We start from the raw sequence: 283,756 nt of genomic DNA on the forward strand, positions 1-283,756 counted from the left end.
CACTTATCCGGATTAAATTCCATTTGCCACTGATCAGCCCATCTGACCAGCCTGTCTATATCCTCCTGTAATCTAAGGCTATCCTCCTCATTATTTACCACCCCACCAATTTTCGTGTCATCCACAAACTTACTGATCAACAAGCCTACATTCAAGCCTAAATCGTTTATATATACCACAAACAGCAAGGGACCCAACACTGATCCCAGTGGAACCCCACTGGACACAAAAACACTCTCTGCTTCCTGCCACTCAGCCAATTCTGGATCCAATTTGCCAAATTGCCTTGGATCCCATGGGCTCTTACCTTCGTTATCAGTCTCCCATGCGGGACCTTATCAAAAACCTTGCTGAAGTCCAAGTAGACTATGTCAAATGCATTGCCCTCATCTACACACCTGGTCACCTCTTCAAAAAATTCAATCAAGTTGGTCAGACATGACCCTTAACAAAACCATGCTGACTGTCCTTGATTAATCCCTGCCTTGGTACGGGTGGGGTCTGTGGAAGGGATCGAAATGGGCTAAAAGGTGGAGATGAAACAATAGATCGAAATAAATTTAAAAATAGGAGGGAAAAGAAAAAATATCCGACTAGGCACTTTACAGTCTTCCGGACTTAATAGTTAGTTCAACAATTTCAGATCATGAACTCTCTCCTCCATCCCCACCCCCTTTCTGATCCCCCTTTTTCCAATAATATATAATTCTTTACACTGTTTTTTATTTTCCCTCCTATTTTTAAATTTATTTCGATCTATTGTTTCATCTCCACCTTTTAGCCCATTTTGATCTCTTCCCCCCACCCCACCCGCACTAGGGCCATCTGCCACTAGCTTGCTTCCCTTAATATCCCCATTAGCACATCCTTTAGATAATATCACCACCGTCAACACCCCTTTGTCCTATGACATCTTTGGCAATCTCTTCTTGGCCTCCACCTATCAGTGGCCCCCTTTCGAGCTCTCCTGTCCCACCCCCTTCTACCAGCTTATATTTCATCTCATTTCTACATGTCTTAGTTCTGATGAAGGGTCATATGGACTCGAAACGTCAACTGTATCCTTCTCCGCAGATGCTGTCAGACCTGCTGAGTTTTTCCAGGTATTTTTGTTTTTGTTCTAGACTTCCAGCATCCACAATATTTTGCTTTTATCCCCGCAAGGACGTTGGTCCCATTCCGGTTCAGGTGCAACCCGTCCGCCATGTACAGGTCCCACCACCCTCAGAAACGGTCCCAATGTCCCAGAAATCTAAAGCCCTCCCTCCTGCACCATCTCTCCAGCTACGCATTTATCTGGACTAACCTTCTATTTCCATACACATTAGTGCATGGCACCAGAAGTAATCCAAAGATTACTACCTTTGAAGTCCTGTTTTTTAATCTGTTTCCTAGCTCCCTAAATTCTGCTTGCAGGACCTCAACCCTCTTTCTACCTATGTCGTTGGTATCAATATGTACCACGATCTCTGTCTGTTTGCCCTCCCTCTTTAGAATGCCCTGCAGCCGTTCAGTGACGTCCTTGACCCTGGCACCAGAGAGGCAACAAACCATCCTGGAGTCATGTCTATGACCGCAGAAGCGCCTGTCTGTTCCCCTTACTATCGAGTCTCCTACCACTATTGCTCTTCCCCTCTTTTTCCTCCCCTTCTGTGCAGCTGAGCCACTCACAGTACCATGAGTGTGGCTGCACTCCCCAGAGGAACCGTCACTCTCACCGTTTTCCAACACAGAAAAACTGTGGGGTGACCACGTCTAAAAAAGTGCTATCCCCGAAACTCTCAGCCTCGCGGATGCACCTCAGTGCCTCCAGCTGCCGCTCAAGCTCCGAAACTCGGAGCTCAAGTAGCTGCAGCTGATGGCACTTGCTGCACACGTGGTCGGTCAGAGCGCAAGGAGCGTCTAGGACTTCCCACATGTTGCAGGCGGTACATGACACGGGACTGAGCTGCCCTGCCATGCCTCTAGTTGAAAAAAACCCCTTACTTTAAGTTAAATACAGTAAAAAAAAAAGTTAAATTATTTATGTACTTTGAATAAAAACTAGAACCCTTACTTTTCCTTAGCTTAATCTATTTTAAACTGGAGAAAAACTGGAGAAAAACACTTACCCACTACTCACCAAAGGGCTCTCACCTTTGTGCTGATGTCACTTTTTCAAGTGACTGCTTCACCACGATGCTGACTCTTCCCTATGAATTTGGTGAACTGGCTGGAACACTAATAAAGGACAAGGCTAGAGAAGGCAGTAAGGACTTGAAACTTAACAAAGAAATATAGATACTGAAGTGAAACAAAAATTGAAAAGGTTAAAGAAGTTGTGCGGAATAAAGGAACTATTTCGATGGTAGTCTGGTTTCAGATTAAAAACCAATGAATGAGGAATCTACTCTGCTATCCATCAATGCTAGAGGAGAGATGGAAAAGGGAATGTTGTGAATGGGGACTGTTACTCAGCCTTTGTGCATGCGTACAATTATAGCAAAAATAACTAATGCACAAATCTTATCATCTGCATAATCAATGGCATTGCAATGGAAGCCATGTGAGGACTTGATGTAGTTGAGGAAACAAGCGCAATTTTTAAAAATGAATTCCTGCAATGGGGAGCCTGTGTTTATTGCACATCCCTAGTTGTCCTCGAGAAGGCAGTGGCAGACCTCCTTCCTGAACTGCTGCCCTCTGTGTGAAGAAGGTGCTTCCACAGCGCCGTGAGGTAGTGACTCCCAGCGACGATGAAGGAACAGTGCCTTACCTCAAGTCAGAACGGTGTGACATGGAGGAAACCTTGAGGATGCCATGTACTGGCTACTTTTGTCCTTCTGGGTCATGGAGAAGAAGGTCTGGTGGCACAGTGATAGAATCCCTACCTTTGCGCCAGAAGCTCCGGGTTCAAGACCTGCTCCAGGATGTTCATAACACAGCCATATAGGTTGATTATCAACTTGTAAATCCTTCCAACATATGTCAATGGCAGGCAATAAGAGCAGGAGAGATCAGTTGGCTGGCTGGATGGTTGGTATGGATCAGATTGATGCCAACAACACAGGGTCAAATCCCTGTTCTGCCTGGGATGGATTCGGGACCTGCTTTCTTGCCTTACCTATGGGGCAGATGTTGTGGTGCTATAGTTCGGAACTGTCTTTGGGCAGAGTACTGAAAAAGCTGGTGGAGTATTGAAGTGAGGGGAAAATCAGCCAGGCCAGAAATAGGGAGTGGTGGAACTGCTCAGAGTGTCAGGCAACAACAGTTAATGCTTCAGGTTAATGGCCTTGCCTCAAGGCAGAGGACAAAAGGGATCAGAAAGGGGGTGGGGATGGAGGAGAGAGTTCATGATCTAAAATTTTTGAACTCAATATTAAGTCCGGAAGGCTGTTAAGTGCCTAGTCGGAAGATGAGGTGCTGTTTTTTAAATGTATTTCCATCCGTTGTTTTATCTCCACCTTTTAGCCTGTTTCGATCCCTTCCCCCCACCCCACCCCCACTAGGGCCATCTGTTAGTTGCTCATCCTGCTTTCTACCCTTAATGTCACCTATTAGCACATTCCTTAGATAATATCACCACCTTCAACACCTCTTTGACCTTTTGTCTATGACATCTTTTGGCTATCTCCACCTATCACTGGCCCTCTACCCAGCTCTACCTGTCCCACCCCCCCTCCCTTAAACCAGCTTATATTTCACCTCTTTTCTATTTTTCCTTAGTTCTGTTGAAGAGTCAAACGGACTCGAAACGTTAACTGTGTTCCTCTCCGCAGATGCTGTCAGACCTGCTGAGTTTTTCCAGGTATTTTTATTTTATTTTTGTTCCGGATTTCCAGCATCCGCAGTTTTTGCTTTTACCTCTCTGAACATCAACATTTCCGATTGCATGCCTTTTAATAAATATTCTCCTTTTCTCTCAGAAAAGTCCCTTTGAATAAATATTTGTATAGACTCGTTGTCAAACAGAGAGGTGAGCCGCTTTTGAGGCGGTCGTTTCCTGTATTCAGTGGGTTATTTCCACAATCTTGGCTTGGGATAAATTGAGAAATTCTGGGAGATTTATGGGCTGGTCCATCTTAAAGGTTAAGTTGACACCAAAAGAATTAGATCATTCTTTACAAATCCTGGCTCCTTTTCACCATGAACACCTGCCTTATATCTATTGTTTGCTAGCCAATTGAATAATTTTTATGACTCTAAGCTCTAAGATGGTGTTGCAACGTTGTTGTACGATGGCCCCTTGAGCACACTTTTTAGCCCTGGCCAATAATTATCCCCCAATCACCATCACTAAAACAGTTTATCTGGTTGGCCGCTGTTTGTGGAAGCTTATTGTGTGAAATTTGACTGCTTTGTTTTCTACATTACAACCATGACTACACTTCAAAAGTATTTCATTGACTGTGAAGTTAGTTCTCCTTCTATTTCTGTCTCTTGACTTATTTTTTTATGCGCTGGACTGGATCAGTCATGCTTTTTATTAATTGATCAGGAATTTGAACTCTGTTACTACAGATAGACGGCAGCAAAAGAGATTTGCATTTGTACAGGGCCATTTATGACCCAAAAGGTTTTACAGTCAATGAAGTGGTATTGAAGCTTCATCGACTTTGTTTCCAATTTTCACCTTTCCCATGCCTTCACATCGTCTAGTTCCGACATCCCCTTCCCTTCCTTGACGTCTCTGTCTCCATTTCTGAGGATGGACGATCAACCAATATTCACTGTAAGCCCACTGACTTCCTTTTTCCTCAACCGAGGATTCCCTCCCAATGGCACCCCACCTCCCTATGGCCCTCGACAGCTCCCCTGGCAGCGGTTGGCAGGGCATATGGCTGTGTCTGTCCTATTTCATACTCCGGCTCTCATCGCCTCCCTCCTAGAACCATGATAGAGTTCTCCTTCTCCTCACCTTCCACCCCACCAGCCTCCATTTCTCAACGGACACTCCTCCGCCATTTCCGCCACCCCCAGAGTAGTGCCACCACCAAACGCATCTTCCCCTGCCCTCCCCTTTCAGCGCCTTTAAATGCCAAAGTCAGAGATGTAACACCTGCCCTTTTATCCCTTTGCTTCTCACCATTCAAGACCCCCAAGCCCTCCTCCCAGTGAAACAGCAACTTACTTGTACCTCTTTCAATTCATTATAAGGTCATATGGACTCGAAACGTTAACTCTGTTTTTCTCTCCACAGATGCTGTCAGACCTGCTGAGTTTTTCCAGCATTTTCTGTTTTCCTACTGAGCAATACAATTTATACAAGTAATACAGCTGAATAGAGGCTAATTAGCTAACATCTGCCAGAGGGAAAAATGTTAGAAGCTATTAGAAACATAGAAGATATAGAAAATAGGAGCAGGAGTAGGCCATTCGGCCCTTCAAGGCTGCTCCGCCATTCAATCTGATCATGGCTGATCCTCTATCTCAATGCCGCACTCCCGTTCTCTCCCCATACCCCTTGATGCCTTTAGAGTCTAGAAATCTATCTATCTCTTCCCTAAATATATTCAGTGACTTGGGCTGGGATTTTTCAGCCCCGTCGTGGGTGAGACGGCGTCCCAGCCAGAAGTCCATTGACTTGCGGCGGGACCAGAAGATTCCGGTGGTGGGCGGGTGTGGAAAATCCCACCCTTGGCCTCCACAGCCTTCAGAGGTACAGAATTCCATAGGTTCACCACCCTCTGAGTGAAGAAGTTTCAAGATGTTATCGCAGGGCACTTAGAAAAGTTTAAGGCAATCAACCTGGTAGAGTCAACATGGTTTTGTGAAAGGGAAATCATGTTTAACCAATTTATTGGAGTTCCTTGAAAGAGTCACACATGCCTTGGATAAAGGGGAACCGGTGGATGTACTGTACTTAGATTTCCAGGAGACATTTGATAAGGTGCCACATCAAAGGTTATTGCAGAAAATAAAAGCTCATGGTGTAGGGGGTAACATATTGGTTGAATAGGAGATTGGCTAGCTAACAGGAAACAGAGGGTAGCCATAAATGGCTCTTTTTCTGGTTGGAGGGATGTAATGAGTGGTGTACCACAGAGATCAGTGCTGGGGCCTCAATGTTTTACAATTTATATAAGCGACTTGGATCAAGGGACAGATGGTATGATTGCTAAATTTGCTGATGACACAAAGATAGGTAGGAAAGTAAGTTATAAGGAGGATGTGAGGAAGCTACAAAGTGACGTAGATAGGTAAGTGAGTTGGCAAAGATCTGGCAAATGGAATATAATGTAAGCAAATGTAAAATTGTCCATTTTGGGAGGAAGAGAAAAAAAAAAAAGGAGCTTATTACCTAAATGGTGAGAGATTGCAGACCTCTGAGATTCAGAGGGATCTGGGTGTCCTAGTGCATGAATACAAAAGGTTAGTATGCAGGTTCAGCAAGTAATTAGGAAAGCTAATAGAATGTTATCGTTTATTGTGAGGGGAATTGATTACTAAAGTAGGAAGTTTATACTTCAGTTTTACAGGGCATTGATGAGACCACATCTGGAGTATTGTGTACATCACTAGTCTCCTTATTTAAGCAAAGATGTAAATGCGTCAGAAGCAGTTCAGAGAACCGTTTACGAGACTAATACCAGAAATGGGTGGGTTGTCTTATGAGGAAAGGTTGGTCAGGTTAGACTTGTATCCACTGGAACTTAGAAGATTAAAAGGTGACTTGATTGAAACACTTCAGATCCTAAGGGATCTTGACAGAGCGGATGTGGAGAGGATATTTCCTCTTGTGGGTGAATCTAGAACTAGTAGTCGCAATTTAAAAATAAGGGGTCGCTCATTTAAGACAGTTGGGAATTTTTTTCTCTCAGAAGGTTGTTAATCTTTGGAACTCTCTTTCTCAAAAGGCAGTGGGAGCACAGTCTTTGAATATTTTTAACGCAGAGCTAGATAGATTCTTGATTAACAAGGGGGGTGAAAGGTGATTGGGGGTAGGCAGGAATGTGGGGTTGAGGTTACAATCAGATCAGTCATGATCTGATTGAATGGCAGAGCAGGATTGAAGGGCCGAGTGGCCTACTCCTGCTCCTAGCACGTATGTTTGTATGTTCCGATGTAATCTGAGATCATAACATTTGCCCCTATTTTGTTTCATTTTACTTTGTTGGTTTGTTTTTTTTCTCTTGTTTCTCTCTTATTTCCTTTTCTTTGCTTTCAGGCGGCAACTATCCTGCCATTCACACCTCTTCTAGACACAACCTTTGTTTCCTTACTTGTCCCATTGCCACTACCGTTGTCCTGGCACCATGAAATCTTTTGTCCTTTAATCTTTCCTGCACTCCACCCTGTCACAGACCTTCCCCTTAGTGCCTCTTCCCACCCTTACCTCTTACACTCACTTTAAGCCTATTGCGTTTCTATCTTTTCCCAGTTCTGATGAAATGTCGTCGACCTGAAATGTTGGGCAGGATTTTCCCGACCCCAGGGTGGCAGCTGGGAGGCTGTGGTAGCCTGGAAAATAATGGACAGCCACCCCCCGAGATGCAACCCGCCACCAGGGGAGTTTCCCAGCAGAGGGACTGGATGCGGAGGCAGGCAATTGAAATACTTAAGGACAAAATAGATAAAAGCAAAAAACTGCGGATGCTGGAAATCCAAAACAAAAACAAAAACAAAAATACCTGGAAAAACTCAGCAGGTCTGGCAGCATCTGCGGAGAGGAACACAGTTAAGGTTTTGAGTCCGAATGACCCTTCAACAGAACTAAGTAAAAATAGAAGAGAGGTGAAATATAAGCTGGTTTAAGGCGGGGGTGGGGGGACAAGTAGAGCTGGATAGAGGGCCAGTGATAGGTGGAGATAACCAAAAGATGTCACAGACAAAAGGACAAAGAGGTGTTGAAGGTGGTGATATTATCTAAAGGAATGTGCTAATTAAGGGTAGAAAGCAGGACAAACAAGGTACAGATAGCCCCAGTGGGGGTGGGTGGGGTGAAGGAATCAAAAAAGGCTAAAAGGTAGAGATAAAACAATGGATGGAAATACATTTAAAAATAATGGAAATAGGTGGGAAAAGAAAAATCTATATAAATTATTGGAAAAAAGGGGGGGGATCGGAAAGTGGGTGGGGATGGAGGAGAGAGTTCATGATCTAAAATTGTTGAACTCAATATTCAGTCCGGAAGGCTGTAAAGTGCCTAGTCGGAAGATGAGGTGCTTTTCCTCCAGTTTGTGTTGAGCTTCACTGGAACAATGCAGCAGGCCAAGGACGGACATGTGGGCAAGAGACAGGGTGGAGTGTTGAGATGGCGAGCGACAGGGAGGTCTGGGTAATGCTTGCGGACAGACCGAAGGTTTTCTTCGAAGCAGTCATCCAGTCTGTGTTTGGTCTCTCCAATGTAGAGGAAACCACATTTGGAGCAACGAATGCAGTAGACTAAATTGAGGGAAGTGCAAGTGAAATGCTGCTTCACTTGAAAGGAGTGTTTGGGCCCTTGGAGAGGGGAAGTAAAGGGGCGGGTGTTGCACCTTCTGCGGTTGCATGGGAAGGTGCCATGGGAGGGGGTTGAGGTGTAGGGGGTGATGGAGGAGTGGACCAGGGTGTCCCGGAGGGAATGATCCCTGTGGAATGCTGCCAGGGGTGGGGGGGTGAAGAGAAGAGGTGTTTGGTGGTGGCATCAGACACAACTTCCCTTCCCTGGAGGAACAGCACCTCATCTTCCGACTAGGCACTTTACAGCCTTCCGGACTGAATATTGAGTTCAACACTTTTAGATCATGAACTCTCTCCTCCATCCCCACCCCCCCTTTTCCAATAATTAGATCCCCCTCTTTCCAATAATTTATAATTTTTAAAAAATATATATTTTTTCTATATTTTTTTTCTTTTCCCACCTATTTCTATTATTTTTAAATTTATTTCCATCCAATGTTTTATCTCCACCTTTTAACCTATTTCGATCCCTTTCCCCCCCCCACCACTAGGGCTATCTGTACCTTGCTCGTCCTGCTTTCTACCCTTAATGTCACCATTAGCACATTCCTTAGCTAATATCACCACTGTCAACACCCCTTTGTCCTTTTGTCTGTGACATCTTTGGCAATCTCTTCTTTGCCTCCACCTATCACTGGCCCTCTATCCAACTCTACCTGTCCCATCCCCCTCAACCAGCTTATATTTCACCTCATTTCTATTTTTACTTAGTCCTGATGAAAAGCCATATGGACTTGAAACATTAACTGTGTTCCTCTCTGCAGATGCTGTCAGACCTGCTGAGTTTTTCCAGCTGTTTTTGTTTTTGTCCCCTCAGGATCTTATATGTTTCAGTCAAGTTCTGGAAACCATTGCTGATTGTAATCTTGCACAAAAGAAAATCTAAAATGCACAAAAACATGGTCATAGGGAGTTGAATTTTGTGGTTTATGATGGATCTGACTGACTCAGTCAGTTTCCAATGCGTTATACCCTATATTGATTACTAAGTGTCAGGTGGCAACCACAATTGAGAATCAAGCTGAATATAAAAGGTTCAGAGGGGAGGTGAAGAAGCAAATAAGAAGAGCAAAGAGGGAGGATGAAAAGAGACTGGCAGCTAACATAAAAGGGAATCCCAAAGTCTTCTGTAATAATATAAGTAGTAAAAAGGTTGAAAAAGGAGGAGATGGGATGATGACGGACCAGAAAGGGAATTTACACATGGAGGTAGAGGGCATAACTGAGGTATTAAATGAATACTTTGCATCTGTCTTTACTAAGGAAAAAGATGCTACCCTGGTCATGGTAAAAGAGAAGATAATTCAGACACTTGGGACAGAATTTTGCCGTTGGCGAGCAGGAGGCGGGGCTCGCTCACCGACGCGTAAAATGATGCGGGATGACGCTGGGCGGAATCCCCGATGTCACCCCGCCCCATTTAAATTTTCAGGAAGGCGGGGGCAGAGCAAAATCAGCTGCACGCCGGCCAACCTGTCAATGGCCAATTGAGGCCATTGACAGGATCAATTAAAGTACTTAGTGTACCTGCCTGTCCAAGGTTGTCAGGCAGGCCAGGAGCCCCGGCAGCAAACAGATAAAACATGAAACCTCATCCACCAGCAGGATGAGGTTTCATGCAGGGTTTTAAAATTTTTAATAAAGTTATTATGTTAATTATGAACATGTCCCATCTCATGTAACATTGACACATGAGGGGGACATGTTAGGGATTTTTTTTTTCTCTATTTTAAGTATTTTTAAAACTGTCAGCAATCTCCCTGAGGCTGCACTTAGCCTCAGGGAGATGTGCGGTCTTTCGTGTGCATGTGCGAAAGAGCGCACTCTCGCATTTGGGGAATCCCCCCCACCCGCACAGAAAGCGCACAGCGCTTCCCGCCAGACGTCACGCTGGGCGGGCCTTAATTGGCCCGCCCACGTAAAATGGCGGCGGGGCCCGCTTCTCCGGTGGGGATTGGCTCCCTGCCCGCCAGAGTTTGGGTCGGGCCCGCCCGCCCGACAGGCAGAAAATTCTGCCCTTGAAGTGTATAAAATTGAATAAGAGCGGGTATTGAATAGATTATCTGAATTTAAAGTTGATAAGGCACTGGGACTGGATGAGATGCATCTGAGGTTACAGCGAGAAGTGAGGGTTCCAGAGGACTGGAGAATTGCAAAACTTTTTTTGAACCCTTGTTCAAAAAAAGGGTGTAAGGATAAGACCAGTCAGATTAACGTTGGTGATGGGGCAGATATGGGTTAATTAAGGAAATCCTGCGTGGATTTCTTAAAGGAAAATTGTTTTTAACTAACTTGTTGGGGTTTTTTGGAGAGGTAACAGAGAGGGTTGATGAGGGCAATGCTGTTGATGTGGTGTACATGGACTTCCAAAAGGCATTTCATACAGTGCCGCATAATAGACTTGCGAGCAAAGTTATAGCTATGGGATAAAAGGGACATGGATACGGAATTGGCTGAGCAACAAGAAACAGAGAGAGGTGGTTAATGGATGGTTTTCAGGCTGGAGGAAGGTTTGTAGTGGAGTTCCCCAGGGGTCAGTATTGGGAGCCTTGCTTTTCCTGATATATATTAATGACCTAGGCCTTGGTGTACAGGGGCACAATTTCAAAGTTTGCAGATGATACAAAACTTGGAAGCATTGTAAACTGAGGAAGATAGTGTAGAACTTCAAAAGGCCATAGACAAGTTGGTGGAATGGGTGGAAAGGTAGCAGATGAAGTTCAATGCAGAGAAATATGAAGTGATTCATTTTGGTAGAAAGATCATGGAGAGGCAATATAAAATAGGGGTACAACTCTAAAGGGGGTGTAGAAACAGAGGGACCTGGGTGTATATGTGCATAAGTCATTGAAGGTGGCAGGACAGGTTCAGACAGTGGTTAATAAAGCATATGGCATCCTGGGCTTTGTTAACAAGGGTATAGAGTACAAGAGCAAAGAGGTTATGTTGAATTTGTATAAGTCACTAGTTCGGCCTCAGCTGGAGTATTGTGTCCAGTTCTGGGTGCTGCACTTTAGGAAGGATGTGAAGGCATTGGAGAGAGCACAGAAAAGATTCACAAGAATGGTTCCTGGAATGAGAAATTTCAGTTGTGAAGACAGATTAGAGAAGTTAAGACTATTTTCACAATCATAATCACAGAAATTATAATCACAGAATCACTGTGCAGAAGAGGCCCTTTGGCTCATTGAGTCTGCACCGACACGTGAGAAACACCTGACCTACCTATCTAATCCCATTTACCAGCACTTGGCCCATATCCTTGAATGTTATGACATGCCAAGTGCTCATCCAGGTACTTTTTAAAGGATGTGAGGCAACCCGTTTCCTTGGAGAAAAGAAGGCTGACAGGAGATCTGACAAAGGTATACAAAATTATGATGGGTTTGGACAGAGTAGGTAGGGAGAAGTTGTTCCCACTCATGAAAGGATCAAGAATCACAGATTTAAAGTAATTAGCAAAATAAGCAACAATGATATGAGTTAAAATTTCTTCACACAGTGAGTGGTTAGGGTCTGGAAAGCACTACCTGAGAGTGTGATAGAGGCAGGTTCAATCGAAGCATTCAAAAGGGAATTAGACTGTTATCTGAGAAGAAAGAATGTGCAGGGTCACGGAGAGAAGGCGGGAGAATAGCACTAGGTGAGTAGTCCAATTGGAGAGCCGGTGCAGACAACGATGGGCCAAATGGCCTCCCTCTGTGCCTTAACATTTCTGTGATACTGTAATGTCACCTCTATAATCTCTCCTTGGATGCTGACTGCTTTATATTGGACAATGCCACCTCTATTCATTGTTACAGTTCAGTAACAAATTGACCTGAACCTTTCTAAAGCTCTAGTTCCTCTTCCATTCCCTGAAAGGGCTGCTCCTCAATCCCTGGTCACATGCCGGAATGCACCAAACACCGGAAATCACAATTTAATTGAAGTTTCCTTGAAAGCTTGTGTTTTGTTTTGATGGGCTAATAGTGTCCCTTTTACATGGGGGTTTGGTAGCATCGTGGTAACATTACCAACTGGCAACCCAGTGGCCTAGACGAATGCTTCAGAGACATGTTCAAACCCCACATGGGCTACGGGTGGAATTTGAATTCAATTAATCCAATAAAACTGGAGTTAAATGCTAGTCTCGTGATTTCCATGACTGTCAAACTATCAAAATCCATCTGGCCCTTCAGAGAAGAGAATCTTGCTGTGCCTCAGCCAGCCTGACTTACATGCGACGCCAGAGCCCCAGCAATGTGGTTGACACCCCCGCTGTTTTAGATAAGGTAGACAAAGAAAAGCTGTTCCCATTTGCTGATGGTGCAGGGACTGGGAGACAGATTTAAGGCTTTGGGCAAGAGGCGCAGAAGGGAATGTGAGGGAGAATGTTTATACGCAGTGAGGTGTAATGATCTGGAACTCACGGCCTACGAAGATTGTGGAAGCAGGGCTGATCAATGATTTCAAAAGGAAATTGGATGGGCACCTGAGGGAAATAAACTTACTGGGCTCTGGGCATTGACCAGGGGATTGGGACAGACTGGATTGCTGTATAGAGAGCTATGGGGCTCAATGGGTCAATTGGCCTCCTTCTGTGCCATAATGACTCTATGATTCTTTGGCCTCTACCTTCATGTCCTTTAGGGAAAGAGATTTGCTGTCCTTATCCAGGCCTGCCTACATGTCATTCCAGCCCGCCAACAGCACGGTTCTATTAACCAGGTTCTCAAAAGGTTCCACAAATCTCTCCTTTGTATCAAACCGCTAAAGGAAATGACAGGAATTCACTCCACGTAGGCTGCAGCGGTTTAAGAAGGGCAGCCCATCACAGGGGGGCCAACCAGGGACCGGCAATAAATGCCGGCCTTTTCAGTGATGCCCGCATCCTGAGAATGGATTCAATTTATAATGCAATAGGTCATTAAAATCGCCTCAAGCTGCTTTCCCCAATGAATTACCTGCGGCGTGCATTGATTCTCTTTATTTGACTTGTAAGATAATAATAGGTAACAATAGATAATAATAGATAAGTAATAGTTCAGAGGGCGCGTGATGGCTGCCGAGGGTCAAATTCAGATTGAAGGATGTTCATGCCCCAGGAACAAGCAAACAAAATTGTTGCTGGTAATTCAGAGAGGATTGGCCCATGAACACAAGTTGTGGCTTGTCATTCCCTGAGAGCTGAGAGCCAAGCAGCAATGTGTTGATGGAGTGGTCACGTGCCTCCCTTAAAAATGACTGAAAACAGGATACACATGTCCAGAGATTTATTGTAAAACTGAAACCAGCTGAGGCTTCCTCAGCCTCCACATAGGTTGACACTGCACTTTAAGGGCTGGTGGAAATTTTTTTTATACTTGATGGAAATGATTATATTAAAAATGATGTACAATTTCTCTGTAACAGGCTGCGGATCGCTTCTCCATAAGCAGAGAGAGCGAGAGAAAAGAAAAAGCGCTCCTCGAAACGCTGACCTCAGGCGTGACACGTCATGGTGAGGTTCAAACGAAAGGTCATCGGCCAGAAATGCCAACTCTGTTTTTCTCTCTCAACAGAGACTGTAGTCACGCTGATTACCACCAACATCTTCTATTTTTATTTTGTAATCACATCGAGGACTATTTTTCCCGCTGATAAAGCTTAAAAAAGGCAAAGAATAAAATATTTTTTCCCCTTTGGATTCTTTGTCTTCCTCTTGGCGGGGTTGGGTAAGCAGCACAGGTTCACCAGAATGGTTCTTCGGCTGAAAGGGTTAAATTAAGAGGTGTCAGGATCGTCAACCAGGCTCCCAGATGCTTGGTACAATCCAGTTAGGGACCCGTAACCTTTTGTTTAAAGTAGACAAAGTTTGAGATTCAAGATAGTTTCTAAGAGAATAAAACCACAAGATTCCATGGGTTTTGAACAAGCAAAAATAAACTTTACTATACAAGGCCAGAAAGATAAAACAATTTACAATATCTATCTCATACTCTAACACCCCTTCCACAAACATTTACTCCCTCCACCACCGATGCACAGCGGCACCATCTACAAGATGCACCGCAAAAGCTCACCAAGGCTCCTTAGGCAGCACCTTCCAAACCCACGACCGCTACCATCTAGAAGGACAAGGGCAGCAGATAGATGGGAACACCACCACCTCAAAGTTCCCCTCCAAGTCACTCACCATCCTGACTTGGAAATACATCGCCGTTCCTTCACTGTTGCTGGGTCAAAATCCTGGAGCTCCCCCCTAACAGTGCAGTGGGTGCACCTACACCACATGGTCTGCAGGGGTTCAAGAAGGCAGCTCACCACCACCTTCTCAAGGGCAATTAGGGATGGGCAATAAATGCTGGCCTAGCCAGCAACGCACACATCCTGTAAATGAATTTTTAAAAATCAGGGTTCATATGAGGTAAATGTGAACTACCAAGCAAACTGTGGTGGAGAACACCACACTGCACAATAAATGGCAGAGGCAACCAAGACAAATTCCATGGATTTCTCAGCAACCCACCCAGGCATCAGTAAACACTGTGAGTCAGCCAATCTTGTTGAAAGGGTGTCGCCCTCTCAAACAAGGGATTCTTGTCTTCACCTTCAAAGAGCTAACCCTGGAATTCTCCCCAAAAGCCGTGCCACTTGGATGGCCTCAGCGACTGCCCAACTCCCAGAGTTTCAATCTCGTCTCCCAAGGTTCCGTTCCCCTGGATTCCCGATTCTGCACTCCAGCATCAACTCACAAGTCATGCCGAGCAGAACACTCCTGGTCCAAAGGGTTACCTTTTCCCCAGTGGCCCGCAGCATGAAATCACCAACCTTCTGCTACCTTTTCCGATCTCCAGGGCTTCTCCCAAGTCCTCATGACTCAAAGTCTGCCAACCATAGCCCTTTTTCTGCTTGGACCCTCTTTCTCTGCTCTCCTTCTTCTTAACTGAGACTTCTTCCTGTCCCTGTCTGGGATTCCTCTAGGCAAGGGAATCAAAGGTTATTGGGGTTAGATGGGAATGTGGAAATCGAAACACAAGATGGATCAGCCATGATCTTATTGAATAGTGGAGCAGGCTCAAGGGGCCGAATGGGCTACTCCTGTTCTTATTTGATGTTCTTATGATAGGTTGCATAGACGAGGTGTTTTCAAGTATGGAAGGTGAATGGGTGATCTGATCAAGGTGTTTGAGATGATCACAGGAGTTGAGAGGGTAGATAGAGAGAAACTATTTCCCTGACAGTGGGAGTACTGAAGGGGACATAAGCTGAAAATTAGAGCTAGACTTATCAGAGATGATGTGAAGAAGCACTTCCACACAAAGAATAGTGGAAATCAGGAGCTCTATCCTCTACAAAGCCACTTGAGGCTGGGGTGGGTGGGTGGGTGGGGAGGGAGGCAGGGGTAGGGGGGGTGGAGGTGGAGGTGGAGGGAGGTCAATTAAACATTTCAAAACTAAGATTGTTAGATTTTTGTTAGGCAAGGGTATTGAGGGTTATGGAACCAAGATGCATCAGCCAGATAAAGGGGAACCAGTAGATGTAGGACACTTGGATTTCCTAAAACCAATCAGATGCCACACAAAAGGTTAATAGACAAGATAAGTGCTTATGCAGTTGGGGATGATAGACTATTGCGGATAGAGTATTGCTGAAAAAAGAGACATGTCAAAGCTTTTCATCTTGCACTCATCAGGACACTTCTCAAGAATAGCAATATGAGGAAAAGACAACAATTTATACTGTATAAGAAGAGAGTGCTGATTGGTTGGCAAGTGGAGGTAGAGGTTTTGCCCTGGAGGAGGCACCAATTTACGGTGACTGACAGGCTGACAGAAATTTAAACCAGGCAGCTTAATCCTGATTGGTCACGGCATTGCCCTTAGGAATGAGCCTGCGAACGGCTGTTACTCATTTTATTTAGCTGGCACAATGTGTGCACATGCTCTTTCTGTCTGCAAAGAATAAGGCACTGTGTATTAATATGTGCAGCTTCCAGTACACGCAAATGCACCACACTGCGAGCCCAACTGACAATCTTAAATTGGTTGCCAGAGTAACTCTTTAGGACTATTTAGCAAATGTTGTTCAATCGTGGAATCACAGCTAATGTTGGACACTGTGTTTTGAGTTTTGCAAATATGGCCTGGTTGGGTATAGTCTGTACCTTGTCCATTGCCAACAGCGGCTGGGACATGCTGTTGATACAATCTGCCGTCTTTGGGATGTACGGCCTACATACTGAGCATCACTGGCCCTGAAATTCATATACCACATTACTCATTAGTGTTACAGACAGAATGTCTTTTTGGCTTAATGGCAGCATCCTGTTAGTGGCAAATTCCATTCATGTTGCTACCGCATAGTAGCTTCACCTGTTGCTCAAATTTTGAGATATCTTGCTCTTCCAGGGTAATCTGAGACTGGGCACTTTTTAGGGCTGAAAGTGATGGCCTTAGGTACATTTGTGAGTTTGCGTGATATACAGTGCAAAATGATCTGATCAGGGTAGCCATTATCCTGCAGTGTTATGGTACAGTGGATGGTAAATGCCGAGCTGCTCAAATCCCAGATGGAAACTTGAAACAACTGCCACAACTGCTTTTGCAATTTGTATTTTTATTTTGAGATGTGTGCCTTGAATTCAGTAGTAAGCCCACCGAGTCTTAGAGGATTTTTACAAAACTAAATTAAACATTTATTAATAAAAGAAATGATTTTAAGCACATACTTAGGTCTATAAATTATTATGATAACTCCTAAATCCCCTAATTAATCTAACTCCCAGTTACACCTTCTCTAAGGCAACAGTAAAACCACATAGATTTCAACAGACCCAAGCAAAGCACACAGTACCTTGGGCAGTGATATTTAAAATGAATTCTCTTAGCTTCGGTTCCTGGAGGCAGCAGCTTGGTACATAGAGGCTGGAGGCTTTTCACACTTGTTGGATCTCAGAATATCTTCTTGTTACACATAACCTCATCCTTATACAGGTTTCTCCCTTTTTAATATAAATCCCATTGGCCTAATATGTCTTTGCAACTTTACTTTTTCCATAATATAAATCTTTCATAGCATTCATATTATCAGTAATCTTTGGGAAAAATAAACACACTGTTTGGCTTAGCCTCTGTTGGCTAGGTGTAACACCTCACCATCTCTTTGAAATTCACTACTCGGGTTTATCTAAAAATGTAAATGTTCTTCACACCTCTCATTCTAAACCTTCAGCCATGTTTACGCGTTTAGCATTTCAAACCTAGTTTCCCTTCTGATGGATCAAAGCACCCAGACCAGTTGCCTGTAATTCAGTTAAAACCCACACACACACAGAAAAGCTAATCCAAATCCCACTATTAACCTACCGTTACAATAAATTACAATAACATTATGAAAATTATTATATTTTCAAGGCATGCAGAATGCCTTTGATGCACCGTAGTTCAGCATCAAGCTTGAATGGTGGCTCAATTTACGAGGTTGCTGATAATGCTAATCTTATAGCATGTAGAACTGTAAGAATCCCAACGCATATACTGACCAGTGAAGGTAGGCTTGCAGTAGACCATGGTAAAGAGCCCCCTGGCAGACCTCTCAACTAGTAAACCAAGGAAGGTGAGTTCATTTGACTGTTCCATTTCAAAGGTGAATTTGGGTGCAGGATGGAGCCTGTTAAGACATGTAAGGACATTATTACATGCAGCTGCAGGTTTAAGTATATTAACCTTATCATCCACATATTGGAAATATACAAGGGGTAGGCGGTTAGGTATCATTCCATCAAAGACACGTTTCTCACAGAACCCAACAAAGATGTTTGCGAGAGCTGGGCCTAGAGGGTAAAGGGCATGTTGGCCTTTATTGCAAGGGGATTGGAGAATAAGAATCAAGAAGTCTTGCTACAATTGTTTGGTGAGACCACACCTGGAATATTGGGTGCAGTTTTGGTCTCCATATGAACATCCAAACTAAGAGCAGGAATAGGCCACTTGGCCCCTCAAGCCTGCTCCACCATTCAATAAGATCATGGCTGATCTAATTGTCACCTCAACCTCACATTGCTGCCTACCCCCGTTAACCTTTCACCACCCCCCCTTGCTTATCAAGAACTTACCTACCTCTGCCTTAAAAATAAAATTCTCTGCTTCCGCTGCCTTTTGAGGAAGAGAATTCCAAATATTCACGACGTTCTGAGTGAAAAAAATTCTCCTCATCTCTGTTTTAAGTGAGAAAGCCCTTATTTTTATACGGTAACCCCTAATTCTAGATTCACCCACAAGAGGAAACATCCTTCCCACATCCACCCTGCCAAGGTCCCTCAGAATCTTATATGTTTCTATCAAGTCACCTCTTACTTTTCTAAACTCCAGTGGTTACAAGCCTAGCCTGTGCAGCCTTTCCTTATAATACAACCCACCCATTCCAGGTATTGATTAGTAAACCTTCTCTGAACTGCTTCCCCATTGGACTTACGTCCTTCCTTAAATAAGGAGACCAATATTGTGCACAATACTCCATAGGTCGTCTCACCAGTGCCCTGTATAACTGAAGCAGAACTTTGTTACTTACGTATTCAATTCCCCTCGCATTACACAATAACATTCTAATAGCATTCCTAATTACTTGCTGCACCTGCATACTAAACTTTTGTGATTCATGCACTAGAATGCCCAGATCCCTCTGCACCTCAGAGCTCTGCAACCTCTCACCATTTAGATAATAAGCTTATTTTTTATTTTTCCTGCCAAAATGGACAATTTCACAGTCATATGGACTCGAAACATTAACTCTGTTTCTCTCTCCACAGGTACTGCTAGTCCTGCTGAGATTTTCCAGTATTTTCTGTTTTTATTTCACATTTTTCCACATTGTACTCTATTTGCCAGATCTTTGCCCACTCACTGGCCAGGATTTTCCCCTCAGCGATTTTGGGGCGGGGCCCGATCGCCAAGGGGAAAATGATCCGGGATGATGTCAGGAGGAATCCCCGACATCATCCCGGGCCATTTAAATTTTTAGGAAGGCGGGCGGACAGTGAAATCAGCTGTCCGCCCGCCGACCTGTCGATGGCCAATTGAGGCCATTGACAGGCTAGTTAAAGTACTTAAAGACCTGCCCGGCCAATCTTAAGGCTGGCGGGCAGGCCAGGAGCCCCAGCAGGCTTCTGATTATTCATGAAACTTCATCCACTGGTGGGATGAAGTTTCATGTCCGTTTTTTAAAAATTTAATAAATTTTATGTATTTATTATTAACATGTCCCATCTCATGGGGGGACATGTTAATAATTTTAATATTTATCTATTTTTTGACTTCACTTACCTCTCACGAATCTCCCTGAGACAGGACTTTGCCTTAGGGAGCAGTGCGCTCTTTCGCGAATGAGGGCACTTTGACAGATGGGGAATCCCTCCACCCCACCCCCTGCATAGGAAGTGCATAGCGCGGGCCCCATTTTGGTGGAGGGGGCCGGCTGTCTGTCCGCCGCCGAGCCGGTGGGGCCCGCGCTATCCGAAGACAAAGTTCTGCCCTGTTTCCTTTTAGCTACTCTATCCATTTCCTGACTTACAGCTGTTTCTGGGGCATTCACCCCTACCCCAAGAACTTTTATTTTCCACAATTAACTTTGATGTGGCATCTTATCAAATGCCTTCTGGAAATCTAAATACAGTACATCCACCAGTTCCCCTTTATCCATAGCACAAGTGGCTCATTTGTATAACTTGTAAAAAGTAATTTGTATAAATTGTAAAAAGTTGAGGTCCCAGCACTGATCCCTGTGGCACACTGCTCATTACATCCCACCAACCAGAAAATGATCCATTTCTGTCTCCTCTCTATTTCTTGTTAGTTAGCCAATCTTCTATCTGTGCCGACAGGTCCCCCACTACACCATGAGCTTTTATTTTCTGCAATAACCTTTGATGCAGCATATTATCAAATGCCTTCCGGAAATCTAAGTACAGTACATCCTCTAGTTCCCTTTTATCCACAGCATGTTACTTTTCAAATAACTCAAATTAAATTAGTTAAATGTGATTTTCCTTTCACAAGACCATGCTAGCTCTGCCTCATTACCTTGAATTGTTCTAAATGCCCTGCTACAACATCCTTAATAATGGCTTCTAACATTTTCTCTAAGACAAGCTAACTGGCCTGTTAGTTTCTTGCTTTCTGTCTCCCTCCCTTTTTGAATAAAGGAGTTACATTTGCTATTTTCCAAACTAATGGAACCTTCCCCAAATCTAGGGAGTTTTGGAAAATTAAACCAACGCAACAACTATCTCACTAGCCATTTCTTTTAAGACCCTAGGATGAAGTCTATCAGGGTCAGGATTTGTCAGCCCATGGCTCCAATAGTTTGCTCAGTGCCACTTCCCTGGTGATTGTAATTTTCTTGAGTTCCTCTCTCCTTTCCATTTCCTGATTTACAACTATTTCTGGGATGTTACTTGTATCCTCTATAGTGAAGGCCAATGCAAAATACATCTTCAATTCATCTGCCATCTCCTAATTTTCCCTTATTAATTCCCCAGGCTTAGTTTCTTCAGGAGCAATGCTCACTTTGTTAATTCTTTTCTCTTTTAAACATCCATAGAAACTCATACTGTTTTTATATTTCTAGCTAGCTTTCAATCATATGCTGATTTTTCTCTCCTTATCAATCTTTTAGTCATTCTTTGCTGTTTAAGGAAGGATATACTTGCCTTGGAGGCGGTACAGCGAAGATTCACTAGGTTGGTTCCTGAAATGAGAGGGTAGCCCCATATTGAGAGGCTGAGCAAATTGGGCCGATACTCTCTGGAATTTAGAAGGATATGAGGTGAATTCATTGAAAACAGACAGGTTTCTGAAGGGGACTGATGAGGTAGTCACTGAGAGGTTGCTTCCCCTGACTGAAGAAGCTAGAACAAAGGGAGCACAGTTTCAGGATAAGGAGCTGATCATTTAGGACAGAGATGAGGAGAAATTTCTTAACTCAAAGGATTGTGAATCTTTGGAATTCTCTAACCCTGAGGGTTGCGGATGCTTCATCGGTGAACATATTTAAATCTGAATTAGATCTTTTATCTCTTAGGGAATTAAGGGATGTGGGGAGTAGGTGGGAAAGTGGAGTTGAAGCCAAAGATCAGCCATGATCGTATTGAATGGTAGAGCAGACTTGAGGAGTTGTATTGTCTACTCCTGCTCCTATGTCTTATGTTCATAATTGAATGGGCAGAACAGGCTTGAGGGACTGAATGGCCAACTCCAATTTTCCCTCAAACCAAGCTGAATCTTTCCCACCTGTTGTATATGATTGAGGAAAGATGGTGGAAGTCCTACTCTGCCTGATACTAGCTGCATTGACCTTTTAATGCAATTTCCATTGGGCGAGATGAACAACAGTGAAAGTGGCCACATCAGGTGCGCAAATATTTCCTTTTAATATCTCCACATGGCGCAGGAGCGCCAGTTCCCACAATTCTGGTGTGCAGAATAATGAAAAGTGATTTTCACCTAACTCACCAGGAAACCAATGGAATTGGGAACACTGCTTTTACATCTGCTCTGGTTACATCTTAGTGTATTGTATCTCTCCTGCAATTAATGCAAACAGACCGCTTAGCTTCAATGACAGGTTGCAATGCAGTGATGTGAGCCTTGAACAAGTCAGCAATTTCCCAATCTTGCTTTCCGTATGTTAAGAGTGCAGTATTGTAAATGGCATCTTGTTCTATGTTCCTCTTTGCTTCTGCACCTCTGTGGGAGTGTTAGAGAGTGCCTGTTCAATCAAGTCAAGGAACTATTGGAAAGCCCTGCGATACACAGAATGTTAAGGACATGTATGACATGATTTTGTGTAAATTATATTTTATATATATATATAGTCCATCAGCAAAGAAAACAGCTCCATTGAAAATAAAGGCAAGGAAGGTCATCACCGACTGCAATAAAGTTAGAGAGATGGGTTGAATATAGCTTGAGCTGTATTCGAGGGAGAACACACAGTAACTGAAGAAACTCTGGACACCATAGAAAGTCTGCCTGTCATGGCATAGCTGGATATCGGACCCTCAGCTTGGCAAGGGCAAAGCTCTAGGTGATGATGCTTTACCGCCTAAACTCACCATGCACGGGAAACCAGCGCTCCTGCAGCATCTGCTTGAAGCGCTGCGTCTCTGCTGGAGGGACGGGGTTGTGCTCCAGGATGTGTGTGAGGACAGGATTGTGACCTTGTACAAGAACAAGGGTTCCTACGGCGATTCTAACAAGTATCCAGGCATCTCCCCGCTGAGCATCATGGGAAAAGCCCATGTTTTCCCATGTTGCTCTTGTCAGGCTGCAGATCCTGGCTGAGTGCATCTACCCTGAATCCCAGTGTGGCTTCAGAACTGGAAGATCTACAATTGACTTAACATCTTAGTCCAGCATTGTGAGAGAATTGCCGTGAACAAAGGAGACCAGCATGCCTTCATTGATCTCACAAAGGCATTTGACTGTTTGTGCAGCAGACGTCCATTTCAGCTGCTGGACAAAACCGGCTGCCCTCCAAAGTCAGTTATGACAGGGCAACATCGGAACCCTTGGGGATCCGCAGTGGGGTCAAGCAGGGCTTGTGTTCTGGAGACAACTTAGGCCAGTTCTTCTCTTTGCTGCTGCCATATTCATCTGCGGAGGGTATCTGTTATACAAAGAACAAAGAACAAAGAAAGGTACAGCACAGGAACGGGCTCTCAGCTCTCCAAGCCTGCGCCGATCATATTGCCCGTCAACTAAAACATTTTGCACTTCCAGGGTCCGTATCCCTCTATTCCCATCCTATTCATGTATTTGTCAAGCAGCCTCTTAAACACCACTATCGTACCTGCTTCCACCACCACCTCTGGCAACGCATTCTAGACACTCACTACCCTCTGCGTAAAAAACTTGCCCCACACATCTCCTCTATAGTTTTCTCCTCTCACCTTAAATCTATGTCCCCTAGTAATTGACTCTTCCACCCTGGGAAAAAGCTTCTGACTATCTACTCTGTCCATGCCACTCATAATTTTGTAAACTTCTGTCAAGTCGCCCCTCAATCTCCGTCGCTCTAGTGAGAACAATCCGAGTTTCTCCAACCTCTCCTCATAGCTAATAACCTCCAGACCAGGCAGGATCCTGGTAAACCTCCTCTGCACCCTCTCCAATGTCTCCATATCCTTCTGGTAATGTGGTGACCAGAACTGCACGCAATACAGCTGCAGCATGACTTCCCAGCTTTTATACTCAATACCCCTGCCAATGAAGGCAAGCATGTCATATGCCTTCCTGACTACCTTATTCATCTGCGTTGCCACTTTCAGTGACCTGTGGACCTGTGCACCCAGATCCCTCTGCCCATCGATGCATTTAAGGGTTCTGCCATTTACTGTGTAATTCCTGCCTGTATTAGACCTTCCAAAATGCATTACCTCGCATTTGTCTGGATTAAACTCCATCTGCCATTTCTCCGCCCAAGTCTCCAACCAATCTATATCCCGTTGTATCCTTTGACAATCCTCTTCACTATCTGCAACTCCTCCAACCTTGGTGTCATCTGCAAAATTACTAATTAGCCCAGTTACATTTTCCTCCAAATCATTTATGTATACTACAAACAGCAAAGGTCCCAGCACTGATCCTGCGGAACTCCACTAGTCACAGCTCTCCATTCAGAAAAGCACCCTTCCACTGCTACCCTCTGTCTTCTATGACCAAGCCAATTCTGTATCCGTCCTGCCAGCTCACCTCTGATCCTGTGCCACTTTACCTTCTGTACCAGTCTGCCATGAGGGACTTTGTCAAAGGCCTTACTGAAATCCATGTATATAACATCCACTGCCCTTCCATCGTCGATCATCTTTGTCACTTCCTCGAAAAACTCGATCAAGTTAGTAAGACACGACCTCCCCTTCACAAAACCATGCTGCCTCTCACTAATACGCCCATTTGCTTCCAAATAGTAGTAAATCCTGTCACGAAGAATCTTCTCCAATAATTTCCCTACCAGTGACGTAAGGCCCACCGGCCTGTAATTTCCTGGATTATCCCTGCTACCCTTCTTAAACAATGGAACAACATTGGCCATTCTCCAGTCCTCTGGGACCTCACCCGTAGCCAGTGAGGATACAAAGGTTTCTGTCAAGGCCCCAGCAATCTCCTCCCTTGCCTCCCTCAGTACTCTGGGGTAGATCCCATCTGGCCCTGGGGACTTACCCACCTTAATATTCTTCAAGACGCCTTACACCTCCTCTTTTTTGATCTATGTACTGAATGTCTTGGTTAGCGTGCCATACTTTGCAAGCCAGTGCGTTATGGGATTGTAGAATCCATTTTATTTTGTTATTTCCGTGGCTGAAGCAAAATAAACGAAAGCATAATGTTCAACCACCTCCGTGCCTACGTGAGTATTGATTAATCTGTAAAAGATTATCGGCAGTACCAGTATTAAAATGTAATAATTTGGTCATGATGATGATGGGCCTTTGTGGTAATGCCACTCGAAAAGTGAAACTAAAGCGAAAGAGTTATTGAAACGAAATTACTAGGAAAAAAAAAGCGTGACCGTCATTACTCCCAAAGCGCACGTTCAAAATCAACAAGGCCCTGCAGAGTTAAAAAAAAAGGCTCTCCCAGAGGAGAGTTGCTGTGGTTCTGAAAGTTTTGAGGGTTTTGACAAAGAGAGAAAAGAAGGTCCACAATCGTTAGGATCCTCTCCAGCCCGAAAAGCACAGAAAAATTACTGGGGGTGGGCTGGCTAGCTGCAGATGGCCCCCGAAGTTCAAAGAAAAGCAGCAGCTGCAGAATAAAAACAGAACAAACAAACAAACAAATAAATAAATAAATTGCTTTTGGAGGTTTCTGCAGTGGTTCTTCAGAAGTTTGGAAAGAAAACACACAGGCTCACTGGGAGCCCACCAAAACCAGAGAGGTACAGGAAACTCAAAGACAGAAAGCTGACAGCTGCAGAGAAAGCCTGAAGTAAAAGAGCAGCAACACCTTTAAGGCAGGAAATGACTATACTTACCAGACCTATGGGACATTTTGATAAGACTGTTGACTGGTGGAGCTCCTACACTGAATCTTTGAGTTTTTTGTCCTTGCAAATGGAATTGAAAATGATAAGAAGGTGGCAACTTTATTAAGTGAGATGGGAGCTAAAACATTTGACTGATTAAAAAGCTTGGTGCAGCCTGACAAACCTGGCACAAAATCGTATGAGGACATTGTAAAAGTCCTGGAAATGCATTTTTCCCCTAAGCCACTTGTCATCGCAGAAAGATTTAGGTTTCACAAAAGGAACTAAGAAGAGGGGGAAACAATTGCACAGTATGTTGCAGTACTTAGAAAGCTCACTGAATATTGTGACTTCAAGAAAGTACTGAATGATACCGTCTGTGACAGGTTGGTCTGTGGCCTTTGTACTGGAGCAATCCAAAAACTCCTCCTGACAGAAGCTAACCTCACTTTGCAGAAAGCCATAGAGATTGCAGTTTCCATGGAGCTAGCTGCAAAAGAAGCACAGCAGCTGAGAGCGTCAACTCGAATGCATAACGTGACAGCTGAGTGTGCACACAAGATAGCAAGCAGCCAAGAATATTCCCGTTGTGGAAAGCCTGGTCACCATCCATCTGAATGTTGGTGCAGGGACCTTCAATGTCATCAGTGTGGCAAGGAGGGACACGTTGAGTGCGTCTGTAAAAGCAAAAAGGTAGTGGTGAATCAGAAAGGCAACCCAGAGGAAATGGAAGCTGCTGTCTGGTGTAACAAGAAGAAAAGTCTGCAGGTCACACAGCAGGTACGGGAGGACCAGAATGACACCGCATCCAAAGAAGGGTTCCTCCGCATCTTGTCAGTGGCAGGTGGCACACAAGGCTACTGGGTAACACTGTGGCTGAAGGGCCAACCAATACATATGGAACTAGATACAGGGGCAGCGGCTTCTCTGGTCCCAGATGCTGTGTATAAGGAGGAGCTTAAACATCTTCTCTTGACGCCTGCAAAAATCATTCTGAAAACTTATACAGGGAAGGAGTAATTTGACAAGGAAGTATTCAATGAACGGCATGGCACTAGGAAGCTCTGAGGATCAAAGGGACCTTGGCGTGTGTGTCCATAGATCTCTGAAGGTGGAGGGGCATGTTAGTGGGGTGGTGAAAAAGGCATATGGGACACTTGCCTTTATCAATCGAGGCATAGATTACAAAAGTAGGGAGGTCATGTTGGAGTTGTATAGAACCTTGGTAAGGCCACAGATGGAATACTGTGTGCAGTTCTGGTCACCACATTATAGGAAGGATGTGATTGCACTGGAGGGGGTGCAGAGGAGATTCACCAGGATGTTGCCTAGGATGAAACATTTAAGTTATGAAGAGAGGTTGGATAGACTTGGGTTGCTTTCGTTGGGGCAGAGAAGACTGTGGGGCGACCTGATCGAGGTGTACAAGATTATGAGGGGCATGGACAGGGTGGATAGGGAGCAATTGTTCCCCTTTGTTGAAGGGTCAGTCACAAGGGGGCACAAGTTCAAGGTGAGGGGCAGGAGGTTTAGGTGGGATGTGAGGAAAAACTTTTTTACCCAGAGGGTGGTGACAGTCTGGAATGCGCTGCATGGGAGGGTGGTGGAGGCGGGTTGCCTCACATCCTTTAAAAAGTACCTGGATGAGCACTTGGCACATCATAACATTCAAGGCTATGGGCCAAGTGCTGGTAAATGGGATTAGGTAGGTAGGTCAGGTGTTTCTCACGAGTCGGTGCAGACTCGATGGGCCGAAGGGCCTCTTCTGCACTGTGATTCTGTGAATCTGTACCAATGATGAGCAGAATGAGCAAAGTGGAACAAAATGGACCAATGAAGGCACACTGGTTTCCTTTGTTCACGGCAATTCTCTTGCAATGCCAGCACTTTTACTAGACTACTACTGTTTGAAAGTCCGGTTAAACTAGGCAGAAGTACACAGCATTGCAAAAGAAGTAACTGGTCTGACAGCTGTTATAAAAAAACAAGCTGTTGTTTTCGAAGAAGATTTGGGAAGCATGAAGGGAAATTGAATATCAAAGTTAACTCTCAACCAAAATTTCTGAAGGCCAGAACCGTGCCTTATGCCATACGACCAAAAGTTGAAGCTGACCTGGAGTGTCTGCTCAAGGTGGGAGTCTTAGTGCCTGCCTCCCATAACAAATGGGCAACACCCATCGTTCCAGTGGTCAAGAAAGACTACTCCATACGCATCTGTGTTGTTTGCTGAACAATATCCACTTCCCCATATTATTGACCTTTTTGCTGGTGAACAGAAATTCAGCAAAATAGATCTATACCAGGCCTACTTACAAATGCACGTTGATGAGTAGTCACAAGAATATCTGACCATCATAATACGCAAGGCGCTGTGCCGATATTGCCGGTTGCCTTTTGGAATAACATCAGCTCCAGTCTTGTTTCAAAGAACCAGGGACCAGATCCTGAGTGATTTGCCTGGAGTTCAGTGCCACCTTGACGACATCTTGGTAACAAGCAAGGCTGATAAGAATCATCTCAAGAACTTGGATGCCACCTTACAAAGGCTAGAGGAGTATGGCCTATGGGTTCACAAAGACAAATGTGAGTTTTTTCAGCCCTCTGTGGAATATTTGGGGCATGTCATTGATGCTGCTGGGCTTCACAAAACACCCTCCAAGGTCAAGGCTATTGTGGATGCTCCAGCTCCTCGGAATACCAGCCAGCTTTGCTCGTCCTTAGGGCTGCTGAAGTATTCTGGGGGATTTAGTTCACAGCTGGCAACCCTGTTTGAGCTTGTGTGTCAGAACAAAGCCTGGAAATGGACAGGAGCCTGTGATTCAGCGTTCAAGAAGGCTAAAGCAGTGCTGACCGATTCTGAGGTACTGACGCACCCCTCCTTACCTCTACCACTTGCATGTGATGCATCGCCTTATGGAGTCGGGAACATTGTTTTACACACAATACCCTCAGGTTTGGAGTGGCCCATAGCGTTCACTTCACGGACTTTAAGCAACGTTGAGACCCAATACGATCAAATCGAACACGAAACACTGGGAAACATTTTTAGAATCCGGAAATTTCACCAGTTCCTGTTTGGATGGAAATTCACACTGCTGACTGATCATCGACCACTCACCTCAGTATTCGGTCCACACACAGGCATCCCTTCTTTAGCTGCAAGCAGGATGCAGCATTGAGCATTGATGTTGAGTGCTCACACATATGACATCAAATATCGGAAATCTATGCTGCATGGCAGTGCAGATGGCCTTTTGAGGCAGCCGCTACCAGTCAGCCATGTGGACATTGCTCAGAAAGACATCTTGTACTTTGCACACGTGGAGAACACACCCATCACTTCAGCCCAAATCAAGACAGCCACTTGGGTAGACCCAACATTGTCCAAAATCATGGACCTTGTGATGCATGGAAACTCTTCCCCGAACTTCTGAGTCTTACCTGACCTTCATCCTTACGTTTCCAGGAGGATGGAGTTACCAGTCACTTCAGGATGTTTGTTTTGGGGAATACGAGTTATTATTCCACCAACACTGAGGAAACCAGTGTTGGACCAAGTTTATTCTGGAAACTGTGGAATAGCTCACATGGAAGAAATTGCAACAAGCCACTTTTGGTGGCCTGCCCTGGACCAAAACATTGAACCCAAGGCAAGATCTTGTTATTTATGACAGAGTGTGAGGATATGCCTCAATTGACATCCCTCCATCCATGGGACCGGCCGTGTTCACGTCGATTTTGCTGGTCCATTTGAAGGAACAGTGTTCATGGTGGTTGTGGATGCTCATTCCAAATGGCCAGGAGTTTTAGTGATGTCGTCTACTACAGCTGAGATTACAATTCAGAGGCTAAGAGAAATGTTGAGTTGTTACAGGTTACCAGACAACTTGTGACCAACAATGGATGTCAGTTTGTCTCACAGGAGTTTGAGAATTTTTTGAGAAGTAACGGAATTCATCACATCACCTCAGCACCATACCATCCACCTACCAATCAGCATCTCCAACATTCCTACTAATGGGACGGCAGCTGCACTTGCTTTGATCTGCTGAGAGCAACGAAACCACGACAAGTTGTACAAGATCAACAGCACAACCAAGGGAAGTGAAGAGCACAAAGATCAAAGCCAAGAATTTTATGTTCTGGACAAGAAGTCCTAACTCATAATTATGCTACTGGAGATAAATGGGTTCCTGCTACTGTGATTGCTCAGACAGGACCTGTTTCGTACACAGTCCAAACAGCAAGTGATCTCACCTGGCGGAGACATGTTGACCAACTGTTGCCAAGTCAAGCACAGTCTAAGGATACACCTCTTATAGAAGAGCCATATCCAAGTCAAGGAAAGCCGACTCCAGTCTCACCTCCTCAGTCTAGCTCGACTGACATTGAAGTCGTCTCACCTTCACTGTCATTAGACACAACTTCAGATTCTATGAACCCCTAATGCACTGGCTTGCAAAGTACAGCAAGCTAAACAAGACATACACAGTACATAACAGTACCTACATATATACCAGAACTGATGGAAAGCTATTCAGCCTTGCCTGCCTGAGAAATCCAAGAGAAAAATCAAATCTTATACAACTTGTCATGTTTTTGTTCGTCTCAGCAGATCAAAGCAAGTGCAGTTGCCATCCCATTAGTAGGAATGTTGGAGATGCTTTAGTCATAGCATGTGGCGTGCTTCAGTATGTCAGCAGAAATACGTCCAGATGCTTTTGAAAGGAGGAACACCCTTGTGCTGAACTGAAAGCATGTTTCATGGTTTGAACAAGTCTCTCAGCTAATCCATTGGTAGGTGGATGGTACGGTGCTGAGGTGATGTGATGAATTCCGTTACTTCTCAAAAATTCTCAAACTCCTGCGCGACGAACTAAGATCCACTGTCGGTCACAAGTTGTCTGGTAACCAAGTCTTCATCAGACAGTTACTTCACACTGACGATGCTGTGCTAGTGTTCCATACCAAAGAACACCTTCAGTGGCAAAAACAAAAAACTACTGCGGATGCTGGAAATCCAAAACAAAAACAGAATTACCTGGAAAAACTCAGCAAGTCTGGCAGCATCGGCGGAGAAGAAAAAAGTTGATGTTTCAAGTCCTCATGACCCTTCGGCAGAACTGAGTGAAGTTAGGAGGGGGGTGAAATATAAGCTGGTTTAAGGTTGGGGGGGGTGGGGTGGAGGGAGGGAAGTTGGGGGGCCGGTGGTTGTAGGGACAAGCAAACCAGTGATAGGAGCAGATAATCAAAAGATGTCACAGACAAAAGGAACGAAGGGGTGTTAAAAGTGGTGATATTATCTAAGAAAATGTGCTAATTAAGAATGGATGGCAGGACACTCAAGGTACAGCTCTAGTGGGGGTGGGGTGGAAAGACTGATGACAGGGTATTACAGTTATAGATTTAAAAATAATGGAAATAGGTGGGAAAAGAAAAATCTATATAAATTATTGGAAAAAACAAAGGGGAGGGGGAAGAAACAGGAAGGGGGTGGGGATGGGGGAGGGAGTTTAAGATCTAAAGTTGTTGAATTCAATATTCAGCCCGGAAGGCTGTAAAGTGCCTAGTCGGAAGATGAGGTGGCAAATGGACAGACTCTCTCATGCCTGTAAAGAGTTTGGTTTGACCATCAGCATTAGGAAGACAAATGTTGGATGTTGTCATATCGCCATCCACCAGCATTGACAATGTGGCGCTGGAGGTTGTTGATAGCTTCACATATCTAGGCTCCACAATCACCAACAACCTGTCACTTGATGCCGAAATCAACACACACATTACAAAAGCTGTAGCTGTTGTCTCCAAGCTGAGTAAGAGAATGTGGAATAACAGCAACCTGACTGAGAACATCAAACTGCGAGTCTACCGAGCCGGCATCCTGAGGGTGCTCCTCTACAGTGGTGAGACCTGGACAACATATGCTTAGGCAGGAGAAAAGGCTGAATAGTTTCCACCCTTGTTGTCTCAGATGTAACCTTGGCAAGACAAAGTCACCAACTCAGAGGTCCTGGAATGTGATAACTCCATCAGCATACACTCATTGCTAAGCCAACAGGCATCTGCACTGGTTCAGTCACATTCATCGGATGAATGATGGCCATACATCCAAAGACCTTCTGTACAGTGAACTGGGTCATAAACTCCTTGGCGTCCATACCTCCACCACAAGGAAGCCAGCAATTGAGATAGGAAGATGGTGAACATTGATACTGACAATTGGGATTCAGTCACTGATGGCCATGACCTCTGGAGGCTGACTGTTTGGAAGGGCATTGGAAGAGGCGAGCAGAAACAGAAAGCTCAGCTGGATGAGAAGTGGGCCCAGGAATTTAAGAGGCCAGCAAATTGTGCACCTTCTCAGTCCAATGTCTTCCTCTGCTGTAAATACAACAGAGACTGCTGTTGCCAGAATGGGGCTCCTGAGCCACAAAAGGCAAGGTTTAACACAGAGCTGACCACCACGATGCAAACCATCGTCTTACGACGGAAGGCTTCCAAAGCAAAGCTGGTGACATCAATAGGAAATAAGAGACCATTTCAGATCCTTCCATAATTTTGAACCCTTCCATTAAATCTCCCCTTAACCTTTTCTGTTCTTATGAAACATACATAGAAACTAGGAGCAGGAGTAGGCCATTTGGCCCTTCGAGCCTGCTCCGCCATTCGTTATGATCATGGCTGATCATCCAACTCAATAGCCTGCTCCCACTTTCTCCCCATACCCTTTGATCCCTTTTGCCCCAAGAGCTATATCTAACTCATTCTTGAAAACATACAGGGCAGAATTTTGCCATTGACAGGATCAATTATACAATTAAGGGACCTGCCCGTCCAACCTTAAGGTTGTTGGGCAGGCCAGGAGTCCCGGCGGCAAATAGAAAAAACATGAAACCTCATCCACCAGCGGGATGAGGTTTCATGTCAGGCTTAAAAAAGTATAATAAAGTTATTATGTAAATTATGAACATGTCCCATCTCATGTGACATTGTCACATGAGAGGGACGTGTTAAGGAATTTTTTTTTCTATTTTTAATCTTTTTAAAAGTGTAAGCGATCACCCCGAGGCAGCACTTAGCCTCAGGGAGATGTGCGCTCTGTTGTGCGCATGCACAAAAGAACGCACTCTCGATTTTGGGGAATCTGCCCCCGCCCGCACAGGAAGTGCATAGCGCTTCCAGCCGGACGTCACGCTGGGCTCGCTCACGTAAAATGGCGGCGGGGCCCGCTTCTCCGGCGGGGATTGGCTCCCTGCCCGCCAAAGATTGGGTCAGGCCTGCCCGCCCGACAGGCAGAAAATTCTGCCCACAATGTTTTGGCCTCAACTACTTTCTGTGGTAACGAATTCCACAGGCTCACCACTCTCTGAGTGAAGACATTTCTCCTCACCTCAGTCCTAAATGGTCTACCCCAGATCCTCAGACTGTGACTCCTGGTTCTGGACTCCCCCACCATCGGGAACATCCTTCCTGCATCTACCCCGTCTAGTCCTGTTAGAATTTTATAGGTTTCTATGAGATCCCCCCTCATTCTTCTGAACTCCAGGGAATATAATCCTAACCAACTCAATCTCGCCTGATATGTCAGCCCCGCCATCCCAGGAATCAGTCTGGTAAACCTTCGCTGCACTCCCTCTACAGCAAGATATATCTTCACATATCATGAAGGACAATACCAACTTCTCTTGTCTTCTTCACCTTCTTAAAGGCCAGCAGAGGGTGTCAGGCAGACCGGGAGCACAATGAATGCTCCTAGCCTACCCACAGGTATCTGCACACCAGATTCAGAAAAATGAAAGGACCTCACTCAAGGAAAAGTTTTAATGTTGATGGAACTTCCTCTTGCTAACACAAGCTGGAATGGTATAGCACCAGTGATATTACCTGGGGTACCTGAATGGCTGACCATATTATTGTATGTTCCCTCAGCTGAGGAGATTTATCATAATGGAACACAAGAACAAAAGAAATAGGAGGACTAGACCACACGATCCATCAAGCTCCTCTGCCATTCGATGCAATCATGGCTGATCTTGGGCTTCAACTCCATTTCCCTGCCCACTCCCCACATTCCTTAATTCCTTGAGAGGCCAAAAATCTGTCTATCCCAGCCTGAAATGCATTCAACGATGGAGCATCCACAACCCTCTGGAGTAGAGAATTCCAAAGATTCGCAACTCTTTGAGTGATTTCTCCTCATCTCAGTCCTAAATGAAGTATTCAATGAACGGAATGACACTAGGGAGTTCTGAGGAACAAAGGGACCTTGGCGTGTGTGTCCATAGATCTCTGAAGGCAGAGGGGTACGTTATTGGAGTGGTGAAAAAGGCATATGGGACACTTGCCTTTATCAATCGAGGCATAGATTACAAAAGTAGGGAGGTCATGTTGGAGTTGCATAGAACCTTGGTGAGGCCACAGCTGGAGCACTGTGTGCAGTTCTGGTCACCACATTATAGGAAGGATATGATTGCACTGGAGGGGGTGCAGAGGAGATTCACCAGGATGTTGCCTGGGATGAAACATTTAAGTTATGAAGAGAGGTTGGATCTTCTTGGGTTGTTTTTGTTGGAGCAGAGAAGACTGACGGGCGACCTGATCGAGGTGTACAAGATTATGAGGGGCATGGACATGGTGGATAGGGAGCAGCTGTTCCCCTTAGTTGAAGGGTCAGTCACAAGGGGGCATAAGTTCAAGGTGAGGAGCAGGAGGTTTAGGGGTGATGTGAGGAAACACTTTTTTACTCAGAGGGTGGTGACGGTTTGGAATGAACTGCCTGGGAGGGTAGTGGAGGCGGGTTGCCTCACATCCTTTAAAAAGTACCTGAATGAGCACTTGGCACGTCATAACATTCAATGCTATGAGCCAAATGCTGGTAAATGGGATTAGGTAGGTCAGGTGTTTCTCACGTGTCGGTGCAGACTCGATGGGCTGAAGGGCCTCTTCTGCACTGTGTGATTCTGTGATTGGCCCTTATCCTGAGGCTGTGCTCCCATGATTTAGATTCCCTGATCAATGGAAACAATCTCTCAGCGTTTACCTTATTAAGCCCCTTCAGAATCTTATAGGTTTCAACGAGATCACCTCTTATTCTTCAAAACTCTGGAGAATATAGACCCAATTTATTCAATCTCTCATCAGGGCTGAAGGACTTCATTTAAGGAGGGAAAAAGGGACTCTGGGGTTGTTCTCCTTGAAACAGAGCAGGTTAAGGGGGAATTAATAATTATTGTTCAATACCATGAGAAGTTTTGCTAGTGTAAATAAGAAAGCATGTTTCTGGTCAGTGACCAGAGGACGCAGATTGGTGAATGTACCAGTGGGGAGATGAGCAGAGGCTTTTTTTCACGCAGTGAGTTCTCATGATCTGGAATGCACTTTCAGAAAGGGCGGAGGAAGCAGATTCAATAGTAGCTTTCAAAAGGGAACTGGATCAATAATTAAAGGAGAACGATTAGGCAGGGTTATGGGAAAGAGCAGGGGACTGGGACTAAATGGCAAGCAGTGGTTTAATGGTAATGTCACTGAACTACTAACCCAGACATAAAAACTGAAAGTGCTGGAAAACCTCAGCAGGTCTAATAGCATCTGTGGAGAGAGAAACAGAGTTAACATTTTGAGTCTGTAAGACTCTTCTTCAGAGCTTCTTCAGGCTTCTGAAGAAGAGTCATAGAGACTGGAAATGTTAACTCTGTTTTTTTATCCACAGATGCTGCCAGACCTGCTGAGATTTTCCAGCATTTTCTGTTTTTATTTCAGATTTCCAGCATCCACAGTATTTTGCTTTTATACTAATCGAGAGACCCAAGCTAATGATCTGGGATTATGGTTTCAAATCCCACCACGACAACTGGTCGAATTTAAATTCAATTAATGAAATCTGGAGTTGAAAACTAGCCAGTAATGGTGGCCACGACAGCTATCAGCGATTATCATAAAAACGTACCCGTTTCACTAATGTCCTGTTAAGGAAATCTGCCATCCTCACCTGGTCTGGCCTACATGTGACTCCAGACCCAGAGCAACGTAGTTGACTCTTAAATGCCCTCTGAAATGGCCTAGCAAAGCCACTCAGTTCAAATGCTGACTTTTCCAGCAATATCCACATCCCATTAAAGAAGAAAAAAATAGATATCTATCAAAGAGCTGGCATAGGCTCGATGGGCCAAATGCCCCTCCTTCTGTGTTGTGCAATTGTGTAGCACTGATGTTTACAGGGAGGCGAGGAGGAAGCGGGGGATTGTGTTTGGAGTGGATGGGAGGCTCAGAGATCGGAGGAATGTGGAGGTCCTGCTACATTTAAAGGCGGCTGCTCATTAGCGTTTTTCTCATACTATGGGCAGAATTTTATGGATGACGTGCAGGTGGCGGAGCCAACACGTCAGCGCTTAAAATGTCGCGCGCTGACGTCGGGCGAGCGTCCAGACGTCAGCGCGCGGCATCGCGATATTTAGCTGGGCGGGCGCGCTATGAAGCGCGACGCGCGCCCGCCATTAGTTAAGGCCCTTAACTCGGCAATCGACGCCGATTTTGAGGGGCCCGTGCGATCTTCACCTCGGCGCATGGACCCAACGGGCAGGCGGGTAACTGATTTTTTAACAATCCTCATCCACGGGCGGGATATGTGGGCTCAGAGGGGCTGTTAATGTTTTATCTGAAGTATTTATTGCAGAAAGTGTTTTAAACTTGCCTGTGTGATTGTTAACAGTTCAGATCGATTTCCAATAGCTTTCTCTGTACTTTGAAGCTTCAGCTCAGCAGTCTGCAGACGGTAATCTTTATCAGGCCTGCAGCTTTCCGGGGGCCTCCATTTAGCCTGGGGATATGGGTTCTGACATCTCCACTGGAGGCAGCTCCTCTGAGGAGGAAGGGAGGGATAGAATAAGGAGGAGGCCAGGACTGGACAATCAGTCTCCAGGGGATCCGCCTTTGGGAAGCCAGGCGCAGGCACAAGGGGCGCAGGGCCAAGAGGTTATCCAAGGTGGAAGGGGCTACAGAAGACGCCACTATCCTGCTGCCAGGGTTTACAGGCAGAGAAGCAGCTACCTCAATATGACTGAGGTGCAGTGCAGAAGGAGGCTCCGACTGTCAAGGGGGACAGTGAACTATATCTGTCAGATGATTGGCCCTGAGATCTCCGCTAACTGTGTGGGCAGACACCCCATGCCAGTGGCTCTGAAGGTCACAGTTGCCCTCCATTTCTATGCCTCTGGCTCCTTCTAGGGCTCGGTAGGTGATCTTTGCGGTGTTTCCCAATCAGCTGTCCACACTTGTGTCAAGCAGGTTACAGACGCTCTGTTCAGACAGGTATCCACCTTCATCCGCTTCCGTTGGGACCAGGCAAGTCAGACACAGTGAACCAGAGGCTTCACGGCCATTGCTGGCTTCCCCCACGTCCAGGGTGCAATAGACTGTACACATGTGGCCATCAAGGCGCCAGCAGGTGAGCCCGGTGCCTTCGTCAACAGGAAGGGCTAACACTCCATGAACGTGTAGATAGTGTGTGATCACAGGATGCAGATTCTGCAAGTCTGTGCAAGGTACCCAGGCAGCTCCCATGATGCCTACATCCTCAGACACTCCCAGGTGCCTGGGCTCTTCAGTGCTCTGGCTTGGCTGGATGATTGGCTGGTGGGTGACAAGGGCTATCCCCTCAGAAGGTGGCTCATGACGCCTCTCCGCCATCCAAGAACAGAGGCTGAGCAGCGCTGCAATAGGAGCCAGGGCACCACAAGGGCTGTGGTGGAGAGAACCATTGGTCTTCTCAAGATGCACTTCCATTGCCTGGACCGCTCAGGGGGCGCACTCCAACACCCCCCTGATTGCATCTCTGTGATAGTGGTAGTCGGCTGCGCTCTGCACAATCTTGCGCTGGAAAGGGGGGATGCAGTTGACGATGAAGACCTTGACACAGTGGATGAGGCTGCACATGATGAATCCAGCAGTGCTTCAGAGGATGAGGAAGCACAGGGTGATGATGAGGGGCAGCACGCCGACCCGCTACTACACCAAGGAGGCAGGGATACCCGGGGCAATTTAATCCCACGAACCTTCAGCTAGCTCCACACACATGGATCAGCAGAAACAGCATTGCCTGGTGCTTCCACACGTGGCACTTAGGTGCAACATCTTTCACCTCATCAGCTGCAACTAAGGGCTTAGTACAGAAACATCAATGTTCCACTCAAACACTCAGGATATGTCTGTGAAACATACAAATGCAGCACAAAGGAAACACCCTCAGCCATGGTCAGAAAAGTGGACTTTATTCCTACCAAGATAAACAACAAATGTCGCTCTGACGCAGATAATGAAACATTCCCTAATCTAGGGCCAACACAAAATCACCAGTGACAAACCTGTAGAGTGCCTAACGTGCCTTATGCTTATGTTTGCGGGTGCTACGTCTTGGTGCCGCCCCATCGCTCGGAGTGGCTTGTGAGACAGCCTGCTGACTCTGCTGTCCTGTTGGCCTTGAAGACCTTGGCGGCCGTCCTCTGGCCCGTGGAGCCTGTGATGGCCCCGCCTGGGAGGGAGTGGCCAGTCCCAGAACTGACACCTCCGCAGTTGTCGCAGCCTCAACGGATGCAATGGTCACTGGCAGAGGGGCGGAGGAACTGCTGCCCTCATCCGGAGTGCCCTGAGAGGAGCTCACAGTGACGACAGGCAGCTGCTGCGCCGACATGAGGTCACATTGGACCTTCCTGCTCACTGCAGATGGATGGGCACCGAGCGGCGACACTTGGTGCCCACAACATCTCCCACACTGCCAATGACTACCTGTGGCCATTAGCACTGTGAGGGCTTGCAGGTCAGAGCGTAACCCCATCAGATGATTCTCAATCTGCTGGAAGCCCCTCTCCATGAGAGTCGCCAATCTCTCCATGGAGGAAGCCTGAAGCTCTGTCCTGATGTTCATGCCATCACTGACACTCTGCCAAGACTCCTCCACCACAGGGACCAAGTGAAGCACACCCTCATGCAACCCTGCCAGATGTTCCTGTGCACCCAGTCGCTTGTCCTGCAGCTGCTGCATGGCTGACATCTCCAGAGGCACATCATCACTGCCGGACTCAGCATGTGCCTGGTCCCCTGCAGTCCTCCGGCTGCTGGCGCCGTCGGCACTCTCTGTCCATGCCATCTCCTCCAGCGATTGTGAAGTGCCCTCTCCACTGAACCCCGGGACACTAGCCGACGTTATAATCCCCACCGATGTGGTAATCGCTGCGCTGGGGCCTGACTCACTGAAATGATGTGATGCAAGTTGCAAGTGATGCCCCTCAGGTATGAAGGGGGTGCTGCGGTGTCTATGGGCGTGGCCATGCGGTGGTGATTCTGAAATTAACAACAAAGACAGTGCATCAGTTAGCGTTCAGTCAGTCAACACCATTCATCCCTTTCCCCCCCAGCCTCATAATGCACTCAACCTTCAAGAACCTAAGCAGACCAACATTGGTGGGGTGGTAAATAGTCAAGAGGAGTCCCAAACATTACACGCGCATACAGACAGGCTGGTCAGATGGCCTAAGGAATGTCACATGGAATGAAATGTGGATAAGTGTGAGGTTAAGCACTTGGGCAGGACAAACAAGGTGCGGGAATACATGAGTAATGGTAGGACCGTGGAAAGTCAGGACAATTACAGGGACCTTGCTGGGCAGACCCGTTAAGGTAGCAGAACAGGAACATAAGGCGTTTAACAAAGTCAAAGCCAAACTTGCCTCTATTAGCCAAGGAATAGAATGGAGGAAAAGGGAGGTCATGTTGCAAGTGCAGAAAACGCTGTCGAGGCCACAGCTACACTTCTGCGTTCAGTTGTGAACTGCTTTTCACGGGATGGATGGCGTTAGAGTGGGGAGAGTGCAGAGGTTCCTGACCAGGATGCATGCTGGCCTGGAGAGTTGGAGTGATGAGGAAACATTGCATACACTTGTGACATTTGCCATGGAGCACAGGAGATTGACAGGTCATTTTATTGACCTTCATACCGTTACGAGGGGCATAGACTGGGTGGACAGAAGGCAACATTTCCCCTTGGCGCAGGGATGACTAACATGGTGGCATTTATTTAAGCTGAGTGCCATGAAGTTGACAGGTGAGGTGCTGAGAACCTTTTGGACAGAGTAATGTGGGACGCACTGACTGAAAGGGGGGTGAAGGTACAAACCCTCCTAAGATGCAATAATTCTTTGGATGTGCAGCAGCGATGCCATGGCATGTTAGGCCATGGGGATAGTGGTCACAAATGGGATAAGGTGACTTTGGAAGGTGCTAGAGATGCGCATCTTCAAGGGGCCGAGGGACCTTTGTGTATGACCCACACGTCTGGCTGTATCAGTCTGTGAACGAGCAGTGTTGCTGCATTAACGATTGCAGCAATCATCAATGCTTTGGATGGTGGGGAGACAAAGTGGATGGGACTATGGCCCTCAAATCACCGACACCTGCCGACCTGGCCGCTTGCCTCCTCCCCAGCTCCATGGCCTGCTCCTATGTGGTGAGGTGCTACAGCACGGCGTGTCCACTACCAGTCCACAAACGTTCCCGGCTGTTGTGTTCTGTTTTTGCCTGCAGAACAGAGAAGAGGATTTATTGGGGCTGATCGCTCATGTACTCTGCACGCGCACACAGCACCCCAACCACAGTGGCCCATCTGAGGCCTCCAGCAGCTCCTGTCCACACTACTGGTGATCAGTCACCAGAAGATAGTACGGCTGCTCCTAACCCCCTCCCCCAACGGCCACCTTGGATACATTCGGCGTCCATCACTTTCAATAACACACGGGTCTTAGCACCCATGGCAAGGAGGCGCAACTAGGTGTGGCGCCGAGGCCAGCAGATGGCTCTTGGCCTTGACTTGAGGCTCCCCTTCCACCATCTCATCACCATCAATAAGGCATGTGTTGGAGTTCTGAGTATGTGTCTAGCTGCCTCCCCTGCAGGTTGTCCCTAGACTACTCAAATGCGACAAACACCAACATATGCTGCGGGGAGAACCCATCTTCTCCTCAACCACTAAGGCTGATGTAAGCATGGTCACTATCTGTTTGCCCACACAGCGTGCGCCAAATGCCTAATGCAGTAACGACACTAAGACGTGGTGGGGTGGGGGCCTCAAAGGCTAAGGCTACCTGCTGGGTAAAATGGCCAAGGCCGACATGGTACTCACCTTTCCAGGATGCAACAAATCATTGAAGTACTTGTGGCACTGTGTTCCTGTGCACCGCACAGCATCTTGAGAGCTAACAGCCTCCGCCACCTCCTGCCAAGCCTGCCTGGTGACGTGGGGGGCCCTCCTCCTCCCATCCTCGGGAAACGACACCTCCCGATGGTTTGACACCTCTTCCAGGAGGGCAGCAAGGCAGGCATCGGAGAACCGAGGGGCACATTGGCCCCCCGCTGGCCTACCCTGCAGCCTGCCCCCCTCCTCCTCCTCCTCTGCCCTGACCTCCTCTGAGGCCCAGTCGCTGGCCATGGTGAACAGCCTAAAGGAGGCTGCCTGGCCTTTCTTTATACAGACTGCCGATTCCCCATTGGAACCAGTGGTCTGAACACGCCCACTGCACATTTGAAATTCCCACTGTACACGGGAGTCTGCAACGCGCCTTAATTGGCCCGCCTGTGCAAAATGGCGGCGCGGCGTGGCCCATTTCGCTGGCGGCGATCAGCTCTGCGCCTGCCGCCGATTGGGTCGGGCCTACCCGCCCGACAAACAGAAAATTCAGCACTATGTTTCTCAGCCAGCAGCTGGTTGGCGTGGTCAGGCTGGTCTGTGGTAGAAAATTACAGCCAGGGGCATTGAGGATGGTCTGTGGCAACTGGAAAACATCAAGGCTTGGTGTGGTGTGGTGGGGGATGGGGTGGTGAAGACAGACCAGTGGGAGGGAGGGGGATTGGGAAGGGTCACAGATTAAGTGGGGAAAGGTGGTGAGACTGGCAATTGGGTGGGAGGAGGGATTGGGAAACATCGTAGGTTTGGAGGGAAGGGGTGGAGGGGATGGGGGAAGCACTGTCTCTCCTCCTGGCCCACAAACAATGCTATAAAAAGAACCTATCTGCTGAATTTGGCTGCTCCCTTTAGTTACATGATTTTCCGAATTTTGGGAAACCTAGCCAGCCAGCATTAAACCTATATGGCTAGAAAAATATCAGGAACAAAGTCTTATTAATATATTGTAATGATGGACCTGCCTTTCCAGAGACCGTTACTCAGATGCCCAAAACTGCCACCCACAGGAAAGTGAGTACAAGTTGTCCTAATTCATACAATGCCGAGCACTTACAGCTGGGAGATGGGAGATCTCCTCTATTACCTTTGCTCTCCCCTGCCTTCAGCTCTATTCACAACAATGAAACGGGTGTATTCTAACGCACTGCGTGTCACTCAATGCCCCAGAGTCACTTCTTAAAAAGTCACACATTTAGAATCACAGAGTGTCACAGCACATAAAAAAGGCCAAGTGGTCAGGATGCAGAGTTGTCTGTCAGAAACTATCACTGAAACAGAGCAACGGACTCTTTTGAAAATTGTAGATCGGGATGTATAAGTTGACCATTGAAGTTTCGAGTGATCCTTCCAAATACAGGGGTCAACTTACAGCAGCGTAGAAAACGTGAACCGCTAGTGTTGGTGTAGGTGGTTACCATTTTGAAATGTGAAAAAAAAAACACCGGTAATTCAAATTAAGTCAGTCTGTCACTTTTTATTTAACAACATTATTCTACAAGAGTAGTTTGAACCATAATCATAACATTTTAAAACATCATCTTTGGAATCCGACACAAAAAACTTACCCTGAGTCACTTTGGTTATGGCATCAGGATCTGGATCAGGTGCGGCACTTTTGGTTTCATAACCATCCCTCCACAAGAAATAATTTTTCCTGGGTGTTCCATCCATTTTGTTGGTGTGACATAATGGGCACTTGTGTTTTTAAAAGGTCATAAGAGCTTAAGGGATAGGATCAGTAGTAGGCCATTCAGCCCATGGAGCCTGCTTCACCATTCCATAAAATCATGGCTGATCTGATTATGATCTTAACTCCACTTTCCTCCCCCAAACCATTGACTCCCTGGAATTTCCTTCATTTAAGTTTAAGACACGAGTTTCAGACCCACACTTCTCACCCTCAAACTGAATGTGAAATTCTTCATGTTATGAGCACTCTGTCCTAGAGGATCCTTTGCCATGAGGTTGTTAATTAATCCTGTCTCATTACACATTACCAGGTATAAAATAGCCTGTTCCCTGGTTATTTCCAGAATGAATTGTTCTAAGAAGCTGTCCCGAATACTATGATCTCATCCTCCAGGCCATCTTTGCCAATTTGATTTGTCCTATCTATATGGAGATTAAAATCTCCCATGATTATTGTAGCACCTTTCTTACAAGCCCCCATTATATCTTAATTTATACTCTACCATGTAGCTACTGTCAGGGGGCCTATAAACCACTCCCATCAGTGACTGAAGAAGTCATACGGACTTGAAACGGTAACTCTGTCTTTCTCTCCACAGGTGCTGTCAGACCTACTGAGTTATTCCAGCACTTCTTGTTTTTGTTTCCCTTCTTTCCTTTGTAATTTCTTAACTCCACCCAAACTGATTCTACGTTTTGATCCTTTGAACCAAAATAATTTCTCGTTACTGTACTGATTTTGCCCTTTATTCACAGAGCTACTCCACCTCCCTTTTGTTTCTTCCTGTGCTTCCAAAATGTCAAATACTCTTGAATATTCAGGTCCCAGCCATTTTCATCAGGTGATGAATCACTGCAAACAAGTTATTTTGGCATCGATGTCTTTTGGTACTCTAGGAGTGATCTGGGTCTTCTGCTGCAACACTTCATTCCATAAAGTGGCTACACCAACCAGCTTTTGCCCTGAAATCTTTGCTGGACTCAAAGAGTTTGATTTGGCCCACTTAAATGCATATTCTCATATTGCATTTCTGGTGACCATCTTGACGATTTTCGAGGGCCCATTCTGATACATGCTGCTTAAGATCAGGTCAGTGGCTGGTCGCTGTTCTCAAGGCACATTTGATCTTGGGCATCTTCCTTCAGGGCGGATTCCTTCTTCCATTCTCGCGGCAGTTTTTCATCAACACTGAGTTCCCTCACTGCAGCACAGTGACGAGTCGGCAAATGTTACGGCTTTCAGCTTTGCACTTCATTCTTTTGGCTGGAGGGCCCATTTCTGTTTGTCATTCGTCATGTACAGTGTGCTCTACGTGGGCACGTCTTAAACTCCCGCCCATCCTCTTGGCAACACAGCCCGTATCGCCTGCTTGATTCTCTGCACTGAGTTAGGAGGCGAGTACAATCTTAAACATGTATTTCTGAGCTAAGAAATTGAGGTGAACTCCTAAAGTAAGTGTAGCCCTAAACATGGATTTTATTCACTGGAAAATGGGGTTGGACATTTAGGTCGGGTTGACTTGATACGCCACAATATATGGTTGGCACCTGATAGATGCTAATGAAAGACCAATATTAAAAGCTCTATTCTCAGCTGCCTGACCTGAGGCTGTGGAATTCTCTCTCTAAATTGCTTCGTCATCGCTCCGCCTTTAAGGTGCTCTTTAAAAGGCGCCTCCATGCCCAATGTTTTGGTTACCTCTCCCACTATTTCATTCTTTGGCTCAGCTTCCATTTGTGTCTGACTACATCACAGCATAGGAAATAGGAGTAGGAGGAGTCTGCTCTGCCATTCAGTTTGAGCACGTTTGATCTGTTGTGCCCTGAACTTCATTTTCCTGTCTGCCCCCCCATAACACTCGACTCCTTTATCAATCAAAAATCTGTTTAACTCAGCCTTTGAATATATTCAATGACTCAGCCTCCACTGCTTGCCGGGGGCAGAGAATTCAAGTCACTAAAGACCCACTGAGAGAAGGAATTCCTCCTCATCTTTGATTTAAATGGGAGAACACTTATTTACAAACTGTACACAAATGAAAGATCGGCCGGGTGGTTAATAGTGAGGTACTGTGTGCGGCTGGAGCAGTTCTGGTCGCCACATTATAGGAAGGATGTGATTGCACTGGAGGGGGTGCAGAGGAGATTCACCAGGATGTTGCCTGGGATGAAACATTTAAGTTATGAAGAGAGGTTGGGTAGACTTGGGATGTTTTCTTTGGAGCAGAGAGGCGACCTGATCGAGGTGTACAAGATTATGAGGGGCATGGACAGGGTGGATAGGGAGCAGCTGTTGCCCTTAGTTGAAGGGTCAGTCACAAGGGGGCACAAGTTCAAGGTGAGGGGCAGGAGATTTAGGGGGCTGTGAGGAAAAACGTTCTTACCCAGAGGGTGGTGACGGTCTGGAATGCACTGCCTGGGAGGGTGTTGGAGGCGGGTTGCCTCACACCCTTTAAAAAGTACCTGGATGAGCACTTGGCATGTCATAACATTCAAGGCTATGGGCCAAGTGCTGGTAAATGGGATTAGGTAGGTAGGTCAGGTGTTTCTCACGTGTCGGTGCAGTCTCGATGGGCCGAAGGGCCTCTTCTGCACTGTGTGATTCTGTGATACACCCCAGAAGCAAAATTTGACACCAAGCTAAAGAAAGAGATCAACCAAAAAGGCAGGTTTTAAGCAGAAGCTGGAGGGAGGAGAGAAACCTAGAGCCATTTGGGAAGGGAATAGCAAGAACTGAGGACCGAGACAACTAATGCCACGGTCGCAAATAGTGGGACGGGAAGAAGTGGGGGATGCACAAGGGGCCAGAATTGGAGGAACACAGAGGGTTGCAGGTCTGGAGGAAATTACAGACGCAGGGAGGGGATCCTGAAGGAACTTGAAATCAAGGGTGACAATTTCAAAATTGAATGGGAGCCAAAGTAAGTCAGCAAACACAGGGGGCAGTGGGTGAACGGGGTTTGGTGTGAAGTAGGACATATGCAGCAGAATTTTGATTGAGAATTTTAAGACACCAGAAACGCTTCCCCTTGTATTTACTTGCATTCCTGTGGGAAGTTTCGCTTTTCCCGGACACAATCAGCATCCCAGTGAACAAAAGTCACATGCTTTGCTGGAGAACAATGCTGAACTTTCACTTTCTGAATGGGATTTTTTTTTGGTGGGAAGGTAGTTACAGTAAAGGAGGCAATTACTGAACTTAACCAAATTCTTTTTTGCCCTTATTCTTGAACGAAATACCTAGAATTGCATTAGTCACTGTTTAGAGGTGTCATAATAGAAACTGAAAAAAAGATTGCGGTCGAAGATAGCTAATGTAAAAAGGAAGTGGCTTTAGTGCTTCTTTGTAAATGCAAATGTTTCTAAATTGTTTTTTTAAAACTGTTATGTCATTTGGATCTGAACAATTAGTATTTTCCCTCAGCTGGGTGCAGTGTGTAACTTCAAGTTGTAAAGCATCTTCAATGTGGTGAAACATCCCACGAGGAGGCTGGAAAATCTTGGGCTTTTCAATTTTGCCTGGAAAATGAAGAAGAGAGAGTTTGGAATTAGTAATTCAGAATGCTGCTTCGAATTCAACTGTTGAGAAAATCACAAGGGAACATGGGGTTTTATTTTTATATTCTTTCACAGGATGTGGGCTGGGCCAGCATTTATTGCCCATTCCGAGCTGCCCTTGGTAAGGTGGCGGTGGGCTGTCTTTTTGAACCGCTGCAGTCCATGTGATGTAGGTACACCCACAGCGCTATTAGGAAGGAAGGGAGTTCCACGACTTTGACCCAGTGACAGTGAAGGAACGGCAATATATTTGCAAGTCAGGATGGTGAGTGTCTTGAAGAGGAACTTGCAGGTAGTGGTGCTCCCATGCATCTGCTGCTCTTGTCCTTCTATGTGGTAGAGGTCACAAGTTTGGAAGGGGCTGTCTAAAGAGGCTTGGTAAGTTGCTGCAGTGCATCTTGTAAATGGTACACACTGCTGCCACTCTTTGTTGGAGGTGGAGGGATTGAGTGTTGAAGGTGGTGGATGGGTTGCCAATCAAGCCGGCTGCTTGGTCTTGGATGGTGTCGAGCTTCAGGGTAAAATTAGTGAAAAGCAAATTGACAATTGGTCTCAGCAGGCTCTTCATAAAAAGATCAACATGAACTTCAGTTGCTTCAATGAAATTGCTTCATCGGTCAATCTTAAGGTCAACAGTGGGACTGCTGGCTGATAATTGCGCAGTGTGCCACATGTTACCATCCCGAACAAGAGAGCGCATCTAATCTCCTCCCTTTGATAGGCAATGGCATTTCCATTGCTGAATCCCAAAGCATCAACCGTCTGAGTGTCACCATTAGTAGAGACTCAACTGAACACCAGCCACCCAAATGCCATATCTACTACAGCAGGTCAGAGGCCAGGTCCTCTGTAGCAAGGTCTCTCTTCCTTACTTCGCCAAAGTTACTCCATTGACCACAAGGCCCAAGTTAGGAGTGCGATGGGATACTCACCACTCACCTGGACGGGTGAAGTTTCAAAAACACTGCAATGGGGGAGGGGATGGGCGGGGTGGTGGGTGGCAATGGTGGAAATCAACATGGGGAAGCAGGGAAAACTGCAAAAAAGGGACAAGATGAACAGCAAAGATAAAACTGAAGGATAAAGTAAATTGGAAATATTGTCAAATAGTGGAAGTGGTCTGAGTCGTATATGTGCAAAGGCACAAAGTATGATGAAGAAAGTATTGTGAGTTTGAAGTAAAATTGCATTGGAGGGTATGATATCCTGACATTAGCAGATATGTGGAAATAGAAATATTCAAACAGGAGATGTTTAGGAATGAAGTCTAGACATCGTCCCACAGAGAGCAAAGTTGATGCAGAAAAGTTGGCTTATTGGATAAATAAAAGAATTAAATTTAAAAGGCAGGCATTAATATTACGATGGTATGAAGCCATTCAAGCAACATTCCTGTACAACCAGTCCCACCACTGTGCATAAAGAATGACTGGCAGAGATCAAAAGGGGAAAAAATAAAATACTTATTAACAAGCAAAACATAAAATGATAGTTAAAGAAGAGCAGGACCAAATAGAGATGGGAAAAGCAAATCTTCTTATGGAGGTTGAAGGAATGACAGGGAAGCTAAGTGAGTACATTGCCTCGTTTTTCACAGAGAGCGGCAACGAAAACATAGAGGAGGTGGAGAAATGAGATAGGATGACCGTAGATAAGGAAATAGCACTGGAAAAAAAAAGTGAGAAAGCAGAAAAGCCATTGAGCCGTGATGGTATTGTTCCCATCATACGATCAATAAGGAAACAATCAAAGCAATGACCACAATATTTCAAACAGCCTTAGAGATGGAAGTTATGACAGCAGACTAGAGGGCTGCCAATACGACACCTCTATTCAAAAAGAAAGAAATGGACAAACAAGTTATTCAGTCCGCCTAGCATCAGTAATGAGCAAACTTCTAAAGGCCATGATACAAGGTAAAATTAACATTCATCAAGAAAAATGCAAGTTAATTAAGGATAGCTATCATGGGTTTACAGAGTTATTAATCATTTAGCATCTTGAAGTAAATGCAGTGAATGTTATGTTTATTAATTTTCAAAATGTGATTGATGAGATGTCATCTAGTCTAGTTGAGAAATTTGCTGCTCAGCCAGGAACTGAAGCATACACACTTGGCATCTATGTTGCATACAGCCTGTAATGAGACAGGCAATGGCAGCATGGGGGCACTAAAATTAGGCTCGGGTGGAGAGATAAATCAACCAGGGTGGAGTGTGTCCCTGGTCAATAAAAGGAAGGTTTGCATTTATGTAGTATCTTTCACCGCATCAGGATGTCACAAAGCGCTTTACAGCCAATGAAATACTTCTTGAAGTGTCGCTGGTGTCACAATGTAGGAAATGGAGCAGCTCCGTCTGACAACCAGCAGCGTTCCTGAGCTTGGTTGGGGAGCACTTTGTCTCTAAGTCAGAAGATTGTGGGTTTGGGCTTCATTCCAAAGTTGAGCACGTCATTCTGGCTAATAATTCAGTGTGGTACTGAGGGGGTGCTGTACTCTGGAGGTGCTGTCTGTCAACACTATTTGTTAAACCGATGCCCTGTCTGCCCTCTCTGGTGGACATATAAAATCCCACAGCATTATTTTGAAGAAGAGCTGGGGAGTTCACTCAGGTGCCATGGCCAATATTTTTACCCCTCACCAAAGACAGATTAACTCTGAACAGGGTTCCGATGAAAGGTCAGCGACCTGACACATTAGCTCGATTTCTCTGGCTCCACAGATGCTGCCAGATCTACTGGTAATCTCCAGCAATTCCAGTTTTTATTTCAGATTTCCAGCACCTGCGATATTGTATTTTTGCTTCCAGGTTAACCGAGCATTTGTTTCATCATGTTTTTGTGGCACTTCACTATGTGCAATTTGGGTTCCATGATTGCCTACATTAAAATGGTTACTACCTTTCTAAACAAATGCTTAATTGTCAGAGAGACATGCCATGGACGTGAAAGGTGCTAAATAAATGTACGTTTTACTTCCTATCTAAAATGCTGTTCCATTCATACATAAACAAGGCTAATGCACTCTGTCTATGTATCATTGAATGTACAGGTGAATTGGAAACAGAATCAAGGGTCAGAAACCCTTGAAGTACCTTTTGTCATGCTTATTCTGCAGTAGTGCCTAGTTCCAGCCTTCTTTCACGGTCCAATATGATTGGCGGGGGGATGGCTTTTGAAGGAACCAGGGTAAACCCAGTAGCCAAGGGTCACAATATTTGTGGTATTCCTAGGACATGAGTGAAGCAAGATGGTGAATTCCCACAGGAGAAACGCTTCCTAAGAAAATTTTGAAAATGATTAATTCTGGTAAACTTTTAGCGCTTTCCTATTTCACAATTAATATCTTTTTAATCTCAAGAGGAAATACAAAGTGACATTTGGATTTTCAACAAACCATCACCTCCCCAGAAGTCACCTCGACTAACCATTCTGCCACATTGGACCATCTCACGATAGTTCACACGGAATCATGAATTACGGGCTGTGTCCTCAGGTGTCTCAAGTAAATGAAGTTGAAGACATCGAGAGAAAAAGCACTCGGCTAAAAATTCATTAAGGCCCGTTTTCGGGGACACGGTCCACAATTTGCGATCCTTCCATGCCCATTCCTCTTGAGGCGGCTGGTACGCAAACTTGGTACTGCCTTCTCGTTTATAATAATTGTAGCATTACCCGAACAGGGCCCACGTTTCTTGATGCCTGAATGCTCAGCAGAAAGTGGGAGCACATGGCCAGGGAGGTCATTGCTGGTCTGGCCCAGAGGGCCTGACAGCAGTGTTGCAATATGTTCAATGGCCTTACATGGGTTGTCAAGGTCAGTGAATGCATCTTCAACGAACACCCCCCCCCCCAACCACTTCACCATTATTCTCTCAAGCTGCTCAATGTGCCACTACCCCATCATTCACCCAGAAGTAACCCCAAGCAGGTTGGATCCATGTCTAATACCCAGACACCCAACCTCACCCTCACACACATTCCAACGATGCCAGCCGCATAATCAACTCACCCGCATACCTTCAGCTATTCAGCTCTGGCAGGCACATCACCCAAACACAGTGCAACACAATCACTGATGTTCTTACCCCTCTCTTGCAAGACGAGGTGTTCATAATCACCAGGGGCAAAGCAGGACTGGTGGGGAATAAGAACGTCTGCACCACCTGAGCCCTATGGAAGCGAAGGTTCTCTGCATCATGGCAGCATCTGTAATACATTCCATGGCATCTGGAATTGCTGAGAACATTGAGAACGATGGTATTTTCCTGTCTTATGCCCCTTCTCAATCCCAGCTCACCCTCATTCTCCTATGTGTCACTGGACTAGTAATCCAGAGATCCAAGGTAATGCTCTGGGGACCCAGGTTCGAATCCCACCACGGCAGATGGTGACATTTGAATTCAATAAAAATCTGGTATTAAAAGTACGATGATTACCACAAAACTACCATGGATTGTTGTTAAAAACCCATCTAGTTCATTAATGTCCTTTAGGGAAGGAAATCTGCCATCATTACCTAGTCTGGTCTACATGTGTCTCCAGACCCACAGTAATGTGGTTGACTCTTAAATGCCCTTTGAACAAGGGCAATTAGGGATGGGCAATAAATGTTGGCCTAGCCAGTGACACCCACATCCCATGCCAAATAAAAAAAAATGGCCTGATGAGCAAGCTGATGGTGAGACTATGGACCTCTTGCTTTCCAACCCAAGCTGCCTTTCCTTACCCCAACCCTCCCCTTTCTGATTTTCTGCTTTCAGGCATCCAAGAACTGCCACCTTCCCAACCACAGCATCGCCAGGAGGAAGAGAGACACACACCATGACAGTACTGATCAAGAGACACCCCCTCACCACCACCCCCACCCCCTCACTTCATCAACCCCTCATCCCCCGTCTCAGAAGACCACCCCTTCATCCCAGGAATCAGCTTAGTGAACCTTCTCTGAACTGCCTCCAATGCAAGTATATCCTTCCTGAAGTGAGGGGACCAAAATTGTATGCAATACACTAATTGTGGTCTCACCAGTGCCCTGTATAGTTGTAGGGAAGGCCTTGCTACTTTTATATTCTGTCACCCTTGCAATAAAGGCTAAAATTCAATTTGCCTTCCTAATTACTTTCTGCACCTGCATGCTGCCTTTTTGTACAAGGACACCCAGATCCCTCTGTATTTCAATGTTTTGCAGTCTGTCTCCTTGAAATAATATACTTTTCTATTCTTCTCATCAAAGTGGACAACCTCACATTTTCCCACATTATATACTTCCATCTGCCAAACTTTTGCCCACTCACTCAACCCATCCCATAGCAGACTCTTTACATCTTCCCCACAACATGCATTCCTACCTATCTTTATTTTGTCAGAAAATTTGGCTGCAATACTGTTGGTCCCTTCATCCAAGTCATTAATATAAATCGTAAACAGTTATGGCTCCAGCACTGATCCCTGTGGCACTAGTTATAATTTGCCAACCCACTTATCCCAAATCACTGGTCAGGATTATCCGGTTCCACCAAGTCAACGGACTTTTGGCTGTCCTCCAAATTTTTTGGTTCCACCTGGGCCGATTCCTGGCCTCTGTTCCTGTTAGATAGCCAATCCTCTATCCATGCTAATATATCACCACCACCACTATGAGCTCTTATCTTGTGCAGAAACCTTTTATGTGGCACCTTTTTTAATGTCTTTTGGAAATCCAAAATACACTACATCTACTGATTCCCCTTTATCCATCCTACTTGTTACATCCTCAAAGAACTCTAATTAATTTGTCAAACACAATTTCCCTTTCATAAAACCATGTCAACTCTGCCTGATTGTATTCTGATTTTCTAAATGTCCTACTACTTCCTTAATAATGGATTCCAGCATTTTCCCAATGGCAGATGTTTGGCTAGCTGACCTATAGTTTCCTGTTTTCTGTCTCCCACCTTTCTTGAATAGGAGTGTTACATTTGTAGTTTTTCAATTCGCTGGGACCTTTCCAGAATTTTGGAAGTTTACAACCAATGCATCCACTATCTCTGTAGCTACTTCTTTTAAGTTTCTAGGTTGCAAGCCATCAAGTCCAGGCAACTTGTTAGCCTTCAGTCCCATTTGTTGCCCCCATACTTTTTCTCTAGTGATATTGATTAAATTCCTCCCTCCCTTTTGCTTCTTCATTTGCCACTATTGTATTTGGGGTGCTTTATTGTGCCCTCTACCATGAAGGCAGGTACAAAATATTTCTCTGCTCTTTCCTGGTGTAACTTTAGCTACTCTCTCGTCTTGTGTGTGTTTATACTTCTTGCTTGTTTACACTCATACTCCAGTTATTCTCTTTTTTGCCATATTTTACTGATTTCTCAAATTTTCCACCAATCTTTGCAGCCTTTTCTTTCAACTTGATACCATCCTTAACTTCCTTAGTTAGCCATTGATGGTGCATCCTGCTCATGGAGTTATTCTTTCTCAATGAAATGTACCTCTGTACTTTTGTTGAGAGTTAAAAAATATCCCTTTAAATGTCTACCACTGTTTATCTGCCATCTTACTTTTTAGCCTATTTTCCCAGTCCACTGTAGCCAACTCTGTCTTAATATCCTTGTAATTGCCTTTTATGTTTAAGATACTAGTTTCAGGCCTACTTTTCTCACCCTCAAACTGAATGTGAACTTCCATCATATTATGACCACATTTGCCAAGTGGATCCTTTACTATGAGATCATTAATTAATACTGCCTTATTACATATTACCATGTCTAAAATAGTCTGTTCCCTGGTTGGTTTCCTAATGAATTGTTCTAAGAAACTATTCTGAATACATTTTGTACATTCATCTTCAAGGCTACCAAAGCCCGTTTGAATCATCCAATCTACATGAAGATTAAATCACCCACAGTTATTGCCTTTCTTATAAGCCCTCATTATTTCTTGATTTATACACTGTATTAGTGTAACTACTATCAGGGGGCCTTTCAACTACTCCCACTAGTGACTTCTATTCCTTGCTATTATTTGTCTCCACCCAAATTGATTCTACATCTTGATCTTCTGAGCCAAGATCATTTCTCACTACTATACTGATTTCATTCTTCAAGTTCAGGTAGTAATCCATATATTACCTTTGTGGTTCCACATTTAAATGTAGCCCTGAGCTGCTCATATTCCATTAGCAGGACATAGAAACACAGAAAATAGGAGCAGAAGTAGGTCATTTGGCCCTTCGAGCCTGCTCCGCCATTCAGCATGATCATGGCTGATCCTCTTTCTCAATACTGTACTCCTGCACTCTCCCCATACCCCTTGATGCCTTTAGAGTCCAGAAATCCATTTCCTTCTTAAATATATTCAGTGACTTGGACTCTACAGCCTTCTGTGATAGAGGAGTCCATATGTTCACCACCCTCTGAGTGAAGAGGTTTCTCCTCATCTCAGTCCTAAATGGTCTACTCTGTATCCTGAGACTGTGACCCCTTGTGCTAGAACCCTCAGCCAGAGGAAACATCATTCCTGCATCCAGACTGTTCAGCACTGTCAGAATTTTATATGTTTCAATGAGATTCCCTCATTCTTCTAAACTCCAGTGAATACAGGCCTAGCTGGCCCAATCTCTCCTCATTCGACAATCCCGCCATTTCAGGAATCAGTCTGATGAACCTTCTTGCTTGTTTACACTCATATTCTAGTTATTCTCTTTTTTTGCCATGCTTTACCGGACCGCTTTCTTAGCCCTACTTATGTAATTAGTATCCTGGTGGACCATGGCTAGATCCTTCCCTTCCCATTCCAAGTCCTTCACCAGCCCAAGGAGATGTCCTTAACCCTGGGAAGGTAACTGAGCCTTCAGGGCTCTCACACTCGGCTGCAGAGAACAGTATCTACCCCGCAACTGTACTCCCTGCTACTGCGACTACATTCCTTTTCACTTCTCCACCTTGAATGGCCCCCTTTACCACGATTCTGTATTCAGCATGCTCATCCTACCCTGCAATCCCAGACTTCATCCACACAGGCTGAAAGAACCTTGAACCTGCTGGATAATGGGGGAGATGGGGGCATACTGGTAATGTTGCTGGACTAGTAATCCAGAGACTCAGGCCAATGGCCTGAGGAGGCGAGCTCAAACCCTACCATGGCAGCTGGTGGAATTTGAATTCAATGAATAAATCTGGAATTGAAAGCTGGTGTCAGTAATGGTACCCGTGAAACTATCATCAACTGTTCTAAAAAAAAACTAATATTTCTTTAGGGAAGGAAATCTGCCATCCTTACCTGGTCTGGCCTACATGTGACTCCAGACCCACCACCATGTGGTTGACTCTTAACTGCCCGCCAAAATGGCCTAACAAGCTACTAAATTCAAGGGCAATTAGGGGTGGGCGACAAACGCTGGCCTTGTAAGTGATGCCCACATCCCATGAAAGAATAAAGATAAAGCGCAAGGAATGCAGTTCCTCTGTGCTACCTTCCGGATCCCCACATCTGCCTCACTCATAGGGCGGAATTTTCCGAGACTGCTGGCGGCAGCTGTGATAGGTGGTGTGCCCAGAAAATATGGCGGGGTCCACTCCACAACAGCGTGAAGGCAGGTCGCGATTTTCCACTCAGCCCACCGACAGCGGGGCCGCGTTCCCCGCCATCGGTCGGCGGGGAGCTAACTGTAATACATTAGCATATAATTAAAAGGCCATCCCGCCAGGCTTTTTGAACCCCACCGTATCGTCCATCCGCGCGCTTTCCCGCCGACGTATTTGACAACAGCACACGCAGGTGACATGCACTTGGCGGCCTTCACTTTGGGGGAACTGAGGTGACTGAGCAGCAGCGTTCTCCACAGCTCACCTGTTGTTTACAGGCCTCAGGGGCACTGGGGCAGTGATGGGGGGGTGGGGCAGGCGGAAACTGATGCCTGCCCCCGCTGAGGGGTGGGGGATGTCTGGGGGCAAGTGCTGGCCAGCCTCGGAGGCAACTGCTGAGGGAGTGGGGGGTGTTGTCAAGTGCTGCCCTGGCGCTGCATCCCGCACACAGGTGAGGGGGGTAGGTTAAGTGAGGGAAGTGGCCTCGCATTAGGGACACCTGTATAAACTGACCAGGCCTCAGCAACTAAGCCAGATCAGGCACAGCCACAGTGATATGATTGGGGTCGGGCTCCTAGCCTGCCCGCCCATGCAAACATTGCAGAGGCACCAAAGGGCCACCCAGCGCTCCATATCTTAACCCCCCCCCCCTCCACCCCCCCCACCCCCCACCCTACCCCCAGCCCCCCAGCACAGACTTCGAGTCCGCCACCACTTTACTGGGCCATGGAGCAGTTGGACTGCACACGTTGTACAATCTCCTCGCCAACGCTGGCCATGTAACAGTCACTGCTGGAGGTGCTCACAGCCCCTTCCAATCTCAGCATCCTGGTTTGGACCAGTGTCCCCCATGCTGCAGGTTGACAGGGCAGCCATGCAGCGCACTCATCTCTGGCTATCCGAGGGGTGAGCAGCACTCTTTGGGAAGCTTTAAGGGGCGGTCACACAGGGCCAGGAAAGGTGCTAAGTACAGTCATGATAACCATATCTCTCTCTCTCTTTCATGCTGCAGGAGGACCACGTCAGGATCACGGATCCTGGTGACCTAGATGGCCTACAGAGACTGTAGAAGACGGAGGAGAGAGCAACTGAGGCACCTGACTGTGCAAAGGCAGGAGCAGAAACTTCATGAAGGGGCAACAGGAGCTCCTACACATGCTGTCCAGGAGCGATAGCGAGTCGTGGTTGGTCAGTGCCTAGCAACACCCAGGGTCTATAGACGCCGCCTGCCATTCCTGCAGATGACTGAGAACCAGTGTCACCGATGACTGCACATGCCGAGGGAACTGATGGCTCACATCTGCCACTTACTGCAGGACTTGGTGCCAAGGGGATATGGAGGGCATCCACTGCTAGTGGCTGTGAAAGTGACTGCGGCGCTCAATTTCGATGCCAGTGGCTCCTTTCAGGGCTCCACAGGTGAACTCTGTGGGATTTCACAATCCGTCACCTGCAAATGCATCCATGAGGTCACGGATGCCGTCTTCTCCATGGCACACAACTTTGTGCATTTCGCCCGGGACCAGGACAGCCAGGACGCAAGGGCCATTGGATTCACCCTGATCTCAGGATTCCCACAGGTGCAGGATGTGATTGACTGTGCTCAGGTCTCCATTGTTACACTCGATGGACTTCATCAACCGCAAGGACTTCCACTCACTGAATATGCAGCTGGTATGCAACCACCAGAAATGCATCCTGCAGGTGTGGGTAGTTTCCAGGGAGTGTGCACGACTCCTACATCCTGAGTCGCTCGCAGATCCTTGCAAGATCCACAGTGGCTGCAGGGTTGGCTCCTCGGGGACAAGAGCTACCCGCAGAGGCCGTGGCTGATGACACCGGTGCAGCGGCCTCAGACTGCAGCAGAGCGGTGCTACAATGAGTCTCATGCAGCAGCTCACCACTTGCTGGAGCAGACGATCGGGATGCTGAAGATGCAGTTCCGGTGCCTGGACCGGTCTGGTGGAGCCCTGCAATACAGTCCGCAGAGGGTGTCACACATCATTGTTGTCTGCTGTGCCCTTTATAACCTGGCGCTGCAACAGGGAGAGGAGCTGGCTGAGGAGGAGATGGAGGAGCTGCATGTCTCCTCCAATGAGGAGGACGCTGATGGGAATGAGGGTGAGGGGATCCTCGGTGGTGACGATGTTGGGGATGAGGCTCTCAAACTGGCCAGATGAAGCAGGCGCACTCAGGAGGCCCTCATAGATGCTAGGTTTGTGGAGGATGATGATGACATGCAGTGAGGTGTATCCGTAGATCCTCACATCGCAGTTGTGAATGTTTGACTCCAGTCTGGCTTATAGTAGCGCCAACACCCCTTTTGAGAATGCTCCTGTCATGGAGATGCAGTGGAGGCCCTGGTAGTTGCTCGATCGCAGGAGGATGATGACAACATGCAGTGAGGACACTCCATAGATCTTCACATAGCCTCTGAGAATGTCTGACTCCTGTCTGTCTGAGGGCAGCTCACTTGCACTCCATGATCAGGGTCATCTCAGAGACACAGCCATGAAACTTTAGACGCATCTAATGCTGTGTCCACCTTCAGCACCTCAGGAGCTGGGTGCACAGCGTCACTGGTTGCAGATGCTGGTGTGATGTGGGCCAGCCCCACCTTAAAGGTGCTGAGAGCACACAGAGAGTATGAGAGAAATCTGTGGTGCCTGCCCACTATATTCTGGCAGCAATGACCAGCACGGCCGAAGTGTCGGCATCAGTAATGTTTCTAGGGAGTGTGAGACTGGACCATCATTGTGGTCTGAAGGCCACGCAGAGCACAGGGAAGAGGCCCTGGACTGAGACACCTGCCTTTATCTTGTGCAGAAAGGTTTCACATCTGAGTGACAAGAGCACTGCTCATCAGAACAAGGAGCCACAAGCAGGGAGACATTCTTAGGAGTTTATTGGCAACAGTGAACAGTATGTACAAGTGATCAACATCCTTGGCCAGGCTGTGCAACTTCTTTTACCTAACTTTCCTAACCCTGCCGCTACGTCTTGGTGCTCCCCAGACATCTACAGCAGAGGTGGAGGCAGCTTGTTGACTGTGACGTCCTGTCTCTGATGGCTTTGGCGGGCATCCTCTGGAAGACCAGGTCTTGGAGGGCCCCAGCCTGCTTTTGGGGTCCTGCTGTGTGGCAGTGGCACCCTCTTCAGCCTGTGAAGCTGAATCTGCGGAGGTCGCAGGAAGAGGGGAGTCAGATGGGCCGGTCACTCCCAGAGTCACCTGGGTGGATGGCCCCGGAGTGTGCACCTGCTGATCCTTCTCCCTATGGATACCCAAGGGCCCCTGGCCGACTCCTTGAGGAGAAGGGGTAGCAGAAGTGAGATCGAGCTGCCCAGCATCCCTCTCGCGTACACACTGTTGGAGGCCAACAATGGCATCAGCGATGGAGTTAAACCCGCGCAGCAGTGCAGGAGTGACATCCTGGACCAAGGTCTCCATGGCGGCTGCCATCTTGACAGTGTTGACCTCAGTGCGCTGCAATGCCGGCAATATCACCTCAGCCTGAAGACAGATGGACTCCTCTATAGTGCCTTGCAATCTGAGGAATGCAGTGAACATACCTTCCTGTTGTTCCCTAGCTTTCCTTTGCAGTTCCAGCAACTGTGACATGACCGAGTCCAGAGGCTCATCATCTGACTTGGACTCAGCAACATCCTGGCCTCCAGCAGTCCTCTGAGTGCCGGGGACCTGGGAAGTCCCTGCCTCCACCTGCTGTGGATCAGAAAGTGTGATCCTGAGGCCACTCTAATGCTAGGTCCCACCGAGGTGTGTGTCTCTGTGCTGGTGGAGGGTGTGGGTGAACGCTGTGATGGGACTTCAGGGAGGGTGCCTCCAGATTCTTCTTCAGAGGTTTCTTTGGAGCTTGATTAGAGGCCCTGGGTCATGGAAGATGTGCCTGCGAAAGCAAGGGGAGATAATTAGTACATGGCAGTGGTCTGTGAAAGAGGACACATCACTCACAGCATGGTTGTCTGATGGATGTTGAACTGCTGGATCCTCACTTGGTAGAGCAGCGCCGACCTCGCCATCAGCACAGGACCGGTCCCAATCATCGCCGGCCAGCTGGATGGATCTATTTCGAATTTTGTCAGAACTTTGATTTCCAGCATCCCTCCAACTGTCTGTGACCTTTCCCTCCTGTTGTGTACCAGTCTGTCCTGCATGGATAGATGGGAAGAATGTATCAGGACGCCGGATGGGCCAGATAAGTATGCCTAGCCTGTGTGGATGGTGAGTGGTCCCATGGGCGGGATAAGGACAATGATGGTGTGTGTGAAAGAGTGAATGGAGATTTCCCTTGCACTGGCAGTGAGTGAGGGCCCTGTGGATGTGTGATGGGTTTGAGAGTGAGAGTTGGGAGTGATGAGAAGAGTGACTTACCCTGGCGGAACGGAGAAGATCATTCATCCTTTTGCAGCATTGGGTGGCTGCCCTCCTCTGCAGTGCATTCACACTGGCCACCACTGCCACTGCCACCCAAGGCGGGTCGGTGATATTGCTACCACCCTGCGGACAGAGCACATCCCGGCGGGCTTCCACGGCATCCAGCAGTTGTTTGAGGGACCTGTCATCGATGCCTTTGCTGGCAACGTCTCTCAGGAAGTGGTGGTGAGCTGGTGGCGATGAGCGCTTTGCTGCCAACTGCCTTTTAAAGATGGTGACCGGGTGATGGCGAGTGGGCAAATGAGAGCCCGCTCACCATGGAAATGGCATGTTTTGCGGGAGTGAATAAATAACGAGGCAGGCTCAGGGAGATATGGCGTGAAAACCCGCCATTTTCATTGGCAGGTGGGACTCCATTTTACCCACCTGTAACTGCACTCAGTACAATTCTGGGAATATTCTGCCCGTAGTCACATCCTCCTGTCCCAGTTGACAGACCAAAAGAGTGTCTGTCTCCTGAAACAAATTGTCCAAGTTACTTTCTCCCTCCCTCATACATCACAATGTCTGCAGTTAGGACTCAAGTTCATCCAACTCTGAGCCAAAGTTCCTTGAACTGCAGCATTACTGCAGATATAGTTGCCACTGTTGTCTGCCTGCTCCTACATGCTGCAGCTGCAACACAACAGCTGCCCGGTCATTCTTTTTGTTACTAATTAACATTTCAAGTTTAGAAATGTCACTCAATGATTATTTGTAGTTATATTAAGTATCTTAACTAGTTAAGCTATAAATGTAACATAGCCTTTATATCCTCCCAGTCCACATTTAAACTACCCAAGTTTAGAGAGAAAAAAAGAAACCTTAAAATTCACCTACATGTTTACCTAATTAATGCTTCTAGACTTCAGTTCTCAGGCCTCCCTGTGTCCAGTTCCCTCTCTCAGGCCACTCCCTGTTCTGTAAGAGACCAGAACTGCAGCTCTTCCCTCACCAAATTCCTGAGTTCAGTACTCCATCGAGTCGGCCTCCATGCTACTTACTCCGTGTTAACAAAAACCTTTTGCACATAAACTAGATGGAATTCCAAAGACCTGACCTCAGGTCCTGCTGGCTCGGGAACCAGTTCCAACCCATGCTCAAAGTGTGTGTATGAGGAGTTCCAAAGAACTACCAGTGCACCCAGGCCCCAAGAAATCTTGATAATTCAAATAACACTGGCTATTTTGCTACAACCATGCAGATTTTGCTGCTGTGTTCATTCACCGTGGGGCTGGTTTGTGATGCAGATTGACACCAACAGTTTGGGTTCAATTCTCATACTGGCTGAGGTCATCCATGAAGGCCCTGCCTTCTCAACATTGCCCTCGCCCGAAGTGTGGTGACCCTCAGGTTAAACTCATCACCAGTCGTCTCTCCGATGAAAGAGCAGCCTATGGTCCTCTGGGACAACGGTGTCTTTCAGGTTCACCGTTGGCCTCCTGCAATTTCATCAGGCCACAACTCCAACATATGAAGTGGAGACTCTCATCCTCACCTCCCCCTACCTCCCCCAGAGTGCAGGCCACTCTCACATGCCTGCAATATCCCTGGTTAAAATATTGGCAGGCAGTACTGCGTTGTAAACCTCTCCGATTCTAGGTACTTACCTGCTCCCATTTTGAAGGAGATAAAAAGACAGGCAAAGACACAGATAGTCAATCAAGATTTAAAACAAAGTTATGAGGGCAAGTGTTTGGTCTGGTTCAGTAGTAGGGTGCAACAAGCTAGTCAGAAGTTACATTATTTGAGTGACTGAAAATAACACACTAATGTGAGGAAGTATTGTGGGTTCAATAATTTTGTATTACATCATACTGACTGAATTAAGTGAGTCATTCATGATCATTGTACGCTGACTAACTGTGAAATTAGGTAGCCTATTTACACCAGCCTTAGTCTTAACAGACATTTGCTGTCATAAATGTTTATTTGCTCTCGCTAAGTGTGCAATATTGGTAAAGCCAAATTTAGTATCCATTCCCATTTGCACTGAGGTGGTATTGGGACTTCTTGAACTGTCACAAATCCTGATTATAAGAAAACCATCATCATGGCGTTGCTGACAAAAAGAGACATACTGTTGAAGCTTTGTGTCGCGCACTCATCTGGACAGACGCAAGAATGCCAAATTTCATAGGGGTCAACAATTTGTGCTGCATAAGGGTGCTGATTGGTGGCAACTTGGTTCTGATTGGTTGAAGCATTGCTATGGTCTTGGTGTTGCTATTGAGAATGCACCAGGGAGCTATTGTTCCCCGTGCTTTTGTTCAATTCAAAAAAAGACATGATGCTTAGACACGATGCCTGACACCATCCAGGTGATGGCACCATGATTGGCACCACATCCACAAACATTCACTCCCTTCACCACTGAAGCACAGTAGCAGCAGTGGTCCATCTACCATCTACAAGGTACACTGCAGGAATTCACCAAGGCTCCTAAGTCAGCACCTTCCAAACCCACGACCACTACCACCTAGTAGGATATGAGCAGCAGATAGATGGGGACACCACCACCTGGAAGTTCCCTCCAAGTCACCCACCATCCTGACTTGGAAATATATCACTGTTCCTTCACTGTCGCTGGGTCAAAATCCTGGAACTCCCTTTCTAACAGCACTGTGGGTGTACCTAGACATGGACTGCAGCAGTTCAAGAAGGCAGCTCACCACCACCTTCTCAAGGGAAACTAGGGATATGCAATAAATGCTGGCCCAACCAGTGAAGCCCACATCCTGTAAATGCATTTTTAAAAAATCTTTTTGTCTGCAGAGGACAGGTATGTCTGTATGAATACATGTTGGTTCTAGCAAGCATAAGTGAATTACATTACCAGCCTGACTGACAATCTTCATTTGGTTGTTGGTGCATTTTTTATCACACTCAGTATTCTGCATCACAGCTACAATCGGCCTGGTTAAGTTACTGGTTAATGGTGAGGCCCAAGATGATAACGGTGAGGAATTCAATAATTGTGATGGGGAGATGGCTGGATTCTCTCATGTCTGAGATCATCATTAGCTGGTAAAAAGAAAAATACCACAGAAAGATTTATGACACAGAAGGTAGCCCTGGGGACAGGGATTCAAAGAAACATACCATAGAAAGATTTATGACACAGAACAAAGCTCTGGGGACGTGGGTTCAAACCCCACCACAGCCGCTGATGGAATTTAAATTCAATAAAGGATAAAAATAAATCTGGAATATAAAGCTAGTGTCAGTAATCGCGACTGTGAAATTATCATCGATTGTTGTTAAAAATCGATCTGGTTCACAAAATCTGCCATCCTTATCTGCTTGGGACTCTTCTATTCCAAATTAAACAAGCCCAGTTCAGCAATCTTTCCCCATAGCTAAAATTCTCCATTCCTGGCAATATCCACAGAAATTTCTTCTGTACCCTCTCTAGTGTGAACATGTTCTTCACAGAATCAGAGTGCAGAAGAGGCCCTTCAGCCCATCGAGTCTGCACCGACACGTGAGAAACACCTGGCTTACCTACCTAATCCCATTTACCAGCACTTGGCCCATAGCCTTGAATGTTATGACGTGCCAAGTGCTCATCCAGGTACTTTTTAAAGGATGCGAGGCAACCTGCCTCCACCACCCTCCCAGGCAGTGCATTCCAGACCGTCACCACCCTCTGGGTAAAAAAAGGTTTTCCTCACATCCCCCCTAAACCTCCTGCCCCTCATCTTGAACCTGTGTCCCCTCGTGACTGACCCTTCAACTAAGGGGAATAGCTGCTCCCTATCAACCATGTCCATGCCCCTCATAATCTTGTACACCTCGATCAGGTCGCCCGTCAGTCTTCTCTGCTCCAACTAAAACAACCCAAGCCTATCCAACCTCTCTTCATAACTTAAATGTTTCATCCCAGGCAACATGCTGGAGAATCTCCTCTGCACCCCCTCCAGTGCAATCACATCCTTCCTATAATGTGGTGACCAGAACTGCACACAGTACTCCAGCTGTGGCCTCACCAAGGTTCTATACAAATACAACATGGCCTCCCTACTTTTGTAATCTGTGCCTCAATTGATAAAGGCAAGTGTCCCATATGCCTTTTTCACCACCCCATTAACATGCCCCTCCACCTTCAGAGATCTATGGACACACACACCAAGGTCCCTTTATTCCTCAGAACTTCCTAGTGTCATGCCGTTCATTGAATACTTCCTTTTCAAATTACTCCTTCCAAAGTGTGTCACCTCACACTTTTCTGGGCTAAATTCCATCTGCCACTTATCTGCCCATTTGACTATCCCTACTATATCTTCCTGTAGCCCAAGACACTCAACCTCACTGTTAACCACTTGGCCAATCTTTGTGTCATCCGCAAACTTACTAATCCTACTCCCCACATAGTCATCTATGTCGTTTATATAAATGATGAACAATAGGGGACCCAGCAGATATCTGTGGCATGTCACTGGACACTGGCTTCCAGTCACGAAAGCATCCTTCTGACATCACACTTTGTCTCCTACAACTAAGCCAATTTTGAATCCACCTTATCAAATTACCCTGTATCCCATATGCATTTGCCTTCTTTATAAGTCTCCCATGGGGGAGCTTGTCAAAGGCTTTGCCGAAATCCATGTAAACTACTTCAACTGCACTACCCTCATCTACACACCTGGTCACCCACTCAAAAAATTCAATCAAATTTGTTAGGCATGACCTCCCTCTGACAAAGCCATGCTGACTATCCCTGATCAAATCTTGTCTCTCCAAGTGGAGATAGATTTTCTCCTTCAGGAATTTCTCCTATAGTTTCCCTACCACTGATGTGAGACTCACTGGCCTGTAGTTCCCTGGCTTCTCTCCACAACCCTTCTTAAATAGCGGAACCACATTAGCTGTTCTCCAGTCCTCTGGCACCTCCCCCTTGGCCAGAGAGGAATTAAAAATTTGGGTCAGAGCTCCTGCGATCCCCTCCCTTGCCTCCCTCAGCAGTCTGGGACATAAATCATCCAGATCTGGAAATTTGTCCACTTTTAAGCCTGCCAACATCTCCAATACCTTGTCACTCCCTTTATCAATTTGCCTAAGAACCTTGCAGTTTCTCTCCCAGAGTTCCATACCTTCATCCCCATTCTCTTGGGTGAAGATGGATGTGAAGTACTCGTTCAAAACTCTACCGATGTCCTTTGGCTCCACCCATAGATTGCCCCCTTGGTCCCTATTCTTTCCCTGGTTATCCTCTTACCATTGATATGCTTATATATGTTGGGATTTTCCCTACTTTTACCAGCCAGAGCTTTCTCATATCCCCTTTTTGCTCCACCCTGCACTTTTTGTACTCCACTAATGTCTCCACTGATTTGTCCCCCATGTACCTGCTAAAAGCCTCTCTTTTCCTTCTGATCATATCCTGAATATCTCTGGTCATCCATGGTTCTCTGGGCTTGTTACTCCTTCCTATCACCCTAGAGGGAACATGTTGAGCCTGTACCCTCCCCATTTCCTTTTTGAATGCTCCCCACTGCTCTTCTGTAGATTTCCCCACAAGTAACTGTTCTCAGTCTACCTTGGCCAGATCCTGCCTTATTTTACTAAAATCCACTCTCCCCTAATCCAAAACATTTTTTTGCAACTTTTCTATTTCTTTGTCCATAACAAGCTTAAATTGTACCATGTTGTGGTCGCTATCACTAAAACGCTCACCCAGCAGCTCCTCAGCCACCTGTCCGGCTTCATTCCCCAGAATTAGGTCCAGCACTGCGCTGTCCCTTGTTCGACCCTCTACATAATGACCTAAAAAGTTTCCCTGTACACGTTTCAAGAAATCCACTCCATCCAAGCCATTAACACTATGTCTATCCCAATTAATGTTGGGAAAGTTGAAATCACCTGATATAATTACCCTGTTGTTTTTGTTTTTACACACCTCCGCAATATTTGCTGCTCAATTTTCCGCTGACTATCTGGGGATCTATAATACACACCTAACAATGTGGCTGCCTTTTTTTTATTCTTAAGCTCTACCCACAAAGCTTCATTCGATGCCTCCCCCAAGATATCATCTCTTCTTACTGCAGTAACTGATTCCTTAACTAATAATGCAATGCCTCCTCTTCTTTTACCCCATCCCCTGTCTCATCTGAAGATTCTATATCCTGGAATGTTGAGCTGCCAATCTTGCCCCTCCCTCAACCATGTATCTGTGATGGCTACTATATCACAATTCCACGTGTCAATCCTCACCCTTAACTCATCTGTTTTACCTGTAATACTCCTACCATTAAAGTAAAGGCCATCCAACCTTGCCTTACTCCCTTGAAACTTAATGCAGCTGTACTCCCTCTGACTTGATTGTTGTATTATATTATGATGTGTCCCTATTCTGCTAACATTGTGTCCCCTCCCCCTGCCGAATTAGTTTAAATTCCTCCCAACAGCACTAGCAAACCTGCCCGCAAGGATGTTAGTCCCACTCTGGTTCAGATGTAGACCATCCCGCTTGTACATGCCACACCTTCCTCAGAAACGGTCCCAGTGATCCAAGAATCTAAAACCCTCCCTCCTGCACCAACTCTGAATCCACGTATTCATCTGCACTATTCTCCTATTTCTGTGTTCGCTAGTGCGTGGCACAGGGAGTAATCCAGAGATTACAATCTGAGAGGTCCTGCTTTTTAGTCTACTGCTTAACTCCCTGAATTCTTGATGCAAGACCTCATCCCTCTTTCTACCTATGTCATTGGTGCCAACATGTACCATGACCTCTGCCCTATCAGCCTCCCCCTTCAGGATGCCCTGCAGCCGTTCAGTGACATCCCAGTCCCTGGCACCAGGGAGGCAACACACCATCCTGGAGTCACGTTGATGGCCACAGTAGCACCTGTCTGTTCCCCTGACTATAGAATACCCTATTACTATTGCTCTTTCTCTCTTCATACCCTCTTGTACAGACAGGCTGCTTGTGGTGCCAGAAGCTTGGCTCTGTCTGCACTCCCTAGAGGAACCAACGCCCTCATCAGTCTCCAAAATGGAATACCGATTTGCGAGTGGGACCCCAGGGGACTCCTGATCTACCTGCCCGTTTCTCTTGGAAACCCATTCCCTTCCTTCCTCAAGTCCCTTCAGCTGCGGTGTGACCACCTCTCTAAACATGCTATCCGCAATGCTCTCAGACTTGTGGATGCTCCAGTGTCCGCTGCCGCTGTTCCAGCTCTGAAACCCAAGGTTCCAGGAGCTGCAGCTGGACACACTTCCTGCACACATGCTGGTCCCAGGCACTGGAAATGTTCCTGGCTTTCGACATGGAGCATGAGGAGTACACCACAGCTTTGAGCTCTCCTGCCATGACTTATCCCTTCAAACTAAACCTTTTAAATCAATTACTCTAGGGCCCTTCTTTTCTGATCCTTGTTACTACAGAATATACAAACTATAAGCCACAAAAAGAACTTAAACTATAAGCGATAAAAGTAGTAAATACTTACCCGACCTTAGACATCTTCCCCACGACCACTCTATCCAGGCCTTTCAGTATTCTGTAAGTTTCAATCAGATCCCCCCTCATCCTTCTAAACTCCATCGAGTATAGACCCAGAGTCCTCAAACGTTCCTCATACGTTAAGCCTTTCATTCCTGGGATCGTTCTCATGAACCTCCTCTGGATCCTCCCCAGGGCCAGAACATCCTTCCTGAGATACGGGGTCCAAAATTGCTCACAATATTCTAAATGTGGTCTGACCAGAGCCTTATTAAAGCCTCAGCAGCACATCCCTGCTTTTGTATTCTAGTCCTCTCGAAATAAATGCCAACATTGCATTTGCCTTCCTAACTACCAACTCAACCTGCAAGTTAACCTTAAGAGAATCCTGGACTAGGACTCCCAAGTCCCTTTACACTCCAGATTTCTGAATTCTCTCCCCATTTAGAAAATAGTCTATGCCTCTATTCTTCCTACCAAAGTGCATGACCTCACACTTCCCCACGTTGTATTCTATCTGCCACTTCTTTGCTCATTCTCCTAACCTGTCCAAATCCTTCTGCAGCCTCCCTGCCTCCTCAATACTACCTGTCCCTCCACCTATCTTTGTGTCATCTGCAAACTTAGCCAGGATGCCCTCAGTTCCTTCATCTAGATCATTAATGTATAAAGTGAAAAGTTGTGGTCCCAACACTGACCCCTGACCCCCTAAGGACCCCCCTTATCCCCACTCTCTGCCTCCTGCCAGACAGCCAATCTTCTATCCATGAAAGTACCTTGCCTCTAACACCATGGACTCTTATCTTACTGAGCAGCGTCCTGTGCGGCACCTTGCCAAAGGCCTTCTGGAAGTCCAAGTAGATAACATCCATTGGCTCTCCTTTGTCTAACCTACTCGTTACCTCCTCAAAGAATTCTAACAGATTTGTCAGGCATGACCTCCCCTTGTTGAAACCATGCTGACTTTGCCCTATTTTACTATGCACTTCCAAGTATTCTGAAATCTCATCCTTAATAATGGACTCTAAATTCTTACCAACGACCGAAGTCAGGCTAATCGGCCTGTAATTTCCCGTCTTTTGCCTCACTCCCTTCTTAAACAGGGGGGTTACATTAGCGATTTTCCAGTCCTCTGGGACCCTCTCTGACTCCAGTGATTCCTGAAAGATCACCACTAATGCCTCCACTATCTCTTCAGCTATCTCCTTCAGAACTCTGAGGTGTAATCCATCTGGTCCAGGTGATTTATCCACCTTCAGAGCTTTCAGTTTTCCTAGCACCTTCTCCTCGGTAATGGCAACCATACTCATCTCTGCCCCCCGACTCTCTTGAACTTTGGGGATGTTACTCGTGTCTTCCACCGTGAAGACTGACGCAAAGTACCTATTCAGTTCCTCCGCCATTTCTTTGTTCCCCCCCCCCTACTACTTCTCCAGCGTCATTTTCCAGCGGCCCAATGTCCACTTTTGCCTCTCTCTTACCCTTTATATATCTAAAAAAACTCTTTCAATCTTCTTTTATATTACTAGCCCTGCGGAACCCCACGGGAACAGCCTTCAGTCATAAAAACACCTGGCCACTGTAACATTTTTCTTCCTGACACTCAGATAATTTTGGATCCAACTTGCCACTTTCCCTTGGATCCCATGAGCTTTTCATTTACTGATCAGTCTGCCATGTGGGACCTTGTCAAAAGCCTTAAAACATATGTACAGTACATCAAATGACCTACCCTCATCGAGCCTTTACACCTTCTCAAGAAATTCAAAGCATATTCAACCTTCCCTTTACAAACCCATGCCTCTCTCAGTGACAATTTACAATGATTTGCCCACCATTGAAGTTAGGCTGATTTTTTTTCGTCGACAGGATGTGGGCATTGCTGGTTAGGCCAGCATTTATTGCCCATCCCCAATTGCTCTTGTTCAGACGGTATTTAAGAGTCAACCACATTATTGTGGATCTGGAGTCACATGTAGGTCAGGCCAGGTAAGGACAGCAGATTTCCTTCCCTAAAGGACATTAGTGAACCAGATGGGTTTTTATGACAATTGATAATGGTTTCATAGTCATCATTAGACTTTTGAATTCAAATTCCACCATCTGCTGTGGTGGGATTCAAAACCTGGTTATTCCGAGTCTATGGATTACCATTCCACTGACAATCCCAATACACCACTGCCTCCACCTACACTGCACTATAATTACTCAGGCTATCCCTTCTTCCCTTTTTAAATAGTGATACAACATTAGCAGTCCTCCGGCACCACACCTGTAGCCAGAGAGGATTGGAAAATGATTGTCAGAGCCTCTATCATTTCTACCCTTGTTTCCCTTAACAACCTTGCGATACATTTCATGCACTGCTTGAGATTTATCCACTTTAGAAGATGCTAAACATCTTCACATTTCCTCTCTTAATATGTTTCTCCAATTCAACATTTCACACTCGGCCTTAACTACAATGTCTGCTTTATGTTAAAACAGATGCAAATATTTATTAAGAACCATGCCCATATCTTCAAAAGGCAAGTTATCTTGGTCTTGAATTGGCTGTACTCTTCCCACAGTTACCCTCTTGTGTTTTTGCATTTAAAAAACATTTTTTGTTTTCCTTGATTTTACTTCCCAAAATTTTTCTCATGCCTTCTCTTTGCTTTCCTAATTTCCTTTTTAATTTCACCCCTGCATTCTCCACACTTTCTGAAGTATTGAACTCTTGGCATTTGACAAGCTAGTTTTGGCATCATCCTAATCTATATGCTCTTCAACATCCAGCGGGGTTTAGATTTGTGAGTCCAATCCTTTTAATTTGTGGTAAAATATTTCTTCTGATTGCCTCCCACTATTGACACCAGTGGCTTAAATGTTGCCTGGGCCTCATTAGCCCAAATGTGAATATCATACAAGGACTGGTATAGATAGGCATGGGCCGCCTCATGATTGGAGGAGCTGTAAATTAAGTTGTACATTGTGGAATGTTCAGTGAACTATGGTTGTAGTGAAGACAAGTCCCTAAGAAACTCCTGGAGCAACGTGCTGGGAGCTATAATGATTGGGGCTTGAATAACCACCACCATCTTCTTCTGTATCAGGAATGACTCTAGCTGCAAGAGAACATTCGCCTTCGCCAACCTTCGAAAGACTGTGAATGCCCACATCTAATCACAAGCACTTTTACAGCCATGGCTATGTTATCAAACAAGTTAATATTGGTCAGTGTGAGTCTACACTGACAGGTAGGTAGCACGGGATCAATTGATTTGAGCAAGTGATGCTACTGAACCAGAGTAAGTATTAGAGACAGACCCAAATTTGTAATAATGATTTTACAGTGTAATATGCACTCTGTAAACAAAATACAATAAAACAAGACTATTTTTAGTTTTACTTTGCAGTCATTAAAATTGACATTGGTGACACCATTGAAATTTTCTACATAATTTTAAATATTGTCCAACATTCAGAAAAGTACAATAATTTCATAGTCGACTAAATTTTACAGCAAGTTTCTTCCTCAGTAAAAAGGAAGTTCCTAAAATTTGTGCTTACAAGACCAGGATTCGAGATAAGGGGAGAAAGTGAATCAGAAATAAATATAGCAGCAACACCTATATTTTCTATTTGCTTCAAAATCAATAGTAGCACAACATCTTGCCTATCATCTGTGCAATTGGCACTCGTATAGAAAATAAATTACATAGGGAAAGGATAAAACCCCAACACCTTAAATTAAGTGCAGAGAAACAACATTATAACTGTGCTATCCTTTCAAATAAATTATAAAGCTTTCATTGGGAGAAGGAATTGAAGCTTTACACAAGCTCCAGGTTACTTATGACTCGTACAGCTTTAGTTTTAAATACATACGGATCTTACTGACTAAAATTACTTTGTGATTCGCAATTTAAACACTTCAATAGCGAACATGTATTGTTACACGGAGGATTGTAGTCTTACAGGATGCCAGCCTAATTTATTTGCTACTTCCCTGTAAATTTTTACTTTCCTCCAAGGCAAGAACTCCAATAATGTTTGACAAACAATCCTCATACATTTAAAGTGTCCCTTACTTTATGAGAAAAGTTTTATAGCATTTGAAGCACAGTATCCGACAGTTCTGAGACACAAGGCTCAATGTAAATGTGTCTATATATTTATTGCTTCAGCTGTCAAATAGTTATAGAATTATTTGAAATAAATGAACATTCCTGGTAAAGAGAATTACTACATCTACATCAACGTGCAGAAGACAGTAAAAGATTTATTTTCTTGACTGAAAAATGTGCAAGCTTTTCCCTTCCGGAGGATAAAAACAGTACATTCTGCCTTAATGGTAAAGTGAAACCCAGCTTTGAAATACACCCTTAAAGCTTCCCTTACCCCAGTCAATTTTTATGAGAAATTCCGATTATCGGAAAAAAAAGCTATCTGAATTGGCACTTAGCAATTTGCAACAGCACTTAATTGTCTAGATTTGAAGCTTCCGTCTAGTCCTGTTTACAGACCATTGATGTACCACTGGCCTTAAGAATTTTGTTACTGCCACCAGCCTTGGCACGTAAAGCAGCAATCTCATTGAAAACTTGCCAACTTCACTAAATCTGGCAAAAATATGACTTCCAGCAAACTGGATTTTGTGGATCTGGCAAATTTACAGTGGGGCTATTATTGAAGACTCCACCAACCCTCCAGCATCCAGTTTTAAACCAGCCAAAGAGGCCATCCATCCTCTAAATTAGTTGCAGATCTCTCTTCCCCTTCAAGATGAAATGATTAAGGATCTGTTCAAAAAACACACCAAAAAAATCCCCAATTCTACATGTTTTCTGAAGCTACTAATCGTGCTGATTATAAATGTTGTATAGATTCATTCAACTTTAAGATGCTAATATCTGCACTGTTGATGAGGTAAACTAACTAGTTAAAACCCACCAGAGCACCCTTTTTAAAATCATGAAATAAAACAAAATCACAATTATTCAAGTTTGCCACGATAAAACTTCAGATCTCATCATTACAACCAAGAGTTGAAGATGCCACTTTCTAAAAATAATTGTTTGCTATCCTTGCTCTGATTTTTTCCCTTTTTTCTTGTGAGGTTGCTACCCTTTGCTAGGGTCAGATTTCACAGGTGACGGTCTTCCAATAACTCAGTGAAGCAGCCATTCTTCACGTGAGCCTGGACAGCATCTGTTCATGCGCCAGGCAATAAGCTCAGCCTAGTCCTGTTCTTATCCAATATCTATTTTCTTGACCAAGATAGCGACCAAGAGTGGGAACTTCAGTTAATATTTTTCATCCTCCTTAATCTTGGGTACTCAGGCCACAAGTTGGTACCCTGCCTGAGAGCAGCTAACTGAACACAGCCTGCAGAATCAAACTTGGCACTTTTAGTCTGCATAGCAACTGGTCTGTGTGTTTATCTGCTATGAGAAAGAGGATTGGTCAATTTACTATCAGTGATTTACTCATCCCAAACTGCCTTTTGTGGTAGTGCCTTCTAGAAACCTGAAGGTAAAGAGTGTTTCAGGTTCATTCAAAAATCCTATTTCAGCTGCAATGAGAAGTGAAAAAAATCTAGAGCCCTAAGTACACAGTCGCACACACAAAAGGGGGAAGAAAAACCCCCTCACATTTGCAATTTAGAGTATAGTCTAAAATCTTGAAACACAACACAAAAATATGCTCTGGTGTTGGCTACCACTGGCTGAATTCCAGAATTCTCAATTTTGTTTTTCAGTTGAAGTTTAGGCTAGGAAAAAGCATATAAACAAAAAATAATAGCAGTTTAGACCTGCAATAAACAGGGCACTGTACTGTTCTCCCATCAACCTTTGTTCCATGTTCAAGATGCAGCTGAGCAGTGAAAAAAAGCATTGGAAAGACAAACTCTACACATCGAAAGATACTGGGAAACTGCAACTTATCAGCCACTTGCTCAGAATGCAACTTTAGAAAACTGCATAAATATGCGGAATGAGCATGGGCAGAGTAACCAATTCAGTAGCGTGCTAATGTTCCTCACGAGCAAAGGTGCCTGTAACGTCGAGCACATCTGTTTTTAGACTTGCGAGAGTGGAATATGCATCTTGCTGGCTGGGATGTGAAATTTTCATTTTGTTCTAATGCTGAGCTTTATCTAGACATTGCACTTGCAACGATTTTCAGAAGTTAGAGAATTAAGTAGACACAACATATAACTTGGCTTTGTTTGCCCCACAACTGGTCCCAGCTTGCTCAGCATTCCAGTGAGCTTAGTGTTCTACAAGTGCAAGATTTTCACATTGAAGGAAATTGTCTGTTGCCTGCATGCATGCGACTGTGAAAATGAGAACAACATAAAACTTTATAAAAATGATAAAGGAGAAAGTTATAATCCAGGCATACAACATAATTCCTAGTAACTATATAATCAATGTAGTGCCCAAGCTTTTAAAAAGACAAACATTGCATTATACTACAGATGCTATTGTATTACTTTTGACCAAGCTTTACTTGCCTTTCATGCAATCTGCAAGGGTCAAACTTACTGATTTGGGTTTCCAAATACGCACAAGCATGCAGACACACACACACACATGCACACTCACAAGCACAAGGACACACTCACAGATGGACACACCCACAGACAAAGAGAAAGACACACACACACAGATATGCACACAAGCAGACACTCGCAGGCAGACACCCCACACCCATGCACACACCTGCGCTCGAATCCTTCCATGGTAGAGATGAGGCTTGATGGCTAGTTGCACTATTCAGCTCTTGAATAGAATAAGGGATAGCCCACCCAAAAATGGTGGTGGGGAGTGTTACAGCACACAAAAAAAGCCATTCAGTAAATCAAACCTGTGATGTTTTTCACATAATCAACCATCTAATCTAATCTTTGCTCAATCCCCATACCCTGAAGTACTCCTTTTCCAGTAACAATCTGACATCCTTTTAAAAGAATTAATGGAGAGGTTTGAAGATTCTTTAAATCTCATATCTTTGGGCCTGTGGTGACTTTTTTATTTTAAAGAATTTCTTTATTTTTTGCTCATGGTGAGGGATGCTAACATTGGGAAATGGAACACTTTCCAATTGCTAGCATTATATACTTGAGCAGAAGTAAGGTACAGTATCGTGAGCCACAGGGTAAAGTTGCCTCTATGCTGACCCAAATATTTGCCTAAGTGCCAATCTCAGTACAGTACCCACTGCTATATCCATACAGCATTCGACTATTTCTACAGCTGTCACCCTGGAGTGACACTACCATGTTATAGGCAATTCTACGCTCACACTGAAAATGGGTTTTGACTGCCCAAATTCATTTCACCTTATATGCATTACATGTACTTTTACATGCATTCTGTGCTGAGTTCCAGCAGGTGAAAGGACAGTATACCAACCCACTACATCATCCATACATCCCTTGGAGGAGAATGGACAAAGACAGGTCAGGGGAGTCCTTGCCATTGAAAGTGACTCACTGACTGCTGAAGCAAGATACCTTCTGACCAGAATCAAAAAATTATACAGCTGTGGGTGAGGCCATTCAGTCCATTGTCTCTGCTCCTTGCAAAAGCTATCCAATTAGACTCACTCCTCTGCTCTTTCCCCAATGTTTTCCTTTTCAAGTATAGATCTGAATTCCTTTTGAAAGTTACTGTTGAATCTGTTTTTACCATCCTTTCAGGTAGTGCATTCCAAATCATAATTCACTGAGCAAGAAAAAAATTCTCCTCATTTTCTCCTCTGGTTCTTCTCAAGAAGAAAGTGGTGATTCTATTTAAACGCTGGATCTGGTTCCCATGCCGTGTACGAGGAGATTCAATGACCAGCTATCGTTAGTCACTGGTCCCTTTGCCTACCCAGGTGCTACTGCTTTTCTTCCCATTCACTGAAGTAGGCAGAGCTCCTCATTTTCAACCTCTCCTGCGTCTTCATCTTCCTTCAGGGGTTCTTCTGCCTCTTCATCTTGCTGTGTTTCTGTGCCAGTCAGCTTCTCCCGAAGCTTTGTGAGCAGGTCGCGGCTCTCACTGGCTGGTAGGTTGCTAAGGTAGTACTGTGGCGCAAACTCAATCAGCCTAGGAAGGAAAAAAAAAACAAAATCCAACAGGCTGGTGTCAGAATTCAGTTTCAAATTCATTCCTCAGAATTGTTTTAACAACAATGAGGTATACTTAATATTTACAGCACATAAAAAGGCAATTCCTCCCACAATTCCATGTCAAAGTTTATACTCCGCAAGAGCCTTCCCCTACCCTGCTTCTTCTAACCCCGTCAACATAGGTATAACCTCCTGGTTCTGGTATTCTGAAATTTTTTTTTGCACCTTCAGCACCACTATGTCCTTCCTATAATATGCAGTTCAGAACAGTTGAGGGTATTCCAAATATGGTTTAACCAAGGTTCTATACAAGTTTAACATAGCTTTGTGGCTTTTCAATTCTATCCCTTTAGAAATTAATCCCAGTGTTTTCTTTGTTTTTGTTTTGTTTAAAATGTAGCATTAACCTGCATTGCTACTTTGAGGTTTGTGTATCTGTATCCCTGATTCCTCTACCCCACTTAGACGCACATTTTCCAAGGGGTAGGCGATCCCCTTGTCCCTCCTACCAAAATGCCCCAGCTCACACACATTTTTGCCGATTACCTGCTCATTCTGCAAGTCTTTTATGAAATATAAATTCCATTCCTTCAACATAGCAGCACCAGGATATTTAAAACAAAAGTAAATTTGATATTTCAAGAAATCCCCAGTGCATCAATCTACTCTGAAGAGGAGTCGTGCAGACTTGAAACGTTAACTCTGTTTCTCTCTCCACAGATGTTGTCAGGCCTGCTCAGTTTTTCCAGCATTTTCGGTTTTTACATCAATTTACTTTATATTTTGTGAATATATTTTATATTCTATAATAAATGGAGCAAAAATAATATCACAGACACTTGTCTTCTATTTTGGACTTAAATCTGGATACAACTCTTTATCAGCTGAACTCTGACAGAAGGACCTAAGAGGGGTGGGGGGGGGGAGGGGGGGGCTCGGATTCAAACTAATAAAAAGCAAATTTAGGGTCGATGTGTGGAAATCATTCTTCAGCGAAAGAGTAATTTAGGAGGAGTTGGGTATAGCGATGGGGCAAGCCTAGTGATAAACATTTTAAAAAGGTTTTAAGACAAAACACACTCCGACAACGAAAGTACAGCATATAGAGCAACTCGAAGGTTACAACTGTAGTAAATAGCCACCAACACAGATTCAGAAGGGGGAAGATCCTGCCTGACCAACTCCTTGACCCTTTTTCAGGAAGTGATACCCAAATGAACTTTGGAAAACCCTATGATGTAGCATACCTACACTTGCAAAAACTCTCTGACACAGTTTCATACGGAAGGCTGCCAAAGAAGCTTGGGAGTGGGAGCATGAGCTAAAACCTGTGAAATTGGCTGAAGCGTATGAAACAGCTGGATTGGATTATGGTGCTAATTGTAGTGTTTTCAGATTCTTCCTGTTTCTGGTTATACTAGTGACTTGAATTTAGAAGTTAAATGTTTTGTTTGGAACCACTAAACCAGGTTGTGAAGACTGAAATCTGAACAGACCAGCTGAGAAGTGAAAGCAATTGTAAAAACTGAAGAGTCAGCTTAATAATAAGAATAAAAACTATTAATCATTGCAGTAAGTCATTGGCTGTAAATTAATTTAAATGTGGAAATTAAAATTAAAATTAGCTATCCTCATAGCTTGGGGCATAACCAGAACACTTTAAATATGCTAGGCTGTTGCAACACACTCCTAACCCAAGTTATAGTGTTGCCCTTGGATTACTTCACTTTTTTCTCATAAGAAAATACATGGCAGATCTCAATGAAAAGATATTATTCCAGATATATGAATATAGTGAGAGCATGACACACTTCCAGTAGCTTTCTCTCCCCATATACCGTGTAACGTACACACTAACTCTGAAGACAAGGACCATTTAGTAGCAGTCTTACATTTCCGGATTAATCTCAGAAACAACGCTGATGCAGTTGTCTTGGAAAATGGTAAACTCTTGATAAAGGACCCAGGAGGGAGGCCGGGGCCGAGGCTTCCTGGTGAGGTAACATGATAAAGGATGCAAGTGAGCCACATGCTTATGATTCAGCATCAGGTAATTCCCAGAGCCATCCACGTCTCTTGCTACCTAGAAACAGGATTGTTTTTTGCCCCCAAGAGGGAAAGGGGTAACAGTAGGAAGGGAGCAGAGGGGAAAGGATTAAAAAAAAGCATAATTAGTTAGTTAAATAAAAAGTGCATATTTAATTTACCATGGAATTGAATAGTTACCAGTGCATAGGAATAAGACAACAGCTTCACCCTGTGGGGCGCCTCAAGGTGACACTTTAAAGATTTTTTTACATGCATCATAAATAACTGTGACACTCATCAATGGGAAATGTACAACTGTAGTTACGTTACTTATCTAGTAATCCAGAGGCCTGGGCTAATGATCCAGAGACACTAGTTCAAATCCCACCACAGCATCTTGCGAATTTAAATTCAGTTAATTAAATAAATCTGGAATAAAGGCGACCATGATCTACTGGACTGTCATAAAAAACAACCTGCTGCATTAATGTGCTTTAGGGAAGGAAATCTGCCATCCTTACCTGGTCTGACCTACATGTGCTTCCAGACCCACAGCAATGTGGCTGACTCTTAACTGCCCTCTGAAATGGTCTAACACGCCACTCGGTTGTCAAGATGGCAGCTCACTGCCTTCTTAAGTGCAATGAGGGATAGGCAACAAATGCTGACCTTCCCAGCAACATCCACATCCCATGAAGGAATAAAAAGAAATTGCCATTTTTATAGAGTTTGTGGGAAATCATTTTTCTGGCGACCAGCAGTATGATTTCGGCCAATGCCAAACCGTCTAAATAGTGCAGATATTGGGAAAAGGCTTCTTTGGAACAGGTTTAGAGGTAGCTTATTAATGAAGTTCAGACTAAATATTCTATTTGCAATAGGTTTTCATCAATTGAACTCAGATAGAGGTGACAGTAGCTGTTTACATTTCAGGTCTCATGAAGGGTCTGCCGGAAATACCTTTCTCCAGTTGATACTGGCCAGCCTCCTAAATATTCTCAGCATTTTTGGTTTCTTTTTAAAAAAATGATTACTTTTCAAAGGTCAGTTCTGGGCACCACACTATAGGAAGGATGTGAACGCATTGGAGAGAGTGTAGGAGAAGTTTCCGAGAATAGTTCCAGGGATGAGACACTTCAGTTATGAGGAAAGATTGGAGGTGTTGGGACTGTTTTCCTTTGAGAGGAGAAGGCAAAGAGGAGACTTGAAAGAAGTTTTCAAAATCACGAGGGGTCTGGACAGAGTAGATAGGGAGAAACTGTTCCCGCTCATAGACGGATCAAGAACCAGAGGGCACAGTTTTGAAGTGTTTTGCAAAAGAAGCAAATGCGAGGTGAGAAAAAACTTTTTCACACAGCAAGTAGTTAGGGTTTGGAATGCACTGCTTAGAAGTGTGGTGGAGGCAGGTTCAACTGAGGCATTCAAGAGGGCTTTGGATGATTATTTAAATAGAAACAATGTGCAGGGTTACAGGGAAAAGACAGAAGATCAGCATGAAGTTAAAATGCTCAGAGAGCCGTGCAGATACGATGGGCCGAATGGCCTCCTTCTACATCGTAACAATTCTGTGATTCTGTGAATTAATCTGAATTGTAACAGCGCTAGTTGAATATTGAATTTAAAAACTGACAAAAAGATATACAGCTATTTCAATATTTAAAATGAACTTTGAAATATATTTTATGCACCATCAACAGGGTTTTGCAGATTTTTTTTAGTCTGTGGTTTTACACTCTTGCAGTTGTAAACTGACTTAATGCTTTTGGTCAGGATATAATGACACAGGCAGTTGTGCCTTCCAACCATACAGTGGGGTGAGACTAACAATTTCCATGGCTATAGCCAATAATTAATCTAATAGTCTAAAACAGGCAAAGATTTTGGGGCCTTGTGTATCGCATAACAGGTGGAGGAGCACCACTATAGCTTGTCTGTCAAACATTACACCGGTAATGATGCAACTCACTGACAGAGTTTTCTCCAAGTGAGGTTGACAAGAATGGGCATGCAACATAACTGAATTAATAGGAACTATACAGTCCGTGCAAGGTCTTTGACTGGATGTCTGGCCTTGGAGGAGTTGAGACGGCACAGCATGATCACGTACCTTAAGGAAGTAGCCGGAGATCAGAGCTTTCTTTATGTTAAGCACGTTTTCCTCCATTCCGAAGTTTGGTGGTGATACAGGCAGCTCAATCCTTTGCATTAGTTCCAACAATTCATAGCGGACAACATCAGCCAGCTTCAGAGCAGAATAACTCAGATAATTCTTCAGACACCATGTTTCATCTTCATTATCTACAAGCAGATTTTATAGGGGTAATGTGATATCACTGCCCTCTGACCAATAAATAAATTAAAAAGCTTTGGATACAATGTAGACAGCAACTGGCAGGCGCAATAGATCATTAATTGTGGGGTCACTTGATGATTTTAGCCAAAGGTGAAAAGTGGGTGAAAAGAAATACCGGAAATATGCTGCATGCTGATCAGAGAAATACCTGTTAAAATTTCAGGTTTAGCAGACTCCCAATGAAAGCTTGCAACTGAAATGTTAACACATCTTTCTCTCTCAGATGCTGCTTGTCCTCTGCATGCTTCCTTATTCAGATGTCCCTTCAGCTCACTCCAGCTGGTACATTTCACCAGCGAGGATGCCCAAGCCTCACCCCAGGAAGTTAATCATATGATAATTAAGTGCTGATCGTTGGGAACAGGTATATTTCAATTGATAGTTCTTCACGGTTTGTGCTTGCTGTTTTCTCAACAATTAAAGCAAATAGAAGAGATTATGGAATTTCATCAGCATACATGAATAAGCAAATGAATCTTTATGGTATTCAAAATTAGACATTTTCAGTTGCTCGGTATATTGCTCACATTTCCTACTATTTTCTATATAGACTAATATCAGAGAGGCTGATTAAAGCAATTCCAGATTAGATGCAGAACAATGCTCCCTCTTCACTGCCCCACCACTGTACCTTTGATCAAGCCTTTTTTTTCCCCTTTCTTAACAAGGGTGTGGGGGGACACTGCCAATTTACACACTGTCAATATGCCACAGGGCTGAAAAAATAACAAGTAGAACATTTCAAAGTTTATAATACTCTGATTACACTTAAAAAGAGAACACCTACACATTTGGGAATATTTGCTGGACTTTACATCGTAGATTGTAATTAAAGTATTCCCCATGTGTCAACATCCTTATAGTGAGAATACACTTTGAAAATAGTTCTTCTAACTGGGTTACCACAAGATTACAAGATAGATTCAACAAGATTTATTTAAAACTGAAATGGCTGCTAGGAGATGATCTATCTGGTACATAGGCTTGCTTGAAAAATGGACATCCAGGTAGTGGGGCAGGAACATAATACAACAACATGCACTCCATCCATTTGTAGCAGGCACTGGCCAGCCTAACCAACTGAAGTCCTCTGATGGTGCCAAGAACAGGAACACTTTTCTTAGGACCCAAAAAATATCCAAGTATGCTCTCAGGCCATTTAATTGGTTAAAATTACAACCCTCTTATGACATGTTGAAACTTAGCAATGAGGATTTCTAAAAATGATAGAAAATACAAAGTAACATTCTGTATAATGTACAAGTCAGTGCAAACATCCACAATCTGAAGAAATTGTGGTAGATATCTGAGAATGAACAGAATCAGAGGAAACATTGTAATGCAACTGCCTGTAAGTGCAGCTACTTAAAGGGGAATTAAAGTCATTTCAGGTGTGGATTCTTCATCAGACTGGAGGATACTACAGATGAACATCATTTACATAGGGGACAGGATGAAGGGAAGGGGGAGGGCAGAGAAAACACATTTGCCATGTTACTATCTTCTGGCAGTGTCATGGCCAACAACCAAAATCCCCGCGTTTACATGGACATCGCCCACCTCCCCCACCCCCGAGGTAACACCCTGGGCCGCATCGTCATTGAGCTCAGGGCTGACGTGGTCCCCAAAACTGCAGAAAATATCTGTGCATTGTGCACTGGCGAGAAGGGAATTGGTTACAAGGGCTCGATATTCCACAGAATCATTCCCGGCTTCATGTGCCTGGGCGGTGACATCACAAAGAGCAGTGGCACTGGTGGGAAGTCCACCTATGGTGAGAAGTTTGCCGATGAGAATTTCCAACTGAAGCACACGGGGCTTGGTACCCTGTCTATGGCCAATGCTGGGCCAAATACAAATGGGTCCCAATTCTATATATCCCCTGCAGATACTCCATGGTTGGACAGAAAGCATATTGTATTTGGGGAGGTTATAGAGGGCTCTGAGGTCGTAAAGAAGATGGAGAAATTGGGCAGCAATGATGGTGAAACCAGCAGTACTGTCAACATCATTAATTGTGGACAAACGTGAATGGAATTATATGATTAAATAAAACTTGATCACTTGCGATTACAAAAAAAAAATAACTTTACAGGTCATTCTATTTCTTGTCTATGCCAGTAGGCAGAAATGTATGTGTGCGTACTTACTCATGCCTGTAACTTATCGCTATTTTCCCCCTCATTTCCTTTGTTTCCTGTTTCTTTTTAAGATGTTGCTAATCCGTAATCTCTCCCAGTTCTGATAAAGGCTTCAGATTTGAAACATCAAATTCTCCCCATTGCAGTTGCCTGACCTGCCGCGCATTTTTCAGATTTCTAGAATCTTAAGTTCTTTCCTTTTGCTTTCCCAGATAAAGTACCCTCTATAACACGCACTTAGAGATATATGCTAAGGGCAGAGGAAAAGTTAACCCACAATATTACTTCACACTAAATTGAAAAAGTAGAACTGGGAGATGCAAGCTCAAACAACTGAAAAGTAATTTTAGGAATATCATCAGGAAAGTTTACACACAAGGAATGATTGATGTGTGGAATAAACTTCTAGATAGAGCAGTGAAGGCAAAAGCTTGGAATCGTTAAAAAACCAATTGGGTTCCACAGTGGACATGGCTTTAGGATCTCTCTGGATTGATAAATGAAGATGAATGGATGACAAATGACCTTATCTGTAATTATCTTGTAGCATGATTTTTCTATGTGACACAAATGAATTGGTTAGGGTTTGTGATAGCATAAGTTGTGCAGAATGAACGGACTTGAAGGACTGTATGATGATGCCCCATACATGTGTTAGGTTTTGCTGCAGGCTCAGCTTCTACTACACAATCCAAATGTTTAAGTAATGAAGACATAAAGCCAACCATATAAATGCATTCCCTACTACAGCAGCTACATCAAATCCAGGAACTCTTTCCCTAACAGCACTGTGGGTGTACCTACACTACATGGACTGCAGTGGTTCAAGGAGGTGGCTCACCACCAGCTTCTCAAGGGCAGTTATGGATGGACAATTAATACTGGCCTAGCCAGCAACACCCACATCCTGTGAATGAACAAGTATTTTTAAAAATCTATTTTGCGCTGTTGCTGTTTTTGCAGCCTTAGAGGAAGATTCTCAAAAAAAGACATTCTTGTTACAGCAATATAAAATTAATGGTGTTAATACTGCCTGCCCCACCACAACAGCAGCAGGTGAACCCAACAGAGGAAGCAGAGTCCTTGGCTAAGTTAATGAATTCCCACAAAATGAGTGCATGCAAGTCCAAAACATAATTAATTTACACTTTTAAAGGCATTTAATACAATAAACATCCCAAAATGTCCCACAGAGGTGAAACCAAATGTCAGATGAAATCAGTTAGTTAGATGAGCAATAAAGATGAGAACGTGACAATGTGAACCGCTGACAGAGTAGCACAACTTTTTGGATGGGCGGGGGCAGAAGAAAGTAAAGAAATAACTACTTGATTGAAATAATATTGATACTTCCACACTTACGTTGTTTGAACGCATTGTAGACATTGATGAGAGTAAAATGATCACCCTCGGGATGTAGAAGAACTCTCCTGCGTATGGTTGCAGCTTCCTCTAAATGTTTGGGTGGTGATACAAAACATGGCGATGCTGAAGAAAACACGAGTCATAAATGTCTTTAATGTTCTACTCGTATAAATAACCAAAGTTAGAGAGCAACACTATTTAAATACCTTGTAATGATTGTTATGGCGGACCATTGGCAACCATGCATTTGGTTTGGGGCCAGGCAGTTCCGTTTTGAGGGCTGATATCTGCCTGTTTTTTTTAGAAAATGTGGCTGATTGCTGGTTAGGAATTTTAACCAGCAACAGAGATGTGATTTTTAAAACCCATTTCAACACATAGTACCAAAAGACCATTCTAATGCAAGTTAAAATAATTGGCTAGTTATAATTTATATAAAATCGGGCTGGTGGCAATCCCAAGGAGTAATGCTGAAAGTGAGACAGGAAAGTTTGTAAAAAGATTGCACACATGCAATTGGTTCCTACTGCATGGATATGCACTGCTTCTCTTTAAAAACACCCACTCCAGTGCCAAAGTGGACAAAATGTAACTACTGTAATTATGTTCCAATCTGCACTGAATTTCGACAGTGCTCCTGCTAATCTAGCACCCTCTGCCACCTAGAGGTCAAGTGCAGCAGATACATGCCAATACTATCACCTTCAAGTCACGTACCATCACAACATGGTCTTGGTAATGCTGTGCCTTTGTTGTCACAGGGTCAAAATCCTGAAATTCCCTCCCTAAAAGCACTGTGAGAGTAGTTATACCACAATGGCAGTGGTTCAAGAAATAGGCTCACCACCATCCGTTCTCAAGAACAACAAATAAATGCTAGCTTTGTCGTTGATGCTTGTAACCAGAGAACTATTTTTTGTTAAAATTAACATCCCAAGCCACCTAAAGTATGAAATCTTTTGCTGTTGCCCAAACAATTGAGAATTTGTATTACTATTTCTATACATTTGTGCTACTAGAATATCCTTCCAACCAGTCTCTCCTTTCTCCATGTTTGAAATTCTCACCAATTACACACCACCCAGCATTGCAAAAAATACAATAGTCACAGTAACAGGTCATCTGCAATCACATGGCACTCTGTACTACCAACACCCTGCCTCCCAACTCCTATTTATAAAAAATCAGATCTGGGCTTTTAAGATGCTCAAGAACCAAATAAGTAAAGTTTATCGCTTAAAATCAGCAGGATTGCAGTGTCAGTATCTTCTGCTCAAGGCTCTGATCAGACTGTGAATCAGGATTCTGCAGGTCCACACGAACAGCGCTATTATAAGCACATACTGACTCAACTTCTGTAAATTGAAATTTATAAGATGCAATATATTACTGCACACTTCAAAAATTTAGAAGCCTATTTTAAACATAATTGCAAAAAAATTTGCTCATGTCTGATTTTACTTCCCTTCTACCATTTCATCTGTGAGAATGGACCATGAATTGTCATTCATTCGTTTTGCAAGCCTTGATCTGTACCATTTCCTGTCCTTAAACTTACCGTAAAGGTGCTTCACATTCCAAATCTCACAAGGTCATATTTTGTGTGGGTTGTAAGATAGTAGAATGCCCCAAGGCACTTCACAAGAATGTTATCAGACTAAACTCAACACTGAGTCAGATAAGGAGATATGAGGGTAGGTGATCAAAAGTTTGACCAAAGAGGTCGGATTAAATCAGTGCCCTCTGGGAGGAGTGGTATAGAGCCAGAGAGATTTATCAAAAATCCCAGTGTTTAAGTCCTAGACAGTTGAAGACGCAGCCACCAATGGTGGGGAGAAGGAAATCCGGGAGGGATGCACAAGAAGCTTGGAGGGAGCAAAATATCCCTGAGGGTTCCAATCCTGGAAGAAGTTACAAAAACAGGGAAGAGTGAGGCCATGGAGGTATTTGAATGCAGGATGCGAAATTAAAATTGAGCTGTTGCTGGACTAGGAGCTAATGTAACTTAGTGAGCACAGGGATGAACAGGACATTTTGTGAGTTAGGATACAGGCAGCAGGGATTTAGGTGGACTCAAGTTTACAGGGGATGGAAGGTGGGAGGTTAGCCAGGAGAGAACTAGAATAGTTGAGTCTGGAGGTGGCAAAATAATAGGTGAACATTTCAGCAACAGATGGACTGAGGGAGGAGCAGAGGCAGGAGACACTATGGAGGTGGAAGTAAGTGTTCCTGGAGATGAAGAGGACACTGCATTGGAAAGTTCAGCTCAGGATCAAATAGGATGGCAAATTTGTTAATAGTCTGCAACTGTCTGAGGCTGAACCAGAGAACGGGGACAGAATTGGTGGCTAGGGAACATACGAACAAGGAGCAGAGTAGCCCATTCAGCCCCTCGAGCCTGCTCCGCTATTTAATAAGATCATGGCTGATCTAATAGTAACCTAAAATCTACATCCCACCGAACGCCAATAACCTATCACCCCAATTGCTTAGCAAGAATCTATCCACCCCTGCCTTAAAAATATTCAAAGACTCTGCTTCGACCACCTAAGTCACCTCTCATTCTTCTAAACTCCAGCAGATACAAGCCTAGTCTGTCCAACCTTTCTTCATAAGACAACTCACCCAGGTATTAGTCTGATAAACCTTCTCTGAACTGCTTCCAAGGCATTTACGTCATTTCTGAAATAAGGTGACTAATACTGTACACAGTACTCCAAATGTGGTCTCACGCGTGCAAAATTGTGGCAGGCTCCACTGTGGAGTATCATGACCATAAGTTAATAAAATTAACCCGTAACACTCCCCTTTCTTGCCATAGCAGCAATGTACAGGTCTACCGCACCGCTACCTTCACATGTGACTTCCAAGCTTCAGGAGGCCAGAAGGGGAGATTGCAAATACTGAATTTATGAAAACCATCCCTTTACAGTGCTTCTGCTTTTTTTTTGCAGGAACAAGGTAAATGCAAGAAATCTCTGGTGCCAACACCACAAAATTCTTACATGTGAAATAAAATTAGCACAGAAATTCCAACTGAGCAGTGCTGTGGCCAAAAGTGAGGTTGCATGGGAATTCTTCCCCAGAAAGAGAACACTGCCCAAAAACCTGGGGACCCAGGTCGTGTATGTTAAAGTTGCAGGTCCCCATGTCATTTTACAGCATTGGACATCAGTTCCCAGGCTTAACCAATATTTCAGAGGGGGTGGGTGGAGCAGAGTGTACCCATAGAGGGAAATTTGAGTCATGACTCTATTGCAGAAATCACAGAATCACAGTGCAGAAGAGGCCCTTCGGCCCATCAAGTCTGCACCAACACGTGAGAAACACCTGACCTACCTGCCTAATCCCATTTACCAGCACTTGGCTCATAGCCTCGAATGTTATGACGTGCCAAGTGCTCATCCAGGTACTTTTTAAAGGACGTGAGGCAACCCGTCTCCACTACCCACCCAGGCAGTGCATTCCAGACCGTCACCACCCTCTGGGTAAAAAGGTTTTTCCTCACATCCACCCTAAACCTCCTGCCTCTCACCTTGAACTTGTGCCCCCTTGTGACTGACCCTTCAACTAAGGGCAACAGCTGCTCCCTTTCCACCCTGTCCATGCCTCTCATAATCTTGTACACCTCGATCAGGTCGCCCCTCAGTCTTCTCTGTTCCAATGAAAACAACCCAAGTCTATCCAACCTCTCTTCATAACTTAAATGTTTCATCCCAGGCAACATCCTGGTGAATCTCCTCTGCACCCCCTCCAGTGCAATCACATCCTTCCTATAATGTGGCGACCAGAACTACACACAGTACTCCAGCTGTGACCTCACCAAGGTTCTATACAACTCCAAAATGACCTCCCTACTTTTGTAATCTATACCTCGATTGATAAAGGCAAGTGTCCCATATGCCTTTTTCACCACCCCATTAACATGCCCCTCTGCCTTCAGAGATCTATGGACACACACGCCAAGGTCCCTTTGTTCCTCAGAACTTCCTAGTGCCATGCCATTCATTGAATACTTCCTTGTCAAATTACTCCTTCCAAAGTGTATCACCTCACACTTTTCAGGGTTAAATTCCATCTGCCACTTATTTGCCCATTTGACCACCCCGTCTATATCTTCCTGTAGCCCATGACACTCAACTTCACTGTTAACCACCCGGCCAATCTTTGTGTCATCCACAAACTTACTAATCCTACCCCCCACATAGTCATCCATGTCATTTATATAAATGACAAATAATAGGGGACCGAGCACAGATCCCTGTGCCACTAGCTTCCATGAAATGAAATGAAAATTATGGGGCTAGATTTTCCATCAATACGTTTGTAATTTTTAGTTTAAAAAGCTGGTGCACTATTTAACAATCACTAAATAGGTATCCGAGACAAATAGCTTGGAAATTCTGTTCTTTTTTGGTACATAAATGTCATAATCAGGGTGGAAGGGGTGGTTGTTGGAGTGGAAAAGAGGAAGGAAACTGGCGTGGATCCCATTTCCGAGCATCTGGCATCCATTGTTTTATCTGCACCTTTTAGCCTATTTCGATCCCTTCCCCCCACCCCACTCCCGCTAGGGCTGTCACTTGTTCAACCTGCTTTTTACCCTTAATGTCACCATTAGCACATTTTTTAGCTAATATCACCACCATCAACGCCCCTTTGACCTTTTGTTTATGACATCTTTGGCAATCTCTTCTTTGCCTCCACCTATCAGTGACCCTCTATCCAGCTCCACCTGTCCCACCCCCCTTAAACAGCTTATATTTCACCACATTTCTATTTCTCTTTAGTTCTGATAAAGAGTCATACGGACTTGAAATGTTAACTCTGTCTTTCTCGCCACAGATGCTGTCAGACCTGCTGAGTTTTTCCAGCAGCTTTTGTTTTTGTTTCAGATTTCCAGGATCCGCAGTATTTTGCTTTTATGTAAAGATTTTGGTATGGGCCAACCCTCTCTGTCATAATATAACAGTTAAGGGGAGGAACGTGAGTGGGACCAAAAAGCTATTACATAACAACTATTGAACTGAGAGAGATCGATTAGCATTAGGAATGTGGGCACATTTATTAGGGGTCTGGACAAAGTAAATGGAGAGAAACTGCTTCCACAGGCGGAAGGGTGGAGATCCAGACGATACCGGCTTAAGGTAAATGGTAAAAGAACCAGAGGCAACATGCCGAAAGACTTCCAAAGCAATAAGCGATTAGGATCTGTAATCCACTGCTGGAGAATGTGATGGAGGCAAATTCAATCGTGGATTTGAAAAGAGGATTGGGTGGTTACCAAGAGAAAAAAAATTATAGGATTACAGCAAAAGTGGGGCTAGCTGAGTTGCTCTTGTAGGGTGAGCCGACACAGACACTATGGGCTGAATGGCCTACTTCTGTGCCGTAACCATTCTATGATTCTACCTTAATTGAGGAGCACAACAAGACTTGTAACTCAAATTTTGCTCTACGATCACATCATTATTCCTCCCACCCCCAACCCCTTACCCGCTTCTGAAATACAGGTCATGTCTTAGAACTGTTGTCCAAGAAATGTAAAATGGCATGAGGGCCTGAAACTTTTATGCATAAGGCCCTGGCCCCCAGGATTTGGGACAGGGTTCTCTCTCTGAGGAAGAATTCCCATGCAACCTCACTTCTAGCCACAACATTGCCCAGTTGGAATTTCTGGGATAATTTTGTTTCAAATGTAAAAATTCTGTGGTATTAGCACCAGAGATTTCTTGTATCTACTTTATTTCCTGCAAATAAAAGCAGAAGCATTGAAGAGGAAAAGTTTTTATAAATTAAACATTTACAACCTCCCTTCCTGCAGCTTGGAAGTCACATGAAACTCTCAGACATTGCTATTCCCTCAGTCCATAGAAGGTATTTGACGTGCTGCCACACAAAATACAAAAATAAATGACCTTTTCCTGTTTTCCTACCCACCGTACAACGATTATAGGAAGATCTAAAACTATTGCACTTTACATCAATGCAAAATTAAAATCATGCCATTACTTGCCAGCTCACCAAATACAGAAATGCGCACTGACTACAACTACCGTTCTCCATTACATCTCATTATTATGGTCAGTGCTATCCCATGAACTTTCCTGTATATAATCAGCTTCAAGCAGATGACATCTTGCATACTCTTGCTTTTTGTATCCTTTGACATAAGATAATCTTTTCCAAGACTTCAAAACTATGGAATGACCTCCCTTTTGGAGTCTTTCCTTTCTCCTACAAGCCAAAGTATAAAAAACCCCACCTTGCCACCACATAAATCGTGACAGCCTGTTTCATTTCATCTTTATTCTTTTTCACTTACCCTGGGGAGTCTTTAAGTTTTCTAAAAATAAAAAATAGGGCCAGCGAGAGCATAAATGTGATTTAGTAAAAAGTGCAACTTATATCAAACTAGGAAAGAACTCCACTTAAAAGTGATGCATGCTTGAAATAATTTATTATGGGTGAGGTGCTGGAGACTGTTGTTAGCTATGTAACTGCCTTTGGGAGAAAAGGGGGAAAATGAACAAGAAGGAAAAAAAGAACAAACCTGAACATTGAACTGCATTCATCAATAGTCACCTAGCATGAAAAGAATGTTGAAGGATGGGGGTACAAAAATGTTATGGATGAGCAAAGAGCCTAGAATAGGAAGGAATGCAAGAATTTTGATAATGAGTCATGTAAAATTTGTCTTTAATGCCTTACTAATCTTTTTAAAATGTGCACTGTTCAAACAACATATACTTATCTATAGGTAATATGTTCTAATGTGCATTTAAAAATGAATGACAGTCTGGCTGCAGGTGTAGGAAATGAATGTTGATAAATGCACTCTATCTCTGCCTACCACTTCCTTCAACTCACAACCACCTGTAATGTAAATTACCTCCACCAAATTTCTTTCAACTGAACAGCGGTAAAGCCAAAGTGCTCATTTTTGTCCTTCACCAAATTTATCTTCTCCGAACTATCTGCTCAGGCTGAACCAGACAGTTTGAAACCTTGGTGGTTTGTTCAACCCAGAACTTAACTTCAAAGTCAAATTCCTACCCAGCATCAAGTCTGCTTGCTGCAGCTTGCACAACACTGTCTGCCTCCACCCCCACTACTAACTTAGTGTTCCAGATGAGTCTCTTTATATTCTTACGGTAAAACACAAATCATTAAATGAGAGGTGATGACAGTCCTCAGTGGGGCACTGTAACAAAAATCAAAATTTCAAAGGAAACTTAATTAAACCAAAATATCATTCCGGGGTGGGGGGGGGGGCGGTGGTGATGGTGTATCGGTGGACAATGTGTGCTCCTTCTCCAGCGCCATCCAGCCGTGAACATATCCAGGGTAGAGGGGCAAACAGTCGGGTTCGACGACCCCCTCGACTGCCTGCTGCCTGGGCCTACTGATGGCCACCTTGGCCAGGCCCATGAGCAGGCTTACGATCAGGAGCATGGGACTGAAGTGCAACCAAAAATTGGGGAGCAACCCCTTCAAATAACTAAAAAGGAGTTGCAAACTCGGGGACTCTACATAAACATGGAACATGGACTCCACTTGGCTGCAGGGAACACATGCAGCCTGGAAGTCCGTGAAGCACCTTAACCTACGATTGCATGGTATTACTGCATGCATTAGACCATAAGACATAGCAACAAAAATAAAGCCATTTGGCCCATCGAGTCTGCTCCGCCATTCAATCATGGCTGATAAGTTTCTCAACCCCATTCTCCCGCCTTCTCCCCGTAACCTTTGATCCCCTTACCAATCAGGAACCTATCTATCTCGGTCTTAAATACACTCAATGACCTGGCCTCCACAGCCTTCTGTGGCAATGAATTCCACAGATTCACCACTCTCTGGCTAAAGAAATTTCTCCTCATCTCTGTTCTAAAAGGTCTTCCCTTTACTCTGAGGCTGTGCCCTCGGGTCCTAGTCTCTCCTACTAATGGAAACATCTTCCCCGCGTCCACTCTATCCAGGCCTTTCAGTATTCTATAAGTTTCAATCAGATCCCCCCTCATCCTTCTAAACTCCATCGAGTATAGACCCAGAGTCCTCAAACATTCCTCATATGTTAAGCCTTTCATTCCTGGGATCGTTCTCGTGAACCTCCTCTGGACCCTCTCCAGGGCCAGAACATCCTTCCTGAGATACGGGGCCCAAAATTGCTCACAATATTCTAAATGTGGTCTGACCAGAGCCTTATAAAGCCTCAGTAGCACATCCCTGCCTTTATATTCTAGTCCTCTCGAAATAAATGCCAACGTTGCATTTGCCTTCCTAACTACCGACTCAACCTGCAAGTTAACCTTAAGAGAATCCTGGACTAGGACTCCCAAGTCCCTTTGCACTCCAGATTTCTGAATTCCCTCCCCATTTAGAAAATAGTCTATGCCTCTATTCTTCCTACCAAAGTGCATGACCTCACAATTCCCCACGTTGTATTCCATCTGCCACTTCTTTGCCCATTCTCCTAGCCTGTCCAAATCCTTCTGCAGCCTCCCCGCCTCCTCAATACTACCTGTCCCTCCACCTATCTTTGTGTCATCTGCAAACTTAGCCAGGATGCCCTCAGTTCCTTCATCTAGATCATTAATGTATAAAGTGAAAAGTTGTGGTCCCAACACTGACCCCTGCGGAACTCCACTAGTCACCGGCCGCCATCCTGAGAAGGACCCCCTTATCCCCACTCTCTGCCTCCTGCCAGACAGCCAATCTTCTATCCATGAAAGTACCTTGCCTCTAACACCATGGGCTCTTATATTACTGAGCAGCCTCCTGTGCAGCACCTTGTCAAAGGCCTTCTAGAAGTGCAAGTAGATAACATCCATTGGCTCTCCTTTGTCTAACCTACTCGTTGCCTCCTCAAAGAATTCTAACAGATTTGTCAGGCATGACCTCCCCTTGTTGAAACCATGCTGACTTTGCCCTATTTTACTATGCACTTCCAAGTATTCTGAAATCTCATCCTTAATAATGGACTCTAAAATTTTACCAACAACCGAAGTCAGGCTAATCGGCCTGTAATTTCCCGTCTTTTGTCTCACTCCCTTCTTAAACAGGGGGGTTACCTTAGCGCTTTTCCAGTCCTCTGGGACCCTCCCTGACTCCAGTGATTCCTGAAAGATCACTGCTAACGCCTCCACTATCTCTTCAGCTACCTCCTTCAGAACTCTGAGGTGTAATCCATCTGGTCCAGGTGATTTATCCACCTTCGGAGCTTTCAGTTTTCCTAGCACCTTCTCCTTGGTAATGGCCACCATACTCACCTCTGCCCCCCAACTCTCTTGAACTCTGGGGATGTTAATCATGTCTTCCACCGTGAAGACTGACGCAAAGTACCTATTCAATTCCTCCACCATTTCTTTGTTCCCCACTACTACTTCTCCAGCGTCATTTTCCAGCGGCCCAGTGTCCACTTTTGCCTCTCTCTTACCCTTTATACATCTAAAAAAACTCTTGCAATCTTCTTTTATATTACTGGCTAGTTTACCCCCATATTTAATCTTCTCCCTCCTTATTTCTTTTTTAGTTGTCCTCTGTTGGTCTTTGTAGGCTTCCCAATCCCCTGGTTTCCCACTGCTCTTCGCCGCATTGTATGCTTTCTCTTTAGCTTTTATGCTGTTCCTGACTTCCCTTGTCAGCCATGGTTGCCTCGTCCTCCTTTTAGTATGCTTCTTCTTCCTAGGGATGAACTTTTGCTGTGTCTCCCAAATTACTCCCAGAAACTCCTGTCATTGCTGTTCCACTGTCTTTCCTGCTCGGCTCATCGCCCAGTCAATTCTGGCCAGCTCCTCCCTCACGCCTCTGTAATTGCCTTTATTCAACTGTAATACCGTTACATCTGATTCCAGCATTTTCTTCTCAAATTGCAGGGTAAATTCTATCATATTATGGTCACTTCCTCCTAAGGGTTCCTTCACCTTAAGCTCCCTTATCAAATCTGCCTCATTACACATCACTAAATCTAGAATTGCCTGTTCCCTAGTGGGCTCCACCACAAGCTGCTCCAAAAAGCCATCTCGTAGACATTCCACAAATTCCTTTTCTTGGGATCCACTACCAACCTGATTTTCCCAGTCTACCTGCATATTGAAATCCCCCATGATTACTATAACCTTGCCTTTCTTACACACCTTTTCTATCTCCTGGTGTATCTTGTGCCCCACATCCTGACTACTGTTCGGAGGCCTGTACATAACTCCCATTATGGTTTTTTGACCTTTGCGGTTCCTCAACTCTACCCACACAGATTCTATATCATCTGACCCTACGTCATTTCTTGCTATCGATTTAATTTCATTTCTTACTAACAAAGCAATCCCACCCCCTCTCCCAACCTGCCTATCTTTTCGATAGGATGTATATCCTTGGATATTTAGCTCCCAGTCCTGATCCCCTTGCAGCCACGTCTCCGTGATGCCCACCACATCATAGCTGCCAATTTCAATCTGTGCCACAAGCTCATTTACCTTATTTCGTATACTGCGTGCATTCAGATTCCGTCCTGTATTTCCCGTCCCCTTTCTCATTGTCGTTCCTTTATCTGATGTGCTTGAAGTTAGATTCCTAGCCCTTTCCAAACACTCTGTCCTATTTTGTGTTCTGGAGACTTTAATAGCTTCTCCTGGGCTCTCCTTTCTTTTCATAATTTTCCATGAAGTTGAATCCACCCCCCCAACGCGCTAACCTGCTGCTTTGTTTCCCATTAGTCATACTTCTTGGAGTTTTACCCTACCCTTCTCTTCCTCCCCACTTTCTAGTTTAAAGTCCTGTTGACCACCCTATTTACCCTTTTCACTAGAACATTGGTCCCAGATCGGTTCAGGTGGAGACTGTCCCAACGGTACAGATCCCTCCTGTTCCAATACTGATGCCAGTGCCCCACAAAATGGAACCCCTCTTTCCTGCACCACACCTTTACCAACGTGTTTACTTCCCTTATTCTTGCGTCCCTATGCCAATTTGCACGTAGCTCGGGAAGTAATCCGGAGATTGTAACCCTTGAGGACCTGTTCTTTAATTTAGTTCCGAGTTCCTGGTAATCCCCAAACAGGTCCTCTTTCCTAGTCTTACCTATGTTATTTGTCCCAACGTGGACGACAACAACTGGATCCTCCCCCTCCCTCTCCAATATCCTTTCAAGCCGGTCAGAGATGTCCCTCACCCTGGCACTGGGCAGGCAACATACCATGCGGGACTCTCGATCCTGCTTACAAAGGATGCTATCAATTCCCCTAATTATAGAATCCACTACAACTACCGCTTGTCTTTGGCAAGAGAACTTTAGCAGAGAACTACCTCTGTTCCTGAACACAGGATCCCTCTACCTGCCTCACTTGCAGTCACACCCTGCTGACCCTAACCACTGACTGAACTTGAGGTACTTATTCTACTAGGTGTGACTGTCTCCTGAAACACAACACCCTCCATGCCAGGTTCCCAATGGAAAAAGGGAGGACTCCCAAGTAGAGACATTAGTCCTTGATCAAATAGTGCCCGGCAATTGTGTATCTTTAACAGCATAATCAACCAATCATTAACACAGCGGCCTGAATGGACAACATATTCAGTGGGTTGTCCCATGCAGTAGTCATTCATTTGAGAGTGGTATGTTGTTCCTAAGCATTCAGGTGGAGGGACAGTTTCAGATAACACACAGACACACACACAATCTGTCCACAAACATGAGGTTTTGAGAGTAAAGAAAGATCACAGAAAAACGGAGTTAATGATGTGACAAGGCAGGAATTGGTGTTATATTGGGGAATGGCAGGAGTGGAAGAATGATGGATATCATTGCTGATCTAGCTAAAAACGAATATACATCACAGTATAGATTTAACTATCTTAAGACATTTCACCTGTAATGAAAAAAAATTATTGAGTTATGCATAGATTTATTACTCTTACTACCAGGATTGCTCTGATGGAGAAAAGAAAACATGACAAAATTGCAAAAAAGCAGAACTTTGAATATTTTTCAAATTTAAAAACAATTCTTACCTATTACCATTGCAGCAATTGTTAACATCTCATTCACACAATCAAATTCACAGGATGCAAGAAGAGCTTTGGCAAGTTGAGGGTCCAGTGGGAATTCAGACATAATGATTCCAACTTCTGACAGGTTCCCATCATCATCCAGAGCAGCCAAATAATCTAGGTCCTCCAGTGCCTGCATCAGTGCCTCTGGGGCTGAGGAAAGATAGACAGATATTATTACTTTGTGCGGTTTTGTATTATTATGGGTGTCAAGTGGAGGTAATTCCAACTGGAAGGGGTCTCTCAAAACTGAAGCTGGTGGCTGCTGAGCATACAATTATACTCAAAGCCTGTTGCAAACGCACAAATCAAATCTTTCCCAGAACTGAATGCATAGTGCAACCATCCAACTGAAATTGTTGGGTTCCATATTTGTTATTCACTAATAGCACATAAGATTTGACAGAAAACTTAAAGGAATTTGATTTCTATGCTGATCATTAAGACCTTATAGTTTGTCTTGCTCAAACGATTTACATTTTCATAAAATCAGATGAGGCAAACCCGTTAGTCCTATTTCCCAATAGCCTTTTTTTCCCCCAAATATTTAGCAGCCTTTCTTTTTAAAGCTATTACAGATTCTGCTTCCACCAAACCATTCCATTTCCTAACAGCCTTGCATGTTAAATAATTCTTCTAGTCTTATTGCACTTTTGGTGAAGAGCTTAGTTTGATGTCTTTTAGTACCCGTTCCATTGCCTCAACATCTTTCCAAAACAGTATACAAGACATATCATTCCCTCAGTTCTCCAATGGGAGCGCATAACAGGAAACTACATTCCAGGTCATGGCTTTTCATCCATTTAAAATTAATGTTTACAAAATCATGGGCTAGAGGTGTGCTGTTTTCCAATATGTACTCCCAGCATCTGACAGATTAGGGTAGCAGGGTCATTGGCAAGCTCTTGGGACAGCTGTCCATGCCCTTTTGAGAGTCGCCCCAGGCCAAGGTAAGGGTCCCATGCGCAGCGTTATCAGCCATGGTCAACAGTGGAACAAGTGATTTTTCAGTGGTCATGCTAGAAATTCGAGGGACAACAGCTGCTTATAGGCGGACGATCTTTAGGAAAGAAAATTTGCGTTTAAGTAAGTGTGAGGAAACCACCATGTATTCTTTTCCTTGTCATATTGCTCATTGAAAGCAAATGGGAGGCTCCTACAGCAAATGAAGAGGAAAGTACAAGATCATGAGATGTGGAGAAAGGAGCAGGTCCTCTCAGAAGACCTGCCCTTAGGCAGGTCACTACTATACGTCTGACAAAGTCTATGTACAGCTGAGCTGATCCAATGGTTTGTATCATAGGGCGGGATTTTCCCCTCAGTACGGCAGTGGGCATGAAAAACAGCGTTTTAGCCATCGGCCACAATGGCAGGTTTTTGCGCCATATCGTCTGCTTCCTGCCACATTGATTATGCACACACGAGAAACATGTCAGATCACGGGACGGGCAACCTCTGATTCCTCACTTTGGGCGCCATATTTAATGGCACCCGTGCACAGCTTTTTTAATATCTGGAGCCCAGGACTGCTCCACGGAAAGACATGGCTCCCAAACGGAAGAAGCATTCTGCTCCGAAATTCAATGACACCCCACTGGAACGCCTGTTGGATGCAGTCGAGGCGTGCTGCAATGTCCTCTACCTGTGATGGCCGCAAGAGGTCCACCAACCTCATTACTCCAGCTTGTCTGTGGCAGCAGTGGTCAGTGCCAATGCAGCACAGAAGAGGTCAGCCAACCAGTGCAGAAAGAGGATGAATGATTTCATCTGTGCCACCACCTCATTATTTTCAACTCATACATTCACAAGTCCATCATGCATTCACTGGCATCTCTCACAACACCAGCTGAAGGACACACACAGCTTCATATCTCCATCTGGACTCATCTCCTCTGCAGATCACATCCTCATCCCATCCATGGCGCCATTCGCCACCTACACGTGCCAGGCACCCTTATCACCAGCCCTGGTATGCATATTGCTCACACTCCAACTGTCTCTATGCAGGACAAGCTCACACATAATTGCAGGGAGAGGTCCCAGACTGGTGGAATGCCAGAACTCAAGGTCCTCACTACCGTCGAGAACAGAGCCATCGAGCTGGTTGGGCAGGACGTGGACTGTGCCTGCGGTGACAGTAAGGTCGGCAGCGCACATCCACGTGAGGATCTTGCACCAGCTCATCCCCCAGACAACTATATTGTGAGTGCATTGTCCCATTTTAGAGTTGCCTACTCTGCATTAATTATCTTTACTTTCTTTCATAGGCACCTCTACCAAGTGCCTAAGGTCCCCAACCAGCCAGGCCCTTAGCTCCAGCCCCGTTGAAACCTCAGATGAGGAGTCTTTGAAGACCCGTCGCAGCGCCCACCCACATCCTCCAGCAGTGCAGAGACACAAAGTTCTTTGGGACTTAATTCTAGGGCAGCCTTGGGGTCACAATCTGGTGAGCACAACACACAAACTGGTTCACAGCAGGCAGAGGCAGAGACATCCAATATTGCCAGCACTCGGAGTATTGTTGGGGGCCAGGAATCTGCTGAGTCCTAGCCAGATGACGAGCCTCTGGACTAGGTCCTAAATTAGTTGGTGCAGCTGCAGCGACAATCATTGGAACATCAGGAAGGGATGTCAGCTGCATTCCTCAGATTGCAACGGACGATGGAGGAGTCCATCAGCCTTCAGTCTGATGTCACAGCACCGGCATACCAATGCATTGAAGTCAACACTGGTAGGATGGAGGCTGCCATGGAGACCTTGGTCCAGGACATTGAGTCAGGGTCTCTGGGGCACCCATATGGAAGAGGGCCAGCAGCTGGGTACCCCGGGGCCATCCACCCTGGTGGCTCCAGGACTGGCTGGCCAATCCCAATCCCCTCTTCCTGTGATTCCTATCACCTCCTCCAGCTCCACAGGTGAGGAGGGTGCACCTGCCCCACAGCAGAATACCCACAGCGGGCCGGGGCCCTCCAGAGGGTGTCCACCAAAGTTATCATAGACAACAGGGCACAGCAGTCAGCAGGTTGCCTCCATCTCCACTGCGGATGTCAGGGACGCACCCAGACATAGTGATAGGGTTATTTTTTATCCATTCATGGGATGTAGGCGTTGCTGAGTAGGCCAGCATTTAATGCCCATCCCTAATTGCTCATTTATTGCCCATTCCTTCTTCAGAGGGCATTTAAGAGTAAACCACATTGCTGTGGATCTGGAGTCACATGTAGGCCAGACTAGGTAAGGACAGCAGATTTCTTTCCCGAAAGGATATTAGTGAACCAGATGGGTTTTTACGACAATTGACAATGGATATCATTAGATTTTTTAAAATGCCAGATGGTTATTGAATTCAAATTTCACCATCTGCCATGGTGGGTTACCCTGGGTCTCTGAATTACCAGTCCAGTGACAATATCATTATGCCACAGCCTCAACTTAACTTAGAGGAGAGTTTAAAAAATTTAGGAGCACAATGGTGGCACGGGTGTTCACAACATGTATATAATATTCACAACTGCAAATAGAATCACACCCATTTCACAGCTCCTCTTGCGTATGCCTCCTTTTTATGATGACTTGTGCTGCTGTCAATCAGGTATGATACCATGGTCCCTCCCTCTAATTAGTGCAGATGTCGCTATCATGGGCCTCTCGTCTATGTAGTGTGCTTCCATATCACCACAATGTGTGCCGCTTTTGTACATCATTCTTGACATCAGTGATGCCTTGGCCTTAATGTTAAGTGTGCTTGTGGAAGTAACCTTGTTCACATGCTTTGTAGGGTAAAGTCACGTTTATTCTTGGCTATCTAAGATTGAGGCAGAGGTGTTCTCCAATCTCGTTCTGCATTCTTGAAAGTGGTGTACAAGGAGAGGTGTGTTAACATATGGAGAAGGGTCATATATCGTGCAACTCCATGTGCACTCTGTCTCTTAGCAGGGTTTTCATGCTCTTAGCCCATACTCAGAGCTTGCGTGTGCTCCTGTCTGCCAACTGCATTTCCAACTTTCTGAATGTAGAGCTGCTAAGCTCAGCAATAACTGGGAGCACCGTACAAGCTCAAGGTGCCAAAGCTCTGCCCCTCTCAGCCACATTATTGCCCTAGTGCTTGAACCTACAACCATGCGCGTTTCTCGCCCTCAAGTTGTCTGGCTTGCTGCCACAAGGCTCTCATCATAATGTTGGGATGCAGCGCTGTGCGTCCAATCACCTAAACACTTGCCGGGATGTGTGATGCTAATTGCAAATGGTGATTTTTGTCGGTCAATAGAACCTTTGAGCATGCTCTGGAAGCACACAGCATAGCTTTAGGCAATGTTGAGGGGGGTAATCGGATATGAGCGAGGGTGCACCGAAGCTGAAGTCTGCTCTTCATTAGCAACAATTTGTCACCACGAGGGCCTCATGGTGTCTAAGCATTTTGGAGTTCACAAAGGCCAGGGCTAGCTATGAGGACACAATGTGTGTCCTAAAGAAGCAGCATTTTTATCTCTGATACACAAGTGGTTGAATGTCATCATCCTCAGGTGGTCCATGTGTATAGTAAGGTGAGGATAAAAACAGGCCAGCATCCCTAACGGAGAGTGCTGGATGTTAATGTGATGGAGGATTGAGTTATCTCTGATTAAATGTACACCTGCGGAATGTCTTTAGCTACCTTGACCCAAGGGTCACCTATCAGTTTCACAGGTTACACAGAATGCGTTGTCCCATTGCTAGAGATGGATCTCCTTGAGGAGCTTTGTCAGATTGAAGGCATACAGCCACGAGCCCACTGAGTGGAATAACTCCTGGCTCTTGTAGGCTGCCACTGCGATTGGGATGCCGGAGAGACACTTAAAGGGGTAGCACCTTCTGATGTCTGATGCCAGGATTCCCTCCTCCAGTTAGCACCTCATCTCAGCAGGAACACATGCTCCTGAGGCTTCATCAACCTTCAGAGAATCATGACAATGTGAGCTTTGTGTGTAACTATTCACTATCATTTTGAAGTGCGTGGTTGAAATGAGAGGAATAGCAACGCTGCTGTTCCATGTTGGCCCATGGTGGAGGGCACTTGTTCAAGAGGGTACTCACTCCTCCTCGTGGAATCTGGTGGATATGAAGGCCTCATGCGCATGCATTCTGGCCTATGCTATGGCATCTTCCCCTGTAACCTCAGCTTCCTCAAACTCAATGCCCTCATCCCCTTCGATGTCCCCCTCATCAGAGGAGATGTGCAGCTCCTCTATGTTGGCTTCTAGCAAGTCCTTCCCCCAGGTTGTGCAGTGCGCACCAAGCTGCAATCATCCGTGAGACCTTCTGCAGAGCATACAGGAGCGCTCTGCCAGGTCTGTCCAGACATCGGAATGGCATCTTCAAGATGCCTATGCTGTGCTCCACCAATGTTCGGGTAGCAGCACGCGCTTTGTGGTACCTTCTATCTGCAGGATTCTGTGGCCACCTTATGGGTGCCATCAACCACGTCCTTGATGGGTACCCTTTGTCACTGATGAGCCAGCCCTGGATTGTGTGTGGTCCCTTGAAGATGTAAGGGATCTGCAATGTACTCAAGTTGTATGAGTCACGGATGCTTCCTTAGTATCTGGCTCAAACCTGTATGATAAGTTTCTTATAGTTGCAGACTAGCTATACACTGAGCGAGTGGTAGCCTTTCCTGTGTATGTATTGGAGTGCCTGCTGCCAGGAAGCTTTTATAGCCACATAAATGCAGTCGATGGCACCCTGCACTTGTGGGAATATGGAAATCTCAGCAAAACCCAGTGCTCTGGCGTCCTGACTTGCTTGATCTCTGTCCAAGTTGACGTAATTGTGGGCCTTGGCAAAAAGGGCGTCTGTGACCTCATGCATGCATTTGTGCATGGACGCTTGCACGATCTCTCACAGTCCCCAGTAGAGCCCTGAATGAGCCACTGGCTTAGAGGTTGAGTGCAGCCGTTACTTTCAGAGCCACTTGCAATAGATGCCCTCGCAGTCCACATGGCGCCAATTCCTGAAGAATGTGGCAAGTGGGAGTCACCAGATCCCTGGACACGCAGAGGCATTGGTGATACTGTCTATCGCTCATCTGCAGATAAAACATGAGAGTTCTGTACATCCTTGGTCTTGCGAGTTGCCTATGCACAACATTCCTGAGAGCCTCATCCTCTGCTTCCAGAGGGGGTCCTGCTGCACCTTGGTCTTGAGGGTTTGGCTCTTTTCTTTAGTGGGTTAGATGCCTCCATCGCAATCATCTTCTTTTTCTCACCTGCCTGTATGCGATTATGCAGGCAGCAATAAATCCAGGCTCCATCTTCCTGCTTGTCTCCTCTCTGTAGTATCACTGAGAAACAGACAAGAGTCAGCATTAGGCTCCAAAGGTCCTCTTTCTGTCAATGACTTGTCAGTGAACGTGAGTTCAAGGTCTTTGTTGCAGTGTCGGCAAGTATTCACCCCTGAAATGCTGGTCAGTGCAGGGTGTGCTTCAAGGTGCTCCCCCACCCAAACCCCTCCTTTACATGACTAGCTGATATGAGATTGCTTTGGCCAGGTGCTTGGATGTGCTTTCAGTCCAGGTGCTGAATCCTCATTCACTGCACTCTTTGGAATAACATGAGGGAAAATGCCCAGTCAGGAAATTAGATTATTTGAGGGGGTGCCTGAGGCTTCTCTTCTGTGAACCTGCCAGCGCTACGATTCTAACACACATCTGAAGCTTGTCCAGTCGCCCAGCTGTTCTGAAGTTTGTCATCGCTCTGGGAAATTTCCACACTACAAACAAGGGGTTAATACAAAGAGATCGATTAGTGCCACTTTGCGGATTAGTCTTGCATGAACATGAATCATTGTCTGCATTGTCACTGAAAGGCTCCCAACATGTCTCAGCTGTGCATCTCTCCTCATTTGGGAATGCAAAGTTCAGCTGAGTGCTCCTTTAATTGTGCCTCAGCTCCCCCATTGCATGAACTGCCCTCCGATCCACTCTAAGCCCTCACCAGCAGATTCTCTTTTTAATTTTATACTGTGCCATCACTGCAGATTGGAAGGTGGTACTGCTGAGCTCTCACTCCAAGGCCAGCCTGGACCCTCCCTGTGTGAACGTGGAAACCCCTCCCATTGTCCCGGAGGTGCCTAACGTTCAGGTTTCCCTCCATCCAAGACCTCTCAATTCTCCCCCCTGTATTCCTTGATCCCATCATGCTTGTGGTGGATATTCGTTTGTTAGCCCCTGAACATTTTGAGGTGGATGTGCCCATGTCCCGTGTAAACCTGACCGCTCCTCACCTTGAAGCCGCTTGCACAGTTAAACAAACACCACCCTCCCAGCCACACCTACGGATACTCCCACAATGCCTTTTCCCCATCTGTAGGCTGCAGGTGCCTCCTCTGACTGAGTGTACCATCTGCGGCCCAGTATGATGCCAGAAACTCCAGGGATGTTAAAACAATGCCCTGCGCACATCATGCTGGGTATGGCTGAGACTGGACTCCTGGGCTGGGACAAGGACAATCTTTGCAAGCTCAACTATGTAAACTGAAGCACTTCTTCACTCAGCGATCCTCCTATTCTGGCCACAAGTGGCTTATGTCATTCTGTAATATGCTCTCTCCCCATCCTGGCGCTGAGGATGTTAACCCCTCGCACCCTCCCTCTCGTCATGTATCTGAGGGGAACCTTTGCCCTGCAGCCCCTTCCCATGCTTTATGCCAATTTTCCCCCTTCCCCAATGGAGCCCTAACCCTTCAGCCCATTACAAGCCACTCCCACCTTACTGCTGGTCCGGTAGGTAGAGACTTGCCTGTGACAAACCCCTGAAAGCGATGTGGTGCTGCCTATGAAACCTGGCGCTGATTACCACGAGCGCTGCGCGATGCAAGGTGATCGAACCTTGAAGTCACGAGCGAAGTACAGGTCATCAGGTGCATGTCATTTGTGTAGCATTGTGAAACACATCTTTCTAATTGTATGGCAACGTGTCCTGGTGATCTAGCACGGGGCGGGGGGGGGGGGGGGGGGGGGGGGGGTGGGACTTGTTGCTGGCGAGCAGTCCTTATAATGAGGTACAAATTTATTGAAATGGCGTTCCCTACGTGCTGCGGCAGGAATTGTGGCCTGCAGTGCACAATCGCAAACTGGTTTCACGACGAAGTAAAACTGATTTCTGGCCTTTTCGCGATATCTTCTGCACCCGCCAGCTATGATGCCCACCATGGGCGGGAGCAGAAAATCCCAGCCATAAAATGTGAATATTGCTGAAAAGATAGACATTTTGGTGAAGCTTTTCTTCTTGCACTTACCAGGACCAGTGCAAGAATGCCAAATTTTAAACCATCACAACAAATTATACTACAGATGAAAAGGGTGCTGATTGATTGGCAAGTCAACTCTGATTGCTGAGGCACTGCCATGGAGAAAACAACAGGAAACTCTTGACTCCCCAAACTCCCTAATTCAAAAAGGCTCAAAGCTTTAACATATTCCTTTTGTTTATAGAGAATGGATTCTTGTGCATGAATTACGCTCGCTAGAAGAGATGTACAATGAGCCACGTTACGAACTTGAATGATTATCTTTAACTGGCTGTTAGTTAGCTATTAGCATACTCAGGATTGTTCAGTAAGTGCTGCCCAATTATGGAATCACATCTAACAGTAGACATTTAATCAGTAATTAGCAACAGCAATCACGGAGTGGTTACAGCACAGAATGAGGCTATTCAGTTCATCGTATCTGTGCTTGCCCTCTTAAGGAGCAATTCACCCAGTGCCACATCCCTGCCTTTTTCCCATAGCTCTGCAAATCTTTCCTTTTCTGGGAATGATTCAATTCCCTTTGAAAGTCTCAATTGAACTTGCCTCCACCAGACTCTCAGGCAACACATTCCAGATCTTCACCACTCACTGCATGAAAATTTTTTTCCTCATGTCTCCTTTGCTTCTTTTGCCTATTGCCTTGAATCTGTGCCCTCTGGTTCTCAATCTTTCTTGCAATGGGACCAGTTCCTTCCTATCTACTCTGTCCAGATTCCTCATGATTTTGAACACTCTATCAAATCTCCTCTCAAACTTCTCTTTTCCCAGAAGAACAATCCCAACTTCTCCAATCTTTCTATGTAACCTTGGAACCATTCTCATGAATCTTCTCTCTACCCTCTCTAATGCTTTCACATCCTTCCTGAAATGTACTGCCCAGAACTGGACACAATACTCCAGTTGATGCTGAACCAAGGTTTTATGCAGGTTTAACATAACTTCCCTGCATTTGTATTCTATATTCATATTGATAAAGCTCAGGATGCAGTATGCTTTAGAAACCATGCTCTTAACCTGTCCTGCCACCTTCAATGATTTATGCACATATACACCCAGGTCCCTCTGCTCCTGTACCCACTTTAGAGTTGTACCCTTTATTTTATATTATCTCTCCATGTTGTTCCTGCCAAAATAATTCACCTTATATTTTATTTCTCTGCATAAATTTTACTCTGTATTCTAAAATTCAGGTCATTTCTCTATATAAGAAAAAAGCAATATTCCTAGCATTGATCCTTGGGGAACACCATTGTTTACCACCCTCCAGTTTGAAAAACAGCCATCTATCATGACTCACTGCTTCCTGTCCTAAAGCCAATCTTTTATCTAACTGAACACTGGTCCTCCTATTCCATTCACCTCAATTTTGTTAACCAACCTTTTATGTGGTATTTCATCAGGTGCTTCGTTAAAATCTATATAGACAACACCCATCGCATTCCCTTCAACTTTCTCCATTATTTCATCAAAAAATTCAATTAGATTAGTCAAGCACTTTTACAAATCCTTGTTTGCTTTCCTTAATTAACTCACCCTCTCCAAGTGCCTGTTAACTTTTTCCTCCGATTAAGGATTCCAAAACCTCACCCACCACTGATGTTATACTGACTAGCCAGTAGTTATCTTCACATGTGGGGTATTTGGATTCAGAATCAGAATTGGAAGAATTCATCAATATCCTCAATAATCATCACCCTTCCATTAAACTTAAAGCCACACATATAGGGAAATAATTAATTTCCTGGACACCGCAGTATTTTAATTGGAACAAGAAAACAACAGGCCAGCAACAAAATATTTCTTTCAAAATAACTGACACACTTCGACACACAAAAAGCCATCAGCCTAAACATGCCTTCTGCAGCACTGGTTTGGCACAGATATTGATCCAGAATCGATTGCTGTTTGTGGAAGAGAGTTCCAAACTTCTACTTTGTGTGGAACTAGGGGTCACAGTCTCAGAAAATAGGGGTTAGCTATTTAGAATTGAGATGAAGAGAAATTTATTTGCTCAAAGGATTGTGGATATTTGGGCTTCTCTATGCTAGAAAGCCGTGGATGCTCAGTCACCGTGTATATTCAAGACTGAGATGAATAGATTCTTGCCGGAAAAACTCAGGTGCTCTGGTAGCATCTGTGAACAGAGAAGCAGTGTTAATGTTTCGAGTCCAACATGACTCTTCTTGTTTACCTGGCCCATCCAAGAATTCAGACTGTCCCATATCCGAAATATCAAGCCTATTCAGTAGAAGCACCAGGTGACTGAAACTTGTTTCAGACACTCAGACATAGGGGGAGGTGGTGGAGAAGTAGTAATATCACTGGACTAGTAAATCCAGAGGTAAAAGCAAAATACTGCGGATGCTGAAAATCTGAAATACAGAAAATGCTGGAAAAACTCAGCAGGTCTGACAGCATCTTGGAGAGAGAAACAGAGTTGACGTTTCAAGTCCATATGAGGATCACACTCCAGGTGTTCCGAAGGGTCACATTGGACTCGAAATGTTAACTCTGTTTCTCTTGCCACAAGTGTTGCCAGACCTGCTGAGTTTTACCAGCACTTTACTTTTATTTCAGATCTCCAGTATCCGTGGCATTTTACTTTTATATCAATAGATCCTTGTACACAAAGTGCAGAATTTTCCTGTTGGCATGTGGGGGCGGGCCCCGCACGTCCACACGTAAAATGATGCGCGATGACACTGGTGTCACTCCGGTGCAATCTTTGGGTCGGCGCATGAGCGCAACAGGCAGACAGGTAGGACACATTTGTATAAACCTCACCCACGGGTGGGATAAGAGGGCTCACGGGGGTCATGAGTGTGCTCTCTCAAGTATTGATTTTTCAAAGTTATTGAAACTTGCCTGTGGGATTTGCAATACTTCAAAACTCATACCAGCTGCTTTGTCTGGACTCTCAACCTTCAGGTCAGCACTTTGCAGTGAGGGGTCTTTTTTGGGGTCTGCAGGTTTCAGGACGCCTTCCCATAGCCTGGGAATGGGAGTTGAACTCTCCACTGGAGACACCTCCTCTGAGGAGGGAGGGCTAGAAGGGTGGAGACCAGGAGTCCACATTCAGCCTCCAGGGGAGCCACCTTTGGGAGGACAGTCACAGGCAAAAGGGGCGCAGGGCCAAGTGGTAGTCCAAGGCGGAAGGGGCTGCAGAATACACCACTATTCTGCTGCCAGGGTATACAGGCGGTGAAGCAGCTAACTCAATATGTCTGAGGTGCAGTGCCGAAGGAGACTTCGTCTCTCAAGGGAGACAGTCAACTCTATCTATCAGGTGGTTGGGCCTGATATCACCACTGTGTGGGTGGACACCCCATACCAGTGGCTCTAAAGGTCACAGCTGCCCTCAACTTCTATGCCCCTGGCTCCTTCCAGGGGTCGGTGGGTGATCTGTGTGGTGTCTCCCAACAGCTGTCCACACTTCTGTCAAGCAGGTCACAGACGCTCCATTTAGGTGCATCGACTATCATCCACTACCGCTGGGAACAGGCAAGCCAGGCACAGTGAGCCAGAAGCTTTGCGTCGATTGCTGGCTTCCCCCATGTCCAGGGTGCAATAGGCTGCACACATGTGGCCATCAAGGCGCCAGCAGGTGGTGTGCCTAAGATGCCTTATGTTTAAGCTTCCGGGTGCTACGTCTTGGTGCTGCCCCATTGCTGGGAGTGGCATCGGAGACAGCCTGCTGACTCTGCTGTCACGGTCACTGGGAGAGGGGCAGAGGAGCTGCCGCCCTCATCCGGAGCGCCCTGAGAGATGCCCGCAGAGACAACAGGCAGCGACTGCGCCGATGTGAGGTCGCTCTGGACCTCGCTGCTCACCATGGATGGTTGGGCACCGAGCTGGGAAACTTGGTGCCCACACCACCTCCCACACTGGCACTGACCAGTTGAGGTCAATGCCGATGTGAGGGCTTGCTGGTCAGAGCGCATCCCCAGGAAGCCCTGACAGGTCTCCTGGAGGAGACTCTCCACGAGAGTCGCCATTCTCTCCATGGAAGGTGCATGGCACTCGGACATGTGCCTCATTGCTTTGGCGATCGTCAGCATAGGCTCCTCCACCAAGGAGACCAAGCGAAGCACAGCCTCATGTATCTCCCCCAGATGCTCCCGCACACCCGGCCACATTTCCTGACCCTGCGGCATCGCAGGCGACGCCAGAGGCACATCACCAGGCACTGACTGAGCATGTGCCTGGTTCCCTGCAGTCCTCTGACTGTTGGCGCCATGGGCACTCTCTGTCTCTGCTAGCTCCTCCAGCGACTGTGAAGTGCCCTCACCACTGTGCCCCGGGAAACTAGCCGATGTTCTAACTCCCACCGAGGTGCTAGTATCTGCGCTGGTGCCTGCCTGGCAGAGATGGTGTGACACTGATGAAACTTCAGGTGTGAGGGGGGGCCTCTGCTGCTCCTCCTTCCGGCCCTACTCCGCTGATGCTGAAAGGAAGAACAAGGGCATTGGATCAGTTAACGTGGAGACAACGTTAAAGTGCATCCCTGTCCCCCAGATCATTATGCGCTCATCCTTCCATAAGCAATGGTCAAGCCATGTTTCGAAATTAAATCACTTAATATTCAGCACTGCTATGGCTGTTGGGAGAACAATGCTGACCTCACTGCTGGGCATACATACCTGGCCGTGGCACTCCAGCCTCACCGACACTAGTGGCCCTGGGCGCATGGCGCCTCTCCAAATCCAGGGCCTCCTGCTCAAAGCAGTTGAGAATGGCTAACTGCACCTGGCCACCGCCAGCCCTCTCACATTCTGCAGAATTATGAGCATTCTTCTCCTGAAAATGAGAGAAGAACATTGATTTCTGCAAATTGTACACGGACTCTCTTCGCACACGGCCCACCCCAACCAGGCTCCAGGCTGGGACATATCAGGGCTCCAGTGCCCCCTCACCCCGCTGCTGCCGAACACTCACACAAAGGTGCTAGGCCTGTTCCCCACACCCCCACCCCAGGCTACATGCTGCTTACATCACATTAGGCACCACACAGTATATCTTTTCATAGCAAGGAGGCGCAAGCATGTGGAGCGTAGAGGGCAGCAGATGGTTAGTTGCCATGCCACCTTGAAGCTCCCCTCCCAGCATGTCATCACCCTGACTTGGACATGTCCTGCAGTTCAAGCACAGCGCCTAGGTGCAGCTCCTCCAGGTTGCCCCCAAAACAGTCATGTGGATCTCAGTTTACCACATGCTGCGGGCGCAGAACCCATCTCTTCACCACCCTCTCAAGCTGACTTCAGCATGGGCAACATCTGCTCGCCCACCCAGCAAAGGACACATGCCGTCAATGATTCAATGCAGTCACTGCACTCAGACTTGGGGGGTGGGCAGGGGCAGCAGGGGGGAAAGCCGGCCTGATGGGTTAAGTGACCAATGCCAACATTGTCCTCACCCTTCCAGAGCGCGTTGAAGCACTTGCGACACTGAATCTAGGTGCGCCACACCATGTTGCGGGAGCTTAGCACCTACGCCACCTCCCCCAAGGCACGTTTCATCATGTGGGGAGGCCTCCTCCTCCCATCCTGGGGAACCAGCACCTCCCGCCATGCTGCCATCTCCTTGAGGAGGGCAGCAAGGCAGTCATCGGAAAAACGAAGGGCACACTGGCCCCCTGCCCTACCCTCCGGCCTGGCCTGCCCCGATGGCCAACCCTCCAGACTTGCATAACCTCCATTGCCCCTCTGCAGAGCCCTTCGGCCAGCCATTGTGAGCAGTCTTTCCAAGGCTGCCAGGCCTTCCTTTAAACAGGCTGCCGAGTTCCCACTGGACCCGGCGGGCTGAGCGCGCCCGCCGCTGCCCGCCCACTCCCGCTATGCATGGGAGTCGTGAAGTAGCTGGGCGGGCCTTAATTGGCCTGCCAGCACGGACCCGATTGCGAGCAGCGATCAGGTCCACACCTGCCCGCGCCCACTCCGCCATCCAGAAAATTCTGCCCAAAAGAATTAAGGAATATGGGACTACTGCAGGAAGGTACAGTTAAGGTAGAAGATCAGCTATGAATGTATTTAATGATGGAACAAGTTCAAAAGGCAAATTACCTACTCATGCTTCTATTTTTTATGTTCTAAAGAATTAAACTGTACAAAAAAAAGAGGGGAATTAATTTTGAGATGCACTTCTCTCCTAAGAAGTGCATTTCAATAATTATCTGTAACTAGTTTTTAACATAACTGGATATTCTATTTGGCTGTGTTCTAGGTCAACATGTGCATCATACAAACTGCTGTGTTGCCTTTACCTGGCCTATCCAAAAAGTCACACTGTCCCATATCCGCAATATCTAGCCTCTTCAGCAGAAGCACCAGGTGACTGAGGTTTGTTTCAGACACCCGAGGTGGTGGAACATCTGGCATCTCATTGTGGAATGCTTTGGAGTACAAGCGGAAGCACTTCCCTGGAAAAAATAAATACACAATGTTAAACAGCTCCTTTAAAAGCCCTGTTTCCTTCTCTTGCTGGTGCAAAACACTATATTTCAGGCAATACACCTTGTATACCTCGGACTAGCCCAGATTTCTATCGTTTCCTCATAACTCATACTCTTGGCCACAAGGCTTGGACTCGTGGTTCTTCTCTTCACCACCTCCAATGTCTTGTCACCTGAAATGGGACATTTTTGACTCTGCAGTTTAGTTAGCTTTGTTGGTTGCTGCTCTGCATTGTGCAGCCATGTTTAATGTTCAGTCTAAGATTCCAAATTCTCTTTCCATACCAGAGGAAAGGGATGTTTCTTATTTTTCCATCCTATGGGCAGTATTTTGCATTTGTCTGAATTAAAGCTTCACCTGCCACTGATCTGTGTGCACACTTATTAAAACTAGAAACAGGACATTCTATTGAGTAGCTCTGTTTAATTAGGGCTCTGTAATTTTATCTGTGGGAGATACCTCCCAATGGAATTCCCTAGCCTAAATGAGTGAGCCAATGATCCCAGGTCTTGCACTGGGATCACACCTGCTGCCAATGCCATTTTCTTGCCACTTCCTAATGTTTCTGCCCAAACAGTGTGCACCTCTAACATATGACTACTTAATGGTGCTCACTTTGGCTGGTAAATAGAAATTCCAATAGCATCTCCACTTTGTCCCTTCCCTGATTTTAAAAATAACTTTTGAAGACCCTTCTTTTTAAAAAAGTTTTCTTTCAATTGAAAAAGTGTTCACAGGATGTGGGCAATGTTGGCAAGGCTGCATTTGTCACCCATTCATAGTTGCCCTATGTGGTTTGCTGGACCACTTCAGGGAGTGTAACGATAATGAAATTATTGACTAATTGTAGCAATCAACCTCCACTGACTACAACAGAGCCAAGACATGAGACGAGGAAAACTCTCATGGTAAAAAGCTTAGTTCCAAAGCCACCTGTTGCTCCCAAGCATGCTATCCTCACTGCATGTCATGCTCTGAGTGAAAGTGCAATATTAGAACTATAAGCTCCGAAGGAGGGCAAGACCAAAAGACTGTAAGGTTCATTAGCCAGTTGTGTCACAGTGAGCAAGGAGCAGAGAGAGTTGACCTTGGTTACTTCCTTGCTGGCTCAGCTCCTGGCAGAATGCTTAATAAGTAGGAGACATATCTTATACACGTGGTAGTTCTTAAAGTACTGCTGTGAAAATGTTAAAGGGTTATTGGCTCCAATTGTTTGGAGAATTTGCAAGCTGTATTGATTTCCTACATTACAACACTATACTTCAAAAGCAGCTCATTGGCTGTAAAGTGCTTTGAGGCATCTGTTGGTCAGAAAAAGAACTATATAAATGCAAACTTATTTTTAAAAAGATTTAGCAGATAGGAAGCAAGGGAGGGGAGCTTTGTCTTAGATCTCCCATTTTATGTGTGTTTGTCCACTCCCATAAACCCCAGTTCAGTTTTCTTCTACAGGAGGAAAAAGATGTTTGTGCAGAACTGGATACCTGTGCAAACAAAGGAAGTAAACAATTTGTTTGATGAAGGGACAATGTATGTCAGCTAAATTTGCCAATGACACCAAGATAGGTAGAAAAGTAAGTTGCCAAGAGGAGGTAGAGGTTCTGCAAAAAGGTATAGACAGGTTAATTGGGTGGGCAAAAATTTGGCAGATGGAGCATAATGTGGGTAAATATGAACTTGTTCACTTTGGCAAGAAGGATAGAAAAGCAGTATACTATTTAAATGGGGAAAGATTGCAGAACTCGGTGGTACAGAGGGATCCAGGTGTCCTGGTACATGTATCACAAAATTAGTTTGCAGGTACAGCAAGTGATCAGGAAGGTTGGTGTTTATTGCAAGAGGAATAGAAAATAAAAGTGGGGAAGTTTTACGAAAATGGTACAGGGCCTTGATGAGACCACATCCGGAGTGCTGTGTGCAGTTTTGGTCTCCTTACTTAAAAAAATATATAATTGCTTTGGAAGCAGTTCAGAGACGGTTCACTGGACTCATTTCTGGAATGAAGAGGTTGTCATATGAAAAAAAGTTGAACAGGTTAGGTCTATGCCCATTGGAGTTTAGAAGAATGAAAGGTTATTTTATTGATACATATAAAGTCCTGAGGGGGACTTGATCGGGTGGATACCCAGAGGATATGGGGGAGACTAAAACTAGGGGACACAGTTTAAAAATAAGAGGTCTCCCTTTTAAGACAGAGATGAGGAGGAATGTTTTCACCAAAAGGATCGTTGCTGTGTGGAATTCTCTTCCCCAGAAAGTAGGGAGGCTGGGTCTTTGAATTTATTTAAAGCAGTGTTAGATAGATTTTTGTTAAGCAAGGGAGTCAAGGATTATGGGGACAGACAGGAAAGTGGAACTGAGATCACAACTAGATCAACCATGATCTTATTGAACGGTGGAGCAGGCTGGAAGTGCCAAACAGCCTACTCCTGTTCCTATGATGGCTGTGGATGTGAACCACTCTACTGGAGATGGTTTTTCCCTCCACAGCAGTTCCCTTTAAGATAGCAGTGCATTATGCCAAATGGAGGTCAGGATCTACTTTGAATACATACCTGCAGCATCTAGGAAAAAGAGATGAGCAAAACCAGAATACTTTAGGGAACCTGGAAAGTAAGACTATTCAACAGTACCATACACTAGTTAAATGAATCTAGAACGCATGTCACAAAGTACTGCCCATCAATTTGTTTGACATTTACTGTTCGCCCTTTCACAACCCGCGTTGCATGTAAAGGATACTTCTGCATGACAGAAATTTAAGCTGCAACTTACATTGGAGAATTGGGTATGCTGACATTATTTGTGGGTTTCATGTATCACACATTGTAAAACCACCCACAGACATGAAGTCTGCTTGTAATTTTGAGCACTGCCTTCTTTCACTTTCCAAAACCTGACCAGAAAAATAGTTGAATGCAAAATTTCCTGGGCATCATATGCCCAGATTCCACCAACTGGAAAGATCTCATCAGTTAAAACATCTAGCACAGAGGGAAGTTTCAAAATTAAGCTAAAAATTCTTAATAAACAGAAATGGGGCGCTATCATATTATTAAAATGATTAAAATGCAGTTGATGACAAGCAGGTTGCTCTTCTGATTCATCCTGGGTTTGAAAACATAAACAGCCTGGTTTACTTTGGTGGCATTGTAGACCCACTATTGTCACCAGAGTCAGTGCCTCTGCTTCTGACCAGTGTATGGTACCAAACAGCAGGCAGGTATGTTCTCTCTCAGATCCAGTCCAACAAACAGCATCTGTACAGTATAATTTCAACCGACTATGCCAAAGCCAAAACACCCATGTAATAGGAGCACATTAAAAAGTTTATTTTCCAGTTGAGAAGCTCAAGGCAGTAGCACTACATACTTCTGTACAACAATTTACATTTATTTAGCATTTTTAATGTAATAAAATATCTCAAGGTTCTTCACAGGGATGTTATAAAGCAAAATTAGACACCAGGCCACATTAGGCGATATTAGGGCAGATGGCCAAAATCTTGGTCAAAAAGTGTCTTAAAAGAAGGAAGGAAAGTAGTGGAGCATAGAGGTTTAGGAGGAAATTAGAAAGCTTAGGGCCTTCACAGCTGAAGGTATGGCTATCAATGGTGGAGCAATTAGCATCAGGGCTGTGCAAGATGCCAGAATTCTGTGAGCACAGATATCTTGAAGGGTTGTAATTCTGGAGGAGATTATGGTGATAGGGAGGGGTGAAGCCAATGAGAGATTTTAAAACAAGGAAAGAATTTTAGAATCAAGCTATTGTTTGACAGGGAATCAATATGGGTTAACAAGCATAGGGGTGATAGGTGAGCAGGGCTTGGTGTGAGTTGGAACATGGGTAGCAGGGTTCTGGATGATCTCAAGTCTATGGAGGTTGGAAAAGAGTATGTTGGAATAGTCAAGACTCCAGGTAATAATGGCATGAATGAGTGTTTCAGCAGCAGAAAAGCGAAGGCTGGCATGAAGTCAGGAGTTGTTATGTATGTGGAAATAGATGTTCTTAGTGATGGCACAGATGTGGCCAGAAGCTCATCTCACATTGTTTTTACTTTGAACTGCCTGAGACTGTTGGAAATTAACACTTAACCTGACAGCTTTTAGGGCCATTGTTAGGTAGAATCGTGCAAGCAAGCTCCACATGTACAGACACTAACACATTTAATACTAAGATAAAAGCAAGATACTGTGGATGCTGGAAATCTGAAACAAAATCAGAAAATGCTGGAAAAACTCAGCAGGTCTAACAACATCTGTGGAGGGAAAAACAGAGTTAACATTTCAATCCGTATGACGGACTCGAAATGTTAACACTGTTTTTCTCTCCACAGATGCTGTTAGACCTGCTGAGTTTTTGCAGCATTTTCTGTTTTTGTAGCACATTTAATACCTTTTGCTGCACAGGTACAACCTTCAAGCAAACACTAACCATCTACAGTCTATCAAACGATCATGCAATCATAATCAATTGTAATCCTATGGGTGCTGCAATTGCTAATACAAGATCAGTCAAAAAAGCTTCACTGTGTCACAGCTTTCCTAAAAATAATTCACAGAGGAATCTGTATCAACATATTTAGTGTTTGTATGTTAAAATTAACAATCTGAAAATATTCCTAAATTATGAAGCTACACATAATTTCTACTGTTTTTTTGACTCACTTGCACAGCCAAAGAAAAATGCAACAGTGCAGTGCAGAATACCTGGTGGATCCTCTGCACACTTTACTGTGAACTGATTTTTGACATTTTACTCGCCAGCATTTCTTACCTGGGCAGATGTGGCCTAATCTCTGCCACCTTAGCTCAGCCTGGCTCTTACTAATTGGTTGAATAACCTGAGAATCAGCCCGAATGCGAGGATTGTACACCTGGGGGAAAGAGAAAATATGTTTAGTAAATACAGCCTAACAATTAAGACTTTATGCACCGGATATATCTCGCAGAACTCATTTCCACAGGTTTAGCCAGTGGATTTGGTGGGAAAAGAAACTGAAAAAAAGCTAGAAAAACATGTACTTCATTTATAAAGTTAAGAGAGATTAACGAACAATATAAATTTAAGCAAGCAGTAGTATTTTGTTTATTAATCAACACACTCCTGAATTTAACAAGTGTGATGGCCTATGTGCTTTTGGGGAGAAACCTATATTTTATGTTGGGGTAATGGTCCCATTAATCTCTGAAAAGGGAATTCTTGTAAAGCAAACTGGCTCTCAGTAACTGATCATGTGACCAAGTTGCCTGAAAGATAAACAATAGGAAAAGGGTTCAACGAGAAGTTAATTATAGGGGGTAGTAAATTGTGTGCAGCTATGGTTTCAAGCAGGGTTTTAGTTTTTAGTTTAGAACAATATGGCTGCCGAGCAGGGAAATTTCTCCAGGAGAATTCAGTTGAAATTTTGGGTACTGGCTAAAAGAGTTTAAAACACTTGTTAACTACTAACAGTGAGTTGGACTTCTGGTTTAGCCAAGCTGGGAAGGGAAAGAAAGAGAGGTTTAGATACAAAATTCCCAAGTTACAGAACATCAGAACCAGGAAAATTCTGACCTGCAATGGTTACGCTAAAGATGCTAGCGACGCCTGTGTTGAAATGTGAGTCTACAAGTCTGTGGTGGTTGGAGGAGATTTGAAGGGACAACCTTGCCTGAAGTAAACAGAAGGCCCAAGAAATTTCAGCCCTTACATGAATCTTTGAAACAGTACTCAGGCCAAATGGTTAATCTTCCAATTTCTGATAAATATCTGCTTGAGTTTGAGGTGGTGTAAGTCAAACGGGTGTAGGAGGAAAGTTAAGAAGTTGTGTTTAGAGTATAAGTAACATTTATTGCACTTTTAATAGCTTTAATGTAACTGACAAGTTAAGACGGAGTGTGTTTCTTAGTATGTGTGTGCTTTGATTTTCATGCAGTAAAATTCTTTCATTTTAAACTATGAACCTTGTGGATTCATTACCTGGGCTTTTTGATATCCAAAAGCAAATGCAAACATTACTGGTCTCTACCGGAATCATAACACATGGCTTACAATTTAAAATGGAGACCGTCAGCACATACATAATAAGCGTCATGATTAATCAATCTTAATATGGTTATCAACATCTCAGTTAAATGGTTTGACTGGTTTCCATTAAAAGGTGTCAGTCATGTTTCTGCACAGGATAATGGGTCAATGAGCCATGAACATCTGTACCTAAATATGCCCATCAGGAACATTCAATGTAATTCTGTGTAATTCAATCTCAATGAGTTTATTGAGTGAGCAGCTGAATCTCACAGGGAAATTCTAGGTTTGATTAACTGATCTATGGATGCTAGATTTTGCCTGATTTAGCGAGAATAGAATGGGTCCAGGCTACTGCTGTGACCACTATTCGGCAACTCCTTTCGGACACCATGTGAGGATACGATTATACTTATCTTTGATGTATTCTGTGGTCAAATTGCTGTTGACAACAACTTGAACTTATATAGCGTCTTTTATGTAGTAAAATGTCCCAAGGTCCTTCGAAGGCACATTACAAAGCAAAATATTGAGATGGTGTAAGTCATGAATAAGTGACAAGGGGTACACAGATTCAGGGTCAGTTACATAGCAGGAGTTTAAATGAACTTTTTTCAGATTTAGAACTGTTGGTATAAGGATTGAATTTTAAAATGTGATTACTGTGGCTTAGTCAATTACTGCATTTAGGAAGGAATTAAATCTAAATGTGAGCAAGAATTCAAGCTCCAAAGACATCCATTTCATTTGCAGGTGAATAAACTACACCAGACTTTTGACTATTTCTAAACGCAATTAAATCAGGAATGGTACTCAAACTTTAATTATTCTTAATGAAGAGAAGGACCAAAGGGGTATGGATACAAACAAACTTGTGTTTTCTTACTGCCCGTGATCAATGTGTTTTCTATGTGTGTGTGTGTGTCGTCTTACCCCCAGAGCAATTGTCCAATTACAGAAAACTTTTTGTGAAGTTAAAAATAAGAAAGCTTATTCATTATCATACATTTGCTTAAACCGGAGGTCTGACTCACTCAACTCACCCACACTATCACTCACACAAAAAATAGGTACAGATGAGGAAAAAAATTATAACTGCTGAAAAAAAAGAGACATGCTATCAAAGATTTTCATTTTTCACTCATCAGGATAGCTCGGAAGAAATGGCCAGGGAGCAATTTATTCTGCATGAGAAGAGAGTGCTGAATGGTTGGCGAGTGGACTCTGATTGGTGGAGGCATTGCCATGAAGAAAGCAGCTTGGAACAGTTAACTTCCCAGCTTTGTTCAAATTCAAACTGGCAGGTCGACTCTGATTGATTAAGGCATTGTCATGGGGAATGACCGTTCCCTACACCTTTGTTTAGTTGAAAAAGGCACAAAATGCAGACATGTTCTTTTCCAACTAAACAAAAGCTTATGGAACAGTCATTCCCTGGTTCGTTCCCCAGAGCAATGCCTTGACCAAAAAAAATGGACTTGCCTGGTTTGAATTTGAACAAAGTTGGGCGCTTATGGCTCATGCTGCATTCTCTATGACAATGCCTCTGCCAATCAGAGTCCACATACCAACGAATCAGCATGCTCTTCTCACACAAACTGTTGGTTACTGTTACCATTATTATTATAATTTCTTGTGAGCTATCCTGATGAGTGCAAGATGGAAAGCTTTGATAGCATGTCTCTTCTTTCAGAAATACTCAAGTTCCGTACTACCAAATGGCAATTATAATTTATAATTGTCTCAGTCCTTTTCAGGGCAGCCTATAATTCTTAGATGAGTTGTTGCTTTGGTTGAAGTGAAGGCGTTGTAAAGCAGAGGATTTTCAGTAAGCTGTGAAGCCTCTTGTAGTCAGCTTTCCAGGAGGTTGGTTCTTAGGTGAACTTGAAGTTGGAACAGGTTGGGGAGAGACCTTCTCCCTCTTTCAAGATATGGCTCTTGATTACCTTGGCTGCTTAGTTGACTTGCAGCTGCTTTGATGACTGTCTGATGGATCTCTGTCTCTAAGCAGCTTTTTGATGTTACTTTAAAATATACCACAAAATGGCTTCCTATGTGACAAGTTCAAAGTCCGTTTTCCAAAAAAGGGGTGGTGTATATTGATTATACCTCTTGTGTTATCATTTGACACTTTGAAATTCACCCAGCCTAGGTTAGGAACATAGCAACATAGGGGCAGGAGTAAACTATTCAATAAGAAGGGTGCAGTCACAATGTTGGGGGTTTACTATAGGCCTCCCAATTGCCGGCGGGAGATTGAGGAACAGTTGTGTAGGCAGATTTTGGAAAGATGTAAAAGCAATAGGGTTGTTGTGGGTGATTTTAACTTTCCCTATATTGACTGGGAATCACTTAGTGCTAGGGGTTTGAATGGTGCAGAATTTATAAGGTGCATCCTGGAGGGCTTCCTGAGACAATATGTAGATAGTCCAACTAGGGAAGGGGCAATACTGGACCTGGTATTAGGGAATGAACCCGGCCAGGTGGTCGAAGTTTCAGTAGGGGAGCATTTCGGGAAAAGTGATCATAATTCAGTAAGTTTCAAGATACTGGTGCATAAGGATAACAGGAGTCCTCGGGTTAAGGTGCTTAATTGGGGGAAGGCTAATTATAACAATATTAGGCAGGAACTGAGGAATCTAGACTGGAGGCGGATGTTTGAGGGCAAATCAACAACTGACATGTGGGGGGGTTTTCAAACGTCAGTTGATAAGAATTCAGGACCGGCATGCTCCTGCTAGGATGAAGGATAAGTATGGCAAGTTTCAGGAACCTTGGATAACAAAGGATATTGTGAGATTAGTCAAAAAGAAAAGGGAAGCATTCGTAAGGGCTAGAAGGCTGGGAAAAGATGAAGCCCGTGGAGAATATAAAGAAAGTAGGAAGAAGCTTAGTCAAGGAGTCAGGAGGGCTAAAAGGGGTCATGAAATGTCATTGGCAACCAGGATTAAGGAAAATCCCAAGGCCTTTTATACATATGTGAAAAGCAAGAGGGTAGCCAGGGAAAGGGTAGGCCCACTCAGGGACAGAGGTGGGAATCTGTGTGTGGAGCCAGAAGAAATGGGAGAGATACTAAATTAGTACTTCTCATCAGTATTCACCAAAGAGAAGGACTAAGCGGCTGATTTGTCTAGGGAAGAGTGTGTAGATAGCCTGGATCATGTTGAGGTCAAAAAAGAGGTGTTAGGCGTCTTGAAGAATATTAAGGTGGATAAGTCCACAGGGCCAGATGGGATCTACCCCAGAGTACTGAGGGAGGCAAGGGAGGAGATTGCTGGAGCCTTGACAGAAATCTTTGTATCCTCACTGGCTATGGGTGAGGTCCCAGAGGACTGGAGAATGGCCAATGTTGTTCCATTGTTTAAGAAGGGTAGCAGGGATAATCCAGGAAATTACAGGCCGGTGAGCCTTATGTCAGTGGTAGGGAAATTATTGGAGAAGATTCTTTGTGACAGGATTTACTACCATTTGGAAGCAAATGGGTGTATTAGTGAGAGGCAGCATGGTTTTGTGAAGGGGAGGTCGTGTCTCACTAACCTGATAGAGTTTTTCGAGGAAGTGACAAAGATGATCGACGATGGAAGGGCAGTGGATGTTATCTACATGGATTTCAGTAAAGCCTCTGACAAGGTCCTTCATGGCAGACTGGTACAGAAGGTAAAGTCGCACGGGATCAGAGGTGAGCTGACAAGATGGATACAGAATTGGCTTGGTCATAGAAGACAGAGGGTAGCAGTGGAAGGGTGCTTTTCTGAATGGAGAGCTGTGACTAGTGGTGTTCCGCAGGGATCAGTGCTGTTTGTAGTATACGTAAATGATGTGGAGGAAAATGTAACTGGGCTAATTAGTAAGTTTGCAGACGACACTAAGGTTGGAGGAGTTGCAGATAGTGAAGAGGATTGTCAAAGGATACAGCGGGATATAGATCGGTTGGAGACTTGGGTGGAGAAATGGCAGATGGAGTTTAATTCGGACAAATGCGAGGTAATGCATTTTGGAAGGTCTAATACAGGCAGGAATTAGACAGTAAATGGCAGAACTCTTAAGTGCATCGACAGGCAGAGGGATCTGGGCGTACAGGTCCACAGGTCACAATGTGGCAACGCAGGTAGATAAGGTAGTCAGGAAGGCATATGGCATGCTTGCCTTCAGCGGCAGGGCTATTGAGTATAAAAGCTGGGAAGTCATGCTGCAGCTGTATAGAACCTTGGTTACGCCACACTTGGAGTATTGTGTGCAATTCTGGTCGCCACATTACCAGAAGGATATGGAGGCGTTGGAGAGGGTGCAGAGGAGGCTTACCAGGATGCTGCCTGGTCTGGAGGTTATTAGCTATGAGGAGAGGTTGGAGAAACTTGGATTGTTCTCACTAGTGCGACGGAGATTGAGGGGCGACTTGACAGAAGTTTACAAAATTATGAGTGGCATGGACAGAGTAGGTAGTCAGAAGCATTTTCCCCAGGGTGGAAGAGTGAATTACTAGGTGACATAGATTTAAGGTAAGAGGAGAAATCTTTAGAAGAGATGTGCGGGGCAAGTTGTTTTACGCAGAGGGTAGTGAATGTCTGGAATTCGCTGCCAGAGGTGGTGGTGGAAGCAGGTACAATAGTGGTGTTTAAGAAGCAGCTTGACAAAGACATGAATAGGATGGGAATAGAGGGATATGGACCCTGGAAGTGCAAAATGTTTTAGTTTGACAGGCAATACGATTGGCGCAGGCTTGGAGGGCCGAAGGGCTTGTTCCTGTGCTGTACTTTTTTGTGTTCTTTTCTTTGTTCTTGTTCATCCCATTGAGCCTGCACACTATTCAAACAGAGCAAGGCTGATCATCTATCTCTATGCCATTTTTCTTTACTATCCCTATATCTCTTGATGATGTCATTCGTCTCCAGATATCTATCAATTTTTGTCTTGAACATGCTCAATGATTGAGCTGCCACAGCCCTTTGGGGTGGAAAATTCCAAAAATTCGCCACCCTGAGTGAAGAAATGCCTCCCCATCTCTTAAAAGGCCTGCCCCTTATTCTGAAACAGTGTTTCCTGGTTCTAGATTCACCAGCCAGGGGAAACATCCTATCTACATCTACCCTGTAAGAATTTTCTAAGTTTCAATGAGGTCGCCGCTCATTCTTCAAAACTGTAGAGAATACAGTCCCAGTTTCCTCAATCTCTCCTCATAAAACAATCCCACCATCCCAGGGATTAGCCTGGTGAATCTCTGTTGCTGCACCTGCCTGTTAGCTTTCAGTGACTCATGAACAAGGACCCAGGCCCCTCTGGACATCAACACTTCCCAACAGCTCACCATTCAAGAAATACTCTGCCTGTTTTTTCCTACCAAACTTCACACTTATTCACAATGTATTCCATCTGCAATATTCTTATCCACTCACTTAACCTGTCCAAATCCCCTTGAAGCTTCCTTGCATCCTGCTCACAACTTATATTCCCACCTAGTTTTTTATCAGCAGCAAATTTGGAAATATTACATTTGGTCCCAACATCCAAATAATTTATATAACTTGTGAACAGCTGTGAATCAAGCATTGATCCTTGCAGTACCCAACTAGTTGCAGCCTCCTGAGAATGATCTGTTTATTCCTACTGTTTTCTGTCTGTTAGCCGAAACTCAATTCATAGCAGTATATTACCCCTAATCTCATGTGCTCTAATTTTGTTTACCAACCCCCTATGTGGGACCTTATGAAAAGCCTTCCGAAAATCCAAATACCACATCCATCTTTATCTATGCTACAAGTAACTTCCTCAAAAACACTCCAACAGATTTGTCAAACATGATTTCCCTTTCATAAATCCATGTTGACTCTGCCTAGTCATATCATTATTTTTCTAGGTGTCCAGTTATCACATCCTTTAATAAATTCTAACAGACCTCAAACAAACAGGTCTGCAGTTCTCCATTTTCCTTCTCCCTCCCTTCTTAAATAGTGGGGTTACATTTGCTACTTTCCAGTCTGCAGAATCTACAGTATTTTGAAAGATAATCATTAATGCATCCACTATCTCTATAGCTGCCTCCTTCAACACTCTGGGATGTAGCTCATCTGGCCCAGGGGATTTATTAACCTTCAATCAAATTAATTTTTTGAGTACTGCCACTTCATTAATACTAATTTCTTTCAGTTCCTCATTTTCACAAGTCCCTTGGTTCCCTAGTATTTCTGGTAGATTTTTTGTACTGTATCTTCCTCCGTGAAGGCAGACACGTAATAATTGTTTAGTTTCTCCGTGATTTCCCTATCCTTCATTATAAATTCTCCTCTCTCCATCTGTAATAGACACACATTTGTCTTTGTTAATTCCTTTCCTTTTCACATATCTAAAGAAGGTTTACAGTCCACTTTCACGTTCTCCCTCCCCTTAATCAGTTTCTTCATCCTCCTTTGATGGATTCTAAAGTGCTTCCAATCCTCAGGTTTATCACTTTTTCTGGCAACCTTATAAGCCTCTTCCTTTGATCCAATACAATCCTTAACTTCTTTTGTTAGCATGGTTGATTCACTTTGGTTGCATAAGAGACCATCGTAATACAATGGAAGGTCGATAGGAATCCATTCACATTCATCTAATACACACTGAGTTTCGATGTTTTTCTTGTCCATGCTGAAACAGAAAGACAAGCCAGCTGGAATGCTGACAGTCCATCCTTCGACAAAAGGATGTGTGAATTCTCTGGATGGCTGTGAATGTCCTTGTTTAATTAGGTGTTTACTTGAGACTCAGAATTGTCAGCACTCAGAAGCCAGGAGGTCACATGATTTGCAGTGGCCATTTTAATAGACTGTGTTTCAAATTTTTAAAGTATTGACTAAGTTCATGAACATGACAAGTCATAAAGATGACAAATGAATATAAGAGGTCATAAAACAGTCAAGAAAATGATAGAGTCAGGACATTACGTCTGCTTTTGGAGAACACGTACGCAGCAATACTGTACACAATTTTGATCTCCATATTTATGAAAGGATATACTTGCATTGGAGGTACTACAGCAAAAGTTCACTAGATTGGTCTCTGGGATGAGAGGGTTGTTGTATGATGAGAGGCTGAGTAAATGGGCCTACAATATATGGAGTTTAGAAAAATGGGAGCTGATCTCATTGAAACATACAAGATTCTGAAGGGGCTTGCCAGGGTAGACAATAAGAGGTTGTTTCCCCTGGCTGGGGAATTTAGAACACGGAGGCAGTTTCAGAATAAAGAGTCAATCATTTAGAACTGAGATGAGCAGATATTTCTTCACTGAGCCCGTTCTGAATCTTCAGAATTCTCTACCTCAGAGGGATGTGAAACTCCATTGATGAATATATTGAAGGCTGAATGGACAGAATTTTGGCCTATCAGGGACTGACATGATATGGGGAGCAAGCAGGAGATTGGAGTTGAGGCAGAAGATCAGCCATGATCATAATGAATGGTGGAGCAGGCTTGAGAGGCAGTATAGTCTACTCCTCCTTTCAGTTTTTATTTTCCTATGTTAACCCCATTATAAGAGAAAGTATTGGAGCTTTGAGTACATTTCAATGTTGATTCACCAGAATAAGACCAGGCACAAGAGGAAATGGTTACAGTGAGACTTAAAAAAAGAGTTGTATTTATAGAGAAGAATTATAAGAAATCTATCCAAAGTGTTCAAATTATGAAAGGGTTTGGGGGGGGGGGGGGGGGGCAAGTCGTGAATGAGTGACAAGAGGGACACAGATTCATGAAGGACTTTTTTCAGATATAAAGCTGTCAGTTCAAGGATTGCTTTAGTCAATTATTGCATTTAGGACGGAATTAAATCAAAGCTGAGCAAGAATTAAAAAAGTTAGGAGGGGGGAAGAATATTGAAATTAAGTTAGAGAAAAGGATTTATTTGAACTTAATTAATACTAATTCCCTCCACTATATACTATTATTTTAAACAACTGATATCATGATAATTAGAGTAGGGATTTGGAGAATTGATTAAATACCAGTGAATCAATCAATACCAGTGAAATAGCGGATTCATGAATAGTAACTTGCCTTTATACTGCATCTTTAAACAAATAAACCTCCCAGGACACTTGGCAGAGGAGGGCAGATGTCAAACATTTCACTTATTTGTTTTCAGGACATGAATGACACAGACAGGCTACATTTTTTGTCCATACTGATTGTTTTTACAATCAAATGTTTAGTTGGGGAATTATGAGTCAACCATGTAGTGTGCAACTGCTGTGAAGCATAGGGTTTGCAGGTTTTCTCCTCTAAATGTCATTCCTGTCCTGCCCTGCTTGTAGCTACTTCTACCAGGAGAACTGCTGTCATGGTATGTCACGCTCATCTGTCTCGCACCATCCTCACACATCCACTGTAGCTCATCCGCAACCGCACAGTGACGTCCGTCATCCAACTACACCTAGGTCAACCCCCCTTTCTGCTACCTTCCACTTTGCCCTCTAGGAGAGATCTTTGTAGCTTTTCATATCTGATCAAATGGCCAAAATCTTGACTTTTTCTTTTCTGGATCCAATTTTTACCCCGGGAATACAAAATTGAATAATTTTGGCCAACGGTACACAGCCTTGTTGTACTCTTCACTTGAAACATATGACTGTCCATCTTCTCTGATGCTCACTATTTGGTCCCAATAAATCTCAGATCTTTACTGGCAATGTCACATTTGAGCAGCTATTAGCTATTGGTGGTAAACACGGTCGAGCACTTTTTCAGAATCTATAAAGCATATGTAATTGTTCTTGTTTACTTATAGTTATCAAAGATCGTTCTCAGGTTAAATATTCCTTCATTAAGGGGAGAGAATTTGCAAGGCTACAGGGAAATAGTACAGTGGGATTAATTAGATGGCTCTTTCAAGAAGTTAGCATATGCATGATGGGCCGAATGATTCCTTCTGAGCTGTATGTGATTCCACATGAGCTGTGATTCCACTGTCCCACAAATTTAATGAATTCATTTTCACAATATGCCACCGTTGATTTTTCACTCACAATCACAGTCTAGGGCCATAAGCAATACGTCACCACATTCGCACAGTCAAAGTGAAAGATTTTGAGGTGACTTTTGAACATTGGTAGGGAGGTAAAAAAGTAGAAAATGCTGAAAACCCTTTGTCCAGGATCAGAGTTAGAAGGAAGGAAGTCATGGGTTGGCTCACGTTTCCAGAAGATTTTGCATAGACCATCGGGGGAATTTGTAAATCAGGACAAGAGCTGTATAATTTACCGAGTTGATGACAAATAAGACCATAAGACCATAAGACATAGGAGCAGAAATTAGGCCATTCGGCCCATCGGGTCTGCTCCTCCATTCAATCATGGCTGATAAGTTTCTCAACCCCATTCTCCCACCTTCTCCCCGTAACCTTTGATCCCCTTATCAATCAAAAACCAATCTATCTCGGTCTTAAATACACAGCCTTCTGTGGCAATGAATTCTATAGATTCACCACTCTCTGGCTAAAGAAGTTTCTACTCATCTCTGTTCTAAAAGGTCTTCCCTTTACTCTGAGGCTGTGCCCTCGGGTCCTAGTCTCTCCTACTAATGGAAACATATTTCGCACGTCCACTCTATCCAGGCCTTTCAGTATTCTGTAAGATTCAATCAGATCCCCCCCTCATCCTTCTAAACTCCATCGAGTATAGACCCAGAGTCCTCAAACGTTCCTCATATGTTAAGCCTTTCATTCCTGGGATCGTTCCCGTGAACCTCCTCTGGACCCTCTCCAGGGCCAGAACATCCTTCCTGAGATACGGGGCCCAAAATTGCTCACAATATTCTAAATGTGGTCTGACCAGAGCCTTATAAAGCCTCAGCAGCACACCCCTGCTTTTATATTCTAGTCCTCTCAAAATAAATGCTAACATTGCATTTGCCTTCCTAACTACCACGTCAACCTGCAAGTTAACCTTAACAGAATCCTGGACTAGGACTCCCAAGTCCCTTTGCACGCCAGATTTCTGAATTCTCTCCCCATTTAGAAAATAGTCCATGCCTCTATTCTTCCTACCAAAGTGCGTCACCTCACACTTCCCCACGTTGTATTCCATCTGCCACTTCTTTGCCCATTCTCCTAACCTGTCCAAATCCTTCTCCCCGCCTCCTCAATACTACCTGTCCCTCCACCTATCTTTGTATCATCTGCAAACTTAGCCATGAGTTTTGTGGGAGCGTGGCTTACTCAGGACAGGGAGTTAGTTACAAACTTTTGGGCAAGGTGGAGTTTATATGGGGAGGAGAGCTTTGGATAGCATATTTTACCAAGCTGCTTCGGTTGCGAATCTGCCAATTCACTTTCCTCAACAATTAGGCTTAGTAATTCCTCTAAGCTGTTTCCACTCAATGACCTCACAAGCATTATTAAGAACGAAAATGCTGAAGTCAATTCCAGTTCCATTTAACTGTTTTTTAAATTTTAATTTATAAAGATGCTGAAGGGCTCCTATTGCCAATATTATCAAGTATTAAAATTTAACGAATCCTTTCTATAAATATTACATTGAAGCAGTTCCTCAGGGTTGTGTGCTAGGCTGAACCATCTTCAGCTGCTTTATCAATGACCTTCCTTCCATCATAAGATCAGAAGTGGGGATGTTTGCTGATGATTGCACCATTCGCGACTCCTCAGGTACTGAAACAGTCCATGTCCAAATGCAGCAAGTCCTGTACAATATCCAGGCTTGGGCTGACAAGTGACAAGTAGCATTCGCACCACACAAGTGCCAGGTAATGACCATCTCCAACAAGAGAGAATCTAACCAATCACCCCTTGACATTCAAAGGCACTACCATCACTGAATCCCCCATTATCAACATTCTGGGGGTTACCATTCACTAGAAACTGAACTGGACTAGCCATATAAATACTATGGCTACAAGGGCAGGTCAAAGGCAAGGAGTCCTGCGGTGAGTGACTCACCTCCTGGCTTCCCAAGCTCTGTCCACCATCTACAAGACACAAGCCAGGAGTGTGATGGAATACCTTCTGCTTGCCTGGATGAGTGCAGCTCCAACAACACTTAAGAAGCTCGACACCATCCAGGACAAAGCATCCTGCTTGATTGGCACCACTTCCACAAACATTCACTCCCTGCACCACTGACGATCAGTGGCAGCAGTACAAAGGATGCACTGCAAAGGCTCTTTAGGCAGCACCTTCCAAACCCACGAATGCTACCATCTAGAAAGACAGGGACAGAGGTGTATGGGAACACCACCATCTGGAAGTCCCCTTCCAAGCCACTCACTATCCTGACTTGAAAATATATTGCCATTCTTTCACTGTTGCTGGGTCAAAATCATGGAACTCCCTCCATAACAGCACTGTCAGCGTACCTACGCCACCTAGGGTGCAGCAGTTCAAGAAGGCAGCTCACCACCACCTTCTCAAGGCAATTAGGGATGCGCAATAAATGCTGGCCAAGCCAGTGAAGCCCACATCCCATAAAAAAAATGAATAAAAAAACATAAAGGCTGTTTTCTGGGCACATTTTAAAAGTTACAAAGGGTCAAAGCTCAGTGTGTAAAATAAAGTTGTAACATTGTGTGAAGAGCACCAACTAGCAGCAACTACTTAAGGAACCACAATACACACTGGGGGAGGGGCTGGCGTAATCCTGCCATGGCAGATGGTGGAATTTGAATTCAATAAAAATCTGGAATTGAAAGTCTAATGATGACCATGAAACCACCTTATCATATGGTTGACTCTTAATGGCCTAGCAAGCCACTCAGTTGTGTCAAACCGCTGCAAAGTCAGAGACAGATTGACAGTCAGAATGAAACCAGACGGACCACCCGGCATCAACCGAGGCACCGAAAATGACACAGGCAATCTCAGCCCTGTCAACCCTGCAAAGTCCTCCTTATTAACATCTGGGGGCTTGTGCCAAAATTGGGAGAGTTGTCTCACAGACTAGTCAAGCAACAGCCTCACGGAATCATATGTTACAGATAATGTCCCAGACACCACCATCATGTATGTTCTATCCCACTGGCAGGACAGATCCAGCAGAGGTGCCAGCACAGTGGTATACAGTCGGGAGGGAGTTGTCTTGGGGGTCCTCAACATCGACTCTGGACCCCATGAAGTCTCATGGCATCAGGTCAAACACGGGCAAGGAAGCCACATGATTACTGTCCTCCTTCAGCTGGTGAATCAGAGCTCCTCCATGTTGAACACCATTTGGAGGGAGCACTGAGGGTGGCAAAGGTGCAGAATGTACTCTGGGTGGGGGACTTCAATGTCCATCACCAAGAGTGGCTCAGTAGCACCACTACTGACCGAGCTGGCTGAGCCATAAATGGAGAGAATCTAACCATTGCCCCTTGATGCTCAATGGCATTACCATCACTGAATCCCCCACTATCAACAGCTGCTAGATTGGGTCTGTGGCAGATGGTGAGGGAACCAACAAGGGGGAAAAACATACTTGACCTCATCCTCACCAACCTGTCTGCCACAGATGCATCTGTCCATGACAATATCTGTAGGAATGACCACCACACGGTCATTGTGGAGACAAGTCTTGCCTTTACATCGAGGGTACTTTATATGGTGTTGTGTGGCACTACCATCCTGCTAAATGGCATAAATTTCAAACAGATTTAGCAACTCAAGACTGGGCATTCATGAGGTGCTGTGGGCCAACAGCAGCATTGGAATTGTACTCAAACACATGTAACCTTATGGCCCGGCATATCCCCCACTCTATCATTACCACCAAGCCAGGGAATCAACCCTGGTTCAATGAAGAGTACAGGAGGGCATGCCAGGAGCAGCACCAGGCATACTTAAAAATGAGGTGTCAACCTGGTGCAGCTATAACATTTATGCTGTTTGGCATGCAGCTACTTGCATGCCAAACAGCATAAGCAGCAAGTGATAGACAGAGCTAAGCGATCCCACAACCAACGGATCAGATCTAAGCTCTACAGCCCTGCCACATCCAGTCATGAATGGCGGTGGACAGTTAAACAACTCACTGAAGGAGAAGGCTCCACAAATATCCCCATCCTCAATGATGGGGGAGCCCAGCACATTAGTGCAAAAGATAAGGCTGAAGCATTTGCTACAATCTGAAGCACTCAGTGGATGATCCATCTTGGCCTCCTCTGGAGGCCCCAGCATCACAGATGCCAGTCTTCAAGTAATTCTATTCACTCCACATGATAGCAAGAAACAGCTGAAGGCACTGGATACTGCAAAGGCTATGGGCCCTGACAATATTCCGGCAATAGTACTGAAGACTTGTGCCCCAGAACTTGCCGCGCCCCTAGCAAAGCTGTTCCAGTACAGCTACAACACTGGCATCTACCCAGCTATGTGGAATATTGCCCAGGTATGTCCTGAACACAAAAAGCAGGACAAATCCAACCCGCCAATTACTGCCCCACTCTCGATCATCAGTAAAGAAATGGAAGGGGTCATCAACAGTGCTATCAAGGGCACTTGCTTAACAATAACCTGCTCACTGATGCCCAGTTTGGGTTCCGCTAGGATACTCAGCTCCTGACCTCATTACAGCTTTGGTTCAAATGTGGACAAAAGAGCTCAACTCCCAAGGTGAGGTAAGTGTGACTGCCCTTGACATCAAGGCCGCATTTGACCGAGTGTGGCATCACAGAGCCCTAGCAAAACTGGAGTCAGTGGGAATCAGGGGGCAAACACTCTGCTGGTTGGAGTCATGCCTAGCACAAATGAAGATGGCTGTGATTGCTGGAGGTCAGTCATCTCAGCTCCAGGATATCACTGCAGGAGTCCCTCAGGGTAGTGCCCTCGGCCCGACCATCTTCAGCTGCTTCATCAATGATCTTCCTTCCATCATAGGGTCAGAAGTCGGGATGTTTGCTGATGATTGCACAATGTTCAGCACTATTCGCGACTCCTCAGGTACGTCATGTCCAAATGCAGCAAGACTTGGGCAGTATCCAGGCATGGGCTGACAAGTGGCAAGTAACATTTGCGCCACACAAGTGTCAGGCAATGACCATCTCCAACAAGAGAGAATCCAACCATCGCCCCTTGATGTTCAATGGCATCATCATCACTGAATCCCCCACTATCAACATCCTGGGAGTTACCATTGACCAGAAACTGTACCAGGCTATGCATATGAAAACTGTGGCTACAAGAGCAGGTCAGAAGCTAGGAATTGTGCAATGAGTAACTCACCTCCTGACTCCCAAAGCCTATCTGCCATCTACAAGGCAGTCAGGAGTGTGATGGAATACTCCCCACTTGCCTGGGTGACTGCAGCTCCCACAATACTTAAGAAGCTTGACATTGTCCAGGTCAAAGCAGCCCGCTTGTTTGGCGCCACATCCCAAACATTCACTCCCTCCACCACTGATGCACAGTAGCAGCAGTGCGTACTATCTACAAGATACAATGCAGGAATTCACCAAGGCTTCTTAGATACACCATCCAAACCCATGACCACTACCATCTAGAAGGACAAGGGCAGCAGGTAGATGGGAATACCACCACTTGGAAAGTTCCCCTGCAAGTCACTCACCATCTTGACTTGGAAATATATCTCTATTCCTTCACTGTTGCTGGGTCAAAATCCTGGAACTCCCTTCCTAACAGCACTATGGGTGTGCCTGCACCATATGGACTGCAGTGGTTCAAGAAGGCAGCTCACCACCGCCTTCTCAAGGGCAGCTAGGGATGGGCAATAAATGCTGGTCCAGCCAGCAAAGCCCACATCCTGTGATTGAATAGAAAAAAACTACTGGGGAGCTCTTGGCGAATTAAAAGCCTTTTTAGATTGCTCAGTTGTTTCCTTCCTGCTTTGGATCAAATTCCTTTTTTAATTCTAAAGTTAGTAACTGATCATGCTATAGAATGCAGGGAACCATGGTGGTGTCAGTCAAAACAAGGACTGTCTCCTCTTGATTCACTGAAACTAGCCTGCTTAAAGCAGGGAAACCTTTGTAGACATGCTTTATAATGCCACTGATACCCAGGGAGTGGAATGTTTCTACTATGGAAAGCAGTCAAGGCTTAGAAAGCTACTCAGATACAATAGAAAAAGAGCTTTCTAGGGGACATTGTTGTGTAGGTCTGGTCTCCACTCAAAACTGGCAAGGCTGTTTCAAATCTGATTTTGTTTATACCTAACCTTAGTATTAAAGTTCAACATGTATTTACAATGTTGTTTAAAGCAGATAAAACAATTGTGATCAATACAGTATATCAAAATTAAACCAAACATTCGTTACAGGGTAGAGTTGTGCAATTGTTACAGCAGGGGGAGTTTCTTCCACTGGTTTGGCCACCAATTTTCTCTCAATCAACACCTAACAGAGATTTGTTCATGTTTGTGCAATCTTGCTGCCCATTTTCCTACTTTACAACAGCGCCTAGTTTAAACAAACTTTCATCTCCTGTAAGGCACTTTGAGATATACTGAAGTTGTGAAAAGTGCTGTCGCAGGCTCTTTTTCTTTTACTGGGAGACAAAGTCAGAGATCACAAGCTCAAACTCTGTCTGGTCAGGAATTCTACAAAATCTGGTCACTGGGTGAGCTGGCACCAGAAAAACAGATTGTGGGCAAGTAGGACTGTGACTGAAGAAAGCCCATGGCCTTTTCAGAATAACCAGGGCCTTCATGTTCACATCCAAGCTTTGGGTGCATCCTGATGAAGTGATTTGCTCCACATAAGGATGGTTCCATCATGCTAGAATGCAAGCTGGTGACATTGAATTGGAAAAACAAATCCCTGCTAATCCTACTGTGTTTTCTCTCTACTGTATTAGTAATTGGTTATCATGTAATCCTGCACATAAACTATTAGATATCCTAATTCATTACAGGTCATTCAAGAGTCTATTAATCACATGGCGATAAATAGCCAAGGGCAGTCATAAGTCTAGAGACACACAGCAAGGTGTGCAATTTTACTGTTCAAGTAGCTGTATACGCTGCCAACAAGAAATACAAGGTTGCTCTACTTTAACAAAAAATCCTATTAAAAATGAAGTTTTTTTTTAATCGTTCACTGAATGTAAATGTGAATGGCTAGGCCAGCATTTATTGCCCATCCCCAATTGCCCTTGAGAAGGTGGTGGTGAACTTCCTCCTCGAACCACTGCAGTCCATGTGGTGTAAGTACACCCACAGTGCAGTTCCACAGGTAATAAATTTGGACAATCGCAACGTAGGTTTCTCAATTCTAAGATGCACAAAAGCATAAACTAGATAAGTACATGAGGGAGAAAGGAACAGAAGGTTATACTGATAGGGTTAGGTGAATTAAGGTGGGAGAAGGCCCTTGCGGAGCATGACTACCAGTTGGGGTGAATGGTCTAAAAATTCTATGTAGTTCAATGTAGCTTGTGAGCTTGACCCTTCGATGCGCCAACTAGCACTTGATTCACAATCACACTTGCAAGTCTCGTGGGGGAAATGGTGAAATGTAACACTGAAAGCAGGAGATCGGAATTGCTGTCCATTGTTGGTGCAGAGTTGTGTGAGCTTATATTGGAACCTAGTGTTTTGTGTCTAACTTGGCACAACCTAACTTACCTGGGAGGAATCTGATGGGATGGGGTGGGATCAGATGCTTATTTTCCCAATGAAAAAGAAGATTAAGCAGGATGTAAAATGGGTAGCTGGTCCAACTGGTCAGATTCCTCCATTGCGGATTAGATGGGAACTGACCTGTAAATGTTTATTCCCCAGCACCAATGTGAGGTAATAAATAAAAAAAATAACTTAAAAAATTAAAAGTGTCTCAAATAGGAGCAAGACAAAACGGTAAATATACATTTATGAGCAAAGCTGTTTTCCTTCTAAGCAAATAAAAATTTGGATTAGCAATGTTATTATTAATAGCAAAAAATGCTGCACCTAAGAGTTGAAGAGTTCACTTACATTTTTCTGTTCCATTCCAGAGTCTATTACATAAGTGACATCAATAGCAAATGAAGAATCTGCTAACGAGTCTGCAATGATAATCTTCCTCCGGTAATCCTCGAATTTCTGGTTGCAATTTTCATAAATTTTTTGGAAGTTGCTTCCGATGCCAGAATGCAATGGAATAGGAATGAGCTCACCCAACTGAGACCCAATAGCACCCCCTTCTGTCCGTATAATTTGACAACAGTCTTTTATCTCCTGCAAAACAAGAGACAAGAAGATACAGAAGTCATGCTATTTGCTTGTTGGTCATCAGGAAACGACCACCTAGTTTAACTAAACAAATTGAAGTAAAGACCTCGGCTTCAGCAACCATTTGGTGACAACTCCCATCACTGCTTCTTAGTATGCCACGACAAAGTAATACATTTTGGAAGGAAGAATGAGGAGAGGCAATTCGAATTAAATGGCACAATGAGGGATGCAGGAAGAGTGCAGCTGTGCATTCACATATAAAAATCTTTGAAGACGGCAGAAAATGTTCAGGTAGCTATTTGAAAAGCATACAGGGTCCTTGGCTTTATAAACAGAGGCAGAGCGCCAAGGCAATAAAGCTGTGCTAAACGTATAAGAATCACTGGTTAGGCCTCATCTAGAGTACTGCGTCATATTCTGGGTGGCAAACTTTCGGAAAGATGTCAAGGCCTTGGACAGGTGCAGAGAAGGAAATGAGTAGAAACCTTTTTACACAGTGAGGTGCTATGATCTGGAATACACTGCCTGAAATGAAAGGGTGGTGGAAGCAGATTCGACAGTAATTTTCAAGAAATTGGATAGACGCTTCAAAGGAATAAACCTACAAGGCTATGTGGAAACAGCAAGAGAATGGACTGTTCTATGAAAGAGATAGCACAGACGCATTGGGTCGAATTAACTCCTTCTGTGCTACATGATTCTATGAAAGGTCCTTTTCTGTCATTATTCCAAACTTGAATCCCGCACGACTGTCCTTGTGCCTCTCAGCATTAGTTGAATCTCCTTCGTAGTTTCATAACTGCCTCTCTAATAGCAGTGACCCTAAATAGTCCATCCTTCAGTATCACCGGGCATCTCACTTAACATTCCAATCGGTTAAGCTCCTCCCCACCTGTTTCCTCTTTGCAACACCGAGTCCTCCAGACTCTATTTGCACACGGTTACACACCTTTCCATACTTGCCTCCTGAAAATGGACTTGAACATGAACAAGGCACTCCTAAATTTAAGGGCTGCCTTAGATACCTTCTCTGTCTCAGTTGCTCACATAATTGCATCCCACACCCACTATAATGTTGGAGTAGACTCCTACCACCCAATATCTCTTTATTCAATAGTATAATCCAGGTGTGTAACAATGGTGATCCCTCGTGATCCATAATGGATATTCTTATATTTTGAAAATGTCTCTGAAAATGCCTTGCTAATTTTCTTGATTCTGGACGAAGAAAACGTCTGGTAAGATGAGACCAGATTCAAATCGTTACACTTGTCTAAACCTCTGCCACGTGCATCAAACCCTGTACTAAATCCCATGTACCTAATGCCCCAACCACACTGATCTATATTGGTTCCCCATTCCTGACATGCTGAAGTTAAATCATTATCCTTCCATGGCCTTGCACATCCTTGCTCTGCAATCTCCTATAATCTTATCTACCCTATCAATAACAGCATCCCTCTGTTGCAGCCTCTTGTGTAATCCCACGCCATTGGTTCAGAGCCTGAGAGAGCATAGATCCTAATCTTTGGAATTTTTTCCATAAACCTTTAACTCCATCTTGATCCTCTTTTAGAAACCTTCACACAACCCAAGTCTTTATTCACTTCTACTAACACCCTTCTTTCTTGCCTCTCTGTCCCCTTATTCTTACACCTGTGAGGGAGCTGGCACCATTCTTCACATTAAAGGCACTATATGAATGCAATAAGAGTGAGATTGCAAAGAAAAAATACTAGAGATATTAACGGGACTAAAAGCCAACAAGTCCCCCGGCACTGATGTTCTAAATCCTAGACACCTTTGTCATCTACCGTAACTGCAGTAAGTTTGATGAAGGTATTCAAAATCGAGAAGGATCTGGGCAGAGCAGATAGAGAGAACACGTTCCCACTAGTGAAAGGATTGAGAACGAGAGGGCATTGATTTAATATAACTGACAAAAGAAGCAAAAATTTATTCAAGCAACAAGTGGTTAAGGTCTGAATGCAAGAGTGTGATGGAGACAGGTTCAATTGAAGAATTCAAAAGGCAATTAGGCTTTATTTGAAAAGGAAGTATGTGCAGGGTTACAGGGAGATGGTGGGAGAATGGCATTCAGTGAACTACTCATTCAGAGGACTGGTACAGACACGATGGGTCAAATGGCCTCCTTCTGCACTGTAACAATTGTTGGAATCATATCTTTTAAAACTGGATTTTTCTTTTAAAATATGGAAAGATATTGCATTATCTGGACATTTGGATTCTGACCTGAAGTTTTTTTTAAGAAAGGATCATAAGTTCACCTTGGAGCTGTCAACAAGCATGCCTTTTCCCAGAAATCACCTGATCAGAATGGTACTTGAGGAAGAGCTGTTAATTTGTTTTGAGCTGCAATCACTCTAATTGATGGGGTGAAAGAATTGGAAAAGGCACAGGCAAGTGATTTACTGGAATCACATGGCAGAGACAAGCTTTACATTTTGAACCTGCTGTGATGTGAATTCATCTTCACATGAGGGAGCTCCAGATCAACAGCGCGAGACCCTGTGAACTTTTTCCTTTATTGTTTAACGCCTGTCCTCTAGAGCCCATCTCTGCAGAGAGATCCTATCTGTTTGTCCTTTGTTCGTGCGTGTATGTGCATGTGCATGTGCGTACGTGTGCTAGGGTATTTTCTAAAAGGAATAGATATTTATAACTTCGAGTACAATTGTGTGTTAGCCAGTTCTTGCAACTTGTTTTATAATAACTCAATCATTCTGAGTTTATTGAAAGAAGCTTGGTTAAAGTCTCTTTTATTCTGGGTTTAACGGTAGTGAAGGCCATTTTGGTGAGTGAATTAAACTTTAAAACCAATGGTGCAACCTGCGGAGTAGTGGGCTAGATAAACTACGCACTACTCCAATCTGGGTTGTAACACGATTCTGTGATCCTGTGATGAGATCAAAATTTGGAGTGAGGAAAGACCACTTTGTCGGCCATAGAGGTCTACAGCACAGAAAAAGGCCCTTCAGCCCATCGAGTCTGCACCAGTCAAACAAGTACCCAACTATTCTAATCCCATTTTCCAGCACCAGACCCAAAGCCTTGTATGCCATGGCATCGCAAGTGCACATCCAAATACTTCTTAAATGTTATGAGGGTTTCTGCCTCTACCACCCTTTCAGGCACTGAGTTCCAGGTTCCCACCACCCTCTGGGTGAAAGAATTCTTCCTCATATCTCCTCTGAACCTCCTGCCTCTTACATTAAATCTATGGCCCCTGGTGATTGATCCCTCCGCCAAGGGGAAAAGTTCCTTCCTGAATACCCTACCTATGCCCCTCATAATTTTATACACCTCAATCATGTCCCCCCTCAATCTCTTCTGCTCCAGGGAAATTAAACCCAGTCTATCCAATCTCTCCTCACAACTAAAACTCTCCAGCTCAGGCAACATTCTGGTAAATCTCCTCTGCACTCTCTCTAGTGCAATCACATCCTTCCTATAATGTGGATTCCAGAACTGCATACAATACTCAGCTGTGGCCTAACCAGCGGTTTATACAATTCCAGCATAACCTCCCTGCTCTTACATTCTTGACCATGTACAATGCACATTCAACTCAACCAAAATACTATGTGGACTACACACCCATAAGACAGGATCATAGAATGATACAACACAGAAGGATGCCATTTGGCATATCATGCCTATCCAGTTCTTTGATAGAGCTATCCAATTAATCCCACTCTCATGCTCTTTCTCCACGGCCCTGTAAGTTTTTTCGCCTCAAGAATTTATCCAATTCTCTTTTGAAAGTTAGGACTGAATCTGCATCCACTATCCTTTCAGTCAGTGCATTCCAGGTCACAGCAACTCACTGCGTAAAACCACTGTGTCACTTGTGCTTCTTTCGCCAATCAACTTATATCTGGGTCCTCTGGTTACCAAACCTTCTGCCACAGAAAAAGTTTTTCCTTAACTACTTTATTAAAATCGTTCATGATTTTGAACACCTCTATCAAATCTCCTCTCAACCTTCGCTGCTCTTTAGAGAATAACTCCAGCTTCTTCAGTCTCCACAGAACTGAAGTCCCTCATCTCTGGTATAATTCTAATAAATTTCTTCTGCACCCTCTTCTAGGCTTAAGGTGGAATATTTTGTGTCCGTTGGCAGTGTTTGGCGGCATGAACGGACAATATGGCAAAAAGGCCAAAAATCGTGCAACTGTCCGCGCTGCCCGTCAATGGCGGGCTGCGTTTCCCTCCATCGGATGTCGGGAATTTCATTGTAACACATCTGCATATCATTATATGCCCAGCTCGCTGGAATCATCATGCAGACATGGTTCACAATTATACATAAGTGATGCGCACCTGGCGAGCTGCACTTCACTGGGGATTCCAGGTTTGTTTGCCTACCTTACTTTGGGCAGCATTCGCAGTCATCAGTGCCAGGCTTCACAGATAGCACATCGTCACTTTTAGGGGGGCTCCCCGGCAAGTCTTTACCTACCAGATCAGCCATAAGGTGGGATAGCTTTTCAATGGCTGCAGGGCTAGGGCTTGCTTGGGGAAGTGGGGGGAAGTGGCCTCAGGCAAGGGAAGAGGGCTATATTGGGGAAGGGTGGTATCCCAGGGTGTCTGTGGGTCACAGTTTGATCTGTGCAAGTGGCCTCAAGATAGTGAAGGCTGAGGTGGCATTCTCCAGAGGAGATGAGGCCAGATGGAGATGTGAGGGTGTGTGTGTGAGAGTGAAAGTGGTGATGTCCCTTGAGCTGGCAGTGAGTGAGATGCCTGTGAGAGTTTATAGAGTGATGAGATGGTTGCCTTACCCTGACGGCATGGATGAGATTATTCATCCTCTTTCTACATTTGCTGGCCAACCTCTTCTGTGTGGCATTGGCACTGATTACCACTGCCATCGTCTACCAAATCGGAATGGTGAGATTGCTGGACTTCTGGCAGCCAGCGTGGGGGTAGAGGACATCATGGCGGGCCTCCACGGCGTCCAAAAGACGTTCCAAAAAGGCGTCCAAAGGGCGTCACTCAATCCAGGGGCTGCAGTCTTCTTGCCTTTCAGGGCCATGACTTTTGTGCAGCAGTCCTGGGCTGGAAGCACTGAGATGTGTACGCGCGACTGCATTTTAAATATGGCACTCGCGTGAGGAAGCAGCGAGGTGACAGTGTGGCAGGCAGATGAGAACCCGCCCGCCATCAAAATGGCATGTTTTTCAGGAATGCAGGCTGGATTGGGACAACACAGCGTGAAAAGCCGCCATTGCGGTCGGCGGGTAAAACCTTTTTCCCTCCCGCTACTGTACTTTGTGCATATCTGGGACGATTCCACCCTTAGTCACTCTTACAGAGGATATTGGTTACGGCCATTGGCGCTGTGAGAATCAAAACTGTGCAGTGCCATTGTAGTTCTGAGTTTGTGCACAAGAACTATTGTCTTCCATAGACTTAGATGATGAACAGCAGGATGTTTACAACCTCTCATTCCATAATAAACATAGCACAAACATTTTTTTTCTGTTTGCATTCTAAAGTCACCATATGAAAATAATGGGTCAGGAAAAGACCAGCTGGTTCATAAAGCCTGCTCCAAACTCATGATGTCTGGAGTATCATGATCAGACAGCCTAGCCCCAAGTACCCAGCTACTCCCAAAAACATGTTTCACTTGAGGTTTGCTCATTTTCCATGCTTGGTCTTCAAATCCACAATCACAGTCCAAAGTAGCAAGCCTACACATGTAGGACTATATAGTTCTTACAATGCTAAAGTTAATAAAATGAGTTAAAAAATTAATACTCACCTGTAGGAAATGGACTCTAACCCAGCTTAGTAATGATCTGTCTTATCATCATTGATTCAAACATGACAATTCTGCTGTGGATTCAGTTTATTTCAATTTGTTTAATAAGTGAACCTGAACTGATGATCTGCATTAGGATTGCCAACCCGCCAAGATTTTCCAGGAATTAAATATTCCTCTTTGGACACTGTTGCTTGTAACCCGGGAGAGAGAAAAAAATCAGAAGGAAATTAGAATAAAATTGTTTTCTCATTTTCTTTGAACACCTTTAATAGATCTAAAAATGTTGTAGAGCGGGACTGTTTGACTTGGTGGGGGGCTTTGACTAGAGAGGTTGTGTGATGAAACCTCGAGGAATACATTCCACCAGAGCTGGCAACCCGAATCAACATAAACCAGCAACAGACAAGCAATATGGATAAATCAGGCACTTCTGGCAATGCATCTCAGGAAATCATGTGCATGAAATGACTTTCTGGGTCTGCTGGAAGTGCTGGATAGAAGTAGAAGATGGGAAGTTGGTGGAACTTTTTCCACCCAAATAGTAATTCATGGATTTGGAGAACGTTACCAGGAAAGGCCATTATAATTGCTTTTGAAGTGCAATTAAAAGGGTTTCTGAAACATGGATATATGAGAATATGGTGGGAAGTTAAGTTGGTGTATGTTTGCTGGGGGCAAAAAACTTTCCCTGTTATATTCTTCTTGCCTGGCTGTCATGTTGCTGTAATGATGGACTTGGTTAATGCCATGTTACTCCATTTCAACACAGCAATTCACACAGCAATATAGTGTGCAAATATTGGCACTCCTTCTTCAAATAGCAGCTTGACAGCAATACAGCTTATTTCCTTAAAGTGTATACAAGACCCATAAAGATTCATATTGCAAAGATTTTTAAAGCTTCTCATAGCATAAAATGCTGTCCTTTTGACAGCATACCACTGAATCTTTACCTTGCAATGTGGATGTGCAAAGGATGCATTCCTTCAAAAAGCAGCAAAATCATTAGGCCAGTCAAGAAACAATGTAACAGAGCAGATCACCAACAGTTCATTTTGAAACTTGGAACTACAATGGCACAGTACAACATCAACAGCCCTTATCAAAGTTACAAACAACATTCTCTGTAAGCGTGACAATGCTGTATTATTTCTTATTATCTTTACACGATGTTCCACATGGTTAACAATGCCAGCCTCCTCCAAAGCTTCTCCTTTGTTGTCCACATCCTTGGAGCTGTCTTTTAATAGTTCTTTTCCTACCAATCTGAAAGCATTCCGTGTGTCTTCAGAGTTAGGTATTCTTACACCCAGTCTTTTTTTGCAACTTCCAAGGATTTACATTATACGCTTAAGTGACATCATCCACGGGTAAGGAAAGAGCTGCCTTTCACACCTACGCTAATCTGTGCTGCCAGATTGCTTGTCTGATGTCAGTTTTATGTTAAATTATAATTTCCTCCAGTTCTGACTAATGCCATCATCTTTTGCCTGTTATGAATTCTGTTCCCTTGATACTGACTTGATCTCCATCCTTAGCCACTCTTTCAAGCAGTTTGCAAATGTCACTTAATGTTTAACCATCAGCTGAGCATCAGACCTCATGCCTGTACCATCAAAGAGACCTATTTCTTCCACCTGTGCATTATCACATGCCTCGGCTCATGACCTCATCTGCAATGCAATCATTATACATGCCTCTGTTACCTCCAGACTCAGCTACTCCAAAGCTCTCCTTGGTGGTCTCTCATCCTCCACCATCCATCAATTCCAACTTGTCCAAAACTCTCTGGCACATACGCTATGCTACACTAATTTCCGTTTGCCCAGCACTGCTAATATTGTCAGGAAAGCAACATTAGCTCCCATGCTGGTAATACTAAACTTAAAATCTTTATCCTTATCTTTAAAGCTTTTTAAGACCTTGCTCCACCTCATTTTCTCTAGCCCTATATGCCCCAAACATTTTTGCTGACTCCAACCTTTTGTGCACTTACTACATTCCTTTTGCCCACCATTGCTGGCAAAAACAGGTTCTACGCCACAAACTCCATTTATCAGGCTCGAAACGTTTAAAAGTTCTGCCGAAGGGCCATGAAGGCTCGAAACGTTTAAAAAAGGCTTTTAGCTTTTTGTTTTTATCTCCATTTATCAGTCACTGACTCCACCTCTCCCCTGGTAACTGCCTGATGCTGAACCAGACTGTTCTCAACTTTGGTGTTGTACTTGACACTGAGATCAGTATACCTGTGCTATCACCTCTGTAACTTCGCTCCACTCAGTCCCATCCTCAGCTCATTCGCTGCCGACATCCTCCTCTATGCTTTGCTTACCTCTGGACCTAACTGTTCCAACACACTCCGGTTGACTTCGCACCTCCCACCCTCCTTAAATTTAACATTATCCAAAACTCTTGCTGCCTCTATCCTAACTCGTACCAAGTCTCATTCACCCATTACCTCAGTGTTTGGTGACCTTGATTTTAAAATCCCGTGATCTTGCCCTTCCCATCTCTGTAACCTACTCCATCTTGCACATCCCAATTTTAATCACTCCACCATAAATGCCGCGCCTTCAGTTGCCAAGACCCTAAGCTCTGGAATTTTCTCTCTAAAACCCTTCATCCTTCTTTCCTCCAATAAGACATTTCTTAAAACCTATCGCCTGGACCAAGCTTTTGATCATCTACCCATTTTCTCCTTATGTGGCTCAGTGTCCGATGTTGTTTGATGACGCCCCTGTGAAGCACCCTGGGACATTTACTACATTAAAGGTGTTATACAAAGCTAAATGTTGTTGTTCCTTTTTGGAATTCCCACCTGAAACATTTTTTCCTTTTTCTTGTTTAAATAACTTCTTCACTTCACTTAGCTTTTGGCCACTCATCCTAATTTCTCCCTTCCTTAGCTTGGCGTCTGTTTTTGTAATGCACATTTTGGAATCATCTGGAAACTATTTTCTACATAGAAGCTGCTAAATAAATGCAAAATGTCTCTTTAACTGGCTTGAAAAGTGATCTAATTATGTAGCACAATTAAATAAATTGTGTGGGGGGGGGCAGGGAAAATGCACTATAACAATTTTATATAGCACCTCTAATGCAAGAAAACATCCCAACACACTACACAGATGTGTAAAGACAGATAAGAATCACATATCACTAAATGCCTGGTCAAAGACATATGTTTTAAAGTGGGTCTTAAAGAAGATAAGGGAGGTGAGAGATAGAGGCGGAAGCCTGGCCAGGTGAGCATGGGAATAGTCAAGCCTGAAAATTACAAAAGCATGGGCGATATATTGAGTACTAGATGAACTGAAGTGGGGATGGAGGCGGGCAATATTATAGAAGTGGAAGTATGCGGTGTTTGTGATGGAGAGGATGTGGGATTGGAAGCTCAGTTTAGAGTCAAATATAAAATGAGAAATAGAGAGAAACAAAAATGGAATTTTAAAGCCCTGTTTCCAGGTATTATGCTGACTAACCCAGTTGCATTCATACCTGTAACCCAATCACAATCGCAGCTTACTACAAAACTGTGTTTGCTTCCTCTGTAGTGACTCTTAGCAATTCTAAACAAATTTACACGAAACAATAATTTCCTGAAAGAAACTAAATGTGATGATTCATTTGATGGACTTTTATAATTGTGTGTTCACAGCAGGGATTAATTTTAGTTGGAAATTGCAACAATTACTTTGCTAAACAAGTGCCAACAAATTCCATGATTATAGGGATAAATATCAAACAGTCCTTCATCATAACTTGCTGAAATAGTCATTAAAATGCAAACTAGTCAATAGCCAACTTGGAAGTACATTTCATTCAGTAAATGAAGTAGAGAGTTGCTTTTTGTTGATTTTAAGTCATAACCTACTGCAGGTGGCAGCAGCCCCAACCAATCCTAACAGGTGCCAGTGAAAACCTGTTTTCATTTTAAACTAGATCTTCCTTAGTCTAATAGTCCATGAGGTTAATAAATGTGCTGTTCCGGATGCAGCATAAGTCATGCGTTGTTGCATCGTGGTACACTATCACGTCAACAAGCACATTGCTGGCTGAGCATGTACTTATGTCGTGATGCATTAGTTTAATGGCAATAAAAACTTACTTGAGAAACAGCAAGAACTTCCAGATGAAGCCAATCGAAACGGCTGCAGAATGTAGTGACAGCAGCACTGATGACGACCGTAGAAATATACAGCACTGAAAGACAGCATTTCACCCAACATGTCCAAGGCAATTTTTTAATGGAGGAATCCGAAACAAATTCCTGCAACTTTCCAATATCCATAAAACTTTCCCAGCTTTAGATATTTACCCACTTCCCTGGTAAGATGCCGTGACACTACAATCCATGTATTGAATGACTGAACTAAGCCTGCAACTGCCTACAGAGACTGTGCAATTGTAGATGCAGAAGCAAGGTGCACTTAGTTCACTCTCCCACGCCTGACCTCCATGGAGCAGCAAAGATAAAAGCAACTAGTTTTAAAAAAAATTTTCTTCCCCTTTTTAGAGAAAATATTTGTGTGTACTGGATATAGTTCTCGTGCTTCTGCTATTGCTGCTATATACTAGAATACTGACCTCTACCAGCTAGAAGGACAAGGGCAGCAGGTGCATGGGAACACCACCACCTGCAAGTTCTCCTCCAAGCCACACACCATCCTTACTTGGAACTATATTGCTGATCCCTCACTGCTGCCAGATCAAAATCCTGGAATTCCATCCCTAACAGCACTGTGGGGGTGCCTACACCACATAGACTACAGTGGTTTAAGAAGGTAGCTCACCACGGCCTTCTCGAGGGCAATTAGGGATGAGCAATAAATGCTAGTCTTGCTAGTGACACCCACAGCCCGTGAAGGAATTAAAAAACTTGGAGTTTCGTAGCATTTTTAAAAATTTTTCCCTGGTTTTTAGACTACAAACTCATTTGGGAATGTTGTGACTGTTCTTTTCACCCACTTGTAGTGTTTTCTCACCTAGAAATTCTTGTGTTCCTAAGTTCCATTTAAATTGCTCATTACTGCATCCAAAAAAAAAAATCTGGTTCTCACCTTCATCAATGTTTTACATTGCTGCTGTGAAGTGCCTTGGGATGTTTTATTATATTAAAGGCATTATCTAAGTCGTTATTGTTATAAAACAAAATTTGACACCAAGCCCCATAGGCAATATTAGACCAACTGGCCAAAAGTGTGGTCAAAGACGTAGGCTTTTAAGAAGCTTCTTAAAGGAGGAAAAAGAGGTAAAGCAGCAGAGAGATTTTGGAAGGGAATTCCAAAGCCTGAAGGCACAGCCGCCAATGGTGAAGCCATTTAAATTGGATATGCTCAATAAACAATATTTAGTAATTAAAATCCATGGAGCTGTGTTAGCATTCTATGCTACAAACAGACACTATTACTACAATACCAGCCATTTCTCTGAAAGAGTCTTTAAAATTCAATTGTAGTTTCTTTCTTCTTGAGTTCACTGCCCAAAGGCAGGTCCAACCCATACCACCACAACTTCCACCATGGGTAGGGCAAGGAGGCAGACCCTGAACCCACCCCAGCAGGGATCGAACCCCATGATGTTGGCACTAATCTGATCCACAATGGCTGTCCAGCCAATTGGGCCAATCAGTCCCCTAAGGAGTCCGCGTTGCTGTGGTAACATATGCTTTTACATGCATGCGCAAGCTTGGAGGTATGGATAGTGATGACAGAGCCTCCAATTTCACATGGCTGACCAGGGCTCCTACCACCTGCCATTGGCGTACATTGGAAGGATTTACAAGTTGATACTCAACCTGTTTGGCCACAATATGAATGCACCTTCCTTGGCCATCAAGTCCTGGTGTGGGGGTTGAACCCAGAGCTTCTGGCCCAGGGACAGGGACATCATCCACTGTGCCACAAGACCAGTATATAAATAAAATGAGAAAAAAAGCAAAGATCTATTTTCAACTATCAAAAATATCTGTGGGACAGAAATATTATGCTAACAAATTAAGTGTGGGAACACTATTCCAATTGAAAAAAAGCTTGTTTAATAAAAACAAAGTTTGATTCTGTGCTGACATAATCCAATGGGAATAAGCGTCACGATGTCTACTAGCCAGGCCCATCATATTTATAAACCATTCTGAATATACCTAAGGTAATGTTGGGTCCTTAAATCAAGTGCCAAGGCTTTTGAATATAGTACACTATATTAATTAATTTTTGTATCCAACAGTAGTGGAAACTGTGTCACCAGCATGAAAGCATATGAACAGTAGCAACACAATTAAGAAAAGTCAGTAGAATGGATCATGACAAATGAAAAACAAAATGCCAGCAAGAGCAATCATTTTCTTTGACTTTTGCTTGGGAGCATGGGGAAGTATATGACCAAAACAATCAAAACGCCAGCACTAAAAACTTAATGTCAGAAGAAGGGAGGAGACACTAACACCAAATACAAAATTGGCGTCCACAAGCCCTGTCAAAGCTTAGGGAGGGAGTTCCAGGATGTCCTCGGATTTTGCAAAACACTATTCTCCTCAAAATTCTATCCATCTAAAAGAAAAGCTGACTCAATTTAAACAGATCCAAATTGCCAAATCTAAGAGTTTCAGGAGTGAGAAATTCTGGAAAATCTAATTGAACGCAGAGGAATGTGAAGTCAATATGGGTTCAAAATATATTTCCATAAATAAATATAAAAATATGAGCAGTTCTAATAATTTGGTTATTGTCAAGAACAGTTACCTAGGCACTGAGCTGCAACAAGGCTTGATTATAATAATTCCCAAAGCAGATAGAGCTCCTATCAGAGCTGCAAATCCATTTATCTAATTAACATCGTCTCCAAGGTACTTTGCACAAATTGAAATGACACTTGAAGGAACTTTGCCTCCTTGATTTACGAGTAGATTGTGTGAAGAAGGGTCTCCAAGGACAATATCAGTAGCTGTTCCCATACCTCGCGTGTCACTGACATATTTATAAAATTGTTGCAAAATCTGGGAAGATGCAGGGTGATGTGCCAAATATGGAGCAAAGTGAACATTCACCACCACAACAAAGGGTCATTAATCATTATTCTACTCCAGCTTCCCTTTCTGATGGCCCCAGATGAGAATGGTCTCAATCATTTTACCCCCCATTTAAACAATTGAATAAGAACGGAAAAGGCCATTTAGCTCCACGCACCTGTTCCTCCATTCAATTAGACCATGGTATTTCTGCAACCTAATTCTATATACCCATCTTTGTCCCATATCCCTCAATACCATCGCTTAACAAAAATCTCATATTTAAAATTAACATTAATTGCCATTTGTAAAAGAGAGTTCTAAACTTGCACCAGCCCTGTGTTTCCTAATTTCACTCCTGAAAGGTCTGGCTTTAGTTTTTAGACTATGCTTCCTAGTCTTTGACTCCCCTACCAGCAGTAGTAGTTTTCTCCCTATTTAATCTGTTTGCCTTAGTAACTTGAAAACTTTGATCAAACTTCCCCTTCACCTTCTAAATTCCAGGGAATACAATGTTATCTTGCATAATCTCTCCTCATAATTTAACCCTTGGAGTCCAGGTATCATTCTGGTATATCCTTCAGTTTTGGTGCTCAGAACTGCTCACAGTATTTCAGGTGTGGTCTAACCAGGGCTTTGTGTAGCTGAAGTATAACTTCTACCCAATTCTATTTTACTCCTCTAGGAATATAAAAGCTAGCATTTTCTTAGCCTTTTGATTATTTTCTGTACTTGTTCATGATATTTTATTTTTTTTAATTCATTGATGGGATGTGGACGTCGCTGGCTGGGCCAGCATTTATTGCCCATCCCTAGTTGCCCTTCAGAAGGTGTTGGTGAGCTGCCTTCTTGAACTGTTGCAGTCCATGTGGTGTAGGTACACTCACAGTGCTGTTGGGAAGGGAGTTCCAGGATTTTGATCCAGCAACAGTGAAGGAATGGTGATATATTTCCAAGTCAGGATGGTGAGTGACTTGGAGGGAACTTCCAGGTGGTGGTGTCCTTGTCCTTCTAGGTGGTAGTGGCTGTGGGTTTGGAAGGTGCTGTCTAAGGAGCCTGGGTGAATTCCTGCAGTGCATCTTGTAGAGTGCACACTGCTGCTACTATGCATTGGTGGTGGATGGAGTGAATGTTTGTGGATGTGGTGCCAATCAAGCGGACTGTTTTGTCCTGGACGGTGTCCAGCTTCTTCAGTGTTGTTGGAGCTGCACTCATCCAGGCAAGTGGGGAGTATTCCATCACACTCCTGACTTGTGCCTTGTAGATGGCGGACAGGCTTTGGGGAGTCAGGGGGTGAGTTACTTGTCGCACAGTTCCTTGCCTCTGACCTGCTCTTGTAGCCACAGTATTTATATGGCTAGTCTAGTTCAATTTCTGGATGTTGACAGTGGGGGGGGTTCAGCGATGGTAACGCCATTGAACATCAAGGGGCAATGGTTGGATTCTCTCTTGTTGGAGATGGCCACTTGTGTGGCACGAATGTGACTTGCCACTTGTCAGCCCAAGCCTGGATATTGTCTAGGCCTTGCTGCATTTGGACATGGATTGCTTCAGTATCTGAGGAGTCACGAATGGTGCTGAACATTGTGCAATCATCAGCAAACATGCCCACTTCTGACCTTATGATGGAAGGAAGGTCATTGATGAAGCAGCTGAAGATGGTTGGGTCTAGGACACTACCCTGAGGAACTCCTGTAGTGATGTCCTGGAGCTGAGATGACTGACCTCCAACAACCACAGCCATCTTCCTTTGTGCTTAAGATTCCAACCAGGAGAGAGTTTTCCCCCTGATTCCCATTGACTCCAGTTTTGCTAGGGCTCCTTGATGCCATACTTGTTAAATTCTGCCTTGATGTCAAGGGCAGTCACTCTGACCTCCCCTCGGGAGTTCAGCTCTTTTGTCCATGTTTGAACCAAGGCTGTAACGAGGTCAGTAGCTGAGTGGCCCTGGTGCAGCCCAAGCTGGGTACCAGTGAGCAGGTTATTGCTAAACATGTGCCACTTGATAGCACTGTTGATGACCCCTTCCATTACTTTACTGATGATGGAGAGTAGCCTGATGGGGCGGTAATTGGCCAGGTTGGATTTGTCCTGCATTTTGTGTACAGGACATAACTGGGCAATTTTCCACATAGTCAGGTAGATGCCAGTGTTGTAGCTGCACTGGAACAGCTTGGCTAAGGGCGTGGCAAGTTTTGGGGGAACAACTCTTTCGTCCTCTTGAGTGAATGTTGCCAGGGCCCATAACTTTTGCAATATCTAATGCCTTCAGCCGTTTCTTGATATCACGTGGTGTGAATCGAATTGGCTGAAGACTGGCATCTGTGATGCTGGTGACCCCTGGAGGAGGCCGAGATGGATCATCCACTCGGCACTTCTGGCTGAACAGTGTTGCGAAAGCTTCAGCCTTATTTTTTGCACCGCTGTGCTGGGCTCCTCCATCATTGAGGATGGGGATATTTGTGGAGCCACTTCCTCCAGTGAGTTATTTAATTGTCCACCACCATTCACGACTGCGGATGTGGCAGGACTGCAGAGCTTACATCTGATCCGTTGGTTGTGAGATCGCTTAGCTCTGTCTATCACTTGCTGCTTATGCTGTTTGGCACACAAGTAGTCCTATTTTATAGCTTCACCAGGTTGACACCTCATTTTAGATATGCCTGGTACTGCTCTTAGCCTCCTGCACTCTTCATTGAACCAGGGTTGATCCCCTGGTTTGACGGTAATTGTAGAGTGGGGGGTATACTGGGCCATGGGGTTACAGATTGTGGTTGAGTGCAATTCTGCTGCTGCCGATGGCCCACAGCGCCTCATGGGCGTCCAGTCTCGAGTTGCTAAAGCTGTTCGAAATCTATCCCACTTGTTACGGCGGTAGTGCCACACAACACGATGGAGGGTATCCTCAATGTGAAGGCAGGACTTCGTCTCCACAATGACTGTGTGGTGGTCACTCTTACCGATACTGTCATGGACAGATGCATCTGCAACAGGCAGGTTGGTGAGGATGAGGTCAAGTATGTTCTTCCCTCTTGTTGGTTCCCTCACCACCTGCCGCAGACCCAGTCTAGCAGTTATGTCATTTAGGACACAGCCAGCTCGGTCAGTAGTGGTGCTACCGAGCTACTCTTGGTGATGGACATTGAAGTCCCCCATCCAGAGAACATTCGGTGCCCTTGCCACCCTCAGTGCTTCCTCCAAGTGATATTCAACATGGAGGAGCACTGATTCATCAGCTGAGGGAGGGCGGTACGTGGTAAACAGCAGGAGGTTTTCTTGCCCATGTTTGACCTGAAGCCATGAGAGTTCATGGGGTCCGGAGTCGATGTTTAGGACTACCAGGGCAACTCCCTCCCGACTGCATACCACTGTGCCACCACCTCTGCTCGGTCTGTCCTGTTGGTGGGACAGGACATACCGTGGGATGGTGATGGTGCAGTCTGGGACATTATCTGTAAGGCATGATTCCGTGGGGATGACTATGTCAAGCTGTTGCTTGACTAGTCTGTGAGACAGCTCTCTGAATTTTGGCACTAGCACCCAGATGTTAGTAAGGAGGACTCTGCATATCTATATACCTGAACCCCCAAGTCTCCTTAACCTCCACTAACTCTTGTGAGAATGGATGTTATTTTTCTCAATATTTTTGGGGAATATTGTAATATTCTGTGAAGAAGGCTGTGTCTTTGTGTATGTGTGTAAAAGATTTAATTAAGCTGGGGAAAAGTTATGAGAGACAGGTTGCTTAGGAGGTTAAGACATGAAAGAATATAGGCTTTAGGTGTGCATTTGTAATGAGATGAGGGTGTGTTTGAGGTACAACTAAATAGGCTGGATCAAATATTTGCACTTTTAGGTAAGTTGGGAGCTCGTTTGAATATCAATGGGAAGTCAGAGGTAACGAGAAACATTTTTGCATCTTGCAGAAGTTCCATGGATAAATGGAAACGGGTATGTTACATTTTATTGACCTGAAAAGAGAGACAAAATAGAAACATGTAAGATTTTATATTTGGAAGGATTTGAGTTTCAATGGAACCTGAGGTGAAAGGGGGAGAAAGGTATTTTAGAGTTACTGTGGGAAGCTTAGAGGTTGGCTGTTGGCTATGTGAGGAAGAACTCCTGGAAACAGCTCTAGGCTGGGAGAAGATGCAGACTGAATCAGCCATCCAGTCAAACTAGAAAAGTCTTGGGTTGCAAAAAGCAGTCCTGTTCTAAAGTCTTGGATTTCCACAGCACAGTGGAAGAGAGTTTATGAGGTCATGTGGTATGTCTTTAGTAAAGCTACAGCAGTTTGCCCTAGGTAATATTACTGGATTTTTATAGTTAAACATCTATAAGGGTGTGTTGCCTGGAAGGTGTTTACTTGTGGGTCTGACCAAGTAGTACATTTTTTTATGGGGGCGGGGGAATGTATTGTAAAACAATTAACTGTATAACTGCAATCTTGTGTGCTTAGGTTTTCTTGTTATAAAACTTTTAACTTTTAAAATGCCAAAAGTGCTCCAACGCTTCTTGCTGCCGAGTTCAGTATGCTTTCCTCTCGTTTTCAGAATACAAAAAAAAGGGTAAGTCAAGTTTCCATCAGTTAACATCTGCTGTGGTCATAACACTATTCGCTGTTTAGAAATAGAATGAAAGACAAATCTCTAAATAAGCAGACCAGGTTTAGTGAGGAAGTCGACATTTACTTAAAAATTAAATGTCCTTCCCAAGTGAACCCTGAGTATTACCAGTGTCCCAGCCTGCGGCATTAACAATAGTTACTAAAACAAAAACATCCTGCAAAATCAGTTTCATTGAGGGCTTTAACACAAAACAGTGACTCAACAAAATTATAGAACGTCACAGAGCAGCAGGCGGCAATCTCAAAAGCATTCTCAAGAATTTACCAAAAAGCAACACATTTGATTACTTTTATTCATTCCCATAACCAATACCCAAGAACACAATGTCAGACTAACAAAAAATGCAAACAAATTTTCCGTGGACTAACAAGATGCAAGCAAGCAATAAGTGGCTCACATCTCCATTCTGTGTATCAGGCTGTATTATTAAAATCGGTGCTCAGCAGCAATTTTGTAGAGATATAAAACTTAAAAAAGACAGAGTTTATAAATCCACAGCTTTAATTGCTTTGCTTACCAAATTAGATCTCTCATGAATAATTATACTCCAGGCCAATTGCAAAGACTGAGGCAATTCTACCCAATGGAGACCAACTGAGTGCACAATTGTAGCAGAAAAGAAATTTGAATACAAGTTCTATCTTGAGGTGTCAGCTGTGGCTCAGTTCATAGCACCCTCGCCTTTGAATCAGAAGGTTGTGGGTTCATGTCCCACTCCCGGAAACCAAGAACTATGAATGTACTCGAAAGAGTTACAATCTGTGACTGTTGATAACTCGAAAGAGTTACAAGTTCTATCTTTCTTCAAATAGGCTTTCCTTTTCTACTATCCATGACTTAACTTTACTTCAATGTCACAATATTTGTTATAAATATGGTCAAGTGCCGCCCTTCGAATAAGCGAGTGCAGTAAAGATCAGATATTTTTAAGCTTTAAGAGATAACCATAAAAAATATCCAAATATCTAAAAAAAAATTGCTTTCTTTTCACAAATTGAAATGAAAAGCCACAGAAGTTCTGCATTATATCATATAGGCCATAGCAAACAGTATATAGGCCACCTCCCCTGGTGGCATCATGCACGGCTAGAGAGAAAGCTCCTTCAGTTGTTTTAGGAGTTGTTGCCAATATGATCAGATTCTGGAAGTAGGTAATTAGAGTACTTCAGGAATCTCTGAGGTAACATATACTGCTAGCCTACTTAAAACCAGAATGAGAATTGTATCAATCCGCAATAACTGTCCCAAACTATAGCAATGGTCCTCTTCCTGGTCACCGTCTGAGGCTGAACTAGACCATTCACAACTCTGGTATCCTATTTGGCCATGCAATGAGCTTCCAACAGCATATCCAGCTCATCGCTCACATCCATCTCCTTTGACATCAACCATCTTTGCCACTGCCTCAGCTCATCAACAGCCTCATTCAAGCTTTTTCTACCTTTAGACTTGACTATTCCAATGCTCTCTGGCACGCCTCCCATTTTCCACCTAACATAAGCTTGGACTCCTGCATAAGTCTGCTCCCTGTATCCTCAAACCAAGTACTGTTCTTACTGACCTATCTATATTGGCTTCCTGTCCAACAACACCTCAATTTTAAAATTCAGATCCTTGTTTTCAAATTTCTATGCGACCTCAACTCTCCATAACTGTGACCTCTTTCAGCCTTGTATGACCTATGCTCCTCCAATTCTGACCTCTTAAGCATACCCAATTATAATCACTCCACTATTGGTGACCCTCTCTTCAGCTGCCTGAGCCCTAAGTTCTGGATTCTTTCATGAAGCCTCTAGTCCTTTAAGACACTTCTTAAAATTCTTTAGCTAAGCTTTTGGTCATCTGTTTTAAGAAAGAGGAGTAGATGCCCCTCAATCCTGCTCCATCATTCAACAACATGACTGATCTTCTAGCTCAGCTTCACTTCTCAGCCTATTCCCAAATCCTTTGATTTCCTTCATGCCCCAAAATCTATCGATCGCAGCCTCGAATATACTCATCAACTGAGCATCTACAGCCCTTTGGAGTAGTGAATTCCAAAGATTCACAACCCTCCAAGAGAAGAAATTTCTCATCTCAATCTAAAATGGCTGACTCTTATCATGACACTATGACTCCTAGTTCTAGACTTTCCAGTTAGGTAAAACAGCTTCTTAGCAGTTACTCTGCTAAACCCTGTCAGAATTGTTTACAGTACAATGAAATTAATTCTCATTCTTTTAAATTTCAAAGAATATCCATTCCACTCAATCTTTCCTCACAGGAGTGACTTCTCATCTTGCTGCAATTATACAGGGCCTTGGTGAGAGCACACCTGGAATATTGTGTGCAGTTTTGGTCTCCTTATCTGAGGAAGGATGTACTTGCTATAGTGCAGCGAAGGTTTACCCAACTGATTCCTGGGATGGTGGGACATGAGGAGAGATTGAGTCGATTAGGATTATATTCACTGGAGTTCAGAAGAATGAAGGGGAATCTCATAGAGACCTATAAAACTCTAACAGGACTAGACAGGGTAGATACAGGAAGGATGTTCCCGATAGTGGGGGAGTCCAGAACCAGGGGTCACAGTCTGAGGATACGGGGTAGACCATTTAGGACTGAGATGAGGAGAAATTTCTTCACCCAGAGAGTGGTGAGCCCGTGGAATTCGCTACAACAGAAAGTAGTTGAGACCAAAACATTGTATGTTTTCAAGAAGGAGTTAGATATAGCTCTTGGGGCGAAAGGGATCAAAGGGTATGGGGAGAAAGCGGGAGCAGGCTATTGAGTTGGATGACCAGCCATGACCATAATGAATGGCGGAGCAGGCTCGAAGGGCCGAATGGCCTACTCCTGCTCCTAGTTTCTATGTAATCCAGGCAAGTTTATCCTACCTTAAGTAAGGACCCCAAAACTGTACATGCTACTCCAGATCTTAACAAAACCCTGTACAACAGCAGTATAACTTCCTTATTCTTATCTATTTCTACCAGAGAGGGTAACATTCCAGTAATAGCTGTAAATCAGGAGCTAAGTATAATATATCCAGGTGTGCTGACAATATGCTAGGTAGAAAGGGAGCCATGAGAAGGATACAAAGAGGTTGCAATAGGATATAGACCAGTTAAGTGATTGGGCAAGAAGATGGTAGATGCAGAGTATTGCAGGGAAGTGTGAAATTATCCACTTTGTTAGGAAGAATGAAATGGGGAGGCAGAAAACAGGAAACTATAGGCCAGTTAGCTTGATATCTGTCATGGGGAAGGTGCTAGAGTCAATCATTAAAGAGGTTACAGCTTGGCACTTAGAAAAACACAAGTGAATCGGGAAGAGTCAGCATGGTTTGTGAAAGGGAAAACATATTTAACTAATTCATTTGAGTTCTTTGAAGGAGTAACATGTGCTATAGATAAAGGGGAGTCAGTAGATGTACTGTACTTGGATTTCCGGAAGGGAATTGATAAGGTGCCATATCAAAGGTTATTGGAGAAAATAAAAGCTCATGGTGTAGGGAGTAACATATTAGCATGGATAGAGGTTTGGCTGGCTGGCAGAAAGTATGCATACATGGGTCTTTGTCTGATTGGCAGGATGTGACTAGTGGAGACATGCAGGGGTTTGTGCTGGGTCCTCGACTTTTTACAATTTATATCAATAACTTAGATGGGGGGGGGGGGGAGGCATGGTAGCTAAATTTGCAGACGACACAAAGGTAGGTATATGTTGCGAAACAAACATAAGGAGCTTGCAGACGGATATAGATAAGTTGAAGGAGTGGGCAAAAATCTGCCTGATGGAGTATAGTGTGGGCAAATGTGAAATTGTTCACTTTGGCAGGAAGAATAAAAAAGAGCATTACTTAAATGGAGAATGGCAGCAGAATTCCAAGGTGCAGAGAGGTCTAGGCATTCTTCTACATGAGTCACAAAAAGTTAGTCTGCAGGTACAGCATGTAATCAAGAAGGCTAATGGAATGCTATCCTTTATTACAAGAGGAATTGAACATAAAAGTAAGGATGACAGTTACAAAGGGCGTTGGTGAGACCACATCTCGAATAGTGTACGCAGTTTTGGTCTCCTTATTTATGGAATGTAAATGCGTCGGAGGCAGTTCAGAGGAGGTTTACTAGACTGATACCTGGAATGAGTGGACTGTCTTATGAGGATAGGTTGGACAGGCTGGGCTTGTTTCCACTGGAGTTTAGAAGAGTTAGGGGTGATTTGATTGAAGTATATAAGGTCCTGAATGGTCTTGACAAGGTGGACATGGAAAGTCTTGTGGGTCAGTCTAGAATTTTAAAATTAGGGGTCACCCTTACAGGACAGAAATGAGGAGAATTTTTTTTTCTCAGAAGGTTGTGCGATTTTGGAACTCTGCCTCAAAAGGCAGAGCAGGCATTGAATATCTTTAAGGCAGAGGTAGATAGATTCTAGTTAGGCAAGGGAGTCTGAGGTTATTGGGGGTAGATGGGAATGTAGAACTCAAATCACAAACAGATCAGCCATGATCTTATTGAATGGCAGAGCAGCCTCAAGAGGTTGAATAGCCTATTTCCGCTCCTATTTCGTATGCTTGCATCTTCTAATCCCTTTGCAAAAGGGCCTTTCTACTTGCTTCCTGTACCTACATCTAGACTTTGTGTTTCATGTCTAACTGCCCTTGCTCAGAGGGCATTTAAGAGTCAATCACATTGCTGTGGGTCTGGAGTCACATGAAGGCCAGACCAGGTAAGGACAGCAGATTTCCTTCCACTAGTGGACCAGATGCATTTTTACAACAATCAACACCATTAGACTTTTAATTCCAGATTTTTATTGAATTCAAATTCCACCATCTGCCGTGGCGGGATTGGAACCCAGGACCCCAGAGCTTTACACTTTGTCTCTGGATTACTAGTCCAGTGACAATGCCACTACACCATCGCCTCCCCTTATAGCTAGTTAGGCCCCAAGTACAGATACTTGCAGTGCTCCACTGCACCCTTGGTTTTAAAATGCATTTGATAATGCTCCTGCAAAAAATACTTTGGGATGTTTTACTTCATTTTAGGCAGTGCTACATAAGTGCAATTTGTTGCTTTGTTATTGTGGTTCATATTCAGTGTCGCTGGGTCAAAATCCTGGAATTCCCTTCCTAACAGCACTGTGGGTGTACCTACACCACATGGACTGCAGCGGTTCAAGAAGGCAGCTCACCACCACCTTCTCAAGGGCAATGAGGAATGGGCAATAAATACTGGCCCAGCCATCAAAGCCCACATCCCCCGAATGAATTTTTAAAAATCCAGAATCTGGTTACTGATGGGCATTTCTAGGCTAAGTATATCATTTACCTTCTTAAATTATTCATCATCCAAATCTTGTATTACTTTCAGTTAAACGAAGAGAATTCAAATGGAATTCAATAAGGTATTTTTGCTCAATCTGTTTGCATATCTGCTCACCAGTATCTAAAATAAAACAAATAATAATACGCAGCTTTTACTGGTCAATTTAAGGGGGAAGTCCAGCTCTTTTCTTCTGCACCCTTGGAAGGACAGTTGGTTCCCGTAATGTTCAGGTACTGAGTATACTGGGTATTACAATTTTTGATCTATTTGATAAAAGCCATCTGGAATAAGATCCTCTGTTTACAACCAGGTGTGGTTCTTCTAATCACTGCCATGCAAGCAGATTCAGGGAAGTGGTTTTAATTACAATTTTTAAAACTCCTCACTGTAGTTTGTGGAACCTTGCTGTGCACAAACCATTGCCAATTTGAATTGGTGGATAGGGCCTGTCACATAGGAGGCACCTGGGGCAGGCAGACAACAGAAGTGCCTGATGCGATTCTGCCAAGTGTTGCTGGCCCCATGGAAGGTCTGTGCATGTATGAACAAGTGTGGATTCTCCCTGGTAGTTAATGAGGCTGTTTTTACCCAAGCTAGGGCACAAGTCAGTGAGAAACTCCAAGGTTTGCCCTTTCTTCTCACCTCCCTCCAGTGATATTAACGTAAGGTAGTTGGGAGAGGAGTATATGCGAGTGTGGCCTAGAATCAACTCATCAATGAATGCCGGTTTGGTCAGCAGTGCTGCAGTGGCCAAAGCCAACAGTCAGGATTGCAGCAAAACTGACCCAGGGAGGTTCCCCACACCCCCCCACCACCCCCATCCCCTGCATTATGGAGTGAAGCTATGCGAGTCAGTGCTGCCTCATGGCATAAATGATCCTACTGGATTTTAATTAGATGAAAGTTGTGCATGTACACACGTAGCCTACAAAATTCACTTCCTATTGTCATGATTATTTGTCACTTTTAAATCCACATTTACCATCGTAATTTTCTCTATATAAACACACAATCATATGACCAAATGCCTGTAGTTTTTAATTGACAAAATAATCAAAGCACAAAATATTTTTTCCAAAAATTATCCGTCTTCTTTCTCAACTAACATTTTGAATGATGAAGATTTTAAAGAAAATTAAATTTCGAAAATTACATATTTCACACGATGATTATAGATTAGCCCAGTAATCGGGTCATATACCTTCATTAAATGTCTCAGCTACTCTCAATAGCTTGGAATCAGATTGAATATTGCTTCCTCACAACAGCGACTGAGTCTAAACAACTGGCAGATTAAAAATAATAAAAACAATAAAAATAACAAGTAATAATAAGTAGCAAGTGAATAGCTGGTGAATCTCATCTTTTATTTAAAAAAGTAAAGTTTCTTATCACTAGAAAGGTACGTTAAGGATTTATCAGTGCTATATTAGTAAAGTTTTATTAATATTGGTAAGGTTTATTAATATTGGTAAGTTTTATTAGTATTGGTGAGATTTATTAATATTGGTAAGGTTAACTAGCAATTAGAGAAGTGGCAGGGCTGCTCCGACCTCTAGAATGCACATCTTGTGCTACGTGAGAACTCCAGGGTGCTTCCCATGTCCTGATAACTATTTGTGCAGGAAGTGTCATCAGCTGCAAGAGCTTGAGCTCCAGGTTTCAGAACTTGAGCTGCAGGTGGTGTCACTGCTGTGCATCCATGAGGTTGAGAGCTTTGTCAATAGCACGATTATAGATGTAGTCGCCACACAGTTTAAGAGTATACAGGGAAAGGGGGAAGCGTGACCACCCAGAAGTCAAAAAGGAACAGGCAGGTAGTAAGACCATAAGATGTAGTTGCAGAAGTAGGTCATTCGGTCCAACGAGTCTGCTCCACCATTCAATGAGATCATGGCTGATCTGATAATCCTCAATACCATTTTCCTGCCTTTTCCCCATAACCCTTGATTCCCTTACTGATTAAAAATCTGTCTAACGCAGCCTTGAATATACTTAACAACCCAGCTTCTACAGCCCTCTGCAGTAAAGAATTCCACAGATTCACTACCCTCTGAGAGAAAAAATTCCTCCTCATCTCTGCCTTAAATGGGTGCCCCCTTACTCTTTATGCCCTCTGGTCCAAGACTCTCCCACAAGGGGAAACAACTTCTCAGCAACTACCCTGTCAAGACAACTAAGAATCTTATATAAAAGCAAAAAACTGCGGATGCCAGAAATCCAAAACAAAAATAAAAATACCTGGAAAAACTCAGCAGGTCTGGCAGCATCTGCGGAGAGGAACACGGTTAACATTTCGAGTCCGTATGACTCTTCAACAGAACTAAGTAAAAATAGAAAAGAGGTGAAATATAAGCTGGTTTAAGTGTGGGGGGGGGGGGGAGGTGGGACAGGTCGAGCTGGATAGAGAGCCAGTGACAGGTGGAGATAGCCAAAAGATGTCATAGACAAAAGGTCAAAGAGATGTTGAAGGTGGTGATATTATCTAAGGAATGTGCTAATTAAGGGTAGAAAGCAGGACAAGCAAGGTACAGATAGCCCTAGTGGGGGTGGGGTGGGGTGAAGGGAAGGGATCGAAATAGGCTAAAAGGTAGAGATAAAACAATGGATGGAAATACATTTAAAATAATGGAAATAGGTGGGAAAAGAAAAATCTATATAAATTATTGGAAAAAAAGGGGGGGATTGGAAAGGGGGTGGGGATGGAGGAGAGAGTTCATGAGAGAATGGGATGGAGTCCTTACAGGAAGTGGGGTGTGAGGAGCTGTAGTCGAGGTAGCTGTGGGAGTCGGTAGGCTTGTAACGAATATTGGTGGACAGTCTATCACCAGAAATTGAGACAGAGAGGTCAAGGAAGGGAAGGGAAGTGTCAGAGATGGACCATGTGAAAATGATGGAGGGGTGGAAACTGGAAGCAAAATTAAATTAATAAATTTTTCCAGGTCCAGACGAGAGCATGAAGCAGCACCGAAGCAATCATCAATGTACCGGAGAAAGAGTTGTGGGAGGGGGCCGGAGTAGGACTGGAACAAGGAATGTACCACATGCCCCATAAAGAGACAGGCATAACTGGGGCCCATTCGGGTACCCATAGCCACACCTTTTATTTGGAGGAAGTGAGAGGAGTTTAAGGAGAAATTGTTCAGTGTGAGAACAAGCTCAGCCAGACGGAGGAGAGTAGCGGTGGATTGGGATTGTTCGGGCCTCTGCTCGAGGAAGAAGTGGAGAGCCATCAGACCATCCCTGTGGGGGATAGAGGTGTAGAGGGATTGGACATCCATGGTGAAGAAGAGACAATTGGGGCCAGGGAACTGGAAATTGTTGATATGATGTAGGGTCTCAGAGGAGTCACGGATGTAGGTGGGAAGGGACTGGACAAGGGGAGAGAGAATGGAGTCAAGGTGGCAAGAAATGAATTCCATGGGGCAGGAACAGGCTGACACGATCGGTCTGCCGGGACAGTCCTGTTTGTGGATTTTGAGTAGGAGGTAGAAGTGGGTCGTCTGAGGTTGGGAGACTATGAGGTTGGAAGCTGTGGAAGGAAGATCTCTAGAGGATATGAGGTCAGTAACAGTCCTGGAAACAATGGCTTGATATTCAGTGGTGGGGTCATGGTCCAGAGGGAGGTAGGAGGAAGTATCTGCGAGTTGACGCTCAGCTTCTGCAAGGTAGAGGTCAGTGCGCCAGACAACAACAGCATCACCTTTGTCAGCAGGTTTGATGACAATATCAGGGTTGGACCTGAGAGAATGGAATGCAGCAAGTTAGAGTGGGTGAGAGGAGCAGAGAAATTGAGACAACTAATGTCACGCAGACAGTTCTCAATGAAAAGATCAGGAGAAGGTAAGAATCCAGAGGGAGGGGTCCAGGTGGAGGGACAGCACCTCATCTTCCAACTAGGCGCTTTACAGCCTTCCGGACTGAATATTGAGTTCAACAATTTTAGATCATGAACTCTCTCCTCCATCCCCATCCCCTTTCCGATCCCCCCTTTTTTCCAATAATTTATATAGATTTTTCTTTTCCCAACCTATTTCCATTATTTTTAAATGTATTTCCATCCATTGTTTTATCTCTACCTTTTGGCCTATTTCGATCCCTTCCCTTCACCCCACCCCACCCCCACTAGGGCTATCTGTACCTTGCTTGTCCTGCTTTCTACCCTTAATTAGCACATTCCTTAGATAATATCATCACCTTCAACACCTCTTTGTCCTTTTGTCTATGACATCTTTTGGTTATCTCCACCTAACACTGGCCCTCTATCCAGCTCTACCTGTCCCACCGCCCCCACCCCCCTTAAACCAGCTTATTTTTCACCTCTTTTCTATTTTTACTTAGTTCTGTTGAAGAGTCATACAGGCTCGAAACATTAGCTGTGTTCCTCTCCGCAGATGCTGCCAGACCTGCTGAGTTTTTCCAGGTATTTTTATTTTTGTTAAGAATCTTATATGTTTCATTAAGGTCACCGCTCATTCTTCTACACTCCAATGAGTACAGGCTCAACCTACTCAATCTCTCCTCATAAGAATTTCCTCCATACCCGGGATCAATACCCTCATATGGATCTCCTCCATACCCAGGATCAATCTAGTGAACCTTTTCTGGGCTGCCTCCAATGCCAGTATATCTTTCCTTAGATAAGGGGAGCAAAACTGTTCACAGTATTCCAGGTGTGGTCTAACTAGTGCCTTGTATAGCTTTAGCAAGACTTCCTGCTTTTTATACTCCATTCCCTTTGAAGTAAAGACCAAAATTCCATTTGCCCTCCCTTCTACCTGCTGAACTTGTATGCTACTTCTTGTGATTCACGCATGAGGACCCCCACATCCCTATTTAATGCAGCTTTCTGCAGTCTTTCTCCATTTAAATAACATTCAGCTCCTCTATTCTTCCTGCCAAAGTGCATAACCACACATTTTCCCACATTATATTCCATTTGCCAAATTTTTGCCCACTGGCTTAATCTGTCTATATCCCTTTGTAGACTTTTTGTTTCCTTTGTGTCAAACGCAAACTTGGCGATAGTACATTCACTTCCCTCATCTAAGTCATTAATATATATTGTAAATAATTGTGGCCCCAGCACTGATCCCTGTGGCACTCCACTAGTTACAGGTTGCCATCCTGAAAATGCCCCCCTTATCCCAACTCTGTCTTCTTTTAGTTAGCTAATCCTCTATCCTAATATACTACCCCAACACCATGAGCTCTTATCTTATTAAGTAGCCTTGTAGTGCAGTACCTTATCAAACGCCTTTTGAAAATCCAAATATATTACATCTACTGGTTCCTCTTTATCTATCCTGCTTACTACCTCCTCAAAGAATTCTAATAAATTTGTCAGATATGGTTTCCCCTCTAACATTTTCCCAATGACAGGTGTTAAGTTAACTGGCCTATAGTTACCTGTTTTTTGTCTCCCTCCCTTTTGAATAAGAGTGTTACATTGGCAGTTTTCCAATCCTCTGCAACTTTTCCAGAATCTAAGAATTCTTAGAAGATTACTACTAGTGCATCCACTATCTCCATAGCTACTCCCTTTAATATCCTAGGAGGCAACCCATCAGGTCCAGGGGACTTATCAGCCTTTAGCCTCATCAGTTTCCCTAGTACTTTTTCTCTAGTGATAGTTATCGCATTTATTTCCTCCCCCGCCACTCTTTTGCCTCTTGATTATTTAGTATTTTTGCAATGTTATTAGTGTCTTCTACCGTGGAGACGGATGCAAAGTATTTATTCAACTCCTCCGTCGTTTCCTGGTTCCCCGTTATTATTACTTACTACCAACCTTTGCAACATTCTATGTTTTTTCTTTCAGTTTGATACTATCCTGAACTTCCTTGGTTAACCATGGTTGGTTTATCCCCTTCCATGAATTCTTCTTCCTCACTCGGATATATCTTTGTCGAGAGTCATGAACTATTTTCTTAAACGTCTGTCATTTTTCATCATCCGTCTTTTCTGCTAAACTCCTTTCCCAGTCCACTCCAGCCAACGCTGCCCTAATTCCTTTGTAATTACCCTTATTTAAGTTTAGCACAGCTGTGTCTGACCCAAGTTTCTCATTCTCAAACTGAATGCTAAATTCTACTATGTTATGGTCACTGTTTCCCCGGGGATCTTTCACTCCGAGATCAATTATTAAACCTGCCTCATTACACACTATCAGATCCAAAATAGCCTGATCCCTGGTTAGATCCACAACATATTATTCTTAGAAACAGTCCCGAATACACTCTATGAATTCTTGCTCGTGGCTACCTCTGCCAATTTGATTTTCCCAATCTACATGAAGATTAAAGTCACCCATGATTAATGTACTGCCTTTTTTACATGCCCTCATTATCACATGATTTATTTGCTGTCCTACCGTATAGCTACTGTTAGAGAGCCTATAGACTAATCCCATCAGTGTCTTCTTCCCCTTGTTAATTCTTACTTCCTCCCATATGGATTCTACACCTTCCAATCCAAGATCATTTCTTGCTATCGACTTATTCCATCTCATACTAACAAAGCTACCCCACCACCTTTCCTTCCTGCCTGTCCTTTCGAAAAGTCACATACCCCTGAATATTTAGTTCCCAGCTTTGATCTCCTTGTAACCATGTCTCTGTAGTGGCTATAAGATCATACCTATTAACCTCTATTAGTGCCGTTAATTCATTTATTTTGTTCCGAATACTACGTGCATTTAAGTAAAGAGCCATTAATTTTGCCTTTTTACCATTTTTTTCTCCTTTGACCCTATTTGCTGCTGTTTTTTCATGTTTGTACACTCTGTCCCTTCCTGTCACATTCTGGGTATCATTACCTAAATAGCTGCCCTGCAATGCTGCCATATCCTTTTGCTTTGTAAGTACATATCCCCTCTCCAGAACTCGACCCCCACCACCCCACACCTCTATTTAGTTTAAAGCCCTCTCTACAGCCCTAGTTATTCACCATCAGTAGTAACCAGGACACTGGTCCTAGCGTGGTTCAAGTTAAGCTCGTCCCACTGGAACAGTTCCCTTCTACCCCAGTACTGGCGCCACTGCCCCATGAACTGAAACCTATTCTTCCCACACCAATCTCTGAACCACGCATTTAATTCCTTGACTTTATTTACCCTATGTCAATTTGCCTGTGGCGCAGGTAGTAATCCCGAGATTACCACCTTGGAGGTTCTGCTTTTTAATTTAGCTCCTAACTGTTCAAATTCTCAGCAGAACCTCGTTTCTAGTCCTATTAATGTCGTTGATACCAATGTGGATGGTGACAACTGGATCCCTCCCCTCCCACTCCAAGTTCCTCTCCAGCCCTGAGGAGGTTTCCTTAACCCTGGCACCGGGCAGGCAACATGGCGTTCGGGTCTCACACTCACGGCTGCAGAGAACAGAATCTACCCCCCTAATTATACTGTCCCTTACCAGTACTATGTTCCTATTTCCTCCCCCCCCCACTTGAATGGCTCCTAGTACCATGGTGTTGTGGTCAGTTCGCTCATCCTCCCTACAGTCCGTACTCTTGTCCACACAGCCTGCAAGAACCTTGGAACTGTTGGACAGTTGCAGGAGATGAGGCTCCTCGAATGCTACCAACGGGTCCCCATGCCTGCTTCACCTGTAGTCACATCCTCCTGCCCAGCACATCAGTTCAAAAGATAAGGTTGAAGCATTTGCTACAATCTTCAGCAAGAAGTGCCGAATGGATGGTCCAGCTCGGCCTCATCGGAGGTCCCCAGCATCACAGATGCCAGTCTCCAGCCAATTCGATTCGCTGTCCCCTAAAACTACTATGCTCCTATTTCCTCCGCCCACTTGAATGGCTCCTGATACCACAGTGCTGTGGTCAGTTTGCTCATCCTCTCTGCAGTCCCCGCTCTCATCCACACAGCTTTCAAGAAGCTCGTACTGATAGACATTTGCAGGGGCCAAGGCTCCTCGAACGCCACCCCCTGGGTCCCCATGCCTACTTCACCTGCAGTCACATCCTCCTGTCACTGATCACAGACAAAATTTGAATTACCTAATCTAAGGGGTGTGACCGCCTCCTGGAGCAAAGTGTCCAGGTAACTTTCCCCCTCCCTGATGTGGCGCAATGTCTGCAGCTCGGACTCCAGTTCCTGAACTTGGATCCGAAGTCCCTCGAGCTGCAAACACATGCTACAGATGTGTTCGCTCTGGATCACCTTGGTGTCCAGTAATACCCACATGCTGCAGCAGCAACACATCACCCGACCTGCCATCACTGTCATAAGTTGTTTAATTTAATTATTAATTACTCTAGTATCTCTGCTCTTTACACCTGGAAGAATCCCCCACTTTTTACACTTTGTTGCAATTAACTTTTTTTTTTAAACACCAGTATCAATCTTATACTTAACAAGCTATTTTTAAGAAGAGAGAAAAAAAACTAAAGACCTAAACACAAACTAAAGACCTTACTTTTACTTTAAAGACTGGAACTAATCGCCAATCAGCTGCTTTCCCTGCACTCACGTCATGCTGTGGTTCGTGATGTCACTCCACTGCTGGTCTCACTGCAGATAAGCCTCTCACCTGCTCACCTATTTTGAGCCTTAGGATTAGAATAAACCGTAATCACTTACCAGATACTCACCAATTAACCAGCTTCGTCTCCTGTAGCAGAGCAAGAATCAATTGCTGGAGGTTGGAAAAGTTTAGGCAAAAGCAACCAAACACCTCTTTCCCTTCCTCCGCCTAACTCCCTGAAGCACTCAACTCCAGCACTAGTATAAATCACACTCAAGTGCTAAGTCGCACTAGGTTGGCTTCTTATATATGCTCCTAACACAAAAGGCCTATCTGAGTCACTTAATCAGGATTCAGTTTCAGCTGCATCTTAATTAAGCTGCTCTTTCACTGGCACACTTGAAAAAACCCTGCTTAAGGCTGGCAACTACAGAATTTAAACTGTAGATTTCAGTATAATGCCAACTACAAACTACTAACTAAATTAGGTTTGTATAAGATAAAAATTTAGACTTTCTTATCCAACAACTGCACACACTCAGTCCTAGGTAGTGCAGGAATCTCCTTAGTACATCCCACTTTCCAACCAGTATTCAGTTCTGACTACTGATAAGAGCAATGGTTCATCTGGCCAGAGCCAAGTCCATGGCACCATAGGTGACTCAGCTGTACAAGGGGCAGCAGGGGGTTTTACAAGGAAGGCTGGAAGAGCAATAGTGATAGGTATTCGATTGTTAGGAGAATAGATGGGTGTTTCTGCAGCCACAGCCTGAATCCAGGATGCTGTGTTGTCTCCCTGGTCCAGGTCAAGGATGTCACTGAGTGGCCGCAAGGAAGGGTGAAAATCCAGTAGTTGTGGTCCACATTGGTACAAACAGCATAGGCAGAAAGAGAGATGTAGTCCTGCAGTCAGGATTTAGGGAGCTAGGTAGGAAGTTAGCAAGCAGGGCCTCAAAACTAGTATTCTCTGGACCAGTATCACACAAGTAATTATAGAAATAGGAGAGCTCTGAAGAAGAGTCATACAGACTCGAAACGTTAACTCTGTTTCTGTCCCACAGATGTTGCCAGACCTGCTCAGTTTTTCCAGCATTTTCTGTGGTTAATAGATGATTTGCGGGCTGGAGGAAGCTTTGTGGTGGATTCCCCCAGGGGTCAGTTTTGGGACTCTTGCTTTTCCTGATACATATGTTAATGACCGAGGCCTTGGTATACAATTACAAAATTTGTGACGATACAAAACTTGGAAGCATTGTGCACTACGAGGAGGATAGTGTAGAACTTCAAAAGGACATAGGCAAATTGATGGAATGGGCAGAAAAGTGCCAAACGAAGTTCAATGCAGAGAAATGTGAAGTTATTCATTTTGGTAGGAAGAACAAAAAGAGAGACAATATGAATTAAAGTGCACAATTCTAAAGGGGGGTGCAGGAGCAGAGGGACCTGGGTGTATAAATCATTGAAGGTGGCACGACAAGTTGAGAACACGATTAATAAGGCATACAATATCCTAGGTTTTATTAATAGAGGCATAGATTAAAAGAGCAAGGAGGTTATGTTGAACTTCTATAAGACATTTGTTCAGCTGGATTACTGTGTGCAGTTCTAGGAGCTGCACTTTAGGACTTTAGGAAGAGTGTGAAGGCATTGGATAGTGCAGAAAAGATTCATAAGAATGGTTCCAAGGCTGAGGAACTTCAGTTATAAAGATAAACTAGAGAAGTTAGGATCATTTTCCACAGAGAAAAGGAGGCCGAGAGGAAATGTGATAGAGGAATGCAAACTCATGGGGGATCTGGACAGAATAGATAGGAAGAAACCATTTCCACTCATGAAAGGGATTGAGGGGGGCACAGATTTAAAGTAATTGGCAAAATAAGCAATGGTGCTATGAACATTTTTTTCACATAGCAAGTGGTTAAGGTCTGGAAGGCACTACCTGCGAGTGTGATGGGAAGCCATTTTATTCGAAGCATTCAAAAGGGAATCAGACTGTTACCTGTAAGTAAAGAATGTGCAGGGCTACAGGGAGAAGGCTGGAGAATGGCACTCAGTGAATTGCTCCCTGGAAGAGCCAGTGCAGATAGGCTAAATGGCCTCCTTCTGTGCTGTAGCAATTCAGCGATTCTGTGAACAGTTGATGACATGGCCCAGATCTTGGGAAACAGGGCTAAATTTCAAAGTTTATGGATGACACAGAACTCAAAAACAAAGTGTATAGTGAGGAAGATGGTAGCAGATATCAGCAGGACAGAATGGGGCTGGTGACATGTGCAGATACCTATTTGACAGATGAAATTTAATGCAGAAAAGTGCAAAGTGATACATTATAGGAGGAAAACTGAGCAGCAAAATAAACTGAATGGTACAATTTTTAAGGAGTTCCAAGAATACAGCGACCATGGGATTTACCTGCACAAGTCTTTAAAGGTGGCAGGACATTGATAAAGCTGCCAAAGCATCATATCCGATCCTGGGCTTTATAAAGAGAAGCCTAGAGTATAAGTCAAGGAAGTTATGAGAAACCTGAATAAATCACTTGCGGAAGTATCAAGAAACGGCTGAAGGCACTGGGTACCTCATAGGTAATGGGCCCTGACAACATTCCAACAATAGTACGGAAGGTTTGTGCTCCAGAACTTGCTACGCCCCTAGCCAAGCTGTTCCAGTACAGTTACAACAGTGGCATCTATCCAGCAATGTGGAAAATTGCCAGGTATTTCCTGTCCACAAAAAGGACAAATCCAACCCGACAAATAACCGCCCCATCAGTCTACTCTCGATCATCAGCAAAGTGATGGAAGGTGTCGACGACAGTGCTATCAAGAGGTACTTACTCAGCAATAACCTGCTCACCGGCGCTCAGTATGCATTTGGCTAGGGCCATGCAGCTCCTGACCTCATTACAGCCTTGGTTCAAACATGGACAAAAGAGCTGAACTCCAGAGATGATGTGAGGTGACTGCCCTCAACATCAAGGCAACACTTGACCGAGAGTGGCATAAAGGAACCCTAGCAAAATTGAAGCCAATGGGAATCAGGGGAAAACCCTCCACTGGTTGAAATCACACCTAGCACGAAGGTAGATGATTGCAGATGTTAGAGGTCAATGATCTCATTCACAGGACTTCAGTGCAGGAGTTCCTCAGGGCAGTGTCCTAGGCCCAGCCATCTTCAACAGCTTCATCAATAACCTACTTTCCATCATAAGGTCAGAAGTAGGGATGTACACTGATGATTGTATAATGTTCAGCACCATTCATGACTCGTCAGATACTGAAGCAGTCTGTGTCCATATGCAGCAAGACCTGGGCAACACTCAGGCTTGGGCTGATAGGTGGCAAGTAACACTGGCGCCACACAAGTGCCAGGTAATGACCATCTCCAACAAGAGAAAATCTAGCCATCTCCTTTTGACATTCAATGGCATTATCATTGACCAGAAACTGAACAGGACTAGCCATATAAATACTGTGGCTACAAGAGGAGGTCAGAGGCTAGGAATCCTGTGGAGACTAACTCACCACATGGGGACACCACCACCTGTAAGTTCCCCTCCAAGTCATACACCCTCCTGACTTGGAACTTAATTATCTCCTCCAGCCCCATTACCCTTTGAGATGTCTGCACTCCCCCAATTCTGCCATCTTGAGCATCCCTGATTTTATCGCTCTGCCACTGGTGGCTTAGGCCTCAAGCTCTGGGATTCCCTCCCTAAACCTCTCCGAAACAAGAAGCAGAATCACCTTAATCTCATTATGGCTAAGTCAGGCAGTTACTTAACTCAGGAAAATAGTGCCAACCAGTTCCCATGACCATTAATGCTAGTTACAGCGTCTTCACTCGCAATGTGTTAAACTTGCCAACTGTCTTCAGTAATCACAGATGTTGTTCAATAAGTTGCCCGTCTGAGAAAATTCAGGTACAGCTTTTTATGATAGACAATTCTTACAGTTGCCACTTGTTTGTCAGCTGCTTGCTCTGCGCAGCTTCAAATGAGTTCAAACGTCTCTGCTGCTGCCTCTGAACCACTCTGCACATGCCGGTAACAGCTAAGAGGGAGAACGAATTTGCATTTCTATGGTGGCTTTCAGCACCTCAGAGGATCCCAAAGTGTTTGAAGTACTTTTGAAGTGTAATGAAGATAATCAAGGCAGCCAATTTGCACACAGCAAGCTCCCACAAACAGCAATGTGATAATGAGCAGTATGGTCGCCGTTCCTTCACTGTCACTGGAACACCCTCCCAAAGTGTTTGAAGTACTTTTGAAGTGTAATGAAGGTAATCAAGGCAGCCAATTTGCACACAGCAAGCTCCCACAAACAGCAATGTGATCATGAGCAGTATGGTCGTCGTTCCTTCACTGTCACTGGAACACCCTCCCTAACAGCACTGTGGGTGTACCTATACCACATTGACTGCAGGGATTCAAGAAGGTGACTCGCCACCACCTTCTCAAGTGCAATAAATGCTGGTCTTGCCTGCGACACCCCCATCTCGTGCAAGAATAAAAAAAAATATTGTGTTTAATTCTAGGCACCATACTTTGAGGGAAATCTGTAGCATTTTTCAATTCAGCAAGTTGTTAACGACCTGGAATGCACTGCTGAAAAGATGGGAGCAGATCCATTGTAACCTTCTAAAAGGAAATTGACAATCTCCTTAAAATTTGCAGCGTTATGGGGAAAGACCAGGAGCATGGAACTGATTGGCAGCTCTTTCACTGAGCTGTCACAAGTAGAAGGCCTGGATGACCCCCTTCCACTCTGTAAGATCCAACAAATAGTTGTCCAGAGCTTTCAATCACATCTGTGCAGGCTGAGTGAGCACAGTCTCCCAGCATGCTATGGGTGCCTCACACAGGATACAGAGTAAAAGAGCATTTCTCTTCACCAAAGAGAGGATAAAAGAGTAACCCTTCTAAGTAAACGATAACAATGCACATTGACAATTGCAAATATCTATTATAAACACCCACAAAACATACCTCACAAAAAGACAACATGCAAACAACATCATCTGTTATTGTGCTTTCTTTGTTGATGGTTAGAAAACAAGAGATTGTTGCCAGCTGCTGGGCTGCTGTAGAAAAAAGATCTCTCCTGAACATTTAAATGATGAACTTTTGATCAATTATGTTTATGAAAATGCGTATGTACTGAAGGAATGTATAAATTGAGTATTACTGTAATAAGGAGACATGCTGTCGAAACCTTTCGTCTTGCACTCATCAGGACAAATGCAAGAATGCCAAATTTCAAAGTTTGGAATTAATTTATACTACATGAAGAAAGGGTACAGATTGCTTGGCAAGTCGACTCTAATTGGTTAAGATCTTGTGATGGAGAATGCACCAGGGAACTACTGTCCCCCATAATTTTGTTTAATTTTTTTTAAAAGGCACAACGTCTGGGCATGTTCCTTTTGCCTGCAGAGGATAAGTACCTGCATAGGAATGTACGTAGCTTCTAGCAAGCATAAAGGCAAGCCTGGCTAATAATCTTAAATACTGATCATATTCAACCATGCTGTGCTTGCAAAGCTCAGATAATAACTCATAACTCAGAACATTAGATATGATTCCACAATTGGACAGCACTTGCTGAACAAACCTGAGTGTGCTAAGAATCACACTAACAACTAAATTAAGATTATCTCACCTCCTGAACCACATTCTGAGTGCTTACTCATCCCAGAATGGCCCCACTGCTCTCAGACCTCTCTCCCCAATATCTCTAGATCCCAGATTCCTTCTCTCAGTGATCCCAGAGCTCAATTATATTTATTCCATTTTTTCCCAAAACTCCCAGATCCTGAGATCTGTTTATACAGCTGCACCTCAAGACCAGATTCCACTTGCAGACTACAAGATGGCCCCAGTATTGATCAAGCAGCATCCCTGATAATGCTATTTGGCATACCACAACATAATACAGTATCATAGTATCTTTACAGCGCAGAAGGAAGCCATTTGGCCCATCGAGTCTACACTGGCTCTCAAAGAGCATTCCACCTAGTCCCACTCCCCTGCCTTATTCCCATAACCTTGCACATTCTCTCTTTTCAGGTAACAATCCAATTCCCTTCTGAATACCTCAATTGAACCTTCCTCCACTGCCCTTTCAGGAAGTTTGTTCCAGACTCTAACCACCTTCTGGGTGAAAAAATTTTTCTTCACAAAACATTTACTCATTTTGCAATTATTTTGAATCTGTGCCCTCTAGTTCTTGATGTTCTCTTGAATGGGAACAGTTTCTCACTATTTATCCTGTCCATGCTCCTTAGGATCTTGAATACCTCTATCAAGTCTCCTCTCAGCCTTCTTTTCCCTGGGGAAAACAGTCCCAACCTCTCCAATCTAATCTTCGTAGCTACAGTTCTTCATCCCGTGAATCATTCTTGTGAATCTTCTCTGCCTTCACATCCTTCCTCAAGTATGACACCCAGAACTGGATGCAGTACTCCAGATGAGGCCTAACCATTGTCTTATACAAGTTCAACATGACCTCCTTACTCTTGTGCTCAATGCCCCTATTAATAAAGCCTAACAGACTATATGCTTTATTAACTGGTCTCTCAACGTGCCCTGCCATCTTCAATGACCTATGATCGTATGCTCAGAGGTCCCTCTGAGGTGTAAAATTCCCACTTCTGACCCTATGATGGAAGGAAGGTCATCAGGATGAAGCAGCTGAAGATGACTGGGTCCAGGACACCACCCTGAGGAACCCCTGCAGCGATGCCCCAGAACTGAGATGACTGACCTCCAACAGCCACAACCATCCTCCCCTGCGCCAGGTATAACCCCAACCAGTGGAGAGCACCACCCACCACCTGCCAATTTCCGTTGACTCCAACTTCACCTGGGCTCAAGTCTGGGATAACCCAATTGAATTTGGCCAGAATCCAAGTTAAGAGACGAGCCAAATCTGATACAATAGAATCAATTGGAAGCCAAAAGAGGAAAACTTGGTGGCTGGAATGAATTTTAAAACAAGTAACTTACTACAGCAAATTCCTTTTTTCTAACATTAACAAAATGGAAACTTTTGGTGCCCAGATGTTTGCCCAGCAAGAGAATTTGAACAGTGAAACTTTAGTGGCCCTCAGCACAGAGCAACTGAAAGTTGTAGGTAGGGAGGTGCAGTTAAAATTACATCGCACAAATCAACACACACACACATGCAAGACAACACTGGGGTGATTACTTCCACCAAGAAGTATTCTTCAATGAACTCCATCCACTCTCTCTCCTCCCCCTCCCAAGTTTTATTCCTCTGTAAGCACCTGCAGTCTAAGGTTAAAATATGGAATGCAAAACTCAGAACAAACAATATCTAGATTAGATTGGATAGGTGAGTAAAGGAAAAAGGGTTTAAGGGACAGGGAGGGTAAATGCTGACATTTGGTTGGACCAAATGGCCTGTTTCCATTTGTAACTTCCATATGTGATAATGCAGATTTCCAGCTGATTGTCACAGACTCAACAACCATCACAAGTAAATCCCAACTGTAAGCAGGATGTATACTTCAGAAAGCTTTGCTTTTACAGGTCTATATACTCACCTTTTCACTGGCCAAGAAAACTAAAATGTTGCCCTCTTCTCCCTTCCTGTGTATATCCAGTACAGTTTGAGCAGCAGCTGAAACACGGTCTTTAAACTGGCCATCTCTGTATATAACTTCCACAGGAAAGGAATTTTCTGCAGCATCCTCCACTTTTACAAAAGGCACACCAGCATAGTAACTCCTAAGTCTGCCCTCCAGATATGGCGCTGTGATGACCACAACCTTCAACTCTGGCCTTTGCCTTGGCAAGTCTTTCAATAAACCGAGCAGGACATCGGTTGCCACTGTCCGCTCATGGGCCTCGTCAATAATTATAACTCCGTAGTGATGCAACAAGGGATCAGACATCATTTCACAGAGCAATATATTATCTGTGCAGTATCTGTTGAAGAGAAGAACAATTCACTTTTATATAGCATCTCATCATGTCCCAAGGACATCATAAATTCTTTGTAACCAATGGATTTTTTTTTAAGAAAAGCATTAACTCATTGGTAGTCACCACATGGTCCACATCTTTCCTGTGGTCTTTCTTGCTACGTCTCACTGGGTCCAGTTTTTGTACTGTATTACGAAGATGGACTGACTGCCTAATCTAAAGGTTGCCAAACGCTGGGCCTCAACCTCATGAGCGATTGGGATCGTGAGTTCCTCTTCTCAGGCAACAGTGCCAACTATAAAGCTGAGACTCTGGTGGAACAGTCCTGGGATCAGCACCGAGTCCCCATGTCACACACACACACATGATCTCTTTTCTTGCCATGGTTTGGAGGTGTGTCCCAAGGGATGGAGCTCTGAGGCCCCACCGGTGCCTCCCATTAGATTCAGCACTTTTAGGTACCAAGTCTACAAGAGAAGATTGACTTAATTGACTTGGTGTGTCATCTTGCAGCCATCTCAACTACAGGCTCTACTTTCCTCACTACAAGGAAAAATGTTTAATGAACTAACAACATAAACAAAATCATTATTTATGAGAGATTTGCATTTATATGAAATGCCTTAATCACATCTCTAAAATGATTCAAAAATGTAACTTTGAGATTTTGTAGCGCAATGTAACAAGCGTTTTGTGCACAGAAAGGTCTGACTAAAAGCAGTGGAACAAGTTGAAGTTAATTTGTTTCCAGCTGTGTTGAATAGGACAGCACAAGAACTTCCTGAAATTGGATCATAAAGATCCACCTGAAAGGCAAATATAACTTTATTTTAACATTATCTGAAGGATGGCACCTTGACCACTGCAGCATTCCCTCAATAATGAAAAGGTACCATGGGTTGCTTCAAGTTCTGCAGTATGGATTGAACCTATGACATTCTGTTTTGGAATGAAGGTGTGCTACTAACCAGCAAACATAAACTTGTTGCACAAGATAGGTTTAAAATCTTCAGCTTTCGCTCTGTTATTACATTATCGTCTAGTAGGGAATATTATAATTTATAGATCTTATGCAATGTGTTATGATCATGTGTGTTGAGCAACTTGGGTAATAGGCAGTACTCCATTGATGACAAAATACATTTAATAAAATACATAATAATCTATATTACATGTACAATTTATGTAGACAGTTCCAGATGTACATTACACAGATATAACGCATGCCCTTAAGATTGAAGGTGTCACGAGCAGTACAAGTGAAACTGAGGCTGTTTATTATTGTTCTCTGTTCACTAAGATGAGGTCATTAGTGCCTCAAAGGTCACATGGTTGAAATTATATCACTTCTACTGTGCTGAGAATGGTAGTTAACTGTTGCACTGCAATGAAGTATGGAATTTTTAAAAATTAGTTGCAAAACAAAGGATCAACCTCCTATTTAGTATGTACATACATGTTAAGAAAACATTCATTTTATAAACCCCTGCCATTCCTATTCTAAATCCATGTTAATTGTAAGAATTTATGTGAATCTTTTAATCTTTGTGTCATATCCTTCAATTGTGAAATTACCTTTAAATCTTATATAGTGTGTACAGTATCTCCAAGGACACGCCCTGTGTCCTCAGGCACAGTGCTTTGGATCACTTCCAATTGGCTGCTTGCTGTTAGAAGTAGAAGAACCATTTGGAGGTTGTAATGAGGTTTTAATTAATTTCTGCCATGGGATTTTATTTAATTCCACCTCCTTGATGGTTGAATCTTTCTACATCAGTAAAGGAAAGGATTGGAGGGAGAATCTACTGTTTTTGAATGGTTTTAAACAACTATGAGGTTTCATTCACAGTCAGGTAGAGATGTGGCTGCTGCCGTGTCAGTTTGCCAATTTTTTTTGTTGCCACAAGGGTTTCTTGGCTCAGTTTACTTGTAATGCTGGTCAATTTCAATTGAATCCAGTAGAAAACAAAACTGGTTAAAAGAGGGAGCACAGCAGAGGGAAAAATACACAAACCAGTTTCAACTTTATTTTTCAAGAACCCAGTTAGTTCCCTCATTCTATTTTTGACTCTTTTATTTCTTGGTCTACTTTCATGCCTTGAAATCCGAAAGATGCATTTAAATATACAAGACAAATGATCAGTCTCGTCCCAGATCTACCTTTCTACCTTTATTCCATGACTGTTTCTATGTGAACCAGCTATCTGTCTTGACGTGAAATAAACTGTCTGACATGAATTAGTGAACAGAGAACAATAATAAACAAGGTCTGCTTGACTGCCTGAAACAAATTTCACCTTTCCCTCTCTACTACAATAACAAGTTGAGCCTTTAAAATAGTAGAACACCACAAGCACTTCACAGGAGCGTTTGGCACTGAGGTACATAGAGATTTAAGGGACAGGTAACCATAAGCTTGGTCAGAGGTAGGTTTTAAGGAACAACTTTGGCTTTGTGTGTCAGTCGTGGCTCAGTTGGTAACACTCATGCCTCTGAGTCAGAAGTTTATGCGTTCAAATCCCATTCCAGGACTTGAGCACATAAGAATCTAGGCTGATATTCCATTGCAGTACTGAGGGAGTGTTGCACTACCGAAGGTGCCGTCTTTCAGGTGAGATATTAAACTGAAGCTCTGTCTGTCTTCTTAGGTGGACATAAAAGATCCCAAAGCACTATTTTGAAGAGGGCAGTTATGATGCCTACATTGTAACAGTGGACTACACCTCAAAAGTACTTCATTGGGTGTAAATGCTTTGTGATATCTAGAGGTCATGAAAAATGCTAGATAAATAAAAATATTTATTTTGTTCTTTTAAAGGAGGAAAGAAAGAGGTAGAAAGGTGCAGTGGGGAGGGAATACTTGAGTTTAGGGCCTGGGCAGCTGAAGGCATGGCTGTCTGTGATGGAACAATAACAATTTGGGATGGGAAAGAGGCCATTGGATGAGGGTTATAAGGCTGGAGGACATTATAAAATTAGGGAGGGGGAGAGGCCACTGGGTAATTTGGAAACAAGGATGAGAGCTTTAAAATCGAGATATTAATGGAAAAGGAGCCAACATAGTCCCATGAGCAGATTATAAGTGACCTTATAATCCAAGGTCAGCTGGAGAGCAAGAGAAATCCTAAACTCAGCAAATAAAAACAAAATATTGGAAATACTCAGCCGGTCTGGCAACATTTGTAGGAAGAGAGAAACAAAGTTAATGGGGTGGAATTTACGGGGGATGATTACTTGACCCCTTGAGCTAAAAGTTGGTCAGTACCTCGCCAACCAGAAATCCAGCTGACTTATAGTGATATTGTGCTGGGGCAACCTTAATATGAAATTAATAGGGAAAGCAGGAATTCTAACCCCATCAAGGCAGAAGTCCCACCCTAGAGAGCTGCCAGCCAATCTGATTGGCCAGCAGCTCTGTAGTCCTAGCAGTACCAGAAGAGAGTAGTGGCCACTGCTAGTATTACAGGCAGTCCGAAAGAAGATAAATGTCTCCCGGGCTTGAGGTAAGTGCGGGGACTTTGGGCAGGCCCAACAGGGAGACCCCAATAAGTGGGGTAGTTGGGGGTGAGGGATGGGGGTTTAGGTTTTAGAGTCCAGGATGTGAGGGATAGGGAGGGCATATGATCTTGAGGAGCACAGGAGACCCCTGCACAATCTGCCCGACACCAGCCCGTGCAGTCAAAGCTGCCCAGTCTTCGCCCACAGACAAAAAATTGTGGTGGAGGAAGACTTAGGCCCTTAAGTGGCAGTTAACTGGCCACTTAAGGGCCTCAGTAAACCTAAGAGCAGACGTGCTGCCTGATGCCTTGCGCAGCCCCCGTAATACGGGGGACAGGTCGGGAATAGGAGGGAAGGTTGCAGGCTGGCCACCAGCTTTATTTTACCCTGTTCTGATGAAAGATCATTGACCTGAAATTTAAACGCTGTCTCTCTATACACAGATGCTGCCATACCTGCTGAGTTTTCCCACCGTTGTTTGTTTTTATGTCATAATTCCAGCATTCACAGCATTTTATTCTTGTAAATCATAAATTTATCAACTGCCTTCTTCAAGCTCTCTGTTGTCTGCACTAACCTCACTTCTAATGCCTGTTAGAATTTTTTGTCTAAAATTGAGGTTTTCTACACAATTCCGTCTTACGAGCCCCTAAACTATCTCTAAGCATTCCAGCTTATGCCTTTCCCAGGGGCTTCAGTGTTCTTTATGGTTTCTGTTATTACCACGCCAAAGCTCATAAACTTCTGAAGAGTCATACGGACTCGAAACATTAACTCTGTCTTTCTCTCCACAGATGCTGTCAGACCAGCTAAGTTTTTCCAGCACTTTTTGTTTTTGTTTCAGATTTCTAGCATCCGCAATATCTTGCTTTTAGCTAAGATCCTGAGGGGTCTTGACAGGGTGGATGTGGAGAGGATGTTTCCACTTGTAGGGGAATCTAGAACTAGGGGTCACTGTTTAAAATTAAGGGGTCACCCATTTAAAAGAGAGATCAGGCGAAATTTTTTCTTTGAAGGTCATAATGCAGATGTAAGGTTACTATCGGATCAGCCATGATCTTATTAAATACCAGAGCAGGCTCGAGGGGCTGAATTGCCTACTCCTGCTCTTTGTTCGTATGTTCCTACCAGAAGGTTGCAGGTTCAGAGGTTTGAGCACATAATCTAGGTTGACACTCCGGTGTGGTATTGAGTGAATGCTGCACTATTGGACATGCTGTGTTTTGGAGGATTACACATTAAACTGAGGTCTCTCTGCCCTCTCTGGTGGATGCACAAGATCCCATGGGCTTATTTTGGAGAAAATCAGGGGAGTTCTCCCTGATGTCCTGGCCAATATTTCTCCCTCAACCAACATCACTAAAAGCAGACCATCTGGTCATGGTCATACTGCTGTTTGTGGGAGCTTGCTCTGTGCAATTTGGTTGCCACATTTCCTACATTACAACAGTGACTACCTCAAAAGTACTTCATTGACAGCTAAGCACTTTGGGGCATCCAGAAGTCATGAAAGGCACTGTGAATACAAGGCCTTTCTTCCTGTTTTGTATGGCTTAGTGCAAAATTAGGTGGTGTCTTTAAATAAGATTAACAGTCAGTGCACTCCATAGGTAACCTCACGCCTTAAGTACTTGGAGATTATTATACAGTCATACTATTTAGTCAGCAGCACTGGTATGCCTTTCCTCATAGCTTAGTTCACACCTCTGTGGCACTTACAGCAAATGTCACCTTGCATAACAAGTAATAAAAAGTTGAAATTCACTTAAAAAGATTGAGGTGCATGCAAAACTGACCTGAGAATAGTTTCTGTCGTGCAGCAGTCTTCATAAGGGACATGATATCCAATCTCATGACCCACGTTTAAGTCCAGTTCATCTGCCACACGCTGTGCCAAACACATAGCGGACAGGCCATGAGGCTGTGTGCAGACCACCATGCCATGTTGGTACTGAACCGAGAGGGCATACTCAGCACACCACTGGGAAATCTAGAATTGGAAAAACATGAGCCAGATATTAACTTTAATTTGGTAATTCATACAAACACCTTTTATTGCTTACTGTCCCCGGTTCCTTAGGGTAACCTACAGTAAAATTAATATTTTCCTGAAAAAAAAAATTGCTGGAGAAAATACAATAAAACTCTAACCTGATTATGTAACAGTTAGGCTTTGCGATAAAATTAATCTTCTTTTGTTACCAAAAAGCTAGATCCTGGTGTGGATGACAGCATTCAAGTTATTTCTCACTTATCCAGTTTCCATTTTCAGGATACCTGTATGAAGGTTCCCAAATTGGAGCAGAACTTGTCAGCTTATATGCTATTTCAGTGCCCAGTGCAAATTAATTTGAGACTAACCTAATTTATTTTACATAGAATGACAATCCACAGAAAGAGAAAGACGACTTTCATTCAACAAGACTTCAAGAACAGAATCATTAGGAGGGGATCAGGGCACTCAAAAATGAGCTTGGTAAGAACATTACTGTAGTTATAAGATTGCTGAAAAAAGAGACATGTTCATCTTGCACTCATCAGGGCACTTCACAATCATACAGACATAAGGGGAAAACAACAATTTATAATGTATATGAAGAAAGTGCTGATTGATTGGCAAGTGGACTCTGGTTGGTACAGGCATTGCCATGGAGAATTTTTTTTTTAATTCATTCACGGGATGTGGGCTTCGCTGGCTGAGCCAGCATTTACTGCCCATCCCTAGTTGCCCTTGAGAATGTGGTGGTGAGCTGGCTTCTTGAATAACTGCAGTCCACGTGGTGCAGGTAAATCCACAGTGCTGTTAGGGAGGAAATTCCAGTGTTTTGACCCAGAGACAGTGAAGAAATGGCAATATATTTCTAAGTCAGGATGGTGAGTGACTGGAAGGGGAACTTCCAGCTGGTGGTGTTCCCATCTATCTGCTGCCATTGTCCTTCTTGATGGTAGTGGTCGTGGGTTTGGAAGGTGCTGTCTAAGTAGCCTTGGTGAATTCCTGCAGTGCATCTTGTAGATGGTACACAGTGCTGCTACTGTGCGTTGATGGTGGAGGGAGTAAATGTTTGTGGATGTGGTGCCAAACAAGCAGGCTGCTTTGTCCTGGAAAGTGTCAAGCTTTGAGTGTTGTGGGAGCTGTACTCATTCAGGCAAGTGGGGAGCATTCCATCACACTCCTGACTTGTGCGTTGTAGATGGTGGACAGGCTTTGAGAAGTCAGGAGGTGAGTTACTTGTCGTACGATTCCTAGCCTCTTACCTAGCCTCTCACCAGGATGTTGATAGTGGGGGATTCAGTGATGGTAATGCCACTGAATGTAATGGGTCGATGGTCAGATTCTCTCTGGTTGGAGATGGTCATTGTCTGGCACTTGTGTGGCGTGAATGCTACTTGCCACTTGTCAGCCCAAGCCTGAATATTGTCCAGGTCTTGCTGCATTTGGACATGGACTGCTTAGTATCTGAGGAGTCGTGAATGGTGCTGAACATTGTGCAATCATCAGCGAACATCCCCACTTCTGATCTTATGATGGAAGGAAGGTCATTGATGAAGCAGCTGAAGATGGTTGGGCCGAGGACACACCCTGATGAACTCCTGCAGCTTTGTCCTGGAGCTGAGATGACTGACCTCCAACAACCACAACCATCCTCCTTTGTCCTAGGTATGACTCCAACCAGTGGAGACTTTTCCCCGATTCCCATTGACTCCAGTTTTGCTAGGGCTCTTTGATACCACACTCGGTCAAATGCAGCCTTGATGTCAAGGGCAGTCACTCTCACCTCACCTCGGGAGTTCAGCTCTTTTGTCCATGTTTGAACCAAGGCTGTAATGAGATCAGGAGCTGAATGGCACTGGCGGAGCCCAAACTGGGCGTCAGTGAGCAGGTTAATGCTAAGCAAGTGCCGCTTGATAGCACTGTTGATGACTCTTTTATTAGTTTTCTGGTCATCGAGAGTAGACTGATGGGGCGGTAATTGGCCGAGTTGGATTTATCCTGCTTTTGTGTACAGGACATACCTGGGCAATTTTCCACATAGCCGGGTAAATGCTAGTGTTGTAGTTGTACTGGAACGGTTTGGTTAGGGGTGCAGCAAATTCTGGAGCGCAAGTCTTCAGTACTATTGGTGGAATATTGTCAGGGCCCACAACCTTTGCACTATCCAGTGCCTTTAGCCGTTTCTTGATATCAAGTGGAGTGAATCGAATTGGCTGAGACTGGCATCTATGATGCTGGGGACCTCCGGAGGAGGCCAAGATGGATCATCCACTCGGATCTTCTGACTGAAGATTGTAGCAAATGCTTTAGCCTTACCTTTTGCACTGATGTGCTGGGCACCCCAACCTTGTGTGTGGGGATATTTGTGGAGCATCCTCCTCCAGTGAGTTGTTTAATTGTCCACCACCATTCATGACTGGATGTGGCAGGACTGCAGAGCTTAGATCGGATCTGTTGGTTGTGGGATTGCTTAGCTCTGTCTATCATTTGCTGCTTATGCTGTTTCGCACGCAACTAGTCTTGTGATATAGCTTCACCAGGTTGACACCTCATTTTTAGGTATACCTGGTGCTGCTCCTGACGTGCCTTCCTGTACTCCACCTTGAACCAGGGTTCATCCCCTGGCTTGATGGTAATGGCAGAGTTGGGGATATGCAGGCTATGATGCTACATATTGTGTTTGAGTACAATTCTGCTGCTGATGATGGCCCACAGCACTTCACGGATGCCCAGTCTTGAGTTGCTAGATCTGGAAATCTATCCCATTTAGTGTAGTGCCACACAACACGATGGAGGGTATCCTCAATGCGAAGGTGGGACTTCATCTCCACAATAACTGTGTGGTGGTCAACGATGCACCAATGATGGCTAAGCACTGTTTGAAATTTATACCACGCTGCTTGACCCTGATATTCCTCAGGGCGATGCCTTGGCCAGAGTCAGCAAATAGTTGTCACTTATTTTGTTCAGCTGAAACAGGTGCTGTTTGTGTACATGTTCTTTCTGTTTGCAAAGAACAGGGCCCTGTGTATTAATATATATATAGCTTCCAGTACATGCAAATGCGCCACATTGAGGGCCCAACTGACAATCTTTAATTGGTTGTCCGGATAATTCTTAGCACACTGAGGATTATTTAGCAAATGTTGTCCAATCACGGAATCACATCTAATGTTGAACACTGCTTTGAGTTTTGCAAGCACGGGCTGGTTGAGTACAATCTATACCTTGCCTGTTGTGAACAGCAGCTGGGACATGCCTTTTGATATGATGCGCCAGTCTTTGGGATGTACGGCCTACATACCTATCATCATACTGGCACTGAAATTCATGTACCACAGTATTCATTTGAGCAACTGGTGAAGCTAGCTGTTTCACACTGCTACTATGCAATAGCAACACGAGTGGTATTTGCCACTCACAGGATGCTATCGTCAAGCCAAAAAGACATTCTGCCTATCACACAAATGAGTAAAGTGCTATATGAATTTCAGTGCCAGTGATGCTCAGTATATAGGCCGTACATCCCAAAGACGGCGGATCATATCAAACAGAATGTCCCAGCTGCTGTTCGCAAGGGACAAGGTATAGGGCCATACTTAACCAGCCCATGCTTGCAAAACTCAAAACAGTGTTCAACATTAACTGTGATTCCGCGATTAGACAACATTTGCTAAATAATCCTCAGTGTGCTAAGAATTACATAGACAACCAATTTAAGATTGTCAGTTGGGCTTGCAGTGTGGTGTATTTGCATGCACTGGAAGCTACATATATTAATGCACAGGGCCCTGTTCTTTGCAGACAGAAAGAACATGTACACACATTGCTCCTGTTTCCATTCTTGTGAAGTGTCCTGATGAGTGCAAGGTGAAAAGCTTCGACGTGTCTCTTTTTTCAGCAAAACTCAAGTTCTGTACTACCAAACGACTGCTTATAAGAACACATTTGAATGAATTATTTGCTTCAGTATTCAGAGAAGGCGAATAAAACTTACAGCAGCTTGTAGATGTGGAAAGCAGAAAAGAGACTAAGAAGTACAAGTATTAATGAGGAAAATATTTTAGAGGCTTGAAGGAAGCAATATTGGTAAGTGTCCAGATCAACTCCCTGGAATATCAAAGGAGATTAGTGAAGAGTTAGCAGAGGGCCTAATCATAATTTTGTCACAATTCAGTGCACAGAAGCTGTGCCAAAGGACTGAAGCATGGCAAATGTTACACCACTGTTCAAAAATGCTGAAAAGTTTAAGCCAGACAATTATCAACTGGTTAATCTTGTAACAGCAGTAGCAAATTGATTACCCAAACCATCAACGCTGATTGCGAAGAGAAGCTCACACAACATAGATGGAAAAGACCAAGGGTAAATGCAGTTCATTTGACTTCTAGAGGGATTTCATTAAATGCCAGAAAGGAAATTGGTTGTCAAATTTAGGGTCTGTGCTGTACAAGTGAAAGTGACAGTATGGATAGAAAGAATGGCAGAAGATATACTGCAAAGGATTACAATAAATACTTCTCGAACTGATAGGCAGTTGTTAGTGGAGTACCCCAAAGAAAAATATTATATTTGCAAACACACCGTTTTCCAGTCCAACTTCCTGGTGTCTCAATTTTTTTAATTCTTTCACGGGACATGGAAGTCCCCAGCTAATCCAGCATTGTTGCCCATCCCTAATTGCCATGTTCTTGAACTGCTGGAGTCCATGTGGTGCAGGTACACTCATATGCTGTTGGGGAGGGAGTTCCAGGATTTTGACCCAGCAACCGTGAAGGAACTGCAATATAGTTTCAAGTCAAGATGGTGTGTGGCTTGGAGAGGAACTTGCAGTTGGTGGTGTTCCCATGCATCTGCATGGTGGTAGGGGTCATGGGTTTGGAAGGTGCTGTCGAAGAAGCCTTGGTGAGTCGTTTCAGTGCATCTTGTAGATGGCACACACTGCTGCCACTGTGGGTCGGTAGCGGAGGGAGTGGATGTTTACTGTGCTGGATGAGGTACAAATCATGTGGGCTGCTTTGTCCTGGATGGTGTCAAGCTTCTTGTGTGTTTTTGGAGCTACACTCATTCAGGCATGTGGAGAGTATTCCATCACACTACTGACCTGTGCCTTGTAGATGGTGCACAGGCTTTGGGGAGTCAGGAGGTGAGTTACTCTGTGCAGAATTCCCAGCCTCTGACCTGCTCTTGTAGCCACAGTATTGATATGGCTGGTCCAGTTCAGTTTATGGTCAATGGTAACACCCAGGATGTTGATAGTGGAGGATTAATCGATGGTAATCTCATTGAATGATAAGGGGTGATGGTTATGTTCTCTCTTGTTGGAGATGATCGTTGCCTGGCACTTGTGCGGCGCGACTGACAATTGCCACTTATCAGTCTAACTTGAATGTTGTCCAGGTCTTGCTGCAAAAGGGCACTGACTGCTTTGTTACCTTTTTGTCAATACTAATACTGACGGGACTGGAAGTCATTCCTCACTTATACGAAGCCCTGGTTAGACCACACCTACAGTACTTTGTTCATTTTTAGACACCACACCTCAAGAAGAATATTTTGGCTTTGGAGGGAGCGCAGCACCGATTTCCAGGATTAGAGGGTTAATTTACAAGGAGTTTTTATTTTACTTGTTCATGGAATGTGGGCAACACTGATAAGGCCAGCACTTATTGCCAATTCCCAATTTCCTTGTTGAACCGCTGCAGCCCATGTGGTTTAGGTACACAAAGCAGTATGTCAGAATGATGCGTGACTTAGAAAGGAAGTTGCAGGTTGTGGTATTCCCATGTGCCTGGTGGCTACATTCTTCTGGGTGGTAGAGGTTGCGGCTTTGAGACGTACTGCAGTACTTCTTGCTGAAAGTACATATTGCTGGCACGGTACACTAGCTGTGGAGAAAGTGAATGTTTAAGATGGTTGACGGGGTGATAACCAAGAGGAATGCTTTGTATTAGATGGTGTCAAGCTTCTTGAGAGTTGTTGGAACTGCACTCATGCAGACAAATAGAGAGTTTTCTATCATACTCCTAACTTGTGTCTTGTAGATGGTGGACAGGCTTTGGGGAGTTAGATGGTGAGTAGCTCGCTGCAGAATTCCCAGCCTCTCACCTGCTCTTGTAGCAACAGTATTTATATGGCTAGTCCAGTTAGGTTTTCTGGTCAATGGTTATTGTGAGAATTCAGCAATGATACTGTCATTGAATGCCATGGGGAGGAGGAGATTGGATTCTCTTTTCTTGGTGAAGGCCATTGCTAGACACTTGTGTGACATGAATATACTTGCCACTTCTCAGCCCAAGCCTAAATGTTGCCCAGGTCTTGCTGCATGTGGACACACTGCTCCATTATCTGAGGTGCTGTGAATGGAACTTAACATTTTCATTTCTGACCTTAAGATGGATAGGAGGTCATTGAAGATGGTGAAACCTAGGATATTGCCCTGAAGAACTCCTGCAGCAATGCAGAAAATTACATAAACTAAGGTTGTGTTTCCCAGAATTTAGTTGGTTGAAGGTAATTTGATTAAAGTTTAAGACATTAAGGGGAACTGACAGGCTAGATAAAGATAAACTATTTCTGATGGTTGGGAAGTCTAGGACAAGGGGACATAGGGCCAGGCATCTCAGGAGAGTGTTTGGAAATACTTGTAGGCACACACAAAGGGTAGCAGATGTTTGGAACTCAATTGATGCCGAGTCAATTCGTAACTTTAATGAGATTGATAGGTTTTTGTTAGCCAAAGGTATTAAAGGATATGGGGCAAAGGTGATCAGTCATGATCTCACTAACTGACACAACAGGCTTAAAGGACTAAATGGTCTACAACTATTTCTGTGAAACTAACAGTATGAACATGAGACTTTAAACTGAGGCCTTGTCTTCTCTATCAGGTGGAGAGAAATTATCCAATGGTAGGACAGCAAAGAGACAAGCGACTACCCTGGAGTGAGACTAAATCATTCACGCGTCCTCCGTCTCACTCTGGCGCGGTTACAGGTCTCAGACTTTGCAATTGTCAAACAGGTTTGAGGTGCTCACAACCTGTGAGGATGAAAATGAGGTCTACAAGGTGGATGAGTGTTCTGGCCATGGCACCATGCTACAGGAAGCCATTCAAGCAGGGGGAACAAACAGGAATGTCTTGGTAGTAGGGGATAGTGTAGTGAAGGGGATTGACACTGTTCTCTGCAGTAAAGAGTGAGAGTCCAGAAGGCTGTGTTGACTGCCCGGTGCCAGGGTTCAGGCCATCTGCTCAAGGCTGGAGAGGAACTTGGAATGGGAGGGGGAGGATCCAGTTGTCGTGGTCCATGTAGGTACCATAGACATAGGCAGGACAAGGAAGGAGGTTCTGTATAGTCAGTATAGTCTTAGCAGAATCTCAAAGGTAATAATCTCTGGATTATCATCTGAGCCACGTGCAAATTGGCATAGGAAAAATAAGATTAGAGAGATAAATGCATGGCTCAAAGGCAGGTGTGGGAGAAGTGGGTTCCGGTTCATGGGGCACTGGCACCGGTACTGGGGAAAGTGGGGGCTGTACCTTTGGGAAAGTCTACACCTGAACCGCGCTGGGACATGTGTTCTTGCGAGTCGCATAATTAGGGAAGTGGAGAGGGCTTTAAATGAATTTTTGGGGGGGGGGGGGTCAAGCTTCGGTAGATGTGGCAAATCAAAGGGTAGATTCAAAGCAGGAGACCGTAATAGTAATATGGGAATTGAGGGTCATAGAATAACAAGAAGGGACAAAGAGATAAAGCCTAAGAATACACCAATACTAGATGTTATAAAGATAACAAAAAGGCAAAATTAAAGGCTCTGTATTTGAATGCACGTAGGATTCATAAAAATAAATGAAGTAATAGTGCACATTGAAGTAACTAAATATGATCTGGTAGCCATTACAGAGATGTGGCTGCAGGGTGACAAGGATTGGGTCATAAAGTCATAGAGGTCTACAGCACAGAAAAAGGTCCTTCGGCTCATCGGGTCTGCGCCGGTCAAACAAGTACCTAACTATTCTAATCCCATTTTCCAGCACTAGGCCCATAGCCTTGTATGTCATGGCATCGCAAGAGCACATCCAAATGCTTCTTAAATATTAGGAGGGTTTCTGCCTCTACCACCCTTTCAGGCAGTGAGCTCCAGATTCCCGCCACCCTCTGGGTGAAAAAATTCTTCCTCACATCCCCTCTAAACCTCCTGCCTCTTACCTTAAATCTATGCCCCCTGGTTATCGATCCCTCCATCAAGGGGAAAAAGTTCCTTCCTGTCTACCCTATCTATGCCCCTCATAATTTTATACACCTCAATCATGTCCCCCCTCAATCTCCACTGCTCCAAGGGAAATAACCCCAGTCTATCCAGTCTCTCCTTATAACTAAAACTCTCTTAGCCCAGGCAACATCCTGGTAAATCTCCTCTGCACTCTCTCTAGTGCAATCACATCTTTCCTATAATGCGGATTCCAGAACTGCACGTAATACTCTAGCTGTGGCCTAACCAGTGTTTTATATAGTTCCAGCATAACCTCCCTACTCTTATATTCTGTGCCTCGGCTAATAAAGGCAAGTATCCTATATGCCTTCTTAACCACTTTATCTACCTGTCCCACTACCTTAAGGGACTGGTGGACATGCACATCATGGTCCCTCTGATCCTCGGTTCTTACCAGGGTCCTACTGTTCATCGTATATTCTCGTGCCTTGTTTGTCCTGCCCAAGTGCATCACCTCACACTTATCTGGATTAAATTCCATTTGCCACTGATCAGCCCGTCTGACCAGCCCGTCTTTATCCTCCTGTAATCTAAGGCTGTCCTCCTCACTATTTACCACCCCACCAATATTCGTGTCATCTGCGAACTTACTGATCAACCCTCCTACATTCAAGTCTGAATTGTTTATATATACCACAAACAGCAAGGGACCCAACACCGATCCCTGTTGAACTCCACTGGACACAGGCATCCAGTCACAAAAACACCCTCTGCTTCCTGCCACTCAGCCAATTCTGGATCCAATTTTCCAAATTGCCTTGGATCCCATGGGCTCTTACCTTCGTTATCAGTCTCCCATGCAGGACCTTATCAAAAGCCTTGCTGAAGTCCAAGTAGACTACGTCAAATGCATTGCCCTCATCTACACACCTGTTCACCTCTTCGAAAAATTCAATCAAATTGGTCAGACATGACCCTTAACAAAACCATGCTGACTTTGATTAATCCCTGCCTTTCCAAGTGTAGATTAATTCTGTCCCTCAGAATTGCTTCCAATAGTTTCCCGACCACTGAGGTTAGACTGACTGGTCTGTAGTTCCCTGGTTTATCCCTTCCTCCCTTCTTGAATAACGGTACCACATCGGCTGTCCACCAGTCCTCCGGCACCTCTCCTGTGACCAGAGAGGTATTGAAAATTATTGCCAGAGCCCTTGCTTTCTCCTCCTTTGCCTCACTCAACAGCCTGGCATACATTTCATCTGGGCCTGGAGATTTATCTACTTTTAAGCCTGCCACAACACTTAGAACTTCCTCCCTTTCTATGCTAATTTTAAAAATATCACAGTCCTTCTGCCTGATTTCTACACCCACATCATCCCTCTCACTTGTGAACACCGACACAAAGTATTCATTTAGAACCCTACCAACGCCTTCCGGCTCCACACACAAATTACCACTGTGGTCCTTAATGGGCCTTACTCTTTCCCTAATCATCCTCTTACTCTTAATGTACTTGTAAAATAACTTTAGATTTTCCTTTATTTTACCTGCCAATGTTTTTTCAGGCCCCCTTTTTGTTCTCCCAATTTCCTTTTTAAGTTCCCCCCTACACATTCTATACTTCTCTAGGGCTTCTGCTGTTTTGAGCCCTCGGTATCTGCCATAAGCCTCCCTTTTTCTCTTTATCCAATTCTGTATATCCCTTGACATCCAGGGTTCCCTGGATTTGTTGGTCCCATCCTTTATCTTTACTGGAATATGTTGGCCTTGTACTCTCCCTATTTCCTTCTTGAATGAGTCCCACTGCTCTGACGCAGGTTTACCAAAAGTAGCTGCTCCCAGTCCACTCTGGCCAAATCATATCTGATCTTATTCAAATCAGCCTTCTCCCAATTTAGAACTCTGATTTCTGGCTCATCTTGGTCCTTTTCCATAACAACCTTGAATCTAATGGAGTTATGATCACTATCTGCAAAATGCTCCCCCACTGATACCTCTACCAATTACCTGGCTTCATTTCCTAAAATTAAGTCCAGGACTGCCCCCTCTCGTAGGACCTTCTGCATACTGGCTTAAAAAGCTCTCCTGGATGCATTTTAAGAATTCCGCTCCCGCTAAACCTATCACACTGTGACTAACCCAGTTAATGTTGGGGAAGTTGAAATCCCTCACTATTACTACCCTATTATTTTTACACTGAATATTGAGGGGTACATGACATTCAAGAAGAATAGGAAGCTAAATAAAGGTGGAGGGGTAGCACTGTTGATCAACAATGGCATTGGTAAACAGTTAGAGATGACCTTGGTTCAGGAAATCAGGATGTAGAATTGGTTTGGGTGCAGGGTGAGGGACAAGAAGGGAAAGGAGTCACTAGTGGAAGTGGTCTACAGGCCCCCTAACAGTAACCACAATGTAGGACAAAGTATACAAGAAGAAAGATTGAGTGCTTGTGATAAAGGGACAGCAATAATCATGGGTGGGTTTCAAAGAACAAAAGAACAAAGAAAAGTACAGCACAGAAACTGGCCCTTCGGCCCTCCAAGCCTGTGCTGATCATATTGCCTGTCAAACTAAAACATTTTGTACTTCCGGGGTCCGTATCCCTCTATCCCCATCCTATTCATGTATTTGTCAAAAGAAAATCTACATATTAACTGGAAAAATCAGACTGGCAGTAGTAGCCATAGGAAAAGGGCAAGGGAATGGATAGATATTTCAAAGAGCTAACACAGGCATCATGGGTCGAATACTTTCCATGCTGCATTTAATGCAGTGGACTAGCAAAGGACTCAATGCATGCAGATGCATAAAGCATTAAAAGTGATGAAAAGCCATTAAAAAGGCAAATGAGATTTGAATGAGAGAGATGTAATACGAAATTAAAGAGGTCATGATAACTGTGTACAATTTCAGTCATATAGAAAATAGCATATAGTTTTGGGCTCCTCATTAGCGTGCAATTAAAGGCTGAAGAAACTTTGGGCTCTATATTTTTTCAGCTGAAATAGTTAATGGGTAATTTGCCAGAATTATTCAAACGATAAAACAGACATGTTAAACATGGCTAATTGATTTCCACAAGTAGATAAATTGAAGACGAGAGGATCTTGAGATAAGCATCAGGCAAACAAATGAAAGATAAGATAAGCACTTCCCTTCGCAGAATTACAGGGATGTGAAAAGGTCAATATGAAATCAATAACAACGTTCAAAATGTTTCTGGATAATTACTAATAGAACATAAAAAGTGTGGCGAAGCAGCAAGACTTTGAGAGGGAATTCCGTAGCTTAGGACCGAGGCTGTTGAAGGCACAACTGCCAATGGTGGAGGGGTGAAAATCAGGCATGTGCAGAGGTCAGAAGTGGAGGAACACAGAGAAAGTGGAGGATTGTAAGGGTGTGGTTGAAAACAGGGATGAGAATTTAAATAAAAGCACAATACTGCAAATGCTGGAAATTGAAATAAAATAGAAAGTGCTAGAAAAACAGCATCTGGCTACATCTGTGGAGAGAGAAATAGAATTAATGTTTCAAGTCCATATGACTCTTCACAGAATCAGAGTTGTTACTCTGTAGAAGGAGGCCATTTGGCACATCGTCTCTGAGCACTTTAACTTGGTGCCAACCTCCTGCCTTTTCCTGCAACGCCACACATTGGATAATTATCTAAATAGAAACAATGCCCTCTTGAATGCCTCAATTGAACCTGTCCCCACCACATTTCCAGGTAGTGCATTCCAAACTCTAACTACTCGCTGTGTGATAAAGTTTTTTCTCACCTCGCATTTGCTCCTTTTGCAAAACATTTTAAAACTGTGCTCTCTGGTTCTCCATCCATTTACGAGTGGGAACAGTTTCTGCCTATCTACTCTGTCCAGGTCCCTCATCATTTTGAAAACTTCTATCAAGTCTCCTCTCAGCCTTCTCCTCTCCAAGGAAAACAGTCCCAACTTCTCCAATCTTTCCTCATAACTGAACTGTCTCATCCCTGGAACCATTCTCATAAACCTCTTCTGCGCTCTCTCCAATGCATTCACATCCTTCCTACAGTGTGGCACCCAGAATTGTAGACAATACCCCAGCTGAGGTCTAACCAGTGTCTTATATAAGTTTATCATAACCTTCCTGCTGTTGTACTCTATGCCCCTATTCATGAAGCCTCGAATACTGTATGCTTTAGAAACAGCTCTCTCTACCTGTCCTGCCACCTTTAATGACTTAAGTACATTTACACCCAGGTCCCTCTGCTCCTGCACACCCTTTAGAATAGTATCCTTTATTTTATACTGTCTCTCCACATTCTTTGTGCCAAAGTGTATCATCTCACGCTTCTCTGCATTTAACTTCATCTGCCACCTATCTGCCCACTCCACCAATCTGTCAATGGCCTTGTGAAGTTCTACACTGTCCTCCTCACAGTTTACAATTGTCCCAAGTTTTGTGTGATCCGCAAGCTTTGAAATTGTCCCTTGCACACCATGGTCTAGATCATTTAAATATATATGCATGGGCCCCAATATCGACCTCTGGGGAACTCCATGACAAACCTTCTTCCAGCCTGAGAAATACCCATTAACCATTACTCTTGGTTTCCTATCCATCAGCCAATTTTGTATCCACGTTGCTACTGCTTCTTTTATTCCATGAACTCTAACTTTCCTCACAAGTCTGTTGTGTGGCACTGTATCAAATGTCTTTTGAAAGTCCATATACACCACATCAATGGCCTTGCCCTCATCAACCATCTCTGCCACCTCTTCAAAAAGCTCCAGTAAATTAGTTAGACACAATTTTCTTTTAACAAATCCATGCCTACTCTTCAGAATCAATCCAAATGTTTCCATGTGACTATTAATTCTATCCTGAATAATTGTTTCCAGAAGTTTCCCCACCACTGAAGTTAAACTGATTGGTCTGTAATCGAAGGGCAGATCTTTACAACCTTTTTTGAAAAAGGGCGTAATGTTTGCAATTCTCCAGTCCTCCGGCACCTCCCCCAGACCCAGGGAACATTGAAAGATTATTGCCAGTGCCTCTGCAATTTCCACTCTCACTTCCTTCAATATTCTTGGATGTATCTCATCCGGTCCCGGTACCTTACCAACTTTAAGTGCCGACAGCTTATCCAATACCACCTACTTATCAGTTTTAAACCCTTCTAGGGACTGAGTTTCCTCCTCTGTCACCATGGCCTGGGCAGTATCTACCTTATAGTTAAAGACAGGTGCAGAGTATTAATTTAACACCTCAGCCATGCCTCTTGCCTCTATGTGTAAATCCCTTTTTTGGTCCCTAATCGGCCCTACTCCTCCTCTTGCCACTCTTTTACTATTGATGTGCTTATAGAATACTTTGGAATTTCCTTTTATGTTAGCTGCTTTTTTTCATATTCCCTCTTTGATTCTCGTATTTGCTTTTTCAAATCCCTTCTGAACCTTCTGTATTCAGCTTGGTTCTCAATTGTATTTGCTACCTGACACCTGTCGTAAGCACACTTTTTCTTCTTTAACTTAATTTCTATCTCCTTTGTCATCCAGGGAGCTCTGGATTTGTTTGTCCTACCCTTCCCTTTTGAGGGAACATAGCTTGACTGTGCCCAAACCATCTCCTCTTTGAAGGTAGCCCATTGTTCAGCTACTGTTTTTCTTGCCAACCTTTGGTTCCAGTCTATCCGGCCCAGCTCCGTTCTTGCCCCATTGAAGTCTGCTCTGCACCAGTTGATTATTCTTACTCTCGATTGACCAATGTTAGTTTCCACCGTAATCTTAAGCCTTATGATTCAATGATCACTGTCCCCTAAATGCTCCCATCTGTCATTTGATCTACTTGGCCCACCTCATTCTCAGAGTTGACTTATTTATATATGAGAATTTTAAAACTAAGGCATTGACAGAGCAGGAGCCAATGTCGGCCAGTCTGCCCAAGGGTGATGGGTGAACAGGATTTGGTGCGAGTTAGAATACTGGCAGCGAGGTTTTTGATGATATGTTGGTGCTTGGGCTTCTCACCAGTGCTATGTGAGTTTGACATGTACTCAGGAGCCAAATGGTACCCCTAAAGATACACATTCTAAAACCATTTAACATTTACCAGCTGAGGCCAGAGTCCTGAGAGTGTGAATGCCATCTAGCAATGCTCGCTCTAATTTTCCTTTGCCGTGCACAGGTGGCTTGCTGCACTGCATGGTCCCTTTAGACTGACTAATGCCCATGCATGCATCCTAAAGAGAACATTGCTTTTGTGTAGCCTGTTTGTTCCTTCTGTGGCACATTCCTGATTGCTGCACGGCTGCACAACCGCTGAACCACCTAGCCTATCTGTCTCATCCTATCAATAGAAACCTATGGTCCTACAATCACAGCATCTAACTTTATCTTGAATGACTGTTAACCTGCATGGAAGCTTAATCTATGAATTAAATTGCAGTCCCGTGAAGAATGCTCTTCACAACATTCCTAAACCTTTTACCCATTTGCCTGCAATTGTGGTTCGACTCAATTGCAACTTGGCCATTCTTAAGCCATAAGAGGGTAGGTGGAAACATTCAGATGCAGCCCCACTTTCCCAATATTGCTGATGTGGAGGAAATATTGTGAACAACCAATCAAAAACAGAGTTAAATTAATGGAGATCAGCAGCTGACCTTTCTCCGAGTCGTGTGCATAACACATGTGGTAGGGAGTAGGAGAACAGGTTATAAAAATAAAGTAGAATAAGATACCGACATTCTTAAAGATCACTGAAACATAATCATGTACTGAAACAAATCTCTGTGGTTGGATTACTATCTACTCAAACTTAGATCACTATTTATGACATCGTCAGAACACAATTATGTTACAACCAACCTTGTGACACTCTCTTTATTTACCCTGTCTGTGTATCTATAGTGAATAGATCCTGACAGCTCTCTCCCAAACAACTTGCTCAAGAAAAATTAATAAAAGCGCCCTCTGTCAATTCCATTTGTGTGTACTTTATGTAACATGATGCAGGGTGTCTTAAAGGCATTTCATGGTTGAAGTGTCAATAAATGACTCAATATTCACTTTTAAAATTTAGAAGATGATCTCAACTGCTATATGTGTTTGCATCTTATCCAATATTTAAGAGCCAATGATACTTTTACTTTAAACGCTATTCGATTTTTAATTGAAAGCAACTTTTCTTTTATCAAGCAAAAATCTGTGATTCTGTTTTTGTGAGAAGATATTAATCACCTTCTCCAAATTATTTCTTCTCTCTGAACATCTTGGGCACGGATCACAGAATAATGATTCCCTTGCAGAGTTTCATGTCATCCCTCTAGGTATGCTATGGGCCCTGCCTAATCCCTCTGGTGGCACAGCTGAACCAACAAATATACTGGAGTGGGGGCAAATAAAAATGGCAGTGTGTGTTAGTATTGCAAAATGCAATGCGCCAATACCCACAGCCCCCACACACTCGGTGCATGATATTGTCATGAGATAGGAAAATGATCAAAATGGGCTGTTATTTGTTATGGTAAAAGGACTGTTTAAAGCTTCTGAACTGGAAGGACGTAACAAGATTTCTGCACTATCACTGATGCAAAGGATTCCGTGACACGCAGTAACCCAATAATAGTGCAGATCCAATACCATGATTTGTTCACTGCAGCCTGTGTTTGCTACTGCTGGCTAGAAACCTAAACAATGCAAAAACAAATTACAGACAGAATGAAACCGCCTGTCAATCTTCACCAGCTTAAAAGACATGTTCAGACGACGCATAATCTCAGGGCTCTGATGATGCTGATAATTCATTCTGGCTTTTCTCTTGCAGTTCAGTGCCCAGCTGAGCCCCTTGATGTTAATACCTTGCCAACAGCAACACTTTGGCAGGAGTGCCTTAACAAAGTTTCTTGTGATCTAGGACTGAGAATGAGAGGGCACAGATTTAAGGTAATTTGCAAATGAAGTAAAAGCGATATAAGAAAAAACTTTTTTCTGCAGCCAGTAGTTAACATCTGGAATGCACTACTCGAGAGTGTGGTGGATGCAGGTTCAATCAAGGCATTCAAAACTTATTTGAAAAGGAACAATGTGCAGGGTTATGGGGAGAGGGCAAGAGAATGGCACTAAGTAAACTGATCATTCCGAGAGCCAGTGCAGATACGATAGGCCGAATGGTTTCCTTCTACTCTGTAAAAATTCCGTGATTCCGTGAATGCCTGAAAGGGTGTAGGAAGTAGATTCAAAACTAACCTTCAAGGGACAATTAGTATAAATATTTGAAGGGAAACATTTACAGGGCTATGGGAAAAGACACGAAAGCGGGATTAATTAGATAGCCTTACCACATACCTGGCACAGGCATAATGGACCAAATGGCCTCCTTTTCTGTGTTGTAACATTCTGTGATTCTAGGAAGAAAGGCAAACCTTAAAAAGGCCCAAGACCTAACAAAACCAATTGTTTTCACAGCCTCCCCCGAGGGAAAAAAAATCAGCTGTTAAAAAGGTCCTTTCCAGAAGGACAGTTTTTTGTAATATTCATTCACATGTAGGCTTCGCTTGCTGGGCCAGCATTTATTGCCCATCATAAAAACATAGTAACTAAGAGCAAGAGTAGGCCATTCAGCCCTTCGAGCCTGCTCCACCATTCATTATGATCATGGCTGATCATCCAACTCAACAGCCTGCTCCCGCTTTCTCCCATATCCTTTGACACCTTTTGCCCCAAGAGCTATATCTAACTCCTTCTTGAAAACATACAATGTTTTGGTCTCAACTACTTTCTGTGGTAGCGAATTCCACAGGCTCACCACTCTCTGGGTGAAGAAATTTCTCCTTATCTCAGTCCTAAATGGTCTACTCCATATCCTCAGACTGTGACCACTGGTTCTGGACTCCCCCACCATCGGGAACATCCTTCCTGCAGCTACCCTGTCTAGTCCTGTTAGAATTTTATAGGTTTCCATGAGATCCCCCCTTATTCTTCTGAACTCCAGCGAATATAATCCTAATTGACTCAATCTCTCCTCAGATGTCAGTCCCACCATCCCAGGAATCAGAGGTAAACCTTCGCTGCACTCCCTCTATAGCAAGTACGTCCTTCCTCAGATAAGGAGACCAAAACCGCACACAATATTCCAGGTGTGGTCTCACCAAGGCCCTGTACAATTGCAGCAAGACATCCCTGTTGCTGTACTCGAATCCTCTGGCTATGAAGGCCAACATACCATTTGCCTTCTTTACCGCCTGCTGCACCTGCATGCTTACCTTCAGCGACTGGTATACAAGGACACCCAGGTCTCGTTGCACATTCCCCTCTCTCAATTTAGAGCCATTCAGATAATAATCTGCCTTCCTATTTTTGCTACCAAAATGGATAACCTCACATTTATCCACATTATACTGCATCTGCCATGCATTTGCCCACTCACTCAGCTTGTCCAAATCACACTGAAGCATCTCTGCATCCTCCTCACAGCTCACCCTCCCACCCAGCTTTGTGTCATCTGCAAATTTGGAGATATTACATTTAATTCCCTCATCTAAATAATTAATATATATTGTGAATCCCTAGCTGCCCTTGAGAAGGTGGTGGTGAGCTGCCTTCTTGAACCGCTGCAGTCCATGTGGTGTACTGCTAGGAAGGGAGTTCCAGGATTTTGACTCAGTGACAGTGAGGAACAGTGGTATATTTCCAAGTCAAGATGGTGAGTGACTTGGAGGGGAACTTCAAGCTGTTGGTGTTCCCATGTATCTGCAGCCATTGTCCTTCTAGATGGTAGCGGTTGTGGGTTTGGAAGGTGCTGTCGAAGGAGCCTTGGTGAATTCCTGCAGTGCATCTTGTAGATGGTACACATTGCAGCTACTGTGCGTCGGTGGTGGAAGGAGTGAATGTTTGTGGATGTGGTGCCAATCAAGTGGGCTGCTTTGCCCTGGATGATTTCAAGCTTCTTGAGTGTTGTGGGAGCTGCACTCATCCAGGCAAGTGGTGGGAGTATTTCATCACACTCCTGACTTGGGCCTTGTAGATGGTGGACAGGCTTTGGAGAGTCAGGAAGTGAGCTACTCGTCACATGATTTCTAGCCTCTGACCTGTTCTTGTTGCCACAGTATTTATATGGCTAGACGAGTTCAGTTTCTGGTCAATGGTAACCACCCCCACCAAGAGGTTGATAGTTACAGGCCATCAAAGTGGTTTTGTTCTCACTGGCCTGGATATAACTGCTCAGTTGCTGGGCAGAGTACAGCTGCCAAATGCAAAATCACCCAAAATGAATGTCTTGCATTAGCTTCAAAGTAAACCATCCTCTCTGGAGGGATTAGAAAGTGTATGGACATGGGAAATGTAGTCAATGTGATTCTTTTGGAGTCTTACAAAGCATTTAGTGACCTATCAGAAAGGCAAAGGCCCAAGGCAAGTTGGCAGAAGGCTAAAGGTTGGAAAGTACCGAGCAGCTGCATATCTAGTGCTATATTTGAGGGATCCGAGTTGGGCCTTCTCTTGGTTTCCATAGATGCAAATGATCTAGACTTGAACCTAGTGGGAATGATATTAACATTGTCTACATCAAAATTAGGCAACAAATATAAACCGCGAAGAATCAAGAGGACAGAGAGGTTAGGGAAATATGAAACAAATAGGTGAACACAGATAAATATGTAAGGCTGGATTGTGGAGTCAGTGGCAAACTAAAACCATTCATCGCTGACCTCGAACGAAGTCTCCTCTATTAGCATGTAGTGGTTCTACAACTGATTACAGTGCTCTTTACTGGATATTCTTACATGGAGCTACAGTAACATCATCAGCCAATTACATTAAAAGATTTTGACAGACCCCAAAACAGGAAACAAAAAGCACAAAAATAAAATCATCTTTAAAACATTTTACATAGAGCAAATTAAAGATTTTATTTTGTTATTTGTTCATGGGATGTGGGCATCGCTGGCTGGGCCAGCATTTATTGCCCACCTTGAGAAGGCATTTAAGAGTCAACCACATTGCTGTGGGTCTGGAGTCACATGCAGATTTCCTTCCCTAAAGGGCATTAGTGAACAAGATTGTTTTTACGACAATCTGCATTGGTTTCATGGTCAACATTACTGAGACTAACTTTCAGTTCCTGATATTTGTTTTCATTAATTGAATTTAAATTTCATCATTTGCCATGGTGGGATTTGAACCCGGTCCCGCAGAACATTACCCTGGATAACTGGAGTACTAGTCTAGCGACAATACCACTATGCCACCGCCTCCCCTAACACGGTTGAAGGTAGAAACTAAAATATTCAAAAATAACTTAAAATAATGATTTTTAAATCTACTAATTCATTATTTAACAGCATTCCACGATTGTAAAATTATTTTTTTTAAAGGGCCAGTTCTGTTGTTCATCAAATTTTATTAATCACATTGTAGTTAAGATCTCACTTCCAGTCAATTAAACAAGATGTAACTTTTTGTAGGGTTTCTAGTAGTGACATGGGCGCAGGAAACTGATTTCAATGATTGCTGGCTCTGGGAGTTCCAGAGCGTAGCCTGTGTCTGGAACCAAGCGACAGATCATAACTTCCAGGTTTCCATGTTATTCTGCACTTATCCTGTACTTTTAAGTTACAGCCAGTTCCACAGGGATAATATCGGTGAACGCTGGCAATTCATCATCAAATCCTCCACATGCCCCAGCTCCACCAAATATTGTCCCATTCTACTGTAGTACATTCAAGGAAAATCAGAGAATGGAAACATACCCTAAAGAGATGACAAGAAATCTTTTCTTTCAGAGGATTGTGCGACTTTGGAACTCTGTCTCAGGGGGTGGTGAGGGCAGGGTCATTGAATATTTTTAAAGCAGAGGTAGATAGATTCTTGTTAAGCAAGGGAATCAAAGGTTAGCGGGGTTAGATGGGAATGTCGAAATCGAAACACAAGATTAGCCATGATCTTATTGAATGGTGGAGCAGGCTCGAGCGGCCGAATGGTCTACACCTGTTCCTATTTCTTATGGAACATTCAACATGGTATAAAGAAGTATAAATACAGCTAAAAGATAGGATTTCAAATAAGATTCCATAAAAAGGGCAAATTTAATTCTGAGTTTTTTCTCTCATGGGAAATGGGTAAGTACAAGAACACATGAATGTGATGATGAATCCAACAAGGTACTAATTAGACTGCAAATGGATTGCTGTGTGCAGTTTTAGGTGCATAGAAATAGTATAACATTTTTTTCTTTATTCTTTCATGGGATGCGGGCATCACTGACTAGGCCAGCATTTGTTGCCTATCCCTATTTGCTTTTGAACTGAGCGGCTTGCTAAGCCATTTCTGAGGGCAGTTACGAATTAACCACATTGCTGTGGATCTGGAGTCACATGGAGGCCAGACCAGGTAAGGATAACAGATTTCCTTCCCTAAAGGACATTAGTGAACAAGATTGTCTATTGTCGTAAAAACAATCAATAGATTGGTTTCATGGTCAACATTACTGAGACTAACTTTCAGTTCCTGATTTTTTTTTTTTATTAATTGAATCTAAATTCCACCAGCTGTTCTGGTGGAATTTGAACCCATGTCCCCACAGCATTAGCCTGGGCCTCTGGATTACATTAGTAACATTACCATTATGCCACCGTCTCATTTGGACATGGCCAAGGAAGAGAGAATGTAATTATGATGATGACAGACTTAACCATTTATAGCTATATTCATGGTACCATAGAAGGTTAAACAACATCTTATGGAACTCTTCAAAAATATTCATAAATTGAGGAAGGAAATTATGGCAGTTTACGTCTGATAACTGATAAGTGAACTGCCAGTCCATTTTGGGAAGAAGCTAAGGTTTAGTACTGAAAAGGGTGAGCGCAAAGACCATTTTTTAAGGAATATTAGGTATAAATATGGAATGTTCCAGTCGTAAGTATTAAAGATGTGTCAATTACAATGTTTAAGAAGGAATTAGATAAACTTTTGAAGGGCAAAAGTATTACCAGGTATAGAACAAGGAGAAGAGGTTAGAGTGGGTAACTCTAGCAGAAAGCTTGTACCAGCAAGTCTAATGACCTCCTCTTGGCCTCAATTTCCTTATTAATAATTCAATTTGGCCACAAGTACTAATCTGACTTTTGGGAGGGTTACAACTATGATTAGTATCACATTTGGGGCATTGGTGCAGTACTGCTACTGAAGTTATAGCAGAGGGAGCTTCATTCCACATTCTAACTGGACATGTCGGCGCTTACATGAAGTATAAAAAGTAGGCAAGATTCTTCCACTCCCAATAGATAAGCTTTCAGGCATCTAGATTCTTAATAATGAATTTTATATTTTGACCTAGCCAGTTTAAATGTTCTTACGTGACCTACAATCAAGGCTACTGCATGAAATAATTTGCAAGGTTCAGCTCAGCCACATGAAACACAAATCTAAAGCACCTGAGTGGGCACTGCTGAAGCACAAGCTTCAGCCAGGGCAAACTGGAAAGACATAGCGCAGAATTTTACAGTCCCTCGCCAGCGGCTTTGCAAGCACAGGGGGGCCTGTAAAGTTCCACGATAGCTTTCCCACTGCCCTCCTGCATCTCCGGATCTGCCCGCAATTTTACAGGGGACAGGCAAGGTCTAGGCCAGCCGGCTTGTCCTTGCTCCAATTGAGGCCCTTAAGTGGGCAATTAGTGACCGCTTAAAAGTACCATTTCCCACTTTAAGCGGTCACTAAAATACCATTTCCCACTTGGCTTCAATTTTGAGGCTGGCAAGAGGAATTAAGGGGAGGGGGGTAACCCAGCAAGGCTTTGGCCTTTGGCACCCGCACTTAGTTGGTCCAGAACTCTTGAGACTTCTTGAGACTGCTTGTAGTCCCAATCCTGGCCTTTGCTATACTGGCGCTGCTGAGACCACAGACCAGTCCACCAATCTCGAATGAGGGGCAGGAGCCCTGTCTCCAGCCAATTAACGGACCCTGGAACGTTAAATAACTGCAGGGCAGTCAGTGTTGGCGGGGATGCATAGCCTGCTGACTCTTCAGGTGGCGGGGCAGGAAACCTCACCATCCGAAAAGTCCTGTCCATATAGTTTAAAGGAACTTTACCATTGACCAATGTATATTGTCTTCCTAACTCCAAGAAATTTACAGCTTATACAGAGTTGAGGTGCATGATCAAACAGGATGGTGGGATAGGCTTGAAGGACTGGAAAGGGGTGATGGTGGCATAGTGGTAATTTCAGTAGACTAGTAATCTCGAGGCTCAGGCTTATACTCTGAGGACACGGGGTCAATTCCCACCATGGCAGCTGGTGCAATTTAAATTCAATTACTCCTATATCTTGTGACTGAATTGTCTATTCCTGTTCCTTTGTTACTTTAATGAATTATTACTATTATGTCCCAGATATTGTATTAAAATATAATGTTTACCTAAACCTATCTTATTGCATTAAAGAAGCCACTTAATCATCTCCTGTTCATTATCAGTATCATTACTGACCCCAATTTGGGTGAGGGAACTAAAAAAAACACAGCAGAATTAAAACAAATACATCTCACCACAACCAAATAATAGATTAAAAGAACCAACAACCAGCAGGTTGAAAAAGCAGCTTTATGCTACTGCTCTGAAAACATTACTCTTCCCCAACCATTTTTGCATGGCATTGTTTATTCTGGTTCTAGGACTAACTTTATCTTTAAATTATATTTATTTTTAGGTACATTACCTAAAGAACCATCCTTCCTACCTTTACCCAGGCAACTCACTGCTACATTTTTGAAATCTTAACTGTCTTTGGCCCAGAATTCATAACAATACTTTTGCAAGCATTGCTCTGCTCAGTCGCTTCCTCACATCCACATTTGATGCTTTTATCCCAACAGACCCTTTACTCTTTTCCACCCAGGAATGGCCCACATCTTCACTCCATCAAGTTCCAAGAGGCACAAACTTGAGCATATCTGGGACACAACAAGAAGCTTTTCACACAATAGTCTGAATGAATTTGTGTGCAAGGGAGTGGATATAAAAAAAACCCTGGAATTATTTGGAAAATAGCTTCATGCTCTAATGGAGGAATAGAGGAATTATAGTTGAAACGAATTAGGATAGGCCAAATTTTATTTATCTAACATATAATCTTCTGAAATCAGGGTAGAATATGCCCATAGTTTAAAAAAAGTGAGCATAAGCTTTATAAGCTGCGACAAGTGCCTCTCTGCTTAATGCACTCCATTTCTGTCACAGGCAATATGTGTGGAATAGGTGCTCTCAAAAATCTAACATATAATATTTAAAAGGAATATAACCCAGGGAATTCTGATAAAAATGTATTTGTAAACTTAAACCTCGGTTAGGAGCACAGGAATTGCGAGACAAACAATGACCAAGTTGCATCTAGTTCATCTTCTACAATCCTGGTAGTTACATGATACAATATAATTGTTGACTAATCATACAATTAATCTTTATCAATTAGTCTACCACAGAATCAGACATGAGGTGAGGAAAACCCCAACTTTGGGAACCATTAAGTCCGAGTCAACTGTTGCATCCAATCATTCTACTACGTCATGTTAAAACTAAACAATCAGGAATTAAATTTTAGTCTCTATTACTGACAGAAAATTGCAAATACGATTTCCATAAACCATTCCTGATATTCTCCAACAACACAAATACATCTGAATTATAAATTAATAGATTAGATTAACACTATTTAAGGTCAAGTTCTCACTTCCAGTATTTCCGATCTTGCTCTGTCCGCATATTGGGATTAACTCAAGTTGGTCACTCTTAAAATACGTGCAGTCTTCCATGCATTATTTTTCCTGGTGGACTAGTCTTAAGACCATAAGACGTAGGAGAAGTAGGCCATTCGGCCCATTAAGTCTACTCCACCATTCAATGAGATCATGGCTGCTCTGATAATTCTCAACTCCACTTTCCTGCCTTTTCCCCATAACCCTTGAGCTGTAAACTTGCCTATAAAAATTAATTACAAGTAACTTAACAAACAGCTCAATTATTTTATAGCCACGTCAAAAAAGAAACATTTGTCCTGCACTTCATGAGAGGGGGTGGAGGAGAAAGCTACTGGATGGAGAAAAAAAACCTGGCAACTGTATTGTACATCCTGAAATGCGACTTGCCTTGGCAACTGGTCAGAACATTGTTCAGCATATCAGGCAGGATTTTTCAGAATGGCAGGGTTTCCCGCCCTGCCATCTGAAGAGTCATCAGGGAACACTTTCCCTCCAACACTGGCTGCCCAACAGCTATTTAACGCGCTAAAGAATGTTAATTGGCTGGAGACAGGACTTCCAACCCTCACTCAGGAGGAAGTCCCACATCAGAGAGCTACTCTGTAATCCCAGCAGCATTAGCAGCAGCAATGATTAGGACTGGGACTACAAGCAGTCCCCAACAGTCCTCCTCCAAGCCAAAAATATCATTTTTGGCTTGGAAGAGGACCCCTCCACCAAAATATCATTTTTCCTCCAATTCTGGCCTCTCATGCATCAGACTTTCAGGCATGATTGAGTAACCTGGACTCTCAACAATGATGACCATTTGGACGAGTGTTGGGACTGTCAGCGCTGGTGGAACTGTATGCCATCAAATATCACTGCTTTCAAAAGAGAAGAGAACAAGGGAGGAAAATGCAAGAATAAACAAAATGCTTCAGTTCATGATCTTGTGTCTTGTTCAGGTTGGCAGACTGAAACTATCTGGTTATGAACAGGCTAGTTAGAGGCATGTCACAAAGGAACAGATGAAGTAAATCATGTGTTGTGTTAATCTAGGAATCACATTTATGTAACTAAGAATAAAATTGTGAAAGTTTAACTCAATGATTCAGTTTCAACATGTTGCCCATTTTAAAGGTAAACTTCTCAGTTTAGCACTGACCTGAGTACTTTTGCCACATCCCAGTTTGCCAGAAACCAGTACCACATTATTGTTAACAAGGCTTTCCATGAAGTAGTACTTGATACTCCAAACTGGCAGAGCTTTTCTCCGTTTTAGTAGCTCGTAGTACCGCGAGGAAAAAGGTAATCCGTCAAAAGGATTGACTTCCAGATCACCATTATCACAGTTCAAGCCCTCGTCTTCGTCATCCTCTAACTCCGAGTTATCACCATTCAGTTTTAGGGAGGAGACTGAGATAGAGTCAGCAGCTGGCCCACTACCATCAGCTTCGCTGTCCATCCTGCCAATGTCCATTTTGCTAAGTCACCTTTACAATCCAAGTGCTGTCTTCAAAACTGCAAAGAAACAAGGGAAATGAGAAATTAAAGACCGCCAGAAGAAGTGACACAGTATGAAACAGCCATGTAACTAGAGCTCACACTTAGACTTTCCTTATCTCAACTGTGGCCAAAGGCTAGGTACGATCAACCAATAACAGAAAGCAGCAAGAAGAGGATTACCAAAAGTTGCTCTGATCCCCCAGCTGACAACTCCATCTCTGCCACCTCCTTATACAGTGGTTTGGGCAAGTCCTGTTCTCTCAGCCAGGGGTTAATTCAGCAATGGTTCAGAATTTATCGAGACAGTTTTTAAAGTAAAGTTCCTTTTTCTTTATAAAAATCAAGTCTAGAATGACTAGAAGTTTGGATTCTGATCAAATTCCAGCACAGCCAAGTCAGGTGCTTTTGTTTCATAATATCATGAGAAATAGGAGCAGCAGTAGGCCATTCAGTCTTTCCAGTCTGTTCTTCCATTCAATAAGAATTTTCTATCTCATCCCCATATCTCTCAAGCCCAAAAATCTATTGAGCTCTGTCTTGAATTTACTCAGTGACTGGGGTGAAGAATTCCATAGATTCACAACTCTCCAAGTGAAGAAATTTCAGTCCTCCTACATGGTCGACCTCTTTTCCTGAGACTGTGATCCCCTAGTTCTAGACTCTCCAGCCGGGGGCAGCCTGTCAGCATTTACCCTGTCAAACCCTCTAAGAATTTTATACATTTCAATGAAATTTCATCTCGTTCTTCAAAACTCTCGGGATTATAAGCTTGCACACGAACAGGAGAGCGAGCACATCCTGAGTGGGACACAGCCAGAGGGGTATTCGGAATTTGGTGCAAAGCGGGAATTGAACTGGTAAGTCTCTTTAATTTTTCTAAGTTCAGTAGTCTAGTTAAAAGGTTGGTAAGGTAGTTGACTCAGCTGACTGTGTGACAGTTAACTGTCAATCACCTGAAGCCTGATTAGGGCCTGAATAGGGGTTAATTACTATTTGAAGCTTAACTAGTGGTGAGTCAAGTCAGCTCTATTTAAGAAAGGGACTATCTGGAAGCATGCAACAGTATGCTTGCACATGAACAGGACAGCGAGCACATCGTGAGTGGGACACAGCCAGAGTGGGTATTCTGAATTTGGTGCAAAGTTGGAATTCGGTGCATAGGGACGAGGTGCTCTTTGCATTTTTTCCATGCTATCCAACTTCTCAAACATTCAGAGCATGCTGCAGCAGTAGAAGCTACAAGGGAAAGGAATCACTGGTAAGTAGTGGGTAAGGTATTTACTACTTTAATTGCTTATAGTTTAAGGTCTTTTTGTGGTTTACAGTTTGTGTACTCTGCAGTAACGAGGATCAGGAAAGAAGGGCCCTAGAGTAATTGACTTAAAAGGTTTAATTTAAAGGGATAAGTCATGGCAGGAGCGCTCAAAGCCGTGGTGTACTCCATGTGGGAAGCTGGGGACATTTCCAATGCCCAGGACCAGCATGTGTGCAAGAAGTGTGCCCAGCTGCAGCTCCTGGAAGCTCGGGTTTCAGAGCTGGAACAGCGGCTGGGAACACTGTGGAGCATCCGCGAGTCTGAGAGCATTGTGGATAGCACGTTTAGAGAGGTGGTCTAGAAGATGAAGGGACTTGAGGAAGGAAGGGAATGGGTGACCACCAGGCAGTCCAAGAGAAACAGGCAGGTAGTTCAGGAGTCCCCTGGGGTCCCGCTCGCAAATCGGTATTCCATTTTGGAGGCTGATGAGGGCGCTGGTTCCTCCAAGGAACGCGGACAGAGCCAAGCTTCTGGCACCATAAGCAGCCTGTCTGTACAGGAGGGGAGGAAGAGCAATAGTAATAGGGGATTCTATAGCCAGGGGAACAGATAGGCGCTACTGTGGCCATCAACGTGACTCCATGAAGGTATGTTGCCTCCCCGGTACTAGGGTCCGGGATGTCACTGAACGGCTGCAGGGCATCCTGAAGTGGGAGGACGATAAGGCAGAGGTCATGGTGCATGTTGGTACCAAAAATATAGGTAGAAAGAGGGATGAGGTCTTGCATTAAGAATTCAGGGAGTTAGGAAGTAGACTAAAAAGCAAGACCTCTCTGGTTGTAATCTCTGGATTACTCCCAGTGCCACGTGCTAGCAAGCTCAGAAATAGGAGAATAGCACAGATGAATACGTAGCTTAAGAGTTGGTGCAGGAGGGAGGGTTTTAGATTTCTGGATCACTGGGACTGTTTCTGGGGAACGTGGGACCTGTACAAGCGGGACGGCCTACTCTGAACCACAGCGGGACTAACATCCTTGCGGCTGTGTTTGCTAGTGCTGTTGGGAGGAGTTTAAACTAATTCGCCAGGGGAAGGGGACACAGAAAGTTAGCAGAATAGGGACACATCATAATACAGTAAAACAATCAAGTCAGAGGGAGTACAGCTGCAGTAAGCTTCAAGGGAGTAAGGCAAGGCTGGATGGCCTCTACTTTAATGCCAGGAGTGTTACAGGTAAAACGGATGAGTTAAGGGTGAGGATTGACATGTGGAATTGTGATATAGTAGCCATCACTGAGATGTGGTTGAGGGAAGGGCAGGATTGGCAGCTCAACATTCTGGGATATAGAATCTTCAGGCGAGACAGGGAAGGGGGTAAAAGGGGAGGAGGCGTTGCATTATTAGTTAAGGAGTCAGTTACTGCAGTAGAGATGATATCTTGTAGGGGGCATTGAATATAGCTTTGTGGGTAGAGCTTAGGAATAAAAAAGGGGCAACCACATTATTAGGTGCTTATTATAAACCCCCAGATAGTCAGTGTGAAATTGTGGAGCAAATATGTGCACAATTTGTGGAGGTGTATAAAAACAATAACGATAGTGATTTCAACTTTCCCAACATTAATTGGGATAGACATAGTGTTAAGGGCTTGGATGGAGTGGATTTCTTGAAATGTGTACAGGAGAACTTTTTAGGTCAATATGTAGAGGGTGCAACAAGGGAAGGTGCATTGCTGGACCTAATTCTGGGGAATGAAGTCAGACAGGTGGCTGAGGCGGTCCTGGGTGAGCGTTTTAGTGATAGCGACCACAACATGGTACAGTTTAAGTTTGTTATGGACAAAGAAATCGACAAGTTGCAAAAAAATGTTTTGGTTTGGGGGAGAGTGGATTTTAGTAAAATAAGGCAGGATCTGGCCAAGGTAGACTGGGAACAACTACTTGTGGGGAAATCTACAGAGGAACAATGGGGGTTGTTCAAAAAGGAAATGGGGAGGGTACAGGCTCAACATGTTCCCTCTAGGGTGATAGGCAGGGGTAAATGCCCAGAGAACCATGGATTACAGAGATATTCAGGTTACGATGAGAAGGAAAAGAGAGGCTTTTAGCAAGTACAAGGGAAGCAAATCAGCAGAGGCATTAGTGGAGTATAGACAGTGCAGGGTGGAGCTTAAGAAAGCAATTAGGAGAGCAAAGAGGGGATATGAGAAAGCTCTGGCTGGTAAAAATAGGGAAAATCCTAAGATATTCTATAAGTATATCAATGGGAAGAGGATAAACAGGGAAGGAGTAGGGCCCGTAAGGGACCAAGGGGGCAATCTATGGGTGGAGCCAGAGCACATCGCTCGAGTGTTGAATGAATACTTCACGTCCGTCTTCACCCAAGAGAATGAGGATGAAGGTATCGAACTCGGGGAGAGAGACTGCGAGGTTCTAAAGCAAATTGAAATAGGGAGACACAAGGTATTGGAGGTGTTGACAGGCTTAAAAGTGGAAAAACTTCCAGGTCTGGATGATTTGTGTTCCAGACTGCTGAGGAAGGCAAGGGAGGAGATTGCAGGGGCTCTGTCCCAAATTTTTAATTCCCCTCTGGCCACAGGGGAGGTGCCAGAGGACTGAAGAACAGCTAATGTGGTTGACCAGGTGTGTAGATGAGGGTAGTGCAATTGATGTAGTTTATATGGATTTCAGCAAAGCCTTTGACAAGGTCCCACATGGGAGACTTATAAAGAAGGCAAAGGCACATGGGATACTGGGTAATTTGATAAGGTGGATTCAAAATCGGCTTAGTTGTAGAAGGCAGAGGGTGATGACAGAAGGATGCTTTAGTGACTGGAAGCCAGTGTCCAGTGGCGTACCACAGGGATCTGTGCTGGGTCCCCTATTATTTGTCATTTATATAAATGACATAGATGACTATGTGGGGGGTAGGATTAGTAAGTTTGCGGATGACATAAAGATTGGCCGGGTGGTTAACAGTGAGGTTGAGTGTCTTGGGCTACAGGAAGATATAGACAGGATGGTTAAATGGGCAGATGGAATTTAACCCTGAAAAGTGTGAGGTGATACACTTTGGAAGGAGTAATTTGACAAGGAAGTATTCAATGAACTGCATGGCATTAGGAAGTTCTGAGGAACAAAGGGACCTTGGCGTGTGTGTCCATAGATCTCTGAAGGCAGAGGGGCATGTTAGTGGGGTGGTGAAAAAGGCATATGGGACACCTGCCTTTATCAATCGAGGCACTGATTACAAAAGTAGGGAGGTCATGTTGGAGTTGTATAGAACTTTGGTGAGGCCACAGATGGAGTACTGTGTGCAGTTCTGGTCGCTGCATTTTGGAAGGATGTGATTGCACTGGAGGGGGTGCAGAGGAGATTCACCAGGATATTGCCTGGGAGGAAACATTTAAGTTATGAAGAGAGGTTGGATAGACTTGGGTTCTTTTCGTTGGAGCAGAGAAGACTGAGTGGCAACCTGATCGAGGTGTACAAGATTATGAGGGGCATGGACAGGGCGGATAGGGAGCAGCTGTTGCCCTTAGTTGAAGGGTCAGTCACAAGGGGGCATAAGTTCAAGGTGAGGGGCAGGAGGTTTAGGGGGGATGTGAGGAAAAACTTTTTACCCAGAGGGTGGTGACGGTCTGGAATGCACTGCCTGGGAGGATGGTGGAGGCGGGTTGCTTCACGTCCTTTAAAACATACCTGGATGAGCACTTGGCACGTCATAACATTCAAGGCTATGGGCCAAGTGCTGGTAAATGGGATTAGGTAGGTAGTTCAGGTGTTTTTCACGTGTCGGTGCAGACTTGATGGGCCGAAGGGCATCTTCTGCACTGTGATTCTGTGATAGTCTATTCACTCTCCACCAACCATCCCCTCCACCCCCATAGGAAAATACCCTCATCCGGGGAATGAGAGGTCAAAACTTCATTGTATTCCCTCTAAGACTCCTTCCTTAGGTAAAAAACTTAAAACTTTGTGTTTCCTACATCAGCCACCTGGTGACATCTCCCACTGAGAACATTAATTTATTGAACATGAGGGATGACTGAAGGTAGTTTTACACTGTCAGATCATACCCACCACCAAACAAGTTTGAGGCTGCTCAAGCTCATTTCATGCAAGATAGCCCCTTATAGACAGCAATCAGAGAATACCTTTTGTCCCATTAATGAACTGCACATCCTGCTTTTTATTTACTCAGCATTACAGTATAATGTGCCTACTACTGAAATATATAGGGGCTTGGACGTAAGTTGAACAAGCAGTTTAAGCATATTTACTTCACACAGAAAATAGTAAATGTGTGAAGGTGGATAATGTTCAAAATTCAACAGGGTCCCAGATGGGACTTATGATTTATGGAACAATAGAGAATAATAAGAAAGAAAAGCAGCTAGTAGTACTGTTAACTTTGGACTCATCAGATGATGTGCAAGGGAATTTTTCAGTTCTATACATTCCTGACTTGTCAGGGAACTGATGGAGAAACTAATTGCAGGAATAAGATAATACCAAACTACTGATAAAGATGTTTTCTAAACAAGCATTATGCATTGTAGGAACTAATTTAAGAAGCATGGCATCGAATGCAAGAAGTTTCAAATGCGATCCAGAAACACTGCGGATTTATAATCATCAATCTCAGTCACCAAAAGATAGAGGTATTTTGGTGCTGATTTTCTCCTGACCTTATTTAAGGTAACAAGTGCTACATCAGGGTACAATTTATATTCTACTTGAATACTGCAAATAAAGGAAAATATTGTTCACCTGCACACTACAACTTTCTAATTCTGCACAATATTCAGTAGTGGGGAACTATGGAACAGCATTTTTGCAAATTACCCAACAGAAACAGGTGCATATCCTGGAATGAAATGTACTAACCATTTTGTACTTGAGGGTTGAATCTGCTTTGTCTCAGCTATTTTCTTAGTGCCAAGTGCTACATGGTTGCTGTCTCAATGCAGATAGTATCCATGTTGGAATTTTCACCATCAGACCCTAAATTGCCCCACAGCCAATTAAATACTTTCGAAAAGTGTGGACACTGTTGTAGGAAATGAGGCAGCCAATTTGTATACAAGATCCAACAAACATCAGTTGTAAATAACTACTAATGTTGTCATTTCCACTTATTTAAATATGTTGGACAATTATAGGAGAGCTTGGAGCCTAGAGTGAAATCATGGTAAAGCTCGAGGAGTGAGGTTAACCAGTTAATTGACAGGAAATTTTATCTGCCAGAGTTACTTGTGGACATATATGTCATAGCTCAGCAATGATAAAGACATTTGTACATATTTATATCACATGTTTAAAATACTTTGTGAGCTTCAATCATTAAGTGCAGAATAAGAAAAATGCAGCAGTTTCCAGCAGACATGTGGCCACCCTCCTCACAAATCCAAGAATAACTCACTATAATTCTGCTTACCCACATGGACCAGGATCACAAGGTCAAATTTAACCCAGTCATTTTGGTAAGTATATAAGAACAGAACAGATGGGGAGGCAATGGTATTGTCGTTGGACTAATATTCGAGAGACCCAGGGTAATGCTCCGGGTTTGAATCCTGCCACAGCAGATGGTGGAATTTGAATCCAATAAAAATCTGGAATTAAAAGTCATGAGACATTATCGATTGTTGTAAGAACCCATCTGGTTCACTAATGTCCTTACCCGGTCTGGCCTATAAGTGACTCGAGGCCCACAGCAATGCAGTTGATTTTTAAATGCCCTGTAAACAAGGGCAATTGGGGATGGGCAATAAATGCTGGCCTAGCCAGTGATGCCCACAACCCATGAACGAAAAAGAAAAGTTGCTGGCACAGATCTCACAGCCCGTCGAGCCTGCTTCGCCATTCAATATGATCATGGCTGATCTTCTGCCTCAACTCCACTTTCCTCCAGCACCCCATATCCCTCAATTCTCTGAGAGGCCAAAAATCTGTCTATCTCAGCCTTAAATTTATTCAAGTCTGAAACATCGCAAACTCTTTAGGGTAGTGAATTCCAAGATTCACAACCCTTTGAGCAAAGAAACTTCTTCTCACCTCAGTCCTTATCCTGAGGCTGTGACCCAGTGTTCTAGATTCCTAAGCTAGGGGAAACTATCTCTCAGTAAGAAAATAAAACTAACACAAATATTATAATTCTCACAAGCCAAATTTACCCTAGAGTTTACTCTTTTCATTTTGAGGTATATTTTATAGGTGCACATGACAGCAATTCACTATAAGCATTCTAAGGCATGATAAGGTGCTTTATCATACAAAGTTGTTTTTTAGCCAAGTCCTTTGTTGTAAGACTTTATATCCCAGTAAAGATCAAAGTACTATCTCCAGTCACAACCCTACACAATGCATAAGTGGACTGCTGGGTGTTTCTCACTCACCTATAAGCTGTACTGTAGCAACTCGTCGAGGCTTCCTCACCAGCACCTCCCAAACACATGACATCTACTGCCTAGATGGACAAGGACAGCAGGAGCATGACAATACCACTAGCTGCAAGTTCCCCACCATCCTGACTGGGAAATATATCGCCGTTCCTTCGCTGTCACTGGGCCAAAATCCTGGAACTCCCTCCCTAACAGCACTGTGGGTGTACCTACATCACATGACTGCAGCAGTTCAAGAAGACAGCTCACCACCACTTTCTCAAGGGCAATAAGGTATGGGCAATAAAAACTGGCCGCGTCAGCAACGCCCACACCTTACGAATGATTAAAAACTATATTCACCTGGAGACTTCACTGAAATCATTGTGACAATACTGTGTCCATTAAAAATAGAATACATTCATTTGTATTCAATATCATTTTTTAAAATAAAAAAAGTGCACTGTTTATTCCCAAAAGACATTTCACACTATCCAAATTGTTTAATATTGCCAGTATTTTGAAAGAATGCTGCAAAACTGCCAGCAAACAAAAGTAGCTTTTGGCAAACTTTGATGTTGGAAAGGTTGCTGCGGTGGGAGGGCTTTTTGAACAGGAACAGCCTTGCATCACCCATCACGACGTGTGTGACCCGATGAGAGTTTGCAACAAATTTTACACCATTGCATCACTCACTGCCCGGAATAACCTTTCACGGCTATTTTTGCAAGAAAAAAACAAAAGCACACGTTTTGTTGAACAGGGTGTCCCTCATGAAGGACTGCGTGACATGGGGTTCTAATCTGGAGCAAGAAAAAGTCATTCAACCCACTGAGCTTATGCCATCCACATGCAATGATACTAAAAGGGACATCTACTTTAACACCAAGTGGTTGATTTAAATTTACATTGCCATTTCATTTACAGACCCTTCCCACACAGTGATTTTATTTATGGATGTATGTCCCACACCCACCCTCAACACCAAGGTCACAGTGATCAAGAGGCTTCTGAATTCAGAACACCTGCCTTTCTCCCCACTCCCCCTTTAAATTTCCTGATCATTTAAATATTAAATCACCAAGTTTCACGCTCAGGATAGATTTATATTTCAACAAAACTTCCCTCAAAAGCCAGAATCTTAAGTACAAAATCAAGGCTAATATTCCAGTGCAGTACTGAGGGAACACTGCAGTGGCACAGGTGCCACCTTTAGATGAGATGTTAAACTGATGCCACATCTGCTTTCACCTACCATGAAAAATCCCACTGCCCGATTTCAATGAAGGGCCAGAGAATTCTCCCTGGTTTCCTGTCCAATATTTATCCCTCAATCAACATCACTAAAAACAGATTATCTGGTCATTACCGCATTGCTGTTTGTGGGGCCTTACTATGCTCAAAATGGCTGCCACATTTCCTACATGACAGCTCTACTAGACTTCTAAAAAGTATTGAAAGCAATTTGGGAAGTCCAGAGGGTGATGAAAGGAAAGATGTCTTCGGCCAGTGGGTTGTGAATCTTTGGAATTCTCTCTCCCAGAGAGCTCTGGGTACTAAGACATCGAGCACATTCCAGGCCAAGATCAATAGACTTTTGAATACTGATGGAATCAAGGAATATGGGAATCAGGTGGGAAAGTGGAGTCGAGATAAATGATCAGCCACAATCATACTGAATGGCAGAGGATGCTCAGGGCACCGAATGGTCTACCCTTGCTTCTGTTTCTTGTCTCCTTCTAAAAGCAAGTTCTTGCTTTCCTACAATGGGCAGCCATGCCCTCAAAAGCCTGTCGGAGACCGTTAAAGTGCTTTGAGATGGCTCGATGGCCGGTGGTAGGTGATGTACCAATACAGGTACCGTCTCCCCTACAGATCGATCCTCATCTTGGGAACGTGAGACAGATCACCCGTCCCTGACACGGGCACCCACACACACACACTCTTACTCCAGTGCGTGCACTCACTCACTCGCACAGCTTTAAAATCAGATAAATACCAGATGATTAAAAAGGCGCTTTTTTTTTTGAACCTCATGGACCTTTTAGCGCATGAAGTCTAATTGTTTGCCTTGTGATTTTTGTGCTGAACATGTCAAAAGGAAACTTAATACAGGTACCCAGTATTTACTATTCAGTGATACACCTTACTTTTCTAGCCATTTTATTTACTTTAGACTGTAGCTAGCCTAGGCTTAGGTTATTATAATGTAACTTTATATGCAGTATCTGAAAACAAAAATGATCTGAAATCCAAAATGCAATCGGCCCTGAGGGTCTCGGATAAAGGATACAGGACCTGTATTATGTTATATATAAATACATATAAATATATAAGTATATCTAAATATATAAATAAATATAAATATATATAAGTATATATAAATATAAATATATACATACACACACTATATTATATAAATATATATAAATATATATATACACACACTATATTATATAAATATATAAATATATACATACACACACTATATTATATAAATACATATAAATATATATATACACACACTATATTATATAGATTATATATGTAATGATCTTTAAAATACAAATATAAAAGGCTGCCGGCACTGAGGGAAAAACTTTATATATATATATATATATTATATATTGTATAGAATTATATAATTTATATATGCATAAATGTTTAAAATACAATGTAAAAAGCTGACAGCACTGAGAAAAAAAACATTATATTAATCCATGCATATATATTTTATATATATATAGAAATGTTCTTTAAAATACAAACAAGATAAAGAGCTGCCCGGCACTGAGCTGCCAGGCTGTATAGTCTCACCTGCTCCTGCCTTTCCAGGGTGAATTCCAGGGACAGGATTTCCTCCCCTTTCTCTCTCTCTCTCTCGCTCTGAGCTTGATTCTTTTTTTTAAAATTATAAATCAATTCTTGAACAGTTTATATTAATTATAAAATATTCATATTTAAAGACACTGAGACTGGGGCTCCACCTCCACCCCCACCCCCTAAACACTGACTAATTTCCACCTGAACCGAATTTAACCAACTGATTAAGTCCATGATAATAATAATAATTATTATTATTAATAATAATAATTTTAAATGTTTATTTCCCCCGCCCCCGGTGCCGAGGGTTTATTTGTTTTATTTTATTCCCTCTATCTCCGGGTCTATGTTCTCTTCTTCCTCCTCTCCTCTCCTCTCCTCTCCTCTCTTCCTCCCTCGGTACCGTCCGTTTGATTTTGTAATTTTCTATCTTTTGGAGGTTTAATTTATTATTTGAATTCTTCCATTAACTTAAACTTGGTCCCAAATCAACGGCCCCGGGCTCGAGCTCGACCGACGTCTGCAGCGGCGGCGGCGCCATGTTGAAATTAAGGGGGCAAGGTGGGCGGGGCCTGCCTGTGGGCCGACAGGAAATCAGGTTAAAGGGGAGGGGGCTGGGCTGTGTCTGTGGACAGGAAATCAGGTTAAAGGGGAGTGGGGCTGTATTATGATGAATGTGTGTGTCAGCTCTTGTGTTAAAGTTCACTCAGGGACTCCAAATTGTGGTGATAACATACTTTTTTAAAAATGGTTTAATGGGATGTGGGCACCATTGGCCAGCATTTGTTGCCCATCCCCTGAACTGAGTGCTTGCTAGGCCATTTCAGAGGGCAGTTAAGAGTCAATCACATTACTGTCAGTTTTGAGCCACATGTAGGCCAGATTGTCTTCCCTTAAGGGCATTAGTGAACCATATAGGTTAGTTTCAATTCCAGAGTTTTATTTGGGATTTGAACCCATGTCTCCAGAACATTAGGCTGGGCCTCTGGATTAAAAGTCCAGTGGCATTACCACTGCACCACCATCTTCCCCACATCCAGGTTGTAACCTGGAGCTATGGAAAGTGATGGCGGAGGCTCCAACTTTTGCTCCATCATATAGGTGACCAGTAATCTCTCCTGCCCTTATCACCTGCCATTGGTGTGTATTGGAAGGATTTGAAGGTGGCTAATCAACCTGTTTAGTCACATAATGAACACATCTTCCTCCGCCATGAACCAAGAGCTTCTGGTCCAGAGGCAGGGATGCTAGCCACTGTGTCAAGGACCTCCGTGCGTTACTCTGTGCGGGGAATCAATTTAAAGCTGAGAGGATTAGCAAAGGGCAAGAGCTGGAGGACACAGCTTTAACATGATTGGTAAAAGGCAACAGGAGAAAATACTTTTTTTACACCGCGAGTGATTAGGATCCGGAATGCACTGCCTGAGAGTTGTGGTGGAGACAGATTCAATCGTGGCTTTCAAAAGGGAACTGGCTAATTATCCGGAGAGGAAACAATTGCAGGCCTAAGAGGAGAGGGAGGGAGAATGGAACCAGCTCAATGGCTTTGGGCTGTGCTGGACCTTCGAATGAGCTGTCCAATGTAGTCCCCAAAACCCAGCTTTCTTCCTAGGACACTTCAGCCAGTGTGTGCGTATCCCCATCTCTCTGCCTTAGGAAATGAATTGAAAGGTAAAAGGATTGGAAAAAAAAATGACAGAATTGTAGAATAGGATTGCGAAGGAGGCCAATCGGCCCATCTTGCCTGTGCCAGCTCTTTGAAAAAGCTATCCAATTTAGTCCCCGCACTCAAGTCTTCTTCCCATAACTCTGCAATCTGTGTGCGTCTATCTCCTGTATTGCCTATATGCCAATAATAAATCAATTTAATGGGAAGGGGATTGGAAAATGGATGAGTGTGTTCCGATCTTTGCATTTTTCTTTGTACCTCTATATCAGTCAAATATCATGTATGTTGGCATAGCAGTTATGATAGTGGCCTAATAATCCATATGACCCAGAGTAATAACCCTGAGGTGTGAGTTAAAATCCCACCATGGTAGCTGTGGGATTTAAGTTCAGTTAAATATAGAATTAAAAATAAGTAATGGTAACCATGAGACTACCTTTTTTGTTGTAAAAACCCATTTGGTTCATTAATGTCCCCTTAGGGAAGGAACTTTGCTGTATTTATCCAATCTGGCCTACATGAAACATCGGGTCCGCAGCAAAGTGGTTGACTCTTAACTGCCCTCTGAAATGGCCTAGCAAAAAAAAATTAAACCTAACAGCATTGTGGGAGTACCTTCAGGCTGCTGTGATTTAACAAGGTAGCTCACCAGCAACTCCTCAAAGGCAATTAAGGATGGGCAATCAATGCTGGACTTGCCAGTGATGCCCAAACCATCTGAATGAAGATTTTTTTAAAAAATTAGGTTAAAAAGGAAGGGAATGGATAGTGTGTGTGTATGTGTATCTCTCTGTGTGCAAGAGATTGCTAAAGGGTAGAAGATTGGAGAATGGGTTAGTATGAGTTATATCTTTTTGTGCAATTGGAAAGCAGACTGAGGGGGAGCTCTCTCTCTCTCTCTCACTCTCTCTCTCAGTCCATATGTCAGGTAAAAGGGGAGGAGCCTGAAGAGGTTGTCTCTTACACTCGGTACCTGTAAGCTGAGCAAATGGGGAGGGAACGACAAAATGAGTGTTCAGTACACTTTGTCTGTGAGCTGACAGAAACAAATGAGCTTTAAAGGAAGGACACTTTGTGCAATGGGTTGTCGGAGCATGAAATGCTTTCTTACAGGAAGCGTTTGAAGGAGCCGCAGAGATCACCTCAATTTTTAAGAAGAATGTGGGGAAGTATTTGAAGCATAGGAAGGTACAGAGATATTGGGATTCACACATAAATAGGCAGCATAGCTCTTCTAGCTGTGAAGTTTCATAGATCAAGATGTGTGTATGTATACCTGACAATAGTCAGCATTTCTGATTAAAAAGAAAGAACTTGCCAATGGAATATCTTTGAAGTGTATTTCATTACACATTTGGCCAGCCTCCTGTTTTCCATCCCCCATAAACTCGAGCTCCTCCAAAAGTCTGCTGCCCGAATTGTAACTTGCATCAAGTTCCATTCAAGCATTACTCCTGTGCTCACTGACTTACAGTGGCAATGCCTCAGTTTTAAAATTCTCATCCTTGTTTCCGAATCTCTCCATGGCCTGGCTCCACTTGCTATCTCTGTAATCTCCTCCAGCTCTACAACCCTATGAGATCTCTGCGTTCCTCTAATCCTCATCACTCTTGAACGTCCCTCATTTTAATTGCTTTGCATTGTTAGTAGCTGTGCCTACAGCTTCCTAATCACCCCAGCTCTGGAATTCCCTCCTTAAAACTCGCTACCTTTCTCATTCTTTCCCCTCCTTTACTGCACTTTTGGTCATCTGTCTTAATATCTCCTTATGTGGCTTAGTATCAAATTTTTGTTCAATAATGAGGCGAGTTGTGATGTTTACTATGTTAAAATTGCATTTAAATACGAATTATTAATTTGTTGTAAGCGCTGTTATAATTGTTACAGCCACATGAGGAGGGGTGAAATACCACTCCCCTATCGCACCACTCCAAGTTGGCCGTAACAGATTTCTTGAAGGATTTAGAAGGATGAAGGTATTTACTCAACGTCTATATTTAACCATTTACGTATTAATTGTAAATAAACAAGTCTGACAGGCTTTCTTGAGTTTTAAAACAAAAAGTGAACATATGAACAAGGAGCAGGAGTAGGCCATTAAGCCCCTCGAGCCTGCTCCGCCATTTATTTAATAAGATCATGGCTGACCTGATAGTAACCTGAAATCTGCAACCCACCGACCCCCAATGACCTATCACCCCCTGGCTTACCAAGAATCTATCCACCTCTGCCTGAAAAATATTCAAAGACTCTGCTTCCACCACCTTTTCAGGAAGATAGTTCCAAGGACTCACAACCCTCTGGGTGAAAAAAATTTCACCTCATCTCTGCTTTAAATGGGTGACCCCTTATTTTTAAACAGTGAGTTAAAAACCCACCCAGATAAAGATATAAAAATATTTTAAAAAGTAAACTTGCGCGTGACCTTCTGCGACACACATTCACACACATGTAGCCATGCAAAATTTACAAGTTTTACTGTAGGTAGTTACTTCCTTAGCCAAATTAAAGTTCAATGCTGAAAGGCAAAAGAATTGAATCCTACTAAAGCCCTATATAATTGCAGTAAGACCTCCTTACTTTAATACTGCACCCCCTTACAATAAAGGGACTGGATAGTTTGTGTGTGTGTGTGTTTGTGTGCATGTGTGTCTGTGTCTGTCTGTGTGCAGAAAATTGTTAAGGGGAAGAAGATTGGAGAAAGGCTTTGTGCGAACTATATCATTTTGTGCCTCTCCGATTGGAAAACAGACTGAAGGGAAGATTATGATACCATTTGCTTTCCTAATTGGCTAATTTATCTGAGAAAGCAGATCAGGCCTTGGATTAGCATCTGCTCTGAAAGAAAACAGCTCCGACAGTAAAGCACCCCCTCAGTACTGTACTGCACTCTCGTTTCTGGAGTTGACTTGAACTCACAACTTAACTCATAACTGGCGGGATGGTGGAGGAGGGAGGGCTTTAGATTCCTGCAACATTGGGATCAGTTCTGGGGAAGGTGCGACCTGTACGGACTGGACGGGTTGCACCTCAACAGAGCTGGAACCAATGCCTCTGAGGGGTGGTTTGCTAGTGGCATTGGAGAGTGTTTAGACTAACTTGGCACGGGGATGAGAACAGGATGTAGCAATGGCAGAATAAACAAAGTGCACAAAGGATTGGGAGATACAGATGGCACTAGAGTAAGAAGCAGTAAGGTATTGGTGTCAGCCTAAGAGATCAAAATAGGAAATACAGGAAGATTTAATTTGCATTTATAGTGTATGTACATAAATGTATGGAATGTGGTAAATATAGTTGGTAAGCTGTGGCTGCAAATAACTGCATAGAAAAATGATGTCATGGTGATAGTGGAAACCTAGATCAAAAAGGGCAGGACTGAGTACTAAATATTCCTGGATACAAAGTGTTCGTGGAAGATAGAGAAGAAAGGAGAGGAGGAGGATTGACAATATTGACTAAGCTGCTGCCAAAGTCACAGTGAAGAAGAAGATAATTGATATGCTTGATGGGGTAAAAACTGATAAAGCGGAGGCATTAGAAAGATTGGCTGGACTTAAAATTTATAAGTCACTAAGAGCAGATGAGATGCTGAGGGAAATAAGGGTGGAAATTGCAGAGGCACTGGCCATAATCTTCCAAATGTCCTTAGATGTGGGGGGGGAATGTGGGAGGGGGATTGGGAGCCAACAAACAGGGGATGGAAAATGCTGCACCCTTATTCAAGAAAGGATGCAAGGATAAACACAGCAACTACAGGCCTGTCAGTTTAACCTCAGTGGTGGGAACACTTTTAGAAATGAAAATTCGGGACAAACTTAACGGTCCCTTGGACAAGAAGTGTTAATTGAAGAAAGCCAGCATGGGTTTGTTAAAGAAAATTTGTGTTTAATTAGCTTGATTAATTTTTTTGATGCGATAACAGAGAGGGCTGATGGGGGTATTGCGGTTGATGTAGTGTACATAGATCTCCAATGGTGTTACATAATGGGCTTGTCAGTTGAGGCCCATGGAATACAACAGCCAGTAGAAGCATGGATACAAAGTTAGCTGAATGACAGGAAACAGAGAGTAATGGTAAATGGTTATTTTCCAGACTGGAGGAAAGTTTATAGTGGATTTCCACAGGAGGCGATATTAGAACCACTGCTTTTCTTTATTTCAGAATTTGCAGATGACACAAAACTTGGACATATTGTAAACTGTGAGGGGGATGGTAATGGACTTCAAGGGCAGGATTTTACCGTCGGCGAGCGGGGGAGGGGCCCGCTCGCCGACACGTAAAATGACGCGAGATGACATCGGGCGGAAGTCCTGACGTCACCCCGTCCCATTTAAATTTTCAGGAAGGCAGGGACGCAGCAAAATCAGCTGCGGGCCCGCCAACCTGTCAATGGCCAATTGAGGCCATTGACAGGATCAATTAAGCAATTAAAGGACAAGCCACCTTAAGGTTGGCAGGTCGGCCAGGAGACCCGGCGGCAACTAGAAAAAACATGAAACCTCATCCAGCGGCGGGAAGAGGTTTCATGTAGGGTTTTAGAAATTTTAATAACGTTGTTATGGAAATTATAAACATGTCCCAACTCATGTGACACTGTCACATGAGGGGACGTGTGAGGGATTTTTTTTTCTCTATTTTTAATATTTTTAAAAGTAGAGGTGATCTCCCTGAGGCTGCACTTAGCCTCAGGGAGATGAGTGTGCTCTTTCGTGCGCATGCGCAAAAGAGCGCACTCTCGATTTTAGGGACACCCCCCTCCCCCCCGCCTGCACAGGGAGCACATAGCGCTTCCCTGCGGACGTCATGCTGGGCGGGCCTTAATTGGCCCGCCCGCACAAAATGGCGGCGCGGGGGCAATTGGGTCCACGCCCGCCCACGATTGGGTCAGCTCCGCCTGCCCGATGAATGGAAAATTCAGCCCCAAGAGGCGTACTTAGGCATACTGCTGGAATGATCAGCAAGTGGCAGGTAAAATTAAAAGCAGAGTGACATGAAGTGATATATTTTGATAAGAAGAGTGAGGAGAGGCAATATAGATGAAGTCATGATGAATCTTTACAACACATTGGCCAGAATTTTACCAGTGGTGGGAACGTTGGCAACCTGGTCTCCTGCCAGGAGGCCAATTGAGCCAATTCTTGCCTCCGTAGGCATTTTGCCCACTCAATGAAATCTAGCAGCCTTCCAGGAGGCCCTGGGGCTGAGAGAATCTCCTTTTCAGTCACACCATTGCCCATGGAAATGCCCTCCCACTAGTAATGGCCACTCCTGCAGCAACGGCACCACCTGTAACCCCACCCCGCCCCCTGACATCTCCCCGATCGCTGGGTCCTGCCTGTCTGGCACTGGCAACCCACAATGCTACTTACCCCTATTTGAGGGCACCTGGCCATTTAAGCACCTTCTCCTTGTAGCTGCAGCCTCAGCAATGACCACCCCTGACATTGGGCAATAAGCCCCCCCTGGGTCCCACTATCAGTTGGTGTGGGGTCATCTCCCGATTTTGGCTCCTTCAGCGAGACATCTGCTGCCATCAGAAAATCCTGCCCGTTGATTCTGCCTCAACTGGAAATTGTGTCCAATTCTGGGCAAAGTACCTTAGGAAGGATGTGAAGGTTTTAGAGAGGGCGTAGAAAATATTTACAAGAATGGTCGTAGGGATGAGGGTTTTCAGTTGTGAGGATAGTTTAGAGAAGCTGGGGTTGTTTTCTTTCAAAAGAGACTTTGGGACCTAACTTCTGAGCTCCAGGGCAGTGTATCGGGAGGTCTCCAAGGTCATCTTCCGGTCCAGAGTCCGCTCCGTGGAGCAGGATGAGACGTGTTCATATTTCTTCTTCCGAAAGGTACACAGAGAGAGCTCTGTGATCAGCAGCCTGAAGGAAGAAGACGGCTCAGTAAAGTCATCCTTAGGATCAGCAAATCCTTTTATGCTGGATTGTATGACGTGAAGCCCACCGACAGCATGACCTCTCCGTCCTTCCTGTCCTCTGTCACGGAGGTCTCAGACAACAGTACTCGGGAGAGTCTGGACAAACCGCTAACTCCTGGTGAACTGACTAAGGCCCTTCAGTCCTTTGAGAAGAGTAAAACTCCCGGAAGTGACGGCTTACTGGCTGAGTTGTATTCGGCTCTGTGGGACTGGATCGGCCCAGCCTGCTAGAAGTGTACGAGAGTATGCTTCCGGCCGGCAGCATGTCAGAATCTATGAGGAAAGGCATTGTCACCCTCATCTACAAGCACAAGGGGGAAAAGGAGGAAATTAGAAATTGGCGCCTCATCTCACTGTTGAATGTGGACTATAAGGTTCTGTCCAAGGTCATCGCCAATCAGGTCAAGTCCGCTGTAGAATTGGTGATCCACCCTGACCAGACCTGCACTGTGCTGGGCAGGAAGATCTCTGACAACCTTGTGCTACTCAGGGATACGATCGCCTATGTATGGGAAAAGGGGTGTGGACACCTGCCTCATCAACCTGGACCAGGAGAAGGCCTTTGACAGAGGCCTCCAAGATCCTGCTTACCTACATGGTGGATGTGCTTTCCAAAATGGGGTTTGGAGAGGGAATCTGCATCTGGATCCAACTGCTTTACACAAACATCTGTAGCACAGTTTCAATCAATGGGTGGGAATCAGAAAGCTTTCCCATTAAATTTGGAGTCAGGCAGGGCTGCCCTCTCTCCCCTGTCCTGTTTGTGTGTTGCATAGAACCCTTTGCTGAGTCCATCAGGAAGGATTCGGGCATAAGAGGAATGACGATCCCAGGCAGTGGAGGCACTCAGGTCAAAGCCTCCCTGTACATGGACAATGTCTCCGTCTTCTGCTCAGATCCACTGTTGGTGCGCAAACTGATCCACATCTGCGTCCAGTTTGAATTGGCCTCGGGAGCCAAGGTAAATCGTGGGAAGAGCGAGGCCATGTTCTTTGGGAGCTGGGCTGACCAATCCTTTGTCCCCTTCACCGTCAGGGCTGACGGGCAGAAGGTGCTGGGGATATGGTTCGGAGGGACTGGGGCATGTGTTAGAAACTGGAAGGAGCGAGTGTCTATGGTGAAAAGAAAACTGGGCATGTGGGAGCGACGGTCCCTCTCCATTGCGGGTAAGAACCTGGTCATCAGGTGTGAGGCACTCTCACTGTTGCTGTACATGGCACAGGTCAGGCCATTCCACACTCCTGCACGGTGACTATCACCCAAGCCATTTTTCGCTTTATCTGGAGGTTGAAAATGGATCGTGTCCGCAGGGACGCGATGTACAAGCCTCTAGATAAAGGGGGGAAAAAACATGCCCAACATCACCCTCATCCTGATGGCCACCTTTGTGTGCGGCTGCATCAAGCTGTGCATAGACCCTCGGTACGCAAACACCAAGTGTCTCTACGTGCTGAGGCTCTACCTGTCCCCGGTGTTGTGAAGGATGGGTCTGGTCACACTTCTGCGGAACGCTGCAAGTAGTTGGATCATGCTGTACCACCTGTTCCTCGAGGAGAGAAACACCTTTGACCACAAGTCCATCAGGCAGTGGCCGGCACGTATCCTAGAGGCCCTGAGGGAAAAGGAGATGGTGGATCCTGTTGGATGGTTCCCCGAGCAGACTGTCAAAGTCATTTGGCACAATGCCTCATCGCCAGAACTTTCCAACAAGCACCAAGATGTAGCTTAGCTGGTGGTGAGAAAGGCCCTCCCCATCAGATCCTTCCACACTCCAGAAGTCTCACCCCCTCTGCACGTTGCCCTCGAGGTAGCTGTGGTGGGAAAGAGACAGTTATTCACGTCCTTGTGGAATGTGCCTTTGCAAAGAAGGTCTGGAGAGAGATGCAGTGGTTTCTGTCGCAGTTCATCCCGAACAGTGCTGTGACACAGGACTCTGTGTTCTACAGGCTGTTCCCAGGGACACACACTGAGACAAACATCAACTGCAGCTGGAGGATCACCAACTCGGAGAAAGACACTCTTTGGTCTGCCCATAACTTGGTCTTCCAGTACAAAGAATTGTCCCTGACCGAGTGTTACAGACTGGCACATTCCAAGGTCCAGGATTATGTGCTGAGGGACGCACTAACGCTTTGGGCAGCTGCTGCAAAGGCACAATGGGGAAAGGTCGCTGTCTAAGACCTTTCTGCCAGAGTGCAGCAAGGGGCTGGGAATTGTATAGACCCCTCGGGCTGTATGACTCAGAAGGAATGTATGCAATGAATACTAAATGGATCATAATTGTATTGAAGTACCTCTGCGTGCAACACGATTTATATCGATAACTTGAATACCATTGCACTGTCTGACTGTCTGTAATGACCACATTGAAATGACTGTAATATTCATTGATTGCCTTGAAGCACCTCATGATCTCTGTGGAAAAGTTGAATATGATTGCACTTTTTGTGATGGCCATTTTGAAATGTTTTGTAATGTTCTTTCAGATATTTTTATGAATAAAGTATATATTTTTTTTAAAAAAAGGGTGGTCCATCTTAGTCTCCTCCTGAGGACCCCAGCATCACTGATGCCTCATGCTTCAGCCAATTTGATTCACTCCAAGTGATGTCAAGAAGTGGCTGAATTAGGCAATAGATACGGCAAAGCCGATGGCCCGGACAATATCCCGGCTGTAGTACTGAAGACTTGTGCTCCAGAGCTAGTTATGCACTTAGCCAAACTGTTACAGTACAGCTACAACACTGGATCATCAACTACAACCCTCGATCATCAGCAAAGTAACAGAAGATGTCGTTGACAGTGCTATCTATGAGCATTTACTCAGCAATAATCAGCTCGTTGATGCTCAGTTTGGGTTCCGCCAGGGTCACTCAGTTCCTGAATTCATAATAGGCTTGGTCCAAACATGGACAAAAAAGCTGAGTTCCAGAGGTGAGGTGAGAGTGACTGCCCTTGACATCGAGGCAGCATTTTACTAAGTGTGGCATCAAGGAGCCCCATCAAAACTGGAGTCAATGGGGATCAGGGGAAAACTCTCTTGGTTGGAGTCATACCTATCACAAAGAAGATAGTTGTGGTTATTGGAGGTCAATCATCTAAGTCCCAGGACACCACTGCAGGAATTCCTCAGGGTAGTGTCCTCGGCCCAAACATCATCAGCTGCTTCAACAAGGATCTTCCCTCTATCATAAGATCATAAATGAGGGATGTTCACAGGTGATTTCACAATGGTCAGCACCCTTCACGACTCCTCAGATACTGAAGCAGTCCGTGTCCATATGCAGCAAGATCTGGGCAAAATTCAGGCTTGGGCTGACAAATGGCAAGTAACATTTGCACCACACAAGTGCCAGGCAATGACTATCTCCGAAAAAAGAGAATCTGACCATCTCCCCCTGACATTCAATGGCATTACCATCACTGAATCCCCAACTATCATCAACCTGGCATTTACCATTGACTAGAAACTGAACTGAAGTAGCCACATAAATACAGTGGCTACAAGAGCAGGTCAGGGGCTGGATTTCTGTGAGAGTACCTCACATCCTAACTCCCCAAATCTACAGGGAACAAGTCAGGAGTGTGATGGAATACTCTCCACTTGCCTGGATGAGTGCAGCTCCAACAACACTCAAGAAGCTCGAAACCAACCATAACAAAGCCGCCTGTTTAAACGACATCCCATTCATCGTCTTCAACATTCACTCCTTCGATCACCAGTGCACTCAGCCATCTACAAGATGCACTGCAGCAACTCACCATATCATCCTCAGCAGCAACTCCAAAACATATGACTTCTGCCACCTGGAAGAGCAAGGGCAGCTGGTGCATGAGAACACCACCACCTCCAAGTTCCCGTCTAAGTCACAGAGTGCGCCAGTGGTGCAATGTGTGCCATCTACAAAATGCACTGCAATAACTCATCTCCCAAATGCAAGAAATAGGAGCAGGAGTAGATTGTTTGACTCTTGAAGCCTACCTCACCATTTAATAAGATCATGACTGATCATCTACCTCAACTCTACCTTTCCGCATAATCCTCATATCACCTGATTCACTTGGTAACCTAAACTCTGTCTTGCATATAGTCATTGACTGAGCATCCATATCTCTCTGGGGTAGAGGATTCCAAAGATTCACAACCCTCTGTGTGAAGAAATTTCTCCTTATCTCAGTTCCCAAATGGCTGACCCCTTATTCTGAGACTGTGATCACCTGTTCTAGGCTCCCTGGCCAGAGGAATAATTTTTCCAGCATTTGTCCTGTCAAAACCCTTATAATGTTCCAAAGAAGACTCATATTGGACTTGGAACGTTAACTCTATTTCTCTCTCCACAGATGCTGCAAGACCTGCTGAATTTTTCCAGCACTTTCTGATTTTATTTCAGACCTCCAACATCCATAGTACTTTGCCCTTATAATCTGATATCTTCAATTTGATCACTTCTCATTCTTCTGAACTCCATGGAATTAGACCTAGTCTACTCAATTTCTCCATATCGAACAATCCTCTCATTCCAGGAACAGTCCAGTGCACCTTCATTGGACTCCCTCTGGGGCAAATATATCCTTCTTTAGATCAGGAGACCAAAAATGTTTACAGTACTCCAGGTGTGGCCTTATAATTGGAGTGGGATTTCTTTATTCTTACACTCCAAATACCTTTGTAACAAAAGCTAACATACATTTGTCGTCTTAATTGTTTGCTGTACCTGAATGTTAACTTCCTGTAATTGATGTGTGAGGACACCCAGCATTTCCAGGCCTCTAGCCTTTCAAAAAAAATTCTACTTCCTTATTTTTCCTTCCAAAGTGGATGACTTCATACTTCACCACTTTGTGTTTCATCTGCCATATTCTTGCCCATCACCCAACCTGTCTCTTTTCCTCTGCAGCATCTTTCCATTATCCTCAGCTCTTACTTTCCCATCTAACTTTGTATCATCAGCAAACTCAGATGCGTTACACTCAGACCTCGCAGCTAAGTTATTACTATAGATCGTAAATAGCTGAGGCTCACGTACTGATCTCAACTGCCATCAAAGCCGCCTAGAAGGGCAGCAGGAACATCGAAAGACCACCACCTGCAAGTTCCCCTCCAAGCTATGCACCATCCTGGCTTGGAACCATATCGCTGTTCCTTCACTGTCACTGGGTCAAAGTTCGGGAACTCCCTTCCTCACCGCAGGATGTGCCTGTACCAAGTGGACTGCAGCAGTTCAAGAAGGTAGCTCGCCACACGTTTTTTTTTTCCAACCATACCTAGTCATGCCTAGCACAAAGGAAGATGGTTAAGGTTGTTGGAGATCAGTCATCTCAGCTCCAGGGCATCACTGCAGGAGTTCCTCAGGGTAGTGTCCTAGGCCCAACCATCTTCAGCTGCTTCATCAATGACCTTCCTTCCATCATAAGGTTAGAATCAGGGATGTTTGCTGATGATTGCACAATGTTCAGCACCATTCGTGACTCCTCAGATACTGGAGCAGTACATGACCAAATGCAGCAAGACCTGGACAATATCCAGGCTTGGGTTGACAAGTGGCAAGTAATATTCGCGCTACACAAGTGCCAGGCAATGACCATCTCCAACAAGAGAGAATCTAACCATCTCCTCTTGACGTTCAATGGCTTTACTATCACTGAATCCCTCATTATCAACATCCTAGGGGTGACCATGAACAAAATAAAGTGAGGATTTTGGACTCTAGTGGGAGTGTTTGGAGTGGAATAAGGCCTCTAGTGTAATTAGTATTCTTTAAAGGGAGTAACTAATGGTAGCAGAGCTCGCACCCATGATATGCTCCTCCTGCTCTATGTGGGAAGTCATGGAACTTCCAGTGTCCCTAGCAACCATGTGTGCAGGAAGTGTTTCCAGCTACTGGCTAACCGCATTTTGGAGCAGGAGGTGTGGGTGGATTCACTGTGGAGCATCCGTGATGCTGAGATTATCATGGACATCACATTCAGTGACGTGGTCACACCACAGGTAAAGACTGAATAGGCAGAAAGGGGATGGGTGACCACCAGGTAGCGTTGAGGAAGGTAGATAGTACAGGAGTCCCCTGTGGCCGTCCCCCTCCCTAACAGACATACCGTTCTGGATACTGTTGGGGGGAGACGACTTCTCAGGGGAAAGCAGCAGGAGCCAAGTCCGTGGCATCACGGGTGGCTCAGCTGCACAAGAGGGGAGGACGAAGAGTGGCAGCGCTATAGTGATCGGGGATTCAATAGCAAGGGGAACAGACAGGCATTTCTGCGGCCACAAAAGAGACTACAGGATGGTATGTTGCCTCACTAGTGCCAGGATCAAGGATGTCTCAGAGAGGCTGCAGGGCATTTTGAAGGGGGAGGATGAACAGCCAGTGGCCGTGGTACATATCGGTACCAGCAACATAAGTAAAAAAAGGATGTGGTCCTACAAGCTGAATATAGGGAGTTAGGACGTAAATTTAAAAATAGGACATCAAAGGTAGTAATCTCAGGATTACTACCAGTGCCACATGCTAGCAAGAGTAGAAATAACAGGACTTATCAGATGAATACGTGGCTGAAGAAATGGTGTAGGGGGGAGGGTTTCAGATTCCTGGGACTTTGGGACCGGTTCTGGGGAAGGTGGGACCACTACAAACAGGACGGGTTACACCTGGGCAGGACCGGGACCAATGTCCTCAGGGAGCTGTTTGCTAGTGTGGTCAGAGAGGGTTTAAACTAGAATGGCAGGGGGATGGGAACCTGAGCAGGGAGACAGAGGGGGAAACAAGGATAGAAACAAAAGACAGAAAAGTAAGAAGCAAAATTGGAAGGCAGAGAAAACAAAGGCAAAAAGCAAATGGGGCCATCGTACAAAATAAAGCTAAGATGACTAACAAGGTTAAAAAGACAAGTCTAAAGGCATTCTATCTTAATGTGCGGAGCATTCACAATAAGGTAGATGAATTAACAGCGCAAATAGATATAAACGGTTATGATATAGTTACAATTACAGAGACATGGCTGCAGGGTGACCAAGGATGGGAACTGAACATCCAGGGGTATTCAGGAAGGACAGACAAATAGGGAAAGGAGGTGGGGTAGCATTGTTAGTAAAGGAGGAAATCAATGCAATAGTGCGGAAGGAGATTGGCTCGGAAAATCATGATGTGGAATCTGTTGGGATGGAGTTAAGAAACACCAAGGGGCAGAAAACATTGGTGGGGGTTGTCTATAGACCCCCAAACAGTAATGGAGATGTAAGGGAAGGCATTAAGCAGGAAATTAGAGACGCATGCAATAAGGGTACAACTATAATCATAGGTGACTTTAATCTACATCTAGATTGGACAAACCAAACTAGCAATAATACTGTGGAGTAGGATTTCCTAGAGTGTATACATGATTAGTTTTTAGACCAATACATTGAGGAACCAACTAGAGAGCAGGCTATCCTAGACTGGGTATTGTGCAATGAGAAAGGATTAATTAACAATCCTGTTGTGCAGGGTCCCTTGGGGAAGGGCGACCATAAAATGATAGAATTGTTCATTAGGATGGAGAGTGAAGAAGTTGAATCTGAAACTAGGATCCTGAATCTAAATAAAGGGATCTACGAGGGCATGAGGCATGAGTTGGCAATGATGGATTGTGGAACCTTACCAAAAAGGTTGACAGTGGATAGGCAATGGCTAATATTTAAGGAATGTATGCATGAATTACAACAATTATTCATTCCTGTCTGGCGCAAAAATAAAACAGGAAAGGTGGCTCAACCATGGTTTACAAAATAAATTAGGGGTAGTATTAGATCCAAAGAGGAGACATATAAAATTGCCAGAAAAATCAGCAAGCCTGAGGATTGGGAGCAGTTTAGAATTCAACAAAAGTGGACAAACAGATTAATCAAGAGGAAAATGGAGTATGAGAATAAACCTGGAAGGAACATAAAAACTGACTGTAAAAGCTTCTATAAATATGTGAAGAGAAAAAGATTAGTGAAGACAAATGTAGGTCCCTTACAGTCAGAAATGGTGGAAATTATAATGGGGAACAAAGAAATGGCAGAAGAATTGAACACATATTTTGGTTCTGTCTTCATAAAAGAGGACACAAATAATTTCCCAGAAATGTTAAGGAACCAAGGGTCTAGTGAGAGGGAGGAATTGAAGAAAATCAGTATTAGTAAAAGAAATGGTGCTAGAGAAATTAATGGGAATAAAGAACATAAGAACTGGGAGCAGGAGCAGACAATTCAGCCACTTGAGCCTGCCCCACCATTCAATATGATCATGGCTGATCTCATTTTGGCCTCAACTCCAATTTCCTGCCCTCTCCCCATAACCTTTCAACCTGTTACTAACTAAAAGCCTGTCTATCTCCTCCTTAAATTTATTCAGCATCCCGACATCCACTGCAATCTGAGGTAGTGAATTCCACGGATTCACGGCCCTTTGAGAAAAGTAATTCCTCCTCATCTCTGATTTAAATCTACCACCCCTTAGCCTAAAACTATGGCCTCTCATTCTAGAATGACCCACAAGGGGAAACATCCACTCCACGTCTACCTTGTCTATCCCCTTTAGCATCTTATGTACCTCAATTGGATCTCCTTTCATCCTTCTGAACTCTAGTGAGTATAGGTCTAAACTGCTCAATCTCTTCTCATAAGACAAGCCCTGTATCTCTGGAATCAACCTAGTGAACCTCCCCTGAACCACCTCCAGTGCAACAACATCCTTCCTCAAGTAAGGGGACCAAAACTGTGCACAGTACTCCAGGTGTGGTCTCACCAATGCCTTGTACAGTTGCAACAACACTTCCCTATTTTTATACTCTATTCCTTTAGCAATAAATGCCAAAATTCCATTTGCCTTCCTTATTACCTGCTGTACCTGCATACCAGCTTTCAGCGATTCATGCACGAGGACACCCAGATCCCTCTGCACTGAAGCATTCTGAAGTTTCTCTCCATTTAAATAATAAGTCGCCTTTTTGTTATTCTGGCTGAAAAATCCCCAGGTCCTGATAATCTACATCCCAGAGTACTAAAGGAAGTGGCCCTGGAAATACTGGATGCATTGGTGGTCATCTTCAAAAATTCTATAGACCCTGGAACAGTTTCTACAGATTGGAAGGTGGCAAATGTAACCCCTCAATATAAAAAAGGAGGAAGAGAAAAAACAGAGAATTACAGACCAGTTAGCCTAGCATCAGTGGTGAGGAAAATGCGAGGGTCAATTATAAAAGACGTGGTAACAGAACATTTGGAAAGCATTAATGGGATCAGACAGTCAACATGGGTTTATGAAAGGGAAATCATGCTTAACTAATCTACTGGAGTTTTTTGAGGATGTAACTAGTAGAATAGATAAGGGAGAACCAGTGGATGTGGTGTATTTGGATTTCAAGGAGCTTTTGATAAGGTTCCACATAAGAGGTTAGTGGGAAAAATTAAAGCACATGGGATTTGGGGGTAATATACTGGCATGGATTGAGAATTGGTTGACAGACCGGAAACAGAGTGGGAATAAATAGGTCTTTTTCCGGGTAGCAGGCAGTGACTAGTGATGGGATCAGTGCTTGGGCCCCAGCTATTCACGATATATATAAATGACTTGCCTGAGGGAACCAAATGCAATATTTCCAACACAAATCCCTCCCTCCACCTATTGCTGGTCTTCTATCCAGCTTCACCAGTTCCGTCCCCCTTAAACATTATATATTTCGCCACATTTCTACTGCCCTTTAGCTTTGATGAATATGGACTTGAAATGTTAACTCTGTCTTTCTCTCCACAGATGCTGTCACACCTGCTGAGTTTTTCCAGCATTTTTTGTTTTTGTTTCAGATTTCTAGTATCCGCCTTTATCTGGAATATTTCCAAATTTGCTTACGACACAAAACTGGGTGAGGTTGTGAGTTGTGAGGAGGGTGAAAGGAGGCTTCAGGGTAATTTAGATAAGTCATGTGAGTGGGCAAACACATGGCAGATGCAGTATAATGTGGATAAATGTGAAGTTATACGATTCTGTGTGAAAAACAGAAAGGCAGAGTATTATTTAAATGATGATATATTGGGAAATGTGGATGTACAAAGGGATCTGGGTGTCCTTGTACACCAGTCAATGAAAGTAAATAGGCAGGTGCAGGAGGAATTAGGAAGACAAATGGTATGTTGGCCTTCATTGTAAGAGGATTTGAGTTCAGAAACAGGGATGTCTTACTGCAGTTATACAGGGTCTTGGTGAGTCCACACCTGGAGTATTGTGTGCAGTTTTGGTCTCCTCACTTAAGAAAGGATATACTTGCCTTAGAGGGAGTGCAGCAGTAGGTTCACTAGGCTGATACTGGGGATAGCAGGACTATCGTATGAGGAGGGATTGGTTTGACTGGGCCTGTATTCACTAGAGTTTAGAAAAATGAGAGGGGATCTGATTGAAACGTATAAAGTTCTAACAGGGCTGGACAGACTGGATGCAGGGAGGATGTTTTCCCTGGTTGGGGAGTCTCAGGATACAGGGCAGGCCATTTAGGACTGAGATGAGGAAAAATGTCTTCACTCAGAGGGTGGTCAACTGGTCTATCACAGAAGGCGGTGGAGGCCAGGTCACTGAGTATATTCAAGAAAGAAATTGATAAATTTTTGGGTATTAGGGGCATCAAGGGGTATGGGGAGAAAGCGGGAATATGCCGTTGAGATAGAGGGTCAGCCATGATCATATTGAATGGCGGAGCAGGCTCAAAGGGCCAAATGGCCTCCTCCTACTCCTAGTTTCTATGTTTCTATTGACCAGAAACTGAACTGGACAGGCCATATAAATACTGTGGCTACAAGAGCAGGTCAGAGGCTAGGAATCCTGTGGCGAGTAACTCACCAAAGCCTGTCCACCATTTACAAGGCACAAGTCAGGAGTGTGATGGAATACTCCCCACTTGCCTGGATGAGTGCAGCTCCCATAACACTCAAGAAGCTTGACATCGACCAGGACAAAGCGGCTCGTTTGATTGGCACCACATCCACAAACATTCATTCCCTCCACCACCGACGCAGCAGTGTGTGCCATCTACAAGATGCACTGCAGGAATTCACCAAGACTCCTTCGACAGCACCTTCCAAACCCATGACCACTACCATCTAGAAGGACAAGGGCAGCAGATAGATGGGAACACCACCACCTAGAAGACCCCCTCCAAGTCTCTCACCATCCTGACTTGGAAATATGTCACTGTCGCTGGGTCAAAATCCTGGAACTTTCTTCCTAACAGCACTGTGGGTGTACCTACACTACATGGGCTGCAGCAGTTCAAGGAGGCAACTCACCACCATCTTCTCAGGGGCAACTAGGGATGGGCAATAAATGCTGGCCTCGCCAGTGAAGCCCATATCCTGTGGATGAATAAAAAACCGCTTTCTCAAGGGCAATTAGGCATGGGCAACAAATGATGGCCTTGCCAGCGACACCCTCATCCCTGTAAATGAATAAAAAAAAGGATTTGCGCGCACACAGTCCGCCAAACTCAAAATTGTGTCTCTGCCTGATTGATATCTAACCATATGTAAACAGCATCACTAAAATCTGAGGGTCTCCTTGCCTAGTTTTTAATGGTACTTCACATGCTCCTGAAGCCTGAGTCTCCTGCAGCCTGGAAGATTATTGTACACATTGATCACTCTTTGCGTGAAGTTTATTATGGTCCCTGCTGTAAATTCTTTTGTCACTGGCTGATACTTAGGACCTCTGGATTTGCTTTAGCTAAGCTGTTTAATATGTTACTCTCCTTCATTAATATTTAACACTTAAACTGTTTCACAATCTTCTGTCTGAGTTGTGAAGATTGTGGTATTTTAAACATAAAATTTGGTATCATTCTTCACAATTTCAACCATTGTCATAATAGTTCACATCACAAGGCATGGGCTTGACTCTTTGTTAGAGTGAACGTAAGATTATTGGGGATTGGGACAAATTGACATCTTTTGCGTAAAACTTTTAACTATCATGTTCGGCAGGCGGGACTGTTTATTTTGCTGAAGAGATAAAATACTAATCTTTGACTAATTGCTAAAATGTACACACTGTTAAGGCAGCTAGATTATTAATGTTAACCTGAAATTCTGTTTGAACTAAGGTTGTCAAACTCTGATCAGTGGTCGGGGCTATGAAAACCAACACACCTTCAGTTTGGGGAAGAGGATTTAGCGAAGACAGCTGAGCTGTCAGTGAACTATCACGTGGACGGAGCACTGGGGGCAACCACATCATCAACTAAATTATGGGGGGAGTTTTCTCCCCGTCGAGGGCGGGGTTGGGCGGGAGCAGGCGCAGACGGGCGCGCAGCCGATTGCCGCCCGCGATTGGCTGGGCGCCGCCATTTTATGTGGGCGGTCCACCCAGCGTGATGCGCACCCGGAAGCACTGAGCGTTTCCCCGTGCGGGCAGGGGGAGGAGGGAGAGTCGGGGCCTGCGTCCTCTCATGCACAAAAGAGCACAGAAATCTCCCTGGGGCACAGAGCTGCCTCAAGGAGGTTAGTTTAAGTTCAAAAAAAATTAAGGAAGGAAAAAAAAATTTAAGACATGTCCCCTCATGTGAAATTGTCACATGGGCTGGGACATGTCTATTAATTTTATTAAAAAATTTTAACAAGACTTTAAAAACCTTCATGAAACCTCATCCCGCCCATGGATGAGGTTTCATGATAAACGCGAAGGCCGCCTGGGCTCTTCGCCTGCCCCCCCGCCAACCTTAAGGTTGGACGGCCAGCTCAGTTAATTGTTTCAATTGATAGTTAACTGGCCTTAATAGGCTTTTGACAGTTTGGCGGGTGCGCAGCTAACTCGGGTGTGTGCCCGCCGAACTGAAAACCTGAATGACGCGCGGTGACGTCGGAACGCACGCCTTGGCGAGCGGGCCCCGTCCCCACTTGCTGACCCGAAGATCCTGCCCCACGATCTCTGCCCAGTGTTACAACCAGGTTCACAGGGGTGAACAGACTCCTCTCTTTGCTTGACTCCTGAGTTGGTTATAACAGAGTTTGAATTTAAAAAGGAACTGATATTTCCAATTTAATATATATTCAACTGCGTATAGCTTGGCGCAAGAGATAAGCTAGCTAGGTTCATTAATAGTCTTAGCAGAACTTGAGTATTGCTGAAAAAAGACACATGTTGCAGAACCTTTTTGTCTTGCACTCATCAGGACAATTCGCAAGAATGCCAAATATAAAGGTAACAACGATTTATACTTCATGAGAAGAGAGTGCTGATTGGTTGGCAAGTGGACTCTGATTGGTAGAGGCGCTATCATGTAGAATGCACCAGTTAACTGATGAATGACAGTTAACTGCCAAGCTTTGCTTAAATTGAAACTAAGTAGATGGCTCTGATTGATCAAGGCATTGCCCTGGGGAATGAACCAGAGAATGGCTGTTGCTTATTTTGTTTAGTTCAAACAGGTGCACTGTGTGTACATGTTCTTTCTGTATGCAAAAAAACAGGGCCCTGTGTATTAATTAATACCTGCACGCATAAATGCGCCACACTGTGAACCCAACTGACAATCTCGAATTGGTTGTCGGCGTAATTCTTAGCACACTCACGATTATTTAGCAAATGTTGTCCATTCGCAGAATCATATCTAATGTTGGACACTGTTTGAGTTTTGCAAGCACGGGCTGGTTAGGCACGTTTGGTACCTTGCCTGTTGCAAACAGCAGAAGGGACATGCTGTTTGATTCAACCACCAGTCTTTGGAACATACAGCATATATACTTTAGTTATATATACTTTATCCTTTACTTCCCCCCTCCTCACCGTCCAAGGGCCCACACACTCCTTTTAAGTGAAGCAGCATTTCACTTGCACTTCCCTCAATTTAGTCTACTGCATTCGCTGCTCCCAATGTGGTTTCCTCTACATTGGAGAGACCAAGCGGAGACTGGGTGACTGCTTTGCGGAACACCTTCGGTCTGTCCGCAAGCATTACCCAGACCTTCCTGTCGCTTGCCATTTCAACACTCCACCCTGCTGTCATGCCCACATGTCCGTCCTTGGCCTGCTGCAATGTTCCAGTGAAGCTCAATGCAAACTGGAGGAACAGCATCTCATCTTCCAACTAGGCACTATATAGCCTTCCAGACTGAATATTGAGTTCAACAACTTTAGATCATGAACTCTCTCCTCCACCCCCACCCCCTTTCCGATCCCTATTTTTTCCAATAATTTATATAGATTTTTCTTTTCCCACCTATTTCCATTATTTTTAAATGTATTTCCATCCATTGTTTTATCTCTACCTTTTAGCCTATTTCGATCCCTTCCCCCCACCTCACCCCCACTAGGGCTATCTGTACCTTGCTCGTCCTGCTTTCTACCTTTAATGTCACCATTAGCAGATTTTTTAGCTAACATCACCACCTTCAACATCTCTTTGTCCTTTTGTCTGTGACATCTTTTGGTTATCTCCACCTATCACTGGCCCTCTATCCAGCTCTACCTGTCCCACCCCCCCTTAAACCAGCTTATATTTCACCTCTTTTCTATTTTTCCTTAGTTCTGTTGAAGAGTCATACGGACTCGAAATGTTAACTGTGTTCCTCTCCGCAGATGCTGTCAGACCTGTTGAGTTTTTCCAGGTATTTTTGTTTTTGTTTTGGATTTCCAGCATCCGCAGTTTTTTGCTTTTAGCCTGTATACCTTTGTTGGGTTCCACAAGAAACGTGTCTTTGATGAAATGACACGCAACCTCCTACCCCTTGCATATTTCCAATACGTAGGTGATATGTTTGCTATAGTTGAATCTGCAGCTGCATGTAAGAATATCCTTACACACCTTAATGTGCTCCATCCTGAACTCAAATTCATCTTTGAAATGGAGCAGTCAGATTAGCTCCCTTTCCTTGACGTGCTAGTCGAGAAATATGCCAGGGGGGTCTCGACCACCATCTACCGCAAGCCTACCTTCACTGGTCAGTTTACGTGTTGGGATTCCTACAGTTCCATGCGCTATAAGGATGGCTTTATCAACAACCTCGTAAATAGGGCCTGAGCCACTTGCTTACCATGTAAGTTTGATGCTGAAACAGGACACATCAAAGACATCCTGTGCGATAATGGCTACCCCGATCAGATCATTGCTGACCGTATATCATGCAGACTCATGAATGGACCTGAGGCCACCACTTTTGATCCTGAAAAGTGCCCAGCCTACCTCAGATTAAAGGGTAAAGTATCTCAGCAATTTGAGCAACAGGTGAAGCTAGCTGTTTTGCGCTGATACTATGCAATTGCAACACCAATGGTTTTCGCCACTAACAGGATGCTGCGGTCAAGGCAAAGAGACGTCCTGCCTATCACACAAACGAATATTGTGGTATATGAATTTCGGTGCCAGTGTGATGCTCGCTATGTAGGTTGTATGTCCCAAAGACTGGCGCATCGTATCAAACACGTCAGCTCACCACCACTTTCTGGAGGGCAACTAGGGATGGGCAATAAATGCTGGCCCAGCCAGCAACGTCCACACCCAGTGAATGAATAAAGAAAAAGCATGTCACTTCATCTGTTCGTAACTAGCAAGGTACAGACTGTATTCAACCAGCCTGTGCTTGCAAAACTCAAAACACAGTGCCGAACATTAGATGCGATTCTGTGATTGGACAACATTTGCTAAACAATTCTGGGTATGTTAAGAATTACGCTGATAACCAAGATTATCATTCAGGCTCGCAGTGTGGCACACTCATGTGCGCTAGAAGCTACATATACTCACTCATACACAGGGCCCTGTTCGTTGCAGGAAGAACATGTACACACATTGTGCCTGTTTCAACAAAACAAAATAGGCAACAGCCATTTTTTGGTTCATTCCCCAGGGCAATGTCCTGATTAATCAGAGTCAGCCTGCCTGGTTTGAATTTTAACAAAGCTGGGCAGATAACTGTCAGTCATGAGTTGACTGGTGCATTCTCCGCCTGTACCAATCAGAGTCCCACTTGCCAACCAATCAGCACTCTCTTCTCATTAAGTGTAAATAGTTGTTTTCTTTACATTTGGTATTATTGCAAATTGTCCTGATGAGTGCAAGGCAAAAAGCTTCAACACCAAGTCCTTTTTCAGCAAGTTCCTTAAGCCAACAAGTTAAAGAGTTAGTTTTATTGCTAAAACTCGTTCAGGCAAAGATGCAGAAATTATGAACTAAAGGTTTAAAATGTTCACATATATCCAACTATCCACTAATGCAAAAACAACCCACACACAACCACCACCACCACCACCACCACCACCACCTCACCACCCCGCCCCACCAAGCACGCAAGAAGAAATAAAGCTTTGCAGAATATCAGATCTCGAAAGCACGGCCACATAACAAGTAAAGTCGGAAAAAAAAAAAATTATGGATCGTCCGGAGACTTGTTTGCAGCTGAAGGGTCCCATTCCAGAGCGGAGCAGTCCGTCTGCAGTCATGGCTGGTCGATTTGGAATTCTCCTTTGAGAAACTCAATTCGCAGCAACGAGGGTCTCCTTGTGGGTTTTTTTCAAATCACAAACAGCTCGGCTTTGATGAGAGACGTTTACGAAGAAAGAGAGATGAGGTAAAGCTGCTGTTCCTGTGACAGTCTTTGACTATTCAAATTCCAGGATCTGTTTTACACCCAAGTGCTAGATCACCTGACCCCTCTCTGCGCGCTCCATAGACACCGCGTCTCCTGTGTCCTCCGCAAATGCCACATAGGAGCTGCTGTAAACCAGTGCCCCTTGGCTTAGGAAAAGTCTTCTTTTCAAAAAAGCTTCAATGCATCTGCGTGTCCAACCAATGACATTATAAATATGTATTTTACATAAAACATCTGCATAGCCACTGGGTAACATTGTTTTGACCTCTTCCAAAGTATTTGTAGCACAGAAACAGGCCCAACAGCTTAATGCCTGTGTTTATACCCCACGTGAACCTCCTCCCACATTTTTTTCATCTCGTCTTATCGATAGATTCGTTTTCCGCTCATGTTCTTACCGAGCTCCCCCTTGAATGAATCTATACTTCAAATTGTCGTTTGGTCGTACGGAACTTGAGTGTAGCCGAAAGTTTTTTTGTCTCGTACCCATCAGGACACTCGCCCGAATACCAATATAAGGGAGAAAACAACAATTTATACTGTATGCGAAGAGAGCGCTGATTGGTTGGCAAGTGGCACTGCCATGAAGAATGCGCCGTTGATGGCGACTGACAGTTAATCATGTTGACTTGTTCTGTAATCTGTGTCAGGAAACTTCACAATTCATGTAGAGAGAGGCATAAACTGACTCAGTGATTGCACTTTGGCAGTCAATACTGACCAGCAACTTTGCAGTCTCTGGTTCCCCGGTCGGTGGCCTCAACTGCCTCGCTCCCAAGCTCTGGAATTCCCTCTCTATACTTCTCCATTTCTCTTTCCCCTTTGGGATGCTCCTTAAAACCTCCCTGGGCTTTTGGGTCACAGTCGGGGGTTGGGGAGTGACGGCCCGGACATTCCTTTGTCGGCAGTGGACAAGGACTCCTGCTGATTCTGGAACCTTTGTTTGACTGAAAACAAATGTCCTTCCTGGCCCTGCTCCAGAGTGTCCACTGGGTTTAGACATGCATGTGGCACCGTGTGCAACCTTCACAATCCAGAGTTAAAATTGCATTGGGGCCCTGCTGTATGACTGGACCCTGACTTTGGATACCAAGGAGGCCTTAGGCTGGCTGTAGCAGGTGCCCTTCCTGACTTAAAATGGCAACAGGCAGGAACGCAGTCACCCTATTAACCATCCCCACCCCCTACCTTTCCAGACAGGCAGACAGCATTAAAATCGGGCCTTTGCTATCTGGAATTTTACATGAAGAAGGATCACTTAGGTCAGGTATCAGAGTCCGACTGGTTGCCATGGGATCAAACCTGGGCAGTAAACAGAAACTTAGTGGAAGTAATAACCACAGGAAGTTAACAGCTACTCTATAGATTCCTATGAGCCTTATAAAAGCGGTGTTTGACACCAATGCAAGTCAGCAGCTTAGGTTTTCAGTGGTAGCAATCTCTGAGTCAAGGTGGTTCTTGGTTCCAATCCAATGCTGGAAACTTAAGCACACGGTCTATAATATTTCGATGGAGGGCTGTGTTCTGAGACGGTCCCTCTATCTGGACTCTAGGTGTGGCACTTGGTTATTAAACAGACTGTAGACATATCTGGTATCTGCTTAACACTTGTTTATTAGTGCGACATCTAACCAGGCTACAGAGTAGTGTTACGATCCTTGGCCAGACCCTGGGACAATGGGGGGAAAGATCTGGTTAGGGCCTTATAATGTTTTGTTTAAAGTAGATAAAGGCTGAGATTCTCCCCGTAGCCCGTTCTCTAACTTAGCTTAACCGGGACTTGTTTCTGTCCCTTTAGTCTTTGTGACGTTTGCTGTCTGGCAGACTGCCTCAAAATGACTGCCTCAATAAAAGCGGCTACCTGACCCTTGAACTGATCTGGGACCCATCAAAAAAGAATCAGTTTCAGTCTCGCCTGCCAGCCAACAAGTGCCAAGAAGACAGGGACAAGCAGAGGTCCCAGTTGAGTTAAGAAGTTAGAGAAAGGGCTGCAGGGAGCAGGCTTTAAGTGGAGAGGGCCGTTGGGGCAAAGGTATCCCTTTTGAAACAGCAGCAGTGTTTTGCTTGGGATGGCTATAGATCTGAAAGTGTGCTTGTAAGTTAGCGTTGAGCGTACTCTGGAATCCAGGGACAAGGAACCTCGGCAGGCGAGACTGAAACCCTGAAATGTGGATCATGCTTAGAGCTGTCCCGAGTGGAAGCGGCGTTGGGAGAGAATTCCGAGGCTGGATCTTCAAAGACCTGGAGATTGGGAACCCTTGTGAGAAAGACGAAGCTCCAGTCAGATTGGTTGACGCACAGTGGAAATAACGTCCGGGTGGATTCTTGAGAAATCCATGGACTCTGTCTTAGTGGTATCTGTCATTTACACTGCAGTATGGTGTGTTGGTTCACAGTTTGTCTGTTAATTCACAAGTACCTCATCCTTACCCTGAATGTTAGAGTATGAGAGAGATAGACATTGTAAATTGGTTTATCTTTCTGAACTTGGACAGTAACGTTTGTTTCTGTTTGTTCAAACCCGTGGAATCTTGTGGCTTTGTTCCAAAAGCAGGTGTCTTGAATCTCAACCTTTATCTTAGTTTAAACAAAACGTTATTGGTCCCAAGCCGGATCTCCCCCCAAGTCCTGGGGTCTCTCCAAGGATGGTTATATCAATTTTTAGAACCTCCAGTGGCCTGACTCACTTTAGCAGTGACTATCCTGAGCCATATCCCCCTTTCTAGTGTGTTCTGCGGGAGCACGTTTCATCCTGTGCCACTGCTACGGCTTTAATATCCATTTCCTTGTCTGGTACAACCTTTTCTGAGGATTCTTTAAGCATTCTTACTACTGCCACTGTTTTACCTTTCAGCTTCCAACTAGTTCCTGGCCTCCCAACCATTGACTGCCAAGTAAAGTGAGTATTGGAGTTCACCACGCCTTTCTCCTCGAATGACAGAAACCTTCACAGTAGTGGCCTTACAATGTCTTTACACTGTCTAATTCGTGTTCAGGAGTGTGATGGAATACTCTCCACTTGCCCGGATGAGTGCAGCCCCAACAACACTCAGGAAGCTCAACACCATCCAGGACAAAGCAGCCTGTTTGATTGGCACCCCATCCACCACCTTCAACAGTCGCTCCCTCCACCACCGACGCACAGTGGCAGCTGTGTGTACCATCTGCAAGATGCATTGCAGCAACTCACCAAGGCTCCTTCGACAGAACAAACGCAGACTGGGTGACCGCTTTGTGGAACACCTTCGGTCTGTCCGCAAGCATTACCCAGACCTCCCTGTCGCTTGCCATTTCAACACTCCACCCTGCTCTCATGCCCACATGTCCGTCCTTGGCCTGCTGCAATGTTCCAGTGAAGCTCAACGCAAACTGGAGGAACAGCACCTCATCTTCCGACTAGGCACTTTACAGTCTTCCGGACTTAATATTGAGTTCAACAACTTTAGATCATGAACTCTCTCCTCCATCCCCACCCCCTTTCCGATCCCCCTTTTTCTAATATATTTTTTAAATAATTTTTTTAAATATATTTTTCTTTTCCCACCTATTTCCATTATTTTTAAATGTATTTCCATCCATTGTTTTATCTCCACCTTTTAGCCTATTTTGATCCCTTCCCCCCCACCCCACCCCCACTAGGGCTATCCGTACCTTGCTCGTCCTGCTTTCTACCCTTAATGTCACCATTAGCACATTTCTTAGCTAATATCACCACCGTCCACACCCCTTTGTTCTTTTGTCTATGACATCTTTGGCAATCTCTTCTTTGCCTCCACCTATCACTGGCCCTCTATCCCACCCCCCTCAAACAGCTTATATTTCATCTCATTTCTATTTTTCCTTAGTTCTGATGAAGAGTCATACGGACTCGAAACGTTAACTGTATTCCTCTCCGCAGATGCTGTCAGACCTGCTGAGTTTTTCCAGCTATTTTTGTTTTTGTTTCAGATTTCCAGCATCCGCAGTATTTTGCTTTTATCCTTCGACAGCACCTTCCAAACCTGTGACCTCTACCACCTCAAAGGACATGGGCAGCAGACACATGGGAACACCACCACCTGCAAGTTCCCCTCCAAGCCACACATCATCCTGACTTGGAAATATATCGCCGTTCCTTCACTGTCGCTGGGTCAAAATCCTGGCACTCTCTTCCTAACAGCACGGTGGGTGTTCCTAAAATACATGGACTTCAGCGGTTCAAGAAGGCAGTTCACCTCCTCAAGGGCAGTTAGGGATGGGTAACGAATGCTGGCCCAGCCAGCGACACCCACATCTCTTGAAAGGATGAAAAAAGGGTAAACATCGCATGATCAAACCTCCCGGGAAGAAGCTGCTGCTGTATCAGTCCTATCACTGTCGGAGACATCAGTCTCCAAGAAATCCTAGCCCAGTGGCAATCCTCCGACCTGGGGAGACAGGATCCTTGCTATTATTTTTGGAAGGTGCTCATTTGGAATCCTTCGATTCAATCGCATCTCTGACCTCCCATTGTGCAGCTGTCTCCAGTTGCTGGGGTGTTGACACAGCGGGAGGCCCATGCGAGCGGAAGATTGCACTGCCTGCGATGAAATGCAGTCATAATTGGCTCACTAAATACCTCAGTTCGATTCCTGTCATCGCTGGGAACACGCTCCCGGGAGAAGGCGAAGAAGTGGGAACTTGTCGGGAAGACGTTTTTTTTTCCCTGATTCCCCCATCCTCCCACCTCCAAAGCCACATCCTTGGGGCTGGTAACATTATGGCCCTGAGCTCTCTGCCTGTATTTGATGCCAGTGAATGAATTGTTGGATAATGGCCACTTCCTGTTTATTGAGCCAAAGTACCGGGTTACAGCCAGTGGGTGGCAGTGTGGGACCTCCCTGCATGGCCTAAAATAAAGTTTTCAGGCTTTGATCTGAATTCGCATCTCATTTGAAACTCAATTTAAAATTTCCTTCAACAGAGTCGAAGGAGATTATGATTCAAGTAAAATTATATTCACTGGGTGACTACAGACTGCTGCTGAAACATTCATACATGCCTTCAGACATGACCATTCAAACACCCTTCTGGCTGTCCTCCCACTTTCTACCCTCTGCAAACTCTGCTGTCCATGTCCTAACTTGCACCAAGTTCCCCTGAAAGTTCCCCTCCAAGCCAATCACCATCCTGATTTGGAAATATATCCCCATTCCTTCACTGTCGCTAGGTCAAAATCCTGGTACTCCCTCCCTAACAGCACTGTGGGTGTACCTACACCATATGGACTGCAGCGGTTCAAGAAGGCAGCTCACCACCACCTTCTCAAGGGGCAATTAGGGATGGGCAATAAATGCTGGCCTAGCCAGCGACATCCACAGCCTGAGGCTGTCCCTGGAAACAGTCACCAAAACCTGCCAGTTTCTGCAGCGATACTAGCAGCCACATGGATTTGGTTGCAACCCCCATGCCTGTGGCCCTCAAAGTGACTGCGGCGCTCAGCTTTTTCACCACCGGCTGCTCCCAGGGCTCTGGGGTGGACATGTGGCATTTCGCAGGCTGCCAAACACAGGTACGTCTTCCGTGGTGCCAACGAGTTCATCAGGTTCACCACAGACGATGGCAGCCAGGCAGCCAGGGCAATGGGCTTCGCGGCCATCGCTCATTTCCCTAGAGCGCAAAGGGTAATTGACTGCGCTCGTGTTGCCATTGGAGCTCCCTCAGAACAGCCAGCGGTATATGGGAACCACAAGGGATTCCGCTCTCTCAACGTCCGATTGGTTTGCAACCGTGGGCAACGAATCATGCCGGCCTGTCCCTGTTTCCCAAGGGAGTTCTCCTGGCTCCTATATCCGGCAGAAATCGCAGCTTCCTGAGTTTTTTGAGGCCCTTGCCTAGATTGGGGGAGGGATCCTTCAATGGAAACCCCTCCCTGCCGTGTAATCACGCCTGTTTCACCCGCCCGCCGCCAGCCCTTTAAATTTTCACATCAATCGCTTGGGTGCTGGCTCCCAACGCGAAAGTGGAAACGGCGCCCCCTTTCTGCTTCTGCTGTCGGGAACAGCGGGTCCCGGGTGAAACTCCACCCTCAAGGTTTAACTAGTGCCAGAATTTTTCCAACGCGTGAACTGTCCGGCGTGTATGCGGCAGAGGAGATTGTGTTTGATGTAAGCGTTGGGGGAGGGTGTTGCCTTTCTGGTGTCACCCGCATTCTAAGGACAAACGTAAAACAAACAGTTACTAGTAACTCAAGAAGGGCTGAGGTGAAAGATATAAGGCCTGTCAAGGGGGGGATGTTTCCTCTCGATACCCGGTTGTAAATGAAGGGGGATGGTGTTGTGCAGCATTTTATGAGGATGGGGTTAAAGATAAGGTAGCCCCCACCCTGCCCCCCCAGTGTAATTGAGCTATGAATGGCCTGGCAATGGGTGGTGGGTTACTACCTGCCCCTTTCACACTCTCAGTGGCCGCCACCTTGGGTGGGGTCCTGAGAAAGGCTGCCCGATTGTTTGCCTGTTCAGGTGGGAAGCTATCTGCAAGACGCACAATGGGCTTCAGTGATGTAGATTGAAACTGAGGAGGTAGAGGGCACTGCACACACTCAATTAGTATTGGTGTTGAGTGACCATTAAATAGACTGCTCAGTAAATTCCGGAATCTCCTCTGAACTTCCCAAAGGAGGAGGAGGTCTGCCTCTGGCCAGGCTCTTTAAACAAATTCCAACCCCTCTCCAGCTCATTTGTTGCCTCCCCTCTCCCACAATGCTTTCCACCTTCCTTAGTTATTCCCCCATCCTCTGATTCCTCCACTGACCACTTCCCCCCCATCTCCCCTCCACCTCCTCTGGCCCATTGACATGATCATCTTCCCCTTCCACAGAGCTTTGGTATTGCCAGGGTGTAACTGTGGCCCAGGCTTTGCAATGACTTGGGCCTCATAGCGATAACTCAAGGCAGTCAGCGTGCTCACTTTCGCTGCTGAGCGCTCATTCCAAGGTTAAAATCAGCTCCGGCGTTCTGTTACCTCCACCACAGGCAGCATTGAGGGCAGATTGTGATCACAACAACGTTCTCGGGGTGGAATGAGATTACTTGGCAGAATGGCCTCTTCCCAATTTCTTACTTTCCCAAATTTCAGCAAGTTTTTTTTTCTGACTGTTATTCCCAGATTGTCCAGCAGAGGGAGGCACTGCCCAATATAATCATCGTCTGTGTGCTTCCCGTAAGAAAGACCTGGATCTTCCGATGCCAAAAGTGGGGAACGTTGAGACGCTTGCTCCTGTTGTGCATCTGGACCCTTCGTATGTCCCGACCCAGGCTCATGCACAGGAATTGCCTGGGAATTTTAAACTTTCAGTGGCCAGACATGTGCTGCCAGGCCCCTCCAAGAATTTCTCCGACCCTGGTCTTAGTTTCGGAGACTTGGGCCTCCTACGAAACTTGCCCGAATAGTTATCCCAGGGTTTTCCTGCTGTCGATTCCTGGCACAGGTCAGTGATTAACAGCAGATCCCACCTCACCACCCTCTCCCCGTGTACCAGCACCTCCACTGCTCTCCACTCCCCCCCTCTGCCCCCTCACCCACCCCATTCCCTCCTGGCTCCTCACCCTTGACTGACCTACCCACCCTCCCGATCCAACTGCTCACTTCTCATATTGCCGCCCCCGACCCAACGACCCACCCCCGTCGAGGACCCAACCCCGACTCCCCTCCCAACTGACCCCCCTCCCCGCACCCTCACCCACCTCCACCCCTTCACCTCGGGGTCACAGATCCCTCCTCAAATCCCTCTCCTCACCCCACCCTCATCCCCCCTTTCATTTCCCCCCCAACCCCTCACTCCCTCCCACCCCAAATAATCTCGCTAAAATCCTTAAGACGTTTAAAAGTTACCTGAACATGGCAGCTGAAAAGGTGGGGTGGGGGGAGGGGGTGGGGTGGGAGGAGGGGGCAGGGTTGGGGTGAGGGGGTGGGGTTGGGTTGAGGGGGCGGGGTTGGGGGAGGGGCGGGGAGGGGGTGGGGTTGGGGTGAGGGGGTGGGGTTGGGTTGAGGGGGCGGGGTTGGGGGAGGGGCGGGGAGGGGTGGGGGGAGGGGAGGGGGAGGGATTGGGGAGGGGGTGGGGTTGGGGGGAGGGGGTGGGGTTGGGGAGGGGGTGGAGTTGGGGTGAGGGGGCGGGGTTGGGGGAGGGGATGGGGTGGGGGGTGGGGGAGGGGACGGGGTGGGGGGAGGGGGAGGGGGTGGGGGAGGGGGTGGGGTAGGGTAGGGGGGAGGGGGCGGGGTTGGGTGAGGGGATGGGGTGGGGGGAGGGGGTGGGGTGGGGAAGGGGGTGCAGGGTGGGGAAGGGGCGGGGTGAGCAGTGGGGGGTGGTCTCCTCTCCACTGCTCCTCTTCACCGTTGCTCCCCATGGATGGTTGTGCCGAGGGATTGCAGAAGGTCCGGGTTGTGAGGACGGAGAAGGGTAAAGCCACAATTACCTTCGTGATCAGTGCCGATCGGCCCAGCATCGCCCCGGTCTGGAAGATCCGGGCCTTGTATTTGTTTATTTTTTGTTATTCATTCATGGGACGTGGGCATTGTCACCACCTCCCCCTACACAGCTTTCATACAGGGGAGGCTGTGGCGTAGTGATATTGACACTGCAACTGGTAATCCAGTAGATCCAGGGTGTCGGTCTGGGGACCTGGGTTCAAATCCCTTCAGGGCAGATGGTCGAATTTGAATTCGACAAAAATCTGGAATTAAAAGTCTAATGATGGCTGTGAGACGATTGTTGTAAAAACCCATCTGGTTCACTAATGCCCTTTAGGGAAGGAAATCTGCTGTCCTTACCTGGTCTGGCCTACATGTGACTCCAGATCCACAGCAATGTGGTTGACTCTTAAATGCCCTCAAGGGCATTTAATGCATGCAAGAGATGGGCAATAAATGCTGTCCTAGCCAGTGATGTCCACATCCCATGAATGAATTACAAAAAGGACATCCCAAACTGATTATGGAAAGTGAAGTATTTTTTGAAGTGGAGTCACTCTTGCAATGTAGGGAACAAAACATTCAATGTGCGCACAGCAAGCTCCCACAGGCAGCAATGTGATACTGACCAGAACGTCTGTTGCTTTTATCTTAGTCTGTTCTGTGATGTTGATTGAGGGATAAACATTGACCAGGGAATCGGGGAAAACTCCTCTGCTCTCCTTTGAAATAGTGCCATGGGATCTTATATGTCCAGCTGAGAGGGAAGATGAGCCTCAGTTTAACATCTCATCCAACAGCATCTCTGACAGTGCAGCACTGCCTCAGTATTGCACTGGAGTGTCAGCTGAGATTTGGTGCTCAAGTCTCTGAAGTTGGGTTTGAACCCATGACCTTCTGACTCAGGGGCTGGGTTATCATCTAGGGCCAAAATTCCAAGTGGAATAGCGAACAGCCAGAATGCCATGGTTTCATTGAATGGCAGCAGAACAGGCTTGGAGGCTCTGAATGGCCTATTTCTGATCCTGTGTTCCTCAGAGGAAAGCAGAAAATTCCAGAAATTGTGCATCGGGTCAGTCAGCATCTGAGACAGATATAGATTAGGGTTATGTCTCATCAACAAAGGGTCACATATGGGAACACCACCACCCAGAAGTTCCCCTCCAAGCCACTCACCACCCTGACTTGGAATATATATCGCCGTTCCTTCACTGTCGCTGGGTCAAAATCCTGGAACTCCCTCCCTAACAGCACTGTGGGTGTCCCTACACCACATGGACTGCAGCGGCTCAAGAAGGCAGCTCACCACCACCTTCTCAAGGGCAATTAGGGGTGGGCGATAAATGCTGGCCCAGCCAGTGACACCTGCACCCCCTGAATGAATAACAAGAATAGCTCGAATGTTTACATATTCGGAGCATCAGAGCTTCATAAGGTATAGAATCAGGAAATGTGTCCTTTCACAAAAGAACCCCTCAAATGTCAAGCATCTTTCCAATTTCAGAATGACTTAGAGGGTTAAATTCTGAGGTTGCATGAACATGCCTTACCTTTTCTGACATATAGAAGATGAGGGTGATCTGACTGCGCTTTTCAAATGCTGAGAGGATTCAATCGGGGCTGATGTGGAGAAACTATTTGCTTGGGGTTAACAATCAAGGGGACATTGCGGTAAAATCAGAGACAGGCCATTTTTTAGGAGTGAAATCAGGAATCGGTTTTCCACACCAAAGGTAGTGGAAATCTGGAACTCTTTCCTCCAAAGGCTGTGAGTATTGATGGACAATTGGAGCTTTCGAGACTGAGATGGGTGGATTTCAGTTAGGTAGGAGTATCCAGAAATATGGAGCAAAGACGGCTAAACTGAGTTGAGGTGCATATCAGCCATGATCTGACTGAATGGTAGAGCAGACTCCAGGCCCCTGTGTTCTGTTCCTGATATTCCTGAGTTCTTAAATCTCCCCCTAAGAGTAACATGGACCCAAATGCACAACTCGCAGCTTCTCTTGCTTTCATTTGGTTAAATTTCCTGGCGCTTACTGGTTCCATTTACTAATTTTTATTTCCAAATGTTCATTTGAAGCAGCATTCAACTCTACCGTGGGACTTGAACTCAAGCCCTCTGGGTTGTTAGCCCATAAAACTTCTCCGGCAGCGATAATGTTTCAGGCAGCTGTCCCGACATGTCTTCCCGCTATTCTCCTGGCCTCCCGCACTTCCCGTGTTGTGAGAGACGGTGGCAGAGTGGGATTGTCACCGAACGAGTAATCCAGAGACCCAGGGCAATGCTCCGGGAACTCAGGAATAGGAAAATAGGAGGAAAGGAAGGAGATAGGAAACGTACACCTTCACCTGGACATCCTGGAACAACAAGGATGGTGGTGGTGGTGGTGGGGGAGGTGGAAGGTGATGCTGGGGGGGTGGGGGGTGTCGACAGTGATGGAGAAAAGGACATGGGTGACGGGGGGAAGGGGAAAGGACAGGAGAGCTGCCGAAATACTTGACCACGACCATGGTTGCCGAAATGGAAAGTGAGCAGAACCTCATGTTGGGAGGGGCACACGTGCTGCCTGGGAGTGTGATCAGTAGGTGGGCGGAGATGTCGGTCAGGCTCAGATGGACAACTGAAAGCGAACCCCAGCAGGCAGCATTGAAAATGCTCGGGACAGTGAGATGAGTGTGATGGAGGAAGGATCCGTGTGTGTGTGGGAGAGAGAGGCTTGCATGAGGCTCCGAAAGGCCCTGCCACACACACACTCCTCCCTCCAGAGTCACTCGTGGCCCGGCTGCGTGCTGCTGAGCTGTGAGTGGTGGGGGGGGTGATGCAGGGGGAAGACTCATGGAGCCTGTCAATGAAGCTGAAAGACAACATTACACATTATTCAGTGAAGGAATATATTCTCAGATTATAAAGTGACAAAACGGGTTCACCTGTACAACCAACTGTGATCAGAAGATCTTAACTTTTCTAGGCCCAACACTTCTTCTAAGTGCAGTAGGGGTGGAGACAGCCTGTGCAATGGTTGGCCCTGTTGCCTCCGATGACTTTGGTATGCGTCCTCTGGAAAGCTGAAGCCTTGAGGGCCCCGGCTTATTTTGGTTGCCCTCCTGTGGGCCGGCCGCTCCCTCTGTGGTAACAGAGGATGAGGTTGAGGGGCAAAGGGGACTTTCGAGGGAGCGGACAGCATCTGAGATTCCTGAGTGGATGACCCAGGGGTGTCCAGCTGCTGCTCTTCCTTCTCTTTAGGTGGGGCCAAGGGCCCCGGCCTGACTCCTTGAGGGGAAGGAGCAGCTGGAGGGACCTCGAGGTGCCCTGTTTCCCTCTCGCGTTGCCGCTGCAGGAATTCACCCAGGGCTATCGCGATGTAGAGCAGGTCTGCGCACATCTCCCCGTTCTGCTGGACCAGGGTCTCCATGGCGCCTGCCATCCTCCCCATGGTAACCTCCATACACGCACATGTGGGCACCACTTCATCAGAGAGCAGGGGGATGCACTCCTCTGATTGGCATGCCACTCTGCTGAGGGCTTCCAACAGCTCTGCGTGATGTTCTCACGCCTTCTGCTGACTCTCCCACAATGAGTTGGAAGGCCAAACCCAGAGTCTCGTCATCTGACTCGGACATCACAGATGCATCTTCTCCAGCGGTCCCCTGAGTGCCAGCGAGTTTGGCTGAACATACTTCCTCCAGCTGCAGACACGTGTCCGTGCGGTGACCACCAGACTGTGAACCCGAGCCTGCTCTAGATCTAGGTCCTATCAAGGTGTGTGTCTCTGCGCTGGTGGAGGGTGTGGGTAAGCGCTGTGATGGGTCTTCCAGGCTGCTTCTTTCCAGCTCTTCAATGGAGAAGGTGTCTCCTTGGCTCGGAGGTGATGATCTGGATGGGTTTTTTTTGTATTTGTTTGTAGGATGTGGGCATCACTGGCTAGGCCAGCATTTATTGCTCATCCCTAATTTCCCTTGTTCAGAGGGCATTTTAAAAAAAAAACATCAACTACATTGCTGTGGGCCTGGAGTCACATTTAGGCCAGACCAGGTAAGGAGAGCAGATTTTCTTCCCTAAGGGACATTAGTGAACCAGATGGGTTTTTATGACAATCAACAATGGTTTCATGGTCACCATCAGACTTTTAATTCCAGTTATTTATTGAATTCAAATTCCAACCATCTGCCATGTTGGGATTTGATCCTGGGTCCCCAGGGTGTTACCCTGGGTATCTGGGTTACTGGTCCAGTGACAATACCACTATGGCACTGCCATCCCAGCTGAGGGATTGTCTGGTTGAGGGTCTCAGTCGCTGGGCGGAGCTCCCTTTGCATGGCAGCACAGTCAAAAGGAGAGAGAGAGCACTCCCAGTTGTGTTAAGAGTGGGATGATGTGGTGCAGGATCCTCATGTGAATGTTCGCCACTGACCTCACTGTTGCCACAGGCATGGTCCACATACTCACCAGTCAGTGCGATGGCTTAAGTGAGGAGCCAAATGTGGGCCGCTCCACCCCTGGTCTGGGACCTCTCCCTGCTGATGTGAGCAGGCTTCTCCTGCATGGAAACAGATGGAGAGAGTGTGAGCAGGACACATGGCACTGCCTGGAATGTTTGTGTGGTGAGCGGAGCCATGGACAGGATGAGGAAGTGAGCTCGAGAGGGTATGAGCCTGATGGAGATGTGAGGGTGTGTGTGAGAGTTAATGGTGTTGTCCCTTGAGGTGTGAGAACCCTGTGGATGTGTGATGGGTCTGTGAGTGTGTGAGTTGAGAGCGATGAGGTGGTTGATTTGCCCTGGCGGAACGGATGAGAACATTCATCCTCTTCCTGGACTGGATAACTGGCCTCCTCTGTGCTCCGGCGGCGCTGACCGCTGCTGTCACCGCCTTCCAGGCTGGACTGGTGACTCTGGTGGACCTCCTGCAGCCAGAACGCAGGTAGAGGACATCTTAGTGACCTTCCACTGTGTCCAGCAGGCGCCCCAGAGAGACATCACTAAATTTGGAGGCTGCCGTCTTCTTTGCTTTTGGGGCCACCTGTCACCTGGAGCAGTCCTGGTCTGGAGACATGAAGTAGGCCGCGCTCTGGCCATTTTAAATATGGAGCCCGGAACAAGGAAGAACTGAGGTCACAGCGTGGCAGGAAAATCCGAGCCCCCCCCAAGCCAGCGATCCAGCGTTTTTCCCATGAATGCATTATTAATGAGCTGGGAAGGGGATGACACGGGGCAAAAATCCACCATTATAGCTGGCTTGTTTTTCACGCCCTGCCCCACACGGTGCAAATCTGGGATGATTCCGCTCATTACCTTGGCGGTATAGAAAGGCTATATGCTTAATCCCTAGTCAGCCATGACCTTTCATCTGAGAGGATGGAGGTTTGGAGTCACGAGTTGGCTGTCCTCCACCAGCCGTGACCTTTGGAGGCATCCACCTCCCTCCCCGCCCTCCCCTCATCCCTGCCTCTCGTCGATGGTAAATGGGTCAGAATGAGCGGTAGCTCCACACCTTTCTGGGATCTCGATGTTCTGACACCCAGGAGTCAGGAACAAACCTGCTGCAATGCGGCCTTCACCACAGACAGGAGAACACAACTGAGCATCTTTGACATCCAGTTGCCTCATAATTATTAGGGTGTCCCTTGATTAACTGTGTGGTCAAGGTCAATTTGGAAAAGCGGCATGCATCATTTTTCAAACTCGATCCCCCACCTTCTTCCCTCCTCCCGTCACTCACCAACTTCTCCCCATCACCATAGACGCACCCAATCTCACCATCCCTCTCCCTTGTCAAACTTAAACTTCCCCCGATACCCGGGACCCTAGCACAATCCACACCCCTTCCCTCCCGTCGGAGCTGACACCTGTTACCGTCCCCATGCCCACCCTGACCCCTCCTGTTATCCAAGCAAACTGTCTTTTCCCCTCTGTGACTCACCTACCAGATTCTCATCCTGAATCTACCACCTTACTACATCCCACTCCGACTGTTCCCTCCTATCACCAGTACTTTGAGTTCTCCCTCCAAAGCCCCCCTGTCGACACCACTGACCCTGCCCCCCACCCCTTCCCTGGACACTCTTCCACCCCACCCCACCCCACCCCTTCCTTGGACACGCTCCTCTGCATCCCCTGTCCAGCCTTCCCTTCATCCTTTCTACCCCGATTTCCAGCTTTCACCTGCCTCCCTTGGCTAAGCATCTTTTTTTCAATTCATTCATGTGAGCATTGCTGGTTGGGCCAGCATTTGAGAAGGTGGTGGTGAGCTGCCTTCTTGAACCGCTGCAGTCCCTATGGTGTAGGTACACCCACCGTGTTCATTCCTTATGGACATCGCAGCGGTGTGACACAACTGAGTGTCTTGCTCGGCCATTTCAGAGGTTAATTAAGAGTCAGCCACATTGTCTGGAGTCACATGTAGGACAGACCAGGTAAGGACAGCAGATTTCCTTAGTGAACCAGATCTACCATGCTAGGATTTGAACCCGGGAACCCCAGAGCATTACCCTGGGTCTCTGGATAACCACTATGCCACTGTCTCTCCATATGATGGGATGAGTGAAGTTATGGGAGGTCGCAAAGAGGGAGAAAGCTACATCTACGGACCTCAAAGTCATGGAAGAGGTGGAGTTCGCCAAGTGCACGCTACTTATCCACGGTTGAGAAACTGAAGGTTCTAAATTCTCGCTGGCGGGGAACTTAATTCCGGCTGAGGTGGTCTTTTAATGAGCATGCATGAAATGCTAGTGAATGAAAATTTAGGGTTCCCAACATTGATTGTCAGCAACCTCGACCCCGCCTTGAAATCCAGGAAAACAAAATTCCGAAAGTTCATACCTACAGTTGGGAAACAGGTTTTTTTTGCCTCCTGCTGCTGGCAGGAGCAGAACATTCTGCCCTTTTGTCTTTTCTGCCCCTTTTCGCTTTTGAGGTAAACAAGCAATGAAAGGGGCAGTGCCTTCATGAGAAAACTTTTGGCAAAAAAGGAGCCTCATACTTAAGAGCTGTGACTGAAGTTCCGATCAGGCAAATTCACCAAGTAACAGGTGCCTCGTGTAACAATCGTACCAGCTACATATCATGAGTGAAGAATGGATGAGGTGGATGCGAAGAGTCTGCAAATTAATATGGATAGGTTAAGTGAGGGGGCAAAACATTTGGTAGATGGAGTATAATATGAGAAAATGTGAGGTTGTGAACTTTGACAGGAAGAATAGAAAAGCAGCATATTAATTAAATGGGCCTAGACTGCAGAATGCAGTGATATACAAGGATGTGGGTGTCCTTGTACATGAAGCACAAGACATTAGCATGCAGGTACAGGTAGTAATTAGGAAGGCAAAGGGAATATTTGACATTTATTGCAAAGGAGGTGGAGTATAAAAGTAAGGAATTGGTGAGGCTGCCCCTGGTGTAGAGCGTACAGTTTTGGTCTCCTTGCTTAAGGAAGGGTATACTTGCATTGGAAGCAGTTGAGAAGGCTCACTAGGCTGATTCCTGGGTTGAGGAGTTTGTCTTATAAGGAATGATTCAGCAGGCTGGGCCTATACTCATTGGAGTTTAGAAGAATGAGAGTTGACCTTATTGAAAGGAGTAAAATTCTGAGGCAGCTTGGCAGGATAGATGCTGGGAGGATGTTTCATCCTTTGGGGGATCCTAGAACTAGGGGACACTTTAAAAAATAAGGGGCCTCCCATTTAAGATGGAGATGAGGAGGCATTATTTCTATTAGAGGGTGGTTAGTCTTTGGAATTCTCTTCCCCAGAGAGCAATGGAGGTTGGGTCATGAATATGTTCAAGGCTGAATGACAGATTTTTGATTGACAAGGGAGTCAAGGGAGCAAGCAGGAAAGTGGAATTAAGGCCACAATCGGGTGGAGCAGGCCGAAAAAGCCTACTCCTGCTCCTATTTCTTTTGATTTTATGATCTTATGATCCTAAGAGTGATTCATTCATCGTGCCCTGCCAGTGGGGCACCCCAGGAAATCTCAGGGCAGGTGGCCTAGAACCATAGAGAATCATAGATACCTGGGAGGGATCACACACACTAATTCAATCAAACTGTTCACTGAGCATTATAGAATCACACAGCACAGGAGAAGGCCACTCGGCCCATTGTGCCTGTGCTGGCTCTTTGAAATAACTGTCCAGTTATTCTCATTCTTTTCCCATAGCATGGCGAAACTTTCCTCAGACACATGTGTGTCCGGTCCCATTTTGAAAGTTATTGTTGAATGTGTTTACACCAACCTTTTTCAGACATTGCATTTTAGACCCAAACAACTCACTGAGTGAAAAAAAAGCCTCCATCTCGCCCCTGATTCTTTTGACAATTATCTTAAGTTTGCAAGTTCTGGTTAGCAATGGTAACAATTCAGTGAAATTGTTTCCATTGGTGGAAACCATTTCTTTTTTGCTCTCTCAAAACACCCTCACAATTTTGAACACCTTTATTAAATCTCCCTTTAATCTTCTCTGCTCTAATAAGCAGAACAGCCCCCAACTTCACTAGCCTCATCACATAGCTGAGGTCCCTTAACAAAGAACAAAACAAAGAACAAAGAAAAGTACAGCACAGGAACAGGCCCTTCGGCCCTCCAAGCCTGCGCCGATCATGTTGCCTGTTAAACTAAAACATTTTGCACTTCCGGGGTCCATATCCCTCTATTCCCGTCTTTTCATGTATTTGTCAAGCTGCCTCTTAAACACCACTATCGTATCTGCTTCCACCACCTCCTCTGGCAGTGAATTCCAGACACTCACTACCCCCTGCATAAAAAACTTGCCCCGCACATCTCCTCTATAGTTTTCTCCTCTCACCTTAAATCTATGTCCCCTAGTAATTGACTCTTCCACCCTGGGAAAAAGCTTCTGACTATCTACTCTGTCCATGCCACTCATAATTTTGTAAACTTCTATCAAGTCGTCCCTCAATCTCCGTCGCTCTAGTGAGAACAATCCGAGTTTCTCCAACCTCTCCTCATAGCTAATAACCTCCAGACCAGGCAGCATCCTGCTAAACCTCCTCTGCACCCTCTCCAATGCCTCCATATCCTTCTGGTAATGTGGCGACCAGAATTGCACGCAATATTCCAAGTGTGACCTAACCAAGGTTCTATACAGCTGCAGCATGACTTCCCAGCTTTTATACTCAATAGCCCTGCCGCTGAAGGCAAGCATGCCATATGCCTTCCTGACTACCTTATCCACCTGCGTTGCCACTTTCAGTGACCTGTGGACCTGTACACCTTCTGATCCTTCTGCCTGTCGATGCACTTAAGGGTTCTGCCATTTACTGTATAACTCCTACCTGTATTAGACCTTCCAAAATGCATTACCTCGCTTTAACCCAGGTACCATTCTAGTAAAAAAAACCCCTGCATCCTCTCCAAGGCATTGACCTCCTTCTTAAAGTGCGGTGCCCAGAATTGGACAATAAAAGCAAAAAAAACGCGAATTGCAGGAGGAAATGTTTTCGTTAAAGTTTATTGAGCATGTGGAACAAATTACCAGCTTGGTTGGTGGAGTAAGAAACCCTAATGGGTTCAGAAAGGAATAAGGCGGAACGCTCACCATTTGCCAGAATGGCTGTGGCTCCAACAATGCTTTAGGAGCTCAACACCACTCGGGTCAAAGCAGCCTGCTTCATTGGCAGTACAGCCACCACCTTAAACGTTCATTCCCTCCACCACTCCTCCACTGTCGTTGTTGTGTCGTTCACCAAGGCTTCTTTGACAGAACCTCCCAAACCCCCAGCTCCACCACCGAGAAGGACAAGGGCAGCTAGTGCGTGGGGAGACCATCCTGATTTGGACACATATCAACATCCCTTCACCATCTTTGGGTCAATGCCCTTGACCTCCCTACCCAATGCCACTGTGGGAGTGCCATCGTCACAAAGACTACGCTGGTTGAAAGAGGAGGTTACCAACCACCTCTGAAGGGCATGCAGAGATGGGCAATAAATGTCGCCTAAAAGAAAAGCAAAAAACTGCGGATGCTGGAAATCCAAAACAAAAACAAAAATACCTGGAAAAACTCAACAGGTCTGGCAGCATCTGCGGAGAGGAACACAGTTAACGTTTTGAGTCCGAATGACCCTTCAACAGAACTAAGTAAAAATAGAAAAGGGGTGAAATATAAGCTGGTTTAAGGTGGGGGGGAGGGGTGGGGGGGAGACAAGTAGAGCTGGATAGTGGGCCAGTGATAGGTGGAGATAACCAAAAGATGTCACAGACAAAAGGACAAAGAGGTGGTGATATCATCTAAGGAATGTGCTAATTAAGGGTAGAAAGCAGGACGAGCAAGGTACAGATAGCCCTAGTGGGGGTGGGGTGGGGTGAAGGGATCGAAATAGGCTGAAAGGTAGAGATAAAACAATGGATGGAAATACATTTAAAAATAATGGAAGTAGGTTGGAAAAGAAAAATCTGTATAAATTATTGGAAAAAACAAAAAGGAGGGGGAAAATCAGAAAGGGGTGGGGATGGAGGAGAGAGTTCATGATCTAAAATTGTTGAACTCAATATTCAGTCCGGAAGGCTGTAAAGTGCCTAGTCGGAAGATGAGGTGCTGTTCCTCCAGTTTGCGTTGAGCTTCACTGGAACATTGCAGCAGGCCAAGGACGGACATGTGGGCATGAGAGCCGGGTGGAGTGTTAAAATGGCAAGCGACAGGGAGGTCTGGGTCATGCTTGCGGACAGACCGAAGGTGTTCTGAAATAAATGTGGCCTCACCAGCATTGCCCACGTCCCGGCAATAAAACAGGAATAGCCACAAGAATCGAGTAGAAATGACGATCCATTAGTCTACAGGGTGTTTTTTTTGGTGTATTGGAAGTCAATTTTTGCACAGCAAGATCCCAGAAAATGTATTGTGACATTGACCCGACCATGGCTGAGGGACGAAATATCAGGCAAGGTCGCTGGAAGCAACTACGGTTCTCTTTTTTTTTTGGAAATGGCGCCGTTGGATCTTCCAAAATTGCGCTCCTCCAAGTTAACCCTTTCTCTGCTGTTGTCGTTTTTGTTGTTTTCTCTCTCAGGCTCATGATAGAGATTCAGCTTAGCCCCAGCCAGCCAGCCAACGCTAACTCCAAAATGAACACAGCGTGCAACACATTTCAAATGCAAAGTTTTGCTTGCCTCATGCAGACAAAACACAGCGAAAAGTAATTTAAAACTGTAATAAAAAGCAGACATGTCAGTGAGTGAAGCTGCCATAACCCCTTAAGATAACTGTTTACACAGAAAAAATAACAATTTTCCGACACACAGGGGAGTGCTTCTTACATTGCATCGTTGAGAAGATTAAAAAAAAAATTAAATTAATGCTGCAAACTGCATTTCACACACTCTTCCGTTTATTGAGCGCAATTTGTTTTTGAAGTGCTCCACTCTGTGGATCTAGCCTCCTGTAGCCTCCTCCCAGACTCTTACCCACAGTGCGCCTTGTTCTGTGGCTTAGGAGGCAAAGCTTCTGGAGTCTAACTGAGAGGACGATGATGAAATCTGCACGGAAGAAAATAACACAGGCGAGGTTTCTTGTTCACTGTGCTGCGGTGATAACAATCTCGGGAAGGGGCCAAGAAAGAAAACTCTGAGTGAAACATGATCTCTCCAACTTCTGCAAAGCATTTTCTCTTCAAGTTGCAGCGGCGGAAGGAAAGCGAGTTGCATTGATGTAGCAGCTTTCCGTGACCTCAGGGCAGCACAAAGCATTTGTAGGCAACTTTTGAAGTGTGGTCAGATTGGCAGCATAGGAAACGCGACAACCAAAATGGTGCACAGCAAGCTCCCACAAACGGTAATGAGGTAATGGCCAGACCATGGTGTTAGTGTGTTGGTTGAGAGATAAACATGAGACAGGACGCCAGAAACAACTACTCTTCTTCCACATAGTGCGGGGCCCTCGGGTTAAGGCTACATCAGGAAGACAGCACCTTCAATGGTGCAGCGCTTGCTCAGTACTGCCCTGGAAGTGTCAGCCTCGATTTTTGTGCTGGGAGACAGACCTAACCCCTGCATAAATGGCTACTAACTGCATGAAGATACCTATCAATAACAGGGGATGGCTTTGAGCTGGAAGTCTGAACTTTCATGCACCATCTTTGCTGGTAAGCAAAGGCTTTCATTGAAGTTTGGACACACCGACAGGGTCGACGAAAGAACAAAGTTTAAATAATGTCTCTCAAATGGGGTGGGGTTTCCCAACTTTGCGCTGTGCTTGATGGATCTTACACTGAAATGCATCAAGTATGAGGACTTGGGTTCCTCCTGAATTCTGGATGAAATGTGATAGGTGGCCACAGCGAGTTCATCAACAGTCTTTCTCCATGCATCTTTCAGGCCCAACCCCTTAGCATCAAAGTGTGACCCTCGTGTGCCACTGGGAACAATCAGTCCATTCTCTTGCTGCTAGCAAACCCCCCCCCCCTTTCGTGGTGAGCTGCAGCCCTTTCGGAGCTGCAGCTTCACCAGGTTTCTTTAATGCTTCCCAGCAACACATCCTGATAAACCATACTCTCCAGGGAAGCCTTTCTTGTAAAAAATAGAACTTTCTATTTCAAGAGAGGGAATTGTGCCATGAAAACGCCTCCCCGGAATTTCTGAGCTGACTGAATTATGCAGAATGTGCTGGTTATGCGGAATAGATTGCTTGAGAAAGCAGATAATATGACAAAAGTTAAGGGGGAATTGGATGGAGATTTGATACAGCGGTTGAGAGCATTTTTGGACTCCTCTCTTTTCCATTCCTGCATTAAATTGCTTGAAGCATGCCTTTTTGAGATGATCACATCTGCTTGGAAAAAGGCACACCCTGCTCAGCCTACCCTGCAAAGTCCTCCTCACTAACATCTGGGGACTGGCGCCAAACCTGGGAGAGCTCTTTCACGGACTAATCAAGCAACCGCCGAACATAGTCATCCTCAACGAATCACACCTTACAGATAATGGCCCAGATATCACCATCACTATTCCTGGGCATGTCCTGTCCCATTGGTGGAGATGAGGTACCAGCACAGTGGAATACAGTAAGATGGGAATTGCCCCCGGAATCCTCAAAATTGACTCCAGACCCCACAAAGACTCACGGCATCAGGTCATACATGGGAATGGGAACCTCCTGTTGATTGTCACTTACCACCCTCCCTCTTCCATGGTGAAGAAGCACTGAGGGTAGCGAGGGCACATAATGCATTCTGGGTGGGGACTTCAATGTCCATTGCCAAGAGTGACTCGGGAAAAACACTTCAGACCGAGCTAACTGGCCAAGTCCTGAAGGACATATCTGCCAGAGTAGATCTGCGTCAGGTGGTGAGGGAATCAACAAGAAAGAAAAACCTACTAGACCTCCTTCTCACCAATCTTCCTGTCATGGATGCATCTGTCCATGATAGCATTGGGAGGAGTGACCACCGCACGTTCTGTGAGGAAACCAAGTCCTGCCTTCACACTGAGCATACCCTCCATCATGTTGTCTGGCACTACCACTATGCTAAATGGATAGATTCAGAAGAGATCTAGCAACTCATAAATGGACATCCATGAGGTGCTGTGGGCAACAGCAAAATCGTATTCAACTACAATCTGTAACCGCCTGGCCCGGCATATCTCCCACTCCACTGTTGCCATTTAGCCAGGTGAATACCCTAGCTCAATGAGGCCTACAGGAAAGCATACTAGGAGCAGCACTAGGCATAACTAAATATGAGATGCCAACCTAGTGAAACAAACACAGGATCAAATGCATGCTGGACAGCAGAAGCAGCATGCAATAGACAGAGCTAAGTGATCCCACAACAAACGGATCAGATCAAAGCTCTGCAATCCTGTCACATCCAGTTGTCAATGGTGATAGATAAATAAACAAGTAACTGGTGGAGGAAGCTCCACAGCTATTCCCATCCTCAATGATGGTGGAGCCCAGCACATCTGTCCAAAAGATAAGGCTGAAGCATTTGAAACCATCTTTAATCTGAAGTGCCATGTGGATGATCCAACTTGGTCTCTGTTTGAGGTCCCCAGCATCAGAGGTGCCAGTCTTCAGCCATCTTGATTCACTCCATGTGATATCAAGAATCACAGAATCACAGAATCAGACAGTGCAGAAGAGGCCCTTCGGCCCATCGAGTCTGCACCGACACGTGAGAAACACCTGACCTACCTACCTAATCCCATTTACCAGAACTTGGACATGGTTGAAAGCACAGGATAATGCAAAAGCTATGGGCCCTGACAACATTCCAGCTGTAGTGCTGAAGACTTGTACTCCAGAACGAGCCACATCCCTTGCCAAGCTGTTCCAGTACAGTTACAAAGTGGACATTGTGCCGCTGGAAAATGACGCTGGAGAAGTAGTAGTGGGGAACAAAGAAATGGCGGAGGAACTGAATAGGTACTTTGCGTCAGTCTTCACAGTGGAAGACACGAGTAACATCCCCAAAGTTCAAGAGAGTCAGGGGGCAGAGGTGAATATGGTGGCCATTACCAAGGAGAAGGTGCTAGGAAAACTGAAAGGTTTGAAGGTGGATAAATCACCTGGACCAGATGGATTACACCCCAGAGTTCTGAAGGAGATAGCTGAAGAGATAGTGGAGGCGTTGGCAGTGATCTTTCAGGAATCACTGGAGTCAGGGAGGGTCCCAGAGGACTGGAAAATCACTAATGTAACCCCCCTGTTTAAGAAGGGAGTGAGGCAAAAGATGGGAAATTACAGGCCGATTAGCCTGACCTCGGTCGTTGGTAAGAATTTAGTCCATTATTAAGGATGAGGTTTCAGAATACTTGGAAGCGCATGGTAAAATAGAGCAAGTGAGCATGGTTTCATCAAGGGGAGGTCATGCCTGACAAATCTGTTAGAATTCTTTGAGGAGGTAATGAGTAGGTTAGACAAAGGAGAGCCAATGGATGTTATCTACTTGGACTTCCAGAAGGCCTTTGACAAGGTGCCACACAGGAGGCTGCTCAGTGAGATAAGAGCCCATGGTGTTAGAGGCAAGGTACTAGCATGGATAGAAGGTTGGCTGTCTTGCAGGAGGAAGAGAGTGGGGATAAGGGGGTCCTTCTCAGGATGGCGGCCGGTGACTAGTGGAGTTCCGCAGGGGTCAGTGTTGGGACCACAACTTTTCACTTTATACATTAATGATCTAGATGAAGGAACTGAGGGCATCCTGGCTAAGTTTGCAGATGATACAAAGATAGGTGGAGGGACAGGTAGTATTGAGGAGGCAGGGAGGCTGCAGAAGGATTTAGACAGGTTAGGAGAATGGGCAAAGAAGTGGCAGTTGGAATACAACATGGGGAAGTGTGAGGTTATGCACTTTGGTAGGAAGAATAGTGGCATAGATTATTTTCTAAATGGGGAGAGAATTCAGAAATCTGGAGTGTAAAGGGAGTTCTAGTCCAGGATTCTCTTAAGGTTAACTTGCAGGTTGAGTTGGTAGTTAGGAAGGCAAATGCAATGTTGGCATTTATTTCGAGAGGACTAGAATATAAAAGCAGGGATGTGCTGCTGAGGCTTTATAAGGCTCTGGTCAGACCACATTTAGAATATTGTGAGCAATTTTGGGCCCCGTATCTCAGGAAGGATGTGCTGGCCCTGGAGAGGGTCCAGAGGAGGTTTACGAGAACGATCCCAGGAATGAAAGGCTTAACATATGAGGAACATTTGAGGACTCTGGGTCTATACTCGATGGAGTTTAGAAGGATGAGGGGGGATCTGATTGAAACTTACAGAATACTGAAAGGTCTGAATAGAGTGGACGTGGAGAAGATGTTTCCATTAGTAGGAGAGACTAGGACCCGAGGGCACAGCCTCAGAGTAAAGGGAACACCTTTTAGAATAGAGATGAGGAGAAACTTCTTTAGCCAGAGAGTGGTGAATCTATGGAATTCATTGCCACAGAAGGCTGTGAAGGCCAGGTCATTAAGTGTATTTAAGACCGAGATAGATAGGTTCTTGATTGGTAAGGGGATCAAAGGTTACAGGGAGAAGGCGGGAGAATGGGGTTGGGAAACTTATCAGCCATGATTGAATGGCGGAGCAGACTTGATGAGCCGAATGGCCTAATTTCTGCTCCTATGTCTTATGGTCTTATGGTCTAAGGCTGAGAGGCGCACGGTCTGAGAAGGGAGACTTCAGCCTGAGTGAGACAGAGACCGAGTGAGTATATTTGGGAACTTGGCTCAAAGTGAGTATTCGGTGTATAGGGGAAAGAGGTGCTTTAGGTAAGGTTTACTGCATGAAGTGAAGTTTGCTGAGTGGGGAGCTCGGTGAAGGACAGGGAGGAGGTGCTTTTTCTTCTCCTCTTTTTCAGCTTCCAGCATTTGATTTCCACTTTGGTGTAGCAGAAGGAGCAGGTAAACAAATAACCGGTATTATTAGTTTTATCAGCATTGTAAGTACTGTATTGTTTTATCAGTATAGTAAAGTTTACTGGCAGTGCCAAAACCTATTGGGAAGTGTAACGTTTATTAATTATAATTAATTGATTAGCAGTTATTAATTAATTAACACATATTGGAAATGGCAGGGCAGCTGATGTGTTATGAGTGCAGGATGTGGGAGCTCCTGGACAACATTGTGATCCAGGGCAAACACATCTGCAGTAAGTGTTTGCGGCTGCAGGAACTTCGGCTCCAAGTTATGAGCTGGAGGCCGAGCTGCAGACACTACGACACATCAGGGAGGAGGAAAGTTACCTCAACCCTTTATTCCAGGAGGTGGTCACACCCCTTAGGATAGGGTCTTCTGATCTGGTCAGTGGTCAAGGCAGGAGGGTGTGACTGCTAGTGAGGTAGATAACAGGACCTCGAGGACAGGAGCGCAGGAGCCAATTGCAATTGTCCAGCAGGTGTGGCTTTTTCAGCTTGTCTCAATGAGAGTGGGGGCTGCAGGGTGGATGAGCTGTCTGGCCATAGCACTGTGGTATAGGAAGCCATTCAAGCGGGAGGAGTAACAAGGAATGTAGTGGTAGTAGGGGGTAGTATAATCAGAGGGGTTGACACCGTTCCGTGTAGCAAAGAGGGTGAGTCCAGATGGCTGTGTTGCCTGCCCAGTGCCAGTGTTTGGGACATCTGCTAGTGACTGGAGAGGAACTTGGAGTGGGAGGGGGAGGACCCAGTTGTCGTGGTCCATGTGGATACCAACGACATAGGCAGCACAAAGAAGGAGGCTCTGTATAGTCAGTATGAAGACATAGGCACAAAATTAAGAAGATGAATATCAAAGGTCATAATCTCTGGATTGGTACCTGAGACATGTGCAAATTGGTGTAGGACAAATCAGGTTAGGGAGATGAATGGATAGTTCAAAGACTCATGTGGGAGAAGTGGGTTTTGGATCGTGGGGCACAGGCACCAGCACTGGAGAAAGCTGGATCTGTACCGTTGGGATGGCCTACACCTGAACCTTGCCGGGACCGGTGTTCTTGCAAGCCATATTTTAGGGAAGTAGAGAGGATTTTAAACTAAGCAGTAGGGTGCTTAGGGAACAAATCTGGGAAGATGTGGTAAACCAAAGAGTAGAGACAAGGCAAAAGAGGAAGGTATTATTACGGGAAATGAATGGATAGAGAGTACAAATCTAACAGTAAGTCAACAGATGAGCCAAGATCTTATAAAAAGAGTAAAAAGATAAAACTAAAGGCTCTGTATCTGAATGCATGTACCATTCAAAACAAAACAGATGAATTGAGAGCGCACATAGAAATAAGTAAGTACGATTTGATAGCCATTACAGAGACGTGCCTGCAGGAGGACATTGATTTGGACATGAATGTTAAAGGGTTCAGTACATTTAGGAAGGAGAGGAAGTGAGAAAAAGGTGAAGGGGTGGACCTATTAGTTAATGATGGTATTAGCACAATAGAGGGGGATGACCTAAGTTCAGGAAACCAGGATGTGGAAACGGTTTGGGTAAAAACAAGAAGTCACGTGTGGGAGTCGTGCACAGGCCCCCTAATCGTAACCACATGGTAGGATGGAGCATAAAGGAAGAAATAATGGGTGCTTGTCAGAAAGGCACGGCGATAATCATGGGACATTAGTTTTTAATTCATTCATGGGATGTGGGATTTGCTGGCTGGGCCAGCATTTATTGCCCATCCCTACTTGCCCTTGATAAGGTGGTGGTGAGCTGCCTTCTTGAACCGCTGCAGGCCATGTGGTGTAGGTACACCCACAGTGCTGTTAGGAAGGGAGTTGCAGGATTTTGACCCAGTGACAGTGAAGGAATGATAATATATTTCCAAGTCAGGATGGTGAGTTACTTGGAGGGGAACTTCCAGGTGGTGGTGTTCCCATCTCTCTGCTGCCCTTGTTATTCGAGATGGTAGTGGTCGTGGGTTTGGAAGGCGCTGTCTAAGGAGCCTCCAGTGCATTTTGTAGATGGTACACACTGCTGCTACTGTGTGTTGGTGGTGTAGAGAGAGAATGTTTGTGGATGTGGTGCCAATCAAGCGGGCTGCTTTGCCCTGGATGGTGTCAAGCTTCTTGAGTGTTGTGGGAGCTGCACTCATCTAGGCAAGTGGAGAGTATTCCATCACACTCCTGACTTGTGCCTTGTCGATGGTAGACAGGCTTTGGAGGGTCAGGAGGTGAGTTACTCGCCACAGAATTCCTAGCCTCTGACCTGCTCTTGTAGCCACAGTATTTATATGGCTAGTCCAGTTCATTTTCTGGTCAATGGTAACCCCCAGGATGTTGATAGTGGGGATTCAGTGATGGTAATGCCATTGAACATCAAGGAGTAATGGTTAGATGCTCTCTTGTTGGAGATGGTCATTGCCTGACACTTGTGTGGCGCGAATGTTAATTGCCACTTGTCAGCCCAATCATGGATATTGTCCAGATCTTGCTGTATTTGGACATGGACTGCTTCAGTATCTGAGGAGTCACGATCATCAGTGAACATCCCCAATTCTGACCTTATGATGGAAGGAGGTCATTGATGAGGCAGGTGGAGATGGTCGGGTCAAGGACACCACCCTGAGGAACTCCTGCAGTGAAGTCCTGGAACTGAGATGACTGAGCTCCAACAATCACAATCATCTTCCTTTGTGTTAAGTAAGACTCCAATCAGTGGAGAGTTTTTCCCCTGATTCCCATCGACTCCAGTTTTGCTCTTTGATGCAACATTCGGTCAAATGCAGCCTTGATGTCAAGGACAGTCACTCTCACCTCACCCTGGGAGTTCAGCTCTTTTGTTCATGTTTGAACCAAGGCTGTAATGAGGTCAGGAGCTGAGTGACCCTGGCGGAACCCAAACTGGGCATCAGTGAGCAGGTTATTGCTAAGCAACTGCCGCTTGATAGTACTGTTGATGACCCCTTCCATGAAATTTAATGATAATCGAGAGTAGACTAATACAGCGGTAATTGGCCAGGTTGGATTTGTGCTGCTTTTTGTGTACAGGACATACCTGGTCAATTTTCCACATTACCGAATAGATGCCAGTGTTGTAGCTGTACTGGAACAGCTTGGCTAGGGGTACAGCAAGTTCTGGAGCAAGTCTTCAGTGCTATCCAGTACTATGCCGGAATATTGTCATGACCCATAGCTTTACAGCATGCAGTGCCTTCAGTCGTTTCTTGATATCACGTGGGGTGAATCGAATTGGCTGAAGCCTGGCATTCGTGATGCTGGGGACCTCCGGAGGAGGCAGAGCTGGATCATCCACTTGGCACTTCTGGCTGAAGGTTGTACCAACTGTTTCAGCCTTATCTTTTGCAGTGTACAAGATTATGAGGGGCATGGACAGGGTGGATAGGGACCAGCTGTTCCCCTTAGTTGAAGGGTCAGTCACAAGGGAACATAAGTTCAAGGTGAGGTGCAGGAGGTTTAGGGGGATGTGAGGAAAAACTTTTCTACCCAGAGGGTAGTGACAGTTTGGAATGCGCTGCCTGGGAGGATGGTGGAGGCAGGTTGCCTCACATCCTTTAAAAAGTACCTGGATGAGCACTTGGTACGTCATAGCATTCAGGCTATGGGCCAAGTGCTGGTAAATGGGATTAGGTAGGTAGGTCAGGTGTTTCTCATGTGTCGGTGTAGTCTCAATGGGCCGAAGAGCCTCTTCTGTACTGTGTGATTCTGTGATTCTGAATGATGTGCTTGGCTCCCCCATCATTGAGGATGGGGATATTTGTGGAGCCTCCTCCTCCAGTGAGTTGTTTAATTGTCAACCACCATTCACGACTGGAGGTGGCAGACTGCAGAGCTTAGATCTCATCCGTTTGTTATGGGATCGCTTAGCTCTGTCTGTCATTTGCTGCTTATGCTGTTTGGCACGCAAGTAGTCCTGTGTTATAGCTTCACCAGGTTGACACCTCATCTTCAGGTATGCCTGATGCTGCTCCTGGCATGCCCTCCTGCACTTTTCATTGAACCAGTGTTGATCTCCTGGTTTGATGGTAATGGTAGAGTGAGGGATATGCCAGGCCATGAGGTTACAGATTGTGTTCGAGTACAATTCTGCTGCTGCTAATGGCCCACAGTGCCTCATGGACGCCCAGTCTTGAGTTGCTAGATCTGTTCCCATTGTGCATGGTGGTAGTGCCACACAACACGATGGAGGGCACCCTCAATGTGAAAGTGGGACTTTGTCTCCGCAACAGCTGTGCGGTGGTCACTCCAACTGATACTGTCATGGACAAATGCATCTATAGCCAGTAGACTGGTGAAGATGAGGTCAAGTATGTTTTTCCCTCTTGTTGGATCTCTCACCACCTGCCGCAGATCCAGTCTAGCAGCTATGTCGGTAGGGGTTCGACCGAACCACTCTTGATGATGGACATTGAAGTCCCCCACCCAGAGTACATTCTGTGTCCTTGCCACCTTCAGTGCTTCCTCCAAGTGATGTTCAACATGAAGGAGCACTGATTTATCAGCTGAGGGAGGGCGGTACGTGGTAATCAGCAGGAGGTTTCCTTGCCCTTGTTTGAACTGATGCCATGAGACTTGGGGTCCAGAGTCAATGTTGAGGACTCCCAGAAACAACACCCTCTCGACTGTATACCACTGTGGCACCACCTCCGCTGTCCTGTCCCACCAGCAGGACATACCCAGGGATGGTGATGGTGGTGTCTGGGACGTTATCTGTAAGATTATTATTCCATGAGGATGACAATGTCAAGCCATTGCTTGACTAGTTCGTGAGACAGCTCTCCCAATTTGGCACAAGCCCCCAGTTGTTAGTAAGAAGGAATTTGCAGGGTCAAGAGGGCTGAGTTTGCAGTTATGATTTCTGGTGTCATTCGTTTTTTGAGAATTTATAGCACAACTAAGTGGCTTGCTAGGTCATTTCAGAGTCAACCACATTGCTGTGGGCCTGGAGTCACATACAGGTCAGATCAAGTAAGGACAGCAGATTAGTGAACCAGATGGGCTTTTACAACACTCAACAATGGTTTCATGGTCATCGTTAGACCTACAATTCTTTAATTTATTAATGAATTCAAATTCCACCATTTGCCATGGCAGGATTTGAACCCTGGTCTCCAGAGAATTACCCTGGGTCACTGAATTGCTAGCCCAGCAACAACACCACTCCACCATCGCCTCACCATTTATATAAATGACTTGGATGAAGAGATGGATGGGACGGTTGCCAAATTTGCTGATGACACAAAGATAGATAGGAAAGTAAGTTGTGAAGGGGACAAAAGGAGGCTACAAAAGATATAGATAGCTAGGTTAAGTAAGTGGACAAAGATCTGGCAAATGGAGTATAATGTGGGAAAATGTGAAAATGTCCATTTTGGCAGGAAGAATAAAAGAGAAGCATATTATATAAATGGCGAGAGATTGCGGAGCTCTGAAATGCAGAGGGATTGGGTGTCTTAGTGCATGAATCACAAAAGGTCAGTGTGCAGGCACAGCAAGTAATGAGGAAAGCCAATAGAATGTTATCATTTATTGTGAGGGGAATTGAATACAAAAGTTGGAAGGTTATGCTTCAGTTACACAGAGGACTTGTAAGACCATATCTGGAGCATATTTGTGTACAGTATTAGTCACCTTATTTAAGGAAGGATGTAAATGCGTTGGAAGCAGTTCAGAGAAGGTTTACCAGACTAATATCTGGAATTGGTGAGTTGTCTTATGAGGAAATGTTGGACAGGCTAGGCTTGAATCCACTGGAGTTTAGAAGAGTAATAGGTGAATTGATTGAAGCATATAAGATCCTGAGGGCTCTTGACAGGGTGGATGTGGAGAGGACGTTTCCTCTTGTGGGAGAATCTAGAACCAGGGGTAACTGTTTAAAAATAAGGGGTCGCCCATTTAAAATGGAGATGAGGTGAAATTTTTTCTCTCAGAGGGTCGTGAGTGTTTGGAACTCTCTTCCTGAAAAGGCAGTGGAAGCAGAGTCTTTGAATATTTTTAAGACAGAGGTGGAAACATTCTTGGTAAGCAAGGGGGTAGGTTATCTGGGGTAGGCGGGATGCAGATTGAGGTTACTAACAGATCAGCAATGATCTTATTAAATGGTGCAGCAGGCTCAAGGGGCTGAATGGTCTATCCTTGTTCATATGTTTGTGTGTACCTCGTTGCAGTCATGGACAAAAGAGCTTAATTCCATAGGTGGGGTGACTGTCCTTGACATCAAAGCAGCATTTGACAATAGAGCCATGGGACCTGTCTGAATCCCACCATGGCAGATGGTGAAATTTGAATCCATTAAAAGTCTGATGATGACCATGAAACCATTGTTGGTTGTTGTAAAAACTCATCTGGTTCACTAAGGTCCTTTAGGGAAGGAACTGTGCCGTCCTTACCTGGTCTTGTCTACATGTGACTCCAGACCCACAGCAATGTGGTTGACTCTTAAATAAAATGCCTCCTGAAAGCGGGCAATTCGAGATGGGCAATAAATGCTGGCCTAGCCAGTGATGCCTACATCCCCTGGATGAATTAAAAATAAGTTACCATATCTGGAGCATATCTGTGTACAGTATTAGTCACCTTATTTAAGGAAGGATGTAAATGCATTGGAAGCAGTTCTGAGAAGGTTTACCAGACTAATACCTGGAATGGGTCAGTTGTCTTATGAGGAAATGCTGGACAGGCAAGGCTCTTGGGTAATCCCCAGGATATTGATGGTGGGGCATTTAGCAATGATAATGCCTTTGAATGTCATGGGGAGATTGTTAGATTCTCCCTTGTTGGAGATAGTCATGGCCTGACATTTGTGTAGCATAAATATTACTCATCACTTATCAGCCCAAGCCTGGATATTGTCCAGGTTTTGTGGCATTTGGCCATGGACTGCTTCAGTGGCTGAGGAGTTGCGAATGGTGCTGAACATTGTGCAGTCATCAGCAAACATTTCAATTCTGACCTCTGGCAGGAAGGGCACTGATGAAGCAGCTGAAGATAGTTGGGCCTAGGACACTCACTACCCTGAGGAACTCATGCAGTGATGTCCTGGGACTGAGATGATTGACCTCCAACAACCCACAACCATCGTCCTTTATGCTAGGTATGTCTCCAACCAAGGGAGAGTTTTCCCTCTATTCCCATTGACTCCTGTTTGCTTGGGCTCCATGATATCACACTCGGTCAAATGAGGCCTTGATGAGAAGAGCAGTCAGTCTCACCTCACCTCAGCCTGGTTCAATGAAGACTGCAGGAGGGTATCCAGGAGCAGCACCAGGCAGACCTAAACATGAGGCGTTTTCACCTTCGGGAAGAGCAGACGGAGGGAGATACCCGGAGCGGGGAGAGAATAAATACAGCCCGTGGAGCACGGCCTACATCACTCACCTTCGGGAAGAGGAGTCGGAGAGCGGACCCGTCAGCTGCTCAGAACACTGAGTTCAAAAGGAGACCGAAAAGAAACAAATTGTGACATCATAAGAAAGAAGCAATTTGATTGGTTGGAGAAGAAGCTAGCTGTTTGGTGAGTATCTAGTGAGTAAGTAGTAAGGGTTTAAGGTCTATTCTATTCCTAAGGTTTAGAATCAAGTAGGAACTGTGCTTTTTGGTAAGGTTTATTAAGTAGGATTTAAAAGTTTAAGGTTAAGGCGTGGCAGGGCAGCTCAGCCAAGCGGAATGCCCGTCCTGTGGCATGTGGGGGGGTCGTGGACACTCCTCGTGACCCAGACGAGCCCCATGTGCAGGAAGTGTCACCGGCTGCACAAGCTTGAGTTCCGTGTTTCAGAGCTTGAGCAGCAGCTGGAGTCACTGAGGTGCATCTGTGAGGCTGAGAACCAAGTGGATAGCACGTTCAGAGAGGTGGTCACACCGCAAGTTAGGGGCAAGCAGACAGATAGGGAATGGGTGACCGCCAGCCCAAGAGAAACAGGCAGATAGTGCAGGAGGCCCCAGAGGTCCCGCTCACTAACCAGTTTTCCATTCCGGATATCGGTGAGGGCGATGGATCCTCGGAGGAGTGCAGCAAGAGCCAAGCCCATGGCACCGCGGGTAGCCCAGCTGCACAGGAGGGGAGGAAGAAGAGTGGAAGGGCAGCACTGATAGGGGATTCTTTAGTTAGGGGAGCAGACAGGCTTTTCTGCAGCCGTCAACGTGACTCCAGGATGGTTTGTTGCCTCCCTGGTGCTAAGGTTAAGGATGTCACAGAACGGCTGCAGGACATTCTTGTGGGGGAGGGTGAACAGCCAGAGATCGTGGTCCACATTGGTACGACATAGGTAGGAAGGGGGATGTGATCCTGCAATTGGAATTTAGGGAGCTAGGTAGAAAATTAGCAAGCAGGACCTTTGAAGTGGTAATCTCCGGATTACCCCCAGTGCCACGTACAAGTGAGTACAGAAATAGGAGGATACGACAGGTGAATACATGGCTAGGAAGATGGTGCAGGATGGAGGGCTTTAGATTCCTGGGACACTGGGACTGGCTCTGGGGGAGATGGCACCTGTACAAGCCGGACAAGCTTCATCTGAACAGAGCCGGGACTGAGTTCCTTGCGGGTCGATTTGCTAGTGCTGTTGGGAGGGTTTAAACTAACTCAGCAGGGGTGTGGGAACCAGGAGAGAATATTAGAAAGTAATACCTGGGTGCACGGAATGTTGGGAGAGGCAGATAGCACTAAAATAGGGAATAGTAAGTTAATAGATGGAGTCGGAGTATGGGAGCAAGTAATGAAGCCTAAATCAGGGTTACACTGCATGTATGTGAATGCACGGAGTATAGTTAATAACATTGAGGAGTTTCAGGCACAGATTGCCTTGTGGGATTATGATGTTGTGGCGATAATGGAGACCTGGTTTAAGGAAGGGCAGATCTGGGTGTTAAATATTCCTCGTTACAAGGTGTTCACAAATGATAGGAAAAGGAAAAAAGGAGGAGGGGTGGTGTTTTTGGTTAAGGAGAGTAATGCAGTTCTGGAGAAAGAGGATGTGTCAGAGGATTCAAGAACAGAATCGATTTGGCTAGAGCTAAGGAATAAGAAGGGTGCAATTACATTGCTCGGTGTAATGTATAGACCACAAGCTAGTGGGAAGGATATAGAGGGACAAATCTGTAAGGAAATTACAGAGGTGTAAACATCATAGAGTAGTTATAATGGGGGACTTTAATTACTCGTATATAGACTGGGATAGTGGTAGTGTAAGGGGCAGTGAGGGACAAGCGTTCCTAAATTGTGTTCAGAAGAATTTCCTACAGCAGTATGTGTCCAGTCCAACAAGAAAGGAGGCACTGCTGGACCTGGTTCTTGGGAATGAGGTGGGCCAAGTAGATCAAGTGGCCATAGGGGAACATTTAGGGGATCATTGTATCATAAGGTTTAGGATAACGGTGGAAAAGGATATTGGTCAATCCAGAGTAAGAATAATCAACCAGTGGAGAGCGGACTTCAATGGGGCAAGAACAGAGCTGGGCCGGATAGACTGGAACCAAAGGTTGGCAAGAAAAACAGTAGCTGAACAATGGGCTACCTTCAAAGAGGAGAGGGTTTGGGCACAGTAAAGGTATTTTCTCCCAAAAAGGAAGGGTAGGACAAACAAATCCAGAGCTCCCTGGATGACAAAGGAGATTAGAAATTAAGTTAAAGAAGAAAAAGTGTGCTTACGACAGGTGTCAGGTGGTAAATACAATTGAGAACCAAACTGAATACAGAAGGTTCCGAAGGGATATGAAAAAACAAATACAAGAAGCAAAGAGAGATTATAAAAAAGACTGGCAGCTAACATAAAAGGAAATCCCAAAGTATTCTATAAGCACATCAATTGTAAAACAGTGTTAACTGGAGGAGTAGGGCCAATTAGGGACCTAGAAGGGGATTTACACATAGAGGCAAGAGGCATGGCTGAGGAATTAAATGAACACTTTGCACCTGTCTTTAACTACGAGGTAGATACTGCCCAGGCCATGGTGACAGAGGAGGAAACTCAGTCACTAGAAGGGTTTAAAAGTGATAAGGAGGTGATATCGGATAAGCTGTCAGTACTTAAAGTTGATAAGGCACCGGAACTGGATGAGATACATCCAAGAATATTGAAGGAAGTGAGAGTGGAAATTGCAGAGCCACTGGCAATAATCTTTCAATGTTCCCTGGGTCTGGGGGAGGTGCCGGAGGACTGGAGAATTGCAAACATTACGCCCTTTTTCAAAGAAGGTCGTAAAGATCTGCCCTTCAATTACAGATCGCAGGAGACAATGGCGTAGTGGTATTGTTGCTGGGCTAGTGACCCATAATATTGCTCTGGGGGCCTGGGTTTGAATCCTGCCATGGCAGGTGGTGGAATTTAAATTCAATAAAAAAAGACTGGAGGTGAATGTCTAATGATGACCATGAAACCATTGTCGATTGTTGTAAAAACCCATTTGGTTCACTCATGTCCTTTAGGGGAAGGAAATCTGTTGTCCTTACCTGGCCTACAAGTGACTCTAGGCCCACAGCAATGTGGTTAACTCTTAAATGCCCTAGCAAGTCACTTAGTTGTAACAAACTGCTATAAATTCACAAAAAAGGAATAAAACCAGCAGTTCAAGGAGGCAGCTTGCCACCACCTTCTCAAGGGCAACTAGGGATGGGCAATAAATGCTGGCCCAGCCAGCGAAGCCCACATCCTGTGAATGAATAAAATAAAAGCTTAACTTCGGTGGTGGGGAAACATTGAGAAACAATTATTCGGGATAGAATTAATAGCCACATGGAAAAATTTGGATTGATTCGGAAGAGTCAGCATGGATTTGTTAAAGGAAAATTTGTTTAACTAATTTGCTGGAGTTTTTTGAAGAGGTGACAGATGGTTGATGAGGGCAAGGCTGTTGATGTGGGGTATATGGACTTCCAAAAGGCATTCAATACAGTGCCGCCCAACAGACTTGTGAGGAAAGTTATAGGTAATGGAATAAAAGGGGCAGTAGCAACATGGATACAAAATTGGCTGAGAGATAAGAAACAGAGACTAATGGTTAATGGGTATTTCTTGGGCTGGAAGAATGTTTGTAGTGAAGTTCCCCAGGGGTTGGTATTAGGACCCTTGCTCTTCCTGATATATATATAAATGAGCTAGATCTTGTGTGCAGGGGACAATTCAAAGTTCGTGGATGACACAAAACTTGGGAGAATTGTAAACTGTGAGGAGGACAGTGTAGAACTTCAAAAGGACATTGACAGATTGGTGGAGTGGGCAGATAGGTGGCAGATGAAGTTCAATGCAGAGAAGTGTGAGGTGATACACTTTAGTACAAAGGACATGAAGAGACTGTATAAAATAAAGGAGCAGAGAGACCCGGATGTACATTAGTCATTAAAGGTGGCAGGACAGGTAGAGAGAGCTGTTTCTAAAGCATATGGTATTCCAGGCTTCATTAATAGGGGCATAGAGTACAAGAGCTGGGAGGTTATGATGAACTTATATTAGACACTGGTTAGACCTCAGCTGGAGTATTGTGTACAGTTCTGGGTGCCACACTATAGGAAGGATGTGAATGCATTGGAGAGAGTGCAGAAGAGGTTTACAAGAATGGTTCCAGGGACGAGACACTTCAGTTATGACGAAATATTGGAGAAGTTGGGACTGTTTTCCTTGGAGAGGAGAAGTCTGAGAGGAGACTTGATAGAAGTTTTCAAAATAATGAGGAGCCTGGACAGAGAGCATAGGGAGAAACTGTTCCTGCTCGTAAATGGATCGAGAACCAGAGGGCACAGTTTTGAAGTGTTTTGCAAAAGAAGCAAAGGTGAGGTGAGAAAAAACTTTTTCACACAGCGAGTAGTTAGGGTTTAGATTGCACTGCCTGGAAGTTTGGTGGAGGGAGGTTCAATTGAGGCATTCAAGAGGGCATTAGATGATTATCTAAATAGAAGCAATGTGCAGGGTTACGGGGAAAAGGCAGGAGATTGGTACTAAGTTAAATGCTCAGAGACCCATGCAGGCACAATGGGCTGAATGGCCTCCTTCTACACTGTAACAATTCTATGATTCTGTGTCAACCTGGTGAAGTTACAACACAGGATTACTTGCATGCCAAACAGCTAACACAGCAAGTGGTTGATAGAGCTAAGCAATTCCACAACAAACGGATCAGATCTAAGCCCTGCAGTCCTGCCACATCCAGTCACGAATGGTGGTGGGAAATTAAACTACTCACTGGAGGAGAAGGCTCCACAAATACCCCCATTCTCAATGGTGGGGGAGCCCAGCACATCAGTGCAAAAGACAAGGCTGAAGCATTTGCATCCATCTTCAGCCAGAAGTGCCGAGTTTGTGATCCATCTCGGCCTCCTCCGGGTGTCCCCAGCATCACAGATGCCAGTCTTCGGCTAATTCGATTCGCTCCACATGATATCAAGAAATGGCTGAAGGCACTGGATACTGGAAAGGCTATGGGCCTTGACAATATTCCGGCAATAGTAATGAAGACTTGTGTACCAGAACTTCCGTGCCCCGAGCCAAGCTTTTCCAGTACAACTACTACACTGGCATCTTCCTGGCAATGTGGAAAATTGCCCAGATATGTCCTGTCCACATAATGCCGGACAAATCCAACCCATCCAATTACCGCCCCATCAGTCTATTCTCAATCATCAGTCAAGTAATGGAAAGTGTTGTCGACAGTGCTATCAAGTGGTACTTACTCAGCAATAAGCTGCCCACTGGTTCCCAGTTTGCATGTTGCCAGAGCCAGTCACCTACTGACCTCATTACAGCCTTGGTCCAAACATGGACAAACAAGCTGAACTCCTGCGGTGAGGTGAGAGTGACTGCCTTTGGTATCAAGGCAGCATTTGAATGAGTGTGGTATCAAGGAGCCCGAGCAAAACGAGTAAATGCGAATTAGGGGCAAAACTCCCCACTGATTGGAGTTATACCTAGCACAAAGGAAGATGGTTGTGGTTTTTGGAGGTCAACCATTTCAATCCTTGGACATCGTTACAGGAGGTCCTCAGAGTAGAATCCTTGGTCCAACCATCTTCAGCTGCTTCATCAATGACCTTCCCTCCAGGATGGTTGCACAATGTTCTGCACCATTCACGACTCCTTGGACACTGAAGCAGTCTGTGTCCATGTGCAGCAAGACCTGGACAATATTCAGGCCTTGGGCTGATAAGTGGCAAGTAACATTCGTGCTTCATGAGTGCCAGGCAATGACCATCTCCAACAAGAGAGAATCTAAGCATCTCACCTTGACATTCAATGGCATTTGCCATTGCTGAATCCCCACTATAAACATCCTGGGGGGTACCATTGACCAGAAACTGACCTGGAGCAGCCATATAAATACTGTGGCTGCAAGAGCAGGTCAGAGGCTAGGGATTCTACAGCGAGTAACTCACCTCCTAACTCCCCAAAGCCTGCCCACTATCGACAAGTCACAAGTCAGGAGTGCCTGGATGAGTGCAGCTCCAACAACTCTCAAGAAGCTTGACACCATCCAGGACAAAGCAGCCCACTTGATTGGCAGCCCATCCACCACTTTAAACATTCACTACCTCCACCAATGATGCACAGTGGCAGCTGTGTGCACCATCTACAAGATGCAATGCAGCAACTCACCAAGGCTCTTCTGACAGCACCTCCCAAACTGGCGACCTCCAACACCTGGAAGGACAAGGGCAGCAAATGCATGGGAACAGCACCACCTGCAAGTTCCCCTCCAAGTCTCACACTATCCTGACTTGGAAATATATCACCGTTCCTTCACTGTCACTGGAACTCCTTTCCTAACAGCACTGTAGGCGTTCCTACAACACATGGACTGCAGCGATTCAAGAAGGCAGCTCACCACCATCTTCTCAGAGGCAATTAGGGATGGGCAACAAATGCTGGCCTAGTCAGCAACAACCACATCCCATGAATGAATTAAAGAATAGTGAAATCAAAAGGCTTGGAATTCTATGATAACTCACTCCCCAAAGCCTGTCCACCTCTGTCAGGCACAAGTCAGGAGTGTAATGGAATACTCACAACTTGCCTGGATGAGCGCAGCTCCCACAACACTCAAGAAGTTTGACACCATTCAGGATAAAGCTGCTGGCTTGATTGCATCCCCCCCACCCTGCCCAATTCACTACCTTAAACATTCTGTCCCTCCATCACTTACGTACACTGGCAGCAATGTGTACTACATACAAATGAACTGCGGCAACTCGCCAAGGCTCCTTCAACAGCACCTTCCAAACCCGCGACCTCTACCACCTAGAAGGACAAGGGCAACAGATGCATGGGAACACCACCACCTGTAAGTTCCCCTCCAATGAACACACCGTCCTGATTCGGAAATATATCGCCGTCCCTTCACTGTCGCTGGGTCAAAATCCTGGAACTCCCTCCCTAACAGCACTGTGGGTGTACCTACATCACGTGGACTGCAGCAGCTTAAGAATGCAGCTCACCACCCCCTTCTCAAGGGCAATTAGGGATGGGCACTAAATGCTGGCCTTGCCAGCGACGCCCACATCACATAAACAAAAAAAAACACACATTCAGTGCTGGTTTCAATCTGCCCAAACTTATCTTTATGTATAAGTTTCCCATGTTTTTTCTCCTCTCCAATTAGCTGCGTTGGCCCACTTCCAGAGCTCCACCAATACTATTTGAGGGAAAAATGAACACTGTTGGTAATAAAAACAGATGGAAAATTCGCAGCAGGTCTGGAGGCATCGTTTCTTTATTCACTCAAGTGATGTGGGCTTCTCTGGCTAGGCCAGCATTTATTGCCCTTCCGAATTGCCCTTTGAGAAGATTGTGATGAGCTGCCTCCTTGAATTACTGCAGCCCATGTGGTGTAGGTACAGTGGAGGGAGGAGCTGAGTTAATGTTTTGAGCCAAATGACTCTTCTTTGGAGCGGTTTGTGCTTCTTTCATTTTGCCCTTCATCACCAGTAAAGGTCCCTTATTCACCATCTCCCCACAGCAGCACAATTGAGGCTAGAAACACCGTGGAGTGAGGGCAGTTGGGTGTAGTATTTAATATCACATAATGGAATAAGCAACCAACAGAGGGATCCTAGTCACCAGGGCAGGAAGGGTAGAAAATAAGTTGCATTTATATAGCACGTTCCCACCCTTCAGATGCCCAAAAGGCCTTTACAGTCAATAAAATATTTTTGATGTGCAATTATAATTGCAATGAAGGAAATACAACAGCCAGTTAGCAAACAGCAAGATTTCACACACAGAAATATGATACTGATCAGATTATTCTGTGCTGGTGAGTTACTTCAGGAATAAACACTCCTGTTCTTCTTCAAAATAGTACCATGAGAGGGCAGGCGAAGACTTGCGTCACATTTCATCTGAAAGATGCTCCCTCAGTATTGCATTGGATTGTCAGTCCAGATGCTGAGCGCAGGTCTCTGGAGTGCAACTTCAATTGGCAACCCGGAGGCAAGCATGTTATCAACGGAGTCATGACAGACACTATCGTTGAGGTAAAAGCAAAATACTGTGGATGCTGGAAAACTGAAACAAAAACGGAAAATGCTGGAAAAACTCAGCAGGTCTAACAGCATCTGTGGAGAGAAAGAAAACGGAGTTACCATTTCGAGTCCTTATGAATCTTCTTCAGATATATTGAAGTATTGGATTAAGTTGCGGAGGATGAACTGAAACATGTCTGAATAAATGCAGAGTAATTTGTACACACACTGGAAAGAAGAGGTGGCATTGAACTAACAACCCTCCATTTTGCGATATCATGTGCTCGTACTCCAATCTACTACAGCCAATGTGTTGGTCAGAGAGCAGTCATTACTGGTTCCTGCTGGAAACCTCTTCATTTTAGATGAAAGCCTGACAATGCTGGATGAAATTGTATCTGAATTCTAGAACAGTATCTGTACACTAACTCTTTTTGTTTGTCTTTTAAGGTGAAGTTGACTATTCTCATCATCCGGGGTGTTTGGTGATACGGTTCCGGTGATTACGTAGGTGACTGCTAAAGCTGATTTGTGCCGGGAAGGTTCTGCTGCAAATATTACAGGATACCGCAGATGACTGAGTTTTGGATGAGTTGCTGGTTAGGGATTTCCTCTCTTTGCATTTTTCCTTCTGCCTCTGATATGTGCCTTCTTTCGAAGGAGGATGCACTGTATTTTATTTGGTTGTACCAAGTGCACCAATCCTAAGTGAGCTTCTCCTAGGACTCGAATATGATGTTAAAAATGCTAAGCGAAACCTATGGAGTGTTCTCATAGCTTCCTTTGACCGTCATGAGAGCACATCCCAGACTCAAACTCTCTAAAGAAGATTTGTTTTGGTAAGCGAGTGTCAAGCATTCAGTCTACATGACCAGTCTAGCTCAGTTGCGACTATCACACTATGGTGTGGATGCTTGGCTTGCCAGCTTGGGTGAGCATCTCAGTGTCTGGTATTTTGTCCTGCCATCTCATCTTCAAAAGTTTCCAAAGGCCACTCAAGTGAAAGTGGTTGAGCTTCTTTCCATGGCACTGATACATAGTCCAAGTCTTACATGCGCAGAGCAGGGTGGGCAGGACTATTGCTCTATAGACTTTCAATTTGGTAGGCAGACTTACTCCTCTTCATTCCCAGACTGATATTTGAAATTACCCATGGCTACACTTGCTTTGGAGATTCTTGCACGTGTCTCGTCATCAATACAGACAGCTTGAGAGAGTGTGCTGCTGAGATAAGTGAACTATCCACTGCTGACAGGTTCTGGTCATGGACTGAAACCTTGGCCTCAAGATGAGGCTTTCCTGGGACAGGATGGTACATTACTTCAGTTGCCTTCATGCTGATCATAAGGCCGAAGGTGTCACATGCATTGGTGAACAAGTCCACGCTACATTGCATGTCCAGCTCTGAACCGTCAGCGAGTGCAGAATCATTGACAAACAGGAAATCGCAAAATATTTCCTTGGAGACCGTGGTCTTTGCCTGGAGTTGTCTCAGACTGAGCAGCTTCATGTCCATGTGATATCTGATTTTGATGCCAAGATCGCCATCATGGAAGGCATTAGAGAGAATGGTGGAGAAAAACCTGCTGAGGGGGCTGGAGGTAGCACACAGCCCTCTTTAACTTCATTAGTGACTGGGAATGGGTCAGAAGACTCACCATTATCCAAGACACTTGTGCGCCTGCAGTCATGGAACTGTCGAATATTGTGATGAATTTCTCAGGGCAGCCAAATTTCTGCATTACCTTCCAAAGGCCCTCACAGCCTTTGTCAAAGGCCACAGTGTCAAAGGCCTTCGTCAGGCCAACAAAAGTGGTATAGCGGTCCATGTTCTGTTTTTGGCACGTCTCTTGGAGCTGTCTAACTGCAAACACCACGTCAGTGATTCTTTGACCTTTTCTGAAACCGCACTAACTCTCTGGCAGCAGATCCTGGTTGAGATGTTGCACCAAACTGTTCAGAAGGATTCTGGCGAAGAGTTTGCTTGCGATGGAGAGGAGTGAGATTCCTCTGTGATTGTTGCAAGATTGGCGAGCTCCTTTTCTCTTGTATGGGTGGACTTGTATGGGTAGAAGCATATTTGTATTGTTGCAGGATGGCTCCTTGCTTCTACATAGATTGAAAGAGTTCAGTGAAATTCTTGAGCAGGCATTGAACTCCAGCCTTGTGGACCTCAGCTGAGATAGTGGCAGCTTTCTAGAGCTTTGCTGCTCGACAGGAGTTTGATTATGTTTGTCTTTTCTAACAGTATGGGAGTGTATCAAGAGAGCAGTTGATGGCGACCTGTTGGTTGCTTCTTCATTGATAGATATGGCCTGAATGAGGATGTGGTCAAGTTACTCTGCCTACCCTTCAAGAATTTGGGCTTTTTCTGTGAACATGGTTGACCCATGGACATCAAGGATTGATGATGAACCAGTAGATGGGGGCCCATAGAAAGATTTCAGAGCATTGTGGAATCTCTTCCAGCCTTTGTGGTCTGCCTATGACTGAAGTTCATCTGCTTTTGGATTCAGCCAAGTATCTTGCATCTCCCTGAGCTTGCATTGGACAGTCTGGCTGATGTTTCGGTAGAGATTGTGTTTAGATAGTGATGACTTGTCACTGATGTAAACCCTGCAGAGGCAGTGTTTCTCCTCCAGTGGTTTCTGAGTCACCTCATTGTTTTCATTGAACCAATCTTGATGCTTACCAGAAGTAGGGCCAAGGATCTCTAGGGCAGTGGAGAACACCACATGTCACCCAATCATCCTCAATGCAGTGAGTGTTCATTTTCCCTGTATACAGGTAACTCTTGAGTTTCTCTGAGAGTGGTTCCTTCATGACTGCCTGTTTGAGCCTTGAGACATTGAGATGATTCTGGATCTTCATGCCCTGGGGGAATCTAGGGGCATAGATCTTGATGTTTAGCTTTGAAATGATGGTGGTCAGTCTTACAGTCTGTGCCGCACATGACTTTTGTTACACACACATCCTGCCTGTCCCCGCCTGATGATGACATAGTTGATTAGATGCCAATGCATAGAATAGGGGTGCATACAAAACATATTGTTGCAATTAGGGGGGCAGTAAACTGTGTTGGTGATTTAGAGCTCATGCTGAGCACACTCTTTCAAGCAAGAGGAGACCATTGATGTTACAATTGCCACCCCCATTTTTACTGATGACCCCTCCCCCACCCCTCACCTTCCCACGCCTGGTGATCTGCACCAATTCTTGCACAGAAGTCACCAAGAATGATGAGCTTTTCTGACTTTAGCACAGTAGCAATGGAGATCATTATAGAATTTATCCTGGACTTTATCAGGGTTGGTCATGGTAGGGGCATACGCACTGATGAGAGCGTTGGCCTGCTGTCCTGCGGAGGGGAAGCTTAAGCACCCTCAGATCATCATTAACACCCTTGGGAAAGTCTACGCCACTGTCCACTTGCCAACTAATCAGCACTCTCTTCTCATACAGTATAAAGCTGTTGCTTCCCTTGACACTGGCATTCTTGCAATTGTCCTGATGAGTGCAAGACAAAAAGCTTCAACAAAATGTATTTTTTCAGCAACACTCAAGTTCTGCACTACCAAACGAAAACTGTTACGTAATCTTAGGGTTGCCACTCAATCTTTGGTCAGGATCCAAAGCAAAAGAGGAAACGACTGCACAAACAGAAACTCTTATTAGAGGAAGTGGAAGGACAAAGTGATAATAAAAGCAAAATACTGTGGCTGCTGAAGACCTGAAATAAAAACAGAAAATGCTGGACAAACACAGCAGGCCTGGCAACATCTGTGGAGTGAGAAACAGAGCTAACATTTAAGTCCAATATGACTCTCCTTCAGAATCGAAGAAGAGCCATTGCCAAAGGAGAACTCGAAACGGTTACTCTGTTTTTCTCTCCACTAATGCTGCCAGACCTGCTGAGTTTGACTGGAATTTTCTGGTTTTATTTATGGAAGTGTATTGCTGTCTGACATAGAAGGGCTGTTTTTGGCTAGGGGAAATGGCATGTGTAATGGAGAATATACAGATGTTTTGTATCTGCTGTGGCAGCCAGGAAAGGTGTCAGGAGAAGGACAACTGGAAGCAGAGTTGGCAAACATGGGTATCTCTGACGGGAAGTTCCTTTGGAGAGTGGAGAGTGGAATGGAGTGGGATGCAGGGAAAGATAGTTGGATCATTGTGAAAAGCAATCTTGCCAATGCAGTGACCAGTCGGTTGGAAGGTGTGGAGCAGGAGGGTCCTAAATAGTAATGAGGGGGAAAGGGTTAGAAGAGTTGCATGGGAAATGGTGGGCATCGTCAGGGGTAGCACAGTTATGTATATCAATGGCTGAGGGAAAATTCGCACATTTCAGAAAGTCTGATGTGGAATGTGGAACAATTAGTACAAATCATAGAATCAAAGGATAGAACAGTATCACACAGAAGGAGGTCATTCAGCCCATCAAGTCTGCGCTGGCAGTTTTAGAAGAGAATTAGTCCCATTCCCTTTTCCTCATATCTCTGCAACTATTTCTACTTCAAGTATTCACCCATTTCCCAAAAGTAATGAAGATGAGGAAACCATGGGAGAGAGATTGATTTGTGACAAATCTTTGAGTGGGAAAAAAAAAGCACAGATCAAGTAGCCCTAAGGATCAGTAATGTAATAGATATCTGCAAAAGCCTATTAACAGAAATGGTACGAACCAAGCCCGGAAAGAAGGGGAGTTTCATAGTTGAGAGATGGTGAGCGATGGGTGGAAATTGGAAGCATAATTTATGAAATTTTCAATATCGGAGGGAGAGAGTGAGAGAGAGAGACAGAAGCAGCACACTTATGTATATAAATATAAGGTATTCACTAATAAATACACTAGAGAATTCAAGAGGAACTTCTTTATTCAGAGAGTGGTACAAATGTGCAACTTTCCATCTCAAGGAACAGTAGAGATCAATAGCATAGATGCATTTCAGGCGAGGCTAGGTAAGCACAGGAAGAAAGGAAGAGAAGGAGAAATTGATGGGGTTACATTAAATAAGATGGGAGGAAGTTTGTGTGGAGCATAAATGCCAGCATTGGTCAGTTGGGCTAAGTGGCCTGATTCTGCACTGTACGCTCACTCCAACTCAATGCAATTGAGGAAGTCAGCAGAATGGGTTCTGAGCAAGACTAAAATAGAATGGAATTTCATTGATTTTTCTCTTCATTTCCTGAGGATGTCCCAAACTGAAATTTGGGAGTTTGTTAAAGGAACAGGAAAGTTGTTAAGGATTTAATCCATTTGACTCAGTCAAAGGGTTAAAAAAAAAATGAACTCCGCTGAAACACAGCTAAAAATCCTTTGAGAAAATCACACACATTAATTTCACACACACACACATGGGCCAGGATTTTACAGCCCTGCCGTGGTGTGCCCTCCCTGCCCCAGCGGATGCAGCGAGCCATTTAAATCTTCATTCAGTTCAATGGGATCGTAATATCTCGCCAGGCGGGAGGGCCGTAAAATCTTGACCATGTAGACATAAAAGCCTTGAGAAGAAGCTTTACCAGATAGGGAAACAGGTGATAATGCTGCAGCTACATTTCAGAATAACATGTTTTGATCCTCAAGAAACACTCAAACAAATAAGTCTAACAGCAAGACAGACAACAGGTTATTCTACAGGCACCAGATTTTCTTTAAATTAGAGACTTAGTGAGTCAGCTTTGCGTGACCATCAGAGAGTTGGAAACTTAAATAGGTTTCCTCAAAGCTGAGAGAAGACAACAAAAAGCTACCCTCTATACATCTGATTGTAAGTATAAATCTAGTTTGTCATTTCTTTGAATATCCTACTTTTATCTTCTAAGCGGATTTGAAGTTTACATTTACTATAGATGAATTAGTTTATCTTGCATTTACACACTGTAATACTCAAAACATTACTATAGTGTATTCCAAGATTTAAGCTTATAATAAAGTATTATAAAATAACCATTATAAAAGGTTGTAGTTTCACTCCTTAAATCCCAAGGACTCTAACTGTTCTAGAATTCTTCCTTATAAGATTCTATGTTCTGAGAGGGGTAAACTTTTTAAGAGAGACATTTCTGCTATGATCGACCTATGTATGTCTTATTCTGAGATTTTCTTTAGTCTAAATACTCCTGGAAGAGTAGGTGAGGCCGGGGGGGCGGGGTGTCAGGGGTGGGGAGGAGGCCAGTGGATATTTTATCTAAAGACCAAGGGCGGAATGGTCGCAGATTTGCACTAAGTAGAGTAACAGGCGGGTAAAATGCTGTTTTACCATGATGGCTGGTTTTCATGCTGTATCATCCCAAACCCGCCATATTATTTATGCATTCCCAGAAAACATGCCCTTTCCATGGTGGGCAGCCTCTCATTCTCCAGCCTGCAATCACCTCACTGCTTCATCACATTGGGCGTCATATTTAAAGTTCAGCCGCACGTACACAACTCAGTGCTTCAAGCCCACGACTACTACAGGGAAGATGTCCACGAAAGGCAACAAGACTGCAGCCCCCAGTTTAGAGGACTGTCACTGGAACACC

General features: G+C 44.6%; 1 protein-coding gene and 1 pseudogene across 2 annotated transcripts; one reads left to right on the forward strand and one right to left on the reverse strand.

The window, feature by feature from the left end:
* Positions 1–73,372: 73,372 nt before the first annotated feature.
* Positions 73,373–237,485, reverse strand: dqx1 (DEAQ box RNA-dependent ATPase 1). 2 transcript variants are annotated; one of them, XM_078554678.1, is made up of 12 exons: positions 237,386–237,485; positions 201,996–202,351; positions 176,701–176,894; positions 171,025–171,409; positions 132,002–132,244; positions 113,880–113,979; positions 108,914–109,069; positions 94,327–94,518; positions 82,315–82,440; positions 78,566–78,756; positions 76,323–76,513; positions 73,373–74,407 (listed from the first exon to the last, which is right to left on the reverse strand). In XM_078554678.1, the coding sequence occupies exons 2-12, from the start codon at positions 202,308–202,310 to the stop codon at positions 74,218–74,220; spliced, it is 2,283 nt and encodes a 760-aa protein (XP_078410804.1). In that variant the 5' UTR covers positions 202,311–202,351; positions 237,386–237,485; the 3' UTR covers positions 73,373–74,217. The 2 variants fall into 2 exon arrangements, with proteins under 2 accessions (XP_078410804.1, XP_078410797.1); XM_078554671.1 differs by lacking the exon at positions 237,386–237,485 and adding an exon at positions 212,792–212,939.
* Positions 80,177–80,842, forward strand: LOC144688769 (peptidyl-prolyl cis-trans isomerase pseudogene; annotated as a pseudogene).
* Positions 237,486–283,756: the final 46,271 nt, after the last annotated feature.

Source organism: Cetorhinus maximus, chromosome 1, assembly GCF_964194155.1.
Source record: "Cetorhinus maximus chromosome 1, sCetMax3.hap1.1, whole genome shotgun sequence".
NCBI lineage: Eukaryota > Metazoa > Chordata > Chondrichthyes > Lamniformes > Cetorhinidae > Cetorhinus > Cetorhinus maximus.

Bases quoted from the DNA above. Each gene is read 5' to 3' on its own strand.
- dqx1 (XM_078554678.1), bottom strand. From the start codon at position 202,310: ATGGACATTGGCAGGATGGACAGCGAAGCTGATGGTAGTGGGCCAGCT. The intron at 132,245-171,024 runs GTGAGTATATAG...CTTGTTTTGCAG, and splicing joins TTTTCTTGGCCAGTGAAAAG to GAGATAAAAGACTGTTGTCA. The intron at 109,070-113,879 runs GTAAGAAATGCT...TATTTTTTCCAG, and splicing joins ATTAGGCCACATCTGCCCAG to GGAAGTGCTTCCGCTTGTAC.